The sequence below is a fragment of the Aotus nancymaae genome, unplaced genomic scaffold (assembly GCF_030222135.1).
Source record: "Aotus nancymaae isolate 86718 unplaced genomic scaffold, 86718_ANA_hifiasm-v0.15.2.pri h1tg000207l, whole genome shotgun sequence".
Lineage (NCBI taxonomy): Eukaryota > Metazoa > Chordata > Mammalia > Primates > Aotidae > Aotus > Aotus nancymaae.
Window position 1 is genome coordinate 56362 of NW_026988622.1, and position 288358 is coordinate 344719.

The window sequence follows — 288358 nt, forward strand, 5'->3', positions numbered from 1 at the left end:
AACGACTGTTTTTGGAATTTGCAGAGAAAGTGTTTGCAGACTGCTGAATCCACACACGGGTTTAACTCCGGAAGTTGAGTGCACACATTGACAACCGTTCTGTTAGATAGCTCCGTTTTGGATTTAGAAGCAGATATTTCCCTGTGCTAACTGCTGTTTCTTCCATATGCCGGTAATGGGCTGAAAACGCCTGTTTTGGGACTCTGCAGAGAAAGTGTTTGCAGACTGCTGAATCCACACACGGGTTTAACTCTGGAAGTTGAGTGCACACATTGACAACCGTTCTGTTAGATAGCTGCGTTTTGGATTTAGAAGCAGATATTTCCCTGTGCTTACTGCTGTTTCTTCCATATACCGGTAATGGGCTGAAAACGCCTGTTTTGGGACTCTGCAGAGAAAGTGTTTGCAGACTGCTGAATCCACACACGGGTTTAACTCTGGAAGTTGAGTGCACACATTGACAACCGTTCTGTTAGATAGCTGCGTTTTGGATATAGAAGCAGATATTTCACTGTGCTTACTGCTGTTTCTTCCATATGCCGGTAATGGGCTGAAAACGCCTGTTTTGGGACTCTGCAGAGCAAGTGTTTGCAGACTGCTGAATCCACACACGGGTTTAACTCTGGAAGTTGAGTGCACACATTGACAACCGTTCTGTTAGATAGCTGCGTTTTGGATTTAGAAGCAGATATTTCACTGTGCTTACTGCTGTTTCTTCCATATGCCGGTAATGGGCTGAAAACGCCTGTTTTGGGACTCTGCAGAGAAAGTGTTTGCAGACTGCTGAACCCACACACGGGTTTAACTCTGGAAGTTGAGTGCACACATTGACAACCGTTCTGTTGGATAGCTGCGTTTTGGATTTAGAAGCAGATATTTCCCTGTGCTTACTGCTGTTTCTTCCATATGCCGGTAATGGGCTGAAAACGCCTGTTTTGGGACTCTGCAGAGAAAGTGTTTGCAGACTGCTGAGTCCACACACGGGTTTAACTCTGGAAGTTGAGTGCACACATTGACAACCGTTCTGTTAGATAGCTGCGTTTTGGATATAGAAGCAGATATTTCACTGTGCTTACTGCTGTTTTTTCCCTATGCCGGTAATGGGCTGAAAACGGCTGTTTTGGGACTCTGCAGAGAAAGTGTTTGCAGACTGCTGAATCCACACACGGGTTTAACTCTGGAAGTTGAGTGCACACATTGACAACCGTTCAGTTAGATAGCTGCGTTTTGGATTTAGAAGCAGATATTTCCCTGTGCCTACTGCTGTTTCTTCCATATGCCGGTAATGGGCTGAAAACGCCTGTTTTGGGACTCTGCAGAGAAAGTGTTTGCAGACTGCTGAATCCACACACGGGTTTAACTCTGGAAGTTGAGTGCACACATTGACAACCGTTCTGTTAGATAGCTGCGTTTTGGATATAGAAGCAGATATTTCACTGTGCTTACTGCTGTTTCTTCCATATGCCGGTAATGGGCTGAAAACGCCTGTTTTGCGACTCTGCAGAGAAAGTGTTTGCAGACTGCTGAATCCACACACGGGTTTAACTCTGGAAGTTGAGTGCACACATTGACAACCGTTCTGTTAGATAGCTGCGTTTTGGATTTAGAAGCAGATATTTCCCTGTGCTTACTGCTGTTTCTTCCATATGCCGGTAATGGGCTGAAAACGCCTGTTTTGGGACTCTGCAGAGAAAGAGTTTGCAGACTGCTGAATCCACACACGGGTTTAACTCTGGAAGTTGAGTGCACAGCCGTTCTGTTAGATAGCTGCGTTTTGGATTTAGAAGCAGATATTTCCCTGTGCTTACTGCTGTTTCTTCCATATGCCGGTAATGGGCTGAAAACGCCTGTTTTGGGACTCTGCAGAGAAAGTGTTTGCAGACTGCTGAATCCACACACGGGTTTAACTCTGGAAGTTGAGTGCACACATTGACAACCGTTCTGTTAGATAGCTGCGTTTTGGATTTAGAAGCAGATATTTCCCTGTGCTTACTGCTGTTTCTTCCATATGCCGGTAATGGGCTGAAAACGACTGTTTTTGGAATTTGCAGAGAAAGTGTTTGCAGACTGCTGAATCCACACACGGGTTTAACTCCGGAAGTTGAGTGCACACATTGACAACCGTTCTGTTAGATAGCTCCGTTTTGGATTTAGAAGCAGATATTTCCCAGTGCTTACTGCTGTTTCTTCCATATGCCGGTAATGGGCTGCAAACGCCTGTTTTGGGACTCTGCAGAGAAAGTGTTTGCAGACTGCTGAATCCACACACGGGTTTAACTCTGGAAGTTGAGTGCACACATTGACAACCGTTCTGTTAGATAGCTGCGTTTTGGATTTAGAAGCAGATATTTCCCTGTGCTTACTGCTGTTTCTTCCATATACCGGTAATGGGCTGAAAACGCCTGTTTTGGGACTCTGCAGAGAAAGTGTTTGCAGACTGCTGAATCCACACACGGGTTTAACTCTGGAAGTTGAGTGCACACATTGACAACCGTTCTGTTAGATAGCTGCGTTTTGGATATAGAAGCAGATATTTCACTGTGCTTACTGCTGTTTCTTCCATATGCCGGTAATGGGCTGAAAACGCCTGTCTTGGGACTCTGCAGAGAAAGTGTTTGCAGACTGCTGAATCCACACACGGGTTTAACTCTGGAAGTTGAGTGCACACATTGACAACCGTTCTGTTAGATAGCTGCGTTTTGGATTTAGAAGCAGATATTTCCCTGTGCTTACTGCTGTTTCTTCCATATGCCGGTAATGGGCTGAAAACGCCTGTTTTGGGACTCTGCAGAGAAAGTGTTTGCAGACTGCTGAATCCACACACGGGTTTAACTCTGGAAGTTGAGTGCACACATTGACAACCGTTCTGTTGGATAGCTGCGTTTTGGATTTAGAAGCAGATATTTCCCTGTGCTTACTGCTGTTTCTTCCATATGCCGGTAATGGGCTGAAAACGCCTGTTTTGGGACTCTGCAGAGAAAGTGTTTGCAGACTGCTGAGTCCACACACGGGTTTAACTCTGGAAGTTGAGTGCACACATTGACAACCGTTCTGTTAGATAGCTGCGTTTTGGATATAGAAGCAGATATTTCACTGTGCTTACTGCTGTTTTTTCCTTATGCCGGTAATGGGCTGAAAACGGCTGTTTTGGGACTCTGCAGAGAAAGTGTTTGCAGACTGCTGAATCCACACACGGGTTTACCTCTGGAAGTTGAGTGCACACATTGACAACCGTTCTGTTAGATAGCTGCGTTTTGGATTTAGAAGCAGATAATTCCCTGTGCCTACTGCTGTTTCTTCCATATGCCGGTAATGGGCTGAAAACGCCTGTTTTGGGACTCTGCAGAGAAAGTGTTTGCAGACTGCTGAATCCACACACGGGTTTAACTCTGGAAGTTGAGTGCACACATTGACAACCGTTCTGTTAGATAGCTGCGTTTTGGATATAGAAGCAGATATTTCACTGTGCTTACTGCTGTTTCTTCCATATGCCGGTAATGGGCTGAAAACGTCTGTTTTGGGACTCTGCAGAGAAAGTGTTTGCAGACTGCTGAACCCACACACGGGTTTAACTCTGGAAGTTGAGTGCACACATTGACAACCGTTCTGTTAGATAGCTGCGTTTTGGATTTAGAAGCAGATATTTCCCTGTGCTTACTGCTGTTTCTTCCTTATGCCGGTAATGGGCTGAAAACGACTGTTTTGGGACTCTGCAGAGAAAGGGTTTGCAGACTGCTGAATCCACACACGGGTTTACCTCTGGAAGTTGAGTGCACACATTGACAACCGTTCTGTTAGATAGCTGCGTTTTGGATTTAGAAGCAGATATTTCCCTGGGCTTACTGCTGTTTCTTCCATATGCTGGTAATGGGCTGAAAACGCCTGTTTTGGGACTCTGCAGAGAAAGTGTTTGCAGACTGCTGAATCCACACACGGGTTTAACTCTGGAAGTTGAGTGCACACATTGACAACCGTTCTGTTAGATAGCTGCGTTTTGGATTTAGAAGCAGATATTTCCCTGGGCTTACTGCTGTTTCTTCCATATACCGGTAATGGGCTGAAAACGCCTGTTTTTGGAATCTGCAGAGAAAGTGTTTGCAGACTGCTGAATCCACACACGGGTTTAACTCCGGAAGTTGAGTGCACACATTGACACCCGTTCTGTTAGATAGCTCCGTTTTGGATTTAGAAGCAGATATTTCCCTGTGCTTACTGCTGTTTCTTCCATATGCCGGTAATGGGCTGAAAACGCCTGTTTTTGGAATCTGCAGAGAAAGTGTTTGCAGACTGCTGAATCCACACACGGGTTTAACTCTGGAAGTTGAGTGCACACATTGACAACCCTTCTGTTAGATAGCTCCGTTTTGGATTTAGAAGCAGATATTTCCCTGTGCTTACTGCTGTTTCTTCCATATGCCGGTAATGGGCTGAAAACGCCAGTTTTGGGACTCTGCAGAGAAGATGTTTGCAGACTGCTGAATCCACACACGGGTTTAACTCTGGAAGTTGAGTGCACACATTGACAACCGTTCTGTTAGATAGCTGCGTTTTGGATCTAGTAGCAGATATTTCCCTGTGCTTACTGCTGTTTCTTCCATATGCCGGGAATGGGCTGAAAACGCCTGTTTTGGGACTCTGAAGAGAAAGTGTTTGCAGACTGCTGAATCCACACACGGGTTTAACTCTGGAAGTTGAGTGCACACATTGAAAACCATTCTGTTAGATAGCTGCGTTTTGGATTTAGAAGCAGATATTTCCCTGGGCTTACTGCAATTTCTTCCATATGCCGGTAATGGGCTGAAAACGCCTGTTTTGGGACTCTGCAGAGAAAGTGTTTGCAGACTGCTGAATCCACACACGGGTTTAACTCTGGAAGTTGAGTGCACACATTGACAACCGTTCTGACAGATAGCTGCGTTTTGGATTTAGAAGCAGATATTTCTCTGGGCTTACTGCTGTTTCTTAAATATACTGGTAATGGGCTGAAAACGCCTGTTTTGGGACTCTGCAGAGAAAGTGTTTGCAGACTGCTGAATCCACACACGGGTTTAACTCTGGAAGTTGAGTCCACACATTGACAACCGTTCTGTTAGATAGCTGCGTTTTGGATTTAGAAGCAGATATTTCCCTGTGCTTACTGCTGTTTCTTCCATATGCCGGTAATGGGCTGAAAACGCCTGTTTTGGGACTCTGCAGAGAAAGTGTTTGCAGACTGCTGAATCCACACACGGGTTTAACTCTGGAAGTTGAGTGCACACATTGACACCGTTCTGTTAGATAGCTGCGTTTTGGATTTAGAAGCAGATATTTCCCTGTGCTTACTGCTGTTTCTTCCATATGCCGGTAATGGGCTGAAAACGCCTGTTTTGGGACTCTGCAGAGAAAGTGTTTGCAGACTGCTGAATCCACACACGGGTTTAACTCTGGAAGTTGAGTGCACACATTGACAACCGTTCTGTTAGATAGCTGCGTTTTGGATTTAGAAGCAGATATTTCCCTGTGCTTACTGCTGTTTCTTCCATATACCGGTAATGGGCTGAAAACGCCTGTTTTGGGACTCTGCAGAGAAAGTGTTTGCAGACTGCTGAATCCACACACGGGTTTAACTCTGGAAGTTGAGTGCACACATTGACAACCGTTCTGTTAGATAGCTGCGTTTTGGATATAGAAGCAGATATTTCACTGTGCTTACTGCTGTTTCTTCCATATGCCGGTAATGGGCTGAAAACGCCTGTTTTGGGACTCTGCAGAGAAAGTGTTTGCAGACTGCTGAATCCACACACGGGTTTAACTCTGGAAGTTGAGTGCACACATTGACAACCGTTCTGTTAGATAGCTGCGTTTTGGATTTAGAAGCAGATATTTCCCTGTGCTTACTGCTGTTTCTTCCATATGCCGGTAATGGGCTGAAAACGCCTGTTTTGGGACTCTGCAGAGAAAGTGTTTGCAGACTGCTGAATCCACACACGGGTTTAACTCTGGAAGTTGAGTGCACACATTGACAACCGTTCTGTTAGATAGCTGCGTTTTGGATTTAGAAGCAGATATTTCCCTGTGCTTACTGCTGTTTCTTCCATATGCCGGTAATGGGCTGAAAACGCCTGTTTTGGGACTCTGCAGAGAAAGTGTTTGCAGACTGTTGAGTCCACACACGGGTTTAACTCTGGAAGTTGAGTGCACACATTGACAACCGTTCTGTTAGATAGCTGCGTTTTGGATATAGAAGCAGATATTTCACTGTGCTTACTGCTGTTTTTTCCTTATGCCGGTAATGGGCTGAAAACGGCTGTTTTGGGACTCTGCAGAGAAAGTGTTTGCAGACTGCTGAATCCACACACGGGTTTAACTCTGGAAGTTGAGTGCACACATTGACAACCGTTCTGTTAGATAGCTGCGTTTTGGATTTAGAAGCAGATAATTCCCTGTGCCTACTGCTGTTTCTTCCATATGCCGGTAATGGGCTGAAAACGCCTGTTTTGGGACTCTGCAGAGAAAGTGTTTGCAGACTGCTGAATCCACACACGGGTTTAACTCTGGAAGTTGAGTGCACACATTGACAACCGTTCTGTTAGATAGCTGCGTTTTGGATTTAGAAGCAGATATTTCCCTGTGCTTACTGCTGTTTCTTCCATATGCCGGTAATGGGCTGAAAACGCCTGTTTTGGGACTCTGCAGAGAAAGTGTTTGCAGACTGCTGAATCCACACACGGGTTTAACTCTGGAAGTCGAGTGCACACATTGACACCGTTCTGTTAGATAGCTGCGTTTTGGATTTAGAAGCAGATATTTCCCTGTGCTTACTGCTGTTTCTTCCATATGCTGGTAATGGGCTGAAAACGCCTGTTTTGGGACTCTGCAGAGAAAGTGTTTGCAGACCGCTGAATCCACACACGGGTTTAACTCTGGAAGTTGAGTGCACACATTGACAACCGTTCTGTTAGATAGCTGCGTTTTGGATTTAGAAGCAGATATTTCCCTGTGCTTACTGCTGTTTCTTCCATATACCGGTAATGGGCTGAAAACGCCTGTTTTGGGACTCTGCAGAGAAAGTGTTTGCAGACTGCTGAATCCACACACGGGTTTAACTCTGGAAGTTGAGTGCACACATTGACAACCGTTCTGTTAGATAGCTGCGTTTTGGATTTAGAAGCAATTATTTCCCTGTGCTTACTGCTGTTTCTTCCATATGCCGGGAATGGGCTGAAAACGCCTGTTTTGGGACTCTGAAGAGAAAGTGTTTGCAGACTGCTGAATCCACACACGGGTTTAACTCTGGAAGTTGAGTGCACACATTGAAAACCATTCTGTTAGATAGCTGCGTTTTGGATTTAGAAGCAGATATTTCCCTGGGCTTACTGCAATTTCTTCCATATGCCGGTAATGGGCTGAAAACGCCTGTTTTGGGACTCTGCAGAGAAAGTGTTTGCAGACTGCTGAATCCACACACGGGTTTAACTCTGGAAGTTGAGTGCACACATTGACAACCGTTCTGACAGATAGCTGCGTTTTGGATTTAGAAGCAGATATTTCTCTGGGCTTACTGCTGTTTCTTAAATATACTGGTAATGGGCTGAAAACGCCTGTTTTGGGACTCTGCAGAGAAAGTGTTTGCAGACTGCTGAATCCACACACGGGTTTAACTCTGGAAGTTGAGTCCACACATTGACAACCGTTCTGTTAGATAGCTGCGTTTTGGATTTAGAAGCAGATATTTCCCTGTGCTTACTGCTGTTTCTTCCATATGCCGGTAATGGGCTGAAAACGCCTGTTTTGGGACTCTGCAGAGAAAGTGTTTGCAGACTGCTGAATCCACACACGGGTTTAACTCTGGAAGTCGAGTGCACACATTGACACCGTTCTGTTAGATAGCTGCGTTTTGGATTTAGAAGCAGATATTTCCCTGTGCTTACTGCTGTTTCTTCCATATGCCGGTAATGGGCTGAAAACGCCTGTTTTGGGACTCTGCAGAGAAAGTGTTTGCAGACTGCTGAATCCACACACGGGTTTAACTCTGGAAGTTGAGTGCACACATTGACAACCGTTCTGTTAGATAGCTGCGTTTTGGATTTAGAAGCAGATATTTCCCTGTGCTTACTGCTGTTTCTTCCATATACCGGTAATGGGCTGAAAACGCCTGTTTTGGGAATCTGCAGAGAAAGTGTTTGCAGACTGCTGAATCCACACACGGGTTTAACTCTGGAAGTTGAGTGCACACATTGACAACCGTTCTGTTAGATAGCTGCGTTTTGTATATAGAAGCAGATATTTCACTGTGCTTACTGCTGTTTCTTCCATATGCCGGTAATGGGCTGAAAACGCCTGTTTTGGGACTCTGCAGAGAAAGTGTTTGCAGACTGCTGAATCCACACACGGGTTTAACTCTGGAAGTTGAGTGCACACATTGACAACCGTTCTGTTAGATAGCTGCGTTTTGGATTTAGAAGCAGATATTTCCCTGTGCTTACTGCTGTTTCTTCCATATGCCGGTAATGGGCTGAAAACGCCTGTTTTGGGACTCTGCAGAGAAAGTGTTTGCAGACTGCTGAATCCACACACGGGTTTAACTCTGGAAGTTGAGTGCACACATTGACAACCGTTCTGTTAGATAGCTGCGTTTTGGATTTAGAAGCAGATATTTCCCTGTGCTTACTGCTGTTTCTTCCATATGCCGGTAATGGGCTGAAAACGCCTGTTTTGGGACTCTGCAGAGAAAGTGTTTGCAGACTGTTGAGTCCACACACGGGTTTAACTCTGGAAGTTGAGTGCACACATTGACAACCGTTCTGTTAGATAGCTGCGTTTTGGATATAGAAGCAGATATTTCACTGTGCTTACTGCTGTTTTTTCCTTATGCCGGTAATGGGCTGAAAACGGCTGTTTTGGGACTCTGCAGAGAAAGTGTTTGCAGACTGCTGAATCCACACACGGGTTTAACTCTGGAAGTTGAGTGCACACATTGACAACCGTTCTGTTAGATAGCTGCGTTTTGGATTTAGAAGCAGATAATTCCCTGTGCCTACTGCTGTTTCTTCCATATGCCGGTAATGGGCTGAAAACGCCTGTTTTGGGACTCTGCAGAGAAAGTGTTTGCAGACTGCTGAATCCACACACGGGTTTAACTCTGGAAGTTGAGTGCACACATTGACAACCGTTCTGTTAGATAGCTGCGTTTTGGATTTAGAAGCAGATATTTCCCTGTGCTTACTGCTGTTTCTTCCATATGCCGGTAATGGGCTGAAAACGCCTGTTTTGGGACTCTGCAGAGAAAGTGTTTGCAGACTGCTGAATCCACACACGGGTTTAACTCTGGAAGTCGAGTGCACACATTGACACCGTTCTGTTAGATAGCTGCGTTTTGGATTTAGAAGCAGATATTTCCCTGTGCTTACTGCTGTTTCTTCCATATGCTGGTAATGGGCTGAAAACGCCTGTTTTGGGACTCTGCAGAGAAAGTGTTTGCAGACCGCTGAATCCACACACGGGTTTAACTCTGGAAGTTGAGTGCACACATTGACAACCGTTCTGTTAGATAGCTGCGTTTTGGATTTAGAAGCAGATATTTCCCTGTGCTTACTGCTGTTTCTTCCATATACCGGTAATGGGCTGAAAACGCCTGTTTTGGAACTCTGCAGAGAAAGTGTTTGCAGACTGCTGAATCCACACACGGGTTTAACTCTGGAAGTTGAGTGCACACATTGACAACCGTTCTGTTAGATAGCTGCGTTTTGGATTTAGAAGCAATTATTTCCCTGTGCTTACTGCTGTTTCTTCCATATGCCGGTAATGGGCTGAAAACGCCTGTTTTGGGACTCTGCAGAGAAAGTGTTTGCAGACTGCTGAATCCACACACGGGTTTAACTCTGGAAGTCGAGTGCACACATTGACACCGTTCTGTTAGATAGCTGCGTTTTGGATTTAGAAGCAGATATTTCCCTGTGCTTACTGCTGTTTCTTCCATATGCCGGTAGTGGGCTGAAAACGCCTGTTTTGGGACTCTGCAGAGAAAGTGTTTGCAGACTGCTGAATCCACACACGGGTTTAACTCTGGAAGTTGAGTGCACACATTGACAACCGTTCTGTTAGATAGCTGCGTTTTGGATTTAGAAGCAGATATTTCCCTGTGCTTACTGCTGTTTCTTCCATATGCCGGTAATGGGCTGAAAACGCCTGTTTTGGGACTCTGCAGAGAAAGTGTTTGCAGACTGCTGAATCCACACACGGGTTTAACTCTGGAAGTTGAGTGCACACATTGACAACCGTTCTGTTAGATAGCTGCGTTTTGGATTTAGAAGCAGATATTTCCCTGTGCTTACTGCTGTTTCTTCCATATGCCGGTAATGGGCTGAAAACGCCTGTTTTGGGACTCTGCAGAGAAAGTGTTTGCAGACTGTTGAGTCCACACACGGGTTTAACTCTGGAAGTTGAGTGCACACATTGACAACCGTTCTGTTAGATAGCTGCGTTTTGGATATAGAAGCAGATATTTCACTGTGCTTACTGCTGTTTTTTCCTTATGCCGGTAATGGGCTGAAAACGGCTGTTTTGGGACTCTGCAGAGAAAGTGTTTGCAGACTGCTGAATCCACACACGGGTTTAACTCTGGAAGTTGAGTGCACACATTGACAACCGTTCTGTTAGATAGCTGCGTTTTGGATTTAGAAGCAGATAATTCCCTGTGCCTACTGCTGTTTCTTCCATATGCCGGTAATGGGCTGAAAACGCCTGTTTTGGGACTCTGCAGAGAAAGTGTTTGCAGACTGCTGAATCCACACACGGGTTTAACTCTGGAAGTTGAGTGCACACATTGACAACCGTTCTGTTAGATAGCTGCGTTTTGGATTTAGAAGCAGATATTTCCCTGTGCTTACTGCTGTTTCTTCCATATGCCGGTAATGGGCTGAAAACGCCTGTTTTGGGACTCTGCAGAGAAAGTGTTTGCAGACTGCTGAATCCACACACGGGTTTAACTCTGGAAGTCGAGTGCACACATTGACACCGTTCTGTTAGATAGCTGCGTTTTGGATTTAGAAGCAGATATTTCCCTGTGCTTACTGCTGTTTCTTCCATATGCCGGTAATGGGCTGAAAACGCCTGTTTTGGGACTCTGCAGAGAAAGTGTTTGCAGACCGCTGAATCCACACACGGGTTTAACTCTGGAAGTTGAGTGCACACATTGACAACCGTTCTGTTAGATAGCTGCGTTTTGGATTTAGAAGCAGATATTTCCCTGTGCTTACTGCTGTTTCTTCCATATACCGGTAATGGGCTGAAAACGCCTGTTTTGGGACTCTGCAGAGAAAGTGTTTGCAGACTGCTGAATCCACACACGGGTTTAACTCTGGAAGTTGAGTGCACACATTGACAACCGTTCTGTTAGATAGCTGCGTTTTGGATTTAGAAGCAGATATTTCCCTGGGCTTACTGCTGTTTCTTCCATATGCCGGTAATGGGCTGAAAACGCCTGTTTTGGGACTCTGCAGAGAAAGTGTTTGCAGACTGCTGAATCCACACCCGGGTTTAACTCTGGAAGTCGAGTGGACACATTGACACCGTTCTGTTAGATAGCTGCGTTTTGGATTTAGAAGCAGATATTTCCCTGTGCTTACTGCTGTTTCTTCCATATGCCGGTAGTGGGCTGAAAACGCCTGTTTTGGGACTCTGCAGAGAAAGTGTTTGCAGACTGCTGAATCCACACACGGGTTTAACTCTGGAAGTTGAGTGCACACATTGACAACCGTTCTGTTAGATAGCTGCGTTTTGGATTTAGAAGCAGATATTTCCCTGTGCTTACTGCTGTTTCTTCCATATGCCGGTAATGGGCTGAAAACGCCTGTTTTGGGACTCTGCAGAGAAAGTGTTTGCAGACTGCTGAATCCACACACGGGTTTAACTCTGGAAGTTGAGTGCACACATTGACAACCGTTCTGTTAGATAGCTGCGTTTTGGATTTAGAAGCAGATATTTCCCTGGGCTTACTGCTGTTTCTTCCATATGCTGGTAATGGGCTGAAAACGCCTGTTTTGGGACTCTGCAGAGAAAGTGTTTGCAGACTGCTGAATCCACACACGGGTTTAACTCTGGAAGTTGAGTGCACACATTGACAACCGTTCTGTTAGATAGCTGCGTTTTGGATTTAGAAGCAGATATTTCCCTGTGCTTACTGCTGTTTCTTCCATATGCCGGTAGTGGGCTGAAAACGCCTGTTTTGGGACTCTGCAGAGAAAGTGTTTGCAGACTGCTGAATCCACACACGGGTTTAACTCTGGAAGTTGAGTGCACACATTGACAACCGTTCTGTTAGATAGCGGCGTTTTGGATTTAGAAGCAGATATTTCCCTGTGCTTACTGCTGTTTCTTCCATATGCCGGTAATGGGCTGAAAACCCCTGTTTTGGGACTCTGCAGAGAAAGTGTTTGCAGACTGCTGAATCCACACACGGGTTTAACTCTGGAAGTTGAGTGCACACATTGACAACCGTTCTGTTAGATAGCTGCGTTTTGGATTTAGAAGCAGATATTTCCCTGTGCTTACTGCTGTTTCTTCCATATGCCGGTAATGGGCTGAAAACGCCTGTTTTGGGACTCTGCAGAGAAAGTGTTTGCAGACTGTTGAGTCCACACACGGGTTTAACTCTGGAAGTTGAGTGCACACATTGACAACCGTTCTGTTAGATAGCTGCGTTTTGGATATAGAAGCAGATATTTCACTGTGCTTACTGCTGTTTTTTCCTTATGCCGGTAATGGGCTGAAAACGGCTGTTTTGGGACTCTGCAGAGAAAGTGTTTGCAGACTGCTGAATCCACACACGGGTTTAACTCTGGAAGTTGAGTGCACACATTGACAACCGTTCTGTTAGATAGCTGCGTTTTGGATTTAGAAGCAGATAATTCCCTGTGCCTACTGCTGTTTCTTCCATATGCCGGTAATGGGCTGAAAACGCCTGTTTTGGGACTCTGCAGAGAAAGTGTTTGCAGACTGCTGAATCCACACACGGGTTTAACTCTGGAAGTTGAGTGCACACATTGACAACCGTTCTGTTAGATAGCTGCGTTTTGGATTTAGAAGCAGATATTTCCCTGTGCTTACTGCTGTTTCTTCCATATGCCGGTAATGGGCTGAAAACGCCTGTTTTGGGACTCTGCAGAGAAAGTGTTTGCAGACTGCTGAATCCACACACGGGTTTAACTCTGGAAGTCGAGTGCACACATTGACACCGTTCTGTTAGATAGCTGCGTTTTGGATTTAGAAGCAGATATTTCCCTGTGCTTACTGCTGTTTCTTCCATATGCCGGTAATGGGCTGAAAACGCCTGTTTTGGGACTCTGCAGAGAAAGTGTTTGCAGACCGCTGAATCCACACACGGGTTTAACTCTGGAAGTTGAGTGCACACATTGACAACCGTTCTGTTAGATAGCTGCGTTTTGGATTTAGAAGCAGATATTTCCCTGTGCTTACTGCTGTTTCTTCCATATACCGGTAATGGGCTGAAAACGCCTGTTTTGGGACTCTGCAGAGAAAGTGTTTGCAGACTGCTGAATCCACACACGGGTTTAACTCTGGAAGTTGAGTGCACACATTGACAACCGTTCTGTTAGATAGCTGCGTTTTGGATTTAGAAGCAGATATTTCCCTGTGCTTACTGCTGTTTCTTCCATATGCCGGTAATGGGCTGAAAACGCCTGTTTTGGGACTCTGCAGAGAAAGTGTTTGCAGACTGCTGAATCCACACCCGGGTTTAACTCTGGAAGTCGAGTGCACACATTGACACCGTTCTGTTAGATAGCTGCGTTTTGGATTTAGAAGCAGATATTTCCCTGTGCTTACTGCTGTTTCTTCCATATGCCGGTAGTGGGCTGAAAACGCCTGTTTTGGGACTCTGCAGAGAAAGTGTTTGCAGACTGCTGAATCCACACACGGGTTTAACTCTGGAAGTTGAGTGCACACATTGACAACCGTTCTGTTAGATAGCTGCGTTTTGGATTTAGAAGCAGATATTTCCCTGTGCTTACTGCTGTTTCTTCCATATGCCGGTAATGGGCTGAAAACGCCTGTTTTGGGACTCTGCAGAGAAAGTGTTTGCAGACTGCTGAATCCACACACGGGTTTAACTCTGGAAGTTGAGTGCACACATTGACAACCGTTCTGTTAGATAGCTGCGTTTTGGATTTAGAAGCAGATATTTCCCTGGGCTTACTGCTGTTTCTTCCATATGCTGGTAATGGGCTGAAAACGCCTGTTTTGGGACTCTGCAGAGAAAGTGTTTGCAGACTGCTGAATCCACACACGGGTTTAACTCTGGAAGTTGAGTGCACGCATTGACAACCGTTCTGTTAGATAGCTGCGTTTTGGATTTAGAAGCAGATAATTCCCTGTGCTTACTGCTGTTTCTTCCATATGCCGGTAATGGGCTGAAAACGCCTGTTTTGGGACTCTGCAGAGAAAGTGTTTGCAGACTGCTGAATCCACACACGGGTTTAACTCTGGAAGTTGAGTGCACACATTGACAACCGTTCTGTTAGATAGCTTCGTTTTGGATTTAGAAGCAGATATTTCCCTGTGCTTACTGCTGTTTCTTCCATATGCCGGTAATGGGCTGAAAACGCCTGTTTTGGGACTCTGCAGAGAAGAGTTTGCAGACTGCTGAATCCACACACGGGTTTAACTCTGGAAGGTGAGTGCACAACCGTTCTGTTAGATAGCTGCGTTTTGGATTTAGAAGCAGATATTTCCCTGTGCTTACTGCTGTTTCTTCCATATGCCGGTAATGAGCTGAAAACGCCTGTTTTGGGACTCTGCAGAGAAAGTGTTTGCAGACTGCTGAATCCACACACGGGTTTAACTCTGGAAGTTGAGTGCACACATTGACAACCGTTCTGTTAGATAGCTGCGTTTTGGATTTAGAAGCAGATATTTCCCTGTGCTTACTGCTGTTTCTTCCATATGCCGGTAATGGGCTGAAAACGCCTGTTTTGGGACTCTGCAGAGAAAGTGTTTGCAGACTGCTGAATCCACACACGGGTTTAACTCTGGAAGTTGAGTGCACACATTGACAACCGTTCTGTTAGATAGCTGCGTTTTGGATTTAGAAGCAGATATTTCCTGTGCTTACTGCTGTTTCTTCCATATGCCGGTAATGGGCTGAAAACGCCTGTTTTGGGACTCTGCAGAGAAAGTGTTTGCAGACTGCTGAATCCACACACGGGTTTAACTCTGGAAGTTGAGTGCACACATTGACAACCGTTCTGTTAGATAGCTGCGTTTTGGATATAGAAGCAGATATTTCACTGTGCTTACTGCTGTTTCTTCCATATGCCGGTAATGGGCTGAAAACGCCTGTTTTGGGACTCTGCAGAGCAAGTGTTTGCAGACTGCTGAATCCACACACGGGTTTAACTCTGGAAGTTGAGTGCACACATTGACAACCGTTCTGTTAGATAGCTGCGTTTTGGATTTAGAAGCAGATATTTCACTGTGCTTACTGCTGTTTCTTCCATATGCCGGGTAATGGGCTGAAAACGCCTGTTTTGGGACTCTGCAGAGAAAGTGTTTGCAGACTGTTGAATCCACACACGGGTTTAACTCTGGAAGTTGAGTGCACACATTGACAACCGTTCTGTTGGATAGCTGCGTTTTGGATTTAGAAGCAGATATTTCCCTGTGCTTACTGCTGTTTCTTCCATATGCTGGTAATGGGCTGAAAACGCCTGTTTTGGGACTCTGCAGAGAAAGTGTTTGCAGACTGCTGAGTCCACACACGGGTTTAACTCTGGAAGTTGAGTGCACACATTGACAACCGTTCTGTTAGATAGCTGCGTTTTGGATATAGAAGCAGATATTTCACTGTGCTTACTGCTGTTTTTTCCCTATGCCGGTAATGGGCTGAAAACGGCTGTTTTGGGACTCTGCAGAGAAAGTGTTTGCAGACTGCTGAATCCACACACGGGTTTAACTCTGGAAGTTGAGTGCACACATTGACAACCGTTCAGTTAGATAGCTGCGTTTTGGATTTAGAAGCAGATATTTCCCTGGGCTTACTGCTGTTTCTTCCATATGCCGGTAATGGGCTGAAAACGCCTGTTTTGGGACTCTGCAGAGAAAGTGTTTGCAGACTGCTGAATCCACACACGGGTTTAACTCTGGAAGTTGAGTGCACACATTGACAACCGTTCTGTTAGATAGCTGCGTTTTGGATATAGAAGCAGATATTTCACTGTGCTTACTGCTGTTTCTTCCATATGCCGGTAATGGGCTGAAAACGCCTGTTTTGGGACTCTGCAGAGAAAGTGTTTGCAGACTGCTGAATCCACACACGGGTTTAACTCTGGAAGTTGAGTGCACACATTGACAACCGTTCTGTTAGATAGCTGCGTTTTGGATTTAGAAGCAGATATTTCCCTGTGCTTACTGCTGTTTCTTCCATATGCCGGTAATGGGCTGAAAACGCCTGTTTTGGGACTCTGCAGAGAAAGAGTTTGCAGACTGCTGAATCCACACACGGGTTTAACTCTGGAAGTTGAGTGCACAGCCGTTCTGTTAGATAGCTGCGTTTTGGATTTAGAAGCAGATATTTCCCTGTGCTTACTGCTGTTTCTTCCATATGCCGGTAATGGGCTGAAAACGCCTGTTTTGGGACTCTGCAGAGAAAGTGTTTGCAGACTGCTGAATCCACACACGGGTTTAACTCTGGAAGTTGAGTGCACACATTGACAACCGTTCTGTTAGATAGCTGCGTTTTGGATTTAGAAGCACATATTTCCCTGTGCTTACTGCTGTTTCTTCCATATGCCGGTAATGGGCTGAAAACGACTGTTTTTGGAATTTGCAGAGAAAGTGTTTGCAGACTGCTGAATCCACACACGGGTTTAACTCCGGAAGTTGAGTGCACACATTGACAACCGTTCTGTTAGATAGCTCCGTTTTGGATTTAGAAGCAGATATTTCCCAGTGCTTACTGCTGTTTCTTCCATATGCCGGTAATGGGCTGCAAACGCCTGTTTTGGGACTCTGCAGAGAAAGTGTGTGCAGACTGCTGAATCCACACACGGGTTTAACTCTGGAAGTTGAGTGCACACATTGACAACCGTTCTGTTAGATAGCTGCGTTTTGGATTTAGAAGCAGATATTTCCCTGTGCTTACTGCTGTTTCTTCCATATACCGGTAATGGGCTGAAAACGCCTGTTTTGGGACTCTGCAGAGAAAGTGTTTGCAGACTGCTGAATCCACACACGGGTTTAACTCTGGAAGTTGAGTGCACACATTGACAACCGTTCTGTTAGATAGCTGCGTTTTGGATATAGAAGCAGATATTTCACTGTGCTTACTGCTGTTTCTTCCATATGCCGGTAATGGGCTGAAAACGCCTGTCTTGGGACTCTGCAGAGAAAGTGTTTGCAGACTGCTGAATCCACACACGGGTTTAACTCTGGAAGTTGAGTGCACACATTGACAACCGTTCTGTTAGATAGCTGCGTTTTGGATTTAGAAGCAGATATTTCCCTGTGCTTACTGCTGTTTCTTCCATATGCCGGTAATGGGCTGAAAACGCCTGTTTTGGGACTCTGCAGAGAAAGTGTTTGCAGACTGCTGAGTCCACACACGGGTTTAACTCTGGAAGTTGAGTGCACACATTGACAACCGTTCTGTTAGATAGCTGCGTTTTGGATATAGAAGCAGATATTTCACTGTGCTTACTGCTGTTTTTTCCTTATGCCGGTAATGGGCTGAAAACGGCTGTTTTGGGACTCTGCAGAGAAAGTGTTTGCAGACTGCTGAATCCACACACGGGTTTAACTCTGGAAGTTGAGTGCACACATTGACAACCGTTCTGTTAGATAGCTGCGTTTTGGATTTAGAAGCAGATAATTCCCTGTGCCTACTGCTGTTTCTTCCATATGCCGGTAATGGGCTGAAAACGCCTGTTTTGGGACTCTGCAGAGAAAGTGTTTGCAGACTGCTGAATCCACACACGGGTTTAACTCTGGAAGTTGAGTGCACACATTGACAACCGTTCTGTTAGATAGCTGCGTTTTGGATATAGAAGCAGATATTTCACTGTGCTTACTGCTGTTTCTTCCATATGCCGGTAATGGGCTGAAAACGCCTGTTTTGGGACTCTGCAGAGAAAGTGTTTGCAGACTGCTGAACCCACACACGGGTTTAACTCTGGAAGTTGAGTGCACACATTGACAACCGTTCTGTTAGATAGCTGCGTTTTGGATTTAGAAGCAGATATTTCCCTGTGCTTACTGCTGTTTCTTCCTTATGCCGGTAATGGGCTGAAAACGGCTGTTTTGGGACTCTGCAGAGAAAGTGTTTGCAGACTGCTGAATCCACACACGGGTTTAACTCTGGAAGTTGAGTGCACACATTGACAACCGTTCTGTTAGATAGCTGCGTTTTGGATTTAGAAGCAGATATTTCCCTGGGCTTACTGCTGTTTCTTCCATATGCTGGTAATGGGCTGAAAACGCCTGTTTTGGGACTCTGCAGAGAAAGTGTTTGCAGACTGCTGAATCCACACACGGGTTTAACTCTGGAAGTTGAGTGCACACATTGACAACCGTTCTGTTAGATAGCTGCGTTTTGGATTTAGAAGCAGATATTTCCCTGGGCTTACTGCTGTTTCTTCCATATACCGGTAATGGGCTGAAAACGCCTGTTTTTGGAATCTGCAGAGAAAGTGTTTGCAGACTGCTGAATCCACACACGGGTTTAACTCCGGAAGTTGAGTGCACACATTGACACCCGTTCTGTTAGATAGCTCCGTTTTGGATTTAGAAGCAGATATTTCCCTGTGCTTACTGCTGTTTCTTCCATATGCCGGTAATGGGCTGAAAACGCCTGTTTTTGGAATCTGCAGAGAAAGTGTTTGCAGACTGCTGAATCCACACACGGGTTTAACTCTGGAAGTTGAGTGCACACATTGACAACCCTTCTGTTAGATAGCTCCGTTTTGGATTTAGAAGCAGATATTTCCCTGTGCTTACTGCTGTTTCTTCCATATGCCGGTAATGGGCTGAAAACGCCAGTTTTGGGACTCTGCAGAGAAGATGTTTGCAGACTGCTGAATCCACACACGGGTTTAACTCTGGAAGTTGAGTGCACACATTGACAACCGTTCTGTTAGATAGCTGCGTTTTGGATTTAGAAGCAGATATTTCCCTGGGCTTACTGCAATTTCTTCCATATGCCGGTAATGGGCTGAAAACGCCTGTTTTGGGACTCTGCAGAGAAAGTGTTTGCAGACTGCTGAATCCACACACGGGTTTAACTCTGGAAGTTGAGTGCACACAATGACAACCGTTCTGACAGATAGCTGCGTTTTGGATTTAGAAGCAGATATTTCTCTGGGCTTACTGCTGTTTCTTAAATATACTGGTAAAGGGCTGAAAACGCCTGTTTTGGGACTCTGCAGAGAAAGTGTTTGCAGACTGCTGAATCCACACACGGGTTTAACTCTGGAAGTTGAGTCCACACATTGACAACCGTTCTGTTAGATAGCTGCGTTTTGGATTTAGAAGCAGATATTTCCCTGTGCTTACTGCTGTTTCTTCCATATGCCGGTAATGGGCTGAAAACGCCTGTTTTGGGACTCTGCAGAGAAAGTGTTTGCAGACTGCTGAATCCACACACGGGTTTAACTCTGGAAGTCGAGTGCACACATTGACACCGTTCTGTTAGATAGCTGCGTTTTGGATTTAGAAGCAGATATTTCCCTGTGCTTACTGCTGTTTCTTCCATATGCCGGTAATGGGCTGAAAACGCCTGTTTTGGGACTCTGCAGAGAAAGTGTTTGCAGACTGCTGAATCCACACACGGGTTTAACTCTGGAAGTTGAGTGCCCACATTGACAACCGTTCTGTTAGATAGCTGCGTTTTGGATTTAGAAGCAGATATTTCCCTGGGCTTACTGCTGTTTCTTCCATATGCTGGTAATGGGCTGAAAACGCCTGTTTTGGGACTCTGCAGAGAAAGTGTTTGCAGACTGCTGAATCCACACACGGGTTTAACTCTGGAAGTTGAGTGCACACATTGACAACCGTTCTGTTAGATAGCTGCGTTTTGGATTTAGAAGCAGATAATTCCCTGTGCTTACTGCTGTTTCTTCCATATGCCGGTAATGGGCTGAAAACGCCTGTTTTGGGACTCTGCAGAGAAAGTGTTTGCAGACTGCTGAATCCACACACGGGTTTAACTCTGGAAGTTGAGTGCACACATTGACAACCGTTCTGTTAGATAGCTTCGTTTTGGATTTAGAAGCAGATATTTCCCTGTGCTTACTGCTGTTTCTTCCATATGCCGGTAATGGGCTGAAAACGACTGTTTTGGGACTCTGCAGAGAAGAGTTTGTAGACTGCTGAATCCACACACGGGTTTAACTCTGGAAGTTGAGTGCACAACCGTTCTGTTAGATAGCTGCGTTTTGGATTTAGAAGCAGATATTTCCCTGTGCTTACTGCTGTTTCTTCCATATGCCGGTAATGAGCTGAAAACGCCTGTTTTGGGACTCTGCAGAGAAAGTGTTTGCAGACTGCTGAATCCACACACGGGTTTAACTCTGGAAGTTGAGTGCACACATTGACAACCGTTCTGTTAGATAGCTGCGTTTTGGATTTAGAAGCAGATATTTCCCTGTGCTTACTGCTGTTTCTTCCATATGCCGGTAATGGGCTGAAAACGACTGTTTTTGGAATTTGCAGAGAAAGTGTTTGCAGACTGCTGAATCCACACACGGGTTTAACTCCGGAAGTTGAGTGCACACATTGACAACCGTTCTGTTAGATAGCTCCGTTTTGGATTTAGAAGCAGATATTTCCCTGTGCTTACTGCTGTTTCTTCCATATGCCGGTAATGGGCTGAAAACGCCTGTTTTGGGACTCTGCAGAGAAAGTGTTTGCAGACTGCTGAATCCACACACGGGTTTAACTCTGGAAGTTGAGTGCACACATTGACACCCGTTCTGTTAGATAGCTGCGTTTTGGATTTAGAAGCAGATATTTCCCTGTGCTTACTGCTGTTTCTTCCATATACCGGTAATGGGCTGAAAACGCCTGTTTTGGGACTCTGCAGAGAAAGTGTTTGCAGACTGCTGAATCCACACACGGGTTTAACTCTGGAAGTTGAGTGCACACATTGACAACCATTCTGTTAGATAGCTGCGTTTTGGATTTAGAAGCAGATATTTCCCTGTGCTTACTGCTGTTTCTTCCATATGCCGGTAATGGGCTGAAAACGCCTGTTTTGGGACTCTGCAGAGAAAGTGTTTGCAGACTGCTGAATCCACACACGGGTTTAACTCTGGAAGTTGAGTGCACACATTGACAACCGTTCTGTTGGATAGCTGCGTTTTGGATTTAGAAGCAGATATTTCCCTGTGCTTACTGCTGTTTCTTCCATATGCCGGTAATGGGCTGAAAACGCCTGTTTTGGGACTCTGCAGAGAAAGTGTTTGCAGACTGCTGAGTCCACACACGGGTTTAACTCTGGAAGTTGAGTGCACACATTGACAACCGTTCTGTTAGATAGCTGCGTTTTGGATATAGAAGCAGATATTTCACTGTGCTTACTGCTGTTTCTTCCATATGCCGGTAATGGGCTGAAAACGCCTGTCTTGGGACTCTGCAGAGAAAGTGTTTGCAGACTGCTGAATCCACACACGGGTTTAACTCTGGAAGTTGAGTGCACACATTGACAACCGTTCTGTTAGATAGCTGCGTTTTGGATTTAGAAGCAGATATTTCCCTGTGCTTACTGCTGTTTCTTCCATATGCCGGTAATGGGCTGAAAACGCCTGTTTTGGGACTCTGCAGAGAAAGTGTTTGCAGACTGCTGAATCCACACACGGGTTTAACTCTGGAAGTTGAGTGCACACATTGACAACCGTTCTGTTGGATAGCTGCGTTTTGGATTTAGAAGCAGATATTTCCCTGTGCTTACTGCTGTTTCTTCCATATGCCGGTAATGGGCTGAAAACGCCTGCTTTGGGACTCTGCAGAGAAAGTGTTTGCAGACTGCTGAGTCCACACACGGGTTTAACTCTGGAAGTTGAGTGCACACATTGACAACCGTTCTGTTAGATAGCTGCGTTTTGGATATAGAAGCAGATATTTCACTGTGCTTACTGCTGTTTTTTCCTTATGCCGGTAATGGGCTGAAAACGGCTGTTTTGGGACTCTGCAGAGAAAGTGTTTGCAGACTGCTGAATCCACACACGGGTTTAACTCTGGAAGTTGAGTGCACACATTGACAACCGTTCTGTTAGATAGCTGCGTTTTGGATTTAGAAGCAGATAATTCCCTGTGCCTACTGCTGTTTCTTCCATATGCCGGTAATGGGCTGAAAACGCCTGTTTTGGGACTCTGCAGAGAAAGTGTTTGCAGACTGCTGAATCCACACACGGGTTTAACTCTGGAAGTTGAGTGCACACATTGACAACCGTTCTGTTAGATAGCTGCGTTTTGGATATAGAAGCAGATATTTCACTGTGCTTACTGCTGTTTCTTCCATATGCCGGTAATGGGCTGAAAACGCCTGTTTTGGGACTCTGCAGAGAAAGTGTTTGCAGACTGCTGAACCCACACACGGGTTTAACTCTGGAAGTTGAGTGCACACATTGACAACCGTTCTGTTAGATAGCTGCGTTTTGGATTTAGAAGCAGATATTTCCCTGTGCTTACTGCTGTTTCTTCCTTATGCCGGTAATGGGCTGAAAACGGCTGTTTTGGGACTCTGCAGAGAAAGTGTTTGCAGACTGCTGAATCCACACACGGGTTTAACTCTGGAAGTTGAGTGCACACATTGACAACCGTTCTGTTAGATAGCTGCGTTTTGGATTTAGAAGCAGATATTTCCCTGGGCTTACTGCTGTTTCTTCCATATGCTGGTAATGGGCTGAAAACGCCTGTTTTGGGACTCTGCAGAGAAAGTGTTTGCAGACTGCTGAATCCACACACGGGTTTAACTCTGGAAGTTGAGTGCACACATTGACAACCGTTCTGTTAGATAGCTGCGTTTTGGATTTAGAAGCAGATATTTCCCTGGGCTTACTGCTGTTTCTTCCATATACCGGTAATGGGCTGAAAACGCCTGTTTTTGGAATCTGCAGAGAAAGTGTTTGCAGACTGCTGAATCCACACACGGGTTTAACTCCGGAAGTTGAGTGCACACATTGACACCCGTTCTGTTAGATAGCTCCGTTTTGGATTTAGAAGCAGATATTTCCCTGTGCTTACTGCTGTTTCTTCCATATGCCGGTAATGGGCTGAAAACGCCTGTTTTTGGAATCTGCAGAGAAAGTGTTTGCAGACTGCTGAATCCACACACGGGTTTAACTCTGGAAGTTGAGTGCACACATTGACAACCCTTCTGTTAGATAGCTCCGTTTTGGATTTAGAAGCAGATATTTCCCTGTGCTTACTGCTGTTTCTTCCATATGCCGGTAATGGGCTGAAAACGCCAGTTTTGGGACTCTGCAGAGAAGATGTTTGCAGACTGCTGAATCCACACACGGGTTTAACTCTGGAAGTTGAGTGCACACATTGACAACCGTTCTGTTAGATAGCTGCGTTTTGGATTTAGAAGCAGATATTTCCCTGGGCTTACTGCAATTTCTTCCACATGCCGGTAATGGGCTGAAATCGCCTGTTTTGGGACTCTGCAGAGAAAGTGTTTGCAGACTGCTGAATCCACACACGGGTTTAACTCTGGAAGTTGAGTGCACACAATGACAACCGTTCTGACAGATAGCTGCGTTTTGGATTTAGAAGCAGATATTTCTCTGGGCTTACTGCTGTTTCTTAAATATACTGGTAAAGGGCTGAAAACGCCTGTTTTGGGACTCTGCAGAGAAAGTGTTTGCAGACTGCTGAATCCACACACGGGTTTAACTCTGGAAGTTGAGTCCACACATTGACAACCGTTCTGTTAGATAGCTGCGTTTTGGATTTAGAAGCAGATATTTCCCTGTGCTTACTGCTGTTTCTTCCATATGCCGGTAATGGGCTGAAAACGCCTGTTTTGGGACTCTGCAGAGAAAGTGTTTGCAGACTGCTGAATCCACACACGGGTTTAACTCTGGAAGTCGAGTGCACACATTGACACCGTTCTGTTAGATAGCTGCGTTTTGGATTTAGAAGCAGATATTTCCCTGTGCTTACTGCTGTTTCTTCCATATGCCGGTAATGGGCTGAAAACGCCTGTTTTGGGACTCTGCAGAGAAAGTGTTTGCAGACTGCTGAATCCACACACGGGTTTAACTCTGGAAGTTGAGTGCCCACATTGACAACCGTTCTGTTAGATAGCTGCGTTTTGGATTTAGAAGCAGATATTTCCCTGGGCTTACTGCTGTTTCTTCCATATGCTGGTAATGGGCTGAAAACGCCTGTTTTGGGACTCTGCAGAGAAAGTGTTTGCAGACTGCTGAATCCACACACGGGTTTAACTCTGGAAGTTGAGTGCACACATTGACAACCGTTCTGTTAGATAGCTGCGTTTTGGATTTAGAAGCAGATAATTCCCTGTGCTTACTGCTGTTTCTTCCATATGCCGGTAATGGGCTGAAAACGCCTGTTTTGGGACTCTGCAGAGAAGGTGTTTGCAGACTGCTGAATCCACACACGGGTTTAACTCTGGAAGTTGAGTGCACACATTGACAACCGTTCTGTTAGATAGCTTCGTTTTGGATTTAGAAGCAGATATTTCCCTGTGCTTACTGCTGTTTCTTCCATATGCCGGTAATGGGCTGAAAACGACTGTTTTGGGACTCTGCAGAGAAGAGTTTGTAGACTGCTGAATCCACACACGGGTTTAACTCTGGAAGTTGAGTGCACAACCGTTCTGTTAGATAGCTGCGTTTTGGATATAGAAGCAGATATTTCACTGTGCTTACTGCTGTTTTTTCCTTATGCCGGTAATGGGCTGAAAACGGCTGTTTTGGGACTCTGCAGAGAAAGTGTTTGCAGACTGCTGAATCCACACACGGGTTTAACTCTGGAAGTTGAGTGCACACATTGACAACCGTTCAGTTAGATAGCTGCGTTTTGGATTTAGAAGCAGATATTTCCCTGTGCCTACTGCTGTTTCTTCCATATGCCGGTAATGGGCTGAAAACGCCTGTTTTGGGACTCTGCAGAGAAAGTGTTTGCAGACTGCTGAATCCACACACGGGTTTAACTCTGGAAGTTGAGTGCACACATTGACAACCGTTCTGTTAGATAGCTGCGTTTTGGATTTAGAAGCAGATATTTCCCTGTGCTTACTGCTGTTTCTTCCATATGCCGGTAATGGGCTGAAAACGCTTGTTTTGGGACTCTGCAGAGAAAGTGTTTGCAGACTGCTGAATCCACACACGGGTTTAACTCTGGAAGTCGAGTGCACACATTGACACCGTTCTGTTAGATAGCTGCGTTTTGGATTTAGAAGCAGATATTTCCCTGTGCTTACTGCTGTTTCTTCCATATGCCGGTAATGGGCTGAAAACGCCTGTTTTGGGACTCTGCAGAGAAAATGTTTGCAGACTGTTGAATCCACACACGGGTTTAACTCTGGAAGTCGAGTGCACACATTGACACCGTTCTGTTAGATAGCTGCGTTTTGGATTTAGAAGCAGATATTTCCCTGTGCTTACTGCTGTTTCTTCCATATGCCGGTAATGGGCTGAAAACGCCTGTTTTGGGACTCTGCAGAGAAAGTGTTTGCAGACTGCTGAATCCACACACGGGTTTAACTCTGGAAGTTGAGTGCACACATTGACAACCGTTCTGTTAGATAGCTGCGTTTTGGATTTAGAAGCAGATATTTCCCCGTGCTTACTGCTGTTTCTTCCATATGCCGGTAATGGGCTGAAAACGCCTGTTTTGGGACTCTGCAGAGAAAGTGTTTGCAGACTGCTGAATCCACACACGGGTTTAACTCTGGAAGTTGAGTGCACACATTGACAACCGTTCTGTTAGATAGCTGCGTTTTGGATTTAGAAGCAGATATTTCCCTGTGCTTACTGCTGTTTCTTCCATATGCTGGTAATGGGCTGAAAATGACTGTTTTTGGAATTTGCAGAGAAAGTGTTTGCAGACTGCTGAATCCACACACGGGTTTAACTCCGGAAGTAGAGTGCACACATTGACAACCGTTCTGTTAGATAGCTGCGTTTTGGATTTAGAAGCAGATATTTCCCTGTGCTTACTGCTGTTTCTTCCATATGCCGGTAATGGGCTGAAAACGCCTGTTTTGGGACTCTGCAGAGAAAGTGTTTGCAGACTGCTGAATCCACACACGGGTTTAACTCTGGAAGTTGAGTGCACACATTGACAACCGTTCTGTTAGATAGCTGCGTTTTGGATTTAGAAGCAGATATTTCCCTGTGCTTACTGCTGTTTCTTCCATATGCCGGTAATGGGCTGAAAACGCCTGTTTTGGGACTCTGCAGAGAAAGTGTTTGCAGACTGCAGAGTCCACACACGGGTTTAACTCTGGAAGTTGAGTGCACACATTGACAACCGTTCTGTTAGATAGCTGCGTTTTGGATATAGAAGCAGATATTTCACTGTGCTTACTGCTGTTTTTTCCTTATGCCGGTAATGGGCTGAAAACGGCTGTTTTGGGACTCTGCAGAGAAAGTGTTTGCAGACTGCTGAATCCACACACGGGTTTAACTCTGGAAGTTGAGTGCACACATTGACAACCGTTCAGTTAGATAGCTGCGTTTTGGATTTAGAAGAAGATATTTCCCTGTGCCTACTGCTGTTTCTTCCATATGCCGGTAATGGGCTGAAAACGCCTGTTTTGGGACTCTGCAGAGAAAGTGTTTGCAGACTGCTGAATCCACACACGGGTTTAACTCTGGAAGTTGAGTGCACACATTGACAACCGTTCTGTTATATAGCTGCGTTTTGGATATAGAAGCAGATATTTCACTGTGCTTACTGCTGTTTCTTCCATATGCCGGTAATGGGCTGAAAACGCCTGTTTTGGGACTCTGCAGAGAAAGTGTTTGCAGACTGCTGAATCCACACACGGGTTTAACTCTGGAAGTTGAGTGCACACATTGACAACCGTTCTGTTAGATAGCTGCGTTTTGGATTTAGAAGCAGATATTTCCCTGTGCTTACTGCTGTTTCTTCCTTATGCCGGTAATGGGCTGAAAATGGCTGTTTTGGGACTCTGGAGAGAAAGTGTTTGCAGACTGCTGAATCCACACACGGGTTTAACTCTGGAAGTTGAGTGCACACATTGACAACCGTTCTGTTAGATAGCTGCGTTTTGGATTTAGAAGCAGATATTTCCCTGGGCTTACTGCTGTTTCTTCCATATGCTGGTAATGGGCTGAAAACGCCTGTTTTGGGACTCTGCAGAGAAAGTGTTTGCAGACTGCTGAATCCACACACGGGTTTAACTCTGGAAGTTGAGTGCACACATTGACAACCGTTCTGTTAGATAGCTGCGTTTTGGATTTAGAAGCAGATATTTCCCTGGGCTTACTGCTGTTTCTTCCATATACCGGGAATGGGCTGAAAACGCCTGTTTTGGGACTCTGCAGAGAAAGAGTTTGCAGACTGCTGAATCCACACACGGGTTTAACTCTGGAAGTTGAGTGCACACATTGTCAACCGTTCTGTTAGATAGCTGCGTTTTGGATATAGAAGCAGATATTTCACTGTGCTTACTGCTGTTTCTTCCATATGCCGGTAATGGGCTGAAAACGCCTGTTTTGGGACTCTGCAGAGAAAGTGTTTGCAGACTGCTGAATCCACACACGGGTTTAACTCTGGAAGTTGAGTGCACACATTGACAACCGTTCTGTTAGATAGCTGCGTTTTGGATTTAGAAGCAGATATTTCCCTGTGCTTACTGCTGTTTCTTCCATGTGCCGGTAATGGGCTGAAAACGCCTGTTTTGGGACTCTGCAGAGAAAGTGTTTGCAGACTGCTGAATCCACACACAGGTTTAACTCTGGAAGTTGAGTGCACACATTGACAACCGTTCTGTTAGATAGCTGCGTTTTGGATTTAGAAGCAGATATTTCCCTGTGCTTACTGCTGTTTCTTCCATATGCCGGTAATGGGCTGAAAACGCCTGTTTTTGGAATCTGCAGAGAAAGTGTTTGCAGACTGCTGAATCCACACACGGGTTTAACTCCAGAAGTTGAGTGCACACATTGACAACCGTTCTGTTAGATAGCTCCGTTTTGGATTTAGAAGCAGATATTTCCCTGTGCTTACTGCTGTTTCTTCCATATGCCGGTAATGGGCTGAAAACGCCTGTTTTTGGAATCTGCAGAGAAAGTGTTTGCAGACTGCTGAATCCACACACGGGTTTAACTCTGGAAGTTGAGTGCACACATTGACAACCGTTCTGTTAGATAGCTCCGTTTTGGATTTAGAAGCAGATATTTCCCTGTGCTTACTGCTGTTTCTTCCATATGCCGGTAATGGGCTGAAAACGCCAGTTTTGGGACTCTGCAGAGAAGATGTTCGCAGACTGCTGAATCCACACACGGGTTTAACTCTGGAAGTTGAGTGCACACATTGACAACCGTTCTGTTAGATAGCTGCGTTTTGGATTTAGAAGCAGATATTTCCCTGGGCTTACTGCTGTTTCTTCCATATACCGGGAATGGGCTGAAAACGCCTGTTTTGGGACTCTGCAGAGAAAGAGTTTGCAGACTACTGAATCCACACACGGGTTTAACTCTGGAAGTTGAGTGCACACATTGTCAACCGTTCTGTTAGATAGCTGCGTTTTGGATATAGAAGCAGATATTTCACTGTGCTTACTGCTGTTTCTTCCATATGCCGGTAATGGGCTGAAAACGCCTGTTTTGGGACTCTGCAGAGAAAGTGTTTGCAGACTGCTGAATCCACACACGTGTTTAACTCTGGAAGTTGAGTGCACACATTGACAACCGTTCTGTTAGATAGCTGCGTTTTGGATTTAGAAGCAGATATTTCCCTGTGCTTACTGCTGTTTCTTCCATGTGCCGGTAATGGGCTGAAAACGCCTGTTTTGGGACTCTGCAGAGAAAGTGTTTGCAGACTGCTGAATCCACACACAGGTTTAACTCTGGAAGTTGAGTGCACACATTGACAACCGTTCTGTTAGATAGCTGCGTTTTGGATTTAGAAGCAGATATTTCCCTGTGCTTACTGCTGTTTCTTCCATATGCCGGTAATGGGCTGAAAACCCCTGTTTTTGGAATCTGCAGAGAAAGTGTTTGCAGACTGCTGAATCCACACACGGGTTTAACTCCAGAAGTTGAGTGCACACATTGACAACCGTTCTGTTAGATAGCTCCGTTTTGGATTTAGAAGCAGATATTTCCCTGTGCTTACTGCTGTTTCTTCCATATGCCGGTAATGGGCTGAAAACGCCTGTTTTTGGAATCTGCAGAGAAAGTGTTTGCAGACTGCTGAATCCACACACGGGTTTAACTCTGGAAGTTGAGTGCACACATTGACAACCGTTCTGTTAGATAGCTCCGTTTTGGATTTAGAAGCAGATATTTCCCTGTGCTTACTGCTGTTTCTTCCATATGCCGGTAATGGGCTGAAAACGCCAGTTTTGGGACTCTGCAGAGAAGATGTTTGCAGACTGCTGAATCCACACACGGGTTTAACTCTGGAAGTTGAGTGCACACATTGACAACCGTTCTGTTAGATAGCTGCGTTTTGGATTTAGAAGCAGATATTTCCCTGGGCTTACTGCTGTTTCTTCCATATACCGGGAATGGGCTGAAAACGCCTGTTTTGGGACTCTGCAGAGAAAGAGTTTGCAGACTACTGAATCCACACACGGGTTTAACTCTGGAAGTTGAGTGCACACATTGTCAACCGTTCTGTTAGATAGCTGCGTTTTGGATATAGAAGCAGATATTTCACTGTGCTTACTGCTGTTTCTTCCATATGCCGGTAATGGGCTGAAAACGCCTGTTTTGGGACTCTGCAGAGAAAGTGTTTGCAGACTGCTGAATCCACACACGGGTTTAACTCTGGAAGTTGAGTGCACACATTGACAACCGTTCTGTTAGATAGCTGCGTTTTGGATTTAGAAGCAGATATTTCCCTGTGCTTACTGCTGTTTCTTCCATGTGCCGGTAATGGGCTGAAAACGCCTGTTTTGGGACTCTGCAGAGAAAGTGTTTGCAGACTGCTGAATCCACACACAGGTTTAACTCTGGAAGTTGAGTGCACACATTGACAACCGTTCTGTTAGATAGCTGCGTTTTGGATTTAGAAGCAGATATTTCCCTGTGCTTACTGCTGTTTCTTCCATATGCCGGTAATGGGCTGAAAACGCCTGTTTTTGGAATCTGCAGAGAAAGTGTTTGCAGACTGCTGAATCCACACACGGGTTTAACTCCAGAAGTTGAGTGCACACATTGACAACCGTTCTGTTAGATAGCTCCGTTTTGGATTTAGAAGCAGATATTTCCCTGTGCTTACTGCTGTTTCTTCCATATGCCGGTAATGGGCTGAAAACGCCTGTTTTTGGAATCTGCAGAGAAAGTGTTTGCAGACTGCTGAATCCACACACGGGTTTAACTCTGGAAGTTGAGTGCACACATTGACAACCGTTCTGTTAGATAGCTCCGTTTTGGATTTAGAAGCAGATATTTCCCTGTGCTTACTGCTGTTTCTTCCATATGCCGGTAATGGGCTGAAAACGCCAGTTTTGGGACTCTGCAGAGAAGATGTTTGCAGACTGCTGAATCCACACACGGGTTTAACTCTGGAAGTTGAGTGCACACATTGACAACCGTTCTGTTAGATAGCTGCGTTTTGGATCTAGTAGCAGATATTTCCCTGTGCTTACTGCTGTTTCTTCCATATGCCGGGAATGGGCTGAAAACGCCTGTTTTGGGACTCTGCAGAGAAAGTGTTTGCAGACTGCTGAATCCACACACGGGTTTAACTCTGGAAGTTGAGTGCACACATTGACAACCGTTCTGACAGATAGCTGCGTTTTGGATTTAGAAGCAGATATTTCCCTGGGCTTACTGCTGTTTCTTCCATATACTGGTAATGGGCTGAAAACGCCTGTTTTGGGACTCTGCAGAGAAAGTGTTTGCAGACTGCTGAATCCACACACGGGTTTAACTCTGGAAGTTGAGTGCACACATTGACAACCGTTCTGTTAGATAGCTGCGTTTTGGATTTAGAAGCAGATATTTCCCTGTGCTTACTGCTGTTTCTTCCATATGCCGGTAATGGGCTGAAAACGCCTGTTTTGGGACTCTGCAGAGAAAGTGTTTGCAGACTGCTGAATCCACACACGGGTTTAACTCTGGAAGTCGAGTGCACACATTGACACCGTTCTGTTAGATAGCTGCGTTTTGGATTTAGAAGCAGATATTTCCCTGTGCTTACTGCTGTTTCTTCCATATGCCGGTAATGGGCTGAAAACGCCTGTTTTGGGACTCTGCAGAGAAAATGTTTGCAGACTGTTGAATCCACATACGGGTTTAACTCTGGAAGTTGAGTGCACACATTGACAACCGTTCTGTTAGATAGCTGCGTTTTGGATTTAGAAGCAGATATTTCCCTGTGCTTACTGCTGTTTCTTCCATATGCCGGTAATGGGCTGAAAACGCCTGTTTTGGGACTCTGCAGAGAAAGTGTTTGCAGACTGCTGAATCCACACACGGGTTTAACTCTGGAAGTCGAGTGCACACATTGACACCGTTCTGTTAGATAGCTGCGTTTTGGATTTAGAAGCAGATATTTCCCTGTGCTTACTGCTGTTTCTTCCATATGCCGGTAATGGGCTGAAAACGCCTGTTTTGGGACTCTGCAGAGAAAGTGTTTGCAGACTGTTGAATCCACATACGGGTTTAACTCTGGAAGTTGAGTGCACACATTGACAACCGTTCTGTTAGATAGCTGCGTTTTGGATATAGAAGCAGATATTTCACTGTGCTTACTGCTGTTTTTTCCTTATGCCGGTAATGGGCTGAAAACGGCTGTTTTGGGACTCTGCAGAGAAAGTGTTTGCAGACTGCTGAATCCACACACGGGTTTAACTCTGGAAGTTGAGTGCACACATTGACAACCGTTCTGTTAGATAGCTGCGTTTTGGATTTAGAAGCAGATAATTCCCTGTGCCTACTGCTGTTTCTTCCATATGCCGGTAATGGGCTGAAAACGCCTGTTTTGGGACTCTGCAGAGAAAGTGTTTGCAGACTGCTGAATCCACACACGGGTTTAATTCTGGAAGTTGAGTGCACACATTGACAACCGTTCTGTTAGATAGCTGCGTTTTGGATATAGAAGCAGATATTTCACTGTGCTTACTGCTGTTTCTTCCATATGCCGGTAATGGGCTGAAAACGCCTGTTTTGGGACTCTGCAGAGAAAGTGTTTGCAGACTGCTGAACCCACACACGGGTTTAACTCTGGAAGTTGAGTGCACACATTGACAACCGTTCTGTTAGATAGCTGCGTTTTGGATTTAGAAGCAGATATTTCCCTGTGCTTACTGCTGTTTCTTCCTTATGCCGGTAATGGGCTGAAAACGGCTGTTTTGGGACTCTGCAGAGAAAGTGTTTGCAGACTGCTGAATCCACACACGGGTTTAACTCTGGAAGTTGAGTGCACACATTGACAACCGTTCTGTTAGATAGCTGCGTTTTGGATTTAGAAGCAGATATTTCCCTGGGCTTACTGCTGTTTCTTCCATATGCTGGTAATGGGCTGAAAACGCCTGTTTTGGGACTCTGCAGAGAAAGTGTTTGCAGACTGCTGAATCCACACACGGGTTTAACTCTGGAAGTTGAGTGCACACATTGACAACCGTTCTGTTAGATAGCTGCGTTTTGGATTTAGAAGCAGATATTTCCCTGGGCTTACTGCTGTTTCTTCCATATACCGGTAATGGGCTGAAAACGCCTGTTTTTGGAATCTGCAGAGAAAGTGTTTGCAGACTGCTGAATCCACACACGGGTTTAACTCCGGAAGTTGAGTGCACACATTGACACCCGTTCTGTTAGATAGCTCCGTTTTGGATTTAGAAGCAGATATTTCCCTGTGCTTACTGCTGTTTCTTCCATATGCCGGTAATGGGCTGAAAACGCCTGTTTTTGGAATCTGCAGAGAAAGTGTTTGCAGACTGCTGAATCCACACACGGGTTTAACTCTGGAAGTTGAGTGCACACATTGACAACCCTTCTGTTAGATAGCTCCGTTTTGGATTTAGAAGCAGATATTTCCCTGTGCTTACTGCTGTTTCTTCCATATGCCGGTAATGGGCTGAAAACGCCAGTTTTGGGACTCTGCAGAGAAGATGTTTGCAGACTGCTGAATCCACACACGGGTTTAACTCTGGAAGTTGAGTGCACACATTGACAACCGTTCTGTTAGATAGCTGCGTTTTGGATTTAGAAGCAGATATTTCCCTGGGCTTACTGCAATTTCTTCCACATGCCGGTAATGGGCTGAAATCGCCTGTTTTGGGACTCTGCAGAGAAAGTGTTTGCAGACTGCTGAATCCACACACGGGTTTAACTCTGGAAGTTGAGTGCACACAATGACAACCGTTCTGACAGATAGCTGCGTTTTGGATTTAGAAGCAGATATTTCTCTGGGCTTACTGCTGTTTCTTAAATATACTGGTAAAGGGCTGAAAACGCCTGTTTTGGGACTCTGCAGAGAAAGTGTTTGCAGACTGCTGAATCCACACACGGGTTTAACTCTGGAAGTTGAGTCCACACATTGACAACCGTTCTGTTAGATAGCTGCGTTTTGGATTTAGAAGCAGATATTTCCCTGTGCTTACTGCTGTTTCTTCCATATGCCGGTAATGGGCTGAAAACGCCTGTTTTGGGACTCTGCAGAGAAAGTGTTTGCAGACTGCTGAATCCACACACGGGTTTAACTCTGGAAGTCGAGTGCACACATTGACACCGTTCTGTTAGATAGCTGCGTTTTGGATTTAGAAGCAGATATTTCCCTGTGCTTACTGCTGTTTCTTCCATATGCCGGTAATGGGCTGAAAACGCCTGTTTTGGGACTCTGCAGAGAAAGTGTTTGCAGACTGCTGAATCCACACACGGGTTTAACTCTGGAAGTTGAGTGCCCACATTGACAACCGTTCTGTTAGATAGCTGCGTTTTGGATTTAGAAGCAGATATTTCCCTGGGCTTACTGCTGTTTCTTCCATATGCTGGTAATGGGCTGAAAACGCCTGTTTTGGGACTCTGCAGAGAAAGTGTTTGCAGACTGCTGAATCCACACACGGGTTTAACTCTGGAAGTTGAGTGCACACATTGACAACCGTTCTGTTAGATAGCTGCGTTTTGGATTTAGAAGCAGATAATTCCCTGTGCTTACTGCTGTTTCTTCCATATGCCGGTAATGGGCTGAAAACGCCTGTTTTGGGACTCTGCAGAGAAGGTGTTTGCAGACTGCTGAATCCACACACGGGTTTAACTCTGGAAGTTGAGTGCACACATTGACAACCGTTCTGTTAGATAGCTTCGTTTTGGATTTAGAAGCAGATATTTCCCTGTGCTTACTGCTGTTTCTTCCATATGCCGGTAATGGGCTGAAAACGACTGTTTTGGGACTCTGCAGAGAAGAGTTTGTAGACTGCTGAATCCACACACTGGTTTAACTCTGGAAGTTGAGTGCACAACCGTTCTGTTAGATAGCTGCGTTTTGGATATAGAAGCAGATATTTCACTGTGCTTACTGCTGTTTTTTCCTTATGCCGGTAATGGGCTGAAAACGGCTGTTTTGGGACTCTGCAGAGAAAGTGTTTGCAGACTGCTGAATCCACACACGGGTTTAACTCTGGAAGTTGAGTGCACACATTGACAACCGTTCAGTTAGATAGCTGCGTTTTGGATTTAGAAGCAGATATTTCCCTGTGCCTACTGCTGTTTCTTCCATATGCCGGTAATGGGCTGAAAACGCCTGTTTTGGGACTCTGCAGAGAAAGTGTTTGCAGACTGCTGAATCCACACACGGGTTTAACTCTGGAAGTTGAGTGCACACATTGACAACCGTTCTGTTAGATAGCTGCGTTTTGGATTTAGAAGCAGATATTTCCCTGTGCTTACTGCTGTTTCTTCCATATGCCGGTAATGGGCTGAAAACGCTTGTTTTGGGACTCTGCAGAGAAAGTGTTTGCAGACTGCTGAATCCACACACGGGTTTAACTCTGGAAGTCGAGTGTACACATTGACACCGTTCTGTTAGATAGCTGCGTTTTGGATTTAGAAGCAGATATTTCCCTGTGCTTACTGCTGTTTCTTCCATATGCCGGTAATGGGCTGAAAACGCCTGTTTTGGGACTCTGCAGAGAAAGTGTTTGCAGACTGTTGAATCCACACACGGGTTTAACTCTGGAAGTCGAGTGCACACATTGACACCGTTCTGTTAGATAGCTGCGTTTTGGATTTAGAAGCAGATATTTCCCTGTGCTTACTGCTGTTTCTTCCATATGCCGGTAATGGGCTGAAAACGCCTGTTTTGGGACTCTGCAGAGAAAGTGTTTGCAGACTGCTGAATCCACACACGGGTTTAACTCTGGAAGTTGAGTGCACACATTGACAACCGTTCTGTTAGATAGCTGCGTTTTGGATTTAGAAGCAGATATTTCCCCGTGCTTACTGCTGTTTCTTCCATATGCCGGTAATGGGCTGAAAACGCCTGTTTTGGGACTCTGCAGAGAAAGTGTTTGCAGACTGCTGAATCCACACACGGGTTTAACTCTGGAAGTTGAGTGCACACATTGACAACCGTTCTGTTAGATAGCTGCGTTTTGGATTTAGAAGCAGATATTTCCCTGTGCTTACTGCTGTTTCTTCCATATGCTGGTAATGGGCTGAAAATGACTGTTTTTGGAATTTGCAGAGAAAGTGTTTGCAGACTGCTGAATCCACACACGGGTTTAACTCCGGAAGTAGAGTGCACACATTGACAACCGTTCTGTTAGATAGCTGCGTTTTGGATTTAGAAGCAGATATTTCCCTGTGCTTACTGCTGTTTCTTCCATATGCCGGTAATGGGCTGAAAACGCCTGTTTTGGGACTCTGCAGAGAAAGTGTTTGCAGACTGCTGAATCCACACACGGGTTTAACTCTGGAAGTTGAGTGCACACATTGACAACCGTTCTGTTAGATAGCTGCGTTTTGGATTTAGAAGCAGATATTTCCCTGTGCTTACTGCTGTTTCTTCCATATGCCGGTAATGGGCTGAAAACGCCTGTTTTGGGACTCTGCAGAGAAAGTGTTTGCAGACTGCAGAGTCCACACACGGGTTTAACTCTGGAAGTTGAGTGCACACATTGACAACCGTTCTGTTAGATAGCTGCGTTTTGGATATAGAAGCAGATATTTCACTGTGCTTACTGCTGTTTTTTCCTTATGCCGGTAATGGGCTGAAAACGGCTGTTTTGGGACTCTGCAGAGAAAGTGTTTGCAGACTGCTGAATCCACACACGGGTTTAACTCTGGAAGTTGAGTGCACACATTGACAACCGTTCAGTTAGATAGCTGCGTTTTGGATTTAGAAGCAGATATTTCCCTGTGCCTACTGCTGTTTCTTCCATATGCCGGTAATGGGCTGAAAACGCCTGTTTTGGGACTCTGCAGAGAAAGTGTTTGCAGACTGCTGAATCCACACACGGGTTTAACTCTGGAAGTTGAGTGCACACATTGACAACCGTTCTGTTATATAGCTGCGTTTTGGATATAGAAGCAGATATTTCACTGTGCTTACTGCTGTTTCTTCCATATGCCGGTAATGGGCTGAAAACGCCTGTTTTGGGACTCTGCAGAGAAAGTGTTTGCAGACTGCTGAATCCACACACGGGTTTAACTCTGGAAGTTGAGTGCACACATTGACAACCGTTCTGTTAGATAGCTGCGTTTTGGATTTAGAAGCAGATATTTCCCTGTGCTTACTGCTGTTTCTTCCTTATGCCGGTAATGGGCTGAAAATGGCTGTTTTGGGACTCTGGAGAGAAAGTGTTTGCAGACTGCTGAATCCACACACGGGTTTAACTCTGGAAGTTGAGTGCACACATTGACAACCGTTCTGTTAGATAGCTGCGTTTTGGATTTAGAAGCAGATATTTCCCTGGGCTTACTGCTGTTTCTTCCATATGCTGGTAATGGGCTGAAAACGCCTGTTTTGGGACTCTGCAGAGAAAGTGTTTGCAGACTGCTGAATCCACACACGGGTTTAACTCTGGAAGTTGAGTGCACACATTGACAACCGTTCTGTTAGATAGCTGCGTTTTGGATTTAGAAGCAGATATTTCCCTGGGCTTACTGCTGTTTCTTCCATATACCGGGAATGGGCTGAAAACGCCTGTTTTGGGACTCTGCAGAGAAAGAGTTTGCAGACTGCTGAATCCACACACGGGTTTAACTCTGGAAGTTGAGTGCACACATTGTCAACCGTTCTGTTAGATAGCTGCGTTTTGGATATAGAAGCAGATATTTCACTGTGCTTACTGCTGTTTCTTCCATATGCCGGTAATGGGCTGAAAACGCCTGTTTTGGGACTCTGCAGAGAAAGTGTTTGCAGACTGCTGAATCCACACACGGGTTTAACTCTGGAAGTTGAGTGCACACATTGACAACCGTTCTGTTAGATAGCTGCGTTTTGGATTTAGAAGCAGATATTTCCCTGTGCTTACTGCTGTTTCTTCCATGTGCCGGTAATGGGCTGAAAACGCCTGTTTTGGGACTCTGCAGAGAAAGTGTTTGCAGACTGCTGAATCCACACACAGGTTTAACTCTGGAAGTTGAGTGCACACATTGACAACCGTTCTGTTAGATAGCTGCGTTTTGGATTTAGAAGCAGATATTTCCCTGTGCTTACTGCTGTTTCTTCCATATGCCGGTAATGGGCTGAAAACGCCTGTTTTTGGAATCTGCAGAGAAAGTGTTTGCAGACTGCTGAATCCACACACGGGTTTAACTCCAGAAGTTGAGTGCACACATTGACAACCGTTCTGTTAGATAGCTCCGTTTTGGATTTAGAAGCAGATATTTCCCTGTGCTTACTGCTGTTTCTTCCATATGCCGGTAATGGGCTGAAAACGCCTGTTTTTGGAATCTGCAGAGAAAGTGTTTGCAGACTGCTGAATCCACACACGGGTTTAACTCTGGAAGTTGAGTGCACACATTGACAACCGTTCTGTTAGATAGCTCCGTTTTGGATTTAGAAGCAGATATTTCCCTGTGCTTACTGCTGTTTCTTCCATATGCCGGTAATGGGCTGAAAACGCCAGTTTTGGGACTCTGCAGAGAAGATGTTTGCAGACTGCTGAATCCACACACGGGTTTAACTCTGGAAGTTGAGTGCACACATTGACAACCGTTCTGTTAGATAGCTGCGTTTTGGATTTAGAAGCAGATATTTCCCTGGGCTTACTGCTGTTTCTTCCATATACCGGGAATGGGCTGAAAACGCCTGTTTTGGGACTCTGCAGAGAAAGAGTTTGCAGACTACTGAATCCACACACGGGTTTAACTCTGGAAGTTGAGTGCACACATTGTCAACCGTTCTGTTAGATAGCTGCGTTTTGGATATAGAAGCAGATATTTCACTGTGCTTACTGCTGTTTCTTCCATATGCCGGTAATGGGCTGAAAACGCCTGTTTTGGGACTCTGCAGAGAAAGTGTTTGCAGACTGCTGAATCCACACACGGGTTTAACTCTGGAAGTTGAGTGCACACATTGACAACCGTTCTGTTAGATAGCTGCGTTTTGGATTTAGAAGCAGATATTTCCCTGTGCTTACTGCTGTTTCTTCCATGTGCCGGTAATGGGCTGAAAACGCCTGTTTTGGGACTCTGCAGAGAAAGTGTTTGCAGACTGCTGAATCCACACACAGGTTTAACTCTGGAAGTTGAGTGCACACATTGACAACCGTTCTGTTAGATAGCTGCGTTTTGGATTTAGAAGCAGATATTTCCCTGTGCTTACTGCTGTTTCTTCCATATGCCGGTAATGGGCTGAAAACGCCTGTTTTTGGAATCTGCAGAGAAAGTGTTTGCAGACTGCTGAATCCACACACGGGTTTAACTCCAGAAGTTGAGTGCACACATTGACAACCGTTCTGTTAGATAGCTCCGTTTTGGATATAGAAGCAGATATTTCCCTGTGCTTACTGCTGTTTCTTCCATATGCCGGTAATGGGCTGAAAACGCCTGTTTTTGGAATCTGCAGAGAAAGTGTTTGCAGACTGCTGAATCCACACACGGGTTTAACTCTGGAAGTTGAGTGCACACATTGACAACCGTTCTGTTAGATAGCTCCGTTTTGGATTTAGAAGCAGATATTTCCCTGTGCTTACTGCTGTTTCTTCCATATGCCGGTAATGGGCTGAAAACGCCAGTTTTGGGACTCTGCAGAGAAGATGTTTGCAGACTGCTGAATCCACACACGGGTTTAACTCTGGAAGTTGAGTGCACACATTGACAACCGTTCTGTTAGATAGCTGCGTTTTGGATCTAGTAGCAGATATTTCCCTGTGCTTACTGCTGTTTCTTCCATATGCCGGGAATGGGCTGAAAACGCCTGTTTTGGGACTCTGCAGAGAAAGTGTTTGCAGACTGCTGAATCCACACACGGGTTTAACTCTGGAAGTTGAGTGCACACATTGACAACCGTTCTGACAGATAGCTGCGTTTTGGATTTAGAAGCAGATATTTCCCTGGGCTTACTGCTGTTTCTTCCATATACTGGTAATGGGCTGAAAACGCCTGTTTTGGGACTCTGCAGAGAAAGTGTTTGCAGACTGCTGAATCCACACACGGGTTTAACTCTGGAAGTTGAGTGCACACATTGACAACCGTTCTGTTAGATAGCTGCGTTTTGGATTTAGAAGCAGACATTTCCCTGTGCTTACTGCTGTTTCTTCCATATGCCGGTAATGGGCTGAAAACGCCTGTTTTGGGACTCTGCAGAGAAAGTGTTTGCAGACTGCTGAATCCACACACGGGTTTAACTCTGGAAGTCGAGTGCACACATTGACACCGTTCTGTTAGATAGCTGCGTTTTGGATTTAGAAGCAGATATTTCCCTGTGCTTACTGCTGTTTCTTCCATATGCCGGTAATGGGCTGAAAACGCCTGTTTTGGGACTCTGCAGAGAAAGTGTTTGCAGACTGTTGAATCCACATACGGGTTTAACTCTGGAAGTTGAGTGCACACATTGACAACCGTTCTGTTAGATAGCTGCGTTTTGGATTTAGAAGCAGATATTTCCCTGTGCTTACTGCTGTTTCTTCCATATACCGGTAATGGGCTGAAAACGCCTGTTTTGGGACTCTGCAGAGAAAGTGTTTGCAGACTGCTGAATCCACACACGGGTTTAACTCTGGAAGTTGAGTGCACACATTGACAACCGTTCTGTTAGATAGCTGCGTTTTGGATTTAGAAGCAGATATTTCCCTGTGCTTACTGCTGTTTCTTCCATATGCCGGTAATGGGCTGAAAACACCTGTTTTGGGACTCTGCAGAGAAAGTGTTTGCAGACTGCTGAATCCACACACGGGTTTAACTCTGGAAGTCGAGTGCACACATTGACACCGTTCTGTTAGATAGCTGCGTTTTGGATTTAGAAGCAGATATTTCCCTGTGCTTACTGCTGTTTCTTCCATATGGCGGTAATGGGCTGAAAACGCCTGTTTTGGGACTCTGCAGAGAAAGTGTTTGCAGACTGCTGAATCCACACACGGGTTTAACTCTGGAAGTTGAGTGCACACATTGACAACCGTTCTGTTAGATAGCTGCGTTTTGGATTTAGAAGCAGATATTTCCCTGTGCTTACTGCTGTTTCTTCCATATGCCGGTAATGGGCTGAAAACGCCTGTTTTGGGACTCTGCAGAGAAAGTGTTTGCAGACTGCTGAATCCACACACGGGTTTAACTCTGGAAGTTGAGTGCACACATTGACAACCGTTCTGTTAGATAGCTGCGTTTTGGATTTAGAAGCAGATATTTCCCTGGGCTTACTGCTGTTTCTTACATATGCTGGTAATGGGCTGAAAACGCCTGTTTTGGGACTCTGCAGAGAAAGTGTTTGCAGACTGCTGAATCCACACACGGGTTTAACTCTGGAAGTTGAGTGCACACATTGACAACCGTTCTGTTAGATAGCTGCGTTTTGGATTTAGAAGCAGATAATTCCCTGTGCTTACTGCTGTTTCTTCCATATGCCGGTAATGGGCTGAAAACGCCTGTTTTGGGACTCTGCAGAGAAAGTGTTTGCAGACTGCTGAATCCACACACGGGTTTAACTCTGGAAGTCGAGTGCACACATTGACAACCGTTCTGTTAGATAGCTGCGTTTTGGATATAGAAGCAGATATTTCCCTGTGCTTACTGCTGTTTCTTCCATATGCCGGTAATGGGCTGAAAACGCCTGTTTTGGGACTCTGCAGAGAAAGTGTTTGCAGACTGCTGAATCCACACACGGGTTTAACTCTGGAAGTCGAGTGCACACATTGACAACCGTTCTGTTAGATAGCTGCGTTTTGGATTTAGAAGCAGATATTTCCCTGTGCTTACTGCTGTTTCTTCCATATGCCGGTAATGGGCTGAAAACGCCTGTTTTTGGAATCTGCAGAGAAAGTGTTTGCAGACTGCTGAATCCACACACGGGTTTAACTCCGGAAGTTGAGTGCACACATTGACAACCGTTCTGTTAGATAGCTCCGTTTTGGATTTAGAAGCAGATATTTCCCTGTTCTTACTGCTGTTTCTTTCATATGCCGGTAATGGGCTGAAAACGCCAGTTTTGGGACTCTGCAGAGAAGATGTTTGCAGACTGCTGAATCCACACACGGGTTTAACTCTGGAAGTTGAGTGCACACATTGACAACCGTTCTGTTAGATAGCTGCGTTTTGGATCTAGTAGCAGATATTTCCCTGTGCTTACTGCTGTTTCTTCCATATGCCGGGAATGGGCTGAAAACGCCTGTTTTGGGACTCTGCAGAGAAAGTGTTTGCAGACTGCTGAATCCACACACGGGTTTAACTCTGGAAGTTGAGTGCACACATTGACAACCATTCTGTTAGATAGCTGCGTTTTGGATTTAGAAGCAGATATTTCCCTGGGCTTACTGCAATTTCTTCCATATGCCGGTAATGGGCTGAAAACGCCTGTTTTGGGACTCTGCAGAGAAAGTGTTTGCAGACTGCTGAATCCACACACGGGTTTAACTCTGGAAGTTGAGTGCACACATTGACAACCGTTCTGACAGATAGCTGCGTTTTGGATTTAGAAGCAGATATTTCTCTGGGCTTACTGCTGTTTCTTCCATATACTGGTAATGGGCTGAAAACGCCTGTTTTGGGACTCTGCAGAGAAAGTGTTTGCAGACTGCTGAATCCACACACGGGTTTAACTCTGGAAGTTGAGTCCACACATTGACAACCGTTCTGTTAGATAGCTGCGTTTTGGATTTAGAAGCAGATATTTCCCTGTGCTTACTGCTGTTTCTTCCATATGCCGGTAATGGGCTGAAAACGCCTGTTTTGGGACTCTGCAGAGAAAGTGTTTGCAGACTGCTGAATCCACACACGGGTTTAACTCTGGAAGTCGAGTGCACACATTGACACCGTTCTGTTAGATAGCTGCGTTTTGGATTTAGAAGCAGATATTTCCCTGTGCTTACTGCTGTTTCTTCCATATGCCGGTAATGGGCTGAAAACGCCTGTTTTGGGACTCTGCAGAGAAAGTGTTGCAGACTGCTGAATCCACACACGGGTTTAACTCTGGAAGTTGAGTGCACACATTGACAACCGTTCTGTTAGATAGCTGCGTTTTGGATTTAGAAGCAGATATTTCCCTGTGCTTACTGCTGTTTCTTCCATATACCGGTAATGGGCTGAAAACGCCTGTTTTGGGACTCTGCAGAGAAAGTGTTTGCAGACTGCTGAATCCACACACGGGTTTAACTCTGGAAGTTGAGTGCACACATTGACAACCGTTCTGTTAGATAGCTGCGTTTTGGATTTAGAAGCAGATATTTCCCTGTGCTTACTGCTGTTTCTTCCATATGCCGGTAATGGGCTGAAAACGCCTGTTTTGGGACTCTGCAGAGAAAGTGTTTGCAGACTGCTGAATCCACACCCGGGTTAAACTCTGGAAGTCGAGTGCACACATTGACACCGTTCTGTTAGATAGCTGCGTTTTGGATTTAGAAGCAGATATTTCCCTGTGCTTACTGCTGTTTCTTCCATATGCCGGTAATGGGCTGAAAACGCCTGTTTTGGGACTCTGCAGAGAAAGTGTTTGCAGACTGCTGAATCCACACACGGGTTTAACTCTGGAAGTTGAGTGCACACATTGACAACCGTTCTGTTAGATAGCTGCGTTTTGGATTTAGAAGCAGATATTTCCCTGTGCTTACTGCTGTTTCTTCCATATGCCGGTAATGGGCTGAAAACGCCTGTTTTGGGACTCTGCAGAGAAAGTGTTTGCAGACTGCTGAATCCACACACGGGTTTAACTCTGGAAGTTGAGTGCAAACATTGACAACCGTTCTGTTAGATAGCTGCGTTTTGGATTTAGAAGCAGATATTTCCCTGTGCTTACTGCTGTTTCTTCCATATGCTGGTAATGGGCTGAAAACGCCTGTTTTGGGACTCTGCAGAGAAAGTGTTTGCAGACTGCTGAATCCACACACGGGTTTAACTCTGGATGTTGAGTGCACACATTGACAACCGTTCTGTTAGATAGCTGCGTTTTGGATTTAGAAGCAGATAATTCCCTGTGCTTACTGCTGTTTCTTCCATATGCCGGTAATGGGCTGAAAACGCCTGTTTTGGGACTCTGCAGAGAAAGTGTTTGCAGACTGCTGAATCCACACACGGGTTTAACTCTGGAAGTTGAGTGCACACATTGACAACCGTTCTGTTAGATAGCTGCGTTTTGGATTTAGAAGCAGATATTTCCCTGTGCTTACTGCTGTTTCTTCCATATGCCGGTAATGGGCTGAAAACGCCTGTTTTGGGACTCTGCAGAGAAAGAGTTTGCAGACTGCTGAATCCACACACGGGTTTAACTCTGGAAGTTGAGTGCACAACCGTTCTGTTAGATAGCTGCGTTTTGGATTTAGAAGCAGATATTTCCCTGTGCTTAGTGCTGTTTCTTCCATAAGCCGGTAATGGGCTGAAAACGACTGTTTTTGGAATTTGGAGAGAAAGTGTTTGCAGACTGCTGAATCCACACACGGGTTTAACTCCGGAAGTTGAGTGCACACATTGACAACCGTTCTGTTAGATAGCTCCGTTTTGGATTTAGAAGCAGATATTTCCCTGTGCTTACTGCTGTTTCTTCCATATGCCGGTAATGGGCTGAAAACGCCTGTTTTGGGACTCTGCAGAGAAAGTGTTTGCAGACTGCTGAATCCACACACGGGTTTAACTCTGGAAGTTGAGTGCACACATTGACAACCGTTCTGGTAGATAGCTGCGTTTTGGATTTAGAAGCAGATATTTCCCTGTGCTTACTGCTGTTTCTTCCATATACCGGTAATGAGCTGAAAACGCCTGTTTTGGGACTCTGCAGAGAAAGTGTTTGCAGACTGCTGAATCCACACACGGGTTTAACTCTGGAAGTTGAGTGCACACATTGACAACCGTTCTGTTAGATAGCTGCGTTTTGGATATAGAAGCAGATATTTCACTGTGCTTACTGCTGTTTCTTCCATATGCCGGTAATGGGCTGAAAACGCCTGTTTTGGGACTCTGCAGAGAAAGTGTTTGCAGACTGCTGAATCCACACACGGGTTTAACTCTGGAAGTTGAGTGCACACATTGACAACCGTTCTGTTAGATAGCTGCGTTTTGGATTTAGAAGCAGATATTTCCCTGTGCTTACTGCTGTTTCTTCCATATGCCGGTAATGGGCTGAAAGCGCCTGTTTTGGGACTCTGCAGAGAAAGTGTTTGCGGACTGCTGAATCCACACACGGGTTTAACTCTGGAAGTTGAGTGCACACATTGACAACCGTTCTGTTAGATAGCTGCGTTTTGGATTTAGAAGCAGATATTTCCCTGTGCTTACTGCTGTTTCTTCCATATGCCGGTAATGGGCTGAAAACGCCTGTTTTGGGACTCTGCAGAGAAAGTGTTTGCAGACTGCTGAGTCCACACACGGGTTTAACTCTGGAAGTTGAGTGCACACATTGACAACCGTTCTGTTAGATAGCTGCGTTTTGGATATAGAAGCAGATATTTCACTGTGCTTACTGCTGTTTTTTCCTTATGCCGGTAATGGGCTGAAAACGGCTGTTTTGGGACTCTGCAGAGAAAGTGTTTGCAGACTGCTGAATCCACACACGGGTTTAACTCTGTAGGTTGAGTGCACACATTGACAACCGTTCAGTTAGATAGCTGCGTTTTGGATTTAGAAGCAGATATTTCCCTGTGCCTACTGCTGTTTCTTCCATATGCCGGTAATGGGCTGAAAACGCCTGTTTTGGGACTCTGCAGAGAAAGTGTTTGCAGACTGCTGAATCCACACACGGGTTTAACTCTGGAAGTTGAGTGCACACATTGACAACCGTTCTGTTAGATAGCTGCGTTTTGGATTTAGAAGCAGACATTTCCCTGTGCTTACTGCTGTTTCTTCCATATGCCGGTAATGGGCTGAAAACGCCTGTTTTGGGACTCTGCAGAGAAAGTGTTTGCAGACTGCTGAATCCACACACGGGTTTAACTCTGGAAGTCGAGTGCACACATTGACACCGTTCTGTTAGATAGCTGCGTTTTGGATTTAGAAGCAGATATTTCCCTGTGCTTACTGCTGTTTCTTCCATATGCCGGTAATGGGCTGAAAACGCCTGTTTTGGGACTCTGCAGAGAAAGTGTTTGCAGACTGTTGAATCCACATAGGGGTTTAACTCTGGAAGTTGAGTGCACACATTGACAACCGTTCTGTTAGATAGCTGCGTTTTGGATTTAGAAGCAGATATTTCCCTGTGCTTACTGCTGTTTCTTCCATATACCGGTAATGGGCTGAAAACGCCTGTTTTGGGACTCTGCAGAGAAAGTGTTTGCAGACTGCTGAATCCACACACGGGTTTAACTCTGGAAGTTGAGTGCACACATTGACAACCGTTCTGTTAGATAGCTGCGTTTTGGATTTAGAAGCAGATATTTCCCTGTGCTTACTGCTGTTTCTTCCATATGCCGGTAATGGGCTGAAAACGCCTGTTTTGGGACTCTGCAGAGAAAGTGTTTGCAGACTGCTGAATCCACACACGGGTTTAACTCTGGAAGTCGAGTGCACACATTGACACCGTTCTGTTAGATAGCTGCGTTTTGGATTTAGAAGCAGATATTTCCCTGTGCTTACTGCTGTTTCTTCCATATGGCGGTAATGGGCTGAAAACGCCTGTTTTGGGACTCTGCAGAGAAAGTGTTTGCAGACTGCTGAATCCACACACGGGTTTAACTCTGGAAGTTGAGTGCACACATTGACAACCGTTCTGTTAGATAGCTGCGTTTTGGATTTAGAAGCAGATATTTCCCTGTGCTTACTGCTGTTTCTTCCATATGCCGGTAATGGGCTGAAAACGCCTGTTTTGGGACTCTGCAGAGAAAGTGTTTGCAGACTGCTGAATCCACACACGGGTTTAACTCTGGAAGTTGAGTGCACACATTGACAACCGTTCTGTTAGATAGCTGCGTTTTGGATTTAGAAGCAGATATTTCCCTGGGCTTACTGCTGTTTCTTACATATGCTGGTAATGGGCTGAAAACGCCTGTTTTGGGACTCTGCAGAGAAAGTGTTTGCAGACTGCTGAATCCACACACGGGTTTAACTCTGGAAGTTGAGTGCACACATTGACAACCGTTCTGTTAGATAGCTGCGTTTTGGATTTAGAAGCAGATAATTCCCTGTGCTTACTGCTGTTTCTTCCATATGCCGGTAATGGGCTGAAAACGCCTGTTTTGGGACTCTGCAGAGAAAGTGTTTGCAGACTGCTGAATCCACACACGGGTTTAACTCTGGAAGTCGAGTGCACACATTGACAACCGTTCTGTTAGATAGCTGCGTTTTGGATATAGAAGCAGATATTTCCCTGTGCTTACTGCTGTTTCTTCCATATGCCGGTAATGGGCTGAAAACGCCTGTTTTGGGACTCTGCAGAGAAAGTGTTTGCAGACTGCTGAATCCACACACGGGTTTAACTCTGGAAGTCGAGTGCACACATTGACAACCGTTCTGTTAGATAGCTGCGTTTTGGATTTAGAAGCAGATATTTCCCTGTGCTTACTGCTGTTTCTTCCATATGCCGGTAATGGGCTGAAAACGCCTGTTTTTGGAATCTGCAGAGAAAGTGTTTGCAGACTGCTGAATCCACACACGGGTTTAACTCCGGAAGTTGAGTGCACACATTGACAACCGTTCTGTTAGATAGCTCCGTTTTGGATTTAGAAGCAGATATTTCCCTGTTCTTACTGCTGTTTCTTCCATATGCCGGTAATGGGCTGAAAACGCCAGTTTTGGGACTCTGCAGAGAAGATGTTTGCAGACTGCTGAATCCACACACGGGTTTAACTCTGGAAGTTGAGTGCACACATTGACAACCGTTCTGTTAGATAGCTGCGTTTTGGATCTAGTAGCAGATATTTCCCTGTGCTTACTGCTGTTTCTTCCATATGCCGGGAATGGGCTGAAAACGCCTGTTTTGGGACTCTGCAGAGAAAGTGTTTGCAGACTGCTGAATCCACACACGGGTTTAACTCTGGAAGTTGAGTGCACACATTGACAACCATTCTGTTAGATAGCTGCGTTTTGGATTTAGAAGCAGATATTTCCCTGGGCTTACTGCAATTTCTTCCATATGCCGGTAATGGGCTGAAAACGCCTGTTTTGGGACTCTGCAGAGAAAGTGTTTGCAGACTGCTGAATCCACACACGGGTTTAACTCTGGAAGTTGAGTGCACACATTGACAACCGTTCTGACAGATAGCTGCGTTTTGGATTTAGAAGCAGATATTTCTCTGGGCTTACTGCTGTTTCTTCCATATACTGGTAATGGGCTGAAAACGCCTGTTTTGGGACTCTGCAGAGAAAGTGTTTGCAGACTGCTGAATCCACACACGGGTTTAACTCTGGAAGTTGAGTCCACACATTGACAACCGTTCTGTTAGATAGCTGCGTTTTGGATTTAGAAGCAGATATTTCCCTGTGCTTACTGCTGTTTCTTCCATATGCCGGTAATGGGCTGAAAACGCCTGTTTTGGGACTCTGCAGAGAAAGTGTTTGCAGACTGCTGAATCCACACACGGGTTTAACTCTGGAAGTCGAGTGCACACATTGACACCGTTCTGTTAGATAGCTGCGTTTTGGATTTAGAAGCAGATATTTCCCTGTGCTTACTGCTGTTTCTTCCATATGCCGGTAATGGGCTGAAAACGCCTGTTTTGGGACTCTGCAGAGAAAGTGTTGCAGACTGCTGAATCCACACACGGGTTTAACTCTGGAAGTTGAGTGCACACATTGACAACCGTTCTGTTAGATAGCTGCGTTTTGGATTTAGAAGCAGATATTTCCCTGTGCTTACTGCTGTTTCTTCCATATACCGGTAATGGGCTGAAAACGCCTGTTTTGGGACTCTGCAGAGAAAGTGTTTGCAGACTGCTGAATCCACACACGGGTTTAACTCTGGAAGTTGAGTGCACACATTGACAACCGTTCTGTTAGATAGCTGCGTTTTGGATTTAGAAGCAGATATTTCCCTGTGCTTACTGCTGTTTCTTCCATATGCCGGTAATGGGCTGAAAACGCCTGTTTTGGGACTCTGCAGAGAAAGTGTTTGCAGACTGCTGAATCCACACCCGGGTTAAACTCTGGAAGTCGAGTGCACACATTGACACCGTTCTGTTAGATAGCTGCGTTTTGGATTTAGAAGCAGATATTTCCCTGTGCTTACTGCTGTTTCTTCCATATGCCGGTAATGGGCTGAAAACGCCTGTTTTGGGACTCTGCAGAGAAAGTGTTTGCAGACTGCTGAATCCACACACGGGTTTAACTCTGGAAGTTGAGTGCACACATTGACAACCGTTCTGTTAGATAGCTGCGTTTTGGATTTAGAAGCAGATATTTCCCTGTGCTTACTGCTGTTTCTTCCATATGCCGGTAATGGGCTGAAAACGCCTGTTTTGGGACTCTGCAGAGAAAGTGTTTGCAGACTGCTGAATCCACACACGGGTTTAACTCTGGAAGTTGAGTGCAAACATTGACAACCGTTCTGTTAGATAGCTGCGTTTTGGATTTAGAAGCAGATATTTCCCTGTGCTTACTGCTGTTTCTTCCATATGCTGGTAATGGGCTGAAAACGCCTGTTTTGGGACTCTGCAGAGAAAGTGTTTGCAGACTGCTGAATCCACACACGGGTTTAACTCTGGATGTTGAGTGCACACATTGACAACCGTTCTGTTAGATAGCTGCGTTTTGGATTTAGAAGCAGATAATTCCCTGTGCTTACTGCTGTTTCTTCCATATGCCGGTAATGGGCTGAAAACGCCTGTTTTGGGACTCTGCAGAGAAAGTGTTTGCAGACTGCTGAATCCACACACGGGTTTAACTCTGGAAGTTGAGTGCACACATTGACAACCGTTCTGTTAGATAGCTGCGTTTTGGATTTAGAAGCAGATATTTCCCTGTGCTTACTGCTGTTTCTTCCATATGCCGGTAATGGGCTGAAAACGCCTGTTTTGGGACTCTGCAGAGAAAGAGTTTGCAGACTGCTGAATCCACACACGGGTTTAACTCTGGAAGTTGAGTGCACAACCGTTCTGTTAGATAGCTGCGTTTTGGATTTAGAAGCAGATATTTCCCTGTGCTTAGTGCTGTTTCTTCCATAAGCCGGTAATGGGCTGAAAACGACTGTTTTTGGAATTTGGAGAGAAAGTGTTTGCAGACTGCTGAATCCACACACGGGTTTAACTCCGGAAGTTGAGTGCACACATTGACAACCGTTCTGTTAGATAGCTCCGTTTTGGATTTAGAAGCAGATATTTCCCTGTGCTTACTGCTGTTTCTTCCATATGCCGGTAATGGGCTGAAAACGCCTGTTTTGGGACTCTGCAGAGAAAGTGTTTGCAGACTGCTGAATCCACACACGGGTTTAACTCTGGAAGTTGAGTGCACACATTGACAACCGTTCTGGTAGATAGCTGCGTTTTGGATTTAGAAGCAGATATTTCCCTGTGCTTACTGCTGTTTCTTCCATATACCGGTAATGAGCTGAAAACGCCTGTTTTGGGACTCTGCAGAGAAAGTGTTTGCAGACTGCTGAATCCACACACGGGTTTAACTCTGGAAGTTGAGTGCACACATTGACAACCGTTCTGTTAGATAGCTGCGTTTTGGATATAGAAGCAGATATTTCACTGTGCTTACTGCTGTTTCTTCCATATGCCGGGAATGGGCTGAAAACGCCTGTTTTGGGACTCTGCAGAGAAAGTGTTTGCAGACTGCTGAATCCACACACGGGTTTAACTCTGGAAGTTGAGTGCACACATTGACAACCGTTCTGACAGATAGCTGCGTTTTGGATTTAGAAGCAGATATTTCCCTGGGCTTACTGCTGTTTCTTCCATATACTGGTAATGGGCTGAAAACGCCTGTTTTGGGACTCTGCAGAGAAAGTGTTTGCAGACTGCTGAATCCACACACGGGTTTAACTCTGGAAGTTGAGTGCACACATTGACAACCGTTCTGTTAGATAGCTGCGTTTTGGATTTAGAAGCAGATATTTCCCTGTGCTTACTGCTGTTTCTTCCATATGCCGGTAATGGGCTGAAAACGCCTGTTTTGGGACTCTGCAGAGAAAGTGTTTGCAGACTGCTGAATCCACACACGGGTTTAACTCTGGCAGTCGAGTGCACACATTGACACCGTTCTGTTAGATAGCTGCGTTTTGGATTTAGAAGCAGATATTTCCCTGTGCTTACTGCTGTTTCTTCCATATGCCGGTAATGGGCTGAAAACGCCTGTTTTGGGACTCTGCAGAGAAAGTGTTTGCAGACTGTTGAATCCACACACGGGTTTAACTCTGGAAGTTGAGTGCACACATTGACAACCGTTCTGTTAGATAGCTGCGTTTTGGATTTAGAAGCAGATATTTCCCTGTGCTTACTGCTGTTTCTTCCATATGCCGGTAATGGGCTGAAAACGCCTGTTTTGGGACTCTGCAGAGAAAGTGTTTGCAGACTGCTGAATCCACACACGGGTTTAACTCTGGAAGTTGAGTGCACACATTGACAACCGTTCTGTTAGATAGCTGCGTTTTGGATTTAGAAGCAGATATTTCCCTGTGCTTACTGCTGTTTCTTCCATATGCCGGTAATGGGCTGAAAACGCCTGTTTTGGGACTCTGCAGAGAAAGTGTTTGCAGACTGCTGAATCCACACACGGGTTTAACTCTGGAAGTTGAGTGCACACATTGACAACCGTTCTGTTAGATAGCTGCGTTTTGGATTTAGAAGCAGATATTTCCCCGTGCTTACTGCTGTTTCTTCCATATGCCGGTAATGGGCTGAAAACGCCTGTTTTGGGACTCTGCAGAGAAAGTGTTTGCAGACTGCTGAATCCACACACGGGTTTAACTCTGGAAGTTGAGTGCACACATTGACAACCGTTCTGTTAGATAGCTGCGTTTTGGATTTAGAAGCAGATATTTCCCTGTGCTTACTGCTGTTTCTTCCATATGCCGGTAATGGGCTGAAAACGCCTGTTTTGGGACTCTGCAGAGAAAGTGTTTGCAGACTGCTGAATCCACACACGGGTTTAACTCTGGAAGTTGAGTGCACACATTGACAACCGTTCTGTTAGATAGCTGCGTTTTGGATGTAGAAGCAGATATTTCCCTGGGCTTACTGCTGTTTCTTACATATGCTGGTAATGGGCTGAAAACGCCTGTTTTGGGACTCTGCAGAGAAAGTGTTTGCAGACTGCTGAATCCACACACGGGTTTAACTCTGGAAGTTGAGTGCACACATTGACAACCGTTCTGTTAGATAGCTGCGTTTTGGATTTAGAAGCAGATAATTCCCTGTGCTTACTGCTGTTTCTTCCATATGCGGGAAATGGGCTGAAAACGCCTGTTTTGGGACTCTGCAGAGAAAGTGTTTGCAGACTGCTGAATCCACACACGGGTTTCACTCTGGAAGTCGAGTGCACACATTGACAACCGTTCTGTTAGATAGCTGCGTTTTGGATATAGAAGCAGATATTTCCCTGTGCTTACTGCTGTTTCTTCCATATGCCGGTAATGGGCTGAAAACGCCAGTTTTGGGACTCTGCAGAGAAGATGTTTGCAGACTGCTGAATCCACACACGGGTTTAACTCTGGAAGTTGAGTGCACACATTGACAACCGTTCTGTTAGATAGCTGCGTTTTGGATTTAGAAGCAGATATTTGCCTGGGCTTACTGCTGTTTCTTCCATATGCTGGTAATGGGCTGAAAACGCCTGTTTTGGGACTCTGCAGAGAAAGTGTTTGCAGACTGCTGAATCCACACACGGGTTTAACTCTGGAAGTTGAGTGCACACATTGACAACCGTTCTGTTAGATAGCTGCGTTTTGGATTTAGAAGCAGATAATTCCCTGTGCTTACTGCTGTTTCTTCCATATGCCGGTAATGGGCTGAAAACGCCTGTTTTGGGACTCTGCAGAGAAAGTGTTTTCAGACTGCTGAATCCACATACGGGTTTAACTCTGGAAGTCGAGTGCACACATTGACAACCGTTCTGTTAGATAGCTGCGTTTTGGATTTAGAAGCAGATATTTCCCTGTGCTTACTGCTGTTTCTTCCATATGCCGGTAATGGGCTGAAAACGCCTGTTTTGGGACTCTGCAGAGAAAGTGTTTGCAGACTGCTGAATCCAAACACGGGTTTAACTCTGGAAGTTGAGTGCACACATTGACAACCGTTCTGTTAGATAGCTGCGTTTTGGATTTAGAAGCAGATATTTCCCTGTGCTTACTGCTGTTTCTTCCATATGCCGGTAATGGGCTGAAAACGACTGTTTTTGGAATCTGCAGAGAAAGTGTTTGCAGTCTGCTGAATCCACACACGGGTTTAACTCCGGAAATTGAGTGCACACATTGACAACCGTTCTGTTAGATAGCTCCGTTTTGGATTTAGAAACAGATATTTCCCTGTGCTTTCTGCTCTTTCTTCCATATGCCGGTAATGGGCTGAAAACGCCTGTTTTGGAATCTGCAGAGAAAGTGTTTGCAGACTGCTGAATCCACACACGAGTTTAACTCCGGACGTTGAGTGCACACATTGACAACCGTTCTGTTAGATTGCTCCGTTTTGGATTTAGAAGCAGATATTTCCCTGTGCTTACTGCTGTTTCTTCCATATGCCGGTAATGGGCTGAAAACGCCAGTTTTGGGACTCTGCAGAGAAGATGTTTGCAGACTGCTGAATCCACACACGGGTTTAACTCTGGAAGTTGAGTGCACACATTGACAACCGTTCTGTTAGATAGCTGCGTTTTGGATCTAGTAGCAGATATTTCCCTGTGCTTACTGCTGTTTATTCCATATGCCGGTAATGGGCTGAAAACGCCTGTTTTGGGACTCTGCAGAGAAAGTGTTTGCAGACTGCTGAATCCACACACGCGTTTAACTCTGGAAGTTGAGTGCACACATTGACAACCGTTCTGTTAGATAGCTGCGTTTTGGATTTAGAAGCAGATATTTCCCTGTGCTTACTGCTCTTTCTTCCATATGCCGGTAATGGGCTGAAAACGCCTGTTTTGGGACTCTGCAGAGAAAGTGTTTGCAGACTGCTGAATCCACACACGGGTTTAACTCTGGAAGTCGAGTGCACACATTGACAACCGTTCTGTTAGATAGCTGCGTTTTGGATTTAGAAGCAGATATTTCCCTGTGCTTACTGCTGTTTCTTCCATATGCCGGTAATGGGCTGAAAACGCCTGTTTTTGGAATCTGCAGAGAAAGTGTTTGCAGACTGCTGAATCCACACACGGGTTTAACTCCGGAAGTTGAGTGCACACATTGACAACCGTTCTGTTAGATAGCTCCGTTTTGGATTTAGAAGCAGATATTTCCCTGTGCTTACTGCTGTTTCTTCCATATGCCGGTAATGGGCTGAAAACGCCAGTTTTGGGACTCTGCAGAGAAGATGTTTGCAGACTGCTGAATCCACACACGGGTTTAACTCTGGAAGTTGAGTGCACACATTGACAACCGTTCTGTTAGATAGCTGCGTTTTGGATTTAGAAGCAGATATTTCCCTGGGCTTACTGCTGTTTCTTCCATATGCTGGTAATGGGCTGAAAACGCCTGTTTTGGGACTCTGCAGAGAAAGTGTTTGCAGACTGCTGAATCCACACACGGGTTTAACTCTGGAAGTTGAGTGCACACATTGACAAACGTTCTGTTAGATAGCTGCGTTTTGGATTTAGAAGCAGATAATTCCCTGTGCTTACTGCTGTTTCTTCCATATGCCGGTAATGGGCTGAAAACGCCTGTTTTGGGACTCTGCAGAGAAAGTGTTTTCAGACTGCTGAATCCACACACGGGTTTAACTCCGGAAGTCGAATGCACACATTGACAACCGTTCTGTTAGATAGCTGCGTTTTGGATTTAGAAGCAGATATTTCCCTGTGCTTACTGCTGTTTCTTCCATATGCCGGTAATGGGCTGAAAACGCCTGTTTTGGGACTCTGCAGAGAAAGTGTTTGCAGACTGCTGAATCCAAACACGGGTTTAACTCTGGAAGTTGATTGCACACATTGACAACCGTTCTGTTAGATAGCTGCGTTTTGGATTTAGAAGCAGATATTTCCCTGTGCTTACTGCTGTTTCTTCCATATGCCGGTAATGGGCTGAAAACGACTGTTTTTGGAATCTGCAGAGAAAGTGTTTGCAGTCTGCTGAATCCACACACGGGTTTAACTCCGGAAATTGAGTGCACACATTGACAACCGTTCTGTTAGATAGCTCCGTTTTGGATTTAGAAGCAGATATTTCCCTGTGCTTTCTGCTCTTTCTTCCATATGCCGGTAATGGGCTGAAAACGCCTGTTTTGGAATCTGCAGAGAAAGTGTTTGCAGACTGCTGAATCCACACACGGGTTTAACTCCGGAAGTTGAGTGCACACATTGACAACCGTTCTGATAGATAGCTGCGTTTTGGATTTAGAAGCAAATATTTCCCTGGGATTCCTGCTGTTTCTTCCATATGCCGGTAATGGGCTGAAAACGCCTGTTTTGGGACTCTGCAGAGAAAGTGTTTGCAGACTGCTGAATCCACACACGGGTTTAACTCTGGAAGTCGAGTGCACACATTGACAACCGTTCTGTTAGATAGCTGCGTTTTGGATTTAGAAGCAGATATTTCCCTGTGCTTACTGCTGTTTCTTCCATATGCCGGTAATGGGCTGAAAACGCCTGTTTTGGGACTCTGCAGAGAAAGTGTTTGCAGACTGCTGAATCCACACACGGGTTTAACTCTGGAAGTTGAGTGCACACATTGACAACCGTTCTGTTAGATAGCTGCGTTTTGGATATAGAAGCAGATATTTCACTGTGCTTACTGCTGTTTCTTCCATATGCCGGTAATGGGCTGAAAACGCCTGTTTTGGGACTCTGCAGAGAAAGTGTTTGCAGACTGCTGAATCCACACACGGGTTTAACTCTGGAAGTTGAGTGCACACATTGACAACCGTTCTGTTAGATAGCTGCGTTTTGGATTTAGAAGCAGATATTTCCCTGTGCTTACTGCTGTTTCTTCCATATGCCGGTAATGGGCTGAAAACGCCAGTTTTGGGACTCTGCAGAGAAGATGTTTGCAGACTGCTGAATCCACACACGCGTTTAACTCCGGAAGTTGAGTGCACACATTGACAACCGTTCTGTTAGATAGCTCCGTTTTGGATTTAGAAGCAGATATTTCCCTGTGCTTACTGCTGTTTCTTCCATATGCCGGTAATGGGCTGAAAACGCCTGTTTTTGGAATCTGCAGAGAAAGTGTTTGCAGACTGCTGAATCCACACACGGGTTTAACTCCGGAAGTTGAGTGCACACATTGACAAACGTTCTGTTAGATAGCTCCGTTTTGGATTTAGAAGCAGATATTTCCCTGTGCTTACTGCTGTTTCTTCCATATGCCGGTAATGGGCTGAAAACGCCAGTTTTGGGACTCTGCAGAGAAGATGTTTGCAGACTGCTGAATCCACACACGGGTTTAACTCTGGAAGTTGAGTGCACACATTGACAACCGTTCTGTTAGATAGCTGCGTTTTGGATCTAGTAGCAGATATTTCCCTGTGCTTACTGCTGTTTCTTCCATATGCCGGTAATGGGCTGAAAACGCCTGTTTTGGGACTCTGCAGAGAAAGTGTTTGCAGACTGCTGAATCCACACACGGGTTTAACTCTGGAAGTTGAGTGCACACATTGACAACCGTTCTGTTAGATAGCTGCGTTTTGGATTTAGAAGCAGATATTTCCCTGGGCTTACTGCTGTTTCTTCCATATGCCGGTAATGGGCTGAAAACGCCTGTTTTGGGACTCTGCAGAGAAAGTGTTTGCAGACTGCTGAATCCACACACGGGTTTAACTCTGGAAGTTGAGTGCACACATTGACAACCGTTCTGTTAGATAGCTGCGTTTTGGATTTAGAAGCAGATATTTCCCTGTGCTTACTGCTGTTTCTTCCATATGCCGGTAATGGGCTGAAAACGCCTGTTTTGGGACTCTGCAGAGAAAGTGTTTGCAGACTGCTGAATCCACACACGGGTTTAACTCTGGAAGTTGAGTGCACACATTGACAACCGTTCTGTTAGATAGCTGCGTTTTGGATTTAGAAGCAGATATTTCCCTGTGCTTACTGCTGTTTCTTCCATATGCCGGTAATGGGCTGAAAACGCCTGTTTTGGGACTCTGCAGAGAAAGTGTTTGCAGACTGCTGAATCCACACACGGGTTTAACTCTGGAAGTTGAGTGCACACATTGACAACCGTTCTGTTAGATAGCTGCGTTTTGGATTTAGAAGCAGATATTTCCCTGTGCTTACTGAAATTTCTTCCATATGCCGGTAATGGGCTGAAAACGCCTGTTTTGGGACTCTGCAGAGAAAGTGTTTGCAGACTGCTGAATCCACACACGGGTTTAACTCTGGAAGTTGAGTGCACACATTGACAACCATCTGTTAGATAGCTGCGTTTTGGATTTAGAAGCAGATATTTCCCTGTGCTTACTGCTGTTTCTTCCATATGCTGGTAAAGGGCTGAAAACGCCTGTTTTGGGACTCTGCAGAGAAAGTGTTTGCAGACTGCTGAATCCACACACGGGTTTAACTCTGGAAGTTGAGTGCACACATTGACAACCATTCTGTTAGATAGCTGCGTTTTGGATTTAGAAGCAGATATTTCCCTGTGCTTACTGCTGTTTCTTCCATATGCCGGTAATGGGCTGAAAACGCCAGTTTTGGGACTCTGCAGAGAAGATGTTTGCAGACTGCTGAATCCACACACGGGTTTAACTCTGGAAGTTGAGTGCACACATTGACAACCGTTCTGTTAGATAGCTGCGTTTTGGATCTAATAGCAGATATTTCCCTGTGCTTACTGCTGTTTCTTCCATATGCCGGTAATGGGCTGAAAACGCCTGTTTTGGGACTCTGCAGAGAAAGTGTTTGCAGACTGCTGAATCCACACACGGGTTTAACTCTGGAAGTTGAGTGCACACATTGACAACCGTTCTGTTAGATAGCTGCGTTTTGGATTTAGAAGCAGATATTTCCCTGGGCTTACTGCTGTTTCTTCCATATGCCGGTAATGGGCTGAAAACGCCTGTTTTGGGACTCTGCAGAGAAAGTGTTTGCAGACTGCTGAATCCACACACGGGTTTAACTCTGGAAGTTGAGTGCACACATTGACAACCGTTCTGTTAGATAGCTGCGTTTTGGATTTAGAAGCAGATATTTCCCTGTGCTTACTGCTGTTTCTTCCATATGCCGGTAATGGGCTGAAAACGCCTGTTTTGGGACTCTGCAGAGAAAGTGTTTGCAGACTGCTGAATCCACACACGGGTTTAACTCTGGAAGTTGAGTGCACACATTGACAACCGTTCTGTTAGATAGCTGCGTTTTGGATTTAGAAGCAGATATTTCCCTGGGCTTACTGCTGTTTCTTCCATATGCCGGTAATGGGCTGAAAACGCCTGTTTTGGGACTCTGCAGAGAAAGTGTTTGCAGACTGCTGAATCCACACACGGGTTTAACTCTGGAAGTTGAGTGCACACATTGACAACCGTTCTGTTAGATAGCTGCGTTTTGGATTTAGAAGCAGATATTTCCCTGTGCTTACTGCTGTTTCTTCCATATGCCGGTAATGGGCTGAAAACGCCTGTTTTGGGACTCTGCAGAGAAAGTGTTTGCAGACTGCTGAATCCACACACGGGTTTAACTCTGGAAGTTGAGTGCACACATTGACAACCGTTCTGTTAGATAGCTGCGTTTTGGATTTAGAAGCAGATATTTCCCTGTGCTTACTGCTGTTTCTTCCATATGCTGGTAATGGGCTGAAAACGCCTGTTTTGGGACTCTGCAGAGAAAGTGTTTGCAGACTGCTGAATCCACACACGGGTTTAACTCTGGAAGTTGAGTGCACACATTGACAACCGTTCTGTTAGATAGCTGCGTTTTGGATTTAGAAGCAGATATTTCCCTGTGCTTACTGCTGTTTCTTCCATATGCCGGTAATGGGCTGAAAACCCCTGTTTTGGGACTCTGCAGAGAAAGTGTTTGCAGACTGCTGAATCCACACACGGGTTTAACTCTGGAAGTTGAGTGCACACATTGACAACCGTTCTGTTAGATAGCTGCGTTTTGGATATAGAAGCAGATATTTCCCTGTGCTTACTGCTGTTTCTTTCATATGCCGGTAATGGGCTGAAAACGCCTGTTTTGGGACTCTGCAGAGAAAGTGTTTGCAGACTGCTGAATCCACACACGGATTTAACTCTGGAAGTCGAGTGCACACATTGACAACCGTTCTGTTAGATAGCTGCGTTTTGGATTTAGAAGCAGATATTTCCCTGTGCTTACTGCTGTTTCTTCCATATGCCGGTAATGGGCTGAAAACGCCTGTTTTTGGAATCTGCAGAGAAAGTATTTGCAGACTGCTGAATCCACACACGGGTTTAACTCCAGAAGTTGAGTGCACACATTGACAACCGTTCTGTTAGATAGCTCCGTTTTGGATTTAGAAGCAGATATTTCCCTGTGCTTACTGCTGTTTCTTCCATATGCCGGTAATGGGCTGAAAACGCCAGTTTTGGGACTCTGCAGAGAAGATGTTTGCAGACTGCTGAATCCACACACGGGTTTAACTCTGGAAGTTGAGTGCACACATTGACAACCGTTCTGTTAGATAGCTGCGTTTTGGATCTAGTAGCAGATATTTCCCTGTGCTTACTGCTGTTTCTTCCATATGCCGGTAATGGGCTGAAAACGCCTGTTTTGGGACTCTGCAGAGAAAGTGTTTTCAGACTGCTGAATCCACACACGGGTTTAACTCTGGAAGTCGAGTGCACACATTGACAACCGTTCTGTTAGATAGCTGCGTTTTGGATTTAGAAGCAGATATTTCCCTGTGCTTACTGCTGTTTCTTCCATATGCCGGTAAAGGGCTGAAAACGCCTGTTTTGGGACTCTGCAGAGAAAGTGTTTGCAGACTGCTGAATCCACACACGGGTTTAACTCTGGAAGTCGAGTGCACACATTGACACCGTTCTGTTAGATAGCTGCGTTTTGGATTTAGAAGCAGATATTTCCCTGTTCTTACTGCTGTTTCTTCCATATACCGGTAATGGGCTGAAAACGCCTGTTTTGGGACTCTGCAGAGAAAGTGTTTGCAGACTGCTGAATCCACACACGGGTTTAACTCTGGAAGTTGAGTGCACACATTGACAACCGTTCTGTTAGATAGCTGCGTTTTGGATCTAATAGCAGATATTTCCCTGTGCTTACTGCTGTTTCTTCCATATGCCGGTAATGGGCTGAAAACGCCTGTTTTGGGACTCTGCAGAAAAAGTGTTTGCAGACTGCTGAATCCACACACGGGTTTAACTCTGGAAGTTGAGTGCACACATTGACAACCGTTCTGTTAGATAGCTGCGTTTTGGATTTAGAAGCAGATATTTCCCTGGGCTTACTGCTGTTTCTTCCATATGCCGGTAATGGGCTGAAAACGCCTGTTTTGGGACTCTGCAGAGAAAGTGTTTGCAGACTGCTGAATCCACACACGGGTTTAACTCTGGAAGTTGAGTGCACACATTGACAACCGTTCTGTTAGATAGCTGCGTTTTGGATTTAGAAGCAGATATTTCCCTGTGCTTACTGCTGTTTCTTCCATATGCCGGTAATGGGCTGAAAACGCCTGTTTTGGGACTCTGCAGAGAAAGTGTTTGCAGACTGCTGAATCCACACACGGGTTTAACTCTGGAAGTTGAGTGCACACATTGACAACCGTTCTGTTAGATAGCTGCGTTTTGGATTTAGAAGCAGATATTTCCCTGGGCTTACTGCTGTTTCTTCCATATGCCGGTAATGGGCTGAAAACGCCTGTTTTGGGACTCTGCAGAGAAAGTGTTTGCAGACTGCTGAATCCACACACGGGTTTAACTCTGGAAGTTGAGTGCACACATTGACAACCGTTCTGTTAGATAGCTGCGTTTTGGATTTAGAAGCAGATATTTCCCTGTGCTTACTGCTGTTTCTTCCATATGCCGGTAATGGGCTGAAAACGCCTGTTTTGGGACTCTGCAGAGAAAGTGTTTGCAGACTGCTGAATCCACACACGGGTTTAACTCTGGAAGTTGAGTGCACACATTGACAACCGTTCTGTTAGATAGCTGCGTTTTGGATTTAGAAGCAGATATTTCCCTGTGCTTACTGCTGTTTCTTCCATATGCTGGTAATGGGCTGAAAACGCCTGTTTTGGGACTCTGCAGAGAAAGTGTTTGCAGACTGCTGAATCCACACACGGGTTTAACTCTGGAAGTTGAGTGCACACATTGACAACCATTCTGTTAGATAGCTGCGTTTTGGATTTAGAAGCAGATATTTCCCTGTGCTTACTGCTGTTTCTTCCATATGCCGGTAATGGGCTGAAAACCCCTGTTTTGGGACTCTGCAGAGAAAGTGTTTGCAGACTGCTGAATCCACACACGGGTTTAACTCTGGAAGTTGAGTGCACACATTGACAACCGTTCTGTTAGATAGCTGCGTTTTGGATATAGAAGCAGATATTTCCCTGTGCTTACTGCTGTTTCTTTCATATGCCGGTAATGGGCTGAATACGCCTGTTTTGGGACTCTGCAGAGAAAGTGTTTGCAGACTGCTGAATCCACACACGGATTTAACTCTGGAAGTCGAGTGCACACATTGACAACCGTTCTGTTAGATAGCTGCGTTTTGGATTTAGAAGCAGATATTTCCCTGTGCTTACTGCTGTTTCTTCCATATGCCGGTAATGGGCTGAAAACGCCTGTTTTTGGAATCTGCAGAGAAAGTATTTGCAGACTGCTGAATCCACACACGGGTTTAACTCCAGAAGTTGAGTGCACACATTGACAACCGTTCTGTTAGATAGCTCCGTTTTGGATTTAGAAGCAGATATTTCCCTGTGCTTACTGCTGTTTCTTCCATATGCCGGTAATGGGCTGAAAACGCCAGTTTTGGGACTCTGCAGAGAAGATGTTTGCAGACTGCTGAATCCACACACGGGTTTAACTCTGGAAGTTGAGTGCACACATTGACAACCGTTCTGTTAGATAGCTGCGTTTTGGATCTAGTAGCAGATATTTCCCTGTGCTTACTGCTGTTTCTTCCATATGCCGGTAATGGGCTGAAAACGCCTGTTTTGGGACTCTGCAGAGAAAGTGTTTTCAGACTGCTGAATCCACACACGGGTTTAACTCTGGAAGTCGAGTGCACACATTGACAACCGTTCTGTTAGATAGCTGCGTTTTGGATTTAGAAGCAGATATTTCCCTGTGCTTACTGCTGTTTCTTCCATATGCCGGTAAAGGGCTGAAAACGCCTGTTTTGGGACTCTGCAGAGAAAGTGTTTGCAGACTGCTGAATCCACACACGGGTTTAACTCTGGAAGTTGAGTGCACATATTGACAACCATTCTGTTAGATAGCTGCGTTTTGGATTTAGAAGCAGATATTTCGATGTGCTTACTGCTGTTTCTTCCATATGCCGGTAATGGGCTGAAAACCCCTGTTTTGGGACTCTGCAGAGAAAGTGTTTGCAGACTGCTGAATCCACACACGGGTTTAACTCTGGAAGTTGAGTGCACACATTGACAACCGTTCTGTTAGATAGCTGCGTTTTGGATATAGAAGCAGATATTTCCCTGTGCTTACTGCTGTTTCTTTCATATGCCGGTAATGGGCTGAAAACGCCTGTTTTGGGACTCTGCAGAGAAAGTGTTTGCAGACTGCTGAATCCACACACGGATTTAACTCTGGAAGTCGAGTGCACACATTGACAACCGTTCTGTTAGATAGCTGCGTTTTGGATTTAGAAGCAGATATTTCCCTGTGCTTACTGCTGTTTCTTCCATATGCCGGTAATGGGCTGAAAACGCCTGTTTTTGGAATCTGCAGAGAAAGTATTTGCAGACTGCTGAATCCACACACGGGTTTAACTCCAGAAGTTGAGTGCACACATTGACAACCGTTCTGTTAGATAGCTCCGTTTTGGATTTAGAAGCAGATATTTCCCTGTGCTTACTGCTGTTTCTTCCATATGCCGGTAATGGGCTGAAAACGCCAGTTTTGGGACTCTGCAGAGAAGATGTTTGCAGACTGCTGAATCCACACACGGGTTTAACTCTGGAAGTTGAGTGCACACATTGACAACCGTTCTGTTAGATAGCTGCGTTTTGGATCTAGTAGCAGATATTTCCCTGTGCTTACTGCTGTTTCTTCCATATGCCGGTAATGGGCTGAAAACGCCTGTTTTGGGACTCTGCAGAGAAAGTGTTTTCAGACTGCTGAATCCACACACGGGTTTAACTCTGGAAGTCGAGTGCACACATTGACAACCGTTCTGTTAGATAGCTGCGTTTTGGATTTAGAAGCAGATATTTCCCTGTGCTTACTGCTGTTTCTTCCATATGCCGGTAAAGGGCTGAAAACGCCTGTTTTGGGACTCTGCAGAGAAAGTGTTTGCAGACTGCTGAATCCACACACGGGTTTAACTCTGGAAGTTGAGTGCACATATTGACAACCGTTCTGTTAGATAGCTGCGTTTTGGATTTAGAAGCAGATATTTCCCTGTGCTTACCTCTGTTTCTTCCATATGCCGGTAATGGGCTGAAAACGACTGTTTTTGGAATCTGCAGAGAATGTGTTTGCAGACTGCTGAATCCACACACGGGTTTAACTCCGGAATTTGAGTGCACACATTGACAACCGTTCTGTTAGATAGCTCCGTTTTGGATTTAGAAGCAGATATTTCCCTGTGCTTACTGCTGTTTCTTCCATATGCCGGTAATGGGCTGAAAACGACTGTTTTGGAATCTGCAGAGAAAGTGTTTGCAGACTGCTGAATCCACACACGGGTTTAACTCCGGAAGTTGAGTGCACACATTGACAACCGTTCTGTTAGATAGCTCCGTTTTGGATTTAGAAGCAGATATTTCCCTGTGCTTACTGCTGTTTCTTCCATATGCCGGTAAAGGGCTGAAAACGCCAGTTTTGGGACTCTGCAGAGAAGATGTTTGCAGACTGCTGAATCCACACACGGGTTTAACTCTGGAAGTTGAGTGCACACATTGACAACCGTTCTGTTAGATAGCTGCGTTTTGGATCTGGTAGCAGATATTTCCCTGTGCTTACTGCTGTTTATTCCATATGCCGGTAATGGGCTGAAAACGCCTGGTTTGGGACTCTGCAGAGAAAGTGTTTGCAGACTGCTGAATCCACACACGCGTTTAACTCTGGAAGTTGAGTGCACACATTGACAACCGTTCTGTTAGATAGCTGCGTTTTGGATTTAGAAGCAGATATTTCCCTGTGCTTACTGCTGTTTCTTCCATATGCCGGTAATGGGCTGAAAACGCCTGTTTTGGGACTCTGCAGAGAAAGTGTTTGCAGACTGCTGAATCCACACACGGGTTTAACTCTGGAAGTTGAGTGCACACATTGACAACCGTTCTGTTAGATAGCTGCGTTTTGGATTTAGAAGCAGATATTTCCCTGGGCTTACTGCAATTTCTTCCATATGCCGGTAATGGGCTGAAAACGCCTGTTTTGGCACTCTGCAGAGAAAGTGTTTGCAGACTGCTGAATCCACACACGGGTTTAACTCTGGAAGTTGAGTGCACACATTGACAACCGTTCTGATAGATAGCTGCGTTTTGGATTTAGAAGCAAATATTTCCCTGGGATTACTGCTGTTTCTTGCATATGCTGGTAATTGACTGAAAACGCCTGTTTTGGACTCTGCAGAGAAAGTGTTTGCAGACTGCTGAATCCACACACGGGTTTAACTCTGGAAGTCGAGTGCACACATTGACAACCGTTCTGTTAGATAGCTGTGTTTTGGATTTAGAAGCAGATATTTCCCTGTGCTTACTGCTGTTTCTTCCTTATGCCGGTAATGGGCTGAAAACGCCTGTTTTGGGACTCTGCAGAGAAAGAGTTTGCAGACTGCTGAATCCACACACGGGTTTAACTCTGGAATTGAGTGCACACATTGACAACCGTTCTGTTAGATAGCTGCGTTTTGGATATAGAAGCAGATATTTCACTGTGCTTACTGCTGTTTCTTCCATATGCCGGTAATGGGCTGAAAACGCCTGTTTTGGGACTCTGCAGAGAAAGTGTTTGCAGACTGCTGAATCCACACACGGGTTTAACTCTGGAAGTTGAGTGCACACATTGACAACCGTTCTGTTAGATAGCTGCGTTTTGGATTTAGAAGCAGATATTTCCCTGTGCTTACTGCTGTTTCTTCCATATGCCGGTAATGGGCTGAAAACGCCAGTTTTGGGACTCTGCAGAGAAGATGTTTGCAGACTGCTGAATCCACACACGGGTTTAACTCCGGAAGTTGAGTGCACACATTGACAACCGTTCTGTTAGATAGTTCCGTTTTGGATTTAGAAGCAGATATTTCCCTGGGCTTACTGCTGTTTCTTCCATATGCCGGTAATGGGCTGAAAACGCCTGTTTTTGGAATCTGCAGAGAAAGTGTTTGCAGACTGCTGAATCCACACATGGGTTTAACTCCGGAAGTTGAGTGCACACATTGACAACCGTTCTGTTAGATAGCTCCGTTTTGGATTTAGAAGCAGATATTTCCCTGTGCTTACTGCTGTTTCTTCCATATGCCTGTAATGGGCTGAAAACGCCAGTTTTGGGACTCTGCAGAGAAGATGTTTGCAGACTGCTGAATCCACACACTGGTTTAACTCTGGAAGTTGAGTGCACACATTGACAACCATTCTGTTAGATAGCTGCGTTTTGGATTTAGAAGCAGATATTTCCCTGGGCTTACTGCAATTTCTTCCATATGCCGGTAATGGGCTGAAAACGCCTGTTTTGGGACTCTGCAGAGAAAGTGTTTGCAGACTGCTGAATCCACACACGGGTTTAACTCTGGAAGTTGAGTGCACACATTGACAACCGTTCTGACAGATAGCTGCGTTTTGGATTTAGAAGCAGATATTTCCCTGGGCTTACTGCTGTTTCTTCCATATGCTGGTAATGGGCTGAAAACGCCTGTTTTGGGACTCTGCAGAGAAAGTGTTTGCAGACTGCTGAGTCCACACACGAGTTTAACTCTGGAAGTTGAGTGAACACATTGACAACCGTTCTGTTAGATAGCTGCGTTTTGGATTTAGAAGCAGATATTTCCCTGTGCTTACTGCTTTTTCTTCCATATGCCGGTAATGGGCTGAAAACGCCTGTTTTGCGACTCTGCAGAGAAAGTGTTTGCAGACTGCTGAATCCACACACGGGTTTAACTCTGGAAGTCGAGTGCACACATTGACACCGTTCTGTTAGATAGCTGCGTTTTGGATTTAGAAGCAGATATTTCCCTGTGCTTACTGCTGTTTCTTCCATATGCCGGTAATGGGCTGAAAACGCCTGTTTTGGGACTCTGCAGAGAAAGTGTTTGCAGACTGCTGAATCCACACACGGGTTTAACTCTGGAAGTTGAGTGCACACATTGACAACCGTTCTGTTAGATAGCTGCGTTTTGGATTTAGAAGCAGATATTTCCCTGTGCTTACTGCTGTTTCTTCCATATACCGGTAATGGGCTGAAAACGCCTGTTTTGGGACTCTGCAGAGAAAGTGTTTGCAGACTGCTGAATCCACACACGGGTTTAACTCTGGAAGTTGAGTGCACACATTGACAACCGTTCTGTTAGAAAGCTGCGTTTTGGATATAGAAGCAGATATTTCACTGTGCTTACTGCTGTTTCTTCCATATGCCGGTAATGGGCTGAAAACGTCTGTTTTGGGACTCTGCAGAGAAAGTGTTTGCAGACTGCTGAATCCACACACGGGTTTAACTCTGGAAGTTGAGTGCACACATTGACAACTGTTCTGTTAGATAGCTGCGTTTTGGATTTAGAAGCAGATATTTCCCTGTGCTTACTGCTGTTTCTTCCATATGCCGGTAATGGGCTGAAAACGCCTGTTTTGGGACTCTGCAGAGAAAGTGTTTGCAGACTGCTGAATCCACACACGGGTTTAACTCTGGAAGTTGAGTGCACACATTGACAACCGTTCTGTTAGAAAGCTGCGTTTTGTATGTAGAAGCAGATATTTCCCTGGGCTTACTGCTGTTTCTTCCATATGCCGGTAATGGGCTGAAAACGCCTGTTTTGGGACTCTGCAGAGAAAGTGTTTGCAGACTGCTGAATCCACACACGGGTTTAACTCCGGAAGTTGAGTGCACACATTGACAACCGTTCTGTTAGATAGCTGCGTTTTGGATTTAGAAGCAGATATTTCCCTGTGCTTACTGCTGTTTCTTCCATATGCCGGTAATGGGCTGAAAACGCCTGTTTTGGGACTCTGCAGAGAAAGTGTTTGCAGACTGCTGAATCCACACACGGGTTTAACTCTGGAAGTCGAGTGCACACATTGACAACCGTTCTGTTAGATAGCTGTGTTTTGGATTTAGAAGCAGATATTTCCCTGTGCTTACTGCTGTTTCTTCCTTATGCCGGTAATGGGCTGAAAACGCCTGTTTTGGGACTCTGCAGAGAAAGAGTTTGCAGACTGCTGAAACCACACACGGGTTTAACTCTGGAAGTTGAGTGCACACATTGACAACCGTTCTGTTAGATAGCTGCGTTTTGGATATAGAAGCAGATATTTCACTGTGCTTACTGCTGTTTCTTCCATATGCCGGTAATGGGCTGAAAACGCCTGTTTTGGGACTCTGCAGAGAAAGTGTTTGCAGACTGCTGAATCCACACACGGGTTTAACTCTGGAAGTTGAGTGCACACATTGACAACCGTTCTGTTAGATAGCTGCGTTTTGGATTTAGAAGCAGATATTTCCCTGTGCTTACTGCTGTTTCTTCCATATGCCGGTAATGGGCTGAAAACGCCAGTTTTGGGACTCTGCAGAGAAGATGTTTGCAGACTGCTGAATCCACACACGGGTTTAACTCCGGAAGTTGAGTGCACACATTGACAACCGTTCTGTTAGATAGTTCCGTTTTGGATTTAGAAGCAGATATTTCCCTGGGCTTACTGCTGTTTCTTCCATATGCCGGTAATGGGCTGAAAACGCCTGTTTTTGGAATCTGCAGAGAAAGTGTTTGCAGACTGCTGAATCCACACATGGGTTTAACTCCGGAAGTTGAGTGCACACATTGACAACCGTTCTGTTAGATAGCTCCGTTTTGGATTTAGAAGCAGATATTTCCCTGTGCTTACTGCTGTTTCTTCCATATGCCTGTAATGGGCTGAAAACGCCAGTTTTGGGACTCTGCAGAGAAGATGTTTGCAGACTGCTGAATCCACACACGGGTTTAACTCTGGAAGTTGAGTGCACACATTGACAACCATTCTGTCAGATAGCTGCGTTTTGGATTTAGAAGCAGATATTTCCCTGGGCTTACTGCAATTTCTTCCATATGCCGGTAATGGGCTGAAAACGCCTGTTTTGGGACTCTGCAGAGAAAGTGTTTGCAGACTGCTGAATCCACACACGGGTTTAACTCTGGAAGTTGAGTGCACACATTGACAACCGTTCTGACAGATAGCTGCGTTTTGGATTTAGAAGCAGATATTTCCCTGGGCTTACTGCTGTTTCTTCCATATGCTGGTAATGGGCTGAAAACGCCTGTTTTGGGACTCTGCAGAGAAAGTGTTTGCAGACTGCTGAATCCACACACGAGTTTAACTCTGGAAGTTGAGTGAACACATTGACAAGCGTTCTGTTAGATAGCTGCGTTTTGGATTTAGAAGCAGATATTTCCCTGTGCTTACTGCTGTTTCTTCCATATGCCGGTAATGGGCTGAAAACGCCTGTTTTGCGACTCTGCAGAGAAAGTGTTTGCAGACTGCTGAATCCACACACGGGTTTAACTCTGGAAGTCGAGTGCACACATTGACACCGTTCTGTTAGATAGCTGCGTTTTGGATTTAGAAGCAGATATTTCCCTGTGCTTACTGCTGTTTCTTCCATATGCCGGTAATGGGCTGAAAACGCCTGTTTTGGGACTCTGCAGAGAAAGTGTTCGCAGACTGCTGAATCCACACACGGGTTTAACTCTGGAAGTTGAGTGCACACATTGACAACCGTTCTGTTAGATAGCTGCGTTTTGGATTTAGAAGCAGATATTTCCCTGTGCTTACTGCTGTTTCTTCCATATACCGGTAATGGGCTGAAAACGCCTGTTTTGGGACTCTGCAGAGAAAGTGTTTGCACACTGCTGAATCCACACACGGGTTTAACTCTGGAAGTTGAGTGCACACATTGACAACCGTTCTGTTAGATAGCTGCGTTTTGGATATAGAAGCAGATATTTCACTGTGCTTACTGCTGTTTCTTCCATATGCCGGTAATGGGCTGAAAACGTCTGTTTTGGGACTCTGCAGAGAAAGTGTTTGCAGACTGCTGAATCCACACACGGGTTTAACTCTGGAAGTTGAGTGCACACATTGACAACTGTTCTGTTAGATAGCTGCGTTTTGGATTTAGAAGCAGATATTTCCCTGTGCTTACTGCTGTTTCTTCCATATGCCGGTAATGGGCTGAAAACGCCTGTTTTGGGACTCTGCAGAGAAAGTGTTTGCAGACTGCTGAATCCACACACGGGTTTAACTCTGGAAGTTGAGTGCACACATTGACAACCGTTCTGTTAGAAAGCTGCGTTTTGTATGTAGAAGCAGATATTTCCCTGGGCTTACTGCTGTTTCTTCCATATGCCGGTAATGGGCTGAAAACGCCTGTTTTGGGACTCTGCAGAGAAAGTGTTTGCAGACTGCTGAATCCACACACGGGTTTAACTCCGGAAGTTGAGTGCACACATTGACAACCGTTCTGTTAGATAGCTGCGTTTTGGATTTAGAAGCAGATATTTCCCTGTGCTTACTGCTGTTTCTTCCATATGCCGGTAATGGGCTGAAAACGCCTGTTTTGGGACTCTGCAGAGAAAGTGTTTGCAGACTGCTGAATCCACACACGGGTTTAACTCTGGAAGTTGAGTGCACACATTGACAACCGTTCTGTTAGATAGCTGCGTTTTGGATTTAGAAGCAGATAATTCCCTGTGCTTACTGCTGTTTCTTCCATATGCCGGTAATGGGCTGAAAACGCCTGTTTTGGGACTCTGCAGAGAAAGTGTTTTCAGACTGCTGAATCCACACATGGGTTTAACTCTGGAAGTCGAGTGCACACATTGACAACCGTTCTGTTAGATAGCTGCGTTTTGGATTTAGAAGCAGATATTTCCCTGTGCTTACTGCTGTTTCTTCCATATGCCGGTAATGGGCTGAAAACGCCTGTTTTGGGACTCTGCAGAGAAAGTGTTTGCAGACTGCTGAATCCAAACACGGGTTTAACTCTGGAAGTTGATTGCACACATTGACAACCGTTCTGTTAGATAGCTGCGTTTTGGATTTAGAAGCAGATATTTCCCTGTGCTTACTGCTGTTTCTTCCATATGCCGGTAATGGGCTGAAAACGACTGTTTTTGGAATCTGCAGAGAAAGTGTTTGCAGTCTGCTGAATCCACACACGGGTTTAACTCCGGAAATTGAGTGCACACATTGACAACCGTTCTGTTAGATAGCTCCGTTTTGGATTTAGAAGCAGATATTTCCCTGTGCTTTCTGCTCTTTCTTCCATATGCCGGTAATGGGCTGAAAACGCCTGTTTTGGAATCTGCAGAGAAAGTGTTTGCAGACTGCTGAATCCACACACGGGTTTAACTCCGGAAGTTGAGTGCACACATTGACAACCGTTCTGATAGATAGCTGCGTTTTGGATTTAGAAGCAAATATTTCCCTGGGATTACTGCTGTTTCTTCCATATGCCGGTAATGGGCTGAAAACGCCTGTTTTGGGACTCTGCAGAGAAAGTGTTTGCAGACTGCTGAATCCACACACGGGTTTAACTCTGGAAGTCGAGTGCACACATTGACAACCGTTCTGTTAGATAGCTGCGTTTTGGATTTAGAAGCAGATATTTCCCTGTGCTTACTGCTGTTTCTTCCATATGCCGGTAATGGGCTGAAAACGCCTGTTTTGGGACTCTGCAGAGAAAGTGTTTGCAGACTGCTGAATCCACACACGGGTTTAACTCTGGAAGTTGAGTGCACACATTGACAACCCTTCTGTTAGATAGCTGCGTTTTGGATATAGAAGCAGATATTTCACTGTGCTTACTGCTGTTTCTTCCATATGCCGGTAATGGGCTGAAAACGCCTGTTTTGGGACTCTGCAGAGAAAGTGTTTGCAGACTGCTGAATCCACACACGGGTTTAACTCTGGAAGTTGAGTGCACACATTGACAACCGTTCTGTTAGATAGCTGCGTTTTGGATTTAGAAGCAGATATTTCCCTGTGCTTACTGCTGTTTCTTCCATATGCCGGTAATGGGCTGAAAACGCCAGTTTTGGGACTCTGCAGAGAAGATTTTTGCAGACTGCTGAATCCACACACGCGTTTAACTCCGGAAGTTGAGTGCACACATTGACAACCGTTCTGTTAGATAGCTCCGTTTTGGATTTAGAAGCAGATATTTCCCTGTGCTTACTGCTGTTTCTTCCATATGCCGGTAATGGGCTGAAAACGCCTGTTTTTGGAATCTGCAGAGAAAGTGTTTGCAGACTGCTGAATCCACACACGGGTTTAACTCCGGAAGTTGAGTGCACACATTGACAACCGTTCTGTTAGATAGCTCCGTTTTGGATTTAGAAGCAGATATTTCCCTGTGCTTACTGCTGTTTCTTCCATATGCCGGTAATGGGCTGAAAACGCCAGTTTTGGGACTCTGCAGAGAAGATGTTTGCAGACTGCTGAATCCACACACGGGTTTAACTCTGGAAGTTGAGTGCACACATTGACAACCGTTCTGTTAGATAGCTGCGTTTTGGATCTAGTAGCAGATATTTCCCTGTGCTTACTGCTGTTTCTTCCATATGCCGGTAATGGGCTGAAAACGCCTGTTTTGGGACTCTGCAGAGAAAGTGTTTGCAGACTGCTGAATCCACACACGGGTTTAACTCTGGAAGTTGAGTGCACACATTGACAACCGTTCTGTTAGATAGCTGCGTTTTGGATTTAGAAGCAGATATTTCCCTGGGCTTACTGCTGTTTCTTCCATATGCCGGTAATGGGCTGAAAACGCCTGTTTTGGGACTCTGCAGAGAAAGTGTTTGCAGACTGCTGAATCCACACACGGGTTTAACTCTGGAAGTTGAGTGCACACATTGACAACCGTTCTGTTAGATAGCTGCGTTTTGGATTTAGAAGCAGATATTTCCCTGTGCTTACTGCTGTTTCTTCCATATGCCGGTAATGGGCTGAAAACGCCTGTTTTGGGACTCTGCAGAGAAAGTGTTTGCAGACTGCTGAATCCACACACGGGTTTAACTCTGGAAGTTGAGTGCACACATTGACAACCGTTCTGTTAGATAGCTGCGTTTTGGATTTAGAAGCAGATATTTCCCTGTGCTTACTGCTGTTTCTTCCATATGCCGGTAATGGGCTGAAAACGCCTGTTTTGGGACTCTGCAGAGAAAGTGTTTGCAGACTGCTGAATCCACACACGGGTTTAACTCTGGAAGTTGAGTGCACACATTGACAACCGTTCTGTTAGATAGCTGCGTTTTGGATTTAGAAGCAGATATTTCCCTGTGCTTACTGAAATTTCTTCCATATGCCGGTAATGGGCTGAAAACGCCTGTTTTGGGACTCTGCAGAGAAAGTGTTTGCAGACTGCTGAATCCACACACGGGTTTAACTCTGGAAGTTGAGTGCACACATTGACAACCATCTGTTAGATAGCTGCGTTTTGGATTTAGAAGCAGATATTTCCCTGTGCTTACTGCTGTTTCTTCCATATGCTGGTAATGGGCTGAAAACGCCTGTTTTGGGACTCTGAAGAGAAAGTGTTTGCAGACTGCTGAATCCACACACGGGTTTAACTCTGGAAGTTGAGTGCACACATTGACAACCATTCTGTTAGATGGCTGCGTTTTGGATTTAGAAGCAGATATTTCCCTGTGCTTACTGCTGTTTCTTCCATATGCCGGTAATGGGCTGAAAACGCCAGTTTTGGGACTCTGCAGAGAAGATGTTTGCAGACTGCTGAATCCACACACGGGTTTAACTCTGGAAGTTGAGTGCACACATTGACAACCGTTCTGTTAGATAGCTGCGTTTTGGATCTAATAGCAGATATTTCCCTGGGCTTACTGCTGTTTCTTCCATATGCCGGTAATGGGCTGAAAACGCCTGTTTTGGGACTCTGCAGAGAAAGTGTTTGCAGACTGCTGAATCCACACACGGGTTTAACTCTGGAAGTTGAGTGCACACATTGACAACCGTTCTGTTAGAAAGCTGCGTTTTGTATGTAGAAGCAGATATTTCCCTGGGCTTACTGCTGTTTCTTCCATATGCCGGTAATGGGCTGAAAACGCCTGTTTTGGGACTCTGCAGAGAAAGTGTTTGCAGACTGCTGAATCCACACACGGGTTTAACTCCGGAAGTTGAGTGCACACATTGACAACCGTTCTGTTAGATAGCTGCGTTTTGGATTTAGAAGCAGATATTTCCCTGTGCTTACTGCTGTTTCTTCCATATGCCGGTAATGGGCTGAAAACGCCTGTTTTGGGACTCTGCAGAGAAAGTGTTTGCAGACTGCTGAATCCACACACGGGTTTAACTCTGGAAGTTGAGTGCACACATTGACAACCGTTCTGTTAGATAGCTGCGTTTTGGATTTAGAAGCAGATAATTCCCTGTGCTTACTGCTGTTTCTTCCATATGCCGGTAATGGGCTGAAAACGCCTGTTTTGGGACTCTGCAGAGAAAGTGTTTGCAGACTGCTGAATCCACACACGGGTTTAACTCTGGAAGTCGAGTGCACACATTGACAACCGTTCTGTTAGATAGCTGCGTTTTGGATTTAGAAGCAGATATTTCCCTGTGCTTACTGCTGTTTCTTCCATATGCCGGTAATGGGCTGAAAACGCCTGTTTTGGGACTCTGCAGAGAAAGTGTTTGCAGACTGCTGAATCCAAACACGGGTTTAACTCTGGAAGTTGATTGCACACATTGACAACCGTTCTGTTAGATAGCTGCGTTTTGGATTTAGAAGCAGATATTTCCCTGTGCTTACTGCTGTTTCTTCCATATGCCGGTAATGGGCTGAAAACGACTGTTTTTGGAATCTGCAGAGAAAGTGTTTGCAGTCTGCTGAATCCACACACGGGTTTAACTCCGGAAATTGAGTGCACACATTGACAACCGTTCTGTTAGATAGCTCCGTTTTGGATTTAGAAGCAGATATTTCCCTGTGCTTTCTGCTCTTTCTTCCATATGCCGGTAATGGGCTGAAAACGCCTGTTTTGGAATCTGCAGAGAAAGTGTTTGCAGACTGCTGAATCCACACACGGGTTTAACTCCGGAAGTTGAGTGCACACATTGACAACCGTTCTGATAGATAGCTGCGTTTTGGATTTAGAAGCAAATATTTCCCTGGGATTACTGCTGTTTCTTCCATATGCCGGTAATGGGCTGAAAACGCCTGTTTTGGGACTCTGCAGAGAAAGTGTTTGCAGACTGCTGAATCCACACACGGGTTTAACTCTGGAAGTCGAGTGCACACATTGACAACCGTTCTGTTAGATAGCTGCGTTTTGGATTTAGAAGCAGATATTTCCCTGTGCTTACTGCTGTTTCTTCCATATGCCGGTAATGGGCTGAAAACGCCTGTTTTGGGACTCTGCAGAGAAAGTGTTTGCAGACTGCTGAATCCACACACGGGTTTAACTCTGGAAGTTGAGTGCACACATTGACAACCCTTCTGTTAGATAGCTGCGTTTTGGATATAGAAGCAGATATTTCACTGTGCTTACTGCTGTTTCTTCCATATGCCGGTAATGGGCTGAAAACGCCTGTTTTGGGACTCTGCAGAGAAAGTGTTTGCAGACTGCTGAATCCACACACGGGTTTAACTCTGGAAGTTGAGTGCACACATTGACAACCGTTCTGTTAGATAGCTGCGTTTTGGATTTAGAAGCAGATATTTCCCTGTGCTTACTGCTGTTTCTTCCATATGCCGGTAATGGGCTGAAAACGCCAGTTTTGGGACTCTGCAGAGAAGATTTTTGCAGACTGCTGAATCCACACACGCGTTTAACTCCGGAAGTTGAGTGCACACATTGACAACCGTTCTGTTAGATAGCTCCGTTTTGGATTTAGAAGCAGATATTTCCCTGTGCTTACTGCTGTTTCTTCCATATGCCGGTAATGGGCTGAAAACGCCTGTTTTTGGAATCTGCAGAGAAAGTGTTTGCAGACTGCTGAATCCACACACGGGTTTAACTCCGGAAGTTGAGTGCACACATTGACAACCGTTCTGTTAGATAGCTCCGTTTTGGATTTAGAAGCAGATATTTCCCTGTGCTTACTGCTGTTTCTTCCATATGCCGGTAATGGGCTGAAAACGCCAGTTTTGGGACTCTGCAGAGAAGATGTTTGCAGACTGCTGAATCCACACACGGGTTTAACTCTGGAAGTTGAGTGCACACATTGACAACCGTTCTGTTAGATAGCTGCGTTTTGGATCTAGTAGCAGATATTTCCCTGTGCTTACTGCTGTTTCTTCCATATGCCGGTAATGGGCTGAAAACGCCTGTTTTGGGACTCTGCAGAGAAAGTGTTTGCAGACTGCTGAATCCACACACGGGTTTAACTCTGGAAGTTGAGTGCACACATTGACAACCGTTCTGTTAGATAGCTGCGTTTTGGATTTAGAAGCAGATATTTCCCTGGGCTTACTGCTGTTTCTTCCATATGCCGGTAATGGGCTGAAAACGCCTGTTTTGGGACTCTGCAGAGAAAGTGTTTGCAGACTGCTGAATCCACACACGGGTTTAACTCCGGAAGTTGAGTGCACACATTGACAACCGTTCTGTTAGATAGCTGCGTTTTGGATTTAGAAGCAGATATTTCCCTGTGCTTACTGCTGTTTCTTCCATATGCCGGTAATGGGCTGAAAACGCCTGTTTTGGGACTCTGCAGAGAAAGTGTTTGCAGACTGCTGAATCCACACACGGGTTTAACTCTGGAAGTTGAGTGCACACATTGACAACCGTTCTGTTAGATAGCTGCGTTTTGGATTTAGAAGCAGATAATTCCCTGTGCTTACTGCTGTTTCTTCCATATGCCGGTAATGGGCTGAAAACGCCTGTTTTGGGACTCTGCAGAGAAAGTGTTTTCAGACTGCTGAATCCACACACGGGTTTAACTCTGGAAGTCGAGTGCACACATTGACAACCGTTCTGTTAGATAGCTGCGTTTTGGATTTAGAAGCAGATATTTCCCTGTGCTTACTGCTGTTTCTTCCATATGCCGGTAATGGGCTGAAAACGCCTGTTTTGGGACTCTGCAGAGAAAGTGTTTGCAGACTGCTGAATCCAAACACGGGTTTAACTCTGGAAGTTGATTGCACACATTGACAACCGTTCTGTTAGATAGCTGCGTTTTGGATTTAGAAGCAGATATTTCCCTGTGCTTACTGCTGTTTCTTCCATATGCCGGTAATGGGCTGAAAACGACTGTTTTTGGAATCTGCAGAGAAAGTGTTTGCAGTCTGCTGAATCCACACACGGGTTTAACTCCGGAAATTGAGTGCACACATTGACAACCGTTCTGTTAGATAGCTCCGTTTTGGATTTAGAAGCAGATATTTCCCTGTGCTTTCTGCTCTTTCTTCCATATGCCGGTAATGGGCTGAAAACGCCTGTTTTGGAATCTGCAGAGAAAGTGTTTGCAGACTGCTGAATCCACACACGGGTTTAACTCCGGAAGTTGAGTGCACACATTGACAACCGTTCTGATAGATAGCTGCGTTTTGGATTTAGAAGCAAATATTTCCCTGGGATTACTGCTGTTTCTTCCATATGCCGGTAATGGGCTGAAAACGCCTGTTTTGGGACTCTGCAGAGAAAGTGTTTGCAGACTGCTGAATCCACACACGGGTTTAACTCTGGAAGTCGAGTGCACACATTGACAACCGTTCTGTTAGATAGCTGCGTTTTGGATTTAGAAGCAGATATTTCCCTGTGCTTACTGCTGTTTCTTCCATATGCCGGTAATGGGCTGAAAACGCCTGTTTTGGGACTCTGCAGAGAAAGTGTTTGCAGACTGCTGAATCCACACACGGGTTTAACTCTGGAAGTTGAGTGCACACATTGACAACCCTTCTGTTAGATAGCTGCGTTTTGGATATAGAAGCAGATATTTCACTGTGCTTACTGCTGTTTCTTCCATATGCCGGTAATGGGCTGAAAACGCCTGTTTTGGGACTCTGCAGAGAAAGTGTTTGCAGACTGCTGAATCCACACACGGGTTTAACTCTGGAAGTTGAGTGCACACATTGACAACCGTTCTGTTAGATAGCTGCGTTTTGGATTTAGAAGCAGATATTTCCCTGTGCTTACTGCTGTTTCTTCCATATGCCGGTAATGGGCTGAAAACGCCAGTTTTGGGACTCTGCAGAGAAGATTTTTGCAGACTGCTGAATCCACACACGCGTTTAACTCCGGAAGTTGAGTGCACACATTGACAACCGTTCTGTTAGATAGCTCCGTTTTGGATTTAGAAGCAGATATTTCCCTGTGCTTACTGCTGTTTCTTCCATATGCCGGTAATGGGCTGAAAACGCCTGTTTTTGGAATCTGCAGAGAAAGTGTTTGCAGACTGCTGAATCCACACACGGGTTTAACTCCGGAAGTTGAGTGCACACATTGACAACCGTTCTGTTAGATAGCTCCGTTTTGGATTTAGAAGCAGATATTTCCCTGTGCTTACTGCTGTTTCTTCCATATGCCGGTAATGGGCTGAAAACGCCAGTTTTGGGACTCTGCAGAGAAGATGTTTGCAGACTGCTGAATCCACACACGGGTTTAACTCTGGAAGTTGAGTGCACACATTGACAACCGTTCTGTTAGATAGCTGCGTTTTGGATCTAGTAGCAGATATTTCCCTGTGCTTACTGCTGTTTCTTCCATATGCCGGTAATGGGCTGAAAACGCCTGTTTTGGGACTCTGCAGAGAAAGTGTTTGCAGACTGCTGAATCCACACACGGGTTTAACTCTGGAAGTTGAGTGCACACATTGACAACCGTTCTGTTAGATAGCTGCGTTTTGGATTTAGAAGCAGATATTTCCCTGGGCTTACTGCTGTTTCTTCCATATGCCGGTAATGGGCTGAAAACGCCTGTTTTGGGACTCTGCAGAGAAAGTGTTTGCAGACTGCTGAATCCACACACGGGTTTAACTCTGGAAGTTGAGTGCACACATTGACAACCGTTCTGTTAGATAGCTGCGTTTTGGATTTAGAAGCAGATATTTCCCTGTGCTTACTGCTGTTTCTTCCATATGCCGGTAATGGGCTGAAAACGCCTGTTTTGGGACTCTGCAGAGAAAGTGTTTGCAGACTGCTGAATCCACACACGGGTTTAACTCTGGAAGTTGAGTGCACACATTGACAACCGTTCTGTTAGATAGCTGCGTTTTGGATTTAGAAGCAGATATTTCCCTGTGCTTACTGCTGTTTCTTCCATATGCCGGTAATGGGCTGAAAACGCCTGTTTTGGGACTCTGCAGAGAAAGTGTTTGCAGACTGCTGAATCCACACACGGGTTTAACTCTGGAAGTTGAGTGCACACATTGACAACCGTTCTGTTAGATAGCTGCGTTTTGGATTTAGAAGCAGATATTTCCCTGTGCTTACTGAAATTTCTTCCATACGCCGGTAATGGGCTGAAAACGCCTGTTTTGGGACTCTGCAGAGAAAGTGTTTGCAGACTGCTGAATCCACACACGGGTTTAACTCTGGAAGTTGAGTGCACACATTGACAACCATCTGTTAGATAGCTGCGTTTTGGATTTAGAAGCAGATATTTCCCTGTGCTTACTGCTGTTTCTTCCATATGCTGGTAATGGGCTGAAAACGCCTGTTTTGGGACTCTGAAGAGAAAGTGTTTGCAGACTGCTGAATCCACACACGGGTTTAACTCTGGAAGTTGAGTGCACACATTGACAACCATTCTGTTAGATGGCTGCGTTTTGGATTTAGAAGCAGATATTTCCCTGTGCTTACTGCTGTTTCTTCCATATGCCGGTAATGGGCTGAAAACGCCAGTTTTGGGACTCTGCAGAGAAGATGTTTGCAGACTGCTGAATCCACACACGGGTTTAACTCTGGAAGTTGAGTGCACACATTGACAACCGTTCTGTTAGATAGCTGCGTTTTGGATCTAATAGCAGATATTTCCCTGGGCTTACTGCTGTTTCTTCCATATGCCGGTAATGGGCTGAAAACGCCTGTTTTGGGACTCTGCAGAGAAAGTGTTTGCAGACTGCTGAATCCACACACGGGTTTAACTCTGGAAGTTGAGTGCACACATTGACAACCGTTCTGTTAGATAGCTGCGTTTTGGATTTAGAAGCAGATATTTCCCTGTGCTTACTGCTGTTTCTTCCATATGCCGGTAATGGGCTGAAAACGCCTGTTTTGGGACTCTGCAGAGAAAGTGTTTGCAGACTGCTGAATCCACACACGGGTTTAACTCTGGAAGTTGAGTGCACACATTGACAACCGTTCTGTTAGATAGCTGCGTTTTGGATTTAGAAGCAGATATTTCCCTGTGCTTACTGCTGTTTCTTCCATATGCCGGTAATGGGCTGAAAACGCCTGTTTTGGGACTCTGCAGAGAAAGTGTTTGCAGACTGCTGAATCCACACACGGGTTTAACTCTGGAAGTTGAGTGCACACATTGACAACCGTTCTGTTAGATAGCTGCGTTTTGGATTTAGAAGCAGATATTTCCGTGGGCTTACTGCAATTTCTTCCATATGCCGGTAATGAGCTGAAAACGCCTGTTTTGGCACTCTGCAGAGAAAGTGTTTGCAGACTGCTGAATCCACACACGGGTTTAACTCTGGAAGTTGAGTGCACACATTGACAACCGTTCTGATAGATAGCTGCGTTTTGGATTTAGAAGCAAATATTTCCCTGGGATTACTGCTGTTTCTTCCATATGCTGGTAATGGACTGAAAACGCCTGTTTTGGGACTCTGCAGAGAAAGTGTTTGCAGACTGCTGAATCCACACACGGGTTTAACTCTGGAAGTTGAGTGCACACATTGACAACCGTTCTGTTAGATAGCTGCGTTTTGGATGTAGAAGCAGATATTTCCCTGTGCTTACTGCTGTTTCTTCCATATGCCGGTAATGGGCTGAAAACGCCTGTTTTGGGACTCTGCAGAGAAAGTGTTTGCAGACTGCTGAATCCACATACGGGTTTAACTCTGGAAGTCGAGTGCACACATTGACAACCGTTCTGTTAGATAGCTGTGTTTTGGATTTAGAAGCAGATATTTCCCTGTGCTTACTGCTGTTTCTTCCTTATGCCGGTAATGGGCTGAAAACGCCTGTTTTGGGACTCTGCAGAGAAAGTGTTTGCAGACTGCTGAATCCACACACGGGTTTAACTCTGGAAGTTGAGTGCACACATTGTCAACCGTTCTGTTAGATAGCTGCGTTTTGGATATAGAAGCAGATATTTCACTGTGCTTACTGCTGTTTCTTCCATATGCCGGTAATGGGCTGAAAACGCCTGTTTTGGGACTCTGCAGAGAAAGTGTTTGCAGACTGCTGAATCCACACACGGGTTTAACTCTGGAAGTTGAGTGCACACATTGACAACCGTTCTGTTAGATAGCTGCGTTTTGGATTTAGAAGCAGATATTTCCCTGTGCTTACTGCTGTTTCTTCCATATGCCGGTAATGGGCTGAAAACACCAGTTTTGGGACTCTGCAGAGAAGATGTTTGCAGACTGCTGAATCCACACACGGGTTTAACTCCGGAAGTTGAGTGCACACATTGACAACCGTTCTGTTAGATAGTTCCGTTTTGGATTTAGAAGCAGATATTTCCCTGGGCTTACTGCTGTTTCTTCCATATGCCGGTAATGGGCTGAAAACGCCTGTTTTTGGAATCTGCAGAGAAAGTGTTTGCAGACTGCTGAATCCACACATGGGTTTAACTCCGGAAGTTGAGTGCACACATTGACAACCGTTCTGTTAGATAGCTCCGTTTTGGATTTAGAAGCAGATATTTCCCTGTGCTTACTGCTGTTTCTTCCATATGCCGGTAATGGGCTGAAAACGCCAGTTTTGGGACTCTGCAGAGAAGATGTTTGCAGACTGCTGAATCCACACACGGGTTTAACTCTGGAAGTTGAGTGCACACATTGACAACCATTCTGTTAGATAGCTGCGTTTTGGATTTAGAAGCAGATATTTCCCTGGGCTTACTGCAATTTCTTCCATATGCCGGTAATGGGCTGAAAACGCCTGTTTTGGGACTCTGCAGAGAAAGTGTTTGCAGACTGCTGAATCCACACACGGGTTTAACTCTGGAAGTTGAGTGCACACATTGACAACCGTTCTGACAGATAGCTGCGTTTTGGATTTAGAAGCAGATATTTCCCTGGGCTTACTGCCGTTTCTTCCATATGCTGGTAATGGGCTGAAAACGCCTGTTTTGGGACTCTGCAGAGAAAGTGTTTGCAGACTGCTGAATCCACACACGGGTTTAACTCTGGAAGTTGAGTGAACACATTGACAACCGTTCTGTTAGATAGCTGCGTTTTGGATTTAGAAGCAGATATTTCCCTGTGCTTACTGCTGTTTCTTCCATATGCCGGTAATGGGCTAAAAAGCCTGTTTTGGGACTCTGCAGAGAAAGTGTTTGCAGACTGCTGAATCCACACACGGGTTTAACTCTGGAAGTTGAGTGCACACATTGACAACCGTTCTGTTAGATAGCTGCGTTTTGGATTTAGAAGCAGATATTTCCCTGTGCTTACTGCTGTTTCTTCCATATGCCGGTAATGGGCTGAAAACGCCTGTTTTGGGACTCTGCAGAGAAAGTGTTTGCAGACTGCTGAATCCACACACGGGTTTAACTCTGGAAGTTGAGTGCACACATTGACACCATTCTGTTAGAGAGCTGCGTTTTGGATTTAGAAGCAGATATTTCTCTGTGCTGACTGCTGTTTCTTCCATATGCCGGTAATGAGCTGAAAACGCCTGTTTTGGGACTCTGCAGAGAAAGTGTTTGCAGACTGCTGAATCCACACACGGGTTTAACTCCGGAAGTTGAGTGCACACATTGACAACCGTTCTGTTAGATAGCTGCGTTTTGGATTTAGAAGCAGATATTTCCCTGTGCTTACTTCTGTTTCTTCCATATGCCGGTAATGGGCTGAAAACGCCTGGTTTGGGACTCTGCAGAGAAGATGTTTGCAGACTGCTGAATCCACACACGGGTTTAACTGTGGAAGTTGAGTGCACACATTGCCAACCGTTCTGTTAAATAGCTGCGTTTTAGGTTTAGAAGCAGATATTTCCCTGTGCTTACTGCTGTTTCTTCCATATGCCGGTAATGGGCTGAAAACGCCTGTTTTGGGACTCTGCAGAGAAAGTGTTTGCAGACTGCTGAATCCACACACGGGTTTAACTCTGGAAGTTGAGTGCACACATTGACAACCCTTCTGTTAGATAGCTGCGTTTTGGATTTAGAAGCAGATATTTCCCTGGGCTTACTGCTGTTTCTTCCATAAGCCGGTAATGGGCTGAAAACGCCTGGTTTGGGACTCTGCAGAGAAGATGTTTGCAGACTGCTGAATCCACACACGGGTTTAACTCTGGAAGTTGAGTGCACACTTTGACAACCGTTCTGATAGATAGCTGCGTTTTGGATTTAGAAGCAGATATTTCCCTGTGCTTACTGCTGTTTCTTCCATATGCCGGTAATGGGCTGAAAACGCCTGTTTTGGGACTCTGCAGAGAAAGTGTTTGAAGACTGCTGAATCCACACACGGGTTTAACTCTGGAAGTTGAGTGCACACATTGAAAACCATTCTGTTAGATAGCTGCGTTTTGGATTTAGAAGCAGATATTTCCCTGTGCTTTCTGCTGTTTCTTCCATATGCCGGTAAAAGGCTGAAAACGCCTGTTTTGGGACTCTGCAGAGAAAGTGTTTGCAGACTGCTGAATCCACACACGGGTTTAACTGTGGAAGTTGAGTGCACACATTGATAACCGTTCTGTTAGATAGCTGCGTTTTGGATTTAGAAGCAGATATTTCCCTGTGCTTACTGCTGTTTCTTCCATATGCCGGTAATGGGCTGAAAACGCCTCTTTTGGGACTCTGCAGAGAAAGTGTTTGCAGACTGCTGAATCCACACACGGGTTTAACTCTGGAAGTTGAGTGCACACATTGACAACCGTTCTGTTAGATAGCTGCGTTTTGGATTTAGAAGCAGATATTTCCCTGGGCTTACTGCTGTTTCTTCCACTTGCCGGTAATGGGCTGAAAACGCCTGTTTTGGGACTCTGCAGAGAAAGTGTTTGCAGACTGCTGAATCCACACATGGGTTTAACTCTGGAAGTTGAGTGCACACATTGACAACCGTTCTGTTAGATAGCTGTGTTTTGGATTTAGAAGCAGATATTTCCCTGGGCTTACTGCTGTTTCTTCCATATGCCGGTAATGGGCTGAAAACGCCTGGTTTGGGACTCTGCAGAGAAGATGTTTGCAGACTGCTGAATCCACACACGGGTTTAACTGTGGAAGTTGAGTGCACACATTGACAACCGTTCTGTTAAATAGCTGCGTTTTGGATTTAGAATCAGATATTTCCCTGTGCTGACTGCTGTTTCTTCCATATGCCGGTAATGGGCTGAAAACGCCTGGTTTGGGACTCTGCAGAGAAAGTGTTTGCAGACTGCTGAATCCACACACGGGTTTATCTCTGGAAGTTGAGTGCACACATTGAAAACCATTCTGTTAGATTGCTGCGTTTTGGATTTAGAAGCAGATATTTCCCTGGGCTTACTGCTGTTTCTTCCATAAGCCGGTAATGGGCTGAAAACGCCTGTTTTGGGACTCTGCAGAGAAAGTGTTTGCAGACTGCTGAATCCACACACGGATTTAACTCTGGAAGTTGAGTGCACACATTGACAACCGTTCTGTTAGATAGTTGCTTTTTGGATTTAGAAGCAGATATTTCCCTGTGCTTACTGCTATTTCTTCCCTATGCCGGTAATGGGCTGAAAACGCCTGTTCTGGGACTCTGCAGAGAAAGTGTTTGCAGACTGCTGAATCCACACACGGGTTTAACTCTGGAAGTTGAGTGCACACATTGATAACCGTTCTGTTAGATAGCTGCGTTTTGGATTTAGAAGCAGATATTTCCCTGTGCTTACTGCTGTTTCTTCCATATGCCGGTAATGGGCTGAAAACGCCTCTTTTGGGACTCTGCAGAGAAAGTGTTTGCAGACTGCTGAATCCACACACGGGTTTAACTCTGGAAGTTGAGTGCACACATTGACAACCGTTCTCTTAAATAGCTGCGTTTTGGATTTAGAAGCAGATATTTCCCTGTGCTTACTGCTGTTTCTTTCATATGCCGGTAATGGGCTGAAAACGCCTGTTTCGGGACTCTGCAGAGAAAGTGTTTGCAGACTGCTGAATCCACACACGGGTTTAACTCTGGAAGTTGAGTGCATACATTGACAACCGTTCTGTTAGATAGCTGCGTTTTGGATTTAGAAGCAGATATTTCCCTGTGCTTACTGCTGTTTCTTCCATATGCCGGTAATGGGCTGAAAACGCCTGTTTTGGGACTCTGCAGAGAAAGTGTTTGCAGACTGCTGAGTCCACACACGGGTTTAACTCTGGAAGTTGAGTGCACACATTGACAACCGTTCTGTTAGATAGCTGCGTTTTGGATTTAGAAGCAGATATTTCCCTGTGCTTACTGCTGTTTCTTCCATATGCCGGTAATGGGCTGAAAACGCCTGTTTTGGGACTCTGCAGAGAAAGTGTTTGCAGACTGCTGAATCCGCACACGGGTTTAACTCTGGAAGTTGAGTGCACACATTGACAACCGTTCTGTTAGATAGCTGCGTTTTGGATTTAGAAGCAGATATTTCCCTGTGCTTACTGCTGTTTCTTCCATATGCCGGTAAAAGGCTGAAAACGCCTGTTTTGGGACTCTGCAGAGAAAGTGTTTGCAGACTGCTGAATCCACACACGGGTTTAACTCTGGAAGTTGAGTGCACACATTGACAACCGTTCTGTTAGATAGTTGCGTTTTGGATTTAGAAGCAGATATTTCCCTGTGCTTACTGCTGTTTCTTCCCTATGCCGGTAATGGGCTGAAAACGCCTGTTTTGGGACTCTGCAGAGAAAGTGTTTGCAGACTGCTGAATCCACACACGGGTTTAACTCTGGAAGTTGAGTGCACACATTGACAACCGTTCTCTTAAATAGCTGCGTTTTGGATTTAGAAGCAGATATTTCCCTGTGCTTACTGCTGTTTCTTCCCTATGCCGATAATGGGCTGAAAACGCCTGTTTTGGGACTCTGCAGAGAAAGTGTTTGCAGACTGCTGAATCCACACACGGGTTTAACTCTGGAAGGTGAGTGCACACATTGACACCATTCTGTTAGATAGCTGCGTTTTGGATTTAGAAGCAGATATTTCCCTGTGCTTACTGCTGTTTCTTCCATATGCCGGTAATGAGCTGAAAACGCCTGTTTTGGGACTCTGCAGAGAAAGTGTTCGCAGACTTCTGAATCCACACACGGGTTTAACTCTGGAAGTTGAGTGCACACATTGACAACCGTTCTGTTAGATAGCTGCGTTTTGGATTTAGAAGCAGATATTTCCCTGGGCTTACTGCTGTTTCTTCCATATGCCGGTAATGGGCTGAAAACGCCTGGTTTGGGACTCTGCAGAGAAGATGTTTGCAGACTGCTGAATCCACACACGGGTTTAACTGTGGAAGTTGAGTGCACACATTGACAACCGTTCTGTTAAATAGCTGCATTTTGGATTTAGAAGCAGATATTTCCCTGTGCTTACTGCTGTTTCTTCCATAAGCCGGTAATGGGCTGAAAACACCTGGTTTGGGACTCTGCAGAGAAGATGTTTGCAGACTGCTGAATCCACACACGGGTTTAACTCTGGAAGTTGAGTGCACACTTTGACAACAGTTCTGATAGATAGCTGCGTTTTGGATTTAGAAGCAGATATTTCCCTGTGCTTACTGCTGTTTATTCCATATGCCGGTAAAAGGCTGAAAACGCCTGTTTTGGGACTCTGCAGAGAAAGTGTTTGAAGACTGCTGAATCCACACACGGGTTTAACTCTGGAAATTGAGTGCACACATTGAAAACCGTTCTGTTAGATGGCTGCGTTTTGGATTTAGAAGCAGATATTTCCCTGTGCTTACTGCCGTTTCTTCCATATGCCGGTAAAAGGCTGAAAACGCCTGTTTTGGAACTCTGCAGAGAAAGTGTTTGCAGACTGCTGAATCCACACACGGGTTTAACTCTGGAAGTTGAGTGCACACATTGACAACCGTTCTGTTAGATAGTTGCGTTTTGGATTTAGAAGCAGATATTTCCCTGTGCTTACTGCTGTTTCTTCCCTATGCCGGTAATGGGCTGAAAACGCCTGTTTTGGGACTCTGCAGAGAAAGTGTTTGCAGACTGCTGAATCCACACACGGGTTTATCTCTGGAAGTTGAGTGCAAACATTGATAACCGTTTTGTTAGATAGCTGCGTTTTGGATTTAGAAGCAGATATTTCCCTGTGCTTACTGCTTTTTCTTCCATATGCCGGTAATGGGCTGAAAACGCCTGTTTTGGGACTCTGCAGAGAAAGTGCTTGGAGACTGCTGAATCCACACACGGGTTTAACTCTGGAAGTTGAGTGCACACATTGACCACCATTCTGTTAGATAGCTGCTTTTTGGATTTAGAAGCAGATATTTCCCTGGGCTTATTGCTGTTTCTTCCATAAGCCGGTAATGGGCTGAAAACGCCTGGTTTGGGACTCTGCAGAGAAGATGTTTGCAGACTGCTGAATCCACACACGGGTTTAACTCTGGAAGTTGAGTGCACACTTTGACAACCGTTCTGATAGATAGCTGCGTTTTGGATTTAGAAGCAGATATTTCCCTGTGCTTACTGCTGTTTCTTCCATATGCCGGTAATGGGCTGAAAACGCCTGTTTTGGGACTCTGCAGAGAAAGTGTTTGAAGACTGCTGAATCCACACACGGGTTTAACTCTGGAAGTTGAGTGCACACATTGACAACCGTTCTGTTAGATAGCTGCATTTTGGATTTAGAAGCAGATATTTCCCTGTGCTTACTGCTTTTTCTTCCTTATGCCGGTAATGGGCTGAAAACGCCTGTTTTGGGACTCTGCAGAGAAAGTGTTTGCAGACTGCTGAATCCACACACGGGTTTAACTCTGGAAGTTGAGTGGACACATTGACAACCGTTCTGTTAGATAGTTGTGTTTTGGATTTAGAAGCAGATATTTCCCTGTGCTTACTGCTGTTTCTTCCCTATGCCGGTAATGGGCTGAAAACGCCTGTTTTGGGACTCTGCAGAGAAAGTGTTTGCAGACTGCTGAATCCACACACGGGTTTAACTCTGGAAGTTGAGTGCACACATTGATAACCGTTCTGATAGATAGCTGCGTTTTGGATTTAGAAGCAGATATTTCCCTGTGCTTACTGCTGTTTCTTCCATATGCCGGTAATGGGCTGAAAACGCCTGTTTTGGGACTCTGCAGAGAAAGTGTTTGCAGACTGCTGAATCCACACACGGGTTTAACTCTGGAAGTTGAGTGCACACATTGACAACCGTTCTGTTAGATAGCTGCGTTTTGGATTTAGAAGCAGATATTTCCCTGGGCTTACTGCAGTTTCTTCCACATGCCCGTAATGGGCTGAAAACGCCTGTTTTGGGACTCTGCAGAGAAAGTGTTGGCAGACTGCTGAATCCACACACGGGTTTAACTCTGGAAGTTGAGTGTACACAATGACAACCGTTCTGTTAGATAGCTGCATTTTGGATTTAGAAGCAGATATTTCCCTGTGCTTACTGCTGTTTCTTCCATATGCCGGTAATGGGCTGAAAACGCCTGTTTTGGGACTCTGCAGAGAAAGTGTTTGCAGACTGCTGAATCCACACACGGGTTTAAATCTGGATGTTGAGTGCACACATTGACAACCATTCTGTTATATAGCTGCGTTTTGGATTTAGAAGCAGATATTTCCCTGGGCTTACTGCTGTTTCTTCCATATGCCGGTAATGGGCTGAAAACGCCTGGTTTGGGACTCTGCAGAGAAGATGTTTGCAGACTGCTGAATCCACACACGGGTTTAACTCTGGAAGTTGAGTGCACACATTGACAACCGTTCTGTTAGATAGCTGCGTTTTGGATTTAGAAGCAGATATTTCCCTGTGCTTACTGCTGTTTCTTCCCTATGCCGGTAATGGGCTGAAAACGCCTGTTTTGGGACTCTGCAGAGAAAGTGTTTGCAGACTGCTGAATCCACACACGGGTTTATCTCTGGAAGTTGAGTGCAAACATTGATAACCGTTTTGTTAGATAGCTGCGTTTTGGATTTAGAAGCAGATATTTCCCTGTGCTTACTGCTTTTTCTTCCATATGCCGGTAATGGGCTGAAAACGCCTGTTTTGGGACTCTGCAGAGAAAGTGCTTGGAGACTGCTGAATCCACACACGGGTTTAACTCTGGAAGTTGAGTGCACACATTGACCACCATTCTGTTAGATAGCTGCTTTTTGGATTTAGAAGCAGATATTTCCCTGGGCTTATTGCTGTTTCTTCCATAAGCCGGTAATGGGCTGAAAACGCCTGGTTTGGGACTCTGCAGAGAAGATGTTTGCAGACTGCTGAATCCACACACGGGTTTAACTCTGGAAGTTGAGTGCACACTTTGACAACCGTTCTGATAGATAGCTGCGTTTTGGATTTAGAAGCAGATATTTCCCTGTGCTTACTGCTGTTTCTTCCATATGCCGGTAATGGGCTGAAAACGCCTGTTTTGGGACTCTGCAGAGAAAGTGTTTGAAGACTGCTGAATCCACACACGGGTTTAACTCTGGAAGTTGAGTGCACACATTGACAACCGTTCTGTTAGATAGCTGCGTTTTGGATTTAGAAGCAGATATTTCCCTGTGCTTACTGCTGTTTCTTCCTTATGCCGGTAATGGGCTGAAAACGCCTGTTTTGGGACTCTGCAGAGAAAGTGTTTGCAGACTGCTGAATCCACACACGGGTTTAACTCTGGAAGTTGAGTGCACACATTGACAACCGTTCTGTTAGATAGTTGCGTTTTGGATTTAGAAGCAGATATTTCCCTGTGCTTACTGCTGTTTCTTCCCTATGCCGGTAACGGGCTGAAAACGCCTGTTTTGGGACTCTGCAGAGAAAGTGTTTGCAGACTGCTGAATCCACACACGGGTTTAACTCTGGAAGTTGAGTGCACACATTGATAACCGTTCTGATAGATAGCTGCGTTTTGGATTTAGAAGCAGATATTTCCCTGTGCTTACTGCTGTTTCTTCCATATGCCGGTAATGGGCTGAAAACGCCTGTTTTGGGACTCTGCAGAGAAAGTGTTTGCAGACTGCTGAATCCACACACGGGTTTAACTCTGGAAGTTGAGTGCACACATTGACAACCGTTCTGTTAGATAGCTGCGTTTTGGATTTAGAAGCAGATATTTCCCTGGGCTTACTGCTGTTTCTTCCACATGCCCGTAATGGGCTGAAAACGCCTGTTTTGGGACTCTGCAGAGAAAGTGTTGGCAGACTGCTGAATCCACACACGGGTTTAACTCTGGAAGTTGAGTGTACACATTGACAACCGTTCTGTTAGATAGCTGCATTTTGGATTTAGAAGCAGATATTTCCCTGTGCTTACTGCTGTTTCTTCCATATGCCGGTAATGGGCTGAAAACGCCTGTTTTGGGACTCTGCAGAGAAAGTGTTTGCAGACTGCTGAATCCACACACGGGTTTAAATCTGGATGTTGAGTGCACACATTGACAACCATTCTGTTATATAGCTGCGTTTTGGATTTAGAAGCAGATATTTCCCTGGGCTTACTGCTGTTTCTTCCATATGCCGGTAATGGGCTGAAAACGCCTGGTTTGGGACTCTGCAGAGAAGATGTTTGCAGACTGCTGAATCCACACACGGGTTTAACTCTGGAAGTTGAGTGCACACATTGACAACCGTTCTGTTAGATAGCTGCGTTTTGGATTTAGAAGCAGATATTTCCCTGGGCTTACTGCTGTTTCTTCCATATGCCGGTAATGGGCTGAAAACGCCTGTTTTGGGACTCTGCAGAGAAAGTGTTTGCAGACTGCTGAATCCACACACGGGTTTAACTCTGGAAGTTGAGTGCACACATTGACAACCGTTCTGTTAGATAGCTGCGTTTTGGATTTAGAAGCAGATATTTCCCTGTGCTTACTGCTGTTTCTTCCATATGCCGGTAATGTGCTGAAAACGCCTGTTTTGGGACTCTGCAGAGAAGGTGTTTGCAGACTGCTGAATCCACACACGGGTTTAACTCTGGAAGTTGAGTGCACACATTGACAACCGTTCTGTTAGATAGCTGCGTTTTGGATTTAGAAGCAGATATTTCCCTGGGCTTACTGCTGTTTCTTCCATATGCCGGTAATGGGCTGAAAACGCCTGTTTTGGGACTCTGCAGAGAAAGTGTTTGCAGACTGCTGAATCCACACACGGGTTTAACTCCGGAAGTTGAGTGCACACATTGACAACCATTCTGTTAGATGGCTGCGTTTTGGATTTAGAAGCAGATATTTCCCTGTGCTTAATGCTGTTTCTTCCATATGCCGGTAATGGGATGAAAACGCCTGTTTTGGGACTCTGCAGAGAAGATGTTTGCAGACTGCTGAATCCACACACGGGTTTAACTCTGGAAGTTGAGTGCACACATTGACAACCGTTCTGTTAGATAGCTGCGTTTTGGATTTAGAAGCAGATATTTCCCTGTGCTTAATGCTGTTTCTTCCATATGCCGGTAATGGGCTGAAAACACCTGTTTTGGGACTCTGCAGAGAAAGTGTTTGCAGACTGCTGAATCCACACACGGGTTTAACTCTGGAAGTTGAGTGCACACATTGACAACCGTTCTGTTAGATAGCTGCGTTTTGGATCTAGTAGCAGATATTTCCCTGTGCTTACTGCCGTTTCTTCCATATGCCGGTAAAAGGCTGAAAACGCCTGTTTTGGAACTCTGCAGAGAAAGTGTTTGCAGACTGCTGAATCCACACACGGGTTTAACTCTGGAAGTTGAGTGCACACATTGACAACCGTTCTGTTAGATAGTTGCGTTTTGGATTTAGAAGCAGATATTTCCCTATGCTTACTGCTGTTTCTTCCCTATGCCGGTAATGGGCTGAAAACGCCTGTTTTGGGACTCTGCAGAGAAAGTGTTTGCAGACTGCTGAATCCACACACGGGTTTATCTCTGGAAGTTGAGTCCAAACATTGATAACCGTTTTGTTAGATAGCTGCGTTTTGGATTTAGAAGCAGATATTTCCCTGTGCTTACTGCTGTTTCTTCCATATGCCGGTAATGGGCTGAAAACGCCTGTTTTGGGACTCTGCAGAGAAAGTGTTTGCAGACTGCTGAATCCACACACCGGTTTAACTCTGGAAGTTGAGTGCACACATTGACCACCATTCTGTTAGATAGCTGCTTTTTGAATTTAGAAGCAGATATTTCCCTGGGCTTATTGCTGTTTCTTCCATAAGCCGGTAATGGGCTGAAAACGCCTGGTTTGGGACTCTGCAGAGAAGATGTTTGCAGACTGCTGAATCCACACACGGGTTTAACTCTGGAAGTTGAGTGCACACTTTGACAACCGTTCTGATAGATAGCTGCGTTTTGGATTTAGAAGCAGATATTTCCCTGTGCTTACTGCTGTTTCTTCCATATGCCGGTAATGGGCTGAAAACGACTGTTTTGGGACTCTGCACAGAAGGTGTTTGAAGACTGCTGAATCCACACACGGGTTTAACTCTGGAAGTTGAGTGCACACATTGACAACCGTTCTGTTAGATAGCTGCGTTTTGGATTTAGAAGCAGATATTTCCCTGTGCTTACTGCTGTTTCTTCCATATGCCGGTAATGGGCTGAAAACGCCTGTTTTGGGACTCTGCAGAGAAGGTGTTTGCAGACTGCTGAATCCACACACGGGTTTAACTCTGGAAGTTGAGTGCACACATTGACAACCGTTCTGTTAGATAGCTGCGTTTTGGATTTAGAAGCAGATATTTCCCTGGGCTTACTGCTGTTTCTTCCATATGCCGGTAATGGGCTGAAAACGCCTGTTTTGGGACTCTGCAGAGAAAGTGTTTGCAGACTGCTGAATCCACACACGGGTTTAACTCCGGAAGTTGAGTGCACACATTGACAGCCATTCTGTTAGATAGCTGCGTTTTGGATTTAGAAGCAGATATTTCCCTGTGATTAATGCTGTTTCTTCCATATGCCGGTAATGGGATGAAAACGCGTGTTTTGGGACTCTGCAGAGAAGATGTTTGCAGACTGCTGAATCCACACACGGGTTTAACTCTGGAAGTTGAGTGCACACATTGACAACCGTTCTGTTAGATAGCTGCGTTTTGGATTTAGAAGCAGATATTTCCCTGTGCTTAATGCTGTTTCTTCCATATGCCGGTAATGGGCTGAAAACACCTGTTTTGGGACTCTGCAGAGAAAGTGTTTGCAGACTGCTGAATCCACACACGGGTTTAACTCTGGAAGTTGAGTGCACACATTGACAACCGTTCTGTTAGATAGCTGCGTTTTGGATTGAGAAGCAGATATTTCCCTGTGCTTACTGCTGTTTCTTCCATATGCCGGTAATGGGCTGAAAACGCCTGTTTTGGGACTCTGCAGAGAAAGGGTTTGCAGACTGCTGAATCCACACACGAGTTTAACTCTGGAAGTTGAGTGCACACATTGACAACCGTTCTGTTATATAGCTGCGTTATGGATTTAGAAGCAGATATTTCCCTGTGCTCACTGCTGTTTCTTCCATATGCCGGTAATGGGCAGAAAACGTCTGTTTTGGGACTCTGCAGAGAAAGTGTTTGCAGACTGCTGAATCCACACACGGGTTTAACTCTGGAAGTTGAGTGCACACATTGACAACCGTTCTGTTAGATAGCTGCGTTTTGGATTAAGAAGCAGACATTTCCCTGGGCTTACTGCTGTTTCTTCCATATGCCGGTAATGGGCTGAAAACGCCTGGTTTGGAACTCTGCAGAGAAGATGTTTGCAGACTGCTGAATCCACACACGGGTTTAACTCTTGAAGTTGAGTGCACACATTGACAACCGTTCTGTTAGATAGCTGCGTTTTGGATTTAGAAGCAGATATTTCCCTGGGCTTACTGCTGTTTCTTCCATATGCCGGTAATGGGCTGAAAACGCCTGTTTTGGGACTCTGCAGAGAAGGTGTTTGCAGACTGCTGAATCCACACACGGGTTTAACTCTGGAAGTTGAGTGCACACATTGACAACCGTTCTGTTAGATAGCTGCGTTTTGGATTTAGAAGCAGATATTTCCCTGTGCTTACTGCTGTTTCTTCCATATACCGGTAATGGGCTGAAAACGCCTGTTTTGGGACTCTGCAGAGAAGGTGTTTGCAGACTGCTGAATCCACACACGGGTTTAACTCTGGAAGTTGAGTGCACACATTGACAACCGTTCTGTTAGATAGCTGCGTTTTGGATTTAGAAGCAGATATTTCCCTGGGCTTTCTGCTGTTTCTTCCATATGCCGGTAATGGGCTGAAAACGCCTGTTTTGGGACTCTGCAGAGAAAGTGTTTGCAGACTGCTGAATCCACACACGGGTTTAACTCCGGAAGTTGAGTGCACACATTGACAACCATTCTGTTAGATAGCTGCGTTTTGGATTTAGAAGCAGATATTTCCCTGTGATTAATGCTGTTTCTTCCATATGCCGGTAATTGGATGAAAACGCGTGTTTTGGGACTCTGCAGAGAAGATGTTTGCAGACTGCTGAATCCACACACGGGTTTAACTCTGGAAGTTGAGTGCACACATTGACAACCGTTCTGTTATATAGCTGCGTTTTGGATTTAGAAGCAGATATTTCCCTGTGCTCACTGCTGTTTCTTCCATATGCCGGTAATGGGCAGAAAACGCCTGTTTTGGGACTCTGCAGAGAAAGTGTTTGCAGACTGCTGAATCCACACACGGGTTTAACTCTGGAAGTTGAGTGCACACATTGACAACCGTTCTGTTAGATAGCTGCGTTTTGGATTTAGAAGCAGATATTTCCCTGTGCTTACTGCTGTTTCTTCCATATGCCGGTAATGGGCTGAAAACGGCTGTTTTGGGACTCTGCAGAGAAAGGGTTTGCAGACTACTGAATCCACACACGAGTTTAACTCTGGAAGTTGAGTGCACACATTGACAACCGTTCTGTTATATAGCTGCGTTTTGGATTTAGAAGCAGATATTTCCCTGTGCTCACTGCTGTTTCTTCCATATGCCGGTAATGGGCAGAAAACGCCTGTTTTGGGACTCTGCAGAGAAAGTGTTTGCAGACGGCTGAATCCACACACGGGTTTAACTCTGGAAGTTGAGTGCACACATTGACAACCGTTCTGTTAGATAGCTGCGTTTTGGATTTAGAAGCAGATATTTCCCTGGGCTTACTGCTGTTTCTTCCATATGCCGGTAATGGGCTGAAAACGCCTGGTTTGGGACTCTGCAGAGAAGATGTTTGCAGACTGCTGAATCCACACACGGGTTTAACTCTTGAAGTTGAGTGCACACATTGACAACCGTTCTGTTAGATAGCTGCGTTTTGGATTTAGAAGCAGATATTTCCCTGGGCTTACTGCTGTTTCTTCCATATGCCGGTAAATGGCTGAAAACGCCTGTTTTGGGACTCTGCAGAGAAAGTGTTTGCAGACTGCTGAATCCACACACGGGTTTAACTCTGGAAGTTGAGTGCACACATTGACAACCGTTCTGTTAGATAGCTGCATTTTGGATTTAGAAGCAGATATTTCCCTGGGCTTACTGCTGTTTCTTCCATATGCCGGTAATGGGCTGAAAACGCCTGTTTTGGGACTCTGCAGAGAAAGTGTTTGCAGACTGCTGAATCCACACACGGGTTTAACTCTGGAAGTTGAGTGCACACATTGACAACCGTACTGTTAGATAGCTGCGTTTTGGATTTAGAAGCAGATATTTCCCTGTGCTTACTGCTGTTTCTTCCATATGCCGGTAATGGGCTGAAAACGCCTGTTTTGGGACTCTGCAGAGAAAGTGTTTGCAGACTGCTGAATCCACACACGGGTTTAACTCTGGAAGTTGAGTGCACACATTGACAACCGTTCTGTTAGATAGCTGCATTTTGGATTTAGAAGCAGATATTTCCCTGGGCTTACTGCTGTTTCTTCCATATGCCGGTAATGGGCTGAAAACGCCTGTTTTGGGATTCTGCAGAGAAAGTGTTTGCAGACTGCTGAATCCACACACGGGTTTAACTCTGGAAGTTGAGTGCACACATTGACAACCGTTCTGTTAGATAGCTGCGTTTTGTATTTAGAAGCAGATATTTCCCTGGTCTTACTGCTGTTTCTTCCATATGCCGGTAATGAGATGAAAACGCCTGTTTTGGGACTCTGCAGAGAAAGTGTTTGCAGACTGCTGAATCCACACACGGGTTTAACTCTGGAAGTTGAGTGCACACATTGACAACCGTTCTGTTAGATAGCTGCGTTTTGTATTTAGAAGCAGATATTTCCCTGGTCTTACTGCTGTTTCTTCCATATGCCGGTAATGAGCTGAAAACGCCTGTTTTGGGACTCTGCAGAGAAAGTGTTTGCAGACTGCTGAATCCACACACGGGTTTAACTCTGGAAATTGAGTACACACATTGACAACCGTTCTGTTAGATAGCTGCGTTTTGGATTTAGAAGCAGATAATTCCCTGGGCTTACTGCTGTTTCTTCCATATGCCGGTAATGGGCTGAAAACGCCTGGTTTGGGACTCTGCAGAGAAGATGTTTGCAGACTGCTGAATCCACACACGGGTTTAACTGTGGAAGTTAAGTGCACACATTGACAACCGTTCTGTTAAATAGCTGCGTTTTGGATTTAGAAGCAGATATTTCCCTGTGCTTACTGCTGTTTCTTCCATATGCCGGTAATGGGCTGAAAACTCCTGTTTTGGGACTCTGCAGAGAAAGTGTTTGCAGACTGCTGAATCCACACACGGGTTTACCTCTGGAAGTTGAGTGCACACATTGACAACCATTCTGTTAGATAGCTGCGTTTTGGATTTAGAAGCAGATATTTCCCTGGGCTTACTGCTGTTTCTTCCATATGCCGGTAATGGGCTGAAAACGCCTGTTTTGGGACTCTGCAGAGAAAGTGTTTCCAGACTGCTGAATCCACACACGGGTTTAACTCTGGAAGTTGAGTGCACAAATTGACAACCGTTCTGTTTGATAGCTGCGTTTTGGATTTAGAAGCAGATATTTCCCTGTGCTTACTGCTGTTTCTTCCATATGCCGGTAATGGACTGAAAACGCCTGTTTTGGGACTCTGCAGAGAAAGTGTTTGCAGACTGCTGAATCCACACACGGGTTTAACTCTGGAAGTTGAGTGCACACATTGACAACCGTTCAGTTAGATAGCTGCGTTTTGGATTTAGAAGCAGATATTACCCTGGGCTTACTGCTGTTTCTTCCATATGCCGGTAATGGGCTGAAAACGCCTGTTTTGGGACTCTGCAGAGAAAGTGTTTGCAGACTGCTGAATCCACACACGGGTTTAACTCTGGACGTTGAGTGCACACATTGACAACCATTCTGTTAGATAGCTGCGTTTTGGATTTAGAAGCAGATATTTCCCTGTGCTTACTGCTGTTTCTTCCATATGACGGTAATGGGCTGAAAACGCCTGCTTTGGGACTCTGCAGAGAAAGTGTTTGCAGACTGCTGAATCCACACACGGGTTTATCTCTGGAAGTTGAGTGCACACATTGACAATCGTTCTGTTAGATAGCTGCGTTTTGGATTTAGAAGCAGATATTTCCCTGTGCTTACTGCTGTTTCTTCCATATGCCGGTAAATGGTTGAAAACGCCCGCTTTGGGACTCTGCAGAGAAAGTGTTTGCAGACTGCTGAATCCACACACGGGTTTAACTCTGGAAGTTGAGTGCACACATTGACAACCGTTCTGTTAGATAGCTGCGTTTTGGATTTAGAAGCAGATATTTCCCTGGGCTTACTGCTGTTTCTTCCATATGCCGGTAATGGGCTGAGAACGCCTGTTTTGGGACTCTGCAGAGAAAGTGCTTGCAGACTGCTGAATCCACACACGGGTTTAACTCTGGAAGTTGAGTGCACACATTGACAACCGTTCTGTTAGATAGCTGCGTTTTGGATTTAGAAGCAGATATTTCCCTGGTCTTACTACTGTTTCTTCCATATGCCGGTAATGAGCTGAAAACGCCTGTTTTGGGACTCTGCAGAGAAAGTGTTTGCAGACTGCTGAATCCACACACGGGTTTAACTCTGGAAGTTGAGTGCACACATTGACAACCGTTCTGTTAGATAGCTGCGTTTTGGATTTAGAAGCAGATAATTCCCTGGGCTTACTGCTGTTTCTTCCATATGCCGGTAATGGGCTGAAAACGCCTGGTTTGGGACTCTGCAGAGAAGATGTTTGCAGACTGCTGAATCCACACACGGGTTTAACTGTGGAAGTTGAGTGCACACATTGACAACCATTCTGTTAAATAGCTGCGTTTTGGATTTAGAAGCAGATATTTCCCTGTGCTTACTGCTGTTTCTTCCATATGCCGGTAATGGGCTGAAAACTCCTGTTTTGGGACTCTGCAGAGAAAGTGTTTGCAGACTGCTGAAACCACACACGGGTTTAACTCTGGAAGTTGAGTGCACACATTGACAACCATTCTGTTAGATAGCTGCGTTTTGGATTTAGAAGCAGATATTGCCCTGGGCTTACTGCTGTTTCTTCCATAAGCCGGTAATAGGCTGTAAACTCCTGTTTTGGGACTCTGCAGAGAAAGTGTTTGCAGACTGCTGAATCCACACACGGGTTTAACTCTGGAAGTTGAGTGCACACATTGACAACCGTTCTGTTAGATAGCTGCGTTTTGGATTTAGAAGCAGATAATTCCCTGGGCTTACTGCTGTTTCTTTCATATGCCGGTAATGGGCTGAAAACGCCTGGTTTGGGACTCTGCAGAGAAAGTGTTTGCAGACTGCTGAATCTAAACACGGGTGTAACTCCGGAAGTTGAGTGCACACATTGACAACCGTTCTGTTAGATAGCTGCGTTTTGGATTTAGAAGCAGATATTTCCCTGTGCTTACTGCTGTTTCTTCCATATGCCGGTAATGGGCTGAAAACGCCTGTTTTGGGACTCTGCAGAGAAAGTGTTTGCAGACTGCTGAATCCACACACGGGTTTAACTCTGGAAGTTGAGTGCACACATTGACAACCGTTCTGTTAGATACCTGCGTTTTGGATTTAGAAGCAGATATTGCCCTGTGCTTACTGCTGTTTCTTCCATATGCCGGTAATGGGCTGAAAACGCCTGTTTTGGGACTCTGCAGAGAAAGTGTTTGCAGACTGCTGAATCCACACACGGGTTTAACTCTGGAAGTTGAGTGCACACATTGACAACCGTTCTTTTAGATAGCTGCGTTTTGGATTTAGAAGCAGATATTTCCCTGGGCTTACTGCTATTTCTTCCATATGCCGGTAATGGGCTGAAAGCGCCTGTTTTGGAACTCTGCAGAGAAAGTGTTTGCAGACTGCTGAATCCACACACGGGTTTAACTCTGGAAGTTGAGTGCACACATTGACAACCGTTCTGTTAGATAGCTGCGTTTTGGATTTAGAAGCAGATATTTCCCTGTGCTTACTGCTGTTTCTTCCATATGCCGGTAATGGGCTGAAAACGCCTGATTTCGGACTATGCAGAGAAAGAGTTTACAGACTGCTGAATCCAGACACGGGTTTAACTCTGGAAGTTGAGTGCACACATTGACAACCGTTCTGTTAGATAGCTGCGTTTTGGATTTAGAAGCAGATATTTCCCTGGGCTTACTGCTGTTTTTTCCATATGCCGGTAATGGGCTGAAAACGCGGGGTTTGGGACTCTGCAGAGAAGATGTTTGCATACTACTGAATCCACACACGGGTTTAACTCTGGAAGTTGAGGGCACACATTGACAACCGTTCTGTTAGATAGCTGCGTTTTGGATTTAGAAGCAGATATTTCCCTGTGCTTACTGCTGTTTCTTCCATATGCCAGTAATGGACTGAAAACGCCTGTTTTGGGACTCTGCAGAGAAAGTGTTTGCAGACTGCTGAATCCACACACGGGTTTAACTCTGGAAGTTGAGTGCACACATTGACAACCGTTCTGTTAGATAGCTGCGTTTTGGATTTAGAAGCAGGTATTTCCCTGTGCTTACTGCTGTTTCTTCCATATGCCGGTAATGGGCTGAAAACGCCTGTTTTGGGACTCTGCAGAGAAAGTGTTTGCAGACTGCTGAATCCACACACGGATTTAACTCTGGAAGTTGAGTGCACACAATGACAACCATTCTGTCAGATAGCTGCGTTTTGGATTTAGAAGCAGATATTTCCCTGGGCTTACTGCTGTTTCTTCCATATGCCGGTAATAGGCTGAAAACGCCTGTTTTGGGACTCTGCAGAGGAAGTGTTTCCAGACTGCTGAATCCACACACGGGTTTCACTCTGGAAGTTGAGTGCACACATTGACAACCGTTCTGTTAGATAGCTGCGTTTTGGATTTAGAAGCAGATATTTCCCTGTGCTTACTGCTGTTTCTTCCATATGCCGGTAATGTGCTGAAAACGCCTGTATTGGAACTCTGCAGAGAAAGTGTTTGCAGACTGCAGAATCCACACACGGGTTTAACTCTGGAAGTTGAGTGCACACATGGACAACCGTTCTGTTAGATAGCTGCGTTTTGTATTTAGAAGCAGATATTTCCCTGTGCTTACTGCTGTTTCTTCCATATGCCGGTAATGGGCTGAAAACGCCTGTATTGCAACTCTGCAGAGAAAGTGTTTGCAGACTGCTTAATCCACACACGGGTTTAACTCTGGAAGTTGAGTGCACACATTGACAACCGTTCTGTTAGATAGCTGCGTTTTGGATTTAGAAGCAGATATTTCACTGGGCTTACTGCTGTTTCTTCCATATGCCGGTAATGGGCTGAAAACGCCTGGTTTGGGACTCTGCAGAGAAGATGTTTGCAGACTACTGAATCCACACACGGGTTTAACTCTGGAAGTTGAGGGCACACATTGACAACCGTTCTGTTAGATAGCTGCGTTTTGGATTTAGAAGCAGATATTTCCCTGTTCTTACTGCTGTTTCTTCCATATGCCTGTAATGGGCTGAAAACGCCTGTTTTGGGACTCTGCAGAGAAAGTGTTTGCAGACTGCTGAATCCACACACGGGTTTAACTCTGGATGTTGAGTGCACACATTGACAACCGTTCTGTTAGATAGCTGCGTTTTGGATTTAGAAGCAGATATTTCCCTGGGCTTACTGCTGTTTCTTCCATATGCCGGTAATGGGCTGAAAACGCCTGTTTTGGGACTCTGCAGAGAAAGTGTTTGCAGACTGCTGAATCCACACACGGGTTTAACTCTGGAAGTTGAGTGCACACATTGAAAAAAATTCTGTCAGATAGCTGCGTTTTGGATTTAGAAGCAGATATTTCCCTGGGCTTACTGCTGTTTCTTCCATATGCCGGTAATAGGCTGAAAACGCCTGTTTTGGGACTCTGCAGAGAAAGTGTTTCCAGACTGCTGAATCCACACACGGGTTTAACTCTGGAAGTTGAGTGCACACATTGACAACCGTTCTGTTAGATAGCTGCGTTTTGGATTTAGAAGCAGATATTTCCCTGTGCTTACTGCTGTTTCTTTCATATGCCGGTAATGGGCTGAAAACGCCTGTTTTGGGACTCTGCAGAGAAAGTGTTTCCGGACTGCTGAATCCACAGATGGGTTTAACTCCGGAAGTTGAGTGCACACATTGACAACCGTTCTGTTAGATAGCTGCGTTTTGGAATTAGAAGCAGATATTTCCCTGTGCTTACTGCTGTTTCTTCCATATGACGGTAATGGGCTGAAAACGCCTGTTTTGGGACTCTGCAGAGAAAGTGTTTGCAGACTGCTGAATCCACACTCGGGTTTAACTCTGGAAGTTGAGTGCACACATTGACAACCGTTCTGTTAGATAGCTGCGTTTTGGATTTAGAAGCAGATATTTCCCTGTGCTTACTGCTGTTTCTTCCATATGCCGGTAATGGGCTGAAAACGCCTGTTTTGGGACTCTGCCGAGAAAGTGTTTTCAGACTGCTGAATCCACACACGGGTTTAACTCTGGAAGTTGAGTGCACACATTGACAACCGTTCTGTTAGAAAGCTGCGTTTTGGATTTAGAAGCAGATATTTCCCTTTGCTTACTGCTGTTTCTTCCATATGCTGGTAATGTGCTGAAAACGCCTGTTTTGGAACTCTGCAGAGAAAGTGTTTGCAGACTGCTGAATCCACACACGGGTTTAACTCTGGAAGTTGAGTGCACACATTGACAACCGTTCTGTTAGACAGCTGCGTTTTGGATTTAGAAGCAGATATTTCCCTGTGCTTACTGCTGTTTCTTCCCTATGCCGGTAATGGGCTGAAAACGCCTGTTTTGGGACTCTGCAGAGAACGTGTTTGCAGACTGCTGAATCCACACACGGGTTTAACTCTGGAAGTTGAGTGCACACATTGACAACCGTTCTGTTAAATAGCTGCGTTTCGGATTTAGAAGCAGATATTTCCCTGTGCTTGCTGCTGTTTCTTCCATATGCCGGTAATGGGCTGAAAACGCCTGTTTTGGGACTCTGCAGAGAAAGTGTTTGCAGACTGCTGAATCTACACACGGGTTTAACTCTGGAAGTTGAGTGCATACATGGACAACCGTTCTGTTAGATCGCTGCGTTTTGGATTTAGAAGCAGATATTTCCCTGTGCTTACTGCTGTTTCTTCCTTATGCCGGTAATGGGCTGAAAACGCCTGTTTTAGGACTCTGCAGAGAAAGTGTTTGCAGACTGCTGAATCCACACACGGTTTTAACTCTGGAAGTTGAGTGCACACATTGACAACCGTTCTGTTAGATAGCTGCGTTTTGGATTTAGAAGCAGATATTTCCCTGTGCTTACTGCTGTTTCTTCCATATGCCGGTAATGGGCTGAAAACGCTTGCTTTGGGACTCTGCAGAGAAAGTGTTTGCAGACTGCTGAATCCACACACGGGTTTAACTCTGGAAGTTGAGTGCACACATTGACAACCGTTCTGTTAGATAGCTGCGTTTTGGATTTAGAAGCAGATATTTCACTGTGCTTACTGCTGTTTCTTCCATATGCCGGTAATGGGCTGAAAACGCCTGTTTTGGGACTCTGCAGAGAAAGTGTTTGCAGACTGCTGAATACACACGGGTTTAACTCAGGAAGTTGAGTGCACACATTGACAACCGTTCTGTTAGATAGCTGCGTTTTGGATTTAGAAGCAGATATTTCCCTGTGCTTACTGCTGTTTCTTCCATATGCCGGTAATGGGCTGAAAACGCCTGTTTTGGGACTCTGCAGAGAAAGTGTTTGCAGACTGCTGAATCCACACACGGGTTTAACTCTGGAAGTTGAGTGCACACATTGACAACCGTTCTGTTAGATAGCTGCGTTTTGGATTTAGAAGCAGATATTTCCCTGTGCTTACTGCTGTTTCTTCCATATGCCGGTAATGCGCTGAAAATGCCTGTTTTGGGTCTCTGCAGAGAAAGTGTTTGTAGACTTCTGAATCCACACACGGGTTTAACTCTGGAAGTTGAGTGCACACATTGACAACCGTTCTGTTAGATTGCTGCGTTTTGGATTTAGGAGCAGATATTTCCCTGGGCTTACTGCTGTTTCTTCCATATGCCGGTAATGGGCTGAAAACGCCTGTTTTGGGACTCTGCAGAGAAAGTGTTTCCAGACTGCTGAATCCACACACGGGTTTAACTCTGGAAGTTGAGTGCACACATTGACAACCGTTCTGTTAGATAGCTGCGTTTTGGATTTAGAAGCAGTTATTTCCCTGTGCTTACTGCTGTTTCTTCCATATGCCGGCAATGGGCTGAAAACGCCTGTTTTGGGACTCTGCAGAGAAAGTGTTTGCAGACTGCTGAATCCACACCCGGGTTTAACTCTGGAAGTTGAGTGCACACATTGACAACCGTTCTGTTAGATCGCTGCGTTTTGGATTTAGAAGCAGATATTTCCCTGGGCTTACTGCTGTTTCTTCCTTATGCCGGTAATGGGCTGAAAACGCCTATTTTGGGACTCTGCAGAGAAAGTGTTTGCAGACTGCTGAATCCACATACGGGTTTAACTCTGGAAGTTGAGTGCACACATTGACAACCGTTCTGTTAGATAGCTGCGTTTTGGATTTAGAAGCAGATATTTCCCTTTGCTTACTGCTGTTTCTTCCATATGCTGGTAATGGGCTGAAAACGCCTGTTTTGGAACTCTGCAGAGAAAGTGTTTGCAGACTGCTGAATCCACACACGGGTTTAACTCTGGAAGTTGAGTGCCCACAATGACAACCGTTCTGTTAGATAGCTGCATTTTGGATTTAGAAGCAGATATTTCCCTGTGCTTACTGCTGTTTCTTCCATATGCCGGTAATGGGCTGAAAACGCCTGGTTTGGGACTCTGCAGAGAAAGTGTTTCCAGACTGCTGAATCCACACACGGGTTTAACTCTGGAAGTTGAGTGCACACATTGACAACCGTTCTGTTAGATAGCTGCGTTTTGGATTTAGAAGCAGATATTTCCCTGTGCTTACTGCTGTTTCTTCCATATGCCGGTAATGGGCTGAAAACGCCTGTTTTGGGACTCTGCAGAGAGAGTGTTTGCAGACTGCTGAATCTACACACGGGTTTAACTCTGGAAGTTGAGTGCACACATTGACAACCGTTCTGTTAGATCGCTGCGTTTTGGATTTAGAAGCAGATATTTCCCTGTGCTTACTGCTGTTTCTTCCTTATGCCGGTAATGGGCTGAAAACGCCTGTTTTGGGACTCTGCAGAGAAAGTGTTTGCAGACTGCTGAATCCACACACGGGTTTAACTCTGGATTTTGAGTGCACACATTGACAACCGTTCTGTTAGATAGCTGCGGTTTGGATTTAGAAGCAGATATTTCCCTGTGCTTACTGCTGTTTCTTCCATATGCCGGTAATGGGCTGAAAACGCCTGTTTTGGGACTCTGCAGAGAAAGTGTTTGCAGACTGCTGAATCCACACACGGGTTTAACTCTGGAAGTTGAGTGCACACATTGACAACCGTTCTGTTAGATAGCTGCGTTTTGGATTTAGAAGCAGATATTTCCCTGTGCTTACTGCTGTTTCTTTCATATGCCGGTAATGGGCTGAAAACGCCTGGTTTGGGACTCTGCAGAGAAAGTGTTTGCAGACTGCTGAATCCACACACGGGTTTAACTCTGGAAGTTGAGTGCACACATTGACAACCGTTCTGTTAGATAGCTGCGTTTTGGATTTAGAAGCAGATATTTCCCTGTGCTTACTGCTGTTTCTTCCATATGCCGGTAATGGGCTGAAAACGCCTGTTTTGGGACTCTGCAGAGAAAGTGTTTGCAGACTGCTGAATCCACACACGGGTTTAACTCTGGAAGTTGAGTGCACACATTGACAACCATTCTGTCAGATAGCTGCGTTTTGGATTTAGAAGCAGATATTTCCCTGGGCTTACTGCTGTTTCTTCCATATGCCGGTAATAGGCTGAAAACGCCTGTTTTGGGACTCTGCAGAGAAAGTGTTTCCAGACTGCTGAATCCACACACGGGTTTAACTCTGGAAGTTGAGTGCACACATTGACAACCGTTCTGTTAGATAGCTGCGTTTTGGATTTAGAAGCATATATTTCCCTGTACTTACTGCTGTTTCTTCCATATGTCGGTAATGGGCTGAAAACGCCTGTTTTGGGACTCTGCAGAGAAAGTGTTTGCAGACTGCTGAATCCACACACGGGTTTAACTCTGGAAGTTGAGTGCACACATTGACAACCGTTCTCTTAAATAGCTGCGTTTTGGATTTAGAAGCAGATATTTCCCTGGGCTTACTGCTGTTTCTTCCATATGCCGGTAATGGGCTGAAAACGCCTGTTTTGGGACTCTGCAGAGAAAGTGTTTGCAGACTGCTGAATCCACACACGGGTTTAACTCTGGAAGTTGAGTGCACACATTGACAACCGTTCTGTTAGATACCTGCGTTTTGGATTTAGAAGCAGATATTTCCCTGTGCTTACTGCTGTTTCTTCCATATGCCGGTAATGGGCTGAAAACGCCTGTTTTGGGACTCTGCAGAGAAAGTGTTTGCAGACTGCTGAATCCACACACGGGTTTAACTCTGGAAGTTGAGTGCACACATTGACAACCGTTCTGTTAGATAGCTGCGTTTTGGATTTAGAAGCAGATATTTCCCTGGGCTTACTGCTGTTTCTTCCATATGCCGGTAATGGGCTGAAAGCGCCTGTTTTGGAACTCTGCAGAGAAAGTGTTTGCAGACTGCTGAATACACACACGGGTTTAACTCTGGAAGTTGAGTGCACACATTGACAACCATTCTGTCAGATAGCTGCGTTTTGGATTTAGAAGCAGGTATTTCCCTGTGCTTACTGCTGTTTCTTCCATATGCCGGTAATGGGATGAAAACGCCTGTTTTGGGACTCTGCAGAGAAAGTGTTTGCAGACTGCTGAATCCACACACGGATTTAACTCTGGAAGTTGAGTGCACACAATGATAAACATTCTGTCAGATAGCTGCGTTTTGGATTTAGAAGCAGATATTTCCCTGGGCTTACTGCTGTTTCTTCCATATGCCGGTAATAGGCTGAAAACGCCTGTTTTGGGACTCTGCAGAGAAAGTGTTTGCAGACTGCTGAATCCACACACGGGTTTAACTCTGGAAGTTGAGTGCACACATTGACAACCGTTCTGTTAGATAGCTGCGTTTTGAATTTAGAAGCATATATTTCCCTGTACTTACTGTTGTTTCTTCTATATATCGGTAATGGGCTGAAAACGCCTGTTTTGGGACTCTGCAGAGAAAGTGTTTGCAGACTGCTGAATCCACACACGGGTTTAACTCTGGAAGTTGAGTGCACACATTGACAACCGTTCTGTTAGATAGCTGCGTTCTGTATTTAGAAGCAGATATTTCCCTGTGCTTACTGCTGTTTCTTTCATATGCCGGTAATGGGCTGAAAACGCCTTGTTTGGGACTCTGCAGAGAAGATGTTTGCAGACTGCTGAATCCACACACGGGTTTAACTCTAGAAGTTGAGTGCACACATTGACAACCGTTCTGTTAGATAGCTGCGTTTTGGATTTAGAAGCAGATATTTCCCTGTGCTTACTGCTGTTTCTTCCATATGCTGGTAATGGGCTGAAAACGCCTGTTTTGGGACTCTGCAGAGAAAGTGTTTGCAGACTGCTGAATCCACACACGGGTTTAACTCTGGAAGTTGAGCGCACACATTGACAACCGTTCTGTTAGATAGCTGCGTTTTGGATTTAGAAGCAGATATTTCCCTGTGCTTACTGCTGTTTCTTCCATATGCCGGTAATGGGCTGAAAACGCCTGTTTTGGGACTCTGCAGAGAAAGTGTTTGCAGACTGCTGAATCCACACACGGGTTTAACTCTGGAAGTTGAGTGCACACATTGACAACCGTTCTGTTAGATAGCTGCGTTTTGGATTTAGAAGCAGATATTTCCCTGTGCTTACTGCTGTTTCTTCCTTATGCCGGTAATGGGCTGAAAACGCCTGTTTTGGGACTCTGCAGAGAAAGTGTTTGCAGACTGCTGAATCCACACACGGGTTTAACTCTGGAAGTTGAGTGCACACATTGACAACCGTTCTGTTAGATAGCTGCGTTTTGGATTTAGAAGCAGATATTTCCCTGGGCTTACTGCTATTTCTTCCATATGCCGGTAATGGGCTGAAAACGCCTGTTTTGGAACTCTGCAGAGAAAGTGATTGCAGACTGCTGATTCCACACACGGGTTTAACTCTGGAAGTTGAGTGCACACATTGACACCCGTTCTGTTAGATAGCTGCGTTTTGGATTTAGAAGCAGATATTTCCCTGGGCTTACTGCTGTTTCTTCCATATGCCGGTAATGGGCTGAAAACGCCTGTTTTCGGACTATGCAGAGAAAGAGTTTACAGACTGCTGAATCCACACACGGGTTTAACTCTGGAAGTTGAGTGCACACATTGACAACCATTCTGTTAGATAGCTGCGTTTTGTATTTAGAAGCAGATATTTCCCTGGTCTTACTGCTGTTTCTTCCATATGCCGGTAATAGGCTGAAAACGCCTGTTTTGGGACTCTGCAGAGAAAGTGTTTGCAGACTGCTGAATGCACACACGGGTTTAACTCTGGAAGTTGAGTGCACACATTGACAACCGTTCTGTTAGATAGCTGCGTTTTGGATTTAGAAGGAGATATTTCCCTGTGCTTACTGCTGTTTCTTCCATATGCCGGTAATGTGCTGAAAACGCCTGTATTGGAACTCTGCAGAGAAAGTGTTTGCAGACTGCAGAATCCACACACGGGTTTAACTCTGGAAGTTGAGTGCACACATGGACAACCGTTCTGTTAGATAGCTGCGTTTTGTATTTAGAAGCAGATATTTCCCTGTGCTTACTGCTGTTTCTTCCATATGCCGGTAATGGGCTGAAAACGCCTGTATTGCAACTCTGCAGAGAAAGTGTTTGCAGACTGCTTAATCCACACACGGGTTTAACTCTGGAAGTTGAGTGCACACATTGACAACCGTTCTGTTAGATAGCTGCGTTTTGGATTTAGAAGCAGATATTTCACTGGGCTTACTGCTGTTTCTTCCATATGCCGGTAATGGGCTGAAAACGCCTGGTTTGGGACTCTGCAGAGAAGTTGTTTGCAGACTACTGAATCCACACACGGGTTTAACTCTGGAAGTTGAGGGCACACATTGACAACCGTTCTGTTAGATAGCTGCGTTTTGGATTTAGAAGCAGATATTTCCCTGTTCTTACTGCTGTTTCTTCCATATGCCTGTAATGGGCTGAAAACGCCTGTTTTGGGACTCTGCAGAGAAAGTGTTTGCAGACTGCTGAATCCACACACGGGTTTAACTCTGGAAGTTGAGTGCACACATTGACAACCGTTCTGTTAGATAGCTGCGTTTTGGATTTAGAAGCAGATATTTCCCTGGGCTTACTGCTGTTTCTTCCATATGCCGGTAATGGGCTGAAAACGCCTGTTTTGGGACTCTGCAGAGAAAGTGTTTGCAGACTGCTGAATCCACACACGGGTTTAACTCTGGAAGTTGAGTGCACACATTGAAAAAAATTCTGTCAGATAGCTGCGTTTTGGATTTAGAAGCAGATATTTCCCTGGGCTTACTGCTGTTTCTTCCATATGCCGGTAATAGGCTGAAAACGCCTGTTTTGGGACTCTGCACAGAAAGTGTTTCCAGACTGCTGAATCCACACACGGGTTTAACTCTGGAAGTTGAGTGCACACATTGACAACCGTTCTGTTAGATAGCTGCGTTTTGGATTTAGAAGCAGATATTTCCCTGTGCTTACTGCTGTCTCTTTCATATGCCGGTAATGGGCTGAAAACGCCTGTTTTGGGACTCTGCAGAGAAAGTGTTTCCGGACTGCTGAATCCACACATGGGTTTAACTCCGGAAGTTGAGTGCACACATTGACAACCGTTCTGTTAGATAGCTGCGTTTTGGAATTAGAAGCAGATATTTCCCTGTGCTTACTGCTGTTTCTTCCATATGCCGGTAATGGGCTGAAAACGCCTGTTTTGGGACTCTGCAGAGAAAGTGTTTGCAGACTGCTGAATCCACACTCGGGTTTAACTCTGGAAGTTGAGTGCACACATTGACAACCGTTCTGTTAGATAGCTGCGTTTTGGATTTAGAAGCAGATATTTCCCTGTGCTTACTGCTGTTTCTTCCATATGCCGGTAATGGGCTGAAAACGCCTGTTTTGGGACTCTGCCGAGAAAGTGTTTTCAGACTGCTGAATCCACACACGGGTTTAACTCTGGAAGTTGAGTGCACACATTGACAACCGTTCTGTTAGATAGCTGCGTTTTGGATTTAGAAGCAGATATTTCCCTTTGCTTACTGCTGTTTCTTCCATATGCTGGTAATGTGCTGAAAACGCCTGTTTTGGAACTCTGCAGAGAAAGTGTTTGCAGACTGCTGAATCCACACACGGGTTTAACTCTGGAAGTTGAGCGTACACATTGACAACCGTTCTGTTAGATAGCTGCGTTTTGGATTTAGAAGCAGATATTTCCCTGTGCTTACTGCTGTTTCTTCTATATGCCGGTAATGGGCTGAAAACGCCTGTTTTGGGACTCTGCAGAGAAAGTGTTTGCAGACTGCTGAATCCACACACGGGTTTAACTCTGGAAGTTGAGTGCACACATTGACAACCGTTCTGTTAGAGAGCTGCGTTTTGGATTTAGAAGCAGATATTTCCCTGTGCTTATTGCTGTTTCTTCCATATGCCGGTAATGTGCTGAAAACGCCTGTTTTGGAACTCTGCAGAGAAAGTGTTTGCAGACTGCTGAATCCACACACGGTTTTAACTCTGGAAGTTGAGTGCACACATTGAAAACCGTTCTGTTAGATAGCTGCGTTTTGGATTTAGAAGGAGATATTTCCCTGTGCTTACTGCTGTTTTTTCCATATGCCGGTAATGGGCTGAAAACGCCAGTTTTGGGACTCTGCAGAGACAGTGTTTGCAGACTGCTGAATCCAAACACGGGTTTAACTCCTGAAGTTGAGTGCAAACATTGATAACCGTTCTGTTAGATAGCTGCGTTTTGGATTTAGAAGCAGATATTTCCCTGTGCTTACTGCTGTTTCTTCCCTATGCCGGTAATGGGCTGAAAACGCCTGTTTTGGGACTCTGCAGAGAACGTGTTTGCAGACTGCTGAATCCACACACGGGTTTAACTCTGGAAGTTGAGTGCACACATTGACAACCGTTCTGTTAAATAGCTGCGTTTCGGATTTAGAAGCAGATATTTCCCTGTGCTTGCTGCTGTTTCTTCCATATGCCGGTAATGGGCTGAAAACGCCTGTTTTGGGACTCTGCAGAGAAAGTGTTTGCAGACTGCTGAATCTACACACGGGTTTAACTCTGGAAGTTGAGTGCACACATTGACAACCGTTCTGTTAGATCGCTGCGTTTTGGATTTAGAAGCAGATATTTCCCTGTGCTTACTGCTGTTTCTTCCTTATGCCGGTAATGGGCTGAAAACGCCTGTTTTGGGACTCTGCAGAGAAAGTGTTTGCAGACTGCTGAATCCACACACGGGTTTAACTCTGGAAGTTGAGTGCACACATTGACAACCGTTCTGTTAGATAGCTGCGTTTTGGATTTAGAAGCAGATATTTCCCTGTGCTTACTGCTGTTTCTTCCATATGCCGGTAATGGGCTGAAAACGCCTGTTTTGGGACTCTGCAGAGAAAGTGTTTGCAGACTGCTGAATCCACACACGGGTTTAACTCTGGATTTTGAGTGCACACATTGACAACCGTTCTGTTAGATAGCTGCGGTTTGGATTTAGAAGCAGATATTTCCCTGTGCTTACTGCTGTTTCTTCCATATGCCGGTAATGGGCTGAAAACGCCTGTTTTGGGACTCTGCAGAGAAAGTGTTTGCAGACCGCTGAATACACACGGGTTTAACTCAGGAAGTTGAGTGCACACATTGACAACCGTTGTGTTAGATAGCTGTGTTTTGGATTTAGAAGCAGATATTTCCCTGTGCTTACCGGTGTTTCTTCCATATGCCGGTAATGGGCTGAAAACGCCTGTTTTGGGACTCTGCAGAGAAAGTGTTTGCAGACTGCTGAATCCACACACGGGTTTAACTCGGGAAGTTGAGTGCACACATTGACAACCGTTCTGTTAGATAGCTGCGTTTTGGATTTAGAAGCAGATATTTCCCTGGGCTTACTGCTGTTTCTTCCATATGCCGGTAATGGGCTGAAAACGCCTGTTTTGGAACTCTGCAGAGAAAGTGTTTGCAGACTGCTGAATCCACACACGGGTTTAACTCTGGAAGTTGAGTGCACACATTGACAACCGTTCTGTTAGATAGCTGCGTTTTGGATTTAGAAGCAGATATTTCCCTGTGCTTATTGCTGTTTCTTCGATATGCCGGTAATGCGCTGAAAACGCCTGTTTTGGGACTCTGCAGAGAAAGTGTTTGCAGACTGCTGAATCCACACACGGGTTTAACTCTGGAAGTTGAGTGCACACATTGACAACCATTCTGTTAGATAGCTGCGTTTTGGATTTAGAAGCAGATATTTCCCTGTGCTTACTGCTGTTTCTTCCATATGCCGGTAATGGGCTGAAAACGCCTGTTTTGGGACTCTGCAGAGAAAGTGTTTCCAGACTGCTGAATCCACACACGGGTTTAACTCTGGAAGTTGAGTGCACACATTGACAACCGTTCTGTTAGATAGCTGCGTTTTGGATTTAGAAGCAGATATTTCCCTGTGCTTACTGCTGTTTCTTCCTTAAGCCGGTAATGGGCTGAAAACGCCTGTTTTGGGACTCTGCAGAGAAAGTGTTTGCAGACTGCTGAATCCACACATGGGTTTAACTCTGGAACTTGAGTGCACACATTGACAACCGTTCTGTTAGATAGCTGCGTTTTGGATTTAGAAGCAGATATTTCCCTAGGCTTACTGCTGTTTCTTCCATATGCCGGTAATGGGCTGAAAACGCCTGTTTTGGGACTCTGCAGAGAAAGTGTTTGCAGACTGCTGAATCCACACACGGGTTTAACTCTGGAATTTGAGTGCACACATTGACAACCGTTCTGTTAGATAGCTGCGTTTTGGATTTAGAAGCAGATATTTCCCTGTGCTTACTGCTGTTTCTTCCATATGCCGGTAATGGGCTGAAAACGCTTGTTTTGGGACTCTGCAGAGAAAGTGTTTGCAGACTGCTGAATCCACACACGGGTTTAACTCTGGAAGTTGAGTGCACACATTGACAACCGTTCTGTTAGATAGCTGCGTTTTGGATTTAGAAGCAGATATTTCCCTGTGCTTACTGCTGTTTCTTCCATATGCCGGTAATGGGCTGATAACGCCTGTTTTGGGACTCTGCAGAGAAAGTGTTTGCAGACTGCTGAATACACACGGGTTTAACTCAGGAAGTTGAGTGCACACATTGACAACCGTTCTGTTAGATAGCTGCGTTTTGGATTTAGAAGCAGATATTTCCCTGTGCTTACTGGTGTTTCTTCCATATGCCGGTAATGGGCTGAAAACGCCTGTTTTGGGACTCTGCAGAGAAAGTGTTTGCAGACTGCTGAATCCACACACGGGTTTAACTCTGGAAGTTGAGTGCACACATTGACAACCGTTCTGTTAGATAGCTGCGTTTTGGATTTAGAAGCAGATATTTCCCTGGGCTTACTGCTGTTTCTTCCATATGCCGGTAATGGGCTGAAAACGCCTGTTTTGGAACTCTGCAGAGAAAGTGTTTGCAGACTGCTGAATGCACACACGGGTTTAACTCTGAAAGTTGAGTGCACACATTGACAACCGTTCTGTTAGATAGCTGCGTTTTGGATTTAGAAGCAGATATTTCCCTGTGCTTATTGCTGTTTCTTCCATATGCCGGTAATGCGCTGAAAATGCCTGTTTTGGGACTCTGCAGAGAAACTGTTTGCAGACTTCTGAATCCACACACGGGTTTAACTCTGGAAGTTGAGTGCACACATTGACAACCGTTCTGTTAGATTGCTGCGTTTTGGATTTAGGAGCAGATATTTCCCTGTGCTTACTGCTGTTTCTTCTATATGCCGGTAATGGGCTGAAAACGCCTGTTTTGGGACTCTGCAGAGAAAGTGTTTCCAGACTGCTGAATCCACACACGGGTTTAACTCTGGAAGTTGAGTGCACACATTGACAACCGTTCTGTTAGATAGCTGCGTTTTGGATTTAGAAGCAGATATTTCCCTGTGCTTACTGCTGTTTCTTCCATATGCCGGCAATGGGCTGAAAACGCCTGTTTTGGGACTCTGCAGAGAGAGTGTTTGCAGACTGCTGAATCTACACACGGGTTTAACTCTGGAAGTTGAGTGCACACATTGACAACCGTTCTGTTAGATCGCTGCGTTTTGGATTTAGAAGCAGATATTTCCCTGTGCTTACTGCTGTTTCTTCCTTATGCCGGTAATGGGCTGAAAACGCCTGTTTTGGGACTCTGCAGAGAAAGTGTTTGCAGACTGCTGAATCCACACACGGGTTTAACTCTGGAAGTTGAGTGCACACATTGACAACCGTTCTGTTAGATAGCTGCGTTTTGGATTTAGAAGCAGATATTTCCCTGTGCTTACTGCTGTTTCTTCCATATGCCGGTAATGGGCTGAAAACGCCTGTTTTGGGACTCTGCAGAGAAAGTGTTTGCAGAATGCTGAATCCACACACGGGTTTAACTCTGGAAGTTGAGTGCACACATTGACAACCGTTCTGTTAGATAGCTTCGGTTTGGATTTAGAAGCAGATATTTCCCTGTGCTTACTGCTGTTTCTTCCATATGCCGGTAATGGGCTGAAAACGCCTGTTTTGGGACTCTGCAGAGAAAGTGTTTGCAGACTGCTGAATACACACGGGTTTAACTCATCAAGTTGAGTGCACACATTGACAACCGTTCTGTTAGATAGCTGCGTTTTGGATTTAGAAGCAGATATTTCCCTGGGCTTACTGCTGTTTCTTCCATAGGCCGGTAATGGGCTGAAAACGCCTGTTTTGGAACTCTGCAGAGAAAGTGTTTGCAGACTGCTGAATCCACACACGGGTTTAACTCTGGAAGTTGAGTGCACACATTGACAACCGTTCTGTTAGATAGCTGCGTTTTGGATTTAGAAGCAGATATTTCCCTGTGCTTATTGCTGTTTCTTCCATATGCCGGTAATGCGCTGAAAACGCCTGTTTTGGGACTCTGCAGAGAAAGTGTTTGCAGACTGCTGAATCCACACACGGGTTTAACTCTGGAAGTTGAGTGCACACATTGACAACCATTCTGTTAGATAGCTGCGTTTTGGATTTAGAAGCAGATATTTCCCTGGGCTTACTGCTGTTTCTTCCATATGCCGGTAATGGGCTGAAAACGCCTGTTTTGGGACTCTGCAGAGAAAGTGTTTCCAGACTGCTGAATCCACACACGGGTTTAACTCTGGAAGTTGAGTGCACACATTGACAACCGTTCTGTTAGATAGCTGCGTTTTGGATTTAGAAGCAGATATTTCCCTGTGCTTACTGCTGTTTCTTCCATATGCCGGCAATGGGCTGAATACGCCTGTTTTGGGACTCTGCAGAGAAAGTGTTTGCAGACTGCTGAATCCACACACGGGTTTAACTCTGGAAGTTGAGTGCACACATTGACAACCTTTCTGTTAGATAGCTGCGTTTTGGATTTAGAAGCAGATATTTCCCTGGGCTTACTGCTGTTTCTTCCATATGCCGGTAATGGGCTGAAAACGCCTGTTTTGGGACTCTGCAGAGAAAGTGTTTGCAGACTGCTGAATACACACACGGGTTTAACTCTGGAAGTTGAGTGCACACATTGACAACCGTTCTGCTAGATAGCTGCGTTTTGGATTTAGAAGCAGATATTTCCCTGTGCTTACTCCTGTTTCTTCCATATGCCGGTAATGGGCTGAAAACGCCTGTTTTTGGACTCTGCAGAGAAAGTGTTTGCAGACTGCTGAATACACACACGGGTTTAACTCTGTAAGTTGAGTGCACACATTGACAACCGTTCTGTTAGATAGCTGCGTTTTGGACTTAGAAGCAGATATTTCCCAGTGCTTACTGCTGTTTCTTCCATATGCCGGTAATGGGCTGAAAATGCCTGTTGTGGGACTCTGCAGAGTAAGTATTGGCAGACTGCTGAATCCACACATGGGTTTAACTCTGGAAGTTGAGTGCACACATTGACAACCGTTCTGTTAGATAGCTGCGTTTTGGATTTAGAAGCAGATATTTCCCTGTGCTTGCTGCTGTTTCTTCCCTATGCCGGTAATGGTCTGAAAACGCCTGTTTTGGGACTCTGCAGAGAAAGTGTTTGCAGACTGCTGAAAACAAACACGGGTTTAACTCCGGAAGTTGAGTGCACACATTGACAACCGTTCTGTTAGATAGCTGCGTTTTGGATTTAGAAGCAGATATTTCCCTGTGCTTACTGCTGTTTCTTCCATATGCCGGTAATGGGCTGAAAACGCCTGTTTTGGGACTCTGCAGAGAAAGTGTTTGCAGACTGCTGAATCCACACACGGGTTTAACTCTGGAAGTTGAGTGCACACATTGACAACCGTTCTATTAGATAGCTGCGTTTTGGATTTAGAAGCAGATATTTCCCTGGGCTTACTGCTGTTTCTTCCATATGCCGGTAATGGGCTGAAAACGCCTGTTTTGGGACTCTGCAGAGAAGATGTTTGCAGACTGCTGAATCCACACACGGGTTTAACTCTGGAAGTTGAGTGCACACATTGTCAACCGTTCTGTTAGATAGCTGCGTTTTGGATTTAGAAGCAGATATTTCCCTGTGCTTACTGCTGTTTCTTCCATATGCCGGTAATTGGCTGAAAACGCCTGTTTTGGGACTCTGCAGAGAAAGTGTTTGCAGACTGCTGAATCCACACACGGGTTTAACTCTGGAAGTTGAGTGCACACATTGACAACCGTTCTGTTAGATAGCTGCGTTTTGGATTTAGAAGCAGATATTTCCCTGTGCTTACTGCTGTTTCTTCCATATGCCGGTAAAGGGCTGAAAACGCCTGTATTGGGACTCTGCAGAGAAAGTGTTGGCAGACTGCTGAATCCACACACGGGTTTAAGTCTGGAAGTTGAGTGCACACATTGACAACCGTTCTGTTAGATAGCTGCGTTTTGGATTTAGAAGCAGATATTTCCCTGTGCTTGCTGCTGTTTCTTCCATATGCCGGTAATGGGCTGAAAACGCCTGTTTTGGGACTCTGCAGAGAAAGTGTTTGCAGACTGCTGAATCTACACACGGGTTTAACTCTGGAAGTTGAGTGCACACATTGACAACCGTTCTGTTAGATCGCTGCGTTTTGGATTTAGAAGCAGATATTTCCCTGGGCTTACTGCTGTTTCTTCCATATGCCGGTAATGGGCTGAAAACGCCTGTTTTGGGACTCTGCAGAGAAAGTGTTTCCAGACTGCTGAATCCACACACGGGTTTAACTCTGGAAGTTGAGTGCACACATTGACAACCGTTCTGTCAGATAGCTGCGTTTTGGATTTAGAAGCAGATATTTCCCTGGGCTTACTGCTGTTTCTTCCGTATGCCGGCAATGGGCTGAAAACGCCTGTTTTGGGACTCTGCAGAGAAAGTGTTTGGAGACTGCTGAATCCACACACGGGTTTAACTCTGGAAGTTGAGTCCACACATTGACAACCGTTCTGTTAGATAGCTGCGTTTTGGATTTAGAAGCAGATATTTCCCTGTGCTTACTGCTGTTTCTTCCATATGCCAGTAATGGGCTGAAAACGCCTGTTTTGGGACTCTGCAGAGAAAGTGTTTGCAGACTGCTGAATCCACACACGGGTTTAACTCTGTAAGTTGAGTGCACACCTTGACAACCGTTCTGTTAGATAGCTGCGTTTTGGATTTAGAAGCAGATATTTCCCTTTGCTTACTGCTGTTTCTTCCATATGCTGGTAATGGGCTGAAAACGCCTGTTTTGGAACTCTGCAGAGAAAGTGTTTGCAGACTGCTGAATCCACACACGGGTTTAACTCTGGAAGTTGAGTGCACACATTGACAACCGTTCTGTTAGATAGCTGCGTTTTGGATTTAGAAGCAGATATTTCCCTGTGCTTACTGCTGTTTCTTCCATATGCCGGTAATGGGCTGAAAACGCCTGTTTTGGGACTCTGCAGAGAAAGTGTTTGCAGACTGCTGAATCCACACACGGGTTTAACTCTGGAAGTTGAGTGCACACATTGACAACCGTTCTGTTAGATAGCTGCGTTTTGGATTTAGAAGCAGATATTTCCCTGTGCTTACTGCTGTTTCTTCCATATGCCAGTAATCGGCTGAAAACGCATGTTTTGGGACTCTGCAGAGAAAGTGTTTGCAGACTGCTGAAACCGCACACGGGTTTAACTCTGGAAGTTGAGTGCACACATTGACAACCTTTCTGTTAGATAGCTGCGTTTTGGATTTAGAAGCAGATATTTCCCTGGGCGTACTGCTGATCTTCCATATGCCGGTAATGGGCTGAAAACGCCTGTTTTGGGACTCTGCAGAGAAAGTGTTTGCAGACTGCTGAATCCACACACGGGTTTAACTCTGGAAGTTGAGTGCACACATTGACAACCGTTCTGTTAGATAGCTGCGTTTTGGATTTAGAAGCAGATATTTCCCTGTGCTTACTGCTGTTTCTTCCATTTGCCGGTAATGGGCTGAAAACGCCTGTTTTGGGACTCTGCAGAGTAAGTATTGGCAGACTGCTGAATCCACACACGGGTTTAACTCTGGAAGTTGAGTGCACACATTGACAACCGTTCTGGTAGATAGCTGCGTTTTGGATTTAGAAGCAGATATTTCCCTGTGCTTACTGCTGTTTCTTCCATATGCCGGTAATGGGCTGAAAACGCCTGTATTGGGACTCTGCAGAGAAAGTGTTGGCAGACTGCTGAATCCACACACGGGTTTAAGTCTGGAAATTGAGTGCACACATTGACAACCGTTCTGTTAGATAGCTGCGTTTTGGATTTAGAAGCAGATATTTCCCAGTGCTTGCTGCTGTTTCTTCCATATGCCGGTAATGGGCTGAAAACGCCTGTTTTGGGACTCTGCAGAGAAAGTGTTTGCAGACTGCTGAATCTACACACGGGTTTAACTCTGGAAGTTGAGTGCACACATTGACAACCGTTCTGTTAGATCGCTGCGTTTTGGATTTAGAAGCAGATATTTCCCTGGGCTTACTGCTGTTTCTTCCATATGCCGGTAATGGGCTGAAAACGCCTGTTTTGGGACTCTGCAGAGTAAGTGTTGGCAGACTGCTGAATCCACACACGGGTTTAACTCTGGAAGTTGAGTGCACACATTGACAACCGTTCTGTTAGATAGCTGCGTTTTGGATTTAGAAGCAGATATTTCCCTGTGCTTACTGCTGTTTCTTCCGTATGCCGGCAATGGGCTGAAAACGCCTGTTTTGGGACTCTGCAGAGAAAGTGTTTGCAGACTGCTGAATCCACACACGGGTTTAACTCTGGAAGTTGAGTGCACACATTGACAACCGTTCTGTTAGATAGCTGCGTTTTGGATTTAGAAGCAGATATTTCCCTGGGCTTACTGCTGTTTCTTCCATATGCCGGTAATGGGCTGAAAACGCCTGTTTTGGGACTCTGCAGAGAAAGTGTTTTCAGACTGCTGAATCCACACACGGGTTTAACTCTGGAAGTTGAGTGCACACATTGACAACCGTTCTGTTAGATAGCTGCGTTTTGGATTTAGAAGCAGATATTTCCCTTTGCTTACTGCTGTTTCTTCCATATGCTGGTAATGGGCTGAAAACGCCTGTTTTGGAACTCTGCAGAGAAAGTGTTTGCAGACTGCTGAATCCACACACGGGTTTAACTCTGGAAGTTGAGTGCACACATTGACAACCGTTCTGTTAGATAGCTGCGTTTTGGATTTAGAAGCAGGTATTTCCCTGTGCTTACTGCTGTTTCTTCCATATGCCGGTAATGGGCTGAAAACGCCTGTTTTGGGACTCTGCAGAGAAAGTGTTTGCAGACTGCTGAATCCACACACGGGTTTAACTCTGTAAGTTGAGTGCACACATTGACAACCGTTCTGTTAGATAGCTGCGTTTTGGATTTAGAAGCAGATATTTCCCTGTGCTTACTGCTATTTCTTCCATATGCCGGTAAAGGGCTGAAAACGCCTGTATTGGAACTCTGCAGAGAAAGTGTTTGCAGACTGCTGAATCCACACACGGGTTTAACTCTGGAAGTTGATTGCACACATTGACAACCGTTCTGTTAGATAGCTGCGTTTTGGATTTAGAAGCAGATATTTCCCTGGGCTTACTGCTGTTTCTTCCATATGCCGGTAATGGGCTGAAAACGCCTGTTTTGGGACTCTGCAGAGAAAGTGTTTGCAGACTGCTGAATCCACACACGGGTTTAACTCTGGAAGTTGAGTGCACACATTGACAACCGTTCTGTTAGATAGCTGCGTTTTGGATTTAGAAGCAGATATTTCCCTGGGCTTACTGCTGTTTCTTCCATATGCCGGTAATGGGCTGAAAACGCCTGTTTTGGGACTCTGCAGAGTAAGTGTTGGCAGACTGCTGAATCCACACACGGGTTTAACTCTGGAAGTTGAGTGCACACATTGACAACCGTTCTGTTAGACAGCTGCGTTTTGGATTTAGTAGCAGATATTTCCCTGTGCTTACTGCTGTTTCTTCCATATGCCGTTAATGGGCTGAAAACGCCTGTTTTGGGACTCTGCAGAGAAAGTGTTTGCAGACTGCTGAAAACAAACACGGGTGTAACTCCGGAAGTTGAGTGCACACATTGACAACCGTTCTGTTAGATAGCTGCGTTTTGGATTTAGAAGCAGATATTTCCTTGTGCTTACTGCTGTTTCTTCCATATGCCGGTAATGGGCTGAAAACGCCTGTTTTGGGACTCTGCAGAGAAAGTGTTTGCAGACTGCTGAATCCACACACGGGTTTAACTCTGGAAGTTGAGTGCACACATTGACAACCGTTCTGTTAGATAGCTGCGTTTTGGATTTAGAAGCAGATATTTCCCTGGGCTTACTGCTGTTTCTTCCATATGCCGGTAATGGGCTGAAAACGCCTGTTTTGGGACTCTGCAGAGAAGATGTTTGCAGACTACTGAATCCACACACGGGTTTAACTCTGGAAGTTGAGGGCACACATTGACAACCGTTCTGTTAGATCGCTGCGTTTTGGATTTAGAAGCAGATATTTCCCTGTGCTTACTGCTGTTTCTTCCATATGCCGGTAATGGGCTGAAAACGCCTGTTTTGGGACTCTGCAGAGACAGTGTTTGCAGACTGCTGAATCCACACACGGGTTTAACTCTGGAAGTTGAGTGCACACATTGACAACCGTTCTGTTAGATAGCTGCGTTTTGGATTTAGAAGCAGATATTTCCCTGTGCTTACTGCTGTTTCTTCCATATGCCGGTAATGGGCTGAAAACGCCTGTTTTGGGACTCTGCAGAGAAAGTGTTTGCAGACTGCTGAATCCACACACGGGTTTAACTCTGGAAGTTGAGTGCACACATTGACAACCGTTCTGTTAGATAGCTGCGTTTTGGATTTAGAAGCAGATATTTCCCTGGGCTTACTGCTGTTTCTTCCATATGCCGGTAATGGGCTGAAAACGCCTGTTTTGGGACTCTGCAGAGAAAGTGTTTGCAGACTTCTGAATCCACACACGGGTTTAACTCTGGAAGTTGAGTGCACACATTGACAACCGTTCTGTTAGATAGCTGCGTTTTGGATTTAGAAGCAGATATTTCCCTGTGCTTACTGCTGTTTCTTCCATATGCCGGTAATGGGCTGAAAACGCCTGTTTTGGAACTCTGCAGAGAAAGTGTTTGCAGACTGCTGAATCCACACACGGGTTTAACTCTGGAAGTTGAGTGCACACATTGACAACCGTTTTGTTAGATAGCTGCGTTTTGGATTTAGAAGCAGATATTTCATTGTGCTTACTGCTGTTTCTTCCCTATGCCGGTAATGGGCTGAAAACGCCTGTTTTGGGACTCTGCAGAGAAAGTGTTTTCAGACTGCTGAATCCACACACGGATTTAACTCTGGAAGTTGAGTGCACACATTGACAACCGTTCTGTTAGATAGCTGCGTTTTGGATTTAGAAGCAGATATTTCCCTGTGCTTACTGCTGTTTCTTCCATATGCCGGTAATGGGCTGAAAACGCCTGTTTTGGGACTCTGCAGAGAAAGTGTTTGCAGACTGCTGAATCTACACACGGGTTTAACTCAGGAAGTTGAGTACACACATTGACAACCGTTCTGTTAGATAGCTCCGTTTTGGATTTAGAAGCAGATATTTCCCTGTGCTTACTGCTGTTTCTTCCATATGCCGGTAATGGGCTGAAAACGCCTGTTTTGGGACTCTGCAGAGAAAGTGTTTGCAGACTGCTGAAAACAAACACGGGTGTAACTCCGGAAGTTGAGTGCACACATTGACAACCGTTCTGTTAGATAGCTGCGTTTTGGATTTAGAAGCAGATATTTCCCTGTGCTTACTGCTGTTTCTTCCATATGCCGGTAATGGGCTGAAAACGCCTGTTTTGGGACTCTGCAGAGAAAGTGTTTGCAGACTGCTGAATCCACACACGGGTTTAACTCTGGAAGTTGAGTGCACACATTGACAACCGTTCTGTTAGATAGCTGCGTTTTGTATTTAGAAGCAGATATTTCCCTGGGATTACTGCTGTTTCTTCAATATGCCGGTAATGGGCTGAAAACGCCTGTTTTGGGACTCTGCAGAGAAAGTGTTTGCAGACTGCTGAATCCACACACGGGTTTCACTCTGGAAGTTGAGTGCACACATTGACAACCGTTCTGTTAGATAGCTGCGTTTTGGATTTAGAAGCAGATATTTCCCTTTGCTTACTGCTGTTTCTTCCATATGCTGGTAATGGGCTGAAAACGCCTGTTTTGGGACTCTGCAGAGAAAGTGTTTGCAGACTGCTGAAGCCACACACGGGTTTAACTCGGGAAGTTGAGTGCACACATTGACAACCGTTCTGTTAGATAGCTGCGTTTTGGATTTAGAAGCAGATATTTCCCTGGGCTTACTGCTGTTTCTTCCATATGACGGTAATGGGCTGAAAACGCCTGTTTTGGGACTCTGCAGAGAAAGTGTTTGCAGACTGCTGAATCCACACACGGGTTTAACTCTGGAAGTTGAGTGCACACATTGACAACCGTTCTGTTAGATAGCTGCGTTTTGGATTTAGAAGCAGATATTTCCCTGTGCTTACTGCTGTTTCTTCCATATGCCGGTAATGGGCTGAAAACGCCTGTTTTGGAACTCTGCAGAGAAAGTGTTTGCAGACTGCTGAATCCACACACGGGTTTAACTCTGGAAGTTGAGTGCACACATTGACAACCGTTCTGATAGATATCTGCGTTTTGGATTTAGAAGCAGATATTTCCCTGTGCTTACTGCTGTTTCTTCCCTATGCCGGTAATGGGCTGAAAACGCCTGTTTTGGGACTCTGCAGAGAAAGTGTTTGCAGACTGCTGAATCCACACACGGGTTTAACTCTGGAAGTTGAGTGCACACATTGACAACCGTTCTGTTAGATAGCTGCGTTTTGGATTTAGAAGCAGATATTTCCCTGTGCTTACTGCTGTTTCTTCCTTATGCCGGTAATGGGCTGAAAACTCCTGTTTTGGGACTCTGCAGAGAAAGTGTTTGCAGACTGCTGAATCTACACACGGGTTTAACTCTGGAAGTTGAGTGCACACATTGACAACCGTTCTGTTAGATAGCTGCGTTTTGGATTTAGAAGCAGATATTTCCAAGTGCTTACTGCTGTTTCTTCCATATGCCGGTAATGGGCAGAAAACGCCTGTTTTGGGACTCTGCAGAGAAAGTGTTTGCAGACTGCTGAATCCACACACGGGTTTAACTCTGGAAGTTGAGTGCACACATTGACAACCGTTCTGTTAGATAGCTGCGTTTTGGATTTAGAAGCAGATATTTCCCTGTGCTTACTGCTGATTCTTCCATATGCCGGTAATGGGCTGAAAACGCCTGTTTTGGGACTCTGCAGAGAAAGTGTTTGCAGACTGCTGAATCCACACACGGGTTTAACTCTGGAAGTTGAGTGCACACATTGACAACCGTTCTGTTAGATAGCTGCGTTTTGGATTTAGAAGCAGATATTTCCCTGTGCTTACTTCTGTTTCTTCCATATGCCGGTAATGGGCTGAAAACGCCTGTTTTGGGACTCTGCAGAGAAAGTGTTTGCAGACTGCTGAATACACACGGGTTTAACTCCGGAAGTTGAGTGCACACATTGACAACCGTTCTCTTAGATAGCTGCGTTTTGGATTTAGAAGCAGATATTTCCCTGTGCTTACTGCTGTTTCTTCCATATGCCGGTAATGGGCTGAAAACGCCTGTTTTGGGACTCTGCAGAGAAAGTGTTTGCAGACTGCTGAATCCACACACGGGTTTAACTCTGGAAGTTGAGTGCACACATTGACAACCGTTCTGTTAGATAGCTGCGTTTTGGATTTAGAAGCAGATATTTCCCTGGGTTTACTGCTGTTTCTTCCATATGCCGGTAATGGGCTGAAAACGCCTCTTTTGGGACTCTGCAGAGAAAGTGTTTGCAGACTGCTGAATCCACACACGGGTTTAACTCTGGAAGTTGAGTGCACACATTGACAACCGTTCTGTTAGATAGCTGCGTTTTGGATTTAGAAGCAGATATTTCCCTGTGCTTACTGCTGTTTCTTCCATATGCCGGTAATGGGCTGAAAACGCCTGTTTTGGAACTCTGCAGAGAAAGTGTTTGCAGACTGCTGAATCCACACACGGGTTTAACTCTGGAAGTTGAGTGCACACATTGACAACCGTTCTGTTAGATAGCTGCGTTTTGGATTTAGAAGCAGATATTTCCCTGTGCTTACTGCTGTTTCTTCCATATGCCGGTAATGGGCTGAAAACGCCTGCTTTGGGACTCTGCAGAGAAAGTGTTTGCAGACTGCTGAATCCACACATGGGTTTAACTTTGGAAGGTGAGTGCACACATTGACAACCGTACTGTTAGATAGCTGCGTTTTGGATTTAGAAGCAGATATTTCCCTGTGCTTACTGCTGTTTCTTCCATATGCCTGTAATGGGCTGAAAACGCCTGTTTTGGGACTCTGCAGAGAAAGTGTTTGCAGACTGCTGAATCTACACACGGGTTTAACTCTGGAAGTTGAGTGCACACATTGAAAACCGTTCTGTTAGATCGCTGCGTTTTGGATTTAGAAGCAGATATTTCCCTGGGCTTACTGCTGTTTCTTCCATATGCCGGTAATGGGCTGAAAACGCCTGTTTTGGGACTCTGCAGAGAAAGTGTTTGCAGACTGCTGAATCCACACACGGGTTTAACTCTGGAAGTTGAGTGCACACATTGACCACCGTTCTGTTAGATAGCTGCGTTTTGGATTTAGAAGCAGATATTTCCCTGTGCTTACTGCTGTTTCTTCCATATGCCGGTAATGGGCTGAAAACGCCTGTTTTGGGACTCTGCAGAGAAAGTGTTTGCAGACTGCTGAATCCACACACGGGTTTAACTCTGGAAGTTGAGTGCACACATTTTCAACCGTTCTGTTAGATAGCTGCGTTTTGGATTTAGAAGCAGATATTTCCCTGTGCTTACTGCTGTTTCTTCCATATGGCGGTAATGGGCTGAAAACGCCTGTTTTGGGACTCTGCAGAGAAAGTGTTTGCAGACTGCTGAATCCACACACGGGTTTAACTCTGGAAGTTGAGTGCACACAATGACAACCGTTCTGTTAGATAGCTGCGTTTTGGATTTAGAAGCAGATATTTCCCTTTGCTTACTGCTGTTTCTTCCATATGCTGGTAATGGGCTGAAAACGCCTGTTTTGGAACTCTGCAGAGAAAGTGTTTGCAGACTGCTGAATCTACAGACGGGTTTAACTCTGGAAGTTGAGTGCACACTTTGACAAACGTTCTGTTAGAGAGCTGCGTTTTGGATTTAGAAGCAGATATTTCCCTGTGCTTACTGCTGTTTCTTCCATATGCCGGTAATGGGCTGAAAACGCCTGTTTTGGAACTCTGCAGAGAAAGTGTTTGCAGACTGCTCAATCCACACACGGGTTTAACTCTGGTAGTTGAGTGCACACATTGACAACCGTTCTCTTAGATAGCTGCGTTTTGGATTTAGAAGCAGATATTTCCCTGTGCTTACTGCTGTTTCTTCCATATGCCGGTAATGGGCTGAAAACGCCTGTTTTGGGACTCTGCAGAGACAGTGTTTGAAGACTGCTGAATCCAAACACGGGTTTAACTCCAGAAGTTGAGTGCACACATTGACAATCGTTCTGTTAGATAGCTGCGTTTTGGATTTAGAAGCAGATATTTCCCTGGGCTTACTGCTGTTTCTTCCCTATGCCGGTAATGGGCTGAAAACGCCTGTTTTGGGACTCTGCAGAGAAAGTGTTTGCAGACTGCAGAATCCACACACGGGTTTAACTCTGTAAGTTGAGTGCACACATTGACAACCGTTCTGTTGGATAGCTGCGTTTTGGATTTAGAAGCAGATATTTCCCTGTGCTTACTGCTGTTTCTTCCATATGCCGGTAATGGGCTGAAAACGCCTGTTTTGGAACTCTGCAGAGAAAGTGTTTGCAGACTGCTGAATCCACACCCGGGTTTAACTCTGTAAGTTGAGTGCACACATTGACAACCGTTCTGTTAGATAGCTGCGTTTTGGATTTAGAAGCAGATATTTCCCTGTGATTACTGCTGTTTCTTCCATATGCCGGTAATGGGCTGAAAACGCCTGCTTTGGGACTCTGCAGAGAAAGTGTTTGCAGACTGCTGAATCCACACACGGGTTTAACTCTGGAAGTTGAGTGCACACATTGACAACCGTTCTGTTAGATAGCTGCGTTTTGGATTTAGAAGCAGATATTTCCCTGTGCTTACTGCTGTTTCTTCCATATACCGGTAATGGGCTGAAAACGCCTGTATTGGGACTCTGCAGAGAAAGTCTTGGCAGACTGCTGAATCCAAACACGGGTTTAACTCTGGAAGTTGAGTGCACACATTGACAACCGTTCTGTTACATAGCTGCGTTTTGGATTTAGAAGCAGATATTTCCCTGTGCTTGCTGCTGTTTCTTCCATATGCCGGTAATGGGCTGAAAACGCCTGTTTTGGGACCCTGCAGAGAAAGTGTTTGCAGACTGCTGAATCTACACACGGGTTTAACTCTGGAAGTTGAGTGCACACATTGACAACTGTTCTGTTAGATCGCTGCGTTTTGGATTTAGAAGCAGATATTTCCCTGTGCTTACTGCTGTTTCTTCCATAAGCCGGTAATGGGCTGAAAACGCCTGTTTTGGGACTCTGCAGAGAAAGTGTTTGCAGACTGCTGAATCCACACACGGGTTCAACTCTGGAAGTTGAGTGCACACATTGACAACCGTTTTGTTAGATAGCTGCGTTTTGGATTTAGAAGCAGATATTTCCCTGGGCTTACTGCTGTTTCTTCCATATGCCGGTAATGGGCTGAAAACGCCTGTTTTGGGACTCTGCAGAGAAAGTGTTTGCAGACTGCTGAATCCACACACGGGTTTAACTCTGGAAGTTGAGTGCACACATTGACAACCGTTCTGTTAGATAGCTGCGTTTTGGATTTAGAAGCAGATATTTCCCTGGGCTTACTGCTGTTTCTTCCATATGCCGGTAATGGGCTGAAAACGCCTGTTTTGGGACTCTGCAGAGAAAGTGTTTGCAGACTGCTGAATCCACACACGGGTTTAACTCTGGAAGTTGAGTGCACACATGGACAACCGTTCTGTTAGATAGCTGCGTTTTGGATTTAGAAGCAGATATTTCCCTGTGCTTATTGCTGTTTCTTCCATATGCCGGTAATGCGCTGAAAACGCCTGTTTTGGGACTCTGCAGAGAAAGTGTTTGCAGACTTATGAATCCACACACGGGTTTAACTCTGGAAGTTGAGTGCACACATTGACAACCGTTCTGTTAGATAGCTGCGTTTTGGATTTAGAAGCAGGTATTTCCCTGGGCTTACTGCTGTTTCTTCCATATGCCGGTAATGGGCTGAAAACGCCTTTTTGGGACTCTGCAGAGAAAGTGTTTCCAGACTGCTGAATCCACACAGGGGTTTAACTCTGGAAATTGAGTGCACACATTGACAACCGTTCTGTTAGATAGCTGCGTTTTGGATTTAGAAGCAGATATTTCCCTGTGCTTACTGCTGTTTCTTCCATATGCCGGTAATGGGCTGAAAACGCCTGTTTTGGGACTCTGCAGAGAAAGTGTTTGCAGACTGCTGAATCCACACACGGGTTTAACTCTGGAAGTTGAGTGCACACATTTTCAACCGTTCTGTTAGATAGCTGCGTTTTGGATTTAGAAGCAGATATTTCCCTGTGCTTACTGCTGTTTCTTCCATATGGCGGTAATGGGCTGAAAACGCCTGTTTTGGGACTCTGCAGAGAAAGTGTTTGCAGACTGCTGAATCCACACACGGGTTTAACTCTGGAAGTTGAGTGCACACAATGACAACCGTTCTGTTAGATAGCTGCGTTTTGGATTTAGAAGCAGATATTTCCCTTTGCTTACTGCTGTTTCTTCCATATGCTGGTAATGGGCTGAAAACGCCTGTTTTGGAACTCTGCAGAGAAAGTGTTTGCAGACTGCTGAATCTACAGAAGGGTTTAACTCTGGAAGTTGAGTGCACACTTTGACAAACGTTCTGTTAGAGAGCTGCGTTTTGGATTTAGAAGCAGATATTTCCCTGTGCTTACTGCTGTTTCTTCCATATGCCGGTAATGGGCTGAAAACGCCTGTTTTGGAACTCTGCAGAGAAAGTGTTTGCAGACTGCTCAATCCACACACGGGTTTAACTCTGGTAGTTGAGTGCACACATTGACAACCGTTCTCTTAGATAGCTGCGTTTTGGATTTAGAAGCAGATATTTCCCTGTGCTTACTGCTGTTTCTTCCATATGCCGGTAATGGGCTGAAAACGCCTGTTTTGGGACTCTGCAGAGACAGTGTTTGAAGACTGCTGAATCCAAACACGGGTTTAACTCCGGAAGTTGAGTGCACACATTGACAATCGTTCTGTTAGATAGCTGCGTTTTGGATTTAGAAGCAGATATTTCCCTGGGCTTACTGCTGTTTCTTCCATATGCCGGTAATGGGCTGAAAACGCCTGTTTTGGGACTCTGCAGAGAAAGTGTTTGCAGACTGCAGAATCCACACACGGGTTTAACTCTGTAAGTTGAGTGCACACATTGACAACCGTTCTGTTGGATAGCTGCGTTTTGGATTTAGAAGCAGATATTTCCCTGTGCTTACTGCTGTTTCTTCCATATGCCGGTAATGGGCTGAAAACGCCTGTTTTGGAACTCTGCAGAGAAAGTGTTTGCAGACTGCTGAATCCACACCCGGGTTTAACTCTGGAAGTTGAGTGCACACATTGACAACCGTTCTGTTAGATAGCTGCGTTTTGGATTTAGAAGCAGATATTTCCCTGTGATTACTGCTGTTTCTTCCATATGCCGGTAATGGGCTGAAAACGCCTGCTTTGGGACTCTGCAGAGAAAGTGTTTGCAGACTGCTGAATCCACACACGGGTTTAACTCTGGAAGTTGAGTGCACACATTGACAACCGTTCTGTTAGATAGCTGCGTTTTGGATTTAGAAGCAGATATTTCCCTGTGCTTACTGCTGTTTCTTCCATATACCGGTAATGGGCTGAAAACGCCTGTATTGGGACTCTGCAGAGAAAGTCTTGGCAGACTGCTGAATCCACACACGGGTTTAACTCTGGAAGTTGAGTGCACACATTGACAACCGTTCTGTTACATAGCTGCGTTTTGGATTTAGAAGCAGATATTTCCCTGTGCTTGCTGCTGTTTCTTCCATATGCCGGTAATGGGCTGAAAACGCCTGTTTTGGGACCCTGCAGAGAAAGTGTTTGCAGACTGCTGAATCTACACACGGGTTTAACTCTGGAAGTTGAGTGCACACATTGACAACTGTTCTGTTAGATCGCTGCGTTTTGGATTTAGAAGCAGATATTTCCCTGTGCTTACTGCTGTTTCTTCCATAAGCCGGTAATGGGCTGAAAACGCCTGTTTTGGGACTCTGCAGAGAAAGTGTTTGCAGACTGCTGAATCCACACACGGGTTTAACTCTGGAAGTTGAGTGCACACATTGACAACCGTTTTGTTAGATAGCTGCGTTTTGGATTTAGAAGCAGATATTTCCCTGGGCTTACTGCTGTTTCTTCCATATGCCGGTAATGGGCTGAAAACGCCTGTTTTGGGACTCTGCAGAGAAAGTGTTTGCAGACTGCTGAATCCACACACGGGTTTAACTCTGGAAGTTGAGTGCACACATTGACAACCGTTCTGTTAGATAGCTGCGTTTTGGATTTAGAAGCAGATATTTCCCTGGGCTTACTGCTGTTTCTTCCATATGCCGGTAATGGGCTGAAAACGCCTGTTTTGGGACTCTGCAGAGAAAGTGTTTGCAGACTGCTGAATCCACACACGGGTTTAACTCTGGAAGTTGAGTGCACACATGGACAACCGTTCTGTTAGATAGCTGCGTTTTGGATTTAGAAGCAGATATTTCCCTGTGCTTATTGCTGTTTCTTCCATATGCCGGTAATGCGCTGAAAACGCCTGTTTTGGGACTCTGCAGAGAAAGTGTTTGCAGACTTATGAATCCACACACGGGTTTAACTCTGGAAGTTGAGTGCACACATTGACAACCGTTCTGTTAGATAGCTGCGTTTTGGATTTAGAAGCAGGTATTTCCCTGGGCTTACTGCTGTTTCTTCCATATGCCGGTAATGGGCTGAAAACGCCTTTTTGGGACTCTGCAGAGAAAGTGTTTCCAGACTGCTGAATCCACACAGGGGTTTAACTCTGGAAATTGAGTGCACACATTGACAACCGTTCTGTTAGATAGCTGCGTTTTGGATTTAGAAGCAGATATTTCCCTGTGCTTACTGCTGTTTCTTCCATATGCCGGTAATGGGCTGAAAACGCCTGTTTTGGGACTCTGCAGAGAAAGTGTTTGCAGACTGCTGAATCCACACACGGGTTTAACTCTGGAAGTTGATTGCACACATTGACAACCGTTCTGTTAGATAGCTGCGTTTTGGATTTAGAAGCAGATATTTCCCTGTGATTACTGCTGTTTCTTCCATATGCCGGTAATGGGCTGAAAACGCCTGCTTTGGGACTCTGCAGAGAAAGTGTTTGCAGACCTCTGAATCCACACACGGGTTTAACTCTGGAAGTTGAGTGCACACATTGACAACCGTTCTGTTAGATTGCTGCGTTTTGGATTTAGAAGCAGATATTTCCCTGTGCTTACTGCTGTTTCTTCCATATACCGGTAATGGGCTGAAAACGCCTGTATTGGGACTCTGCAGAGAAAGTCTTGGCAGACTGCTGAAACCACACACGGGTTTAACTCTGGAAGTTGAGTGCACACATTGACAACCGTTCTGTTACATAGCTGCGTTTTGGATTTAGAATCAGATATTTACCTGTGCTTGCTGCTGTTTCTTCCATATGCCGGTAATGGGCTGAAAACGCCTTTTTGGGACTCTGCAGAGAAAGTGTTTGCAGACTGCTGAATCTACACACGGGTTTAACTCTGGAAGTTGAGTGCACACATTGACAACCGTTCTGTTAGATCGCTGCGTTTTGGATTTAGAAGCAGATATTTCCCTGTGCTTACTGCTGTTTCTTCCATAAGCCGGTAATGGGCTGAAAACGCCTGTTTTGGGACTCTGCAGAGAAAGTGTTTGCAGACTGCTGAATCCACACACGGGTTTAACTCTGGAAGTTGAGTGCACACATTGACAACCGTTCTGTTAGATAGCTGCGTTTTGGATTTAGAAGCAGATATTTCCCTGTGCTTACTGCTGTTTCTTCCATATGCCGGTAATGGGCTGAAAACGCCTGTTTTGGGACTCTGCAGAGAAAGTGTTTGCAGACTGCTGAATCCACACACGGGTTTAACTCTGGAAGTTGAGTGCACACATTGACAACCGTTCTGTTAGATAGCTGCGTTTTGGATTTAGAAGCAGATATTTCCCTGGGCTTACTGCTGTTTCTTCCATATGCCGGTAATGGGCTGAAAACGCCTGTTTTGGGACTCTGCAGAGAAAGTGTTTGCAGACTGCTGAATCCACACACGGGTTTAACTCTGGAAGTTGAGTGCACACATTGACAACCGTTCTGTTAGATAGCTGCGTTTTGGATTTAGAAGCAGATATTTCCCTGTGCTTATTGCTGTTTCTTCCATATGCCGGTAATGCGCTGAAAACGCCTGTTTTGGGACTCTGCAGAGAAAGTGTTTGCAGACTTCTGAATCCACACACGGGTTTACCTCTGGAAGTTGAGTGCACACATTGACAACCGTTCTGTTAGATAGCTGCGTTTTGGATTTAGAAGCAGGTATTTCCCTGGGCTTACTGCTGTTTCTTCCATATGCCGGTAATGGGCTGAAAACGCCTTTTTGGGACTCTGCAGAGAAAGTGTTTCCAGACTGCTGAATCCACACAGGGGTTTAACTCTGGAAGTTGAGTGCACACATTGACAACCGTTCTGTTAGATAGCTGCGTTTTGGATTTAGAAGCAGATATTTCCCTGAGCTTACTGCTGTTACTTCCATATGCCGGTAATGGGCTGAAAACGCCTGTTTTGGGACTCTGCAGAGAAAGTGTTTGCAGACTGCAGAATCCACACACGGGTTTAACTCTGTAAGTTGAGTGCACACATTGACAACCGTTCTGTTGGATAGCTGCGTTTTGGATTTAGAAGCAGATATTTCCCTGTGCTTACTGCTGTTTCTTCCATATGCCGGTAATGGGCTGAAAACGCCTGTTTGGAACTCTGCAGAGAAAGTGTTTGCAGACTGCTGAATCCACACACGGGTTTAACTCTGGAAGTTGAGTGCACACATTGACAACCGTTCTGTTAGATAGCTGCGTTTTGGATTTAGAAGCAGATATTTCCCTGTGATTACTGCTGTTTCTTCCATATGCCGGTAATGGGCTGAAAACGCCTGCTTTGGGACTCTGCAGAGAAAGTGTTTGCAGACTGCTGAATCCACACACGGGTTTAACTCTGGAAGTTGAGTGCACACATTGACAACCGTTCTGTTAGATAGCTGCGTTTTGGATTTAGAAGCAGATATTTCCCTGTGCTTACTGCTGTTTCTTCCATATACCGGTAATGGGCTGAAAACGCCTGTATTGGGACTCTGCAGAGAAAGTCTTGGCAGACTGCTGAATCCACACACGGGTTTAACTCTGGAAGTTGAGTGCACACATTGACAACCGTTCTGTTACATAGCTGCGTTTTGGATTTAGAAGCAGATATTTCCCTGTGCTTGCTGCTGTTTCTTCCATATGCCGGTAATGGGCTGAAAACGCCTGTTTTGGGACTCTGCAGAGAAAGTGTTTGCAGACTGCTGAATCTACACACGGGTTTAACTCTGGAAGTTGAGTGCACACATTGACAACCGTTCTGTTAGATCGCTGCGTTTTGGATTTAGAAGCAGATATTTCCCTGTGCTTACTGCTGTTTCTTCCATAAGCCGGTAATGGGCTGAAAACGCCTGTTTTGGGACTCTGCAGAGAAAGTGTTTGCAGACTGCTGAATCCACACACGGGATTAACTCTGGAAGTTGAGTGCACACATTGACAACCGTTCTGTTAGATAGCTGCGTTTTGGATTTAGAAGCAGATATTTCCCTGTGCTTACTGCTGTTTCTTCCATATGCCGGTAATGGGCTGAAAACGCCTGTTTTGGGACTCTGCAGAGAAAGTGTTTGCAGACTGCTGAATCCACACACGGGTTTAACTCTGGAAGTTGAGTGCACACATTGACAACCGTTCTGTTAGATAGCTGCGTTTTGGATTTAGAAGCAGATATTTCCCTGGGCTTACTGCTGTTTCTTCCATATGCCGGTAATGGGCTGAAAACGCCTGTTTTGGGACTCTGCAGAGAAAGTGTTTGCAGACTGCTGAATCCACACACGGGTTTAACTCTGGAAGTTGAGTGCACACATGGACAACCGTTCTGTTAGATAGCTGCGTTTTGGATTTAGAAGCAGATATTTCCCTGTGCTTATTGCTGTTTCTTCCATATGCCGGTAATGCGCTGAAAACGCCTGTTTTGGGACTCTGCAGAGAAAGTGTTTGCAGACTTATGAATCCACACACGGGTTTAACTCTGGAAGTTGAGTGCACACATTGACAACCGTTCTGTTAGATAGCTGCGTTTTGGATTTAGAAGCAGGTATTTCCCTGGGCTTACTGCTGTTTCTTCCATATGCCGGTAATGGGCTGAAAACGCCTTTTTGGGACTCTGCAGAGAAAGTGTTTCCAGACTGCTGAATCCACACAGGGGTTTAACTCTGGAAATTGAGTGCACACATTGACAACCGTTCTGTTAGATAGCTGCGTTTTGGATTTAGAAGCAGATATTTCCCTGTGCTTACTGCTGTTACTTCCATATGCCGGTAATGGGCTGAAAACGCCTGTTTTGGGACTCTGCAGAGAAAGTGTTTGCAGACTGCTGAATCCACACACGGGTTTAACTCTGGAAGTTGAGTGCACACATTGACAACCGTTCTGTTAGATAGCTGCGTTTTGGATTTAGAAGCAGATATTTCCCTGGGCTTACTGCTGTTTCTTCCATATGCCGGTAATGGGCTGAAAACGCCTGTTTTGGGACCCTGCAGAGAAAGTGTTTGCAGACTGCTGAATGCACACACGGGTTTAACTCTGGAAGTTGAGTGCACACATTGACCACCGTTCTGTTAGATAGCTGCGTTTTGGATTTAGAAGCAGATATTTCCCTGTGCTTACTGCTGTTTCTTCCATATGCCGGTAATGGGCTGAAAACGCCTGTTTTGGAACTCTGCAGAGAAAGTGTTTGCAGACTGCTGAATCCACACCCGGGTTTAACTCTGGAAGTTGAGTGCACACATTGACAACCGTTCTGTTAGATAGCTGCGTTTTGGATTTAGAAGCAGATATTTCCCTGTGATTACTGCTGTTTCTTCCATATGCCGGTAATGGGCTGAAAACGCCTGCTTTGGGACTCTGCAGAGAAAGTGTTTGCAGACTGCTGAATCCACACACGGGTTTAACTCTGGAAGTTGAGTGCACACATTGACAACCGTTCTGTTAGATAGCTGCGTTTTGGATTTAGAAGCAGATATTTCCCTGTGCTTACTGCTGTTTCTTCCATATACCGGTAATGGGCTGAAAACGCCTGTATTGGGACTCTGCAGAGAAAGTCTTGGCAGACTGCTGAATCCACACACGGGTTTAACTCTGGAAGTTGAGTGCACACATTGACAACCGTTCTGTTACATAGCTGCGTTTTGGATTTAGAAGCAGATATTTCCCTGTGCTTGCTGCTGTTTCTTCCATATGCCGGTAATGGGCTGAAAACGCCTGTTTTGGGACCCTGCAGAGAAAGTGTTTGCAGACTGCTGAATCTACACACGGGTTTAACTCTGGAAGTTGAGTGCACACATTGACAACTGTTCTGTTAGATCGCTGCGTTTTGGATTTAGAAGCAGATATTTCCCTGTGCTTACTGCTGTTTCTTCCATAAGCCGGTAATGGGCTGAAAACGCCTGTTTTGGGACTCTGCAGAGAAAGTGTTTGCAGACTGCTGAATCCACACACGGGTTTAACTCTGGAAGTTGAGTGCACACATTGACAACCGTTTTGTTAGATAGCTGCGTTTTGGATTTAGAAGCAGATATTTCCCTGGGCTTACTGCTGTTTCTTCCATATGCCGGTAATGGGCTGAAAACGCCTGTTTTGGGACTCTGCAGAGAAAGTGTTTGCAGACTGCTGAATCCACACACGGGTTTAACTCTGGAAGTTGAGTGCACACATTGACAACCGTTCTGTTAGATAGCTGCGTTTTGGATTTAGAAGCAGATATTTCCCTGGGCTTACTGCTGTTTCTTCCATATGCCGGTAATGGGCTGAAAACGCCTGTTTTGGGACTCTGCAGAGAAAGTGTTTGCAGACTGCTGAATCCACACACGGGTTTAACTCTGGAAGTTGAGTGCACACATGGACAACCGTTCTGTTAGATAGCTGCGTTTTGGATTTAGAAGCAGATATTTCCCTGTGCTTATTGCTGTTTCTTCCATATGCCGGTAATGCGCTGAAAACGCCTGTTTTGGGACTCTGCAGAGAAAGTGTTTGCAGACTTATGAATCCACACACGGGTTTAACTCTGGAAGTTGAGTGCACACATTGACAACCGTTCTGTTAGATAGCTGCGTTTTGGATTTAGAAGCAGGTATTTCCCTGGGCTTACTGCTGTTTCTTCCATATGCCGGTAATGGGCTGAAAACGCCTTTTTGGGACTCTGCAGAGAAAGTGTTTCCAGACTGCTGAATCCACACAGGGGTTTAACTCTGGAAATTGAGTGCACACATTGACAACCGTTCTGTTAGATAGCTGCGTTTTGGATTTAGAAGCAGATATTTCCCTGTGCTTACTGCTGTTTCTTCCATATGCCGGTAATGGGCTGAAAACGCCTGTTTTGGGACTCTGCAGAGAAAGTGTTTGCAGACTGCTGAATCCACACACGGGTTTAACTCTGGAAGTTGATTGCACACATTGACAACCGTTCTGTTAGATAGCTGCGTTTTGGATTTAGAAGCAGATATTTCCCTGTGATTACTGCTGTTTCTTCCATATGCCGGTAATGGGCTGAAAACGCCTGCTTTGGGACTCTGCAGAGAAAGTGTTTGCAGACCTCTGAATCCACACACGGGTTTAACTCTGGAAGTTGAGTGCACACATTGACAACCGTTCTGTTAGATTGCTGCGTTTTGGATTTAGAAGCAGATATTTCCCTGTGCTTACTGCTGTTTCTTCCATATACCGGTAATGGGCTGAAAACGCCTGTATTGGGACTCTGCAGAGAAAGTCTTGGCAGACTGCTGAAACCACACACGGGTTTAACTCTGGAAGTTGAGTGCACACATTGACAACCGTTCTGTTACATAGCTGCGTTTTGGATTTAGAATCAGATATTTACCTGTGCTTGCTGCTGTTTCTTCCATATGCCGGTAATGGGCTGAAAACGCCTTTTTGGGACTCTGCAGAGAAAGTGTTTGCAGACTGCTGAATCTACACACGGGTTTAACTCTGGAAGTTGAGTGCACACATTGACAACCGTTCTGTTAGATCGCTGCGTTTTGGATTTAGAAGCAGATATTTCCCTGTGCTTACTGCTGTTTCTTCCATAAGCCGGTAATGGGCTGAAAACGCCTGTTTTGGGACTCTGCAGAGAAAGTGTTTGCAGACTGCTGAATCCACACACGGGTTTAACTCTGGAAGTTGAGTGCACACATTGACAACCGTTCTGTTAGATAGCTGCGTTTTGGATTTAGAAGCAGATATTTCCCTGTGCTTACTGCTGTTTCTTCCATATGCCGGTAATGGGCTGAAAACGCCTGTTTTGGGACTCTGCAGAGAAAGTGTTTGCAGACTGCTGAATCCACACACGGGTTTAACTCTGGAAGTTGAGTGCACACATTGACAACCGTTCTGTTAGATAGCTGCGTTTTGGATTTAGAAGCAGATATTTCCCTGGGCTTACTGCTGTTTCTTCCATATGCCGGTAATGGGCTGAAAACGCCTGTTTTGGGACTCTGCAGAGAAAGTGTTTGCAGACTGCTGAATCCACACACGGGTTTAACTCTGGAAGTTGAGTGCACACATTGACAACCGTTCTGTTAGATAGCTGCGTTTTGGATTTAGAAGCAGATATTTCCCTGTGCTTATTGCTGTTTCTTCCATATGCCGGTAATGCGCTGAAAACGCCTGTTTTGGGACTCTGCAGAGAAAGTGTTTGCAGACTTCTGAATCCACACACGGGTTTACCTCTGGAAGTTGAGTGCACACATTGACAACCGTTCTGTTAGATAGCTGCGTTTTGGATTTAGAAGCAGGTATTTCCCTGGGCTTACTGCTGTTTCTTCCATATGCCGGTAATGGGCTGAAAACGCCTTTTTGGGACTCTGCAGAGAAAGTGTTTCCAGACTGCTGAATCCACACAGGGGTTTAACTCTGGAAGTTGAGTGCACACATTGACAACCGTTCTGTTAGATAGCTGCGTTTTGGATTTAGAAGCAGATATTTCCCTGAGCTTACTGCTGTTACTTCCATATGCCGGTAATGGGCTGAAAACGCCTGTTTTGGGACTCTGCAGAGAAAGTGTTTGCAGACTGCAGAATCCACACACGGGTTTAACTCTGTAAGTTGAGTGCACACATTGACAACCGTTCTGTTGGATAGCTGCGTTTTGGATTTAGAAGCAGATATTTCCCTGTGCTTACTGCTGTTTCTTCCATATGCCGGTAATGGGCTGAAAACGCCTGTTTGGAACTCTGCAGAGAAAGTGTTTGCAGACTGCTGAATCCACACACGGGTTTAACTCTGGAAGTTGAGTGCACACATTGACAACCGTTCTGTTAGATAGCTGCGTTTTGGATTTAGAAGCAGATATTTCCCTGTGATTACTGCTGTTTCTTCCATATGCCGGTAATGGGCTGAAAACGCCTGCTTTGGGACTCTGCAGAGAAAGTGTTTGCAGACTGCTGAATCCACACACGGGTTTAACTCTGGAAGTTGAGTGCACACATTGACAACCGTTCTGTTAGATAGCTGCGTTTTGGATTTAGAAGCAGATATTTCCCTGTGCTTACTGCTGTTTCTTCCATATACCGGTAATGGGCTGAAAACGCCTGTATTGGGACTCTGCAGAGAAAGTCTTGGCAGACTGCTGAATCCACACACGGGTTTAACTCTGGAAGTTGAGTGCACACATTGACAACCGTTCTGTTACATAGCTGCGTTTTGGATTTAGAAGCAGATATTTCCCTGTGCTTGCTGCTGTTTCTTCCATATGCCGGTAATGGGCTGAAAACGCCTGTTTTGGGACTCTGCAGAGAAAGTGTTTGCAGACTGCTGAATCTACACACGGGTTTAACTCTGGAAGTTGAGTGCACACATTGACAACCGTTCTGTTAGATCGCTGCGTTTTGGATTTAGAAGCAGATATTTCCCTGTGCTTACTGCTGTTTCTTCCATAAGCCGGTAATGGGCTGAAAACGCCTGTTTTGGGACTCTGCAGAGAAAGTGTTTGCAGACTGCTGAATCCACACACGGGATTAACTCTGGAAGTTGAGTGCACACATTGACAACCGTTCTGTTAGATAGCTGCGTTTTGGATTTAGAAGCAGATATTTCCCTGTGCTTACTGCTGTTTCTTCCATATGCCGGTAATGGGCTGAAAACGCCTGTTTTGGGACTCTGCAGAGAAAGTGTTTGCAGACTGCTGAATCCACACACGGGTTTAACTCTGGAAGTTGAGTGCACACATTGACAACCGTTCTGTTAGATAGCTGCGTTTTGGATTTAGAAGCAGATATTTCCCTGGGCTTACTGCTGTTTCTTCCATATGCCGGTAATGGGCTGAAAACGCCTGTTTTGGGACTCTGCAGAGAAAGTGTTTGCAGACTGCTGAATCCACACACGGGTTTAACTCTGGAAGTTGAGTGCACACATGGACAACCGTTCTGTTAGATAGCTGCGTTTTGGATTTAGAAGCAGATATTTCCCTGTGCTTATTGCTGTTTCTTCCATATGCCGGTAATGCGCTGAAAACGCCTGTTTTGGGACTCTGCAGAGAAAGTGTTTGCAGACTTATGAATCCACACACGGGTTTAACTCTGGAAGTTGAGTGCACACATTGACAACCGTTCTGTTAGATAGCTGCGTTTTGGATTTAGAAGCAGGTATTTCCCTGGGCTTACTGCTGTTTCTTCCATATGCCGGTAATGGGCTGAAAACGCCTTTTTGGGACTCTGCAGAGAAAGTGTTTCCAGACTGCTGAATCCACACAGGGGTTTAACTCTGGAAATTGAGTGCACACATTGACAACCGTTCTGTTAGATAGCTGCGTTTTGGATTTAGAAGCAGATATTTCCCTGTGCTTACTGCTGTTACTTCCATATGCCGGTAATGGGCTGAAAACGCCTGTTTTGGGACTCTGCAGAGAAAGTGTTTGCAGACTGCTGAATCCACACACGGGTTTAACTCTGGAAGTTGAGTGCACACATTGACAACCGTTCTGTTAGATAGCTGCGTTTTGGATTTAGAAGCAGATATTTCCCTGGGCTTACTGCTGTTTCTTCCATATGCCGGTAATGGGCTGAAAACGCCTGTTTTGGGACCCTGCAGAGAAAGTGTTTGCAGACTGCTGAATGCACACACGGGTTTAACTCTGGAAGTTGAGTGCACACATTGACCACCGTTCTGTTAGATAGCTGCGTTTTGGATTTAGAAGCAGATATTTCCCTGTGCTTACTGCTGTTTCTTCCATATGCCGGTAATGGGCTGAAAACGCCTGTTTTGGGACTCTGCAGAGAAAGTGTTTGCAGACTGCTGAATCCACACACGGGTTTAACTCTGGAAGTTGAGTGCACACATTTTCAACCGTTCTGTTAGATAGCTGCGTTTTGGATTTAGAAGCAGATATTTCCCTGTGCTTACTGCTGTTTCTTCCATATGCCGGTAATGGGCTGAAAACCCCTGTTTTGGGACTCTGCAGAGAAAGTGTTTGCAGACTGCTTAATCCACACACGGGTTTAACTCTGGAAGTTGAGTGCACACATTGACAACCGTTCTGTTAGATAGCTGCGTTTTGGATTTAGAAGCAGATATTTCCCTGTGCTTACTGCTGTTTCTTCCATATGCCGGTAATAGGCTGAAAACGCCTGTTTTGGGACTCTGCAGAGAAAGTATTTGCAGACTGCTGAATCCACACGGGTTTAACTCTGGAAGTTGAGTGCACACAATGACAACCGTTCTCTTAGATAGCTGCGTTTTGGATTTAGAAGCAGATATTTCCCTGTGCTTACTGCTGTTTCTTCCATATGCCGGTAATGGGTTGAAAACGCCTGTTTTGGGACTCTGCAGAGAAGATGTTGGCAGACTGCTGAATCCACACACGGGTTTAACTCTGGAAGTTGAGTGCACACATTGACAACCGTTCTGTTAGATAGCTGCGTTTTGGATTTAGAAGCAGATATTTCCCTTTGCTTACTGCTATTTCTTCCATATGCCGGTAATGGGCTGAAAACGCCTGTTTTGGGACTCTGCAGAGAAAGTGTTTGCAGACTGCTGAATCCACACACGGGTTTAACTCTGGAAGTTGAGTGCACACATTGACAACCGTTCTGTTAGATAGCTGCGTTTTGGATTTAGAAGCAGATATTTCCCTGTGCTTACTGCTGTTTCTTCCATATGCCGGTAATGGGCTGAAAACGCCTGTTTTGGGACTCTGCAGAGAAAGTGTTTGCAGACTGCTGAATCCACACACGGGTTTAACTCTGGAAGTTGAGTGCACGCATTGACAACCGTTCAGTTAGATAGCTGCGTTTTGGATTTAGAAGCAGATATTTCCCTGTGCTTACTGCTGTTTCTTCCATATGCCGGTAATGGGCTGAAAACGCCTGTTTTGGGACTCTGCAGAGAAAGTGTTTGCAGACTGCTGAATCCACACACGGGTTTAACTCTGGAAGTTGAGTGCACACATTGACAACCGTTCTGTTAGATAGCTGCGTTTTGGATTTAGAAGCAGATATTTCCCTGGGCTTACTGCTGTTTCTTCCATATGCCAGTAATGGGCTGAAAACGCCTGTTTTGGAACTCTGCAGAGAAAGTGTTTGCAGACTGCTGAATCCACACACGGGTTTAACTCTGGAAGTTGAGGGCACACATTGACAACCGTTCTGTTAGATAGCTGCGTTTTGGACTTAGAAGCAGATATTTCCCTGTCCTTTTGCTGTTTCTTCCATATGCCGGTAATGCGCTGAAAACGCCTCTTTTGGGACTCTGCAGAGAAAGTGTTTGCAGACTGCTGAATCCACACACGGGTTTAACTCTGGAAGTTGAGTGCACACATTGACAACCGTTCTGTTAGATAGCTGCGTTTTGGATTTAGAAGCAGATATTTCCCTGTGCTTACTGCTGTTTCTTCCATATGCCGGTAATGGGCTGAAAACGCCTGTTTTGGGACTCTGCAGAGAAAGTGTTTGCAGACTGCTGAATCCACACACGGGTTTAACTCTGGAAGTTGAGTGCACACATTGACAACCGTTCTGTTAGATAGCTGCGTTTTGGATTTAGAAGCAGATATTTCCCTGGGCTTACTGCTGTTTCTTCCATATGCCGGTAATGGGCTGAAAACGCCTGTTTTGGGACTCTGCAGAGAAAGTGTTTGCAGACTGCTGAATCCACACACGGGTTTAACTCTGGAAGTTGAGTGCACACATTGACAACCGTTCTGTTAGATAGCTGCGTTTTGGATTTAGAAGCAGATATTTGCCTGTGCTTATTGCTGTTTCTTCCTTATGCCGGTAATGCGCTGAAAACGCCTGTTTTGGGACTCTGCAGAGAAAGTGTTTGCAGACTTCTGAATCCACACACGGGTTTAACTCTGGAAGTTGAGTGCACACATTGACAACCGTTCTGTTAGATAGCTGCGTTTTGGATTTAGAAGCAGGTATTTCCCTGGGCTTACTGCTGTTTCTTCCATATGCCGGTAATGGGCTGAAAACGCCTTTTTGGGACTCTGCAGAGAAAGTGTTTCCAGACTGCTGAATCCACACAGGGGTTTAACTCTGGAAGTTGAGTGCACACATTGACAACCGTTCTGTTAGATAGCTGCGTTTTGGATTTAGAAGCAGATATTTCCCTGTGCTTACTGCTGTTTCTTCCATATGCCGGTAATGGGCTGAAAACGCCTGTTTTGGGACTCTGCAGAGAAAGTGTTTGCAGACTGCTGAATCCACACACGGGTTTAACTCTGGAAGTTGAGTGCACACATTGACAACCGTTCTGTTAGATAGCTGCGTTTTGGATTTAGAAGCAGATATTTCCCTGTGCTTACTGCTGTTTCTTCCATATGCCGGTAATAGGCTGAAAACGCCTGTTTTGGGACTCTGCAGAGAAAGTATTTGCAGACTGCTGAATCCACACGGGTTTAACTCTGGAAGTTGAGTGCACACAATGACAACCGTTCTTTTAGATAGCTGCGTTTTGGATTTAGAAGCAGATATTTCCCTGTGCTTACTGCTGTTTCTTCCATATGCCGGTAATGGGCTGAAAACGCCTGTTTTGGGACTCTGCAGAGAAGATGTTGGCAGACTGCTGAATCCACACACGGGTTTAACTCTGGAAGTTGAGTGCACACATTGACAACCGTTCTGTTAGATAGCTGCGTTTTGGATTTAGAAGCAGATATTTCCCTGTGCTTACTGCTGTTTCTTCCATATGCCGGTAATGGGCTGAAAACGCCTGTTTTGGGACTCTGCAGAGAAAGTGTTTGCAGACTGCTGAATCCACACACGGGTTTAACTCTGGAAGTTGAGTGCACACATTGACAACCGTTCTGTTAGATAGCTGCGTTTTGGATTTAGAAGCAGATATTTCCCTGTGCTTACTGCTGTTTCTTCCATATGCCGGTAATGGGCTGAAAACGCCTGTTTTGGGACTCTGCAGAGAAAGTGTTTGCAGACTGCTGAATCCACACACGGGTTTAACTCTGGAAGTTGAGTGCACGCATTGACAACCGTTCAGTTAGATAGCTGCGTTTTGGATTTAGAAGCAGATATTTCCCTGTGCTTACTGCTGTTTCTTCCATATGCCGGTAATGGGCTGAAAACGCCTGTTTTGGGACTCTGCAGAGAAAGTGTTTGCAGACTGCTGAATCCACACACGGGTTTAACTCTGGAAGTTGAGTGCACACATTGACAACCGTTCTGTTAGATAGCTGCGTTTTGGATTTAGAAGCAGATATTTCCCTGGGCTTACTGCTGTTTCTTCCATATGCCGGTAATGGGCTGAAAACGCCTGTTTTGGGACTCTGCAGAGAAAGTGTTTGCAGACTGCTGAATCCACACACGGGTTTAACTCTGGAAGTTGAGTGCACACATTGACAACCGTTCTGTTAGATAGCTGCGTTTTGGATTTAGAAGCAGATATTTCCCTGTGCTTATTGCTGTTTCTTCCTTATGCCGGTAATGCGCTGAAAACGCCTGTTTTGGGACTCTGCAGAGAAAGTGTTTGCAGACTTCTGAATCCACACACGGGTTTAACTATGGAAGTTGAGTGCACACATTGACAACCGTTCTGTTAGATAGCTGCGTTTTGGATTTAGAAGCAGGTATTTCCCTGGGCTTACTGCTGTTTCTTCCATATGCCGGTAATGGGCTGAAAACGCCTTTTTGGGACTCTGCAGAGAAAGTGTTTCCAGACTGCTGAATCCACACAGGGGTTTAACTCTGGAAGTTGAGTGCACACATTGACAACCGTTCTGTTAGATAGCTGCGTTTTGGATTTAGAAGCAGATATTTCCCTGTGCTTACTGCTGTTTCTTCCATATGCCGGTAACGGGCTGAAAACGCCTGTTTTGGGACTCTGCAGAGAAAGTGTTTGCAGACTGCTGAATCCACACACGGGTTTAACTCTGGAAGTTGAGTGCACACATTGACAACCGTTCTGTTAGATAGCTGCGTTTTGGATTTAGAAGCAGATATTTCCCTGTGCTTACTGCTGTTTCTTCCATATGCCGGTAATGGGCTGAAAACGCCTGTATTGGGACTCTGCAGAGAAAGTCTTGGCAGACTGCTGAATCCACACACGGGTTTAACTCTGGAAGTTGAGTGCACACATTGACAACCGTTCTGTTAGATAGCTGCGTTTTGGATTTAGAAGCAGATATTTCCCTGTGCTTGCTGCTGTTTCTTACATATGCCGGTAATGGGCTGAAAACGCCTGTTTTGGGACTCTGCAGAGAAAGTGTTTGCAGACTGCTGAATCTACACACGGGTTTAACTCTGGAAGTTGAGTGCACACATTGACAACCGTTCCGTTAGATCGCTGCGTTTTGGATTTAGAAGCAGATATTTCCCTGTGCTTACTGCTGTTTCTTCCTTATGCCGGTAATGGGCTGAAAACGCCTGGTTTGGGACTCTGCAGAGAAGATGTTTGCAGACTGCTGAATACACACACGGGTTTAACTCTGGAAGTTGAGTGCACACATTGACAACCGTTCTGTTAGATAGCTGCGTTTTGGATTTAGAAGCAGATATTTCCCTGGGCTTACTGCTGTTTCTTCCATATGCCGGTAATGGGCTGAAAACGCCTGTTTTGGGACTCTGCAGAGAAAGTGTTTGCAGACTGCTGAATCCACACACGGGTTTAACTCTGGAAGTTGAGTGCACACATTGACAACCGTTCTGTTAGATAGCTGCGTTTTGGATTTAGAAGCAGATATTTCCCTGGGCTTACTGCTGTTTCTTCCATATGCCGGTAATGGGCTGAAAACGCCTGTTTTGGGACTCTGCAGAGAAAGTGTTTGCAGACTGCTGAATCCACACACGGGTTTAACTCTGGAAGTTGAGTGCACACATGGACAACCGTTCTGTTAGATAGCTGCGTTTTGGATTTAGAAGCAGATATTTCCCTGTGCTTATTGCTGTTTCTTCCATATGCCGGTAATGCGCTGAAAACGCCTGTTTTGGGACTCTGCAGAGAAAGTGTTTGCAGACTTATGAATCCACACACGGGTTTAACTCTGGAAGTTGAGTGCACACATTGACAACCGTTCTGTTAGATAGCTGCGTTTTCGATTTAGAAGCAGGTATTTCCCTGGGCTTACTGCTGTTTCTTCCATATGCCGGTAATGGGCTGAAAACGCCTTTTTGGGACTCTGCAGAGAAAGTGTTTCCAGACTGCTGAATCCACACAGGGGTTTAACTCTGGAAATTGAGTGCACACATTGACAACCGTTCTGTTAGATAGCTGCGTTTTGGATTTAGAAGCAGATATTTCCCTGTGCTTACTGCTGTTTCTTCCATATGCCGGTAATGGGCTGAAAACGCCTGTTTTGGGACTCTGCAGAGAAGATGTTTGCAGACTACTGAATCCACACACGGGTTTAACTCTGGAAGTTGAGGGCACACACTGAAAACCGTTCTGTTAGATAGCTGCGTTTTGGATTTAGAAGCAGATATTTCCCTGTGCTTACTGCTGTTTCTTCCATATGCCGGTAATGGGCTGAAAACGCCTGTTTTGGGACTCTGCAGAGAAAGTGTTTGCAGACTGCTGAATCCACACACGGGTTTAACTCTGGAAGTTGAGTGCACACATTGACAACCGTTCTGTTAGATAGCTGCGTTTTGGATTTAGAAGCAGATATTTCCCTGTGCTTACTGCTGTTTCTTCCATATGCCGGTAATGGGCTGAAAACGCCTGTATTGGGACTCTGCAGAGAAAGTGTTGGCAGACTCCTGAATCCAAAGTCGGGTTTAAGTCTGGAAGTTGAGTGCACACATTGACAACCATTCTGTTAGATAGCTGCGTTTTGGATTTAGAAGCAGATATTTCCCTGTGCTTGCTGCTGTTTCTTCCATATGCCGGTAATGGGCTGAAAACGCCTGCTTTGGGACTCTGCAGAGAAAGTGTGTGCAGACTGCTGAATCTACACACGGGTTTAACTCTGGAAGTTGAGTGCACACATTGACAACCGTTCTGTTAGATCGCTGCGTTTTGGATTTAGAAGCAGATATTTCCCTGGGCTTACTGCTGTTTCTTCCATATGACGGTAATGGGCTGAAAACGCCTGTTTTGGGACTCTGCAGAGAAAGTGTTTGCAGACTGCTGAATCCACACACGGGTTTAACTCTGGAAGTTGAGTGCACACATTGACAACCGTTCTGTTAGATAGCCGCGTTTTGGATTTACATGCAGATATTTCCCTGTGCTTACTGCTGTTTCTTCCGTATGGCGGCAATGGGCTGAAAACGCCTGTTTTGGGACTCTGCAGAGAAAGTGTTTGCAGACTGCTGAATCCACACACGGGTTTAACTCTGGAAGTTGAGTGCACACATTGACAACCGTTCTGTTAGATAGCTGCGTTTTGGATTTAGAAGCAGATATTTCCCTGTGCTTACTGCTGTTTCTTCCATATGCCGGTAATGGGCTGAAAACGCCTGTTTTGGGACTCTGCAGAGAAAGTGTTTGCAGACTGCTGAATCCACACACGGGTTTAACTCTGGAAGTTGAGTGCACACATTGACAACCGTTCTGTTAGATAGCTGCGTTTTGGATTTAGAAGCAGATATTTCCCTGGGCTTACTGCTGTTTCTTCCATATGCCAGTAATGGGCTGAAAACGCCTGTTTTGGAACTCTGCAGAGAAAGTGTTTGCAGACTGCTGAATGCACACACGGGTTTAACTCTGGAAGTTGAGGGCACACATTGACAACCGTTCTGTTAGATAGCTGCGTTTTGGACTTAGAAGCAGATATTTCCCTGTCCTTTTGCTGTTTCTTCCATATGCCGGTAATGCGCTGAAAACGCCTCTTTTGGGACTCTGCAGAGAAAGTGTTTGCAGACTTCTGAATCCACACACGGGTTTAACTCTGAAAGTTGAGTGCACACATTGACAACCATTCTGTTTGATAGCTGCGTTTTGGATTTAGAAGCAGGTATTTCCCTGGGCTTACTACTGTTTCTTCCATATGCCGGTAATGGGCTGAAAACGCCTTTTTGGGACTCTGCAGAGAAAGTGTTTCCAGACTGCTGAATCCACACAGGGGTTTAACTCTGGAAGTTGAGTGCACACATTGACAACCGTTCTGTTAGAAAGCTGCGTTTTGGATTTAGAATCAGATATTTCCCTGTGCTTACTGCTGTTTCTTCCATATGCCGGTAATGGGCTGAAAACGCCTGTTTTGGGACTCTGCAGAGAAAGTGTTTGCAGACTGCTGAATCCACACACGGGTTTAACTCTGGAAGTTGAGTGCACACATTGACAACCGTTCTGTTAGATAGCTGCGTTTTGGATTTAGAAGCAGATATTTCCCTGTGCTTACTGCTGTTTCTTCCATATGCCGGTAATGGGCTGAAAACGCCTGTATTGGGACTCTGCAGAGAAAGTCTTGGCAGACTGCTGAATCCACACACGGGTTTAACTCTGGAAGTTGAGTGCACACATTGACAACCGTTCTGTTAGATAGCTGCGTTTTGGATTTAGAAGCAGATATTTCCCTGTGCTTGCTGCTGTTTCTTACATATGCCGGTAATGGGCTGAAAACGCCTGTTTTGGGACTCTGCAGAGAAAGTGTTTGCAGACTGCTGAATCTACACACGGGTTTAACTCTGGAAGTTGAGTGCACACATTGACAACCGTTCCGTTAGATCGCTGCGTTTTGGATTTAGAAGCAGATATTTCCCTGTGCTTACTGCTGTTTCTTCCTTATGCCGGTAATGGGCTGAAAACGCCTGGTTTGGGACTCTGCAGAGAAGATGTTTGCAGACTGCTGAATCCACACACGGGTTTAACTCTGGAAGTTGAGTGCACACATTGACAACCGTTCTGTTAGATAGCTGCGTTTTGGATTTAGAAGCAGATATTTCCCTGTGCTTACTGCTGTTTCTTCCATATGCCGGTAATGGGCTGAAAACGCCTGTTTTGGGACTCTGCAGAGAAAGTGTTTGCAGACTGCTGAATCCACACACGGGTTTAACTCTGGAAGTTGAGTGCACACATTGACAACCGTTCTGTTAGATAGCTACGTTTTGGATTTAGAAGCAGATATTTTCCTGGGCTTACTGCTGTTTCTTCCATATGCCGGTAATGGGCTGAAAACGCCTGTTTTGGGACTCTGCAGAGAAAGTGTTTGCAGACTGCTGAATCCACACACGGGTTTAACTCTGGAAGTTGAGTGCACACATGGACAACCGTTCTGTTAGATAGCTGCGTTTTGGATTTAGAAGCAGATATTTCCCTGTGCTTATTGCTGTTTCTTCCATATGCCGGTAATGCGCTGAAAACGCCTGTTTTGGGACTCTGCAGAGAAAGTGTTTGCAGACTTATGAATCCACACACGGGTTTAACTCTGGAAGTTGAGTGCACACATTGACAACCGTTCTGTTAGATAGCTGCGTTTTCGATTTAGAAGCAGGTATTTCCCTGGGCTTACTGCTGTTTCTTCCATATGCCGGTAATGGGCTGAAAACGCCTTTTTGGGACTCTGCAGAGAAAGTGTTTCCAGACTGCTGAATCCACACTGGGGTTTAACTCTGGAAATTGAGTGCACACATTGACAACCGTTCTGTTAGATAGCTGCGTTTTGGATTTAGAAGCAGATATTTCCCTGTGCTTACTGCTGTTTCTTCCATATGCCGGTAATGGGCTGAAAACGCCTGTTTTGGGACTCTGCAGAGAAGATGTTTGCAGACTACTGAATCCACACACGGGTTTAACTCTGGAAGTTGAGGGCACACACTGAAAACCGTTCTGTTAGATAGCTGCGTTTTGGATTTAGAAGCAGATATTTCCCTGTGCTTACTGCTGTTTCTTCCATATGCCGGTAATGGGCTGAAAACGCCTGTTTTGGGACTCTGCAGAGAAAGTGTTTGCAGACTGCTGAATCCACACACGGGTTTAACTCTGGAAGTTGAGTGCACACATTGACAACCGTTCTGTTAGATAGCTGCGTTTTGGATTTAGAAGCAGATATTTCCCTGTGCTTACCGCTGTTTCTTCCATATGCCGGTAATGGGCTGAAAACGCCTGTATTGGGACTCTGCAGAGAAAGTGTTGGCAGACTCCTGAATCCAAAGACGGGTTTAAGTCTGGAAGTTGAGTGCACACATTGACAACCATTCTGTTAGATAGCTGCGTTTTGGATTTAGAAGCAGATATTTCCCTGTGCTTGCTGCTGTTTCTTCCATATGCCTGTAATGGGCTGAAAACGCCTGCTTTGGGACTCTGCAGAGAAAGTGTTTGCAGACTGCTGAATCTACACACGGGTTTAACTCTGGAAGTTGAGTGCACACATTGACAACCGTTCTGTTAGATCGCTGCGTTTTGGATTTAGAAGCAGATATTTCCCTGGGCTTACTGCTGTTTCTTCCATATGCCGGTAATGGGCTGAAAACGCCTGTTTTGGGACTCTGCAGAGAAAGTGTTTGCAGACTGCTGAATCCACACACGGGTTTAACTCTGGAAGTTGAGTGCACACATTGACAACCGTTCTGTTAGATAGCCTCGTTTTGGATTTACATGCAGATATTTCCCTGTGCTTACTGCTGTTTCTTCCGTATGGCGGCAATGGGCTGAAAACGCCTGTTTTGGGACTCTGCAGAGAAAGTGTTTGCAGACTGCTGAATCCACACACGGGTTTAACTCTGGAAGTTGAGTGCACACATTGACAACCGTTCTGTTAGATAACTGCGTTTTGGATTTAGAAGCAGATATTTCCCTGGGCTTACTGCTGTTTCTTCCATATGCCGGTAATGGGCTGAAAACGCCTGTTTTGGGACTCTGCAGAGAAAGTGTTTGCAGACTGCTGAATCCACACACGGGTTTAACTCTGGAAGTTGAGTGCACACATTGACAACCGTTCAGTTAGATAGCTGCGTTTTGGATTTAGAAGCAGATATTTCCCTGTGCTTACTGCTGTTTCTTCCATATGCCGGTAATGCGCTGAAAACGCCTGTTTTGGAACTCTGCAGAGAAAGTGTTTGCAGACTGCTGAATCCACACACGGGTTTAACTCTGGAAGTTGAGTGCACACATTGACAACCGTTCTGTTAGATAGCTGCGTTTTGGATTTAGAAGCAGATATTTCATTGTGCTTACTGCTGTTTCTTCCCTATGCCGGTAATGGGCTGAAAACGCCTGTTTTGGGACTCTGCAGAGAAAGTGTTTTCAGATTGCTGAATCCACACACGGATTTAACTCTGGAAGTTGAGTGCACACATTGACAACCGTTCTGTTAGATAGCTGCGTTTTGGATTTAGAAGCAGATATTTCCCTGTGCTTACTGCTGTTTCTTCCATATGCCGGTAATGGGCTGAAAACGCCTGTTTTGGGACTCTGCAGAGAAAGTGTTTGCAGACTGCTGAATCTACACACGGGTTTATCTCAGGAAGTTGAGTGCACACATTGACAACCGTTCTGTTAGATAGCTGCGTTTTGGATTTAGAAGCAGATATTTCCCTGTGCTTACTGCTGTTTCTTCCATATGCCGGTAATGGGCTGAAAACGCCTGTTTTGGGACTCTGCAGAGAAAGTGTTTGCAGACTGCTGAAAACAAACACGGGTGTAACTCCGGAAGTTGAGTGCACACATTGACAACCGTTCTGTTAGATAGCTGCGTTTTGGATTTAGAAGCAGATATTTCCCTGTGCTTACTGCTGTTTCTTCCATATGCCGGTAATGGGCTGAAAACGCCTGTTTTGGAACTCTGCAGAGAAAGTGTTTGCAGACTGCTGAATCCACACACGGGTTTAACTCTGGAAGTTGAGTGCACACATTGACAACCGTTCTGATAGATAGCTGCGTTTTGGATTTAGAAGCAGATATTTCCCTGTGCTTACTGCTGTTTCTTCCATATGCCGGTAATGGGCTGAAAACGCCTGTTTTGGGACTCTGCAGAGAAAGTGTTTGCAGACTGCTGAATCCACACACGGGTTTAACTCTGGAAGTTGAGTGCACACATTGACAACCGTTCTGTTAGATAGCTGCGTTTTGGATTTAGAAGCAGATATTTCCCTGTGCTTACTGCTGTTTCTTCCTTATGCCGGTAATGGGCTGAAAACGCCTGTTTTGGGACTCTGCAGAGAAAGTGTTTGCAGACTGCTGAATCTACACAGGGGTTTAACTCTGGAAGTTGAGTGCACACATTGACAACCGTTCTGTTAGATAGCTGCGTTTTGGATTTAGAAGCAGATATTTCCCTGTGCTTACTGCTGTTTCTTCCATATGCCGGTAATGGGCTGAAAACGCCTGTTTTGGGACTCTGCAGAGAAAGTGTTTGCAGACTGCTGAATCCACACACGGGTTTAACTCTGGAAGTTGAGTGCACACATTGACAACCGTTCTGTTAGATAGCTGCGTTTTGGATTTAGAAGCAGATATTTCCCTGTGCTTACTGCTGATTCTTCCATATGCCGGTAATGGGCTGAAAACGCCTGTTTTGGGACTCTGCAGAGAAAGTGTTTGCAGACTGCTGAATCCACACACGGGTTTAACTCTGGAAGTTGAGTGCACACATTGACAACCGTTCTGTTAGATAGCTGCGCTTTGGATTTAGAAGCAGATATTTCCCTGTGCTTACTTCTGTTTCTTCCATATGCCGGTAATGGGCTGAAAACGCCTGTTTTGGGACTCTGCAGAGAAAGTGTTTGCAGACTGCTGAATACACACGGGTTTAACTCTGGAAGTTGAGTGCACACATTGACAACCGTTCTGTTAGATAGCTGCGTTTTGGATTTAGAAGCAGATATTTCCCTGTGCTTACTGCTGTTTCTTCCATATGCCGGTAATGGGCTGAAAACGCCTGTTTTGGGACTCTGCAGAGAAAGTGTTTGCAGACTGCTGAATCCACACACGGGTTTAACTCTGGAAGTTGAGTGCACACATTGACAACCGTTCTGTTAGATAGCTGCGTTTTGGATTTAGAAGCAGATATTTCCCTGGGCTTACGGCTGTTTCTTCCATATGCCGGTAATGGGCTGAAAACGCCTGTTTTGGGACTCTGCAGAGAAAGTGTTTGCAGACTGCTGAATCCACACACGGGTTTAACTCTGGAAGTTGAGTGCACACATTGACAACCGTTCTGTTAGATAGCTGCGTTTTGGATTTAGAAGCAGATATTTCCCTGTGCTTACTGCTGTTTCTTCCATATGCCGGTAATGGGCTGAAAACGCCTGTTTTGGAACTCTGCAGAGAAAGTGTTTGCAGACTGCTGAATCCACACACGGGTTTAACTCTGGAAGTTGAGTGCACACATTGACAACCATTCTGTTAGATAGCTGCGTTTTGGATTTAGAAGCAGATATTTCCCTGTGCTTACTGCTGTTTCTTCCATATGCCGGTAATGGGCTGAAAACGCCTGCTTTGTGACTCTGCAGAGAAAGTGTTTGCAGACTGCTGAATCCACACATGGGTTTAACTCTGGAAGTTGAGTGCACACATTGACAACCGTTCTGTTAGATAGCTGCGTTTTGGATTTAGAAGCAGATATTTCCCTGTGCTTACTGCTGTTTCTTCCATATGCCTGTAATGGGCTGAAAACGCCTGTTTTTGGACTCTGCAGAGAAAGTGTTTGCAGACTGCTGAATCTACACACGGGTTTAACTCTGGAAGTTGAGTGCACACATTGAAAACCGTTCTGTTAGATCGCTGCGTTTTGGATTTAGAAGCAGATATTTCCCTGTGCTTACTGCTGTTTCTTTCATATGCCGGTAATGGGCTGAAAACGCCTGTTTTGGGACTCTGCAGAGAAAGTGTTTGCAGACTGCTGAATCCACACACGGGTTTAACTCTGGAAGTTGAGTGCACACATTGACAACCGTTCTGTTAGATAGCTGCGTTTTGGATTTAGAAGCAGATATTTCCCTGTGCTTACCGCTGTTTCTTCCATATGCCGGTAATGGGCTGAAAACGCCTGTATTGGGACTCTGCAGAGAAAGTGTTGGCAGACTCCTGAATCCAAAGACGGGTTTAAGTCTGGAAGTTGAGTGCACACATTGACAACCATTCTGTTAGATAGCTGCGTTTTGGATTTAGAAGCAGATATTTCCCTGTGCTTGCTGCTGTTTCTTCCATATGCCTGTAATGGGCTGAAAACGCCTGCTTTGGGACTCTGCAGAGAAAGTGTTTGCAGACTGCTGAATCTACACACGGGTTTAACTCTGGAAGTTGAGTGCACACATTGACAACCGTTCTGTTAGATCGCTGCGTTTTGGATTTAGAAGCAGATATTTCCCTGGGCTTACTGCTGTTTCTTCCATATGCCGGTAATGGGCTGAAAACGCCTGTTTTGGGACTCTGCAGAGAAAGTGTTTGCAGACTGCTGAATCCACACACGGGTTTAACTCTGGAAGTTGAGTGCACACATTGACAACCGTTCTGTTAGATAGCCTCGTTTTGGATTTATATGCAGATATTTCCCTGTGCTTACTGCTGTTTCTTCCGTATGGCGGCAATGGGCTGAAAACGCCTGTTTTGGGACTCTGCAGAGAAAGTGTTTGCAGACTGCTGAATCCACACACGGGTTTAACTCTGGAAGTTGAGTGCACACATTGACAACCGTTCTGTTAGATAACTGCGTTTTGGATTTAGAAGCAGATATTTCCCTGGGCTTACTGCTGTTTCTTCCATATGCCGGTAATGGGCTGAAAACGCCTGTTTTGGGACTCTGCAGAGAAAGTGTTTGCAGACTGCTGAATCCACACACGGGTTTAACTCTGGAAGTTGAGTGCACACATTGACAACCGTTCAGTTAGATAGCTGCGTTTTGGATTTAGAAGCAGATATTTCCCTGTGCTTACTGCTGTTTCTTCCATATGCCGGTAATGCGCTGAAAACGCCTGTTTTGGAACTCTGCAGAGAAAGTGTTTGCAGACTGCTGAATCCACACACGGGTTTAACTCTGGAAGTTGAGTGCACACATTGACAACCGTTCTGTTAGATAGCTGCGTTTTGGATTTAGAAGCAGATATTTCATTGTGCTTACTGCTGTTTCTTCCCTATGCCGGTAATGGGCTGAAAACGCCTGTTTTGGGACTCTGCAGAGAAAGTGTTTTCAGATTGCTGAATCCACACACGGATTTAACTCTGGAAGTTGAGTGCACACATTGACAACCGTTCTGTTAGATAGCTGCGTTTTGGATTTAGAAGCAGATATTTCCCTGTGCTTACTGCTGTTTCTTCCATATGCCGGTAATGGGCTGAAAACGCCTGTTTTGGGACTCTGCAGAGAAAGTGTTTGCAGACTGCTGAATCTACACACGGGTTTATCTCAGGAAGTTGAGTGCACACATTGACAACCGTTCTGTTAGATAGCTGCGTTTTGGATTTAGAAGCAGATATTTCCCTGTGCTTACTGCTGTTTCTTCCATATGCCGGTAATGGGCTGAAAACGCCTGTTTTGGGACTCTGCAGAGAAAGTGTTTGCAGACTGCTGAAAACAAACACGGGTGTAACTCCGGAAGTTGAGTGCACACATTGACAACCGTTCTGTTAGATAGCTGCGTTTTGGATTTAGAAGCAGATATTTCCCTGTGCTTACTGCTGTTTCTTCCATATGCCGGTAATGGGCTGAAAACGCCTGTTTTGGGACTCTGCAGAGAAAGTGTTTGCACACTGCTGAATCCACACACGGGTTTAACTCTGGAAGTTGAGTGCACACATTGACAACCGTTCTGTTAGATAGCTGCGTTTTGTATTTAGAAGCAGATATTTCCCTGGGCTTACTGCTGTTTCTTCCATATGCCGGTAATGGGCTGAAAACGCCTGTTTTGGGACTCTGCAGAGAAAGTGTTTGCAGACTGCTGAATCCACACACGGGTTTCACTCTGGAAGTTGAGTGCACACATTGACAACCGTTCTGTTAGATAGCTGCGTTTTGGATTTAGAAGCAGATATTTCCCTTTGCTTACTGCTGTTTCTTCCATATGCTGGTAATGGGCTGAAAACGCCTGTTTTGGGACTCTGCAGAGAAAGTGTTTGCAGACTGCTGAATCCACACACGGGTTTAACTCTGGAAGTTGAGTGCACACATTGACAACCGTTCTGTTAGATAGCTGCGTTTTGGATTTAGAAGCAGATATTTCCCTGGGCTTACTGCTGTTTCTTCCATATGACGGTAATGGGCTGAAAACGCCTGTTTTGGGACTCTGCAGAGAAAGTGTTTGCAGACTGCTGAATCCACACACGGGTTTAACTCTGGAAGTTGAGTGCACACATTGACAACCGTTCTGTTAGATAGCTGCGTTTTGGATTTAGAAGCAGATATTTCCCTGTGCTTACTGCTGTTTCTTCCATATGCCGGTAATGGGCTGAAAACGCCTGTTTTGGAACTCTGCAGAGAAAGTGTTTGCAGACTGCTGAATCCACACACGGGTTTAACTCTGGAAGTTGAGTGCACACATTGACAACCGTTCTGATAGATAGCTGCGTTTTGGATTTAGAAGCAGATATTTCCCTGTGCTTACTGCTGTTTCTTCCATATGCCGGTAATGGGCTGAAAACGCCTGTTTTGGGACTCTGCAGAGAAAGTGTTTGCAGACTGCTGAATCCACACACGGGTTTAACTCTGGAAGTTGAGTGCACACATTGACAACCGTTCTGTTAGATAGCTGCGTTTTGGATTTAGAAGCAGATATTTCCCTGTGCTTACTGCTGTTTCTTCCTTATGCCGGTAATGGGCTGAAAACGCCTGTTTTGGGACTCTGCAGAGAAAGTGTTTGCAGACTGCTGAATCTACACAGGGGTTTAACTCTGGAAGTTGAGTGCACACATTGACAACCGTTCTGTTAGATAGCTGCGTTTTGGATTTAGAAGCAGATATTTCCCTGTGCTTACTGCTGTTTCTTCCATATGCCGGTAATGGGCTGAAAACGCCTGTTTTGGGACTCTGCAGAGAAAGTGTTTGCAGACTGCTGAATCCACACACGGGTTTAACTCTGGAAGTTGAGTGCACACATTGACAACCGTTCTGTTAGATAGCTGCGTTTTGGATTTAGAAGCAGATATTTCCCTGTGCTTACTGCTGATTCTTCCATATGCCGGTAATGGGCTGAAAACGCCTGTTTTGGGACTCTGCAGAGAAAGTGTTTGCAGACTGCTGAATCCACACACGGGTTTAACTCTGGAAGTTGAGTGCACACATTGACAACCGTTCTGTTAGATAGCTGCGCTTTGGATTTAGAAGCAGATATTTCCCTGTGCTTACTTCTGTTTCTTCCATATGCCGGTAATGGGCTGAAAACGCCTGTTTTGGGACTCTGCAGAGAAAGTGTTTGCAGACTGCTGAATACACACGGGTTTAACTCTGGAAGTTGAGTGCACACATTGACAACCGTTCTGTTAGATAGCTGCGTTTTGGATTTAGAAGCAGATATTTCCCTGTGCTTACTGCTGTTTCTTCCATATGCCGGTAATGGGCTGAAAACGCCTGTTTTGGGACTCTGCAGAGAAAGTGTTTGCAGACTGCTGAATCCACACACGGGTTTAACTCTGGAAGTTGAGTGCACACATTGACAACCGTTCTGTTAGATAGCTGCGTTTTGGATTTAGAAGCAGATATTTCCCTGGGCTTACGGCTGTTTCTTCCATATGCCGGTAATGGGCTGAAAACGCCTGTTTTGGGACTCTGCAGAGAAAGTGTTTGCAGACTGCTGAATCCACACACGGGTTTAACTCTGGAAGTTGAGTGCACACATTGACAACCGTTCTGTTAGATAGCTGCGTTTTGGATTTAGAAGCAGATATTTCCCTGTGCTTACTGCTGTTTCTTCCATATGCCGGTAATGGGCTGAAAACGCCTGTTTTGGAACTCTGCAGAGAAAGTGTTTGCAGACTGCTGAATCCACACACGGGTTTAACTCTGGAAGTTGAGTGCACACATTGACAACCATTCTGTTAGATAGCTGCGTTTTGGATTTAGAAGCAGATATTTCCCTGTGCTTACTGCTGTTTCTTCCATATGCCGGTAATGGGCTGAAAACGCCTGCTTTGTGACTCTGCAGAGAAAGTGTTTGCAGACTGCTGAATCCACACATGGGTTTAACTCTGGAAGTTGAGTGCACACATTGACAACCGTTCTGTTAGATAGCTGCGTTTTGGATTTAGAAGCAGATATTTCCCTGTGCTTACTGCTGTTTCTTCCATATGCCTGTAATGGGCTGAAAACGCCTGTTTTTGGACTCTGCAGAGAAAGTGTTTGCAGACTGCTGAATCTACACACGGGTTTAACTCTGGAAGTTGAGTGCACACATTGAAAACCGTTCTGTTAGATCGCTGCGTTTTGGATTTAGAAGCAGATATTTCCCTGTGCTTACTGCTGTTTCTTTCATATGCCGGTAATGGGCTGAAAACGCCTGTTTTGGGACTCTGCAGAGAAAGTGTTTGCAGACTGCTGAATCCACACACGGGTTTAACTCTGGAAGTTGAGTGCACACATTGACAACCGTTCTGTTAGATAGCTGCGTTTTGGATTTAGAAGCAGATATTTCCCTGTGCTTACTGCTGTTTATTCCATATGCCGGTAATGGGCTGAAAACGCCTGTTTTGGGACTCTGCAGAGAAAGTGTTTGCAGACTGCTGAATCCACACACGGGTTTAACTCTGGAAGTTGAGTGCACACATTGACAACCGTTCTGCTAGATAGCTGCGTTTTGGATTTAGAAGCAGATATTTCCCTGTGCTTACTGCTGTTTCTTCCATATGCCGGTAATGGGCTGAAATCGCCTGTTTTGGGACTCTGCAGAGAAAGTGTTTGCAGACTGCTGAATACACACGGGTTTAACTCAGGAAGTTGACTGCACACCTTGACAACCGTTCTGTTAGATAGCTGCGTTTTGGATTTAGAAGCAGATATTTCCCTGGGCTTACTGCTGTTTCTTCCATATGCCGGTAATGGGCTGAAAACGCCTCTTTTGGGACTCTGCAGAGAAAGTGTTTGCAGACTGCTGAATCCACACACGGGTTTAACTCTGGAAGTTGAGTGCACACATTGACAACCGTTCTGTTAGATAGCTGCGTTTTGGATTTAGAAGCAGATATTTCCCTGTGCTTACTGCTGTTTCTTCCATATGCCGGTAATGGGCTGAAAAGGCCTGTTTTGGAACTCTGCAGAGAAAGTGTTTGCAGACTGCTGAATCCACACACGGGTTTAACTCCGGAAGTTGAGTGCACACATTGACAACCGTTCTGTTAGATAGCTGCGTTTTGGATTTAGAAGCAGATATTTCCCTGTGCTTACTGCTGTTTCTTCCATATGCCGGTAATGGGCTGAAAACGCCTGCTTTGGGACTCTGCAGAGAAAGTGTTTGCAGACTGCTGAATCCACACATGGGTTTAACTCTGGAAGTTGAGTGCACACATTGACAACCGTTCTGTTAGATAGCTGCGTTTTGGATTTAGAAGCAGATATTTCCCTGTGCTTACTGCTGTTTCTTCCATATGCCGGTAATGGGCTGAAAACGCCTGTTTTGGGACTCTGCAGAGAAAGTCTTGGCAGACTGCTGAATCCAAACACGGGTTTAACTCTGGAAGTTGAGTGCACACATTGACAACCGTTCTGTTAGATAGCTGCGTTTTGGATTTAGAAGCAGATATTTCCCTCTGCTTGCTGCAGTTTCTTTCATATGCCGGTAATGGGCTGAAAACGCCTGTTTTGGGACTCTGCAGAGAAAGTGTTTGCAGACTGCTGAATCTACACACGGGTTTAACTCTGGAAGTTGAGTGCACACATTGACAACCGTTCTGTTGGATAGCTGCGTTTTGGATTTAGAAGCAGATATTTCCCTGTGCTTACTGCTGTTTCTTCCATATGCCGGTAATGGGCTGAAAACGCCTGTTTTCGAACTCTGCAGAGAAAGTGTTTGCAGACTGCTGAATCCACACACGGGTTTAACTCTGGAAGTTGAGTGCACACATTGACAACCGTTCTGTTAGATAGCTGGGTTTTGGATTTAGAAGCAGATATTTCCCTGTGATTACTGCTGTTTCTTCCATATGCCGGTAATGGGCTGAAAACGCCTGCTTTGGGACTCTGCAGAGAAAGTGTTTGCAGACTGCTGAATCCACACACGGGTTTAACTCTGGAAGTTGAGTGCACACATTGACAACCGTTCTGTTAGATAGCTGCGTTTTGGATTTAGAAGCAGATATTTCCCTGTGCTTACTGCTGTTTCTTCCATATGCCGGTAATGGGCTGAAAACGCCTGTTTTGGGACTCTGCAGAGAAAGTGTTTGCAGACTGCTGAATCCACACACGGGTTTAACTCTGGAAGTTGAGTGCACACATTGACAACCGTTCTCTTAGATAGCTGCGTTTTGGATTTAGAAGCAGATATTTCCCTGGGCTTACTGCTGTTTCTTCCATATGCCGGTAATGGGCTGAAAACGCCTGTTTTGGGACTCTGCAGAGAAAGTGTTTGCAGACTGCAGAATCCACACACGGGTTTAACTCTGTAAGTTGAGTGCACACATTGACAACCGTTCTGTTGGATAGCTGCGTTTTGGATTTAGAAGTAGATATTTCCCTGTGATTACTGCTGTTTCTTCCATATGCCGGTAATGGGCTGAAAACGCCTGCTTTGGGACTCTGCAGAGAAAGTGTTTGCAGACTGCTGAATCCACACACGGGTTTAACTCTGGAAGTTGAGTGCACACATTGACAACCGTTCTGTTAGATAGCTGCGTTTTGGATTTAGAAGCAGATATTTCCCTGTGCTTACTGCTGTTTCTTCCATATGCCGGTAATGGGCTGAAAACGCCTGTTTTGGGACTCTGCAGAGAAAGTGTTTGCAGACTTCTGAATCCACACACGGGTTTAACTCTGGAAGTTGAGTGCACACATTGACAACCGTTCTGTTAGATAGCTGCGTTTTGGATTTAGAAGCAGATATTTCCCTGTGCTTACTGCTGTTTCTTCCATATGCCGGTAATGGGCTGAAATCGCCTGTTTTGGGACTCTGCAGAGAAAGTGTTTGCAGACTGCTGAATCCACACACGGGTTTAACTCCGGAAGTTGAGTGCACACATTGACAACCGTTCTGTTAGATAGCTGCGTTTTGGATTTAGAAGCAGATATTTCCCTGTGCTTATTGCTGTTTCTTCCATATGCCGGTAATGCGCTGAAAACGCCGCTTTTGGGACTCTGCAGAGAAAGTGTTTGCAGACTGCTGAATCCACACACGGGTTTAACTCTGGAAGTTGAGTGCACACATTGACAACCGTTCTGTTAGATAGCTGCGTTTTGGATTTAGAAGCAGATATTTCCCTGTGCTTACTGCTGTTTCTTCCATATGCCGGTAATGGGCTGAAAACGCCTGTTTTGGGACTCTGCAGGGAAAGTGTTTGCAGACTGCTGAATCCACACACGGGTTTAACTCTGGAAGTTGAGTGCACACATTGACAACCGTTCTGCTAGATAGCTGCGTTTTGGATTTAGAAGCAGATATTTCCCTGTGCTTACTGCTGTTTCTTCCATATGCCGGTAATGGGCTGAAATCGCCTGTTTTGGGACTCTGCAGAGAAAGTGTTTGCAGACTGCTGAATACACACGGGTTTAACTCAGGAAGTTGACTGCACACATTGACAACCGTTCTGTTAGATAGCTGCGTTTTGGATTTAGAAGCAGATATTTCCCTGGGCTTACTGCTGTTTCTTCCATATGCCGGTAATGGGCTGAAAACGCCTCTTTTGGGACTCTGCAGAGAAAGTGTTTGCAGACTGCTGAATCCACACACGGGTTTAACTCTGGAAGTTGAGTGCACACATTGACAACCGTTCTGTTAGATAGCTGCGTTTTGGATTTAGAAGCAGATATTTCCCTGTGCTTACTGCTGTTTCTTCCATATGCCGGTAATGGGCTGAAAACGCCTGCTTTGGGACTCTGCAGAGAAAGTGTTTGCAGACTGCTGAATCCACACATGGGTTTAACTCTGGAAGTTGAGTGCACACATTGACAACCGTTCTGTTAGATAGCTGCGTTTTGGATTTAGAAGCAGATATTTCCCTGTGCTTACTGCTGTTTCTTCCATATGCCGGTAATGGGCTGAAAACGCCTGTTTTGGTACTCTGCAGAGAAAGTCTTGGCAGACTGCTGAATCCAAACACGGGTTTAACTCTGGAAGTTGAGTGCACACATTGACAACCGTTCTGTTAGATAGCTGCGTTTTGGATTTAGAAGCAGATATTTCCCTCTGCTTGCTGCAGTTTCTTCCATATGCCGGTAATGGGCTGAAAACGCCTGTTTTGGGACTCTGCAGAGAAAGTGTTTGCAGACTGCTGAATCTACACACGGGTTTAACTCTGGAAGTTGAGTGCACACATTGACAACCGTTCTGTTGGATAGCTGCGTTTTGGATTTAGAAGCAGATATTTCCCTGTGATTACTGCTGTTTCTTCCATATGCCGGTAATGGGCTGAAAACGCCTGTTTTGGAACTCTGCAGAGAAAGTGTTTGCAGACTGCTGAATCCACACACGGGTTTAACTCTGGAAGTTGAGTGCACACATTGACAACCGTTCTGTTAGATAGCTGGGTTTTGGATTTAGAAGCAGATATTTCCCTGTGATTACTGCTGTTTCTTCCATATGCCGGTAATGGTCTGAAAACGCCTGCTTTGGGACTCTGCAGAGGAAGTGTTTGCAGACTGCTGAATCCACACACGGGATTAACTCTGGAAGTTGAGTGCACACATTGACAACCGTTCTGTTAGATAGCTGCGTTTTGGATTTAGAAGCAGATATTTCCCTGTGCTTACTGCTGTTTCTTCCATATGCCGGTAATGGGCTGAAAACGCCTGTTTTGGGACTCTGCAGAGAAAGTGTTTGCAGACTGCTGAATCCACACACGGGTTTAACTCTGGAAGTTGAGTGCACACATTGACAACCGTTCTGTTAGATAGCTGCATTTTGGATTTAGAAGCAGATATTTCCCTGGGCTTACTGCTGTTTCTTCCATATGCCGGTAATGGGCTGAAAACGCCTGTTTTGGGACTCTGCAGAGAAAGTGTTTGCAGACTGCAGAATCCACACACGGGTTTAACTCTGTAAGTTGAGTGCACACATTGACAACCGTTCTGTTGGATAGCTGCGTTTTGGATTTAGAAGCAGATATTTCCCTGTGATTACTGCTGTTTCTTCCATATGCCGGTAATGGGCTGAAAACGCGTGCTTTGGGACTCTGCAGAGAAAGTGTTTGCAGACTGCTGAATCCACACACGGGTTTAACTCTGGAAGTTGAGTGCACACATTGACAACCGTTCTGTTAGATAGCTGCGTTTTGGATTTAGAAGCAGATATTTCCCTGTGCTTACTGCTGTTTCTTCCATATGCCGGTAATGGGCTGAAAACGCCTGTTTTGGGACTCTGCAGAGAAAGTGTTTGCAGACTGCTGAATCCACACACGGGTTTAACTCTGGAAGTTGAGTGCACACATTGACAACCGTTCTGTTAGATAGCTGCGTTTTGGATTTAGAAGCAGATATTTCCCTGGGCTTACTGCTGTTTCTTCCATATGCCGGTAATGGGCTGAAAACGCCTGTTTTGGGACTCTGCAGAGAAAGTGTTTGCAGACTGCTGAATCCACACACGGGTTTAACTCTGGAAGTTGAGTGCACACATTGACAACCGTTCTGTTAGATAGCTGCGTTTTGGATTTAGAAGCAGATATTTCCCTGTGCTTATTGCTGTTTCTTCCATATGGGGGTAATGCGCTGAAAACGCCTCTTTTGGGACTCTGCAGAGAAAGTGTTTGCAGACTTCTGAATCCACACACGGGTTTAACTCTGGAAGTTGAGTGCACACATTGACAACCATTCTGTTTGATAGCTGCGTTTTGGATTTAGAAGCAGGTATTTCCCTGGGCTTACTACTGTTTCTTCCATATGCCGGTAAGGGGCTGAAAACGCCTTTTTGGGACTCTGCAGAGAAAGTGTTTCCAGACTGCTGAATCCACACAGGGGTTTAACTCTGGAAGTTGAGTGCACACATTGACAACCGTTCTGTTAGATAGCTGCGTTTTGGATTTAGAAGCAGATATTTCCCTGTGCTTACTGCTGTTTCTTCCATATGCCGGTAATGGGCTGAAAACGCCTGTTTTGGGACTCTGCAGAGAAAGTGTTTGCAGACTGCTGAATCCACACACGGGTTTAACTCTGGAAGTTGAGTGCACACATTGACAACCGTTCTGTTAGATAGCTGCGTTTTGGATTTAGAAGCAGATATTTCCCTGTGCTTACTGCTGTTTCTTCCATATGCCGGTAATGGGCTGAAAACGCCTGTTTTGGGACTCTGCAGAGAAAGTGTTTGCAGACTGCTGAATCTACACACGGGTTTAACTCTGGAAGTTGGGTGCACACATTGACAACCGTTCTGTTAGATCGCTGCGTTTTGGATTTAGAAGCAGATATTTCCCTGTGCTTACTGCTGTTTCTTCCATAAGCCGGTAATGGGCTGAAAACGCCTGTTTTGGGACTCTGCAGAGAAAGTGTTTGCAAACTGCTGAATCCACACACGGGTTTAACTCTGGAAGTTGAGTGCACACATTGACAACCGTTCTGTTAGATAGCTGCGTTTTGGATTTAGAAGCAGATATTTCCCTGTGCTTACTGCTGTTTCTTCCATATGCCGGTAATGGGCTGAAAACGCCTGTTTTGGGACTCTGCAGAGAAAGTGTTTGCAGACTGCTGAATCCACACACGGGTTTAACTCTGTAAGTTGAGTGCACACATTGACAACCGTTCTGTTAGATAGCTGCGTTTTGGATTTAGAAGCAGATATTTCCCTGTGCTTACTGCTGTTTCTTCCATATGCCGGTAATGGGCTGAAAACGCCTGTTTTGGGACTCTGCAGAGAAAGTGTTTGCAGACTGCTGAATCCACACACGGGTTTAAGTCTGGAAGTTGAGTGCACACATTGACAACCGTTCTGTTAGATAGCTGCGTTTTGGATTTAGAAGCAGATATTTCCCTGGGCTTACTGCTGTTTCTTCCATATGCCGGTAATGGGCTGAAAACGCCTGTTTTGGGACTCTGCAGAGAAAGTGTTTGCAGACTGCTGAATCCACACACGGGTTTAACTCTGGAAGTTGAGTGCACACATTGACCACCGTTCTGTTAGATAGCTGCGTTTTGGATTTAGAAGCAGATATTTCCCTGTGCTTACTGCTGTTTCTTCCATATGCCGGTAATGGGCTGAAAACGCCTGTTTTGGGACTCTGCAGAGAAAGTGTTTGCAGACTGCTGAATCCACACACGGGTTTAACTCTGGAAGTTGAGTGCACACATTTTCAACCGTTCTGTTAGATAGCTGCGTTTTGGATTTAGAAGCAGATATTTCCCTGTGCTTACTGCTGTTTCTTCCATATGCCGGTAATGGGCTGAAAACGCCTGTTTTGGGACTCTGCAGAGAAAGTGTTTGCAGACTGCTGAATCCACACACGGGTTTAACTCTGGAAGTTGAGTGCACACATTGACAACCGTTCTGTTAGATAGCTGCGTTTTGGATTTAGAAGCAGATATTTCCCTGGGCTTACTGCTGTTTCTTCCATATGCCGGTAATGGGCTGAAAACGCCTCTTTTGGGACTCTGCAGAGAAAGTGTTTGCAGACTGCTGAATCCACACACGGGTTTAACTCTGGAAGTTGAGTGCACACATTGACAACCGTTCTGTTAGATAGCTGCGTTTTGCATTTAGAAGCAGATATTTCCCTGTGCTTATTGCTGTTTCTTCCATATGCCGGTAATGCGCTGAAAACGCCTGTTTTGGGACTCTGCAGAGAAAGTGTTTGCAGACTTCTGAATCCACACACGGGTTTAACTCTAGAAGTTGAGTGCACACATTGACAACCATTCTGTTTGATAGCTGCGTTTTGGATTTAGAAGCAGGTATTTCCCTGGTCTTACTACTGTTTCTTCCATATGCCGGTAATGGGCTGAAAACGCCTTTTTGGGACTCTGCAGAGAAAGTGTTTCCAGACTGCTGAATCCACACAGGGGTTTAACTCTGGAAGTTGAGTGCACACATTGACAACCGTTCTGTTAGATATCTGCGTTTTGGATTTAGAAGCAGATATTTCCCTGTGCTTACTGCTGTTTCTTCCATATGCCGGTAATGGGCTGAAAACGCCTGTTTTGGGACTCTGCAGAGAAAGTGTTTGCAGACTGCTGAATCCACACACGGGTTTAACTCTGGAAGTTGAGTGCACACATTGACAACCGTTCTGTTAGATAGCTGCGTTTTGGATTTAGAAGCAGTTATTTCCCTGGGCTTACTGCTGTTTCTTCCATATGCCGGTAATGGGCTGAAAACGGCTGTTTTGGGACTCTGCAGAGAAAGTGTTTGCAGACTGCTGAATCCACACACGGGTTTAACTCTGGAAGTTGAGTGCACACATTGACCACCGCTCTGTTAGATAGCTGCGTTTTGGATTTAGAAGCAGATATTTCCCTGTGCTTACTGCTGTTTCTTCCATATGCCGGTAATGGGCTGAAAACGCCTGTTTTGGAACTCTGCAGAGAAAGTGTTTGCAGACTGCTGAATCCACACACGGGTTTAACTCTGGAAGTTGAGTGCACACATTGACAACCGTTCTGTTAGATAGCTGCGTTTTGGATTTAGAAGCAGATATTTCCCTGTGCTTACTGCTGTTTCTTCCATATGTCGGTAATGGGCTGAAAACGCCTGCTTTGTGACTCTGCAGAGAAAGTGTTTGCAGACTGCTGAATCCTCACATGGGTTTAACTCTGGAAGTTGAGTGCACACATTGACAACCGTTCTGTTAGATAGCTGCGTTTTGGATTTAGAAGCAGATATTTCCCTGTGCTTACTGCTGTTTCTTCCATATGCCTGTAATGGGCTGAAAACGCCTGTTTTTGGACTCTGCAGAGAAAGTGTTTGCAGACTGCTGAATCTACACACGGGTTTAACTCTGGAAGTTGAGTGCACACATTGAAAACCGTTCTGTTAGATCGCTGCGTTTTGGATTTAGAAGCAGATATTTCCCTGTGCTTACTGCTGTTTCTTTCATATGCCGGTAATGGGCTGAAAACGCCTGTTTTGGGACTCTGCAGAGAAAGTGTTTGCAGACTGCTGAATCCACACACGGGTTTAACTCTGGAAGTTGAGTGCACACATTGACAACCGTTCTGTTAGATAGCTGCGTTTTGGATTTAGAAGCAGATATTTCCCTGTGCTTACTGCTGTTTCTTCCATATGCCGGTAATGGGCTGAAAACGCCTGTTTTGGGACTCTGCAGAGAAAGTGTTTGCAGACTGCTGAATCCACACACGGGTTTAACTCTGGAAGTTGAGTGCACACATTGACAACCGTTCTGCTAGATAGCTGCGTTTTGGATTTAGAAGCAGATATTTCCCTGTGCTTACAGCTGTTTCTTCCATATGCCGGTAATGGGCTGAAATCGCCTGTTTTGGGACTCTGCAGAGAAAGTGTTTGCAGACTGCTGAATACACACGGGTTTAACTCAGGAAGTTGACTGCACACATTGACAACCGTTCTGTTAGATAGCTGCGTTTTGGATTTAGAAGCAGATATTTCCCTGGGCTTACTGCTGTTTCTTCCATATGCCGGTAATGGGCTGAAAACGCCTCTTTTGGGACTCTGCAGAGAAAGTGTTTGCAGACTGCTGAATCCACACACGGGTTTAACTCTGGAAGTTGAGTGCACACATTGACAACCGTTCTGTTAGATAGCTGCGTTTTGGATTTAGAAGCAGATATTTCCCTGTGCTTACTGCTGTTTCTTCCATATGCCGGTAATGGGCTGAAAACGCCTGTTTTGGAACTCTGCAGAGAAAGTGTTTGCAGACTGCTGAATCCACACACGGGTTTAACTCTGGAAGTTGAGTGCACACATTGACAACCGTTCTGTTAGATAGCTGCGTTTTGGATTTAGAAGCAGATATTTCCCTGGGCTTACTGCTGTTTCTTCCATATGCCGGTAATGGGCTGAAAACGCCTGTTTTGGGACTCTGCAGAGAAAGTGTTTGCAGACTGCTGAATCCACACACGGGTTTAACTCTGGAAGTTGAGTGCACACATTGACCACCGTTCTGTTAGATAGCTGCGTTTTGGATTTAGAAGCAGATATTTCCCTGTGCTTACTGCTGTTTCTTCCATATGCCGGTAATGGGCTGAAAACGCCTGTTTTGGGACTCTGCAGAGAAAGTGTTTGCAGACTGCTGAATCCACACACGGGTTTAACTCTGGAAGTTGAGTGCACACATTTTCAACCGTTCTGTTAGATAGCTGCGTTTTGGATTTAGAAGCAGATATTTCCCTGTGCTTACTGCTGTTTCTTCCATATGCCGGTAATGGGCTGAAAACGCCTGTTTTGGGACTCTGCAGAGAAAGTGTTTGCAGACTGCTGAATCCACACACGGGTTTAACTCTGGAAGTTGAGTGCACACATTGACAACCGTTCTGTTAGATAGCTGCGTTTTGGATTTAGAAGCAGATATTTCCCTGGGCTTACTGCTGTTTCTTCCATATGCCGGTAATGGGCTGAAAACGCCTGTTTTGGGAATCTGCAGAGAAAGTGTTTGCAGACTGCTGAATCCACACACGGGTTTAACTCTGGAAGTTGAGTGCACACATTGACAACCGTTCTGTTAGATAGTTGCGTTTTGCATTTAGAAGCAGATATTTCCCTGTGCTTATTGCTGTTTCTTCCATATGCCGGTAATGCGCTGAAAACGCCTGTTTTGGGACTCTGCAGAGAAAGTGTTTGCAGACTTCTGAATCCACACACGGGTTTAACTCTAGAAGTTGAGTGCACACATTGACAACCATTCTGTTTGATAGCTGCGTTTTGGATTTAGAAGCAGGTATTTCCCTGGTCTTACTACTGTTTCTTCCATATGCCGGTAATGGGCTGAAAACGCCTTTTTGGGACTCTGCAGAGAAAGTGTTTCCAGACTGCTGAATCCACACAGGGGTTTAACTCTGGAAGTTGAGTGCACACATTGACAACCGTTCTGTTAGATATCTGCGTTTTGGATTTAGAAGCAGATATTTCCCTGTGCTTACTGCTGTTTCTTCCATATGCCGGTAATGGGCTGAAAACGCCTGTTTTGGGACTCTGCAGAGAAAGTGTTTGCAGACTGCTGAATCCACACACGGGTTTAACTCTGGAAGTTGAGTGCACACATTGACAACCGTTCTGTTAGATAGCTGCGTTTTGGATTTAGAAGCAGTTATTTCCCTGGGCTTACTGCTGTTTCTTCCATATGCCGGTAATGGGCTGAAAACGGCTGTTTTGGGACTCTGCAGAGAAAGTGTTTGCAGACTGCTGAATCCACACACGGGTTTAACTCTGGAAGTTGAGTGCACACATTGACCACCGCTCTGTTAGATAGCTGCGTTTTGGATTTAGAAGCAGATATTTCCCTGTGCTTACTGCTGTTTCCTCCATATGGCGGTAATGGGCTGAAAACGCCTGTTTTGGGACTCTGCAGAGAAAGTGTTTGCAGACTGCTGAATCCACACACGGGTTTAACTCTGGAAGTTGAGTGCACACATTGACATCCGTTCTGTTACATAGCTGCGTTTTGGATTTAGAAGCAGATATTTCCCTGTGCTTGCTGCTGTTTCTTCCATATGCCGGTAATGGGCTGAAAACGCCTGTTTTGGGACTCTGCAGAGAAAGTGTTTGCAGACTGCTGAATCTACACACGGGTTTAACTCTGGAAGTTGAGTGCACACATTGACAACCGTTCTGTTAGATCGCTGCGTTTTGGATTTAGAAGCAGATATTTCCCTGTGCTTACTGCTGTTTCTTCCATAAGCCGGTAATGGGCTGAAAACGCCTGTTTTGGGACTCTGCAGAGAAAGTGTTTGCAGACTGCTGAATCCACACACGGGTTTAACTCTGGAAGTTGAGTGCACACATTGACAACCGTTCTGTTAGATAGCTGCGTTTTGGATTTAGAAGCAGATATTTCCCTGTGCTTACTGCTGTTTCTTCCATATGCCGGTAATGGGCTGAAAACGCCTGTTTTGGGACTCTGCAGAGAAAGTGTTTGCAGACTGCTGAATCCACACACGGGTTTAACTCTGGAAGTTGAGTGCACACATTGACAACCGTTCTGTTAGATAGCTGCGTTTTGGATTTAGAAGCAGATATTTCCCTGGGCTTACTGCTGTTTCTTCCATATGCCGGTAATGGGCTGAAAACGCCTGTTTTGGGACTCTGCAGAGAAAGTGTTTGCAGACTGCTGAATCGACACACGGGTTTAACTCTGGAAGTTGAGTGCACACATGGACAACCGTTCTGTTAGATAGCTGCGTTTTGGATTTAGAAGCAGATATTTCCCTGTGCTTATTGCTGTTTCTTCCATATGCCGGTAATGCGCTGAAAACGCCTGTTTTGGGACTCTGCAGAGAAAGTGTTTGCAGACTTATGAATCCACACACGGGTTTAACTCTGGAAGTTGAGTGCACACATTGACAACCGTTCTGTTAGATAGCTGCGTTTTGGATTTAGAAGCAGGTATTTCCCTGGGCTTACTGCTGTTTCTTCCATATGCCGGTAATGGGCTGAAAACGCCTTTTTGGGACTCTGCAGAGAAAGTGTTTCCAGACTGCTGAATCCACACAGGGGTTTAACTCTGGAAATTGAGTGCACACATTGACAACCGTTCTGTTAGATAGCTGCGTTTTGGATTTAGAAGCAGATATTTCCCTGTGCTTACTGCTGTTTCTTCCATATGCCGGTAATGGGCTGAAAACGCCTGTTTTGGGACTCTGCAGAGAAAGTGTTTGCAGACTGCTGAATCCACACACGGGTTTAACTCTGGAAGTTGAGTGCACACATTGACAACCGTTCTGTTAGATAGCTGCGTTTTGGATTTAGAAGCAGATATTTCCCTGTGCTTACTGCTGTTTCTTCCATATGCCGGTAATGGGCTGAAAACGCCTGCTTTGGGACTCTGCAGAGAAAGTGTTTGCAGACTGCTGAATCCACACACGGGTTTAACTCTGGAAGTTGAGTGCACACATTGACAACCGTTCTGTTAGATTGCTGCGTTTTGGATTTAGAAGCAGATATTTCCCTGTGCTTACTGCTGTTTCTTCCATATACCGGTAATGGGCTGAAAACGCCTGTATTGGGACTCTGCAGAGAAAGTCTTGGCAGACTGCTGAAACCACACACGGGTTTAACTCTGGAAGTTGAGTGCACACATTGACAACCGTTCTGTTACATAGCTGCGTTTTGGATTTAGAAGCAGATATTTACCTGTGCTTGCTGCTGTTTCTTCCATATGCCGGTAATGGGCTGAAAACGCCTTTTTGGGACTCTCCAGAGAAAGTGTTTGCAGACTGCTGAATCTACACACGGGTTTAACTCTGGAAGTTGAGTGCACACATTGACAACCGTTCTGTTAGATCGCTGCGTTTTGGATTTAGAAGCAGATATTTCCCTGTGCTTACTGCTGTTTCTTCCATAAGCCGGTAATGGGCTGAAAACGCCTGTTTTGGGACTCTGCAGAGAAAGTGTTTGCAGACTGCTGAATCCACACACGGGTTTAACTCTGGAAGTTGAGTGCACACATTGACAACCGTTCTGTTAGATAGCTGCGTTTTGGATTTAGAAGCAGATATTTCCCTGTGCTTACTGCTGTTTCTTCCATATGTCGGTAATGGGCTGAAAACGCCTGTTTTGGGACTCTGCAGAGAAAGTGTTTGCAGACTGCTGAATCCACACACGGGTTTAACTCTGGAAGTTGAGTGCACACATTGACAACCGTTCTGTTAGATAGCTGCGTTTTGGATTTAGAAGCAGATATTTCCCTGGGCTTACTGCTGTTTCTTCCATATGCCGGTAATGGGCTGAAAACGCCTGTTTTGGGACTCTGCAGAGAAAGTGTTTGCAGACTGCTGAATCCACACACGGGTTTAACTCTGGAAGTTGAGTGCACACATTGACAACCGTTCTGTTAGATAGCTGCGTTTTGGATTTAGAAGCAGATATTTCCCTGTGCTTATTGCTGTTTCTTCCATATGCCGGTAATGCGCTGAAAACGCCTGTTTTGGGACTCTGCAGAGAAAGTGTTTGCAGACTTCTGAATCCACACACGGGTTTAACTCTGGAAGTTGAGTGCACACATTGACAACCGTTCTGTTAGATAGCTGCGTTTTGGATTTAGAAGCAGGTATTTCCCTGGGCTTACTGCTGTTTCTTCCATATGCCGGTAATGGGCTGAAAACGCCTTTTTGGGACTCTGCAGAGAAAGTGTTTGCAGACTGCTGAATCCACACAGGGGTTTAACTCTGGAAGTTGAGTGCACACATTGACAACCGTTCTGTTAGATAGCTGCGTTTTGGATTTAGAAGCAGATATTTCCCTGTGCTTACTGCTGTTACTTCCATATGCCGGTAATGGGCTGAAAACGCCTGTTTTGGGACTCTGCAGAGAAAGTGTTTGCAGACTGCTGAATCCACACACGGGTTTAACTCCGGAAGTTGAGTGCACACATTGACAACCGTTCTGTTAGATAGCTGCGTTTTGGATTTAGAAGCAGATATTTCCCTGGGCTTACTGCTGTTTCTTCCATATGCCGGTAATGGGCTGAAAACGCCTGTTTTGGGACCCTGCAGAGAAAGTGTTTGCAGACTGCTGAATGCACACACGGGTTTAACTCTGGAAGTTGAGTGCACACATTGACCACCGTTCTGTTAGATAGCTGCGTTTTGGATTTAGAAGCAGATATTTCCCTTTGCTTACTGCTGTTTCTTCCATATGCCGGTAATGGGCTGAAAACGCCTGTTTTGGGACTCTGCAGAGAAAGTGTTTGCAGACTGCTGAATCCACACACGGGTTTAACTCTGGAAGTTGAGTGCACACATTGACAACCGTTCTGTTAGATAGCTGCGTTTTGGATTTAGAAGCAGATATTTCCCTGTGCTTACTGCTGTTTCTTCCATATGCCGGTAAAGGGCTGAAAACGCCTGTTTTGGGACTCTGCAGAGAAAGTGTTTGCAGACTGCTGAATCCACACACGGGTTTAACTCTGGAAGTTGAGTGCACGCATTGACAACCGTTCTGTTAGATAGCTGCGTTTTGGATTTAGAAGCAGATATTTCCCTGTGCTTACTGCTGTTTCTTCCATATGCCGGTAATGGGCTGAAAACGCCTGTTTTGGGACTCTGCAGAGAAAGTGTTTGCAGACTGCTGAATCCACACACGGGTTTAACTCTGGAAGTTGAGTGCACACATTGACAACCGTTCTGTTAGATAGCTGCGTTTTGGATTTAGAAGCAGATATTTCCCTGGGCTTACTGCTGTTTCTTCCATATGCCAGTAATGGGCTGAAAACGCCTGTTTTGGAACTCTGCAGAGAAAGTGTTTGCAGACTGCTGAATCCACACACGGGTTTAACTCTGGAAGTTGATGGCACACATTGACAACCGTTCTGTTAGATAGCTGCGTTTTGGACTTAGAAGAAGATATTTCCCTGTCCTTTTGCTGTTTCTTCCATATGCCGGTAATGCGCTGAAAACGCCTCTTTTGGGACTCTGCAGAGAAAGTGTTTGCAGACTGCTGAATCCACACACGGGTTTAACTCTGGAAGTTGAGTGCACACATTGACAACCATTCTGTTAGATAGCTGCGTTTTGGATTTAGAAACAGATATTTCCCTGTGCTTACTGCTGTTTCTTCCATATGCCGGTAATAGGCTGAAAACGCCTGTTTTGGGACTCTGCAGAGAAAGTGTTTGCACACTGCTGAATCCACACACGGGTTTAACTCTGGAAGTTGAGTGCACACATTGACAACCGTTCTGTTAGATAGCTGCGTTTTGGATTTAGAAGCAGATATTTCCCTGTGCTTACTGCTGTTTCTTCCATATGCCGGTAATGGGCTGAAAACGCCTGTTTTGGGACTCTGCAGAGAAAGTGTTTGCAGACTGCTGAATCCACACACGGGTTTAACTCTGGAAGTTGAGTGCACACATTGACAACCGTTCTGTTAGATAGCTGCGTTTTGGATTTAGAAGCAGATATTTCCCTGGGCTTACTGCTGTTTCTTCCATAGGCCGGTAATGGGCTGAAAACGCCTGTTTTGGGACTCTGCAGAGAAAGTGTTTGCAGACTGCTGAATCCACACACGGGTTTAACTCTGGAAGTTGAGTGCACACATTGACAACCGTTCTGTTAGATAGCTGCGTTTTGGATTTAGAAGCAGATATTTCCCTGTGCTTATTGCTGTTTCTTCCATATGCCGGTAATGCGCTGAAAACCCCTGTTTTGGGACTCTGCAGAGAAAGTGTTTGCAGACTTCTGAATCCACACACGGGTTTAACTCTGGAAGTTGAGTGCACACGTTGACAACCGTTCTGTTAGATAGCTGCGTTTTGGATTTAGAAGCAGGTATTTCCCTGGGCTTACTGCTGTTTCTTGCATATGCCGGTTATGGGCTGAAAACGCCTTTTTGGGACTCTGCAGAGAAAGTGTTTCCAGACTGCTGAATCCACACAGGGGTTTAACTCTGGAAGTTGAGTGCACACATTGACAACCGTTCTGTTAGATAGCTGCGTTTTGGATTTAGAAGCAGATATTTCCCTGTGCTTACTGCTGTTTCTTCCATATGCCGGTAATGGGCTGAAAACGCCTGTTTTGGGACTCTGCAGAGAAAGTGTTTGCAGACTGCTGAATCCACACACGGGTTTAACTCTGGAAGTTGAGTGCACACATTTTCAACCGTTCTGTTAGATAGCTGCGTTTTGGATTTAGAAGCAGATATTTCCCTGTGCTTACTGCTGTTTCTTCCATATGCCGGTAATGGGCTGAAAACACCTGTTTTGGGACTCTGCAGAGAAAGTGTTTGCAGACTGCTGAATCCACACACGGGTTTTACTCTGGAAGTTGAGTGCACACATTGACAACCGTTCTGTTAGATAGCTGCGTTTTGGATTTAGAAGCAGATATTTCCCTGTGCTTACTGCTGTTTCTTCCATATGCCGGTAATAGGCTGAAAACGCCTGTTTTGGGACTCTGCAGAGAAAGTATTTGCAGACTGCTGAATCCACACGGGTTTAACTCTGGAAGTTGAGTGCACACAATGACAACCGTTCTCTTAGATAGCTGCGTTTTGGATTTAGAAGCAGATATTTCCCTGTGCTTACTGCTGTTTCTTCCATATGCCGGTAATGGGCTGAAAACGCCTGTTTTGGGACTCTGCAGAGAAGATGTTGGCAGACTGCTGAATCCACACACGGGTTTAACTCTGGAAGTTGAGTGCACACATTGACAACCTTTCTGTTAGATAGCTGCGTTTTGAATTTAGAAGCAGATATTTCCCTTTGCTTACTGCTGTTTCTTCCATATGCCGGTAATGGGCTGAAAACGCCTGTTTTGGGACTCTGCAGAGAAAGTGTTTGCAGACTGCTGAATCCACACACGGGTTTAACTCTGGAAGTTGAGTGCACACATTGACAACCGTTCTGTTAGATAGCTGCGTTTTGGATTTAGAAGCAGATATTTCCCTGTGCTTACTGCTGTTTCTTCCATATGCTGGTAATGGGCTGAAAACGCCTGTTTTGGGACTCTGCAGAGAAAGTGTTTGCAGACTGCTGAATCCACACACGGGTTTAACTCTGGAAGTTGAGTGCACGCATTGACAACCGTTCTGTTAGATAGCTGCGTTTTGGATTTAGAAGCAGATATTTCCCTGTGCTTACTGCTGTTTCTTCCATATGCCGGTAATGGGCTGAAAACGCCTGTTTTGGGACTCTGCAGAGAAAGTGTTTGCAGACTGCTGAATCCACACACGGGTTTAACTCTGGAAGTTGAGTGCACACATTGACAACCGTTCTGTTAGATAGCTGCGTTTTGGATTTAGAAGCAGATATTTCCCTGGGCTTACTGCTGTTTCTTCCATATGCCAGTAATGGGCTGAAAACGCCTGTTTTGGAACTCTGCAGAGAAAGTGTTTGCAGACTGCTGAATCCACACACGGGTTTAACTCTGGAAGTTGAGGGCACACATTGACAACCGTTCCGTTAGATAGCTGCGTTTTGGACTTAGAAGCAGATATTTCCCTGTCCTTTTGCTGTTTCTTCCATATGCCGGTAATGCGCTGAAAACGCCTCTTTTGGGACTCTGCAGAGAAAGTGTTTGCAGACTTCTGAATCCACACACGGGTTTAACTCTGGAAGTTGAGTGCACACATTGACAACCATTCTGTTTGATAGCTGCGTTTTGGATTTAGAAGCAGGTATTTCCCTGGGCTTACTACTGTTTCCTCCATATGCCGGTAATGGGCTGAAAACGCCTTTTTGGGACTCTGCAGAGAAAGTGTTTCCAGACTGCTGAATCCACACAGGGGTTTAACTCTGGAAGTTGAGTGCACACATTGACAACCGTTCTGTTAGATAGCTGCGTTTTGGATTTAGAAGCAGATATTTCCCTGTGCTTACTGCTCTTTCTTCCATATGCCGGTAATGGGCTGAAAACGCCTGTTTTGGGACTCTGCAGAGAAAGTGTTTGCAGACTGCTGAATCCACACACGGGTTTAACTCTGGAAGTTGAGTGCACACATTGAAAACCGTTCTGTTAGATAGCTCCGTTTTGGATTTAGAAGCAGATATTTCCCTGTGCTTACTGCTGTTTCTTCCATATGCCGGTAATGGGCTGAAAACGCCTGTTTTGGGACTCTGCAGAGAAAGTGTTTGCAGACTGCTGAATCTACACACGGGTTTAACTCTGGAAGTTGGGTGCACACATTGACAACCGTTCTGTTAGATCGCTGCGTTTTGGATTTAGAAGCAGATATTTCCCTGTGCTTACTGCTGTTTCTTCCATAAGCCGGTAATGGGCTGAAAACGCCTGTTTTGGGACTCTGCAGAGAAAGTGTTTGCAGACTGCTGAATCCACACACGGGTTTAACTCTGGAAGTTGAGTGCACACATTGACAACCGTTCTGTTAGATAGCTGCGTTTTGGATTTAGAAGCAGATATTTCCCTGTGCTTACTGCTGTTTCTTCCATATGCCGGTAATGGGCTGAAAACGCCTGTTTTGGGACTCTGCAGAGAAAGTGTTTGCAGACTGCTGAATCCACACACGCGTTTAACTCTGTAAGTTGAGTGCACACATTGACAACCGTTCTGTTAGATAGCTGCGTTTTGGATTTAGAAGCAGATATTTCCCTGGGCTTACTGCTGTTTCTTCCATATGCCGGTAATGGGCTGAAAACGCCTGTTTTGGGACTCTGCATTGAAAGTGTTTGCAGACTGCTGAATCCACACACGGGTTTAACTCTGGAAGTTGAGTGCACACATTGACAACCGTTCTGTTAGATAGCTGCGTTTTGGATTTAGAAGCAGATATTTCCCTGTGCTTATTGCTGTTTCTTCCATATGCAGGTAATGCGCTGAAAACGCCTGTTTTGGGACTCTGCAGAGAAAGTGTTTGCAGACTTCTGAATCCACACACGGGTTTAACTCTGGAAGTTGAGTGCACACATTGACAACCGTTCTGTTAGATAGCTGCGTTTTGGATTTAGAAGCAGGTATTTCCCTGGGCTTACTGCTGTTTCTTCCATATGCCGGTAATGGGCTGAAAACGCCTTTTTGGGACTCTGCAGAGAAAGTGTTTCCAGACTGCTGAATCCACACAGGGGTTTAACTCTGGAAGTTGAGTGCACACATTGACAACCGTTCTGTTAGATAGCTGCGTTTTGGATTTAGAAGCAGATATTTCCCTGTGCTTACTGCTGTTTCTTCCATATGCCGGTAATGGGCTGAAAACGCCTGTTTTGGGACTCTGCAGAGAAAGTGTTTGCAGACTGCTGAATCCACACACGGGTTTAACTCTGGAAGTTGAGTGCACACATTGACCACCGTTCTGTTAGATAGCTGCGTTTTGGATTTAGAAGCAGATATTTCCCTGTGCTTACTGCTGTTTCTTCCATATGCCGGTAATGGGCTGAAAACGCCTGTTTTGGGACTCTGCAGAGAAAGTGTTTGCAGACTGCTGAATCCACACACGGGTTTAACTCTGGAAGTTGAGTGCACACATTTTCAACCGTTCTGTTAGATAGCTGTGTTTTGGATTTAGAAGCAGATATTTCCCTGTGCTTACTGCTGTTTTTTCCATATGCCGGTAATGGGCTGAAAACGCCTGTTTTGGGACTCTGCAGAGAAAGTGTTTGCAGACTGCTGAATCCACACACGGGTTTAACTCTGGAAGTTGAGTGCACACATTGACAACCGTTCTGTTAGATAGCTGCGTTTTGGATTTAGAAGCAGATATTTCCCTGGGCTTACTGCTGTTTCTTCCATATGCCGGTAATGGGCTGAAAACGCCTGTTTTGGGACTCTGCAGAGAAAGTGTTTGCAGACTGCTGAATCCACACACGGGTTTAACTCTGGAAGTTGAGTGCACACATTGACCACCGTTCTGTTAGATAGCTGCGTTTTGGATTTAGAAGCAGATATTTCCCTGTGCTTATTGCTGTTTCTTCCATATGCCGGTAATGCGCTGAAAACGCCTGTTTTGCGACTCTGCAGAGAAAGTGTTTGCAGACTGCTGAATCCACACACGGGTTTAACTCTGGAAGTTGAGTGCACACATTGACAACCGTTCTGTTAGATAGCTGCGTTTTGGATTTAGAAGCAGATATTTCCCTGTGCTTACTGCTGTTTCTTCCATATGCCGGTAATGGGCTGAAAACGCCTGTTTTGGGACTCTGCAGAGAAAGTGTTTGCAGACTGCTGAATCCACACATGGGTTTAACTCTGGAAGTTGAGTGCACACATTGACAACCGTTCTGTTAGATAGCTGCGTTTTGGATTTAGAAGCAGTTATTTCCCTGGGCTTACTGCTGTTTCTTCCATATGGCGGTAATGGGCTGAAAACGCCTGTTTTGGGACTCTGCAGAGAAAGTGTTTGCAGACTGCTGAATCCACACACGGGTTTAACTCTGGAAGTTGAGTGCACACAATGACAACCGTTCTGTTAGATAGCTGCGTTTTGGATTTAGAAGCAGATATTTCCCTTTGCTTACTGCTGTTTCTTCCATATGCTGGTAATGGGCTGAAAACGCCTGTTTTGGAACTCTGCAGAGAAAGTGTTTGCAGACTGCTGAATCTACAGACGGGTTTAACTCTGGAAGTTGAGTGCACACTTTGACAAACGTTCTGTTAGAGAGCTGCGTTTTGGATTTAGAAGCAGATATTTCCCTTTGCTTACTGCTGTTTCTTCCATATGCCGGTAATGGGCTGAAAACGCCTGTTTTGGAACTCTGCAGAGAAAGTGTTTGCAGACTGCTCAATCCACACACGGGTTTAACTCTGGAAGTTGAGTGCACACATTGACAACCGTTCTCTTAGATAGCTGCGTTTTGGATTTAGAAGCAGATATTTCCCTGTGCTTACTGCTGTTTCTTCCATATGCCGGTAATGGGCTGAAAACGCCTGTTTTGGGACTCTGCAGAGACAGTGTTTGAAGACTGCTGAATCCAAACACGGGTTTAACTCCGGAAGTTGAGTGCACACATTGACAATCGTTCTGTTAGATAGCTGCGTTTTAGATTTAGAAGCAGATATTTCCCTGGGCTTACTGCTGTTTCTTCCATATGCCGGTAATGGGCTGAAAACGCCTGTTTTGGGACTCTGCAGAGAAAGTGTTTGCAGACTGCAGAATCCACACACGGGTTTAACTCTGTAAGTTGAGTGCACACATTGACAACCGTTCTGTTGGATAGCTGCGTTTTGGATTTAGAAGCAGATATTTCCCTGTGCTTACTGCTGTTTCTTCCATATGCCGGTAATGGGCTGAAAACGCCTGTTTTGGAACTCTGCAGAGAAAGTGTTTGCAGACTGCTGAATCCACACACGGGTTTAACTCTGGAAGTTGAGTGCACACATTGACAACCGTTCTGTTAGATAGCTGCGTTTTGGATTTAGAAGCAGATATTTCCCTGGGCTTACTGCTGTTTCTTCCATATGCCGGTAATGGGCTGAAAACGCCTGCTTTGGGACTCTGCAGAGAAAGTGTTTGCAGACTGCTGAATCCACACACGGGTTTAACTCTGGAAGTTGAGTGCACACATTGACAACCGTTCTGTTAGATAGCTGCGTTTTGGATTTAGAAGCAGATATTTCCCTGTGCTGACTGCTGTTTCTTCCATATACCGGTAATGGGCTGAAAACGCCTGTATTGGGACTCTGCAGAGAAAGTCTTGGCAGACTGCTGAATCCACACACGGGTTTAACTCTGGAAGTTGAGTGCACACATTGACAACCGTTCTGTTGCATAGCTGCGTTTTGGATTTAGAAGCAGATATTTCCCTGTGCTTGCTGCTGTTTCTTCCATATGCCGGTAATGGGCTGAAAACGCCTGTTTTGGGACTCTGCAGAGAAAGTGTTTGCAGACTGCTGAATCTACACACGGGTTTAACTCTGGAAGTTGAGTGCACACATTGACAACCGTTCTGTTAGATCGCTGCGTTTTGGATTTAGAAGCAGATATTTCCCTGTGCTTACTGCTGTTTCTTCCATAAGCCGGTAATGGGCTGAAAACGCCTGGTTTGGGACTCTGCAGAGAAAGTGATTGCAGACTGCTGAATCCACACACGGGTTTAACTCTGGAAGTTGAGTGCACACATTGACAACCGTTCTGTTAGATAGCTGCGTTTTGGATTTAGAAGCAGATATTTCCCTGTGCTTACTGCTGTTTCTTCCATATGCCGGTAATGGGCTGAAAACGCCTGTTTTGGGACTCTGCAGAGAAAGTGTTTGCAGACTGCTGAATCCACACACGGGTTTAACTCTGGAAGTTGAGTGCACACATTGACAACCGTTCTGTTAGATAGCTGCGTTTTGGATTTAGAAGCAGATATTTCCCTGGGCTTACTGCTGTTTCTTCCATATGCCGGTAATGGTCTGAAAACGCCTGTTTTGGGACTCTGCAGAGAAAGTGTTTGCAGACTGCTGAATCCACACACGGGTTTAACTCTGGAAGTTGAGTGCACACATGGACAACCGTTCTGTTAGATAGCTGCGTTTTGGATTTAGAAGCAGATATTTCCCTGTGCTTATTGCTGTTTCTTCCATATGCCGGTAATGCGCTGAAAACGCCTGTTTTGGGACTCTGCAGAGAAAGTGTTTGCAGACTTATGAATCCACACACGGGTTTAACTCTGGAAGTTGAGTGCACACATTGACAACCGTTCTGTTAGATAGCTGCGTTTTGGATTTAGAAGCAGGTATTTCCCTGGGCTTACTGCTGTTTCTTCCATATGCCGGTAATGGGCTGAAAACGCCTTTTTGGGACTCTGCAGAGAAAGTGTTTCCAGACTGCTGAATCCACACAGGGGTTTAACTCTGGAAATTGAGTGCACACATTGACAACCGTTCTGTTAGATAGCTGCGTTTTGGATTTAGAAGCAGATATTTCCCTGTGCTTACTGCTGTTTCTTCCATATGCCGGTAATGGGCTGAAAACGCCTGTTTTGGGACTCTGCAGAGAAAGTGTTTGCAGACTGCTGAATCCACACACGGGTTTAACTCTGGAAGTTGAGTGCACACATTGAAAACCGTTCTGTTAGATAGCTGCGTTTTGGATTTAGAAGCAGATATTTCCCTGTGATTACTGCTGTTTCTTCCATATGCCGGTAATGGGCTGAAAACGCCTGCTTTGGGACTTTGCAGAGAAAGTGTTTGCAGACTGCTGAATCCACACACGGGTTTAACTCTGGAAGTTGAGTGCACACATTGACAACCGTTCTGTTAGATCGCTGCGTTTTGGATTTAGAAGCAGATATTTCCCTGTGCTTACTGCTGTTTCTTCCATAAGCCGGTAATGGGCTGAAAACGCCTGTTTTGGGACTCTGCAGAGAAAGTGTTTGCAGACTGCTGAATCCACACACGGGTTTAACTCTGGAAGTTGAGTGCACACATTGACAACCGTTCTGTTAGATAGCTGCGTTTTGGATTTAGAAGCAGATATTTCCCTGTGCTTACTGCTGTTTCTTCCATATGCCGGTAATGGGCTGAAAACGCCTGTTTTGGGACTCTGCAGAGAAAGTGTTTGCAGACTGCTGAATCCACACACGGGTTTAACTCTGGAAGTTGAGTGCACACATTGACAACCGTTCTGTTAGATAGCTGCGTTTTGGATTTAGAAGCAGATATTTCCCTGGGCTTACTGCTGTTTCTTCCATATGCCGGTAATGGGCTGAAAACGCCTGTTTTGGGACTCTGCAGAGAAAGAGTTTGCAGACTGCTGAATCCACACACGGGTTTAACTCTGGAAGTTGAGTGCACACATTGACAACCGTTCTGTTAGATAGCTGCGTTTTGGATTTAGAAGCAGATATTTCCCTGTGCTTATTGCTGTTTCTTCCATATGCCGGTAATGCGCTGAAAACGCCTGTTTTGGGACTCTGCAGAGAAAGTGTTTGCAGACTTCTGAATCCACACACGGGTTTAACTCTGGAAGTTGAGTGCACACATTGACAACCGTTCTGTTAGATAGCTGCGTTTTGGATTTAGAAGCAGGTATTTCCCTGGGCTTACTGCTGTTTCTTCCATATGCCGGTAATGGGCTGAAAACGCCTTTTTGGGACTCTGCAGAGAAAGTGTTTCTAGACTGCTGAATCCACGCAGGGGTTTAACTCTGGAAGTTGAGTGCACACATTGACAACAGTTCTGTTAGATAGCTGCGTTTTGGATTTAGAAGCAGATATTTCCCTGTGCTTACTGCTGTTATTTTCATATGCCGGTAATGGGCTGAAAACGCCTGTTTTGGGACTCTGTAGAGAAAGTGTTTGCAGACTGCTGAATCCACACACGGGTTTAACTCTGGAAGTTGAGTGCACACATTGACAACCGTTCTGTTAGATAGCTGCGTTTTGGATTTAGAAGCAGATATTTCCCTGGGCTTACTGCTGTTTCTTCCATATGCCGGTAATGGGCTGAAAACGCCTGTTTTGGGACCCTGCAGAGAAAGTGTTTGCAGACTGCTGAATGCACACACGGGTTTAACTCTGGAAGTTGAGTGCACACATTGACCACCGTTCTGTTAGATAGCTGCGTTTTGGATTTAGAAGCAGATATTTCCCTGTGCTTACTGCTGTTTCTTCCATATGCCGGTAATGGGCTGAAAACGCCTGTTTTGGGACTCTGCAGAGAAAGTGTTTGCAGACTGCTGAATCCACACACGGGTTTAACTCTGGAAGTTGAGTGCACACATTTTCAACCGTTCTGTTAGATAGCTGCGTTTTGGATTTAGAAGCAGATATTTCCCTGTGCTTACTGCTGTTTCTTCCATATGCCGGTAATGGGCTGAAAACGCCTGTTTTGGGACTCTGCAGAGAAAGTGTTTGCAGACTTCTGAATCCACACACGGGTTTAACTCTGGAAGTTGAGTGCACACATTGACAACCGTTCTGTTAGATAGCTGCGTTTTGGATTTAGAAGCAGGTATTTCCCTGGGCTTACTGCTGTTTCTTCCATATGCCGGTAATGGGCTGAAAACGCCTTTTTGGGACTCTGCAGAGAAAGTGTTTCCAGACTGCTGAATCCACACAGGGGTTTAACTCTGGAAGTTGAGTGCACACATTGACAACCGTTCTGTTAGATAGCTGCGTTTTGGATTTAGAAGCAGATATTTCCCTGTGCTTACTGCTGTTTCTTCCATATGCCGGTAATGGGCTGAAAACGCCTGTTTTGGGACTCTGCAGAGAAAGTGTTTGCAGACTGCTGAATCCACACACGGGTTTAACTCTGGAAGTTGAGTGCACACATTGACCACCGTTCTGTTAGATAGCTGCGTTTTGGATTTAGAAGCAGATATTTCCCTGTGCTTACTGCTGTTTCTTCCATATGCCGGTAATGGGCTGAAAACGCCTGTTTTGGGACTCTGCAGAGAAAGTGTTTGCAGACTGCTGAATCCACACACGGGTTTAACTCTGGAAGTTGAGTGCACACATTTTCAACCGTTCTGTTAGATAGCTGTGTTTTGGATTTAGAAGCAGATATTTCCCTGTGCTTACTGCTGTTTTTTCCATATGCCGGTAATGGGCTGAAAACGCCTGTTTTGGGACTCTGCAGAGAAAGTGTTTGCAGACTGCTGAATCCACACACGGGTTTAACTCTGGAAGTTGAGTGCACACATTGACAACCGTTCTGTTAGATAGCTGCGTTTTGGATTTAGAAGCAGATATTTCCCTGGGCTTACTGCTGTTTCTTCCATATGCCGGTAATGGGCTGAAAACGCCTGTTTTGGGACTCTGCAGAGAAAGTGTTTGCAGACTGCTGAATCCACACACGGGTTTAACTCTGGAAGTTGAGTGCACACATTGACCACCGTTCTGTTAGATAGCTGCGTTTTGGATTTAGAAGCAGATATTTCCCTGTGCTTATTGCTGTTTCTTCCATATGCCGGTAATGCGCTGAAAACGCCTGTTTTGCGACTCTGCAGAGAAAGTGTTTGCAGACTGCTGAATCCACACACGGGTTTAACTCTGGAAGTTGAGTGCACACATTGACAACCGTTCTGTTAGATAGCTGCGTTTTGGATTTAGAAGCAGATATTTCCCTGTGCTTACTGCTGTTTCTTCCATATGCCGGTAATGGGCTGAAAACGCCTGTTTTGGGACTCTGCAGAGAAAGTGTTTGCAGACTGCTGAATCCACACATGGGTTTAACTCTGGAAGTTGAGTGCACACATTGACAACCGTTCTGTTAGATAGCTGCGTTTTGGATTTAGAAGCAGTTATTTCCCTGGGCTTACTGCTGTTTCTTCCATATGGCGGTAATGGGCTGAAAACGCCTGTTTTGGGACTCTGCAGAGAAAGTGTTTGCAGACTGCTGAATCCACACACGGGTTTAACTCTGGAAGTTGAGTGCACACAATGACAACCGTTCTGTTAGATAGCTGCGTTTTGGATTTAGAAGCAGATATTTCCCTTTGCTTACTGCTGTTTCTTCCATATGCTGGTAATGGGCTGAAAACGCCTGTTTTGGAACTCTGCAGAGAAAGTGTTTGCAGACTGCTGAATCTACAGACGGGTTTAACTCTGGAAGTTGAGTGCACACTTTGACAAACGTTCTGTTAGAGAGCTGCGTTTTGGATTTAGAAGCAGATATTTCCCTTTGCTTACTGCTGTTTCTTCCATATGCCGGTAATGGGCTGAAAACGCCTGTTTTGGAACTCTGCAGAGAAAGTGTTTGCAGACTGCTCAATCCACACACGGGTTTAACTCTGGAAGTTGAGTGCACACATTGACAACCGTTCTCTTAGATAGCTGCGTTTTGGATTTAGAAGCAGATATTTCCCTGTGCTTACTGCTGTTTCTTCCATATGCCGGTAATGGGCTGAAAACGCCTGTTTTGGGACTCTGCAGAGACAGTGTTTGAAGACTGCTGAATCCAAACACGGGTTTAACTCCGGAAGTTGAGTGCACACATTGACAATCGTTCTGTTAGATAGCTGCGTTTTAGATTTAGAAGCAGATATTTCCCTGGGCTTACTGCTGTTTCTTCCATATGCCGGTAATGGGCTGAAAACGCCTGTTTTGGGACTCTGCAGAGAAAGTGTTTGCAGACTGCAGAATCCACACACGGGTTTAACTCTGTAAGTTGAGTGCACACATTGACAACCGTTCTGTTGGATAGCTGCGTTTTGGATTTAGAAGCAGATATTTCCCTGTGCTTACTGCTGTTTCTTCCATATGCCGGTAATGGGCTGAAAACGCCTGTTTTGGAACTCTGCAGAGAAAGTGTTTGCAGACTGCTGAATCCACACACGGGTTTAACTCTGGAAGTTGAGTGCACACATTGACAACCGTTCTGTTAGATAGCTGCGTTTTGGATTTAGAAGCAGATATTTCCCTGGGCTTACTGCTGTTTCTTCCATATGCCGGTAATGGGCTGAAAACGCCTGCTTTGGGACTCTGCAGAGAAAGTGTTTGCAGACTGCTGAATCCACACACGGGTTTAACTCTGGAAGTTGAGTGCACACATTGACAACCGTTCTGTTAGATAGCTGCGTTTTGGATTTAGAAGCAGATATTTCCCTGTGCTGACTGCTGTTTCTTCCATATACCGGTAATGGGCTGAAAACGCCTGTATTGGGACTCTGCAGAGAAAGTCTTGGCAGACTGCTGAATCCACACACGGGTTTAACTCTGGAAGTTGAGTGCACACATTGACAACCGTTCTGTTGCATAGCTGCGTTTTGGATTTAGAAGCAGATATTTCCCTGTGCTTGCTGCTGTTTCTTCCATATGCCGGTAATGGGCTGAAAACGCCTGTTTTGGGACTCTGCAGAGAAAGTGTTTGCAGACTGCTGAATCTACACACGGGTTTAACTCTGGAAGTTGAGTGCACACATTGACAACCGTTCTGTTAGATCGCTGCGTTTTGGATTTAGAAGCAGATATTTCCCTGTGCTTACTGCTGTTTCTTCCATAAGCCGGTAATGGGCTGAAAACGCCTGGTTTGGGACTCTGCAGAGAAAGTGATTGCAGACTGCTGAATCCACACACGGGTTTAACTCTGGAAGTTGAGTGCACACATTGACAACCGTTCTGTTAGATAGCTGCGTTTTGGATTTAGAAGCAGATATTTCCCTGTGCTTACTGCTGTTTCTTCCATATGCCGGTAATGGGCTGAAAACGCCTGTTTTGGGACTCTGCAGAGAAAGTGTTTGCAGACTGCTGAATCCACACACGGGTTTAACTCTGGAAGTTGAGTGCACACATTGACAACCGTTCTGTTAGATAGCTGCGTTTTGGATTTAGAAGCAGATATTTCCCTGGGCTTACTGCTGTTTCTTCCATATGCCGGTAATGGTCTGAAAACGCCTGTTTTGGGACTCTGCAGAGAAAGTGTTTGCAGACTGCTGAATCCACACACGGGTTTAACTCTGGAAGTTGAGTGCACACATGGACAACCGTTCTGTTAGATAGCTGCGTTTTGGATTTAGAAGCAGATATTTCCCTGTGCTTATTGCTGTTTCTTCCATATGCCGGTAATGCGCTGAAAACGCCTGTTTTGGGACTCTGCAGAGAAAGTGTTTGCAGACTTATGAATCCACACACGGGTTTAACTCTGGAAGTTGAGTGCACACATTGACAACCGTTCTGTTAGATAGCTGCGTTTTGGATTTAGAAGCAGGTATTTCCCTGGGCTTACTGCTGTTTCTTCCATATGCCGGTAATGGGCTGAAAACGCCTTTTTGGGACTCTGCAGAGAAAGTGTTTCCAGACTGCTGAATCCACACAGGGGTTTAACTCTGGAAATTGAGTGCACACATTGACAACCGTTCTGTTAGATAGCTGCGTTTTGGATTTAGAAGCAGATATTTCCCTGTGCTTACTGCTGTTTCTTCCATATGCCGGTAATGGGCTGAAAACGCCTGTTTTGGGACTCTGCAGAGAAAGTGTTTGCAGACTGCTGAATCCACACACGGGTTTAACTCTGGAAGTTGAGTGCACACATTGAAAACCGTTCTGTTAGATAGCTGCGTTTTGGATTTAGAAGCAGATATTTCCCTGTGATTACTGCTGTTTCTTCCATATGCCGGTAATGGGCTGAAAACGCCTGCTTTGGGACTTTGCAGAGAAAGTGTTTGCAGACTGCTGAATCCACACACGGGTTTAACTCTGGAAGTTGAGTGCACACATTGACAACCGTTCTGTTAGATCGCTGCGTTTTGGATTTAGAAGCAGATATTTCCCTGTGCTTACTGCTGTTTCTTCCATAAGCCGGTAATGGGCTGAAAACGCCTGTTTTGGGACTCTGCAGAGAAAGTGTTTGCAGACTGCTGAATCCACACACGGGTTTAACTCTGGAAGTTGAGTGCACACATTGACAACCGTTCTGTTAGATAGCTGCGTTTTGGATTTAGAAGCAGATATTTCCCTGTGCTTACTGCTGTTTCTTCCATATGCCGGTAATGGGCTGAAAACGCCTGTTTTGGGACTCTGCAGAGAAAGTGTTTGCAGACTGCTGAATCCACACACGGGTTTAACTCTGGAAGTTGAGTGCACACATTGACAACCGTTCTGTTAGATAGCTGCGTTTTGGATTTAGAAGCAGATATTTCCCTGGGCTTACTGCTGTTTCTTCCATATGCCGGTAATGGGCTGAAAACGCCTGTTTTGGGACTCTGCAGAGAAAGAGTTTGCAGACTGCTGAATCCACACACGGGTTTAACTCTGGAAGTTGAGTGCACACATTGACAACCGTTCTGTTAGATAGCTGCGTTTTGGATTTAGAAGCAGATATTTCCCTGTGCTTATTGCTGTTTCTTCCATATGCCGGTAATGCGCTGAAAACGCCTGTTTTGGGACTCTGCAGAGAAAGTGTTTGCAGACTTCTGAATCCACACACGGGTTTAACTCTGGAAGTTGAGTGCACACATTGACAACCGTTCTGTTAGATAGCTGCGTTTTGGATTTAGAAGCAGGTATTTCCCTGGGCTTACTGCTGTTTCTTCCATATGCCGGTAATGGGCTGAAAACGCCTTTTTGGGACTCTGCAGAGAAAGTGTTTCTAGACTGCTGAATCCACGCAGGGGTTTAACTCTGGAAGTTGAGTGCACACATTGACAACAGTTCTGTTAGATAGCTGCGTTTTGGATTTAGAAGCAGATATTTCCCTGTGCTTACTGCTGTTATTTTCATATGCCGGTAATGGGCTGAAAACGCCTGTTTTGGGACTCTGTAGAGAAAGTGTTTGCAGACTGCTGAATCCACACACGGGTTTAACTCTGGAAGTTGAGTGCACACATTGACAACCGTTCTGTTAGATAGCTGCGTTTTGGATTTAGAAGCAGATATTTCCCTGGGCTTACTGCTGTTTCTTCCATATGCCGGTAATGGGCTGAAAACGCCTGTTTTGGGACCCTGCAGAGAAAGTGTTTGCAGACTGCTGAATGCACACACGGGTTTAACTCTGGAAGTTGAGTGCACACATTGACCACCGTTCTGTTAGATAGCTGCGTTTTGGATTTAGAAGCAGATATTTCCCTGTGCTTACTGCTGTTTCTTCCATATGCCGGTAATGGGCTGAAAACGCCTGTTTTGGGACTCTGCAGAGAAAGTGTTTGCAGACTGCTGAATCCACACACGGGTTTAACTCTGGAAGTTGAGTGCACACATTTTCAACCGTTCTGTTAGATAGCTGCGTTTTGGATTTAGAAGCAGATATTTCCCTGTGCTTACTGCTGTTTCTTCCATATGCCGGTAATGGGCTGAAAACGCCTGTTTTGGGACTCTGCAGAGAAAGTGTTTGCAGACTGCTGAATCCACACACGGGTTTAACTCTGGAAGTTGAGTGCACACATTGACAACCGTTCTGTTAGATAGCTGCGTTTTGGATTTAGAAGCAGATATTTCCCTGTGCTTAGTGCTGTTTCTTCCATATGCCGGTAATAGGCTGAAAACGCCTGTTTTGGGACTCTGCAGAGAAAGTATTTGCAGACTGCTAAATCCACACGGGTTTAACTCTGGAAGTTGAGTGCACACAATGACAACCGTTCTCTTAGATAGCTGCGTTTTGGATTTAGAAGCAGATATTTCCCTGTGCTTACTGCTGTTTCTTCCATATGCCGGTAATGGGCTGAAAACGCCTGTTTTGGGACTCTGCAGAGAAGATGTTGGCAGACTGCTGAATCCACACTCGGGTTTAACTCTGGAAGTTGAGTGCACACATTGACAACCGTTCTGTTAGATAGCTGCGTTTTGGATTTAGAAGCAGATATTTCCCTTTGCTTACTGCTGTTTCTTCCATATGCCGGTAATGGGCTGAAAACGCCTGTTTTGGGACTCTGCAGAGAAAGTGTTTGCAGACTGCTGAATCCACACACGGGTTTAACTCTGGAAGTTGAGTGCACACATTGACAACCGTTCTGTTAGATAGCTGCGTTTTGGATTTAGAAGCAGATATTTCCCTGTGATTACTGCTGTTTCTTCCATATGCCGGAAATAGGCTGAAAACGCCTGTTTTGGGACTCTGCAGAGAAAGTATTTGCAGACTGCTAAATCCACACGGGTTTAACTCTGGAAGTTGAGTGCACACAATGACAACCGTTCTCTTAGATAGCTGCGTTTTGGATTTAGAAGCAGATATTTCCCTGTGCTTACTGCTGTTTCTTCCATATGCCGGTAATGGGCTGAAAACGCCTGTTTTGGGACTCTGCAGAGAAAGTGTTTGCAGACTGCTGAATCCACACACGGGTTTAACTCTGGAAGTTGAGTGCACACATTGACAACCGTTCTGTTAGATAGCTGCGTTTTGGATTTAGAAGCAGATATTTCCCTGTGCTTACTGCTGTTTCTTCCATATGCCGGTAATGGGCTGAAAACGCCTGTTTTGGGACTCTGCAGAGAAAGTGTTTGCAGACTGCTGAATCCACACACGGGTTTAACTCTGGAAGTTGAGTGCACACATTGACAACCGTTCTGTTAGATAGCTGCGTTTTGGATTTAGAAGCAGATATTTCCCTGTGCTTACTGCTGTTTCTTCCATATGCCGGTAATGGGCTGAAAACGCCTGTTTTGGGACTCTGCAGAGAAAGTGTTTGCAGACTGCTGAATCCACACACGGGTTTAACTCTGGAAGTTGAGTGCACGCATTGACAACCGTTCAGTTAGATAGCTGCGTTTTGGATTTAGAAGCAGATATTTCCCTGTGCTTACTGCTGTTTCTTCCATATGCCGGTAATGGGCTGAAAACGCCTGTTTTGGGACTCAGCAGAGAAAGTGTTTGCAGACTGCTGAATCCACACACGGGTTTAACTCTGGAAGTTGAGTGCACACATTGACAACCGTTCTGTTAGATAGCTGCGTTTTGGATTTAGAAGCAGATATTTCCCTGGGCTTACTGCTGTTTCTTCCATATGCCAGTAATGGGCTGAAAACGCCTGTTTTGGTACTCTGCAGAGAAAGTGTTTGCAGACTGCTGAATCCACACACGGGTTTAACTCTGGAAGTTGAGGGCACACATTGACAACCGTTCTGTTAGATAGCTGCGTTTTGGACTTAGAAGCAGATATTTCCCTGTCCTTTTGCTGTTTCTTCCATATGCCGGTAATGCGCTGAAAACGCCTCTTTTGGGACTCTGCAGAGAAAGTGTTTGCAGACTGCTGAATCCACACACGGGTTTAACTCTGGAAGTTGAGTGCACACATTGACAACCATTCTGTTAGATAGCTGCGTTTTGGATTTAGAAACAGATATTTCCCTGTGCTTACTGCTGTTTCTTCCATATGCCGGTAATAGGCTGAAAACGCCTGTTTTGGGACTCTGCAGAGAAAGTGTTTGCACACTGCTGAATCCACACACGGGTTTAACTCTGGAAGTTGAGTGCACACATTGACAACCGTTCTGTTAGATAGCTGCGTTTTGGATTTAGAAGCAGATATTTCCATGTGCTTACTGCTGTTTCTTCCATATGCCGGTAATGGGCTGAAAACGCCTGTTTTGGGACTCTGCAGAGAAAGTGTTTGCAGACTGCTGAATCCACACACGGGTTTAACTCTGGAAGTTGAGTGCACACATTGACAACCGTTCTGTTAGATAGCTGCGTTTTGGATTTAGAAGCAGGTATTTCCCTGGGCTTACTGCTGTTTCTTCCATATGCCGGTAATGGGCTGAAAACGCCTTTTTGGGACTCTGCAGAGAAAGTGTTTCCAGACTGCTGAATCCACACAGGGGTTTAACTCTGGAAATTGAGTGCACACATTGACAACCGTTCTGTTAGATAGCTGCGTTTTGGATTTAGAAGCAGATATTTCCCTGTGCTTACTGCTGTTTCTTCCATATGCCGGTAATGGGCTGAAAACGCCTGTTTTGGGACTCTGCAGAGAAAGTGTTTGCAGACTGCTGAATCCACACACGGGTTTAACTCTGGAAGTTGAGTGCACACATTGACAACCGTTCTGTTAGATAGCTGCGTTTTGGATTTAGAAGCAGGTATTTCCCTGGGCTTACTGCTGTTTCTTCCATATGCCGGTAATGGGCTGAAAACGCCTTTTTGGGACTCTGCAGAGAAAGTATTTGCAGACTGCTAAATCCACACGGGTTTAACTCTGGAAGTTGAGTGCACACAATGACAACCGTTCTCTTAGATAGCTGCGTTTTGGATTTAGAAGCAGATATTTCCCTGTGCTTACTGCTGTTTCTTCCATATGCCGGTAATGGGCTGAAAACGCCTGTTTTGGGACTCTGCAGAGAAGATGTTGGCAGACTGCTGAATCCACACACGGGTTTAACTCTGGAAGTTGAGTGCACACATTGACAACCGTTCTGTTAGATAGCTGCGTTTTGGATTTAGAAGCAGATATTTCCCTTTTCTTACTGCTGTTTCTTCCATATGCCGGTAATGGGCTGAAAACGCCTGTTTTGGGACTCTGCAGAGAAAGTGTTTGCAGACTGCTGAATCCACACACGGGTTTAACTCTGGAAGTTGAGTGCACACATTGACAACCGTTCTGTTAGATAGCTGCGTTTTGGATTTAGAAGCAGATATTTCCCTGTGCTTACTGCTGTTTCTTCCATATGCCGGTAATGGGCTGAAAACGCCTGTTTTGGGACTCTGCAGAGAAAGTGTTTGCAGACTGCTGAATCCACACACGGGTTTAACTCTGGAAGTTGAGTGCACGCATTGACAACCGTTCAGTTAGATAGCTGCGTTTTGGATTTAGAAGCCGATATTTCCCTGTGCTTACTGCTGTTTCTTCCATATGCCGGTAATGGGCTGAAAACGCCTGTTTTGGGACTCTGCAGAGAAAGTGTTTGCAGACTGCTGAATCCACACACGGGTTTAACTCTGGAAGTTGAGTGCACACATTGACAACCGTTCTGTTAGATAGCTGCGTTTTGGATTTAGAAGCAGATATTTCCCTGGGCTTACTGCTGTTTCTTCCATATGCCAGTAATGGGCTGAAAACGCCTGTTTTGGAAGTCTGCAGAGAAAGTGTTTGCAGACTGCTGAATCCACACACGGGTTTAACTCTGGAAGTTGAGGGCACACATTGACAACCGTTCTGTTAGATAGCTGCGTTTTGGACTTAGAAGCAGATATTTCCCTGTCCTTTTGCTGTTTCTTCCATATGCCGGTAATGCGCTGAAAACGCCTCTTTTGGGACTCTGCAGAGAAAGTGTTTGCAGACTGCTGAATCCACACACGGGTTTAACTCTGGAAGTTGAGTGCACACATTGACAACCATTCTGTTAGATAGCTGCGTTTTGGATTTAGAAACAGATATTTCCCTGTGCTTACTGCTGTTTCTTCCATATGCCGGTAATAGGCTGAAAACGCCTGTTTTGGGACTCTGCAGAGAAAGTGTTTGCACACTGCTGAATCCACACACGGGTTTAACTCTGGAAGTTGAGTGCACACATTGACAACCGTTCTGTTAGATAGCTGCGTTTTGGAATTAGAAGCAGATATTTCCCTGTGCTTACTGCTGTTTCTTCCATATGCCGGTAATGGGCTGAAAACGCCTGTTTTGGGACTCTGCAGAGAAAGTGTTTGCAGACTGCTGAATCCACACACGGGTTTAACTCTGGAAGTTGAGTGCACACATTGACAACCGTTCTGTTAGATAGCTGCGTTTTGGATTTAGAAGCAGATATTTCCCTGTGCTTACTGCTGTTTCTTCCATATGCCGGTAATGGGCTGAAAACGCCTGTTTTGGGACTCTGCAGAGAAAGTGTTTGCAGACTGCTGAATCCACACACGGGTTTAACTCTGGAAGTTGAGTGCACACATTGACAACCGTTCTGTTAGATAGCTGCGTTTTGGATTTAGAAGCAGGTATTTCCCTGTGCTTACTACTGTTTCTTCCATATGCCGGTAATGGGCTGAAAACGCCTGTTTTGGGACTCTGCAGAGAAAGTGTTTGCAGACTGCTGAATCCACACACGGGTTTAACTCTGGAAGTTGAGTGCACACATTGACAACCGTTCTGTTAGATCGCTGCGTTTTGGATTTAGAAGCAGATATTTCCCTGTGCTTACTGCTGTTTCTTCCATAAGCCGGTAATGGGCTGAAAACGCCTGTTTTGGGACTCTGCAGAGAAAGTGTTTGCAGACTGCTGAATCCACACACGGGTTTAACTCTGGAAGTTGAGTGCACACGTTGACAACCGTTCTGTTAGATAGCTGCGTTTTGGATTTAGAAGCAGATATTTCCCTGTGCTTACTGCTGTTTCTTCCATATGCCGGTAATGGGCTGAAAACGCCTGTTTTGGGACTCTGCAGAGAAAGTGTTTGCAGACTGCTGAATCCACACACGGGTTTAACTCTGGAAGTTGAGTGCACACATTGACAACCGTTCTGTTAGATAGCTGCGTTTTGGATTTAGAAGCAGATATTTCCCTGGGCTTACTGCTGTTTCTTCCATATGCCGGTAATGGGCTGAAAACGCCTGTTTTGGGACTCTGCAGAGAAAGTGTTTGCAGACTGCTGAATCCACACACAGGTTTAACTCTGGAAGTTGAGTGCACACATTGACAACCGTTCTGTTAGATAGCTGCGTTTTGGATTTAGAAGCAGATATTTCCCTGTGCTTATTGCTGTTTCTTCCATATGCCGGTAATGCGCTGAAAACGCCTGTTTTGGGACTCTGCAGAGAAAGTGTTTGCAGACTGCTGAATCCACACACGGGTTTAACTCTGGAAGTTGAGTGCACACATTGACAACCGTTCTGTTAGATAGCTGCGTTTTGGATTTAGAAGCAGATATTTCCCTGTGCTTACTGCTGTTACTTCCATATGCCGGTAATGGGCTGAAAACGCCTGTTTTGGGACTCTGCAGAGAAAGTGTTTGCAGACTGCTGAATCCACACACGGGTTTAACTCTGGAAGTTGAGTGCACACATTGACAACCGTTCTGTTAGATAGCTGCGTTTTGGATTTAGAAGCAGATATTTCCCTTTGCTTACTGCTGTTTCTTCCATATGCCGGTAATGGGCTGAAAACGCCTGTTTTGGGACTCTGCAGAGAAAGTGTTTGCAGACTGCTGAATCCACACACGGGTTTAACTCTGGAAGTTGAGTGCACACATTGACAACCGTTCTGTTAGATAGCTGCGTTTTGGATTTAGAAGCAGATATTTCCCTGTGCTTACTGCTGTTTCTTCCATATGCCGGTAATGGGCTGAAAACGCCTGTTTTGGGACTCTGCAGAGAAAGTGTTTGCAGACTGCTGAATCCACACACGGGTTTAACTCTGGAAGTTGAGTGCACGCATTGACAACCGTTCAGTTAGATAGCTGCGTTTTGGATTTAGAAGCAGATATTTCCCTGTGCTTACTGCTGTTTCTTCCATATGCCGGTAATGGGCTGAAAACGCCTGTTTTGGGACTCTGCAGAGAAAGTGTTTGCAGACTGCTGAATCCACACACGGGTTTAACTCTGGAAGTTGAGTGCACACATTGACAACCGTTCTGTTAGATAGCTGCGTTTTGGATTTAGAAGCAGATATTTCCCTGGGCTTACTGCTGTTTCTTCCATATGCCGGTAATGGGCTGAAATCGCCTTTTTGGGACTCTGCAGAGAAAGTGTTTCCAGACTGCTGAATCCACGCAGGGGTTTAACTCTGGAAGTTGAGTGCACACATTGACAACCGTTCTGTTAGATAGCTGCGTTTTGGATTTAGAAGCAGATATTTCCCTGTGCTTACTGCTGTTACTTTCATATGCCGGTAATGGGCTGAAAACGCCTGTTTTGGAACTCTGCAGAGAAAGTGTTTGCAGACTGCTGAATCCACACACGGGTTTAACTCTGGAAGTTGAGGGCACACATTGACAACCGCTCTGTTAGATAGCTGCGTTTTGGACTTAGAAGCAGATATTTCCCTGTCCTTTTGCTGTTTCTTCCATATGCCGGTAATGCGCTGAAAACGCCTCTTATGGGACTCTGCAGAGAAAGTGTTTGCAGACTGCTAAATCCACACACGGGTTTAACTCTGGAAGTTGAGTGCACACATTGACAACCATTCTGTTAGATAGCTGCGTTTTGGATTTAAAAACAGATATTTCCCTGGGCTTACTGCTGTTTCTTCCATATGCCGGTAATAGGCTGAAAACGCCTGTTTGGGGACTCTGCAGAGAAAGTGTTTGCAGACTGCTGAATCCACACACGGGTTTAACTCTGGAAGTTGAGTGCACACATTGACAACCGTTCTGTTAGATAGCTGCGTTTTGGATTTAGAAGCAGATATTTCCCTGTGCTTACTGCTGTTTCTTCCTTATGCCGGTAATGGGCTGAAAACGGCTGTTTTGGGACTCTGGAGAGAAAGTGTTTGCAGACTGCTGAATCCACACACGGGTTTAACTCTGGAAGTTGAGTGCACACATTGACAACCGTTCTGTTAGATAGCTGCGTTTTGGATTTAGAAGCAGATATTTCCCTGGGCTTACTGCTGTTTCTTCCATATGCTGGTAATGGGCTGAAAACGCCTGTTTTGGGACTCTGCAGAGAAAGTGTTTGCAGACTGCTGAATCCACACACGGGTTTAACTCTGGAAGTTGAGTGCACACATTGACAACCGTTCTGTTAGATAGCTGCGTTTTGGATTTAGAAGCAGATATTTCCCTGGGCTTACTGCTGTTTCTTCCATATACCGGTAATGGGCTGAAAACGCCTGTTTTGGGACTCTGCAGAGAAAGAGTTTGCAGACTGCTGAATCCACACACGGGTTTAACTCTGGAAGTTGAGTGCACACATTGTCAACCGTTCTGTTAGATAGCTGCGTTTTGGATATAGAAGCAGATATTTCACTGTGCTTACTGCTGTTTCTTCCATATGCCGGTAATGGGCTGAAAACACCTGTTTTGGGACTCTGCAGAGAAAGTGTTTGCAGACTGCTGAATCCACACACGGGTTTAACTCTGGAAGTTGAGTGCACACATTGACAACCGTTCTGTTAGATAGCTGCGTTTTGGATTTAGAAGCAGATATTTCCCTGTTCTTACTGCTGTTTCTTCCATGTGCCGGTAATGGGCTGAAAACGCCTGTTTTGGGACTCTGCAGAGAAAGTGTTTGCAGACTGCTGAATCCACACACAGGTTTAACTCTGGAAGTTGAGTGCACACATTGACAACCGTTCTGTTAGATAGCTGCGTTTTGGATTTAGAAGCAGATATTTCCCTGTGCTTACTGCTGTTTCTTCCATATGCCGGTAATGGGCTGAAAACGCCTGTTTTTGGAATCTGCAGAGAAAGTGTTTGCAGACTGCTGAATCCACACACGGGTTTAACTCCGGAAGTTGAGTGCACACATTGACAACCGTTCTGTTAGATAGCTCCGTTTTGGATTTAGAAGCAGATATTTCCCTGTGCTTACTGCTGTTTCTTCCATATGCCGGTAATGGGCTGAAAACGCCTGATTTTGGAATCTGCAGAGAAAGTGTTTGCAGACTGCTGAATCCACACACGGGTTTAACTCTGGAAGTTGAGTGCACACATTGACAACCGTTCTGTTAGATAGCTCCGTTTTGGATTTAGAAGCAGATATTTCCCTGTGCTTACTGCTGTTTCTTCCATATGCCGGTAATGGGCTGAAAACGCCAGTTTTGGGACTCTGCAGAGAAGATGTTTGCAGACTGCTGAATCCACACACGGGTTTAACTCTGGAAGTTGAGTGCACACATTGACAACCGTTCTGTTAGATAGCTGCGTTTTGGATCTAGAAGCAGATATTTCCCTGTGCTTACTGCTGTTTCTTCCATATGCCGGTAATGGGCTGAAAACGCCTGTTTTGGGACTCTGCAGAGAAAGTGTTTGCAGACTGCTGAATCCACACACGGGTTTAACTCTGGAAGTTGAGTGCACACATGGACAACCGTTCTGTTAGATAGCTGCGTTTTGGATTTAGAAGCAGATATTTCCCTGTGCTTACTGCTGTTTCTTCCATATGCTGGTAATGGGCTGAAAACGCCTGTTTTGGGACTCTGCAGAGAAAGTGTTTGCAGACTGCTGAATCCACACACGGGTTTAACTCTGGAAGTTGAGTGCACACATTGACAACCGTTCTGTTAGATAGCTGCATTTTGGATTTAGAAGCAGATATTTCCCTGGGCTTACTGCTGTTTCTTCCATATGCCGGTAATGGGCTGAAAACGGCTGTTTTGGGACTCTGCAGAGAAAGTGTTTGCAGACTGCTGAATCCACACACGGGTTTAACTCTGTAGGTTGAGTGCACACATTGACAACCGTTCAGTTAGATAGCTGCGTTTTGGATTTAGAAGCAGATATTTCCCTGTGCCTACTGCTGTTTCTTCCATATGCCGGTAATGGGCTGAAAACGCCTGTTTTGGGACTCTGCAGAGAAAGTGTTTGCAGACTGCTGAATCCACACACGGGTTTAACTCTGGAAGTTGAGTGCACACATTGACAACCGTTCTGTTAGATAGCTGCGTTTTGGATATAGAAGCAGATATTTCACTGTGCTTACTGTTGTTTCTTCCATATGCCGGTAATGGGCTGAAAACGCCTGTTTTGGGACTCTGCAGAGAAAGTGTTTGCAGACTGCTGAATCCACACACGGGTTTAACTCTGGAAGTTGAGTGCACACATTGACAACCGTTCTGTTAGATAGCTGCGTTTTGGATTTAGAAGCAGATATTTCCCTGTGCTTACTGCTGTTTCTTCCTTATGCCGGTAATGGGCTGAAAACGGCTGTTTTGGGACTCTGGAGAGAAAGTGTTTGCAGACTGCTGAATCCACACACGGGTTTAACTCTGGAAGTTGAGTGCACACATTGACAACCGTTCTGTTAGATAGCTGCGTTTTGGATTTAGAAGCAGATATTTCCCTGGGCTTACTGCTGTTTCTTCCATATGCTGGTAATGGGCTGAAAACGCCTGTTTTGGGACTCTGCAGAGAAAGTGTTTGCAGACTGCTGAATCCACACACGGGTTTAACTCTGGAAGTTGAGTGCACACATTGACAACCGTTCTGTTAGATAGCTGCGTTTTGGATTTAGAAGCAGATATTTCCCTGGGCTTACTGCTGTTTCTTCCATATACCGGTAATGGGCTGAAAACGCCTGTTTTGGGACTCTGCAGAGAAAGAGTTTGCAGACTGCTGAATCCACACACGGGTTTAACTCTGGAAGTTGAGTGCACACATTGTCAACCGTTCTGTTAGATAGCTGCGTTTTGGATATAGAAGCAGATATTTCACTGTGCTTACTGCTGTTTCTTCCATATGCCGGTAATGGGCTGAAAACACCTGTTTTGGGACTCTGCAGAGAAAGTGTTTGCAGACTGCTGAATCCACACACGGGTTTAACTCTGGAAGTTGAGTGCACACATTGACAACCGTTCTGTTAGATAGCTGCGTTTTGGATTTAGAAGCAGATATTTCCCTGTTCTTACTGCTGTTTCTTCCATGTGCCGGTAATGGGCTGAAAACGCCTGTTTTGGGACTCTGCAGAGAAAGTGTTTGCAGACTGCTGAATCCACACACAGGTTTAACTCTGGAAGTTGAGTGCACACATTGACAACCGTTCTGTTAGATAGCTGCGTTTTGGATTTAGAAGCAGATATTTCCCTGTGCTTACTGCTGTTTCTTCCATATGCCGGTAATGGGCTGAAAACGCCTGTTTTTGGAATCTGCAGAGAAAGTGTTTGCAGACTGCTGAATCCACACACGGGTTTAACTCCGGAAGTTGAGTGCACACATTGACAACCGTTCTGTTAGATAGCTCCGTTTTGGATTTAGAAGCAGATATTTCCCTGTGCTTACTGCTGTTTCTTCCATATGCCGGTAATGGGCTGAAAACGCCTGATTTTGGAATCTGCAGAGAAAGTGTTTGCAGACTGCTGAATCCACACACGGGTTTAACTCTGGAAGTTGAGTGCACACATTGACAACCGTTCTGTTAGATAGCTCCGTTTTGGATTTAGAAGCAGATATTTCCCTGTGCTTACTGCTGTTTCTTCCATATGCCGGTAATGGGCTGAAAACGCCAGTTTTGGGACTCTGCAGAGAAGATGTTTGCAGACTGCTGAATCCACACACGGGTTTAACTCTGGAAGTTGAGTGCACACATTGACAACCGTTCTGTTAGATAGCTGCGTTTTGGATCTAGTAGCAGATATTTCCCTGTGCTTACTGCTGTTTCTTCCATATGCCGGGAATGGGCTGAAAACGCCTGTTTTGGGACTCTGCAGAGAAAGTGTTTGCAGACTGCTGAATCCACACACGGGTTTAACTCTGGAAGTTGAGTGCACACATTGACAACCGTTCTGACAGAGAGCTGCGTTTTGGATTTAGAAGCAGATATTTCCCTGGGCTTACTGCTGTTTCTTCCATATACTGGTAATGGGCTGAAAACGCCTGTTTTGGGACTCTGCAGAGAAAGTGTTTGCAGACTGCTGAATCCACACACGGGTTTAACTCTGGAAGTTGAGTGCACACATTGACAACCGTTCTGTTAGATAGCTGCGTTTTGGATTTAGAAGCAGATATTTCCCTGTGCTTACTGCTGTTTCTTCCATATGCCGGTAATGGGCTGAAAACGCCTGTTTTGGGACTCTGCAGAGAAAGTGTTTGCAGACTGCTGAATCCACACACGGGTTTAACTCTGGAAGTCGAGTGCACACATTGACACCGTTCTGTTAGATAGCTGCGTTTTGGATTTAGAAGCAGATATTTCCCTGTGCTTACTGCTGTTTCTTCCATATGCCGGTAATGGGCTGAAAACGCCTGTTTTGGGACTCTGCAGAGAAAGTGTTTGCAGACTGTTGAATCCACACACGGGTTTAACTCTGGAAGTTGAGTGCACACATTGACAACCGTTCTGTTAGATAGCTGCGTTTTGGATTTAGAAGCAGATATTTCCCTGTGCTTACTGCTGTTTCTTCCATATGCCGGTAATGGGCTGAAAACGCCTGTTTTGGGACTCTGCAGAGAAAGTGTTTGCAGACTGCTGAATCCACACACGGGTTTAACTCTGGAAGTTGAGTGCACACATTGACAACCGTTCTGTTAGATAGCTGCGTTTTGGATTTAGAAGCAGATATTTCCCTGTGCTTACTGCTGTTTCTTCCATATGCCGGTAATGGGCTGAAAACGCCTGTTTTGGGACTCTGCAGAGAAAGTGTTTGCAGACTGCTGAATCCACACACGGGTTTAACTCTGGAAGTTGAGTGCACACATTGACAACCGTTCTGTTAGATAGCTGCGTTTTGGATTTAGAAGCAGATATTTCCCCGTGCTTACTGCAGTTTCTTCCATATGCCGGTAATGGGCTGTAAACGCCTGTTTTGGGACTCTGCAGAGAAAGTGTTTGCAGACTGCTGAATCCACACACGGGTTTAACTCTGGAAGTTGAGTGCACACATTGACAACCGTTCTGTTAGATAGCTGCGTTTTGGATTTAGAAGCAGATATTTCCCTGTGCTTACTGCTGTTTCTTCCATATGCCGGTAATGGGCTGAAAACGCCTGTTTTGGGACTCTGCAGAGAAAGTGTTTGCAGACTGCTGAATCCACACACGGGTTTAACTCTGGAAGTTGAGTGCACACATTGACAACCGTTCTGTTAGATAGCTGCGTTTTGGATGTAGAAGCAGATATTTCCCTGGGCTTACTGCTGTTTCTTACATATGCTGGTAATGGGCTGAAAACGCCTGTTTTGGGACTCTGCAGAGAAAGTGTTTGCAGACTGCTGAATCCACACACGGGTTTAACTCTGGAAGTTGAGTGCACACATTGACAACCGTTCTGTTAGATAGCTGCGTTTTGGATTTAGAAGCAGATAATTCCCTGTGCTTACTGCTGTTTCTTCCATATGCGGGTAATGGGCTGAAAACGCCTGTTTTGGGACTCTGCAGAGAAAGTGTTTGCAGACTGCTGAATCCACACACGGGTTTCACTCTGGAAGTCGAGTGCACACATTGACAACCGTTCTGTTATATAGCTGCGTTTTGGATATAGAAGCAGATATTTCCCTGTGCTTACTGCTGTTTCTTCCATATGCCGGTAATGGGCTGAAAACGCCTGTTTTGGGACTCTGCAGAGAAAGTGTTTGCAGACTGCTGAATCCACACACGGGTTTAACTCTGGATGTCGAGTGCACACATTGACAACCGTTCTGTTAGATAGCTGCGTTTTGGATTTAGAAGCAGATATTTCCCTTTGCTTACTGCTGTTTCTTCCATATGCCGGTAATGGGCTGAAAACGCCTGTTTTTGGAATCTGCAGAGAAAGTGTTTGCAGACTGCTGAATCCACACACGGGTTTAACTCCGGAAGTTGAGTGCACACATTGACAACCGTTCTGTTAGATAGCTCCGTTTTGGATTTAGAAGCAGATATTTCCCTGTGCTTACTGCTGTTTCTTCCATATGCCGGTAATGGGCTGAAAACGCCAGTTTTGGGACTCTGCAGAGAAGATGTTTGCAGACTGCTGAATCCACACACGGGTTTAACTCTGGAAGTTGAGTGCACACATTGACAACCGTTCTGTTAGATAGCTGCGTTTTGGATTTAGAAGCAGATATTTGCCTGGGCTTACTGCTGTTTCTTCCATATGCTGGTAATGGGCTGAAAACGCCTGTTTTGGGACTCTGCAGAGAAAGTGTTTGCAGACTGCTGAATCCACACACGGGTTTAACTCTGGAAGTTGAGTGCACACATTGACAACCGTTCTGTTAGATAGCTGCGTTTTGGATTTAGAAGCAGATAATTCCCTGTGCTTACTGCTGTTTCTTCCATATGCCGGTAATGGGCTGAAAACGCCTGTTTTGGGACTCTGCAGAGAAAGTGTTTTCAGACTGCTGAATCCACATACGGGTTTAACTCTGGAAGTCGAGTGCACACATTGACAACCGTTCTGTTAGATAGCTGCGTTTTGGATTTAGAAGCAGATATTTCCCTGTGCTTACTGCTGTTTCTTCCATATGCCGGTAATGGGCTGAAAACGCCTGTTTTGGGACTCTGCAGAGAAAGTGTTTGCAGACTGCTGAATCCAAACACGGGTTTAACTCTGGAAGTTGAGTGCACACATTGACAACCGTTCTGTTAGATAGCTGCGTTTCGGATTTAGAAGCAGATATTTCCCTGTGCTTACTGCTGTTTCTTCCATATGCCGGTAATGGGCTGAAAACGACTGTTTTTGGAATCTGCAGAGAAAGTGTTTGCAGTCTGCTGAATCCACACACGGGTTTAACTCCGGAAATTGAGTGCACACATTGACAACCGTTCTGTTAGATAGCTCCGTTTTGGATTTAGAAACAGATATTTCCCTGTGCTTTCTGCTCTTTCTTCCATATGCCGGTAATGGGCTGAAAACGCCTGTTTTGGAATCTGCAGAGAAAGTGTTTGCAGACTGCTGAATCCACACACGGGTTTAACTCCGGAAGTTGAGTGCACACATTGACAACCGTTCTGTTAGATTGCTCCGTTTTGGATTTAGAAGCAGATATTTCCCTGTGCTTACTGCTGTTTCTAACATATGCCGGTAATGGGCTGAAAACGCCAGTTTTGGGACTCTGCAGAGAAGATGTTTGCAGACTGCTGAATCCACACACGGGTTTAACTCTGGAAGTTGAGTGCACACATTGACAACCGTTCTGTTAGATAGCTGCGTTTTGGATCTAGTAGCAGATATTTCCCTGTGCTTACTGCTGTTTATTCCATATGCCGGTAATGGGCTGAAAACGCCTGTTTTGGGACTCTGCAGAGAAAGTGTTTGCAGACTGCTGAATCCACACACGCGTTTAACTCTGGAAGTTGAGTGCACACATTGACAACCGTTCTGTTAGATAGCTGCGTTTTGGATTTAGAAGCAGATATTTCCCTGTGCTTACTGCTCTTTCTTCCATATGCCGGTAATGGGCTGAAAACGCCTGTTTTGGGACTCTGCAGAGAAAGTGTTTGCAGACTGCTGAATCCACACACGGGTTTAACTCTGGAAGTCGAGTGCACACATTGACAACCGTTCTGTTAGATAGCTGCGTTTTGGATTTAGAAGCAGATATTTCCCTGTGCTTACTGCTGTTTCTTCCATATGCCGGTAATGGGCTGAAAACGCCTGTTTTTGGAATCTGCAGAGAAAGTGTTTGCAGACTGCTGAATCCACACACGGGTTTAACTTCGGAAGTTGAGTGCACACATTGACAACCGTTCTGTTAGATAGCTCCGTTTTGGATTTAGAAGCAGATATTTCCCTGTGCTTACTGCTGTTTCTTCCATATGCCGGTAATGGGCTGAAAACGCCAGTTTTGGGACTCTGCAGAGAAGATGTTTGCAGACTGCTGAATCCACACACGGGTTTAACTCTGGAAGTTGAGTGCACACATTGACAACCGTTCTGTTAGATAGCTGCGTTTTGGATTTAGAAGCAGATATTTCCCTGGGCTTACTGCTGTTTCTTCCATATGCTGGTAATGGGCTGAAAACGCCTGTTTTGGGACTCTGCAGAGAAAGTGTTTGCAGACTGCTGAATCCACACACGGGTTTAACTCTGGAAGTTGAGTGCACACATTGACAACCGTTCTGTTAGATAGCTGCGTTTTGGATTTAGAAGCAGATAATTCCCTGTGCTTACTGCTGTTTCTTCCATATGCCGGTAATGGGCTGAAAACGCCTGTTTTGGGACTCTGCAGAGAAAGTGTTTTCAGACTGCTGAATCCACACACGGGTTTAACTCTGGAAGTCGAGTGCACACATTGACAACCGTTCTGTTAGATAGCTGCGTTTTGGATTTAGAAGCAGATATTTCCCTGTGCTTACTGCTGTTTCTTCCATATGCCGGTAATGGGCTGTAAACGCCTGTTTTGGGACTCTGCAGAGAAAGTGTTTGCAGACTGCTGAATCCAAACACGGGTTTAACTCTGGAAGTTGATTGCACACATTGACAACCGTTCTGTTAGATAGCTGCGTTTTGGATTTAGAAGCAGATATTTCCCTGTGCTTACTGCTGTTTCTTCCATATGCCGGTAATGGGCTGAAAACGACTGTTTTTGGAATCTGCAGAGAAAGTGTTTGCAGTCTGCTGAATCCACACACGGGTTTAACTCCGGAAATTGAGTGCACACATTGACAACCGTTCTGTTAGATAGCTCCGTTTTGGATTTAGAAGCAGATATTTCCCTGTGCTTTCTGCTCTTTCTTCCATATGCCGGTAATGGGCTGAAAACGCCTGTTTTGGAATCTGCAGAGAAAGTGTTTGCAGACTGCTGAATCCACACACGGGTTTAACTCCGGAAGTTGAGTGCACACATTGACAACCGTTCTGATAGATAGCTGCGTTTTGGATTTAGAAGCAAATATTTCCCTGGGATTCCTGCTGTTTCTTCCATATGCCGGTAATGGGCTGAAAACGCCTGTTTTGGGACTCTGCAGAGAAAGTGTTTGCAGACTGCTGAATCCACACACGGGTTTAACTCTGGAAGTCGAGTGCACACATTGACAACCGTTCTGTTAGATAGCTGCGTTTTGGATTTAGAAGCAGATATTTCCCTGTGCTTACTGCTGTTTCTTCCATATGCCGGTAATGGGCTGAAAACGCCTGTTTTGGGACTCTGCAGAGAAAGTGTTTGCAGACTGCTGAATCCACACACGGGTTTAACTCTGGAAGTTGAGTGCACACATTGACAACCGTTCTGTTAGATAGCTGCGTTTTGGATATAGAAGCAGATATTTCACTGTGCTTACTGCTGTTTCTTCCATATGCCGGTAATGGGCTGAAAACGCCTGTTTTGGGACTCTGCAGAGAAAGTGTTTGCAGACTGCTGAATCCACACACGGGTTTAACTCTGGAAGTTGAGTGCACACATTGACAACCGTTCTGTTAGATAGCTGCGTTTTGGATTTAGAAGCAGATATTTCCCTGTGCTTACTGCTGTTTCTTCCATATGCCGGTAATGGGCTGAAAACGCCAGTTTTGGGACTCTGCAGAGAAGATGTTTGCAGACTGCTGAATCCACACACGCGTTTAACTCCGGAAGTTGAGTGCACACATTGACAACCGTTCTGTTAGATAGCTCCGTTTTGGATTTAGAAGCAGATATTTCCCTGTGCTTACTGCTGTTTCTTCCATATGCCGGTAATGGGCTGAAAACGCCTGTTTTTGGAATCTGCAGAGAAAGTGTTTGCAGACTGCTGAATCCACACACGGGTTTAACTCCGGAAGTTGAGTGCACACATTGACAAACGTTCTGTTAGATAGCTCCGTTTTGGATTTAGAAGCAGATATTTCCCTGTGCTTACTGCTGTTTCTTCCATATGCCGGTAATGGGCTGAAAACGCCAGTTTTGGGACTCTGCAGAGAAGATGTTTGCAGACTGCTGAATCCACACACGGGTTTAACTCTGGAAGTTGAGTGCACACATTGACAACCGTTCTGTTAGATAGCTGCGTTTTGGATCTAGTAGCAGATATTTCCCTGTGCTTACTGCTGTTTCTTCCATATGCCGGTAATGGGCTGAAAACGCCTGTTTTGGGACTCTGCAGAGAAAGTGTTTGCAGACTGCTGAATCCACACACGGGTTTAACTCTGGAAGTTGAGTGCACACATTGACAACCGTTCTGTTAGATAGCTGCGTTTTGGATTTAGAAGCAGATATTTCCCTGGGCTTACTGCTGTTTCTTCCATATGCCGGTAATGGGCTGAAAACGCCTGTTTTGGGACTCTGCAGAGAAAGTGTTTGCAGACTGCTGAATCCACACACGGGTTTAACTCTGGAAGTTGAGTGCACACATTGACAACCGTTCTGTTAGATAGCTGCGTTTTGGATTTAGAAGCAGATATTTCCCTGTGCTTACTGCTGTTTCTTCCATATGCCGGTAATGGGCTGAAAACGCCTGTTTTGGGACTCTGCAGAGAAAGTGTTTGCAGACTGCTGAATCCACACACGGGTTTAACTCTGGAAGTTGAGTGCACACATTGACAACCGTTCTGTTAGATAGCTGCGTTTTGGATTTAGAAGCAGATATTTCCCTGTGCTTACTGCTGTTTCTTCCATATGCCGGTAATGGGCTGAAAACGCCTGTTTTGGGACTCTGCAGAGAAAGTGTTTGCAGACTGCTGAATCCACACACGGGTTTAACTCTGGAAGTTGAGTGCACACATTGACAACCGTTCTGTTAGATAGCTGCGTTTTGGATTTAGAAGCAGATATTTCCCTGTGCTTACTGAAATTTCTTCCATATGCCGGTAATGGGCTGAAAACGCCTGTTTTGGGACTCTGCAGAGAAAGTGTTTGCAGACTGCTGAATCCACACACGGGTTTAACTCTGGAAGTTGAGTGCACACATTGACAACCATCTGTTAGATAGCTGCGTTTTGGATTTAGAAGCAGATATTTCCCTGTGCTTACTGCTGTTTCTTCCATATGCTGGTAAAGGGCTGAAAACGCCTGTTTTGGGACTCTGCAGAGAAAGTGTTTGCAGACTGCTGAATCCACACACGGGTTTAACTCTGGAAGTTGAGTGCACACATTGACAACCATTCTGTTAGATAGCTGCGTTTTGGATTTAGAAGCAGATATTTCCCTGTGCTTACTGCTGTTTCTTCCATATGCCGGTAATGGGCTGAAAACGCCAGTTTTGGGACTCTGCAGAGAAGATGTTTGCAGACTGCTGAATCCACACACGGGTTTAACTCTGGAAGTTGAGTGCACACATTGACAACCGTTCTGTTAGATAGCTGCGTTTTGGATCTAATAGCAGATATTTCCCTGTGCTTACTGCTGTTTCTTCCATATGCCGGTAATGGGCTGAAAACGCCTGTTTTGGGACTCGGCAGAGAAAGTGTTTGCAGACTGCTGAATCCACACACGGGTTTAACTCTGGAAGTTGAGTGCACACATTGACAACCGTTCTGTTAGATAGCTGCGTTTTGGATTTAGAAGCAGATATTTCCCTGGGCTTACTGCTGTTTCTTCCATATGCCGGTAATGGGCTGAAAACGCCTGTTTTGGGACTCTGCAGAGAAAGTGTTTGCAGACTGCTGAATCCACACACGGGTTTAACTCTGGAAGTTGAGTGCACACATTGACAACCGTTCTGTTAGATAGCTGCGTTTTGGATTTAGAAGCAGATATTTCCCTGTGCTTACTGCTGTTTCTTCCATATGCCGGTAATGGGCTGAAAACGCCTGTTTTGGGACTCTGCAGAGAAAGTGTTTGCAGACTGCTGAATCCACACACGGGTTTAACTCTGGAAGTTGAGTGCACACATTGACAACCGTTCTGTTAGATAGCTGCGTTTTGGATTTAGAAGCAGATATTTCCCTGGGCTTACTGCTGTTTCTTCCATATGCCGGTAATGGGCTGAAAACGCCTGTTTTGGGACTCTGCAGAGAAAGTGTTTGCAGACTGCTGAATCCACACACGGGTTTAACTCTGGAAGTTGAGTGCACACATTGACAACCGTTCTGTTAGATAGCTGCGTTTTGGATTTAGAAGCAGATATTTCCCTGTGCTTACTGCTGTTTCTTCCATATGCCGGTAATGGGCTGAAAACGCCTGTTTTGGGACTCTGCAGAGAAAGTGTTTGCAGACTGCTGAATCCACACACGGGTTTAACTCTGGAAGTTGAGTGCACACATTGACAACCGTTCTGTTAGATAGCTGCGTTTTGGATTTAGAAGCAGATATTTCCCTGTGCTTACTGCTGTTTCTTCCATATGCTGGTAATGGGCTGAAAACGCCTGTTTTGGGACTCTGCAGAGAAAGTGTTTGCAGACTGCTGAATCCACACACGGGTTTAACTCTGGAAGTTGAGTGCACACATTGACAACCGTTCTGTTAGATAGCTGCGTTTTGGATTTAGAAGCAGATATTTCCCTGTGCTTACTGCTGTTTCTTCCATATGCCGGTAATGGGCTGAAAACCCCTGTTTTGGGACTCTGCAGAGAAAGTGTTTGCAGACTGCTGAATCCACACACGGGTTTAACTCTGGAAGTTGAGTGCACACATTGACAACCGTTCTGTTAGATAGCTGCGTTTTGGATATAGAAGCAGATATTTCCCTGTGCTTACTGCTGTTTCTTTCATATGCCGGTAATGGGCTGAAAACGCCTGTTTTGGGACTCTGCAGAGAAAGTGTTTGCAGACTGCTGAATCCACACACGGATTTAACTCTGGAAGTCGAGTGCACACATTGACAACCGTTCTGTTAGATAGCTGCGTTTTGGATTTAGAAGCAGATATTTCCCTGTGCTTACTGCTGTTTCTTCCATATGCCGGTAATGGGCTGAAAACGCCTGTTTTTGGAATCTGCAGAGAAAGTATTTGCAGACTGCTGAATCCACACACGGGTTTAACTCCAGAAGTTGAGTGCACACATTGACAACCGTTCTGTTAGATAGCTCCGTTTTGGATTTAGAAGCAGATATTTCCCTGTGCTTACTGCTGTTTCTTCCATATGCCGGTAATGGGCTGAAAACGCCAGTTTTGGGACTCTGCAGAGAAGATGTTTGCAGACTGCTGAATCCACACACGGGTTTAACTCTGGAAGTTGAGTGCACACATTGACAACCGTTCTGTTAGATAGCTGCGTTTTGGATCTAGTAGCAGATATTTCCCTGTGCTTACTGCTGTTTCTTCCATATGCCGGTAATGGGCTGAAAACGCCTGTTTTGGGACTCTGCAGAGAAAGTGTTTTCAGACTGCTGAATCCACACACGGGTTTAACTCTGGAAGTCGAGTGCACACATTGACAACCGTTCTGTTAGATAGCTGCGTTTTGGATTTAGAAGCAGATATTTCCCTGTGCTTACTGCTGTTTCTTCCATATGCCGGTAAAGGGCTGAAAACGCCTGTTTTGGGACTCTGCAGAGAAAGTGTTTGCAGACTGCTGAATCCACACACGGGTTTAACTCTGGAAGTTGAGTGCACATATTGACAACCGTTCTGTTAGATAGCTGCGTTTTGGATTTAGAAGCAGATATTTCCCTGTGCTTACTGCTGTTTCTTCCATATGCCGGTAATGGGCTGAAAACGACTGTTTTTGGAATCTGCAGAGAATGTGTTTGCAGACTGCTGAATCCACACACGGGTTTAACTCCGGAATTTGAGTGCACACATTGACAACCGTTCTGTTAGATAGCTCCGTTTTGGATTTAGAAGCAGATATTTCCCTGTGCTTACTGCTGTTTCTTCCATATGCCGGTAATGGGCTGAAAACGCCTGTTTTGGAATCTGCAGAGAAAGTGTTTGCAGACTGCTGAATCCACACACGGGTTTAACTCCGGAAGTTGAGTGCACACATTGACAACCGTTCTGTTAGATAGCTCCGTTTTGGATTTAGAAGCAGATATTTCCCTGTGCTTACTGCTGTTTCTTCCATATGCCGGTAAAGGGCTGAAAACGCCAGTTTTGGGACTCTGCAGAGAAGATGTTTGCAGACTGCTGAATCCACACACGGGTTTAACTCTGGAAGTTGAGTGCACACATTGACAACCGTTCTGTTAGATAGCTGCGTTTTGGATCTGGTAGCAGATATTTCCCTGTGCTTACTGCTGTTTATTCCATATGCCGGTAATGGGCTGAAAACGCCTGGTTTGGGACTCTGCAGAGAAAGTGTTTGCAGACTGCTGAATCCACACACGGGTTTAACTCTGGAAGTTGAGTGCACACATTGACAACCGTTCTGTTAGATAGCTGCGTTTTGGATTTAGAAGCAGATATTTCCCTGTGCTTACTGCTGTTTCTTCCATATGCCGGTAATGGGCTGAAAACGCCTGTTTTGGGACTCTGCAGAGAAAGTCTTGGCAGACTGCTGAATCCAAACACGGGTTTAACTCTGGAAGTTGAGTGCACACATTGACAACCGTTCTGTTAGATAGCTCCGTTTTGGATGTAGAAGCAGATATTTCCCTGTGCTTACTGCTGTTTCTTCCATATGCCGGTAATGGGCTGAAAACGCCTGTTTTGGACTCTGCAGAGAAAGTGTTTGCAGACTGCTGAATCCACACACGGGTTTAACTCTGGAAGTCGAGTGCACACATTGACAACCGTTCTGTTAGATAGCTGTGTTTTGGATTTAGAAGCAGATATTTCCCTGTGCTTACTGCTGTTTCTTCCTTATGCCGGTAATGGGCTGAAAACGCCTGTTTTGGGACTCTGCAGAGAAAGAGTTTGCAGACTGCTGAATCCACACACGGGTTTAACTCTGGAAGTTGAGTGCACACATTGACAACCGTTCTGTTAGATAGCTCCGTTTTGGATGTAGAAGCAGATATTTCCCTGTGCTTACTGCTGTTTCTTCCATATGTCGGTAATGGGCTGAAAACGCCTGTTTTGGACTCTGCAGAGAAAGTGTTTGCAGACTGCTGAATCCACACACGGGTTTAACTCTGGAAGTCGAGTGCACACATTGACAACCGTTCTGTTAGATAGCTGTGTTTTGGATTTAGAAGCAGATATTTCCCTGTGCTTACTGCTGTTTCTTCCTTATGCCGGTAATGGGCTGAAAACGCCTGTTTTGGGACTCTGCAGAGAAAGTGTTTGCAGACTGCTGAATCCACACACGGGTTTAACTCTGGAAGTTGAGTGCACACATTGACAACCGTTCTGTTAGATAGCTGCGTTTTGGATATAGAAGCAGATATTTCACTGTGCTTACTGCTGTTTCTTCCATATGCCGGTAATGGGCTGAAAACGCCTGTTTTGGGACTCTGCAGAGAAAGTGTTTGCAGACTGCTGAATCCACACACGGGTTTAACTCTGGAAGTTGAGTGCACACATTGACCACCGTTCTGTTAGATAGCTGCGTTTTGGATTTAGAAGCAGATATTTCCCTGTGCTTACTGCTGTTTCTTCCATATGCCGGTAATTGGCTGAAAACGCCAGTTTTGGGACTCTGCAGAGAAGATGTTTGCAGACTGCTGAATCCACACACGGGTTTAACTCCGGAAGTTGAGTGCACACATTGACAACCGTTCTGTTAGATAGTTCCGTTTTGGATTTAGAAGCAGATATTTCCCTGGGCTTACTGCTGTTTCTTCCATATGCCGGTAATGGGCTGAAAACGCCTGTTTTTGGAATCTGCAGAGAAAGTGTTTGCAGACTGCTGAATCCACACATGGGTTTAACTCCGGAAGTTGAGTGCACACATTGACAACCGTTCTGTTAGATAGCTCCGTTTTGGATTTAGAAGCAGATATTTCCCTGTGCTTACTGCTGTTTCTTCCATATGCCTGTAATGGGCTGAAAACGCCAGTTTTGGGACTCTGCAGAGAAGATGTTTGCAGACTGCTGAATCCACACACGGGTTTAACTCTGGAAGTTGAGTGCACACATTGACAACCATTCTGTTAGATAGCTGCGTTTTGGATTTAGAAGCAGATATTTCCCTGGGCTTACTGCAATTTCTTCCATATGCCGGTAATGGGCTGAAAACGCCTGTTTTGGGACTCTGCAGAGAAAGTGTTTGCAGACTGCTGAATCCACACACGGGTTTAACTCTGGAAGTTGAGTGCACACATTGACAACCGTTCTGACAGATAGCTGCGTTTTGGATTTAGAAGCAGATATTTCCCTGGGCTTACTGCTGTTTCTTCCATATGCTGGTAATGGGCTGAAAACGCCTGTTTTGGGACTCTGCAGAGAAAGTGTTTGCAGACTGCTGAATCCACACACGAGTTTAACTCTGGAAGTTGAGTGAACACATTGACAACCGTTCTGTTAGATAGCTGCGTTTTGGATTTAGAAGCAGATATTTCCCTGTGCTTACTGCTGTTTCTTCCATATGCCGGTAATGGGCTGAAAACGCCTGTTTTGCGACTCTGCAGAGAAAGTGTTTGCAGACTGCTGAATCCACACACGGGTTTAACTCTGGAAGTCGAGTGCACACATTGACACCGTTCTGTTAGATAGCTGCGTTTTGGATTTAGAAGCAGATATTTCCCTGTGCTTACTGCTGTTTCTTCCATATGCCGGTAATGGGCTGAAAACGCCTGTTTTGGGACTCTGCAGAGAAAGTGTTTGCAGACTGCTGAATCCACACACGGGTTTAACTCTGGAAGTTGAGTGCACACATTGACAACCGTTCTGTTAGATAGCTGCGTTTTGGATTTAGAAGCAGATATTTCCCTGTGCTTACTGCTGTTTCTTCCATATTCCGGTAATGGGCTGAAAACGCCTGTTTTGGGACTCTGCAGAGAAAGTGTTTGCAGACTGCTGAATCCACACACGGGTTTAACTCTGGAAGTTGAGTGCACACATTGACAACCGTTCTGTTAGATAGCTGCGTTTTGGATCTAATAGCAGATATTTCCCTGTGCTTACTGCTGTTTCTTCCATATGCCGGTAATGGGCTGAAAACGCCTGTTTTGGGACTCTGCAGAAAAAGTGTTTGCAGACTGCTGAATCCACACACGGGTTTAACTCTGGAAGTTGAGTGCACACATTGACAACCGTTCTGTTAGATAGCTGCGTTTTGGATTTAGAAGCAGATATTTCCCTGGGCTTACTGCTGTTTCTTCCATATGCCGGTAATGGGCTGAAAACGCCTGTTTTGGGACTCTGCAGAGAAAGTGTTTGCAGACTGCTGAATCCACACACGGGTTTAACTCTGGAAGTTGAGTGCACACATTGACAACCGTTCTGTTAGAAAGCTGCGTTTTGGATTTAGAAGCAGATATTTCCCTGTGCTTACTGCTGTTTCTTCCATATGCCGGTAATGGGCTGAAAACGCCTGTTTTGGGACTCTGCAGAGAAAGTGTTTGCAGACTGCTGAATCCACACACGGGTTTAACTCTGGAAGTTGAGTGCACACATTGACAACCGTTCTGTTAGATAGCTGCGTTTTGGATTTAGAAGCAGATATTTCCCTGGGCTTACTGCTGTTTCTTCCATATGCCGGTAATGGGCTGAAAACGCCTGTTTTGGGACTCTGCAGAGAAAGTGTTTGCAGACTGCTGAATCCACACACGGGTTTAACTCTGGAAGTTGAGTGCACACATTGACAACCGTTCTGTTAGATAGCTGCGTTTTGGATTTAGAAGCAGATATTTCCCTGTGCTTACTGCTGTTTCTTCCATATGCCGGTAATGGGCTGAAAACGCCTGTTTTGGGACTCTGCAGAGAAAGTGTTTGCAGACTGCTGAATCCACACACGGGTTTAACTCTGGAAGTTGAGTGCACACATTGACAACCGTTCTGTTAGATAGCTGCGTTTTGGATTTAGAAGCAGATATTTCCCTGTGCTTACTGCTGTTTCTTCCATATGCTGGTAATGGGCTGAAAACGCCTGTTTTGGGACTCTGCAGAGAAAGTGTTTGCAGACTGCTGAATCCACACACGGGTTTAACTCTGGAAGTTGAGTGCACACATTGACAACCATTCTGTTAGATAGCTGCGTTTTGGATTTAGAAGCAGATATTTCCCTGTGCTTACTGCTGTTTCTTCCATATGCCGGTAATGGGCTGAAAACCCCTGTTTTGGGACTCTGCAGAGAAAGTGTTTGCAGACTGCTGAATCCACACACGGGTTTAACTCTGGAAGTTGAGTGCACACATTGACAACCGTTCTGTTAGATAGCTGCGTTTTGGATATAGAAGCAGATATTTCCCTGTGCTTACTGCTGTTTCTTTCATATGCCGGTAATGGGCTGAAAACGCCTGTTTTGGGACTCTGCAGAGAAAGTGTTTGCAGACTGCTGAATCCACACACGGATTTAACTCTGGAAGTCGAGTGCACACATTGACAACCGTTCTGTTAGATAGCTGCGTTTTGGATTTAGAAGCAGATATTTCCCTGTGCTTACTGCTGTTTCTTCCATATGCCGGTAATGGGCTGAAAACGCCTGTTTTTGGAATCTGCAGAGAAAGTATTTGCAGACTGCTGAATCCACACACGGGTTTAACTCCAGAAGTTGAGTGCACACATTGACAACCGTTCTGTTAGATAGCTCCGTTTTGGATTTAGAAGCAGATATTTCCCTGTGCTTACTGCTGTTTCTTCCATATGCCGGTAATGGGCTGAAAACGCCAGTTTTGGGACTCTGCAGAGAAGATGTTTGCAGACTGCTGAATCCACACACGGGTTTAACTCTGGAAGTTGAGTGCACACATTGACAACCGTTCTGTTAGATAGCTGCGTTTTGGATCTAGTAGCAGATATTTCCCTGTGCTTACTGCTGTTTCTTCCATATGCCGGTAATGGGCTGAAAACGCCTGTTTTGGGACTCTGCAGAGAAAGTGTTTTCAGACTGCTGAATCCACACACGGGTTTAACTCTGGAAGTCGAGTGCACACATTGACAACCGTTCTGTTAGATAGCTGCGTTTTGGATTTAGAAGCAGATATTTCCCTGTGCTTACTGCTGTTTCTTCCATATGCCGGTAAAGGGCTGAAAACGCCTGTTTTGGGACTCTGCAGAGAAAGTGTTTGCAGACTGCTGAATCCACACACGGGTTTAACTCTGGAAGTTGAGTGCACATATTGACAACCGTTCTGTTAGATAGCTGCGTTTTGGATTTAGAAGCAGATATTTCCCTGTGCTTACTGCTGTTTCTTCCATATGCCGGTAATGGGCTGAAAACGACTGTTTTTGGAATCTGCAGAGAATGTGTTTGCAGACTGCTGAATCCACACACGGGTTTAACTCCGGAATTTGAGTGCACACATTGACAACCGTTCTGTTAGATAGCTCCGTTTTGGATTTAGAAGCAGATATTTCCCTGTGCTTACTGCTGTTTCTTCCATATGCCGGTAATGGGCTGAAAACGACTGTTTTGGAATCTGCAGAGAAAGTGTTTGCAGACTGCTGAATCCACACACGGGTTTAACTCCGGAAGTTGAGTGCACACATTGACAACCGTTCTGTTAGATAGCTCCGTTTTGGATTTAGAAGCAGATATTTCCCTGTGCTTACTGCTGTTTCTTCCATATGCCGGTAAAGGGCTGAAAACGCCAGTTTTGGGACTCTGCAGAGAAGATGTTTGCAGACTGCTGAATCCACACACGGGTTTAACTCTGGAAGTTGAGTGCACACATTGACAACCGTTCTGTTAGATAGCTGCGTTTTGGATCTGGTAGCAGATATTTCCCTGTGCTTACTGCTGTTTATTCCATATGCCGGTAATGGGCTGAAAACGCCTGGTTTGGGACTCTGCAGAGAAAGTGTTTGCAGACTGCTGAATCCACACACGCGTTTAACTCTGGAAGTTGAGTGCACACATTGACAACCGTTCTGTTAGATAGCTGCGTTTTGGATTTAGAAGCAGATATTTCCCTGTGCTTACTGCTGTTTCTTCCATATGCCGGTAATGGGCTGAAAACGCCTGTTTTGGGACTCTGCAGAGAAAGTGTTTGCAGACTGCTGAATCCACACACGGGTTTAACTCTGGAAGTTGAGTGCACACATTGACAACCGTTCTGTTAGATAGCTGCGTTTTGGATTTAGAAGCAGATATTTCCCTGGGCTTACTGCAATTTCTTCCATATGCCGGTAATGGGCTGAAAACGCCTGTTTTGGCACTCTGCAGAGAAAGTGTTTGCAGACTGCTGAATCCACACACGGGTTTAACTCTGGAAGTTGAGTGCACACATTGACAACCGTTCTGATAGATAGCTGCGTTTTGGATTTAGAAGCAAATATTTCCCTGGGATTACTGCTGTTTCTTGCATATGCTGGTAATGGACTGAAAACGCCTGTTTTGGACTCTGCAGAGAAAGTGTTTGCAGACTGCTGAATCCACACACGGGTTTAACTCTGGAAGTCGAGTGCACACATTGACAACCGTTCTGTTAGATAGCTGTGTTTTGGATTTAGAAGCAGATATTTCCCTGTGCTTACTGCTGTTTCTTCCTTATGCCGGTAATGGGCTGAAAACGCCTGTTTTGGGACTCTGCAGAGAAAGAGTTTGCAGACTGCTGAATCCACACACGGGTTTAACTCTGGAATTGAGTGCACACATTGACAACCGTTCTGTTAGATAGCTGCGTTTTGGATATATAAGCAGATATTTCACTGTGCTTACTGCTGTTTCTTCCATATGCCGGTAATGGGCTGAAAACGCCTGTTTTGGGACTCTGCAGAGAAAGTGTTTGCAGACTGCTGAATCCACACACGGGTTTAACTCTGGAAGTTGAGTGCACACATTGACAACCGTTCTGTTAGATAGCTGCGTTTTGGATTTAGAAGCAGATATTTCCCTGTGCTTACTGCTGTTTCTTCCATATGCCGGTAATGGGCTGAAAACGCCAGTTTTGGGACTCTGCAGAGAAGATGTTTGCAGACTGCTGAATCCACACACGGGTTTAACTCCGGAAGTTGAGTGCACACATTGACAACCGTTCTGTTAGATAGTTCCGTTTTGGATTTAGAAGCAGATATTTCCCTGGGCTTACTGCTGTTTCTTCCATATGCCGGTAATGGGCTGAAAACGCCTGTTTTTGGAATCTGCAGAGAAAGTGTTTGCAGACTGCTGAATCCACACATGGGTTTAACTCCGGAAGTTGAGTGCACACATTGACAACCGTTCTGTTAGATAGCTCCGTTTTGGATTTAGAAGCAGATATTTCCCTGTGCTTACTGCTGTTTCTTCCATATGCCTGTAATGGGCTGAAAACGCCAGTTTTGGGACTCTGCAGAGAAGATGTTTGCAGACTGCTGAATCCACACACTGGTTTAACTCTGGAAGTTGAGTGCACACATTGACAACCATTCTGTTAGATAGCTGCGTTTTGGATTTAGAAGCAGATATTTCCCTGGGCTTACTGCAATTTCTTCCATATGCCGGTAATGGGCTGAAAACGCCTGTTTTGGGACTCTGCAGAGAAAGTGTTTGCAGACTGCTGAATCCACACACGGGTTTAACTCTGGAAGTTGAGTGCACACATTGACAACCGTTCTGACAGATAGCTGCGTTTTGGATTTAGAAGCAGATATTTCCCTGGGCTTACTGCTGTTTCTTCCATATGCTGGTAATGGGCTGAAAACGCCTGTTTTGGGACTCTGCAGAGAAAGTGTTTGCAGACTGCTGAGTCCACACACGAGTTTAACTCTGGAAGTTGAGTGAACACATTGACAACCGTTCTGTTAGATAGCTGCGTTTTGGATTTAGAAGCAGATATTTCCCTGTGCTTACTGCTTTTTCTTCCATATGCCGGTAATGGGCTGAAAACGCCTGTTTTGCGACTCTGCAGAGAAAGTGTTTGCAGACTGCTGAATCCACACACGGGTTTAACTCTGGAAGTCGAGTGCACACATTGACACCGTTCTGTTAGATAGCTGCGTTTTGGATTTAGAAGCAGATATTTCCCTGTGCTTACTGCTGTTTCTTCCATATGCCGGTAATGGGCTGAAAACGCCTGTTTTGGGACTCTGCAGAGAAAGTGTTTGCAGACTGCTGAATTCACACACGGGTTTAACTCTGGAAGTTGAGTGCACACATTGACAACCGTTCTGTTAGATAGCTGCGTTTTGGATTTAGAAGCAGATATTTCCCTGTGCTTACTGCTGTTTCTTCCATATACCGGTAATGGGCTGAAAACGCCTGTTTTGGGACTCTGCAGAGAAAGTGTTTGCAGACTGCTGAATCCACACACGGGTTTAACTCTGGAAGTTGAGTGCACACATTGACAACCGTTCTGTTAGATAGCTGCGTTTTGGATATAGAAGCAGATATTTCACTGTGCTTACTGCTGTTTCTTCCATATGCCGGTAATGGGCTGAAAACGTCTGTTTTGGGACTCTGCAGAGAAAGTGTTTGCAGACTGCTGAATCCACACACGGGTTTAACTCTGGAAGTTGAGTGCACACATTGACAACTGTTCTGTTAGATAGCTGCGTTTTGGATTTAGAAGCAGATATTTCCCTGTGCTTACTGCTGTTTCTTCCATATGCCGGTAATGGGCTGAAAACGCCTGTTTTGGGACTCTGCAGAGAAAGTGTTTGCAGACTGCTGAATCCACACACGGGTTTAACTCTGGAAGTTGAGTGCACACATTGACAACCGTTCTGTTAGAAAGCTGCGTTTTGTATGTAGAAGCAGATATTTCCCTGGGCTTACTGCTGTTTCTTCCATATGCCGGTAATGGGCTGAAAACGCCTGTTTTGGGACTCTGCAGAGAAAGTGTTTGCAGACTGCTGAATCCACACACGGGTTTAACTCCGGAAGTTGAGTGCACACATTGACAACCGTTCTGTTAGATAGCTGCGTTTTGGATTTAGAAGCAGATATTTCCCTGTGCTTACTGCTGTTTCTTCCATATGCCGGTAATGGGCTGAAAACGCCTGTTTTGGGACTCTGCAGAGAAAGTGTTTGCAGACTGCTGAATCCACACACGGGTTTAACTCTGGAAGTCGAGTGCACACATTGACAACCGTTCTGTTAGATAGCTGTGTTTTGGATTTAGAAGCAGATATTTCCCTGTGCTTACTGCTGTTTCTTCCTTATGCCGGTAATGGGCTGAAAACGCCTGTTTTGGGACTCTGCAGAGAAAGAGTTTGCAGACTGCTGAATCCACACACGGGTTTAACTCTGGAAGTTGAGTGCACACATTGACAACCGTTCTGTTAGATAGCTGCGTTTTGGATATAGAAGCAGATATTTCACTGTGCTTACTGCTGTTTCTTCCATATGCCGGTAATGGGCTGAAAACGCCTGTTTTGGGACTCTGCAGAGAAAGTGTTTGCAGACTGCTGAATCCACACACGGGTTTAACTCTGGAAGTTGAGTGCACACATTGACAACCGTTCTGTTAGATAGCTGCGTTTTGGATTTAGAAGCAGATATTTCACTGTGCTTACTGCTGTTTCTTCCATATGCCGGTAATGGGCTGAAAACGCCAGTTTTGGGACTCTGCAGAGAAGATGTTTGCAGACTGCTGAATCCACACACGGGTTTAACTCCGGAAGTTGAGTGCACACATTGACAACCGTTCTGTTAGATAGTTCCGTTTTGGATTTAGAAGCAGATATTTCCCTGGGCTTACTGCTGTTTCTTCCATATGCCGGTAATGGGCTGAAAACGCCTGTTTTTGGAATCTGCAGAGAAAGTGTTTGCAGACTGCTGAATCCACACATGGGTTTAACTCCGGAAGTTGAGTGCACACATTGACAACCGTTCTGTTAGATAGCTCCGTTTTGGATTTAGAAGCAGATATTTCCCTGTGCTTACTGCTGTTTCTTCCATATGCCTGTAATGGGCTGAAAACGCCAGTTTTGGGACTCTGCAGAGAAGATGTTTGCAGACTGCTGAATCCACACACGGGTTTAACTCTGGAAGTTGAGTGCACACATTGACAACCATTCTGTCAGATAGCTGCGTTTTGGATTTAGAAGCAGATATTTCCCTGGGCTTACTGCAATTTCTTCCATATGCCGGTAATGGGCTGAAAACGCCTGTTTTGGGACTCTGCAGAGAAAGTGTTTGCAGACTGCTGAATCCACACACGGGTTTAACTCTGGAAGTTGAGTGCACACATTGACAACCGTTCTGACAGATAGCTGCGTTTTGGATTTAGAAGCAGATATTTCCCTGGGCTTACTGCTGTTTCTTCCATATGCTGGTAATGGGCTGAAAACGCCTGTTTTGGGACTCTGCAGAGAAAGTGTTTGCAGACTGCTGAATCCACACACGAGTTTAACTCTGGAAGTTGAGTGAACACATTGACAACCGTTCTGTTAGGTAGCTGCGTTTTGGATTTAGAAGCAGATATTTCCCTGTGCTTACTGCTGTTTCTTCCATATGCCGGTAATGGGCTGAAAACGCCTGTTTTGGGACTCTGCAGAGAAAGTGTTTGCAGACTGCTGAATCCACACACGGGTTTAACTCTGGAAGTCGAGTGCACACATTGACACCGTTCTGTTAGATAGCTGCGTTTTGGATTTAGAAGCAGATATTTCCCTGTGCTTACTGCTGTTTCTTCCATATGCCGGTAATGGGCTGAAAACGCCTGTTTTGGGACTCTGCAGAGAAAGTGTTCGCAGACTGCTGAATCCACACACGGGTTTAACTCTGGAAGTTGAGTGCACACATTGACAACCGTTCTGTTAGATAGCTGCGTTTTGGATTTAGAAGCAGATATTTCCCTGTGCTTACTGCTGTTTCTTCCATATACCGGTAATGGGCTGAAAACGCCTGTTTTGGGACTCTGCAGAGAAAGTGTTTGCAGACTGCTGAATCCACACACGGGTTTAACTCTGGAAGTTGAGTGCACACATTGACAACCGTTCTGTTAGATAGCTGCGTTTTGGATATAGAAGCAGATATTTCACTGTGCTTACTGCTGTTTCTTCCATATGCCGGTAATGGGCTGAAAACGTCTGTTTTGGGACTCTGCAGAGAAAGTGTTTGCAGACTGCTGAATCCACACACGGGTTTAACTCTGGAAGTTGAGTGCACACATTGACAACTGTTCTGTTAGATAGCTGCGTTTTGGATTTAGAAGCAGATATTTCCCTGTGCTTACTGCTGTTTCTTCCATATGCCGGTAATGGGCTGAAAACGCCTGTTTTGGGACTCTGCAGAGAAAGTGTTTGCAGACTGCTGAATCCACACACGGGTTTAACTCTGGAAGTTGAGTGCACACATTGACAACCGTTCTGTTAGAAAGCTGCGTTTTGTATGTAGAAGCAGATATTTCCCTGGGCTTACTGCTGTTTCTTCCATATGCCGGTAATGGGCTGAAAACGCCTGTTTTGGGACTCTGCAGAGAAAGTGTTTGCAGACTGCTGAATCCACACACGGGTTTAACTCCGGAAGTTGAGTGCACACATTGACAACCGTTCTGTTAGATAGCTGCGTTTTGGATTTAGAAGCAGATATTTCCCTGTGCTTACTGCTGTTTCTTCCATATGCCGGTAATGGGCTGAAAACGCCTGTTTTGGGACTCTGCAGAGAAAGTGTTTGCAGACTGCTGAATCCACACACGGGTTTAACTCTGGAAGTTGAGTGCACACATTGACAACCGTTCTGTTAGATAGCTGCGTTTTGGATTTAGAAGCAGATAATTCCCTGTGCTTACTGCTGTTTCTTCCATATGCCGGTAATGGGCTGAAAACGCCTGTTTTGGGACTCTGCAGAGAAAGTGTTTTCAGACTGCTGAATCCACACACGGGTTTAACTCTGGAAGTCGAGTGCACACATTGACAACCGTTCTGTTAGATAGCTGCGTTTTGGATTTAGAAGCAGATATTTCCCTGTGCTTACTGCTGTTTCTTCCATATGCCGGTAATGGGCTGAAAACGCCTGTTTTGGGACTCTGCAGAGAAAGTGTTTGCAGACTGCTGAATCCAAACACGGGTTTAACTCTGGAAGTTGATTGCACACATTGACAACCGTTCTGTTAGATAGCTGCGTTTTGGATTTAGAAGCAGATATTTCCCTGTGCTTACTGCTGTTTCTTCCATATGCCGGTAATGGGCTGAAAACGACTGTTTTTGGAATCTGCAGAGAAAGTGTTTGCAGTCTGCTGAATCCACACACGGGTTTAACTCCGGAAATTGAGTGCACACATTGACAACCGTTCTGTTAGATAGCTCCGTTTTGGATTTAGAAGCACATATTTCCCTGTGCTTTCTGCTCTTTCTTCCATATGCCGGTAATGGGCTGAAAACGCCTGTTTTGGAATCTGCAGAGAAAGTGTTTGCAGACTGCTGAATCCACACACGGGTTTAACTCCGGAAGTTGAGTGCACACATTGACAACCGTTCTGATAGATAGCTGCGTTTTGGATTTAGAAGCAAATATTTCCCTGGGATTACTGCTGTTTCTTCCATATGCCGGTAATGGGCTGAAAACGCCTGTTTTGGGACTCTGCAGAGAAAGTGTTTGCAGACTGCTGAATTCACACACGGGTTTAACTCTGGAAGTCGAGTGCACACATTGACAACCGTTCTGTTAGATAGCTGCGTTTTGGATTTAGAAGCAGATATTTCCCTGTGCTTACTGCTGTTTCTTCCATATGCCGGTAATGGGCTGAAAACGCCTGTTTTGGGACTCTGCAGAGAAAGTGTTTGCAGACTGCTGAATCCACACACGGGTTTAACTCTGGAAGTTGAGTGCACACATTGACAACCCTTCTGTTAGATAGCTGCGTTTTGGATATAGAAGCAGATATTTCACTGTGCTTACTGCTGTTTCTTCCATATGCCGGTAATGGGCTGAAAACGCCTGTTTTGGGACTCTGCAGAGAAAGTGTTTGCAGACTGCTGAATCCACACACGGGTTTAACTCTGGAAGTTGAGTGCACACATTGACAACCGTTCTGTTAGATAGCTGCGTTTTGGATTTAGAAGCAGATATTTCCCTGTGCTTACTGCTGTTTCTTCCATATGCCGGTAATGGGCTGAAAACGCCAGTTTTGGGACTCTGCAGAGAAGATGTTTGCAGACTGCTGAATCCACACACGCGTTTAACTCCGGAAGTTGAGTGCACACATTGACAACCGTTGTGTTAGATAGCTCCGTTTTGGATTTAGAAGCAGATATTTCCCTGTGCTTACTGCTGTTTCTTCCATATGCCGGTAATGGGCTGAAAACGCCTGTTTTTGGAATCTGCAGAGAAAGTGTTTGCAGACTGCTGAATCCACACACGGGTTTAACTCCGGAAGTTGAGTGCACACATTGACAACCGTTCTGTTAGATAGCTGCGTTTTGGATTTAGAAGCAGATATTTCCCTGGGCTTACTGCTGTTTCTTCCATATGCCGGTAATGGGCTGAAAACGCCTGTTTTGGGACTCTGCAGAGAAAGTGTTTGCAGACTGCTGAATCCACACACGGGTTTAACTCTGGAAGTTGAGTGCACACATTGACAACCGTTCTGTTAGATAGCTGCGTTTTGGATTTAGAAGCAGATATTTCCCTGTGCTTACTGCTGTTTCTTCCATATGCCGGTAATGGGCTGAAAACGCCTGTTTTGGGACTCTGCAGAGAAAGTGTTTGCAGACTGCTGAATCCACACACGGGTTTAACTCCGGAAGTTGAGTGCACACATTGACAACCGTTGTGTTAGATAGCTCCGTTTTGGATTTAGAAGCAGATATTTCCCTGTGCTTACTGCTGTTTCTTCCATATGCCGGTAATGGGCTGAAAACGCCAGTTTTGGGACTCTGCAGAGAAGATGTTTGCAGACTGCTGAATCCACACACGGGTTTAACTCTGGAAGTTGAGTGCACACATTGACAACCGTTCTGTTAGATAGCTGCGTTTTGGATCTAGTAGCAGATATTTCCCTGTGCTTACTGCTGTTTCTTCCATATGCCGGTAATGGGCTGAAAACGCCTGTTTTGGGACTCTGCAGAGAAAGTGTTTGCAGACTGCTGAATCCACACACGGGTTTAACTCTGGAAGTTGAGTGCACACATTGACAACCGTTCTGTTAGATAGCTGCGTTTTGGATTTAGAAGCAGATATTTCCCTGGGCTTACTGCTGTTTCTTCCATATGCCGGTAATGGGCTGAAAACGCCTGTTTTGGGACTCTGCAGAGAAAGTGTTTGCAGACTGCTGAATCCACACACGGGTTTAACTCTGGAAGTTGAGTGCACACATTGACAACCGTTCTGTTAGATAGCTGCGTTTTGGATTTAGAAGCAGATATTTCCCTGTGCTTACTGCTGTTTCTTCCATATGCCGGGAATGGGCTGAAAACGCCTGTTTTGGGACTCTGCAGAGAAAGTGTTTGCAGACTGCTGAATCCACACACGGGTTTAACTCTGGAAGTTGAGTGCACACATTGACAACCGTTCTGTTAGATAGCTGCGTTTTGGATTTAGAAGCAGATATTTCCCTGTGCTTACTGCTGTTTCTTCCATATGCCGGTAATGGGCTGAAAACGCCTGTTTTGGGACTCTGCAGAGAAAGTGTTTGCAGACTGCTGAATCCACACACGGGTTTAACTCTGGAAGTTGAGTGCACACATTGACAACCGTTCTGTTAGATAGCTGCGTTTTGGATTTAGAAGCAGATATTTCCCTGTGCTTACTGAAATTTCTTCCATATGCCGGTAATGGGCTGAAAACGCCTGTTTTGGGACTCTGCAGAGAAAGTGTTTGCAGACTGCTGAATCCACACACGGGTTTAACTCTGGAAGTTGAGTGCACACATTGACAACCATCTGTTAGATAGCTGCGTTTTGGATTTAGAAGCAGATATTTCCCTGTGCTTACTGCTGTTTCTTCCATATGCTGGTAATGGGCTGAAAACGCCTGTTTTGGGACTCTGCAGAGAAAGTGTTTGCAGACTGCTGAATCCACACACGGGTTTAACTCTGGAAGTTGAGTGCACACATTGACAACCATTCTGTTAGATGGCTGCGTTTTGGATTTAGAAGCAGATATTTCCCTGTGCTTACTGCTGTTTCTTCCATATGCCGGTAATGGGCTGAAAACGCCAGTTTTGGGACTCTGCAGAGAAGATGTTTGCAGACTGCTGAATCCACACACGGGTTTAACTCTGGAAGTTGAGTGCACACATTGACAACCGTTCTGTTAGATAGCTGCGTTTTGGATCTAATAGCAGATATTTCCCTGGGCTTACTGCTGTTTCTTCCATATGCCGGTAATGGGCTGAAAACGCCTGTTTTGGGACTCTGCAGAGAAAGTGTTTGCAGACTGCTGAATCCACACACGGGTTTAACTCTGGAAGTTGAGTGCACACATTGACAACCGTTCTGTTAGATAGCTGCGTTTTGGATTTAGAAGCAGATATTTCCCTGTGCTTACTGCTGTTTCTTCCATATGCCGGTAATGGGCTGAAAACGCCTGTTTTGGGACTCTGCAGAGAAAGTGTTTGCAGACTGCTGAATCCACACACGGGTTTAACTCTGGAAGTTGAGTGCACACATTGACAACCGTTCTGTTAGATAGCTGCGTTTTGGATTTAGAAGCAGATATTTCCCTGTGCTTACTGCTGTTTCTTCCATATGCTGGTAATGGGCTGAAAACGCCTGTTTTGGGACTCTGCAGAGAAAGTGTTTGCAGACTGCTGAATCCACACACGGGTTTAACTCTGGAAGTTGAGTGCACACATTGACAACCATTCTGTTAGATAGCTGCGTTTTGGATTTAGAAGCAGATATTTCCCTGTGCTTACTGCTGTTTCTTCCATAGGCCGGTAATGGGCTGAAAACCCCTGTTTTGGGACTCTGCAGAGAAAGTGTTTGCAGACTGCTGAATCCACACACGGGTTTAACTCTGGAAGTTGAGTGCACACATTGACAACCGTTCTGTTAGATAGCTGCGTTTTGGATATAGAAGCAGATATTTCCCTGTGCTTACTGCTGTTTCTTTCATATGCCGGTAATGGGCTGAAAACGCCTGTTTTGGGACTCTGCAGAGAAAGTGTTTGCAGACTGCTGAATCCACACACGGGTTTAACTCTGGAAGTCGAGTGCACACATTGACAACCGTTCTGTTAGATAGCTGCGTTTTGGATTTAGAAGCAGATATTTCCCTGTGCTTACTGCTGTTTCTTCCATATGCCGGTAATGGGCTGAAAACGCCTGTTTTTGGAATCTGCAGAGAAAGTATTTGCAGACTGCTGAATCCACACACGGGTTTAACTCCAGAAGTTGAGTGCACACATCGACAACCGTTCTGTTAGATAGCTCCGTTTTGGATTTAGAAGCAGATATTTCCCTGTGCTTACTGCTGTTTCTTCCATATGCCGGTAATGGGCTGAAAACGCCAGTTTTGGGACTCTGCAGAGAAGATGTTTGCAGACTGCTGAATCCACACACGGGTTTAACTCTGGAAGTTGAGTGCACACATTGACAACCGTTCTGTTAGATAGCTGCGTTTTGGATCTAGTAGCAGATATTTCCCTGCGCTTACTGCTGTTTCTTCCATATGCCGGTAATGGGCTGAAAACGCCTGTTTTGGGACTCTGCAGAGAAAGTGTTTGCAGACTGCTGAATCCACACACGGGTTTAACTCTGGAAGTTGAGTGCACACATTGACAACCATTCTGTTAGATAGCTGCGTTTTGGATTTAGAAGCAGATATTTCCCTGGGCTTACTGCTATTTCTTCCATATGCCGGTAATGGACTGAAAACGCCTGTTTTGGGACTCTGCAGAGAATGTGTTTGCAGACTGCTGAATCCACACACGGGTTAAACTCTGGAAGTTGAGTGCACACATTGACAACCGTTCTGACAGATAGCTGCGTTTTGTATTTAGAAGCAGATATTTCCCTGGACTTACTGCTGTTTCTTCCATATGCTGGTAATGGGCTGAAAACGCCTGTTTTGGGACTCTGCAGAGAAAGTGTTTGCAGACTGCTGAATCCACACACGAGTTTAACTCTGGAAGTTGAGTGCACCCATTGACAACCGTTCTGTTAGATAGCTGCGTTTTGGATTTAGAAGCAGATATTTCCCTGCGCTTACTGCTGTTTCTTCCATATGCCGGTAATGGGCTGAAAACGCCTGTTTTGGGACTCTGCAGAGAAAGTGTTTGCAGACTGCTGAATCCACACACGGGTTTAACTCTGGAAGTCGAGTGCACACATTGACACCGTTCTGTTAGATAGCTGCGTTTTGGATTTAGAAGCAGATATTTCCCTGTGCTTACTGCTGTTTCTTCCATATGCCGGTAATGGGCTGAAAACGCCTGTTTTGGGACTCTGCAGAGAAAGTGTTTGCAGACTGCTGAATCCACACACGTGTTTAACTCTGGAAGTTGAGTGCACACATTGACAACCGTTCTGTTAGATAGCTGCGTTTTGGATTTAGAAGCAGATATTTCCCTGGGCTTACTGCTGTTTCTTCCATATGCTGGTAATGGGCTGAAAACGCCTGTTTTGGGACTCTGCAGAGAAAGTGTTTGCAGACTGCTGAATCCACACACGGGTTTAACTCTGGAAGTTGAGTGCACACATTGACAACCGTTCTGTTAGATAGCTGCGTTTTGGATTTAGAAGCAGATATTTCCCTGGGCTTACTGCTGTTTCTTCCATATGCCGGTAATGGGCTGAAAACGCCTGTTTTGGGACTCTGCAGAGAAAGTGTTTTCAGACTGCTGAATCCACACACGGGTTTAACTCTGGAAGTCGAGTGAACACATTGACAACCGTTCTGTTAGATAGCTGCGTTTTGGATTTAGAAGCAGATATTTCCCTGTGCTTACTGCTGTTTCTTCCATATGCCGGTAAAGGGCTGAAAACGCCTGTTTTGGGACTCTGCAGAGAAAGTGTTTGCAGACTGCTGAATCCACACACGGGTTTAACTCTGGAAGTTGAGTGCACATATTGACAACCGTTCTGTTAGATAGCTGCGTTTTGGATTTAGAAGCAGATATTTCCCTGTGCTTACTGCTGTTTCTTCCATATGCCGGTAATGGGCTGAAAACGACTGTTTTTGGAATCTGCAGAGAATGTGTTTGCAGACTGCTGAATCCACACACGGGTTTAACTCCGGAATTTGAGTGCACACATTGACAACCGTTCTGTTAGATAGCTCCGTTTTGGATTTAGAAGCAGATATTTCCCTGTGCTTACTGTTGTTTCTTCCATATGCCGGTAATGGGCTGAAAACGCCTGCTTTGGAATCTGCAGAGAAAGTGTTTGCAGACTGCTGAATCCACACACGGGTTTAACTCCGGAAGTTGAGTGCACACATTGACAACCGTTCTGTTAGATAGCTCCGTTTTGGATTTAGAAGCAGATATTTCCCTGTGCTTACTGCTGTTTCTTCCATATGCCGGTAATGGGCTGAAAACGCCAGTTTTGGGACTCTGCAGAGAAGATGTTTGCAGACTGCTGAATCCACACACGGGTTTAACTCTGGAAGTTGAGTGCACACATTGACAACCGTTCTGTTAGATAGCTGCGTTTTGGATCTAGTAGCAGATATTTCCCTGTGCTTACTGCTGTTTATTCCATATGCCGGAAATGGGCTGAAAACGCCTGGTTTGGGACTCTGCAGAGAAAGTGTTTGCAGACTGCTGAATCCACACACGCGTTTAACTCTGGAAGTTGAGTGCACACATTGACAACCGTTCTGTTAGATAGCTGCGTTTTGGATTTAGAAGCAGATATTTCCCTGTGCTTACTGCTGTTTCTTCCATATGCCGGTAATGGGCTGAAAACGCCTGTTTTGGGACTCTGCAGAGAAAGTGTTTGCAGACTGCTGAATCCACACACGGGTTTAACTCTGGAAGTTGAGTGCACACATTGACAACCGTTCTGTTAGATAGCTGCGTTTTGGATTTAGAAGCAGATATTTCCGTGGGCTTACTGCAATTTCTTCCATATGCCGGTAATGGACTGAAAACGCCTGTTTTGGCACTCTGCAGAGAAAGTGTTTGCAGACTGCTGAATCCACACACGGGTTTAACTCTGGAAGTTGAGTGCACACATTGACAACCGTTCTGATAGATAGCTGCGTTTTGGATTTAGAAGCAAATATTTCCCTGGGATTACTGCTGTTTCTTCCATATGCTGGTAATGGACTGAAAACGCCTGTTTTGGGACTCTGCAGAGAAAGTGTTTGCAGACTGCTGAATCCACACACGGGTTTAACTCTGGAAGTTGAGTGCACACATTGACAACCGTTCTGTTAGATAGCTGCGTTTTGGATGTAGAAGCAGATATTTCCCTGTGCTTACTGCTGTTTCTTCCATATGCCGGTAATGGGCTGAAAACGCCTGTTTTGGGACTCTGCAGAGAAAGTGTTTGCAGACTGCTGAATCCACATACGGGTTTAACTCTGGAAGTCGAGTGCACACATTGACAACCGTTCTGTTAGATAGCTGTGTTTTGGATTTAGAAGCAGATATTTCCCTGTGCTTACTGCTGTTTCTTCCTTATGCCGGTAATGGGCTGAAAACGCCTGTTTTGGGACTCTGCAGAGAAAGTGTTTGCAGACTGCTGAATCCACACACGGGTTTAACTCTGGAAGTTGAGTGCACACATTGACAACCGTTCTGTTAGATAGCTGCGTTTTGGATATAGAAGCAGATATTTCACTGTGCTTACTGCTGTTTCTTCCATATGCCGGTAATGGGCTGAAAACGCCTGTTTTGGGACTCTGCAGAGAAAGTGTTTGCAGACTGCTGAATCCACACACAGGTTTAACTCTGGAAGTTGAGTGCACACATTGACAACCGTTCTGTTAGATAGCTGCGTTTTGGATTTAGAAGCAGATATTTCCCTGTGCTTACTGCTGTTTCTTCCATATGCCGGTAATGGGCTGAAAACGCCAGTTTTGGGACTCTGCAGAGAAGATGTTTGCAGACTGCTGAATCCACACACGGGTTTAACTCCGGAAGTTGAGTGCACACATTGACATCCGTTCTGTTAGATAGTTCCGTTTTGGATTTAGAAGCAGATATTTCCCTGGGCTTACTGCTGTTTCTTCCATATGCCGGTAATGGGCTGAAAACGCCTGTTTTTGGAATCTGCAGAGAAAGTGTTTGCAGACTGCTGAATCCACACATGGGTTTAACTCCGGAAGTTGAGTGCACACATTGACAACCGTTCTGTTAGATAGCTCCGTTTTGGATTTAGAAGCAGATATTTCCCTGTGCTTACTGCTGTTTCTTCCATATGCCGGTAATGGGCTGAAAACGCCAGTTTTGGGACTCTGCAGAGAAGATGTTTGCAGACTGCTGAATCCACACACGGGTTTAACTCTGGAAGTTGAGTGCACACATTGACAACCATTCTGTTAGATAGCTGCGTTTTGGATTTAGAAGCAGATATTTCCCTGGGCTTACTGCAATTTCTTCCATATGCCGGTAAAGGGCTGAAAACGCCTGTTTTGGGACTCTGCAGAGAAAGTGTTTGCAGACTGCTGAATCCACACACGGGTTTAACTCTGGAAGTTGAGTGCACACATTGACAACCGTTCTGACAGATAGCTGCGTTTTGGATTTAGAAGCAGATATTTCCCTGGGCTTACTGCCGTTTCTTCCATATGCTGGTAATGGGCTGAAAACGCCTGTTTTGGGACTCTGCAGAGAAAGTGTTTGCAGACTGCTGAATCCACACACGGGTTTAACTCTGGAAGTTGAGTGAACACATTGACAACCGTTCTGTTAGATAGCTGCGTTTTGGATTTAGAAGCAGATATTTCCCTGTGCTTACTGCTGTTTCTTCCATATGCCGGTAATGGGCTGAAAACGCCTGTTTTGGGACTCTGCAGAGAAAGTGTTTGCAGACTGCTGAATCCACACACGGGTTTAACTCTGGAAGTCGAGTGCACACATTGACACCGTTCTGTTAGATAGCTGCGTTTTGGATTTAGAAGCAGATATTTCCCTGTGCTTACTGCTGTTTCTTCCATATGCCGGTAATGGGCTGAAAACGCCTGTTTTGGGACTCTGCAGAGAAAGTGTTTGCAGACTGCTGAATCCACACACGGGTTTAACTCTGGAAGTTGAGTGCACACATTGACGACCGTTCTGTTACATAGCTGCGTTTTGGATTTAGAAGCAGATGTTTCCCTGTGCTTACTGCTGTTTCTTCCATATACCGGTAATGGGCTGAAAACGCCTGTTTTGGGACTCTGCAGAGAAAGTGTTTGCAGACTGCTGAATCCACACACGGGTTTAACTCTGGAAGTTGAGTGCACACATTGACAACCGTTCTGTTAGATAGCTGCGTTTTGGATATAGAAGCAGATATTTCACTGTGCTTACTGCTGTTTCTTCCATATGCCGGTAATGGGCTGAAAACGCCTGTTTTGGGACTCTGCAGAGAAAGTGTTTGCAGACTGCTGAATCCACACACAGGTTTAACTCTGGAAGTTGAGTGCACACATTGACAACCGTTCTGTTAGATAGCTGCGTTTTGGATTTAGAAGCAGATATTTCCCTGTGCTTACTGCTGTTTCTTCCATATGCCGGTAATGGGCTGAAAACGCCAGTTTTGGGACTCTGCAGAGAAGATGTTTGCAGACTGCTGAATCCACACACGGGTTTAACTCCGGAAGTTGAGTGCACACATTGACATCCGTTCTGTTAGATAGTTCCGTTTTGGATTTAGAAGCAGATATTTCCCTGGGCTTACTGCTGTTTCTTCCATATGCCGGTAATGGGCTGAAAACGCCTGTTTTTGGAATCTGCAGAGAAAGTGTTTGCAGACTGCTGAATCCACACATGGGTTTAACTCCGGAAGTTGAGTGCACACATTGACAACCGTTCTGTTAGATAGCTCCGTTTTGGATTTAGAAGCAGATATTTCCCTGTGCTTACTGCTGTTTCTTCCATATGCCGGTAATGGGCTGAAAACGCCAGTTTTGGGACTCTGCAGAGAAGATGTTTGCAGACTGCTGAATCCACACACGGGTTTAACTCTGGAAGTTGAGTGCACACATTGACAACCATTCTGTTAGATAGCTGCGTTTTGGATTTAGAAGCAGATATTTCCCTGGGCTTACTGCAATTTCTTCCATATGCCGGTAAAGGGCTGAAAACGCCTGTTTTGGGACTCTGCAGAGAAAGTGTTTGCAGACTGCTGAATCCACACACGGGTTTAACTCTGGAAGTTGAGTGCACACATTGACAACCGTTCTGACAGATAGCTGCGTTTTGGATTTAGAAGCAGATATTTCCCTGGGCTTACTGCCGTTTCTTCCATATGCTGGTAATGGGCTGAAAACGCCTGTTTTGGGACTCTGCAGAGAAAGTGTTTGCAGACTGCTGAATCCACACACGGGTTTAACTCTGGAAGTTGAGTGAACACATTGACAACCGTTCTGTTAGATAGCTGCGTTTTGGATTTAGAAGCAGATATTTCCCTGTGCTTACTGCTGTTTCTTCCATATGCCGGTAATGGGCTGAAAACGCCTGTTTTGGGACTCTGCAGAGAAAGTGTTTGCAGACTGCTGAATCCACACACGGGTTTAACTCTGGAAGTCGAGTGCACACATTGACACCGTTCTGTTAGATAGCTGCGTTTTGGATTTAGAAGCAGATATTTCCCTGTGCTTACTGCTGTTTCTTCCATATGCCGGTAATGGGCTGAAAACGCCTGTTTTGGGACTCTGCAGAGAAAGTGTTTGCAGACTGCTGAATCCACACACGGGTTTAACTCTGGAAGTTGAGTGCACACATTGACGACCGTTCTGTTACATAGCTGCGTTTTGGATTTAGAAGCAGATGTTTCCCTGTGCTTACTGCTGTTTCTTCCATATACCGGTAATGGGCTGAAAACGCCTGTTTTGGGACTCTGCAGAGAAAGTGTTTGCAGACTGCTGAATCCACACACGGGTTTAACTCTGGAAGTTGAGTGCACACATTGACAACCGTTCTGTTAGATAGCTGCGTTTTGGATATAGAAGCAGATATTTCACTGTGCTTACTGCTGTTTCTTCCATATGCCGGTAATGGGCTGAAAACGTCTGTTTTGGGACTCTGCAGAGAAAGTGTTTGCAGACTGCTGAATCCACACACGGGTTTAACTCTGGAAGTTGAGTGCACACATTGACAACTGTTCTGTTAGATAGCTGCGTTTTGGATTTAGAAGCAGATATTTCCCTGTGCTTACTGCTGTTTCTTCCATATGCCGGTAATGGGCTGAAAACGCCTGTTTTGGGACTCTGCAGAGAAAGTGTTTGCAGACTGCTGAATCCACACACGGGTTTAACTCTGGAAGTTGAGTGCACACATTGACAACCGTTCGGTTAGAAAGCTGCGTTTTGTATGTAGAAGCAGATATTTCCCTGGGCTTACTGCTGTTTCTTCCATATGCCGGTAATGGGCTGAAAACGCCTGTTTTGGGACTCTGCAGAGAAAGTGTTTGCAGACTGCTGAATCCACACACGGGTTTAACTCCGGAAGTTGAGTGCACACATTGACAACCGTTCTGTTAGATAGCTGCGTTTTGGATTTAGAAGCAGATATTTCCCTGTGCTTACTGCTGTTTCTTCCATATGCCGGTAATGGGCTGAAAACGCCTGTTTTGGGACTCTGCAGAGAAAGTGCTTGGAGACTGCTGAATCCACACACGGGTTTAACTCTGGAAGTTGAGTGCACACATTGACCACCATTCTGTTAGATAGCTGCTTTTTGGATTTAGAAGCAGATATTTCCCTGGGCTTATTGCTGTTTCTTCCATAAGCCGGTAATGGGCTGAAAACGCCTGGTTTGGGACTCTGCAGAGAAGATGTTTGCAGACTGCTGAATCCACACACGGGTTTAACTCTGGAAGTTGAGTGCACACTTTGACAACCGTTCTGATAGATAGCTGCGTTTTGGATTTAGAAGCAGATATTTCCCTGTGCTTACTGCTGTTTCTTCCATATGCCGGTAATGGGCTGAAAACGCCTGTTTTGGGACTCTGCAGAGAAAGTGTTTGAAGACTGCTGAATCCACACACGGGTTTAACTCTGGAAGTTGAGTGCACACATTGACAACCGTTCTGTTAGATAGCTGCATTTTGGATTTAGAAGCAGATATTTCCCTGTGCTTACTGCTTTTTCTTCCTTATGCCGGTAATGGGCTGAAAACGCCTGTTTTGGGACTCTGCAGAGAAAGTGTTTGCAGACTGCTGAATCCACACACGGGTTTAACTCTGGAAGTTGAGTGCACACATTGACAACCGTTCTGTTAGATAGTTGCGTTTTGGATTTAGAAGCAGATATTTCCCTGTGCTTACTGCTGTTTCTTCCCTATGCCGGTAATGGGCTGAAAACGCCTGTTTTGGGACTCTGCAGAGAAAGTGTTTGCAGACTGCTGAATCCACACACGGGTTTAACTCTGGAAGTTGAGTGCACACATTGATAACCGTTCTGATAGATAGCTGCGTTTTGGATTTAGAAGCAGATATTTCCCTGTGCTCACTGCTGTTTCTTCCATATGCCGGTAATGGGCTGAAAACGCCTGTTTTGGGACTCTGCAGAGAAAGTGTTTGCAGACTGCTGAATCCACACACGGGTTTAACTCTGGAAGTTGAGTGCACACATTGACAACCGTTCTGTTAGATAGCTGCGTTTTGGATTTAGAAGCAGATATTTCCCTGGGCTTACTGCTGTTTCTTCCACATGCCCGTAATGGGCTGAAAACGCCTGTTTTGGGACTCTGCAGAGAAAGTGTTGGCAGACTGCTGAATCCACACACGGGTTTAACTCTGGAAGTTGAGTGTACACATTGACAACCGTTCTGTTAGATAGCTGCATTTTGGATTTAGAAGCAGCTATTTCCCTGTGCTTACTGCTGTTTCTTCCATATGCCGGTAATGGGCTGAAAACGCCTGTTTTGGGACTCTGCAGAGAAAGTGTTTGCAGACTGCTGAATCCACACACGGGTTTAAATCTGGATGTTGAGTGCACACATTGACAACCATTCTGTTATATAGCTGCGTTTTGGATTTAGAAGCAGATATTTCCCTGGGCTTACTGCTGTTTCTTCCATATGCCGGTAATGGGCTGAAAACGCCTGGTTTGGGACTCTGCAGAGAAGATGTTTGCAGACTGCTGAATCCACACACGGGTTTAACTCTGGAAGTTGAGTGCACACATTGACAACCGTTCTGTTAGATAGCTGCGTTTTGGATTTAGAAGCAGATATTTCCCTGGGCTTACTGCTGTTTCTTCCATATGCCGGTAATGGGCTGAAAACGCCTGTTTTGGGACTCTGCAGAGAAAGTGTTTGCAGACTGCTGAATCCACACACGGGTTTAACTCTGGAAGTTGAGTGCACACATTGACAACCGTTCTGTTAGATAGCTGCGTTTTGGATTTAGAAGCAGATATTTCCCTGTGCTTACTGCTGTTTCTTCCATATGCCGGTAATGGGCTGAAAACGCCTGTTTTGGGACTCTGCAGAGAAGGTGTTTGCAGACTGCTGAATCCACACACGGGTTTAACTCTGGAAGTTGAGTGCACACATTGACAACCGTTCTGTTAGATAGCTGCGTTTTGGATTTAGAAGCAGATATTTCCCTGGGCTTACTGCTGTTTCTTCCATATGCCGGTAATGGGCTGAAAACGCCTGTTTTGGGACTCTGCAGAGAAAGTGTTTGCAGACTGCTGAATCCACACACGGGTTTAACTCCGGAAGTTGAGTGCACACATTGACAACCATTCTGTTAGATGGCTGCGTTTTGGATTTAGAAGCAGATATTTCCCTGTGCTTAATGCTGTTTCTTCCATATGCCGGTAATGGGATGAAAACGCCTGTTTTGGGACTCTGCAGAGAAGATGTTTGCAGACTGCTGAATCCACACACGGGTTTAACTCTGGAAGTTGAGTGCACACATTGACAACCGTTCTGTTAGATAGCTGCGTTTTGGATTTAGAAGCAGATATTTCCCTGTGCTTAATGCTGTTTCTTCCATATGCCGGTAATGGGCTGAAAACACCTGTTTTGGGACTATGCAGAGAAAGTGTTTGCAGACTGCTGAATCCACACACGGGTTTAACTCTGGAAGTTGAGTGCACACATTGACAACCGTTCTGTTAGATAGCTGCGTTTTGGATCTAGTAGCAGATATTTCCCTGTGCTTACTGCCGTTTCTTCCATATGCCGGTAAAAGGCTGAAAACGCCTGTTTTGGAACTCTGCAGAGAAAGTGTTTGCAGACTGCTGAATCCACACACGGGTTTAACTCTGGAAGTTGAGTGCACACATTGACAACCGTTCTGTTAGATAGTTGCGTTTTGGATTTAGAAGCAGATATTTCCCTATGCTTACTGCTGTTTCTTCCCTATGCCGGTAATGGGCTGAAAACGCCTGTTTTGGGACTCTGCAGAGAAAGTGTTTGCAGACTGCTGAATCCACACACGGGTTTATCTCTGGAAGTTGAGTCCAAACATTGATAACCGTTTTGTTAGATAGCTGCGTTTTGGATTTAGAAGCAGATATTTCCCTGTGCTTACTGCTGTTTCTTCCATATGCCGGTAATGGGCTGAAAACGCCTGTTTTGGGACTCTGCAGAGAAAGTGTTTGCAGACTGCTGAATCCACACACGGGTTTAACTCTGGAAGTTGAGTGCACACATTGACCACCATTCTGTTAGATAGCTGCTTTTTGGATTTAGAAGCAGATATTTCCCTGGGCTTATTGCTGTTTCTTCCATAAGCCGGTAATGGGCTGAAAACGCCTGGTTTGGGACTCTGCAGAGAAGATGTTTGCAGACTGCTGAATCCACACACGGGTTTAACTCTGGAAGTTGAGTGCACACTTTGACAACCGTTCTGATAGATAGCTGCGTTTTGGATTTAGAAGCAGATATTTCCCTGTGCTTACTGCTGTTTCTTCCATATGCCGGTAATGGGCTGAAAACGACTGTTTTGGGACTCTGCACAGAAGGTGTTTGAAGACTGCTGAATCCACACACGGGTTTAACTCTGGAAGTTGAGTGCACACATTGACAACCGTTCTGTTAGATAGCTGCGTTTTGGATTTAGAAGCAGATATTTCCCTGTGCTTACTGCTGTTTCTTCCATATGCCGGTAATGGGCTGAAAACGCCTGTTTTGGGACTCTGCAGAGAAGGTGTTTGCAGACTGCTGAATCCACACACGGGTTTAACTCTGGAAGTTGAGTGCACACATTGACAACCGTTCTGTTAGATAGCTGCGTTTTGGATTTAGAAGCAGATATTTCCCTGGGCTTACTGCTGTTTCTTCCATATGCCGGTAATGGGCTGAAAACGCCTGTTTTGGGACTCTGCAGAGAAAGTGTTTGCAGACTGCTGAATCCACACACGGGTTTAACTCCGGAAGTTGAGTGCACACATTGACAGCCATTCTGTTAGATAGCTGCGTTTTGGATTTAGAAGCAGATATTTCCCTGTGATTAATGCTGTTTCTTCCATATGCCGGTAATGGGATGAAAACGCGTGTTTTGGGACTCTGCAGAGAAGATGTTTGCAGACTGCTGAATCCACACACGGGTTTAACTCTGGAAGTTGAGTGCACACATTGACAACCGTTCTGTTAGATAGCTGCGTTTTGGATTTAGAAGCAGATATTTCCCTGTGCTTAATGCTGTTTCTTCCATATGCCGGTAATGGGCAGAAAACGCCTGTTTTGGGACTCTGCAGAGAAAGTGTTTGCAGACTGCTGAATCCACACACGGGTTTAACTCTGGAAGTTGAGTGCACACATTGACAACCGTTCTGTTAGATAGCTGCGTTTTGGATTAAGAAGCAGATATTTCCCTGGGCTTACTGCTGTTTCTTCCATATGCCGGTAATGGGCTGAAAACGCCTGGTTTGGAACTCTGCAGAGAAGATGTTTGCAGACTGCTGAATCCACACACGGGTTTAACTCTTGAAGTTGAGTGCACACATTGACAACCGTTCTGTTAGATAGCTGCGTTTTGGATTTAGAAGCAGATATTTCCCTGGGCTTACTGCTGTTTCTTCCATATGCCGGTAATGGGCTGAAAACGCCTGTTTTGGGACTCTGCAGAGAAAGTGTTTGCAGACTGCTGAATCCACACACGGGTTTAACTCTGGAAGTTGAGTGCACACATTGACAACCGTTCTGTTAGATAGCTGCGTTTTGGATTTAGAAGCAGATATTTCCCTGTGCTTACTGCTGTTTCTTCCATATACCGGTAATGGGCTGAAAACGCCTGTTTTGGGACTCTGCAGAGAAGGTGTTTGCAGACTGCTGAATCCACACACGGGTTTAACTCTGGAAGTTGAGTGCACACATTGACAACCGTTCTGTTAGATAGCTGCGTTTTGGATTTAGAAGCAGATATTTCCCTGGGCTTTCTGCTGTTTCTTCCATATGCCGGTAATGGGCTGAAAACGCCTGTTTTGGGACTCTGCAGAGAAAGTGTTTGCAGACTGCTGAATCCACACACGGGTTTAACTCCGGAAGTTGAGTGCACACATTGACAACCATTCTGTTAGATAGCTGCGTTTTGGATTTAGAAGCAGATATTTCCCTGTGATTAATGCTGTTTCTTCCATATGCCGGTAATGGGATGAAAACGCGTGTTTTGGGACTCTGCAGAGAAGATGTTTGCAGACTGCTGAATCCACACACGGGTTTAACTCTGGAAGTTGAGTGCACACATTGACAACCGTTCTGTTAGATAGCTGCGTTTTGGATTTAGAAGCAGATATTTCCCTGTGCTTAATGCTGTTTCTTCCATATGCCGGTAATGGGCTGAAAACACCTGTTTTGGGACTCTGCAGAGAAAGTGTTTGCAGACTGCTGAATCCACACACGGGTTTAACTCTGGAAGTTGAGTGCACACATTGACAACCGTTCTGTTAGATAGCTGCGTTTTGGATTTAGAAGCAGATATTTCCCTGTGCTTACTGCTGTTTCTTCCATATGCCGGTAATGGGCTGAAAACGGCTGTTTTGGGACTCTGCAGAGAAAGGGTTTGCAGACTACTGAATCCACACACGAGTTTAACTCTGGAAGTTGAGTGCACACATTGACAACCGTTCTGTTATATAGCTGCGTTTTGGATTTAGAAGCAGATATTTCCCTGTGCTCACTGCTGTTTCTTCCATATGCCGGTAATGGGCAGAAAACGCCTGTTTTGGGACTCTGCAGAGAAAGTGTTTGCAGACTGCTGAATCCACACACGGGTTTAACTCTGGAAGTTGAGTGCACACATTGACAACCGTTCTGTTAGATAGCTGCGTTTTGGATTTAGAAGCAGATATTTCCCTGGGCTTACTGCTGTTTCTTCCATATGCCGGTAATGGGCTGAAAACGCCTGGTTTGGGACTCTGCAGAGAAGATGTTTGCAGACTGCTGAATCCACACACGGGTTTAACTCTTGAAGTTGAGTGCACACATTGACAACCGTTCTGTTAGATAGCTGCGTTTTGGATTTAGAAGCAGATATTTCCCTGGGCTTACTGCTGTTTCTTCCATATGCCGGTAATGGGCTGAAAACGCCTGTTTTGGGACTCTGCAGAGAAAGTGTTTGCAGACTGCTGAATCCACACACGGGTTTAACTCTGGAAGTTGAGTGCACACATTGACAACCGTTCTGTTAGATAGTTGCGTTTTGGATTTAGAAGCAGATATTTCCCTGTGCTTACTGTTGTTTCTTCCATATGCCGGTAATAGGCTGAAAACGCCTGTTTTGGGACTCTGCAGAGAATGTGTTTGCAGACTGCTGAATCCACACACGGGTTTAACTCTGGAAGTTGAGTGCACACATTGACAACCGTACTGTTAGATAGCTGCGTTTTGGATTTAGAAGCAGATATTTCCCTGTGCTTACTGCTGTTTCTTCCATATGCCGGTAATGGGCTGAAAACGCCTGTTTTGGGACTCTGCAGAGAAAGTGTTTGCAGACTGCTGAATCCACACACGGGTTTAACTCCGGAAGTTGAGTGCACACATTGACAACCGTTCTGTTAGATAGCTGCATTTTGGATTTAGAAGCAGATATTTCCCTGGGCTTACTGCTGTTTCTTCCATATGCCGGTAATGGGCTGAAAACGCCTGTTTTGGGATTCTGCAGAGAAAGTGTTTGCAGACTGCTGAATCCACACACGGGTTTAACTCTGGAAGTTGAGTGCACACATTGACAACCGTTCTGTTAGATAGCTGCGTTTTGGATTTAGAAGCAGATATTTCCCTGGTCTTACTGCTGTTTCTTCCATATGCCGGTAATGAGATGAAAACGCCTGTTTTGGGACTCTGCAGAGAAAGTGTTTGCAGACTGCTGAATCCACACACGGGTTTAACTCTGGAAGTTGAGTGCACACATTGACAACCGTTCTGTTAGATAGCTGCGTTTTGTATTTAGAAGCAGATATTTCCCTGGTCTTACTGCTGTTTCTTCCATATGCCGGTAATGAGCTGAAAACGCCTGTTTTGGGACTCTGCAGAGAAAGTGTTTGCAGACTGCTGAATCCACACACGGGTTTAACTCTGGAAATTGAGTACACACATTGACAACCGTTCTGTTAGATAGCTGCGTTTTGGATTTAGAAGCAGATAATTCCCTGGGCTTACTGCTGTTTCTTCCATATGCCGGTAATGGGCTGAAAACGCCTGGTTTGGGACTCTGCAGAGAAGATGTTTGCAGACTGCTGAATCCACACACGGGTTTAACTGTGGAAGTTAAGTGCACACATTGACAACCGTTCTGTTAAATAGCTGCGTTTTGGATTTAGAAGCAGATATTTCCCTGTGCTTACTGCTGTTTCTTCCATATGCCGGTAATGGGCTGAAAACTCCTGTTTTGGGACTCTGCAGAGAAAGTGTTTGCAGACTGCTGAATCCACACACGGGTTTACCTCTGGAAGTTGAGTGCACACATTGACAACCATTCTGTTAGATAGCTGCGTTTTGGATTTAGAAGCAGATATTTCCCTGGGCTTACTGCTGTTTCTTCCATATGCCGGTAATGGGCTGAAAACGCCTGTTTTGGGACTCTGCAGAGAAAGTGTTTCCAGACTGCTGAATCCACACACGGGTTTAACTCTGGAAGTTGAGTGCACAAATTGACAACCGTTCTGTTTGATAGCTGCGTTTTGGATTTAGAAGCAGATATTTCCCTGTGCTTACTGCTGTTTCTTCCATATGCCGGTAATGGGCTGAAAACGCCTGTTTTGGGACTCTGCAGAGAAAGTGTTTGCAGACTGCTGAAACCACACACGGGTTTAACTCTGGAAGTTGAGTGCACACATTGACAACCATTCTGTTAGATAGCTGCGTTTTGGATTTAGAAGCAGATATTGCCCTGGGCTTACTGCTGTTTCTTCCATAAGCCGGTAATAGGCTGTAAACTCCTGTTTTGGGACTCTGCAGAGAAAGTGTTTGCAGACTGCTGAATCCACACACGGGTTTAACTCTGGAAGTTGAGTGCACACATTGACAACCGTTCTGTTAGATAGCTGCGTTTTGGATTTAGAAGCAGATAATTCCCTGGGCTTACTGCTGTTTCTTTCATATGCCGGTAATGGGCTGAAAACGCCTGGTTTGGGACTCTGCAGAGAAAGTGTTTGCAGACTGCTGAATCTAAACACGGGTGTAACTCCGGAAGTTGAGTGCACACATTGACAACCGTTCTGTTAGATAGCTGCGTTTTGGATTTAGAAGCAGATATTTCCCTGGGCTTACTGCTGTTTCTTCCATATGCCGGTAATGGGCTGAAAACGCCTGTTTTGGGACTCTGCAGAGAAAGTGTTTGCAGACTGCTGAATCCACACACGGGTTTAACTCTGGAAGTTGAGTGCACACATTGACAACCGTTCTGTTAGATAGCTGCGTTTTGGATTTAGAAGCAGATATTTCCCTGTGCTTACTGCTGTTTCTTCCATATGCCGGTAATGGGCTGAAAACGCCTGTTTTGGGACTCTGCAGAGAAAGTGTTTGCAGACTGCTGAATCCACACACGGGTTTAACTCTGGAAGTTGAGTGCACACATTGACAACCGTTCTGTTAGATAGCTGCGTTTTGGATTTAGAAGCAGATATTTCCCTGGGCTTACTGCTGTTTCTTCCATATGCCGGTAATGGGCTGAAAACGCCTGTTTTGGGACTCTGCAGAGAAACTGTTTGCAGACTGATGAATCCACAAACGGGTTTAACTCTGGAAGTTGAGTGCACACATTGACAACCGTTCTCTTAAATAGCTGCGTTTTGGATTTAGAAGCAGATATTTCCCTGGGCTTACTGCTGTTTCTTCCATATGCCGGTAATGGGCTGAAAACGCCTGTTTTGGGACTCTGCAGAGAAAGTGTTTGCAGACTGCTGAATCCACACACGGGTTTAACTCTGGAAGTTGAGTGCACACATTGACAACCGTTCTGTTAGATACCTGCGTTTTGGATTTAGAAGCAGATATTTCCCTGTGCTTACTGCTGTTTCTTCCATATGCCGGTAATGGGCTGAAAACGCCTGTTTTGGGACTCTGCAGAGAAAGTGTTTGCAGACTGCTGAATCCACACACGGGTTTAACTCTGGAAGTTGAGTGCACACATTGACAACCGTTCTTTTAGATAGCTGCGTTTTGGATTTAGAAGCAGATATTTCCCTGGGCTTACTGCTATTTCTTCCATATGCCAGTAATGGGCTGAAAGCGCCTGTTTTGGAACTCTGCAGAGAAAGTGTTTGCAGACTGCTGAATCCACACACGGGTTTAACTCTGGAAGTTGAGTGCACACATTGACAACCGTTCTGTTAGATAGCTGCGTTTTGGATTTAGAAGCAGATATTTCCCTGTGCTTACTGCTGTTTCTTCCATATGCCGGTAATGGGCTGAAAACGCCTGATTTCGGACTATGCAGAGAAAGAGTTTACAGACTGCTGAATCCAGACACGGGTTTAACTCTGGAAGTTGAGTGCACACATTGACAACCGTTCTGTTAGATAGCTGCGTTTTGGATTTAGAAGCAGATATTTCCCTGGGCTTACTGCTGTTTTTTCCATATGCCGGTAATGGGCTGAAAACGCGGGGTTTGGGACTCTGCAGAGAAGATGTTTGCATACTACTGAATCCACACACGGGTTTAACTCTGGAAGTTGAGGGCACACATTGACAACCGTTCTGTTAGATAGCTGCGTTTTGGATTTAGAAGCAGATATTTCCCTGTGCTTACTGCTGTTTCTTCCATATGCCAGTAATGGACTGAAAACGCCTGTTTTGGGACTCTGCAGAGAAAGTGTTTGCAGACTGCTGAATCCACACACGGGTTTAACTCTGGAAGTTGAGTGCATACATTGACAACCGTTCTGTTAGATAGCTGCGTTTTGGATTTAGAAGCAGGTATTTCCCTGTGCTTACTGCTGTTTCTTCCATATGCCGGTAATGGGCTGATAACGCCTGTTTTGGGACTCTGCAGAGAAAGTGTTTGCAGACTGCTGAATCCACACACGGATTTAACTCTGGAAGTTGAGTGCACACAATGACAACCATTCTGTCAGATAGCTGCGTTTTGGATTTAGAAGCAGATATTTCCCTGGGCTTACTGCTGTTTCTTCCATATGCCGGTAATAGGCTGAAAACGCCTGTTTTGGGACTCTGCAGAGAAAGTGTTTCCAGACTGCTGAATCCACACACGGGTTTCACTCTGGAAGTTGAGTGCACACATTGACAACCGTTCTGTTAGATAGCTGCGTTTTGGATTTAGAAGCAGATATTTCCCTGTGCTTACTGCTGTTTCTTCCATATGCCGGTAATGTGCTGAAAACGCCTGTATTGGAACTCTGCAGAGAAAGTGTTTGCAGACTGCAGAATCCACACACGGGTTTAACTCTGGAAGTTGCGTGCACACATGGACAACCGTTCTGTTAGATAGCTGCGTTTTGTATTTAGAAGCAGATATTTCCCTGTGCTTACTGCTGTTTCTTCCATATGCCGGTAATGGACTGAAAACGCCTGTATTGCAACTCTGCAGAGAAAGTGTTTGCAGACTGCTTAATCCACACACGGGTTTAACTCTGGAAGTTGAGTGCACACATTGACAACCGTTCTGTTAGATAGCTGCGTTTTGGATTTAGAAGCAGATATTTCACTGGGCTTACTGCTGTTTCTTCCATATGCCGGTAATGGGCTGAAAACGCCTGGTTTGGGACTCTGCAGAGAAGATGTTTGCAGACTACTGAATCCACACACGGGTTTAACTCTGGAAGTTGAGGGCACACATTGACAACCGTTCTGTTAGATAGCTGCGTTTTGGATTTAGAAGCAGATATTTCCCTGTTCTTACTGCTGTTTCTTCCATATGCCTGTAATGGGCTGAAAACGCCTGTTTTGGGACTCTGCAGAGAAAGTGTTTGCAGACTGCTGAATCCACACACGGGTTTAACTCTGGATGTTGAGTGCACACATTGACAACCGTTCTGTTAGATAGCTGCGTTTTGGATTTAGAAGCAGATATTTCCCTGGGCTTACTGCTGTTTCTTCCATATGCCGGTAATGGGCTGAAAACGCCTGTTTTGGGACTCTGCAGAGAAAGTGTTTGCAGACTGCTGAATCCACACACGGGTTTAACTCTGGAAGTTGAGTGCACACATTGAAAAAAATTCTGTCAGATAGCTGCGTTTTGGATTTAGAAGCAGATATTTCCCTGAGCTTACTGCTGTTTCTTCCATATGCCGGTAATAGGCTGAAAACGCCTGTTTTGGGACTCTGCAGAGAAAGTGTTTCCAGACTGCTGAATCCACACACGGGTTTAACTCTGGAAGTTGAGTGCACACATTGACAACCGTTCTGTTAGATAGCTGCGTTTTGGATTTAGAAGCAGATATTTCCCTGTGCTTACTGCTGTTTCTTTCATATGCCGGTAATGGGCTGAAAACGCCTGTTTTGGGACTCTGCAGAGAAAGTGTTTCCGGACTGCTGAATCCACACATGGGTTTAACTCCGGAAGTTGAGTGCACACATTGACAACCGTTCTGTTAGATAGCTGCGTTTTGGAATTAGAAGCAGATATTTCCCTGTGCTTACTGCTGTTTCTTCCATATGACGGTAATGGGCTGAAAACGCCTGTTTTGGGACTCTGCAGAGAAAGTGTTTGCAGACTGCTGAATCCACACTCGGGTTTAACTCTGGAAGTTGAGTGCACACATTGACAACCGTTCTGTTAGATAGCTGCGTTTTGGATTTAGAAGCAGATATTTCCCTGTGCTTACTGCTGTTTCTTCCATATGCCGGTAATGGGCTGAAAACGCCTGTTTTGGGACTCTGCCGAGAAAGTGTTTTCAGACTGCTGAATCCACACACGGGTTTAACTCTGGAAGTTGAGTGCACACATTGACAACCGTTCTGTTAGAAAGCTGCGTTTTGGATTTAGAAGCAGATATTTCCCTTTGCTTACTGCTGTTTCTTCCATATGCTGGTAATGTGCTGAAAACGCCTGTTTTGGAACTCTGCAGAGAAAGTGTTTGCAGACTGCTGAATCCACACACGGGTTTAACTCTGGAAGTTGAGTGCACACATTGACAACCGTTCTGTTAGATAGCTGCGTTTTGGATTTAGAAGCAGATATTTCCCTGTGCTTACTGCTGTTTCTTCCCTATGCCGGTAATGGGCTGAAAACGCCTGTTTTGGGACTCTGCAGAGAACGTGTTTGCAGACTGCTGAATCCACACACGGGTTTAACTCTGGAAGTTGAGTGCACACATTGACAACCGTTCTGTTAAATAGCTGCGTTTCGGATTTAGAAGCAGATATTTCCCTGTGCTTGCTGCTGTTTCTTCCATATGCCGGTAATGGGCTGAAAACGCCTGTTTTGGGACTCTACAGAGAAAGTGTTTGCAGACTGCTGAATCTACACACGGGTTTAACTCTGGAAGTTGAGTGCATACATGGACAACCGTTCTGTTAGATCGCTGCGTTTTGGATTTAGAAGCAGATATTTCCCTGTGCTTACTGCTGTTTCTTCCTTATGCCGGTAATGGGCTGAAAACGCCTGTTTTAGGACTCTGCAGAGAAAGTGTTTGCAGACTGCTGAATCCACACACGGTTTTAACTCTGGAAGTTGAGTGCACACATTGACAACCGTTCTGTTAGATAGCTGCGTTTTGGATTTAGAAGCAGATATTTCCCTGTGCTTACTGCTGTTTCTTCCATATGCCGGTAATGGGCTGAAAACGCTTGCTTTGGGACTCTGCAGAGAAAGTGTTTGCAGACTGCTGAATCCACACACGGGTTTAACTCTGGAAGTTGAGTGCACACATTGACAACCGTTCTGTTAGATAGCTGCGTTTTGGATTTAGAAGCAGATATTTCACTGTGCTTACTGCTGTTTCTTCCATATGCCGGTAATGGGCTGATAACGCCTGTTTTGGGACTCTGCAGAGAAAGTGTTTGCAGACTGCTGAATACACACGGGTTTAACTCAGGAAGTTGAGTGCACACATTGACAACCGTTCTGTTAGATAGCTGCGTTTTGGATTTAGAAGCAGATATTTCCCTGTGCTTACTGCTGTTTCTTCCATATGCCGGTAATGGGCTGAAAACGCCTGTTTTGGGACTCTGCAGAGAAAGTGTTTGCAGACTGCTGAATCCACACACGGTTTAACTCTGGAAGTTGAGTGCACACATTGACAACCGTTCTGTTAGATAGCTGCGTTTTGGATTTAGAAGCAGATATTTCCCTGGGCTTACTGCTGTTTCTTCCATATGCCGGTAATGGGCTGAAAACGCCTGTTTTGGAACTCTGCAGAGAAAGTGTTTGCAGACTGCTGAATCCACACACGGGTTTAACTCTGGAAGTTGAGTGCACACATTGACAACCGTTCTGTTAGATAGCTGCGTTTTGGATTTAGAAGCAGATATTTCCCTGTGCTTACTGCTGTTTCTTCCATATGCCGGTAATGCGCTGAAAATGCCTGTTTTGGGTCTCTGCAGAGAAAGTGTTTGTAGACTTCTGAATCCACACACGGGTTTAACTCTGGAAGTTGAGTGCACACATTGACAACCGTTCTGTTAGATTGCTGCGTTTTGGATTTAGGAGCAGATATTTCCCTGGGCTTACTGCTGTTTCTTCCATATGCCGGTAATGGGCTGAAAACGCCTGTTTTGGGACTCTGCAGAGAAAGTGTTTCCAGACTGCTGAATCCACACACGGGTTTAACTCTGGAAGTTGAGTGCACACATTGACAACCGTTCTGTTAGATAGCTGCGTTTTGGATTTAGAAGCAGATATTTCCCTGTGCTTACTGCTGTTTCTTCCATATGCCGGCAATGGGCTGAAAACGCCTGTTTTGGGACTCTGCAGAGAAAGTGTTTGCAGACTGCTGAATCCACACCCGGGTTTAACTCTGGAAGTTGAGTGCACACATTGACAACCGTTCTGTTAGATAGCTGCGTTTTGGATTTAGAAGCAGATATTTCCCTGGGCTTACTGCTGTTTCTTCCTTATGCCGGTAATGGGCTGAAAACGCCTATTTTGGGACTCTGCAGAGAAAGTGTTTGCAGACTGCTGAATCCACATACGGGTTTAACTCTGGAAGTTGAGTGCACACATTGACAACCGTTCTGTTAGATAGCTGCGTTTTCGATTTAGAAGCAGATATTTCCCTTTGCTTACTGCTGTTTCTTCCATATGCTGGTAATGGGCTGAAAACGCCTGTTTTGGAACTCTGCAGAGAAAGTGTTTGCAGACTGCTGAATCCACACACGGGTTTAACTCTGGAAGTTGAGTGCCCACAATGACAACCCTTCTGTTAGATAGCTGCATTTTGGATTTAGAAGCAGATATTTCCCTGTGCTTACTGCTGTTTCTTCCATATGCCGGTAATGGGCTGAAAACGCCTGTTTTGGGACTCTGCAGAGAGAGTGTTTGCAGACTGCTGAATCTACACACAGGTTTAACTCTGGAAGTTGAGTGCACACATTGACAACCGTTCTGTTAGATCGCTGCGTTTTGGATTTAGAAGCAGATATTTCCCTGTGCTTACTGCTGTTTCTTCCTTATGCCGGTAATGGGCTGAAAACGCCTGTTTTGGGACTCTGCAGAGAAAGTGTTTGCAGACTGCTGAATCCACACACGGGTTTAACTCTGGATTTTGAGTGCACACATTGACAACCGTTCTGTTAGATAGCTGCGGTTTGGATTTAGAAGCAGATATTTCCCTGTGCTTACTGCTGTTTCTTCCATATGCCGGTAATGGGCTGAAAACGCCTGTTTTGGGACTCTGCAGAGAAAGTGTTTGCAGACTGCTGAATCCACACACGGGTTTAACTCTGGAAGTTGAGTGCACACATTGACAACCGTTCTGTTAGATAGCTGCGTTTTGGATTTAGAAGCAGATATTTCCCTGGGCTTACTGCTGTTTCTTTCATATGCCGGTAATGGGCTGAAAACGCCTGGTTTGGGACTCTGCAGAGAAAGTGTTTGCAGACTGCTGAATCCACACACGGGTTTAACTCTGGAAGTTGAGTGCACACATTGACAACCGTTCTGTTAGATAGCTGCGTTTTGGATTTAGAAGCAGATATTTCCCTGTGCTTACTGCTGTTTCTTCCATATGCCGGTAATGGGCTGAAAACGCCTGTTTTGGGACTCTGCAGAGAAAGTGTTTGCAGACTGCTGAATCCACACACGGGTTTAACTCTGGAAGTTGAGTGCACACATTGACAACCATTCTGTCAGATAGCTGCGTTTTGGATTTAGAAGCAGATATTTCCCTGGGCTTACTGCTGTTTCTTCCATATGCCGGTAATAGGCTGAAAACGCCTGTTTTGGGACTCTGCAGAGAAAGTGTTTCCAGACTGCTGAATCCACACACGGGTTTAACTCTGGAAGTTGAGTGCACACATTGACAACCGTTCTGTTAGATAGCTGCGTTTTGGATTTAGAAGCATATATTTCCCTGTACTTACTGCTGTTTCTTCCATATGTCGGTAATGGGCTGAAAACGCCTGTTTTGGGACTCTGCAGAGAAAGTGTTTGCAGACTGCTGAATCCACACACGGGTTTAACTCTGGAAGTTGAGTGCACACATTGACAACCGTTCTCTTAAATAGCTGCGTTTTGGATTTAGAAGCAGATATTTCCCTGGGCTTACTGCTGTTTCTTCCATATGCCGGTAATGGGCTGAAAACGCCTGTTTTGGGACTCTGCAGAGAAAGTGTTTGCAGACTGCTGAATCCACACACGGGTTTAACTCTGGAAGTTGAGTGCACACATTGACAACCGTTCTGTTAGATACCTGCGTTTTGGATTTAGAAGCAGATATTTCCCTGTGCTTACTGCTGTTTCTTCCATATGCCGGTAATGGGCTGAAAACGCCTGTTTTGGGACTCTGCAGAGAAAGTGTTTGCAGACTGCTGAATCCACACACGGGTTTAACTCTGGAAGTTGAGTGCACACATTGACAACCGTTCTGTTAGATAGCTGCGTTTTGGATTTAGAAGCAGATATTTCCCTGGGCTTACTGCTATTTCTTCCATATGCCGGTAATGGGCTGAAAGCGCCTGTTTTGGAACTCTGCAGAGAAAGTGTTTGCAGACTGCTGAATCCACACACGGGTTTAACTCTGGAAGTTGAGTGCACACATTGACAACCGTTCTGTTAGATAGCTGCGTTTTGGATTTAGAAGCAGATATTTCCCTGTGCTTACTGCTGTTTCTTCCATATGCCGGTAATGGGCTGAAAACGCCTGATTTCGGACTATGCAGAGAAAGAGTTTACAGACTGCTGAATCCACACACGGGTTTAACTCTGGAAGTTGAGTGCACACATTGACAACCGTTCTGTTAGATAGCTGCGTTTTGGATTTAGAAGCAGATATTTCCCTGGGCTTACTGCTGTTTTTTCCATATGCCGGTAATGGGCTGAAAACGCGGGGTTTGGGACTCTGCAGAGAAGATGTTTGCATACTACTGAATCCACACACGGGTTTAACTCTGGAAGTTGAGGGCACACATTGACAACCGTTCTGTTAGATAGCTGCGTTTTGGATTTAGAAGCAGATATTTCCCTGTGCTTACTGCTGTTTCTTCCATATGCCGGTAATGGGCTGAAAACGCCTGTTTTGGGACTCTGCAGAGAAAGTGTTTGCAGACTGCTGAATCCACACACGGGTTTAACTCTGGAAGTTGAGTGCACACATTGACAACCGTTCTGTTAGATAGCTGCGTTTTGGATTTAGAAGCAGGTATTTCCCTGTGCTTACTGCTGTTTCTTCCATATGCCGGTAATGGGCTGAAAACGCCTGTTTTGGGACTCTGCAGAGAAAGTGTTTGCAGACTGCTGAATCCACACACGGATTTAACTCTGGAAGTTGAGTGCACACAATGATAAACATTCTGTCAGATAGCTGCGTTTTGGATTTAGAAGCAGATATTTCCCTGGGCTTACTGCTGTTTCTTCCATATGCCGGTAATAGGCTGAAAACGCCTGTTTTGGGACTCTGCAGAGAAAGTGTTTGCAGACTGCTGAATCCACACACGGGTTTAACTCTGGAAGTTGAGTGCACACATTGACAACCGTTCTGTTAGATAGCTGCGTTTTGGATTTAGAAGCATATATTTCCCTGTACTTACTGTTGTTTCTTCTATATGTCGGTAATGGGCTGAAAACGCCTGTTTTGGGACTCTGCAGAGAAAGTGTTTGCAGACTGCTGAATCCACACACGGGTTTAACTCTGGAAGTTGAGTGCACACATTGACAACCGTTCTGTTAGATAGCTGCGTTCTGGATTTAGAAGCAGATATTTCCCTGTGCTTACTGCTGTTTCTTTCATATGCCGGTAATGGGCTGAAAACGCCTGGTTTGGGACTCTGCAGAGAAGATGTTTGCAGACTGCTGAATCCACACACGGGTTTAACTCTGGAAGTTGAGTGCACACATTGACAACCGTTCTGTTAGATAGCTGCGTTTTGGATTTAGAAGCAGATATTTCCCTGTGCTTACTGCTGTTTCTTCCATATGCTGGTAATGGGCTGAAAACGCCTGTTTTGGGACTCTGCAGAGAAAGTGTTTGCAGACTGCTGAATCCACACACGGGTTTAACTCTGGAAGTTGAGCGCACACATTGACAACCGTTCTGTTAGATAGCTGCGTTTTGGATTTAGAAGCAGATATTTCCCTGTGCTTACTGCTGTTTCTTCCATATGCCGGTAATGGGCTGAAAACGCCTGTTTTGGGACTCTGCAGAGAAAGTGTTTGCAGACTGCTGAATCCACACACGGGTTTAACTCTGGAAGTTGAGTGCACACATTGACAACCGTTCTGTTAGATAGCTGCGTTTTGGATTTAGAAGCAGATATTTCCCTGTGCTTACTGCTGTTTCTTCCTTATGCCGGTAATGGGCTGAAAACGCCTGTTTTGGGACTCTGCAGAGAAAGTGTTTGCAGACTGCTGAATCCACACACGGGTTTAACTCTGGAAGTTGAGTGCACACATTGACAACCGTTCTGTTAGATAGCTGCGTTTTGGATTTAGAAGCAGATATTTCCCTGGGCTTACTGCTATTTCTTCCATATGCCGGTAATGGGCTGAAAACGCCTGTTTTGGAACTCTGCAGAGAAAGTGTTTGCAGACTGCTGATTCCACACACGGGTTTAACTCTGGAAGTTGAGTGCACACATTGACACCCGTTCTGTTAGATAGCTGCGTTTTGGATTTAGAAGCAGATATTTCCCTGGGCTTACTGCTGTTTCTTCCATATGCCGGTAATGGGCTGAAAACGCCTGTTTTCGGACTATGCAGAGAAAGAGTTTACAGACTGCTGAATCCACACACGGGTTTAACTCTGGAAGTTGAGTGCACACATTGACAACCATTCTGTTAGATAGCTGCGTTTTGTATTTAGAAGCAGATATTTCCCTGGTCTTACTGCTGTTTCTTCCATATGCCGGTAATAGGCTGAAAACGCCTGTTTTGGGACTCTGCAGAGAAAGTGTTTGCAGACTGCTGAATGCACACACGGGTTTAACTCTGGAAGTTGAGTGCACACATTGACAACCGTTCTGTTAGATAGCTGCGTTTTGGATTTAGAAGGAGATATTTCCCTGTGCTTACTGCTGTTTCTTCCATATGCCGGTAATGTGCTGAAAACGCCTGTATTGGAACTCTGCAGAGAAAGTGTTTGCAGACTGCAGAATCCACACACGGGTTTAACTCTGGAAGTTGAGTGCACACATGGACAACCGTTCTGTTAGATAGCTGCGTTTTGTATTTAGAAGCAGATATTTCCCTGTGCTTACTGCTGTTTCTTCCATATGCCGGTAATGGGCTGAAAACGCCTGTATTGCAACTCTGCAGAGAAAGTGTTTGCAGACTGCTTAATCCACACACGGGTTTAACTCTGGAAGTTGAGTGCACACATTGACAACCGTTCTGTTAGATAGCTGCGTTTTGGATTTAGAAGCAGATATTTCACTGGGCTTACTGCTGTTTCTTCCATATGCCGGTAATGGGCTGAAAACGCCTGGTTTGGGACTCTGCAGAGAAGATGTTTGCAGACTACTGAATCCACACACGGGTTTAACTCTGGAAGTTGAGGGCACACATTGACAACCGTTCTGTTAGATAGCTGCGTTTTGGATTTAGAAGCAGATATTTCCCTGTTCTTACTGCTGTTTCTTCCATATGCCTGTAATGGGCTGAAAACGCCTGTTTTGGGACTCTGCAGAGAAAGTGTTTGCAGACTGCTGAATCCACACACGGGTTTAACTCTGGAAGTTGAGTGCACACATTGACAACCGTTCTGTTAGATAGCTGCGTTTTGGATTTAGAAGCAGATATTTCCCTGGGCTTACTGCTGTTTCTTCCATATGCCGGTAATGGGCTTAAAACGCCTGTTTTGGGACTCTGCAGAGAAAGTGTTTGCAGACTGCTGAATCCACACACGGGTTTAACTCTGGAAGTTGAGTGCACACATTGAAAAAAATTCTGTCAGATAGCTGCGTTTTGGATTTAGAAGCAGATATTTCCCTGGGCTTACTGCTGTTTCTTCCATATGCCGGTAATGGGCTGAAAACGCCAGTTTTGGGACTCTGCAGAGACAGTGTTTGCAGACTGCTGAATCCAAACACGGGTTTAACTCCTGAAGTTGAGTGCAAACATTGATAACCGTTCTGTTAGATAGCTGCGTTTTGGATTTAGAAGCAGATATTTCCCTGTGCTTACTGCTGTTTCTTCCCTATGCCGGTAATGGGCTGAAAACGCCTGTTTTGGGACTCTGCAGAGAACGTGTTTGCAGACTGCTGAATCCACACACGGGTTTAACTCTGGAAGTTGAGTGCACACATTGACAACCGTTCTGTTAAATAGCTGCGTTTCGGATTTAGAAGCAGATATTTCCCTGTGCTTGCTGCTGTTTCTTCCATATGCCGGTAATGGGCTGAAAACGCCTGTTTTGGGACTCTGCAGAGAAAGTGTTTGCAGACTGCTGAATCTACACACGGGTTTAACTCTGGAATTTGAGTGCATACATGGACAACCGTTCTGTTAGATCGCTGCGTTTTGGATTTAGAAGCAGATATTTCCCTGTGCTTACTGCTGTTTCTTCCTTATGCCGGTAATGGGCTGAAAACGCCTGTTTTGGGACTCTGCAGAGAAAGTGTTTGCAGACTGCTGAATCCACACACGGTTTTAACTCTGGAAGTTGAGTGCACACATTGACAACCGTTCTGTTAGATAGCTGCGTTTTGGATTTAGAAGCAGATATTTCCCTGTGCTTACTGCTGTTTCTTCCATATGCCGGTAATGGGCTGAAAACGCTTGCTTTGGGACTCTGCAGAGAAAGTGTTTGCAGACTGCTGAATCCACACACGGGTTTAACTCTGGAAGTTGAGTGCACACATTGACAAACATTCTGTTAGATAGCTGCGTTTTGGATTTAGAAGCAGATATTTCCCTGTGCTTACTGCTGTTTCTTCCATATGCCGGTAATGGGCTGAAAACGCCTGTTTTGGGACTCTGCAGAGAAAGTGTTTGCAGACTGCTGAATACACACGGGTTTAACTCAGGAAGTTGAGTGCACACATTGACAACCGTTCTGTTAGATAGCTGCGTTTTGGATTTAGAAGCAGATATTTCCCTGTGCTTACTGGTGTTTCTTCCATATGCCGGTAATGGGCTGAAAACGCCTGTTTTGGGGCTCTGCAGAGAAAGTGTTTGCAGACTGCTGAATCCACACACGGTTTAACTCTGGAAGTTGAGTGCACACATTGACAACCGTTCTGTTAGATAGCTGCATTTTGGATTTAGAAGCAGATATTTCCCTGGGCTTACTGCTGTTTCTTCCATATGCCGGTAATGGGCTGAAAACGCCTGTTTTGGAACTCTGCAGAGAAAGTGTTTGCAGATTGCTGAATCCACACACGGGTTTAACTCTGGAAGTTGAGTGCACACATTGACAACCGTTCTGTTAGATAGCTGCGTTTTGGATTTAGAAGCAGATATTTCCCTGTGCTTACTGCTGTTTCTTCCATATGCCGGTAATGCGCTGAAAATGCCTGTTTTGGGTCTCTGCAGAGAAAGTGTTTGTAGACTTCTGAATCCACACACGGGTTTAACTCTGGAAGTTGAGTGCACACATTGACAACCGTTCTGTTAGATTGCTGCGTTTTGGATTTAGGAGCAGATATTTCCCTGGGCTTACTGCTGTTTCTTCCATATGCCGGTAATGGGCTGAAAACGCCTGTTTTGGGACTCTGCATAGAAAGTGTTTCCAGACTGCTGAATCCACACACGGGTTTAACTCTGGAAGTTGAGTGCACACATTGACAACCGTTCTGTTAGATAGCTGCGTTTTGGATTTAGAAGCAGATATTTCCCTGTGCTTACTGCTGTTTCTTCCATATGCCGGCAATGGGCTGAAAACGCCTGTTTTGGGACTCTGCAGAGAAAGTGTTTGCAGACTGCTGAATCCACACCCGGGTTTAACTCTGGAAGTTGAGTGCACACATTGACAACCGTTCTGTTAGATAGCTGCGTTTTGGATTTAGAAGCAGATATTTCCCTGGGCTTACTGCTGTTTCTTCCTTATGCCGGTAATGGGCTGAAAACGCCTATTTTGGGACTCTGCAGAGAAAGTGTTTGCAGACTGCTGAATCCACATACGGGTTTAACTCTGGAAGTTGAGTGCACACATTGACAACCGTTCTGTTAGATAGCTGCGTTTTGGATTTAGGAGCAGATATTTCCCTTTGCTTACTGCTGTTTCTTCCATATGCTGGTAATGGGCTGAAAACGCCTGTTTTGGAACTCTGCAGAGAAAGTGTTTGCAGACTGCTGAATCCACACACGGGTTTAACTCTGGAAGTTGAGTGCCCACAATGACAACCGTTCTGTTAGATAGCTGCATTTTGGATTTAGAAGCAGATATTTCCCTGTGCTTACTGCTGTTTCTTCCATATGCCGGTAATGGGCTGAAAACGCCTGTTTTGGGACTCTGCAGAGAAAGTGTTTCCAGACTGCTGAATCCACACACGGGTTTAACTCTGGAAGTTGAGTGCACACATTGACAACCGTTCTGTTAGATAGCTGCGTTTTGGATTTAGAAGCAGATATTTCCCTGTGCTTACTGCTGTTTCTTCCATATGCCGGCAATGGGCTGAAAACGCCTGTTTTGGGACTCTGCAGAGAGAGTGTTTGCAGACTGCTGAATCTACACACGGGTTTAACTCTGGAAGTTGAGTGCACACATTGACAACCGTTCTGTTAGATCGCTGCGTTTTGGATTTAGAAGCAGATATTTCCCTGTGCTTACTGCTGTTTCTTCCTTATGCCGGTAATGGGCTGAAAACGCCTGTTTTGGGACTCTGCAGAGAAAGTGTTTGCAGACTGCTGAATCCACACACGGGTTTAACTCTGGAAGTTGAGTGCACACATTGACAACCGTTCTGTTAGATAGCTGCGTTTTGGATTTAGAAGCAGATATTTCCCTGTGCTTACTGCTGTTTCTTCCATATGCCGGTAATGGGCTGAAAACGCCTGTTTTGGGACTCTGCAGAGAAAGTGTTTGCAGAATGCTGAATCCACACACGGGTTTAACTCTGGAAGTTGAGTGCACACATTGACAACCGTTCTGTTAGATAGCTTCGGTTTGGATTTAGAAGCAGATATTTCCCTGTGCTTACTGCTGTTTCTTCCATATGCCGGTAATGGGCTGAAAACGCCTGTTTTGGGACTCTGCAGAGAAAGTGTTTGCAGACTGCTGAATACACACGGGTTTAACTCATCAAGTTGAGTGCACACATTGACAACCGTTCTGTTAGATAGCTGCGTTTTGGATTTAGAAGCAGATATTTCCCTGGGCTTACTGCTGTTTCTTCCATATGCCGGTAATGGGCTGAAAACGCCTGTTTTGGGACTCTGCAGAGAAAGTGTTTGCAGACTGCTGAATCCACACACGGGTTTAACTCTGGAAGTTGAGTGCACACATTGACAACCGTTCTGTTAGATAGCTGCGTTTTGGATTTAGAAGCAGATATTTCCCTGTGCTTATTGCTGTTTCTTCCATATGCCGGTAATGCGCTGAAAACGCCTGTTTTGGGACTCTGCAGAGAAAGTGTTTGCAGACTCCTGAATCCACACACGGGTTTAACTCTGGAAGTTGAGTGCACACATTGACAACCATTCTGTTAGATAGCTGCGTTTTGGATTTAGAAGCAGATATTTCCCTGGGCTTACTGCTGTTTCTTCCATATGCCGGTAATGGGCTGAAAACGCCTGTTTTGGGACTCTGCAGAGAAAGTGTTTCCAGACTGCTGAATCCACACACGGGTTTAACTCTGGAAGTTGAGTGCACACATTGACAACCGTTCTGTTAGATAGCTGCGTTTTGGATTTAGAAGCAGATATTTCCCTGTGCTTACTGCTGTTTCTTCCATATGCCGGCAATGGGCTGAATACGCCTGTTTTGGGACTCTGCAGAGAAAGTGTTTGCAGACTGCTGAATCCACACACGGGTTTAACTCTGGAAGTTGAGTGCACACATTGACAACCGTTCTGTTAGATAGCTGCGTTTTGGATTTAGAAGCAGATATTTCCCTGGGCTTACTGCTGTTTCTTCCATATGCCGGTAATGGGCTGAAAACGCCTGTTTTGGGACTCTGCAGAGAAAGTGTTTGCAGACTGCTGAATACACACACGGGTTTAACTCTGGAAGTTGAGTGCACACATTGACAACCGTTCTGCTAGATAGCTGCGTTTTGGATTTAGAAGCAGATATTTCCCTGTGCTTACTGCTGTTTCTTCCATATGCCGGTAATGGGCTGAAAACGCCTGTTTTTGGACTCTGCAGAGAAAGTGTTTGCAGACTGCTGAATACACACACGGGTTTAACTCTGTAAGTTGAGTGCACACATTGACAACCGTTCTGTTAGATAGCTGCGTTTTGGACTTAGAAGCAGATATTTCCCAGTGCTTACTGCTGTTACTTCCATATGCCGGTAATGGGCTGAAAATGCCTGTTGTGGGACTCTGCAGAGTAAGTATTGGCAGACTGCTGAATCCACACATGGGTTTAACTCTGGAAGTTGAGTGCACACATTGACAACCGTTCTGTTAGATAGCTGCGTTTTGGATTTAGAAGCAGATATTTCCCTGTGCTTGCTGCTGTTTCTTCCCTATGCCGGTAATGGTCTGAAAACGCCTGTTTTGGGACTCTGCAGAGAAAGTGTTTGCAGACTGCTGAAAACAAACACGGGTTTAACTCCGGAAGTTGAGTGCACACATTGACAACCGTTCTGTTAGATAGCTGCGTTTTGGATTTAGAAGCAGATATTTCCCTGTGCTTACTGCTGTTTCTTCCATATGCCGGTAATGGGCTGAAAACGCCTGTTTTGGGACTCTGCAGAGAAAGTGTTTGCAGACTGCTGAATCCACACACGGGTTTAACTCTGGAAGTTGAGTGCACACATTGACAACCGTTCTATTAGATAGCTGCGTTTTGGATTTAGAAGCAGATATTTCCCTGGGCTTACTGCTGTTTCTTCCATATGCCGGTAATGGGCTGAAAACGCCTGTTTTGGGACTCTGCAGAGAAGATGTTTGCAGACTGCTGAATCCACACACGGGTTTAACTCTGGAAGTTGAGTGCACACATTGTCAACCGTTCTGTTAGATAGCTGCGTTTTGGATTTAGAAGCAGATATTTCCCTGTGCTTACTGCTGTTTCTTCCATATGCCGGTAATTGGCTGAAAACGCCTGTTTTGGGACTCTGCAGAGAAAGTGTTTGCAGACTGCTGAATCCACACACGGGTTTAACTCTGGAAGTTGAGTGCACACATTGACAACCGTTCTGTTAGATAGCTGCGTTTTGGATTTAGAAGCAGATATTTCCCTGTGCTTACTGCTGTTTCTTCCATGTGCCGGTAATGGGCTGAAAACGCCTGTTTTGGGACACTGCAGAGAAAGTGTTTGCAGACTGCTGAATCCACACACGGGTTTAACTCTGGAAGTTGAGTGCACACATTGACAACCGTTCTGGTAGATAGCTGCGTTTTGGATTTAGAAGCAGATATTTCCCTGTGCTTACTGCTGTTTCTTCCATATGCCGGTAAAGGGCTGAAAACGCCTGTATTGGGACTCTGCAGAGAAAGTGTTGGCAGACTGCTGAATCCACACACGGGTTTAAGTCTGGAAGTTGAGTGCACACATTGACAACCGTTCTGTTAGATAGCTGCGTTTTGGATTTAGAAGCAGATATTTCCCTGTGCTTGCTGCTGTTTCTTCCATATGCCGGGTAATGGGCTGAAAACGCCTGTTTTGGGACTCTGCAGAGAAAGTGTTTGCAGACTGCTGAATCTACACACGGGTTTAACTCTGGAAGTTGAGTGCACACATTGACAACCGTTCTGTTAGATCGCTGCGTTTTGGATTTAGAAGCAGATATTTCCCTGGGCTTACTGCTGTTTCTTCCATATGCCGGTAATGGGCTGAAAACGCCTGTTTTGGGACTCTGCAGAGAAAGAGTTTACAGACTGCTGAATCCACACACGGGTTTAACTCTGGAAGTTGAGTGCACACATTGACAACCGTTCTGTCAGATAGCTGCGTTTTGGATTTAGAAGCAGATATTTCCCTGGGCTTACTGCTGTTTCTTCCGTATGCCGGCAATGGGCTGAAAACGCCTGTTTTGGGACTCTGCAGAGAAAGTGTTTGGAGACTGCTGAATCCACACACGGGTTTAACTCTGGAAGTTGAGTCCACACATTGACAACCGTTCTGTTAGATAGCTGCGTTTTGGATTTAGAAGCAGATATTTCCCTGTGCTTACTGCTGTTTCTTCCATATGCCAGTAATGGGCTGAAAACGCCTGTTTTGGGACTCTGCAGAGAAAGTGTTTGCAGACTGCTGAATCCACACACGGGTTTAACTCTGTAAGTTGAGTGCACACCTTGACAACCGTTCTGTTAGATAGCTGCGTTTTGGATTTAGAAGCAGATATTTCCCTTTGCTTACTGCTGTTTCTTCCATATGCTGGTAATGGGCTGAAAACGCCTGTTTTGGAACTCTGCAGAGAAAGTGTTTGCAGACTGCTGAATCCACACACGGGTTTAACTCTGGAAGTTGAGTGCACACATTGACAACCGTTCTGTTAGATAGCTGCGTTTTGGATTTAGAAGCAGATATTTCCCTGTGCTTACTGCTGTTTCTTCCATATGCCGGTAATGGGCTGAAAACGCCTGTTTTGGGACTCTGCAGAGAAAGTGTTTGCAGACTGCTGAATCCACACACGGGTTTAACTCTGGAAGTTGAGTGCACACATTGACAACCGTTCTGTTAGATAGCTGCGTTTTGGATTTAGAAGCAGATATTTCCCTGGGCGTACTGCTGATCTTCCATATGCCGGTAATGGGCTGAAAACGCCTGTTTTGGGACTCTGCAGAGAAAGTGTTTGCAGACTGCTGAATCCACACACGGGTTTAACTCTGGAAGTTGAGTGCACACATTGACAACCGTTCTGTTAGATAGCTGCGTTTTGGATTTAGAAGCAGATATTTCCCTGTGCTTACTGCTGTTTCTTCCATATGCCGGTAATGGGCTGAAAACGCCTGTTTTGGGACTCTGCAGAGTAAGTATTGGCAGACTGCTGAATCCACACACGGGTTTAACTCTGGAAGTTGAGTGCACACATTGACAACCGTTCTGGTAGATAGCTGCGTTTTGGATTTAGAAGCAGATATTTCCCTGTGCTTACTGCTGTTTCTTCCATATGCCGGTAATGGGCTGAAAACGCCTGTATTGGGACTCTGCAGAGAAAGTGTTGGCAGACTGCTGAATCCACACACGGGTTTAAGTCTGGAAATTGAGTGCACACATTGACAACCGTTCTGTTAGATAGCTGCGTTTTGGATTTAGAAGCAGATATTTCCCAGTGCTTGCTGCTGTTTCTTCCATATGCCGGTAATGGGCTGAAAACGCCTGTTTTGGGACTCTGCAGAGAAAGTGTTTGCAGACTGCTGAATCTACACACGGGTTTAACTCTGGAAGTTGAGTGCACACATTGACAACCGTTCTGTTAGATCGCTGCGTTTTGGATTTAGAAGCAGATATTTCCCTGGGCTTACTGCTGTTTCTTCCATATGCCGGTAATGGGCTGAAAACGCCTGTTTTGGGACTCTGCAGAGAAAGTGTTTCCAGACTGCTGAATCCACACACGGGTTTAACTCTGGAAGTTGAGTGCACACATTGACAACCGTTCTGTTAGATAGCTGCGTTTTGGATTTAGAAGCAGATATTTCCCTGTGCTTACTGCTGTTTCTTCCGTATGCCGGCAATGGGCTGAAAACGCCTGTTTTGGGACTCTGCAGAGAAAGTGTTTGCAGACTGCAGAATCCACACACGGGTTTAACTCTGGAAGTTGAGTGCACACATTGACAACCGTTCTGTTAGATAGCTGCGTTTTGGATTTAGAAGCAGATATTTCCCTGGGCTTACTGCTGTTTCTTCCATATGCCGGTAATGGGCTGAAAACGCCTGTTTTGGGACTCTGCAGAGAAAGTGTTTTCAGACTGCTGAATCCACACACGGGTTTAACTCTGGAAGTTGAGTGCACACATTGACAACCGTTCTGTTAGATAGCTGCGTTTTGGATTTAGAAGCAGATATTTCCCTTTGCTTACTGCTGTTTCTTCCATATGCTGGTAATGGGCTGAAAACGCCTGTTTTGGAACTCTGCAGAGAAAGTGTTTGCAGACTGCTGAATCCACACACGGGTTTAACTCTGGAAGTTGAGTGCACACATTGACAACCGTTCTGTTAGATAGCTGCGTTTTGGATTTAGAAGCAGGTATTTCCCTGTGCTTACTGCTGTTTCTTCCATATGCCGGTAATGGGCTGAAAACGCCTGTTTTGGGACTCTGCAGAGAAAGTGTTTGCAGACTGCTGAATCCACACACGGGTTTAACTCTGTAAGTTGAGTGCACACATTGACAACCGTTCTGTTAGATAGCTGCGTTTTGGATTTAGAAGCAGATATTTCCCTGTGCTTACTGCTATTTCTTCCATATGCCGGTAAAGGGCTGAAAACGCCTGTATTGGAACTCTGCAGAGAAAGTGTTTGCAGACTGCTGAATCCACACACGGGTTTAACTCTGGAAGTTGATTGCACACATTGACAACCGTTCTGTTAGATAGCTGCGTTTTGGATTTAGAAGCAGATATTTCCCTGGGCTTACTGCTGTTTCTTCCATATGCCGGTAATGGGCTGAAAACGCCTGTTTTGGGACTCTGCAGAGAAAGTGTTTGCAGACTGCTGAATCCACACACGGGTTTAACTCTGGAAGTTGAGTGCACACATTGACAACCGTTCTGTTAGATAGCTGCGTTTTGGATTTAGAAGCAGATATTTCCCTGGGCTTACTGCTGTTTCTTCCATATGCCGGTAATGGGCTGAAAACGCCTGTTTTGGGACTCTGCAGAGTAAGTGTTGGCAGACTGCTGAATCCACACACGGGTTTAACTCTGGAAGTTGAGTGCACACATTGACAACCGTTCTGTTAGACAGCTGCGTTTTGGATTTAGTAGCAGATATTTCCCTGTGCTTACTGCTGTTTCTTCCATATGCCGTTAATGGGCTGAAAACGCCTGTTTTGGGACTCTGCAGAGAAAGTGTTTGCAGACTGCTGAAAACAAACACGGGTGTAACTCCGGAAGTTGAGTGCACACATTGACAACCGTTCTGTTAGATAGCTGCGTTTTGGATTAAGAAGCAGATATTTCCTTGTGCTTACTGCTGTTTCTTCCATATGCCGGTAATGGGCTGAAAACGCCTGTTTTGGGACTCTGCAGAGAAAGTGTTTGCAGACTGCTGAATCCACACACGGGTTTAACTCTGGAAGTTGAGTGCAGACATTGACAACCGTTCTGTTAGATAGCTGCGTTTTGGATTTAGAAGCAGATATTTCCCTGGGCTTACTGCTGTTTCTTCCATATGCCGGTAATGGGCTGAAAACGCCTGTTTTGGGACTCTGCAGAGAAGATGTTTGCAGACTACTGAATCCACACACGGTTTAACTCTGGAAGTTGAGGGCACACATTGACAACCGTTCTGTTAGATAGCTGCGTTTTGGATTTAGAAGCAGATATTTCCCTGTGCTTACTGCTGTTTCTTCCATATGCCGGTAATGGGCTGAAAACGCCTGTTTTGGGACTCTGCAGAGACAGTGTTTGCAGACTGCTGAATCCACACACGGGTTTAACTCTGGAAGTTGAGTGCACACATTGACAACCGTTCTGTTAGATAGCTGCGTTTTGGATTTAGAAGCAGATATTTCCCTGTGCTTACTGCTGTTTCTTCCATATGCCGGTAATGGGCTGAAAACGCCTGTTTTGGGACTCTGCAGAGAAAGTGTTTGCAGACTGCTGAATCCACACACGGGTTTAACTCTGGAAGTTGAGTGCACACATTGACAACCGTTCTGTTAGATAGCTGCGTTTTGGATTTAGAAGCAGATATTTCCCTGGGCTTACTGCTGTTTCTTCCATATGCCGGTAATGGGCTGAAAACGCCTGTTTTGGGACTCTGCAGAGAAAGTGTTTGCAGACTTCTGAATCCACACACGGGTTTAACTCTGGAAGTTGAGTGCACACATTGACAACCGTTCTGTTAGATAGCTGCGTTTTGGATTTAGAAGCAGATATTTCCCTGTGCTTACTGCTGTTTCTTCCATATGCCGGTAATGGGCTGAAAACGCCTGTTTTGGAACTCTGCAGAGAAAGTGTTTGCAGACTGCTGAATCCACACACGGGTTTAACTCTGGAAGTTGAGTGCACACATTGACAACCGTTTTGTTAGATAGCTGCGTTTTGGATTTAGAAGCAGATATTTCATTGTGCTTACTGCTGTTTCTTCCCTATGCCGGTAATGGGCTGAAAACGCCTGTTTTGGGACTCTGCAGAGAAAGTGTTTTCAGACTGCTGAATCCACACACGGATTTAACTCTGGAAGTTGAGTGCACACATTGACAACCGTTCTGTTAGATAGCTGCGTTTTGGATTTAGAAGCAGATATTTCCCTGTGCTTACTGCTGTTTCTTCCATATGCCGGTAATGGGCTGAAAACGCCTGTTTTGGGACTCTGCAGAGAAAGTGTTTGCAGACTGCTGAATCTACACACGGGTTTAACTCAGGAAGTTGAGTGCACACATTGACAACCGTTCTGTTAGATAGCTCCGTTTTGGATTTAGAAGCAGATATTTCCCTGTGCTTACTGCTGTTTCTTCCATATGCCGGTAATGGGCTGAAAACGCCTGTTTTGGGACTCTGCAGAGAAAGTGTTTGCAGACTGCTGAAAACAAACACGGGTGTAACTCCGGAAGTTGAGTGCACACATTGACAACCGTTCTGTTAGATAGCTGCGTTTTGGATTTAGAAGCAGATATTTCCCTGTGCTTACTGCTGTTTCTTCCATATGCCGGTAATGGGCTGAAAACGCCTGTTTTGGGACTCTGCAGAGAAAGTGTTTGCAGACTGCTGAATCCACACACGGGTTTAACTCTGGAAGTTGAGTGCACACATTGACAACCGTTCTGTTAGATAGCTGCGTTTTGTATTTAGAAGCAGATATTTCCCTGGGCTTACTGCTGTTTCTTCAATATGCCGGTAATGGGCTGAAAACGCCTGTTTTGGGACTCTGCAGAGAAAGTGTTTGCAGACTGCTGAATCCACACACGGGTTTCACTCTGGAAGTTGAGTGCACACATTGACAACCGTTCTGTTAGATAGCTGCGTTTTGGATTTAGAAGCAGATATTTCCCTTTGCTTACTGCTGTTTCTTCCATATGCTGGTAATGGGCTGAAAACGCCTGTTTTGGGACTCTGCAGAGAAAGTGTTTGCAGACTGCTGAATCCACACACGGGTTTAACTCGGGAAGTTGAGTGCACACATTGACAACCGTTCTGTTAGATAGCTGCCTTTTGGATTTAGAAGCAGATATTTCCCTGGGCTTACTGCTGTTTCTTCCATATGACGGTAATGGGCTGAAAACGCCTGTTTTGGGACTCTGCAGAGAAAGTGTTTGCAGACTGCTGAATCCACACACGGGTTTAACTCTGGAAGTTGAGTGCACACATTGACAACCGTTCTGTTAGATAGCTGCGTTTTGGATTTAGAAGCAGATATTTCCCTGTGCTTACTGCTGTTTCTTCCATATGCCGGTAATGGGCTGAAAACGCCTGTTTTGGAACTCTGCAGAGAAAGTGTTTGCAGACTGCTGAATCCACACACGGGTTTAACTCTGGAAGTTGAGTGCACACATTGACAACCGTTCTGATAGATATCTGCGTTTTGGATTTAGAAGCAGATATTTCCCTGTGCTTACTGCTGTTTCTTCCCTATGCCGGTAATGGGCTGAAAACGCCTGTTTTGGGACTCTGCAGAGAAAGTGTTTGCAGACTGCTGAATCCACACACGGGTTTAACTCTGGAAGTTGAGTGCACACATTGACAACCGTTCTGTTAGATAGCTGCGTTTTGGATTTAGAAGCAGATATTTCCCTGTGCTTACTGCTGTTTCTTCCTTATGCCGGTAATGGGCTGAAAACGCCTGTTTTGGGACTCTGCAGAGAAAGTGTTTGCAGACTGCTGAATCTACACACGGGTTTAACTCTGGAAGTTGAGTGCACACATTGACAACCGTTCTGTTAGATAGCTGCGTTTTGGATTTAGAAGCAGATATTTCCCTGTGCTTACTGCTGTTTCTTCCATATGCCGGTAATGGGCAGAAAACGCCTGTTTTGGGACTCTGCAGAGAAAGTGTTTGCAGACTGCTGAATCCACACACGGGTTTAACTCTGGAAGTTGAGTGCACACATTGACAACCGTTCTGTTAGATAGCTGCGTTTTGGATTTAGAAGCAGATATTTCCCTGTGCTTACTGCTGATTCTTCCATATGCCGGTAATGGGCTGAAAACGCCTGTTTTGGGACTCTGCAGAGAAAGTGTTTGCAGACTGCTGAATCCACACACGGGTTTAACTCTGGAAGTTGAGTGCACACATTGACAACCGTTCTGTTAGATAGCTGCGTTTTGGATTTAGAAGCAGATATTTCCCTGTGCTTACTTCTGTTTCTTCCATATGCCGGTAATGGGCTGAAAACGCCTGTTTTGGGACTCTGCAGAGAAAGTGTTTGCAGACTGCTGAATACACACGGGTTTAACTCCGGAAGTTGAGTGCACACATTGACAACCGTTCTGTTAGATAGCTGCGTTTTGGATTTAGAAGCAGATATTTCCCTGTGCTTACTGCTGTTTCTTCCATATGCCGGTAATGGGCTGAAAACGCCTGTTTTGGGACTCTGCAGAGAAAGTGTTTGCAGACTGCTGAATCCACACACGGGTTTAACTCTGGAAGTTGAGTGCACACATTGACAACCGTTCTGTTAGATAGCTGCGTTTTGGATTTAGAAGCAGATATTTCCCTGGGCTTACTGCTGTTTCTTCCATATGCCGGTAATGGGCTGAAAACGCCTCTTTTGGGACTCTGCAGAGAAAGTGTTTGCAGACTGCTGAATCCACACACGGGTTTAACTCTGGAAGTTGAGTGCACACATTGACAACCGTTCTGTTAGATAGCTGCGTTTTGGATTTAGAAGCAGATATTTCCCTGTGCTTACTGCTGTTTCTTCCATATGCCGGTAATGGGCTGAAAACGCCTGTTTTGGAACTCTGCAGAGAAAGTGTTTGCAGACTGCTGAATCCACACACGGGTTTAACTCTGGAAGTTGAGTGCACACATTGACAACCGTTCTGTTAGATAGCTGCGTTTTGGATTTAGAAGCAGATATTTCCCTGTGCTTACTGCTGTTTCTTCCATATGCCGGTAATGGGCTGAAAACGCCTGCTTTGGGACTCTGCAGAGAAAGTGTTTGCAGACTGCTGAATCCACACATGGGTTTAACTTTGGAAGTTGAGTGCACACATTGACAACCGTACTGTTAGATAGCTGCGTTTTGGATTTAGAAGCAGATATTTCCCTGTGCTTACTGCTGTTTCTTCCATATGCCTGTAATGGGCTGAAAACGCCTGTTTTGGGACTCTGCAGAGAAAGTGTTTGCAGACTGCTGAATCTACACACGGGTTTAACTCTGGAAGTTGAGTGCACACATTGAAAACCGTTCTGTTAGATCGCTGCGTTTTGGATTTAGAAGCAGATATTTCCCTGGGCTTACTGCTGTTTCTTCCATATGCCGGTAATGGGCTGAAAACGCCTGTTTTGGGACTCTGCAGAGAAAGTGTTTGCAGACTGCTGAATCCACACACGGGTTTAACTCTGGAAGTTGAGTGCACACATTGACCACCGTTCTGTTAGATAGCTGCGTTTTGGATTTAGAAGCAGATATTTCCCTGTGCTTACTGCTGTTTCTTCCATATGCCGGTAATGGGCTGAAAACGCCTGTTTTGGGACTCTGCAGAGAAAGTGTTTGCAGACTGCTGAATCCACACACGGGTTTAACTCTGGAAGTTGAGTGCACACATTTTCAACCGTTCTGTTAGATAGCTGCGTTTTGGATTTAGAAGCAGATATTTCCCTGTGCTTACTGCTGTTTCTTCCATATGGCGGTAATGGGCTGAAAACGCCTGTTTTGGGACTCTGCAGAGAAAGTGTTTGCAGACTGCTGAATCCACACACGGGTTTAACTCTGGAAGTTGAGTGCACACAATGACAACCGTTCTGTTAGATAGCTGCGTTTTGGATTTAGAAGCAGATATTTCCCTTTGCTTACTGCTGTTTCTTCCATATGCCAGTAATGGGCTGAAAACGCCTGTTTTGGGACTCTGCAGAGAAAGTGTTTGCAGACTGCTGAATCCACACACGGGTTTAACTCTGTAAGTTGAGTGCACACCTTGACAACCGTTCTGTTAGATAGCTGCGTTTTGGATTTAGAAGCAGATATTTCCCTTTGCTTACTTCTGTTTCTTCCATATGCTGGTAATGGGCTGAAAACGCCTGTTTTGGAACTCTGCAGAGAAAGTGTTTGCAGACTGCTGAATCCACACACGGGTTTAACTCTGGAAGTTGAGTGCACACATTGACAACCGTTCTGTTAGATAGCTGCGTTTTGGATTTAGAAGCAGATATTTCCCTGTGCTTACTGCTGTTTCTTCCATATGCCGGTAATGGGCTGAAAACGCCTGTTTTGGGACTCTGCAGAGAAAGTGTTTGCAGACTGCTGAATCCACACACGGGTTTAACTCTGGAAGTTGAGTGCACACATTGACAACCGTTCTGTTAGATAGCTGCGTTTTGGATTTAGAAGCAGATATTTCCCTGTGCTTACTGCTGTTTCTTCCAGAAGCCGGTAATGGGCTGAAAAGGCCTGTTTTGGGACTCTGCAGAGAAAGTGTTTGCAGACTGCTGAATCCACACACGGGTTTAACTCTGGAAGTTGAGTGCACACATTGACAACCGTTCTGTTAGATAGCTGCGTTTTGGATTTAGAAGCAGATATTTCCCTGTGCTTACTGCTCTTTCTTCCATATGCCAGTAATCGGCTGAAAACGCATGTTTTGGGACTCTGCAGAGAAAGTGTTTGCAGACTGCTGAAACCGCACACGGGTTTAACTCTGGAAGTTGAGTGCACACATTGACAACCTTTCTGTTAGATAGCTGCGTTTTGGATTTAGAAGCAGATATTTCCCTGGGCGTACTGCTGATCTTCCATATGCCGGTAATGGGCTGAAAACGCCTGTTTTGGGACTCTGCAGAGAAAGTGTTTGCAGACTGCTGAATCCACACACGGGTTTAACTCTGGAAGTTGAGTGCACACATTGACAACCGTTCTGTTAGATAGCTGCGTTTTGGATTTAGAAGCAGATATTTCCCTGGGCTTACTGCTGTTTCTTCCATATGCCGGTAATGGGCTGAAAACGCCTGTTTTGGGACTCTGCAGAGTAAGTATTGGCAGACTGCTGAATCCACACACGGGTTTAACTCTGGAAGTTGAGTGCACACATTGACAACCGTTCTGGTAGATAGCTGCGTTTTGGATTTAGAAGCAGATATTTCCCTGTGCTTACTGCTGTTTCTTCCATATGCCGGTAATGGGCTGAAAACGCCTGTATTGGGACTCTGCAGAGAAAGTGTTGGCAGACTGCTGAATCCACACACGGGTTTAAGTCTGGAAATTGAGTGCACACATTGACAACCGTTCTGTTAGATAGCTGCGTTTTGGATTTAGAAGCAGATATTTCCCAGTGCTTGCTGCTGTTTCTTCCATATGCCGGTAATGGGCTGAAAACGCCTGTTTTGGGACTCTGCAGAGAAAGTGTTTGCAGACTGCTGAATCTACACACGGGTTTAACTCTGGAAGTTGAGTGCACACATTGACAACCGTTCTGTTAGATCGCTGCGTTTTGGATTTAGAAGCAGATATTTCCCTGGGCTTACTGCTGTTTCTTCCATATGCCGGTAATGGGCTGAAAACGCCTGTTTTGGGACTCTGCAGAGAAAGTGCTTGGAGACTGCTGAATCCACACACGGGTTTAACTCTGGAAGTTGAGTGCACACATTGACAACCGTTCTGTTAGATAGCTGCGTTTTGGATTTAGAAGCAGATATTTCCCTGTGCTTACTGCTGTTTCTTCCGTATGCCGGCAATGGGCTGAAAACGCCTGTTTTGGGACTCTGCAGAGAAAGTGTTTGCAGACTGCTGAATCCACACACGGGTTTAACTCTGGAAGTTGAGTGCACACATTGACAACCGTTCTGTTAGATAGCTGCGTTTTGGATTTAGAAGCAGATATTTCCCTGGGCTTACTGCTGTTTCTTCCATATGCCGGTAATGGGCTGAAAACGCCTGTTTTGGGACTCTGCAGAGAAAGTGTTTTCAGACTGCTGAATCCACACACGGGTTTAACTCTGGAAGTTGAGTGCACACATTGACAACCGTTCTGTTAGATAGCTGCGTTTTGGATTTAGAAGCAGATATTTCCCTTTGCTTACTGCTGTTTCTTCCATATGCTGGTAATGGGCTGAAAACGCCTGTTTTGGAACTCTGCAGAGAAAGTGTTTGCAGACTGCTGAATCCACACACGGGTTTAACTCTGGAAGTTGAGTGCACACATTGACAACCGTTCTGTTAGATAGCTGCGTTTTGGATTTAGAAGCAGGTATTTCCCTGTGCTTACTGCTGTTTCTTCCATATGCCGGTAATGGGCTGAAAACGCCTGTTTTGGGACTCTGCAGAGAAAGTGTTTGCAGACTGCTGAATCCACACACGGGTTTAACTCTGTAAGTTGAGTGCACACATTGACAACCGTTCTGTTAGATAGCTGCGTTTTGGATTTAGAAGCAGATATTTCCCTGTGCTTACTGCTATTTCTTCCATATGCCGGGAAAGGGCTGAAAACGCCTGTATTGGAACTCTGCAGAGAAAGTGTTTGCAGACTGCTGAATCCACACACGGGTTTAACTCTGGAAGTTGATTGCACACATTGACAACCGTTCTGTTAGATAGCTGCGTTTTGGATTTAGAAGCAGATATTTCCCTGGGCTTACTGCTGTTTCTTCCATATGCCGGTAATGGGCTGAAAACGCCTGTTTTGGGACTCTGCAGAGAAAGTGTTTGCAGACTGCTGAATCCACACACGGGTTTAACTCTGGAAGTTGAGTGCACACATTGACAACCGTTCTGTTAGATAGCTGCGTTTTGGATTTAGAAGCAGATATTTCCCTGGGCTTACTGCTGTTTCTTCCATATGCCGGTAATGGGCTGAAAACGCCTGTTTTGGGACTCTGCAGAGTAAGTGTTGGCAGACTGCTGAATCCACACACGGGTTTAACTCTGGAAGTTGAGTGCACACATTGACAACCGTTCTGTTAGACAGCTGCGTTTTGGATTTAGTAGCAGATATTTCCCTGTGCTTACTGCTGTTTCTTCCATATGCCGTTAATGGGCTGAAAACGCCTGTTTTGGGACTCTGCAGAGAAAGTGTTTGCAGACTGCTGAAAACAAACACGGGTGTAACTCCGGAAGTTGAGTGCACACATTGACAACCGTTCTGTTAGATAGCTGCGTTTTGGATTTAGAAGCAGATATTTCCTTGTGCTTACTGCTGTTTCTTCCATATGCCGGTAATGGGCTGAAAACGCCTGTTTTGGGACTCTGCAGAGAAAGTGTTTGCAGACTGCTGAATCCACACACGGGTTTAACTCTGGAAGTTGAGTGCACACATTGACAACCGTTCTGTTAGATAGCTGCGTTTTGGATTTAGAAGCAGATATTTCCCTGGGCTTACTGCTGTTTCTTCCATATGCCGGTAATGGGCTGAAAACGCCTGTTTTGGGACTCTGCAGAGAAGATGTTTGCAGACTACTGAATCCACACACGGGTTTAACTCTGGAAGTTGAGGGCACACATTGACAACCGTTCTGTTAGATAGCTGCGTTTTGGATTTAGAAGCAGATATTTCCCTGTGCTTACTGCTGTTTCTTCCATATGCCGGTAATGGGCTGAAAACGCCTGTTTTGGGACTCTGCAGAGACAGTGTTTGCAGACTGCTGAATCCACACACGGGTTTAACTCTGGAAGTTGAGTGCACACATTGACAACCGTTCTGTTAGATAGCTGCGTTTTGGATTTAGAAGCAGATATTTCCCTGTGCTTACTGCTGTTTCTTCCATATGCCGGTAATGGGCTGAAAACGCCTGTTTTGGGACTCTGCAGAGAAAGTGTTTGCAGACTGCTGAATCCACACACGGGTTTAACTCTGGAAGTTGAGTGCACACATTGACAACCGTTCTGTTAGATAGCTGCGTTTTGGATTTAGAAGCAGATATTTCCCTGGGCTTACTGCTGTTTCTTCCATATGCCGGTAATGGGCTGAAAACGCCTGTTTTGGGACTCTGCAGAGAAAGTGTTTGCAGACTTCTGAATCCACACACGGGTTTAACTCTGGAAGTTGAGTGCACACATTGACAACCGTTCTGTTAGATAGCTGCGTTTTGGATTTAGAAGCAGATATTTCCCTGTGCTTACTGCTGTTTCTTCCATATGCCGGTAATGGGCTGAAAACGCCTGTTTTGGAACTCTGCAGAGAAAGTGTTTGCAGACTGCTGAATCCACACACGGGTTTAACTCTGGAAGTTGAGTGCACACGTTGACAACCGTTTTGTTAGATAGCTGCGTTTTGGATTTAGAAGCAGATATTTCATTGTGCTTACTGCTGTTTCTTCCCTATGCCGGTAATGGGCTGAAAACGCCTGTTTTGGGACTCTGCAGAGAAAGTGTTTTCAGACTGCTGAATCCACACACGGATTTAACTCTGGAAGTTGAGTGCACACATTGACAACCGTTCTGTTAGATAGCTGCGTTTTGGATTTAGAAGCAGATATTTCCCTGTGCTTACTGCTGTTTCTTCCATATGCCGGTAATGGGCTGAAAACGCCTGTTTTGGGACTCTGCAGAGAAAGTGTTTGCAGACTGCTGAATCTACACACGGGTTTAACTCAGGAAGTTGAGTGCACACATTGACAACCGTTCTGTTAGATAGCTCCGTTTTGGATTTAGAAGCAGATATTTCCCTGTGCTTACTGCTGTTTCTTCCATATGCCGGTAATGGGCTGAAAACGCCTGTTTTGGGACTCTGCAGAGAAAGTGTTTGCAGACTGCTGAAAACAAACACGGGTGTAACTCCGGAAGTTGAGTGCACACATTGACAACCGTTCTGTTAGATAGCTGCGTTTTGGATTTAGAAGCAGATATTTCCCTGTGCTTACTGCTGTTTCTTCCATATGCCGGTAATGGGCTGAAAACGCCTGTTTTGGGACTCTGCAGAGAAAGTGTTTGCAGACTGCTGAATCCACACACGGGTTTAACTCTGGAAGTTGAGTGCACACATTGACAACCGTTCTGTTAGATAGCTGCGTTTTGTATTTAGAAGCAGATATTTCCCTGGGCTTACTGCTGTTTCTTCAATATGCCGGTAATGGGCTGAAAACGCCTGTTTTGGGACTCTGCAGAGAAAGTGTTTGCAGACTGCTGAATCCACACACGGGTTTCACTCTGGAAGTTGAGTGCACACATTGACAACCGTTCTGTTAGATAGCTGCGTTTTGGATTTAGAAGCAGATATTTCCCTTTGCTTACTGCTGTTTCTTCCATATGCTGGTAATGGGCTGAAAACGCCTGTTTTGGGACTCTGCAGAGAAAGTGTTTGCAGACTGCTGAATCCACACACGGGTTTAACTCGGGAAGTTGAGTGCACACATTGACAACCGTTCTGTTAGATAGCTGCGTTTTGGATTTAGAAGCAGATATTTCCCTGGGCTTACTGCTGTTTCTTCCATATGACGGTAATGGGCTGAAAACGCCTGTTTTGGGACTCTGCAGAGAAAGTGTTTGCAGACTGCTGAATCCACACACGGGTTTAACTCTGGAAGTTGAGTGCACACATTGACAACCGTTCTGTTAGATAGCTGCGTTTTGGATTTAGAAGCAGATATTTCCCTGTGCTTACTGCTGTTTCTTCCATATGCCGGTAATGGGCTGAAAACGCCTGTTTTGGAACTCTGCAGAGAAAGTGTTTGCAGACTGCTGAATCCACACACGGGTTTAACTCTGGAAGTTGAGTGCACACATTGACAACCGTTCTGATAGATATCTGCGTTTTGGATTTAGAAGCAGATATTTCCCTGTGCTTACTGCTGTTTCTTCCCTATGCCGGTAATGGGCTGAAAACGCCTGTTTTGGGACTCTGCAGAGAAAGTGTTTGCAGACTGCTGAATCCACACACGGGTTTAACTCTGGAAGTTGAGTGCACACATTGACAACCGTTCTGTTAGATAGCTGCGTTTTGGATTTAGAAGCAGATATTTCCCTGTGCTTACTGCTGTTTCTTCCTTATGCCGGTAATGGGCTGAAAACGCCTGTTTTGGGACTCTGCAGAGAAAGTGTTTGCAGACTGCTGAATCTACACACGGGTTTAACTCTGGAAGTTGAGTGCACACATTGACAACCGTTCTGTTAGATAGCTGCGTTTTGGATTTAGAAGCAGATATTTCCCTGTGCTTACTGCTGTTTCTTCCATATGCCGGTAATGGGCAGAAAACGCCTGTTTTGGGACTCTGCAGAGAAAGTGTTTGCAGACTGCTGAATCCACACACGGGTTTAACTCTGGAAGTTGAGTGCACACATTGACAACCGTTCTGTTAGATAGCTGCGTTTTGGATTTAGAAGCAGATATTTCCCTGTGCTTACTGCTGATTCTTCCATATGCCGGTAATGGGCTGAAAACGCCTGTTTTGGGACTCTGCAGAGAAAGTGTTTGCAGACTGCTGAATCCACACACGGGTTTAACTCTGGAAGTTGAGTGCACACATTGACAACCGTTCTGTTAGATAGCTGCGTTTTGGATTTAGAAGCAGATATTTCCCTGTGCTTACTTCTGTTTCTTCCATATGCCGGTAATGGGCTGAAAACGCCTGTTTTGGGACTCTGCAGAGAAAGTGTTTGCAGACTGCTGAATACACACGGGTTTAACTCCGGAAGTTGAGTGCACACATTGACAACCGTTCTGTTAGATAGCTGCGTTTTGGATTTAGAAGCAGATATTTCCCTGTGCTTACTGCTGTTTCTTCCATATGCCGGTAATGGGCTGAAAACGCCTGTTTTGGGACTCTGCAGAGAAAGTGTTTGCAGACTGCTGAATCCACACACGGGTTTAACTCTGGAAGTTGAGTGCACACATTGACAACCGTTCTGTTAGATAGCTGCGTTTTGGATTTAGAAGCAGATATTTCCCTGGGCTTACTGCTGTTTCTTCCATATGCCGGTAATGGGCTGAAAACGCCTCTTTTGGGACTCTGCAGAGAAAGTGTTTGCAGACTGCTGAATCCACACACGGGTTTAACTCTGGAAGTTGAGTGCACACATTGACAACCGTTCTGTTAGATAGCTGCGTTTTGGATTTAGAAGCAGATATTTCCCTGTGCTTACTGCTGTTTCTTCCATATGCCGGTAATGGGCTGAAAACGCCTGTTTTGGAACTCTGCAGAGAAAGTGTTTGCAGACTGCTGAATCCACACACGGGTTTAACTCTGGAAGTTGAGTGCACACATTGACAACCGTTCTGTTAGATAGCTGCGTTTTGGATTTAGAAGCAGATATTTCCCTGTGCTTACTGCTGTTTCTTCCATATGCCGGTAATGGGCTGAAAACGCCTGCTTTGGGACTCTGCAGAGAAAGTGTTTGCAGACTGCTGAATCCACACATGGGTTTAACTGTGGAAGTTGAGTGCACACATTGACAACCGTACTGTTAGATAGCTGCGTTTTGGATTTAGAAGCAGATATTTCCCTGTGCTTACTGCTGTTTCTTCCATATGCCTGTAATGGGCTGAAAACGCCTGTTTTGGGACTCTGCAGAGAAAGTGTTTGCAGACTGCTGAATCTACACACGGGTTTAACTCTGGAAGTTGAGTGCACACATTGAAAACCGTTCTGTTAGATCGCTGCGTTTTGGATTTAGAAGCAGATATTTCCCTGGGCTTACTGCTGTTTCTTCCATATGCCGGTAATGGGCTGAAAACGCCTGTTTTGGGACTCTGCAGAGAAAGTGTTTGCAGACTGCTGAATCCACACACGGGTTTAACTCTGGAAGTTGAGTGCACACATTGACCACCGTTCTGTTAGATAGCTGCGTTTTGGATTTAGAAGCAGATATTTCCCTGTGCTTACTGCTGTTTCTTCCATATGCCGGTAATGGGCTGAAAACGCCTGTTTTGGGACTCTGCAGAGAAAGTGTTTGCAGACTGCTGAATCCACACACGGGTTTAACTCTGGAAGTTGAGTGCACACATTTTCAACCGTTCTGTTAGATAGCTGCGTTTTGGATTTAGAAGCAGATATTTCCCTGTGCTTACTGCTGTTTCTTCCATATGGCGGTAATGGGCTGAAAACGCCTGTTTTGGGACTCTGCAGAGAAAGTGTTTGCAGACTGCTGAATCCACACACGGGTTTAACTCTGGAAGTTGAGTGCACACAATGACAACCGTTCTGTTAGATAGCTGCGTTTTGGATTTAGAAGCAGATATTTCCCTTTGCTTACTGCTGTTTCTTCCATATGCTGGTAATGGGCTGAAAACGCCTGTTTTGGAACTCTGCAGAGAAAGTGTTTGCAGACTGCTGAATCTACAGACGGGTTTAACTCTGGAAGTTGAGTGCACACTTTGACAAACGTTCTGTTAGAGAGCTGCGTTTTGGATTTAGAAGCAGATATTTCCCTGTGCTTACTGCTGTTTCTTCCATATGCCGGTAATGGGCTGAAAACGCCTGTTTTGGGACTCTGCAGAGACAGTGTTTGAAGACTGCTGAATCCAAACACGGGTTTAACTCCGGAAGTTGAGTGCACACATTGACAATCGTTCTGTTAGATAGCTGCGTTTTGGATTTAGAAGCAGATATTTCCCTGGGCTTACTGCTGTTTCTTCCATATGCCGGTAATGGGCTGAAAACGCCTGTTTTGGGACTCTGCAGAGAAAGTGTTTGCAGACTGCAGAATCCACACACGGGTTTAACTCTGGAAGTTGAGTGCACACATTGACAACCGTTCTGTTAGATCGCTGCGTTTTGGATTTAGAAGCAGATATTTCCCTGTGCTTACTGCTGTTTCTTCCATAAGCCGGTAATGGGCTGAAAACGCCTGTTTTGGGACTCTGCAGAGAAAGTGTTTGCAGACTGCTGAATCCACACACGGGTTTAACTCTGGAAGTTGAGTGCACACATTGACAACCGTTCTGTTAGATAGCTGCGTTTTGGATTTAGAAGCAGATATTTCCCTGGGGTTACTGCTGTTTCTTCCATATGCCGGTAATGGGCTGAAAACGCCTGTTTTGGGACTCTGCAGAGAAAGTGTTTGCAGACTGCTGAATCCACACACGGGTTTAACTCTGGAAGTTGAGTGCACACATTGACAACCGTTCTGTTAGATAGCTGCGTTTTGGATTTAGAAGCAGATATTTCCCTGGGCTTACTGCTGTTTCTTCCATATGCCGGTAATGGGCTGAAAACGCCTGTTTTGGGACTCTGCAGAGAAAGTGTTTGCAGACTGCTGAATCCACACACGGGTTTAACTCTGGAAGTTGAGTGCACACATGGACAACCGTTCTGTTAGATAGCTGCGTTTTGGATTTAGAAGCAGATATTTCCCTGTGCTTATTGCTGTTTCTTCCATATGCCGGTAATGCGCTGAAAACGCCTGTTTTGGGACTCTGCAGAGAAAGTGTTTGCAGACTTATGAATCCACACACGGGTTTAACTCTGGAAGTTGAGTGCACACATTGACAACCGTTCTGTTAGATAGCTGCGTTTTGGATTTAGAAGCAGGTATTTCCCTGGGCTTACTGCTGTTTCTTCCATATGCCGGTAATGGGCTGAAAACGCCTTTTTGGGACTCTGCAGAGAAAGTGTTTCCAGACTGCTGAATCCACACAGGGGTTTAACTCTGGAAATTGAGTGCACACATTGACAACCGTTCTGTTAGATAGCTGCGTTTTGGATTTAGAAGCAGATATTTCCCTGTGCTTACTGCTGTTTCTTCCATATGCCGGTAATGGGCTGAAAACGCCTGTTTTGGGACTCTGCAGAGAAAGTGTTTGCAGACTGCTGAATCCACACACGGGTTTAACTCTGGAAGTTGAGTGCACACATTGACAACCGTTCTGTTAGATAGCTGCGTTTTGGATTTAGAAGCAGATATTTCCCTGGGCTTACTGCTGTTTCTTCCATATGCCGGTAATGGGCTGAAAACGCCTGCTTTGGGACTCTGCAGAGAAAGTGTTTGCAGACTGCTGAATCCACACACGGGTTTAACTCTGGAAGTTGAGTGCACACATTGACCACCGTTCTGTTAGATAGCTGCGTTTTGGATTTAGAAGCAGATATTTCCCTGTGCTTACTGCTGTTTCTTCCATATACCGGTAATGGGCTGAAAACGCCTGTATTGGGACTCTGCAGAGAAAGTCTTGGCAGACTGCTGAAACCACACACGGGTTTAACTCTGGAAGTTGAGTGCACACATTGACAACCGTTCTGTTACATAGCTGCGTTTTGGGTTTAGAATCAGATATTTACCTGTGCTTGCTGCTGTTTCTTCCATATGCCGGTAATGGGCTGAAAACGCCTTTTTGGGACTCTGCAGAGAAAGTGTTTGCAGACTGCTGAATCTACACACGGGTTTAACTCTGGAAGTTGAGTGCACACATTGACAACCGTTCTGTTAGATCGCTGCGTTTTGGATTTAGAAGCAGATATTTCCCTGTGCTTACTGCTGTTTCTTCCATAAGCCGGTAATGGGCTGAAAACGCCTGTTTTGGGACTCTGCAGAGAAAGTGTTTGCAGACTGCTGAATCCACACACGGGTTTAACTCTGGAAGTTGAGTGCACACATTGACAACCGTTCTGTTAGATAGCTGCGTTTTGGATTTAGAAGCAGATATTTCCCTGTGCTTACTGCTGTTTCTTCCATATGCCGGTAATGGGCTGAAAACGCCTGTTTTGGGACTCTGCAGAGAAAGTGTTTGCAGACTGCTGAATCCACACACGGGTTTAACTCTGGAAGTTGAGTGCACACATTGACAACCGTTCTGTTAGATAGCTGCGTTTTGGATTTAGAAGCAGATATTTCCCTGGGCTTACTGCTGTTTCTTCCATATGCCGGTAATGGGCTGAAAACGCCTGTTTTGGGACTCTGCAGAGAAAGTGTTTGCAGACTGCTGAATCCACACACGGGTTTAACTCTGGAAGTTGAGTGCACACATTGACAACCGTTCTGTTAGATAGCTGCGTTTTGGATTTAGAAGCAGATATTTCCCTGTGCTTATTGCTGTTTCTTCCATATGCCGGTAATGCGCTGAAAACGCCTGTTTTGGGACTCTGCAGAGAAAGTGTTTGCAGACTTCTGAATCCACACACGGGTTTACCTCTGGAAGTTGAGTGCACACATTGACAACCGTTCTGTTAGATAGCTGCGTTTTGGATTTAGAAGCAGGTATTTCCCTGGGCTTACTGCTGTTTCTTCCATATGCCGGTAATGGGCTGAAAACGCCTTTTTGGGACTCTGCAGAGAAAGTGTTTCCAGACTGCTGAATCCACACAGGGGTTTAACTCTGGAAGTTGAGTGCACACATTGACAACCGTTCTGTTAGATAGCTGCGTTTTGGATTTAGAAGCAGATATTTCCCTGAGCTTACTGCTGTTACTTCCATATGCCGGTAATGGGCTGAAAACGCCTGTTTTGGGACTCTGCAGAGAAAGTGTTTGCAGACTGCAGAATCCACACACGGGTTTAACTCTGTAAGTTGAGTGCACACATTGACAACCGTTCTGTTGGATAGCTGCGTTTTGGATTTAGAAGCAGATATTTCCCTGTGCTTACTGCTGTTTCTTCCTCATGCCGGTAATGGGCTGAAAACGCCTGTTTTGGAACTCTGCAGAGAAAGTGTTTGCAGACTGCTGAATCCACACACGGGTTTAACTCTGGAAGTTGAGTGCACACATTGACAACCGTTCTGTTAGATAGCTGCGTTTTGGATTTAGAAGCAGATATTTCCCTGTGATTACTGCTGTTTCTTCCATATGCCGGTAATGGGCTGAAAACGCCTGCTTTGGGACTCTGCAGAGAAAGTGTTTGCAGACTGCTGAATCCACACACGGGTTTAACTCTGGAAGTTGAGTGCACACATTGACAACCGTTCTGTTAGATAGCTGCGTTTTGGATTTAGAAGCAGATATTTCCCTGTGCTTACTGCTGTTTCTTCCATATACCGGTAATGGGCTGAAAACGCCTGTATTGGGACTCTGCAGAGAAAGTCTTGGCAGACTGCTGAATCCACACACGGGTTTAACTCTGGAAGTTGAGTGCACACATTGACAACCGTTCTGTTACATAGCTGCGTTTTGGATTTAGAAGCAGATATTTCCCTGTGCTTGCTGCTGTTTCTTCCATATGCCGGTAATGGGCTGAAAACGCCTGTTTTGGGACTCTGCAGAGAAAGTGTTTGCAGACTGCTGAATCTACACACGGGTTTAACTCTGGAAGTTGAGTGCACACATTGACAACCGTTCTGTTAGATCGCTGCGTTTTGGATTTAGAAGCAGATATTTCCCTGTGCTTACTGCTGTTTCTTCCATAAGCCGGTAATGGGCTGAAAACGCCTGTTTTGGGACTCTGCAGAGAAAGTGTTTGCAGACTGCTGAATCCACACACGGGATTAACTCTGGAAGTTGAGTGCACACATTGACAACCGTTCTGTTAGATAGCTGCGTTTTGGATTTAGAAGCAGATATTTCCCTGTGCTTACTGCTGTTTCTTCCATATGCCGGTAATGGGCTGAAAACGCCTTTTTGGGACTCTGCAGAGAAAGTGTTTGCAGACTGCTGAATCTACACACGGGTTTAACTCTGGAAGTTGAGTGCACACATTGACAACCGTTCTGTTAGATCGCTGCGTTTTGGATTTAGAAGCAGATATTTCCCTGTGCTTACTGCTGTTTCTTCCATAAGCCGGTAATGGGCTGAAAACGCCTGTTTTGGGACTCTGCAGAGAAAGTGTTTGCAGACTGCTGAATCCACACACGGGTTTAACTCTGGAAGTTGAGTGCACACATTGACAACCGTTCTGTTAGATAGCTGCGTTTTGGATTTAGAAGCAGATATTTCCCTGTGCTTACTGCTGTTTCTTCCATATGCCGGTAATGGGCTGAAAACGCCTGTTTTGGGACTCTGCAGAGAAAGTGTTTGCAGACTGCTGAATCCACACACGGGTTTAACTCTGGAAGTTGAGTGCACACATTGACAACCGTTCTGTTAGATAGCTGCGTTTTGGATTTAGAAGCAGATATTTCCCTGGGCTTACTGCTGTTTCTTCCATATGCCGGTAATGGGCTGAAAACGCCTGTTTTGGGACTCTGCAGAGAAAGTGTTTGCAGACTGCTGAATCCACACACGGGTTTAACTCTGGAAGTTGAGTGCACACATTGACAACCGTTCTGTTAGATAGCTGCGTTTTGGATTTAGAAGCAGGTATTTCCCTGGGCTTACTGCTGTTTCTTCCATATGCCGGTAATGGGCTGAAAACGCCTTTTTGGGACTCTGCAGAGAAAGTGTTTCCAGACTGCTGAATCCACACAGGGGTTTAACTCTGGAAGTTGAGTGCACACATTGACAACCGTTCTGTTAGATAGCTGCGTTTTGGATTTAGAAGCAGATATTTCCCTGAGCTTACTGCTGTTACTTCCATATGCCGGTAATGGGCTGAAAACGCCTGTTTTGGGACTCTGCAGAGAAAGTGTTTGCAGACTGCAGAATCCACACACGGGTTTAACTCTGTAAGTTGAGTGCACACATTGACAACCGTTCTGTTGGATAGCTGCGTTTTGGATTTAGAAGCAGATATTTCCCTGTGCTTACTGCTGTTTCTTCCTTATGCCGGTAATGGGCTGAAAACGCCTGTTTTGGAACTCTGCAGAGAAAGTGTTTGCAGACTGCTGAATCCACACACGGGTTTAACTCTGGAAGTTGAGTGCACACATTGACAACCGTTCTGTTAGATAGCTGCGTTTTGGATTTAGAAGCAGATATTTCCCTGTGCTTACTGCTGTTTCTTCCATATGCCGGTAATGGGCTGAAAACGCCTGCTTTGGGACTCTGCAGAGAAAGTGTTTGCAGACTGCTGAATCCACACACGGGTTTAACTCTGGAAGTTGAGTGCACACATTGACAACCGTTCTGTTAGATAGCTGCGTTTTGGATTTAGAAGCAGATATTTCCCTGTGCTTACTGCTGTTTCTTCCCTATGCCGGTAATGGGCTGAAAACGCCTGTATTGGGACTCTGCAGAGAAAGTCTTGGCAGACTGCTGAATCCACACACGGGTTTAACTCTGGAAGTTGAGTGCACACATTGACAACCGTTCTGTTACATAGCTGCGTTTTGGATTTAGAAGCAGATATTTCCCTGTGCTTGCTGCTGTTTCTTCCATATGCCGGTAATGGGCTGAAAACGCCTGTTTTGGGACTCTGCAGAGAAAGTGTTTGCAGACTGCTGAATCTACACACGGGTTTAACTCTGGAAGTTGAGTGCACACATTGACAACCGTTCTGTTAGATCGCTGCGTTTTGGATTTAGAAGCAGATATTTCCCTGTGCTTACTGCTGTTTCTTCCATAAGCCGGTAATGGGCTGAAAACGCCTGTTTTGGGACTCTGCAGAGAAAGTGTTTGCAGACTGCTGAATCCACACACGGGATTAACTCTGGAAGTTGAGTGCACACATTGACAACCGTTCTGTTAGATAGCTGCGTTTTGGATTTAGAAGCAGATATTTCCCTGTGCTTACTGCTGTTTCTTCCATATGCCGGTAATGGGCTGAAAACGCCTGTTTTGGGACTCAGCAGAGAAAGTGTTTGCAGACTGCTGAATCCACACACGGGTTTAACTCTGGAAGTTGAGTGCACACATTGACAACCGTTCTGTTAGATAGCTGCGTTTTGGATTTAGAAGCAGATATTTCCCTGGGCTTACTGCTGTTTCTTCCATATGCCGGTAATGGGCTGAAAACGCCTGTTTTGGGACTCTGCAGAGAAAGTGTTTGCAGACTGCTGAATCCACACACGGGTTTAACTCTGGAAGTTGAGTGCACACATGGACAACCGTTCTGTTAGATAGCTGCGTTTTGGATTTAGAAGCAGATATTTCCCTGTGCTTATTGCTGTTTCTTCCATATGCCGGTAATGCGCTGAAAACGCCTGTTTTGGGACTCTGCAGAGAAAGTGTTTGCAGACTTATGAATCCACACACGGGTTTAACTCTGGAAGTTGAGTGCACACATTGACAACCGTTCTGTTAGATAGCTGCGTTTTGGATTTAGAAGCAGGTATTTCCCTGGGCTTACTGCTGTTTCTTCCATATGCCGGTAATGGGCTGAAAACGCCTTTTTGGGACTCTGCAGAGAAAGTGTTTCCAGACTGCTGAATCCACACAGGGGTTTAACTCTGGAAATTGAGTGCACACATTGACAACCGTTCTGTTAGATAGCTGCGTTTTGGATTTAGAAGCAGATATTTCCCTGTGCTTACTGCTGTTTCTTCCATATGCCGGTAATGGGCTGAAAACGCCTGTTTTGGGACTCTGCAGAGAAAGTGTTTGCAGACTGCTGAATCCACACACGGGTTTAACTCTGGAAGTTGATTGCACACATTGACAACCGTTCTGTTAGATAGCTGCGTTTTGGATTTAGAAGCAGATATTTCCCTGTGATTACTGCTGTTTCTTCCATATGCCGGTAATGGGCTGAAAACGCCTGCTTTGGGACTCTGCAGAGAAAGTGTTTGCAGACTGCTGAATCCACACACGGGTTTAACTCTGGAAGTTGAGTGCACACATTGACAACCGTTCTGTTAGATTGCTGCGTTTTGGATTTAGAAGCAGATATTTCCCTGTGCTTACTGCTGTTTCTTCCATATACCGGTAATGGGCTGAAAACGCCTGTATTGGGACTCTGCAGAGAAAGTCTTGGCAGACTGCTGAATCCACACACGGGTTTAACTCTGGAAGTTGAGTGCACACATTGACAACCGTTCTGTTACATAGCTGCGTTTTGGATTTAGAATCAGATATTTACCTGTGCTTGCTGCTGTTTCTTCCATATGCCGGTAATGGGCTGAAAACGCCTTTTTGGGACTCTGCAGAGAAAGTGTTTGCAGACTGCTGAATCTACACACGGGTTTAACTCTGGAAGTTGAGTGCACACATTGACAACCGTTCTGTTAGATCGCTGCGTTTTGGATTTAGAAGCAGATATTTCCCTGTGCTTACTGCTGTTTCTTCCATAAGCCGGTAATGGGCTGAAAACGCCTGTTTTGGGACTCTGCAGAGAAAGTGTTTGCAGACTGCTGAATCCACACACGGGTTTAACTCTGGAAGTTGAGTGCACACATTGACAACCGTTCTGTTAGATAGCTGCGTTTTGGATTTAGAAGCAGATATTTCCCTGTGCTTACTGCTGTTTCTTCCATATGCCGGTAATGGGCTGAAAACGCCTGTTTTGGGACTCTGCAGAGAAAGTGTTTGCAGACTGCTGAATCCACACACGGGTTTAACTCTGGAAGTTGAGTGCACACATTGACAACCGTTCTGTTAGATAGCTGCGTTTTGGATTTAGAAGCAGATATTTCCCTGGGCTTACTGCTGTTTCTTCCATATGCCGGTAATGGGCTGAAAACGCCTGTTTTGGGACTCTGCAGAGAAAGTGTTTGCAGACTGCTGAATCCACACACGGGTTTAACTCTGGAAGTTGAGTGCACACATTGACAACCGTTCTGTTAGATAGCTGCGTTTTGGATTTAGAAGCAGATATTTCCCTGTGCTTATTGCTGTTTCTTCCATATGCCGGTAATGCGCTGAAAACGCCTGTTTTGGGACTCTGCAGAGAAAGTGTTTGCAGACTTCTGAATCCACACACGGGTTTACCTCTGGAAGTTGAGTGCACACATTGACAACCGTTCTGTTAGATAGCTGCGTTTTGGATTTAGAAGCAGGTATTTCCCTGGGCTTACTGCTGTTTCTTCCATATGCCGGTAATGGGCTGAAAACGCCTTTTTGGGACTCTGCAGAGAAAGTGTTTCCAGACTGCTGAATCCACACAGGGGTTTAACTCTGGAAGTTGAGTGCACACATTGACAACCGTTCTGTTAGATAGCTGCGTTTTGGATTTAGAAGCAGATATTTCCCTGTGCTTACTGCTGTTACTTCCATATGCCGGTAATGGGCTGAAAACGCCTGTTTTGGGACTCTGCAGAGAAAGTGTTTGCAGACTGCTGAATCCACACACGGGTTTAACTCTGGAAGTTGAGTGCACACATTGACAACCGTTCTGTTAGATAGCTGCGTTTTGGATTTAGAAGCAGATATTTCCCTGGGCTTACTGCTGTTTCTTCCATATGCCGGTAATGGGCTGAAAACGCCTGTTTTGGGACCCTGCAGAGAAAGTGTTTGCAGACTGCTGAATGCACACACGGGTTTAACTCTGGAAGTTGAGTGCACACATTGACCACCGTTCTGTTAGATAGCTGCGTTTTGGATTTAGAAGCAGATATTTCCCTGTGCTTACTGCTGTTTCTTCCATATGCCGGTAATGGGCTGAAAACGCCTGTTTTGGGACTCTGCAGAGAAAGTGTTTGCAGACTGCTGAATCCTCACACGGGTTTAACTCTGGAAGATGAGTGCACACATTGACAACCGTTCTGTTAGATAGCTGCGTTTTGGATTTAGAAGCAGATATTTCCCTGGGCTTACTGCTGTTTCTTCCATATGCCGGTAATGGGCTGAAAACGCCTGGTTTGGGACTCTGCAGAGAAGATGTTTGCAGACTGCTAAATCCACACACGGGTTTAACTCTGGAAGTTGAGTGCACACATTGACAACCGTTCTGTTAGATAGCTGCGTTTTGCATTTAGAAGCAGATATTTCCCTGGGCTTACTGCTGTTTCTTCCATATGCCGGTAATGGGCTGAAAACGCCTGTTTTGGGACTCTGCAGAAAAAGTGTTTGCAGACTACTGAATCCACACACGGGTTTAAATCTGGAAGTTGAGTGCACACATTGACAACCGTTCTGTTAGATAGCTGCGTTTTGGATTTAGAAGCAGATATTTCCCTGTGTTTACTGCTGTTTTTTCCATATGCCGGTAATGGGCTGAAAACGCCTGTTTTGGGAGTCTGCAGAGAAAGTGTTTGCAGACTGCTGAATCCACACACGGGTTTAACTCTGGAAGTTGAGTGCACACATTGAAAACCGTTCTGTTAGATATCTGCGTTTTGGATTTAGAAGCAGATATTTCCCTGTGCTTACTGCTGTTTCTTCCATATGCCGGTAATGGGCTGAAAACGCCTGTTTTGGGACTCTGCAGAGAAAGTGTTTGCAGACTGCTGAATCCACACACGGGTTTAACTCTGGAAGTTGAGTGCACACATTGACAACCGTTCTGTTAGATAGCTGCGTTTTGGATTTAGAAGCAGATATTTCCCTGGGCTTACTGCTGTTTTTTCCATATGCCGGTAATGGGCTGAAAACGCCTGTTTTGGGACTCTGCGGAGAAATTGTTTGCAGACTGCTGAATCCACACACGGGTTTAACTCTGGAACTTGAGTGCACACATTGACAACCGTTCTGTTAGATAGCTGCGTTTTCGATTTAGAAGCAGATATTTCCCTGGGCTTACTGCTGTTTCTTCCATATGCCGGTAATGGGCTGAAAACGCCTGTTTTGGGACTCTGCAGAGAAAGTGCTTGCAGACTGCTGAATCCACACACGGGTTTACCTCTGGAAGTTGAGTGCACACATTGACAACCGTTCTGTTAGATAGCTGCGTTTTGGATTTAGAAGCAGATATTTCCCTGTGCTTACTGCTGTTTCTTCCATATGCCGGTAATGGGCTGAAAACGCCTGTTTTGGGACTCTGCAGAGAAAGTGTTTGCAGACTGCTGAATCCACACACGGGTTTAACTCTGGAAGTTGAGTGCACACATTGACAACCGTTCTGTTAGATAGCTGCGTTTTGGATTTAGAAGCAGATATTTCCCTGTGCTTACTGCTGTTTCTTCCATATGCCGGTAATGGGCTGAAAACGCCTAGTTTGGGACTCTGCAGAGAAGATGTTTGCAGACTGCTGAATCCACACACGGGTTTAACTCTGGAAGTTGAGTGCCCACATTGACAACCGTTCTGATAGATAGCTGCGTTTTGGATTTAGAAGCAGATATTTCCCTGCGCTTACTGCTGTTTCTTCCATATGCCAGTAATGGGCTGAAAACGCCTGTTTTGGGACTCTGCAGAGAAAGTGTTTGCAGACTGCTGAATCCACACACGGGTTTAACTCTGGAAGTTGAGTGCACACATTGACAACTGTTCTGTTAGATAGATGCGCTTTGGATTTAGAAGCAGATATTTCCCTGTGTTACTGCTGTTTCTTCCATATGCCGGTAATGGGCTGAAAACGCCTGTTTTGGGACTCTGCAGAGAAAGTGTTTGCAGACTGCTGAATCCACACACGGGTTTAACTCTGGAAGTTGAGTGCACACATTGACAACCGTTCTGTTAGATAGCTGCGTTTTGGATTTAGAAGCAGATATTTCCCTGGGCTTACTGCTGTTTCTTCCATATGCCGGTAATGGGCTGAAAACGCCTGGTTTGGGACTCTGCACAGAAGATGTTTGCAGACTGCTGAATCCACACACGGGTTTAACTCTGGAAGTTGAGTGCACACATTGACAACCGTTCTCTTAGATATCTGCGTTTTGGATTTAGAAGCAGATATTTCCCTGTGCTTACTGCTGTTTCTTCCATATGCCGGTAATGGGCTGAAAACGCCTTTTTTGGGACTCTGCAGAGAAAGTGTTTGCAGACTGCTGAATCCACACACGGGTTTAACTCTGGAAGTTGAGTGCACACATTGACAACCGTTCTGTTAGATAGCTGCATTTTGGATTTGGAAGCAGATATTTCCCTGTGCTTACTGCTGTTTCTTCCATATGCCGGTAATGGGCTGAAAACGCCTGTTTTGGGACTCTGCAGAGAAAGTGTTTGCAGACTGCTGAATCCACACACGGGTTTAACTCTGGAAGTTGAGTGCACACATTGACAACCGTTCTGTTACATAGGTGCGTTTTGGATTTAGAAGCAGATATTTCCCTGTGCTGACTGCTCTTTCTTCCATATGCCTGTAACGGGCTGAAAACACCTGTTTTGGGACTTTGCAGAGAAAGTGTTTGCAGACTGCTGAATCCACACACGGGTTTAACTCTGGAAGTTGAGTGCACACATTGACAACCGTTCTGTTAGATAGCTGCGTTTTGGATTTAGAAGCAGATATTTCCCTGGGCTTACTGCTGTTTCTTCCCTATGCCGGTAATGGGCTGAAAACGCCTGTTTTGGGACTCTGCAGAGAAAGTGTTTGCAGACTGCTGAATCCACACACGGGTTTAACTCTGGAAGTTGAGTGCACAGATTGACAACCGTTCTGTTAGATAGCTGCGTTTTGGATTTAGAAGCAGATATTTCCCTGGGCTTACTGGTGTTTCTTCCATATGCCGGTAATGGGCTGAAAACGCCTGGTTTGGGACTCTGCAGAGAAGATGTTTGCAGACTGCTGAATCCACATACGGGTTTAACTCTGGAAGTTGAGTGCACACATTGACAACCGTTCTGTTAGATAGCTGCGTTTTGGATTTAAAAGCAGATATTTCCCTGGGCTTACTGCTGTTTCTTCCATATGCCGGTAATGGGCTGAAAACGCCTCTTTTGGGACTCTACAGAGAAAGTGTTTGCAGACTGCTGAATCCACACACTGGTTTACCTCTGGAAGTTGAGTGCACACATTGACAACCGTTCTGTTAGATACCTGCGTTTTGGATTTAGAAGCAGATATTTCCCTGTGCTTACTGCTGTTTCTTCCATATGCCGGTAATGGGCTGAAAACGCCTGTTTTGGGACTCTGCAGAGAATGTGTTTGCAGACTGATGAATCCACACACGGGTTTAACTCCGGAAGTTGAGTGCACACATTGACAACCATTCTGTTAGATAGCTACGTTTTGGATTTAGAAGCAGATATTTCCCTGGGCTTACTGCTGTTTCTTCCATATGCCGGTAATGGGCTGAAAACGCCTGTTTTGGGACTCTGCAGAGAAAGGGTTTGCAGACTGCTGAATCCACACACGGGTTTAACTCTGGAAGTTGAGTGCACACATTGACAACCGTTCTGTTAGATAGCTGCGTTTTGGATTTAGAAGCAGATATTTCCCTGTGCTTACTGCTGTTTCTTCCATATGCCGGTAATGGGCTGAAAACGCCTGTTTTGGGACTCTGCAGAGAAAGTGTTTGCAGACTGCTGAATCCACACACGGCTTTAACTCTGGAAGTTGAGTGCACACATTGACAACCGTTCTGTTAGATAGCTGCGTTTTGCATTTAGAAGCAGATATTTCCCTGGGCTTACTGCTGTTTCTTCCATATGCCGGTAATGGGCTGAAAACGCCTGGTTTGGGACTCTGCAGAGAAGATGTTTGCAGACTGCTGAATCCACACACGGGTTTAACTCTGGAAGTTGAGTGCACACATTGACAACCGTTCTGTTAGATAGCTGCGTATTTGATTTAGAAGCAGATATTTCCCTGTGCTTACTGCTGTTTCTTCCTTATGCCGGTAACGGGCTGAAAACGCCTGTTTTGGGACTCTGCAGAGAAAGTGTTTGCAGACTGCTGAATACACACACGGGTTTAACTCTGGAAGTTGAGGGCACACATTGACAACTGTTCTGTTAGGTAGCTGTGTTTTGGATTTAGAAGCAGATATTTCCCTGTGCTTACTGCTGTTTCTTCCATATGCCGGTAATGGGCTGAAAACGCCTGTTTTGGGACTCTGCAGAGAAAGTGTTTGCAGACTGCTGAATCCTCACACGGGTTTAACTCTGGAAGATGAGTGCACACATTGACAACCGTTCTGTTAGATAGCTGCGTTTTGGATTTAGAAGCAGATATTTCCCTGGGCTTACTGCTGTTTCTTCCATATGCCGGTAATGGGCTGAAAACGCCTGGTTTGGGACTCTGCAGAGAAGATGTTTGCAGACTGCTAAATCCACACACGGGTTTAACTCTGGAAGTTGAGTGCACACATTGACAACCGTTCTGTTAGATAGCTGCGTTTTGCATTTAGAAGCAGATATTTCCCTGGGCTTACTGCTGTTTCTTCCATATGCCGGTAATGGGCTGAAAACGCCTGTTTTGGGACTCTGCAGAAAAAGTGTTTGCAGACTACTGAATCCACACACGGGTTTAAATCTGGAAGTTGAGTGCACACATTGACAACCGTTCTGTTAGATAGCTGCGTTTTGGATTTAGAAGCAGATATTTCCCTGTGTTTACTGCTGTTTTTTCCATATGCCGGTAATGGGCTGAAAACGCCTGTTTTGGGAGTCTGCAGAGAAAGTGTTTGCAGACTGCTGAATCCACACACGGGTTTAACTCTGGAAGTTGAGTGCACACATTGAAAACCGTTCTGTTAGATATCTGCGTTTTGGATTTAGAAGCAGATATTTCCCTGTGCTTACTGCTGTTTCTTCCATATGCCGGTAATGGGCTGAAAACGCCTGTTTTGGGACTCTGCAGAGAAAGTGTTTGCAGACTGCTGAATCCACACACGGGTTTAACTCTGGAAGTTGAGTGCACACATTGACAACCGTTCTGTTAGATAGCTGCGTTTTGGATTTAGAAGCAGATATTTCCCTGGGCTTACTGCTGTTTTTTCCATATGCCG